The 249,932-nt window shown below is 41.9% G+C and overlaps 13 protein-coding genes and 1 long non-coding RNA gene across 36 annotated transcripts; 7 read left to right on the forward strand and 7 right to left on the reverse strand.

Moving 5' to 3' along the window:
• The first annotated feature begins 5,456 nt into the window (after positions 1-5,456).
• cysltr1 (cysteinyl leukotriene receptor 1) lies at positions 5,457-15,221 on the forward strand. Of its 4 annotated transcripts, none has more exons than XR_004020490.1 (3): positions 5,457-5,627; positions 6,445-7,641; positions 15,168-15,221. XR_004020490.1 is itself a non-coding variant. In XM_030739889.1 (3 exons), exons 2-3 carry the CDS (start codon positions 6,453-6,455, stop codon positions 7,485-7,487), a joined length of 936 nt encoding a protein of 311 aa, XP_030595749.1. In that variant the 5' UTR covers positions 5,457-5,627; positions 6,445-6,452; the 3' UTR covers positions 7,488-8,250. The 4 variants fall into 4 exon arrangements, 3 of the variants coding, with proteins under 3 accessions (XP_030595749.1, XP_030595748.1, XP_030595747.1); XM_030739889.1 differs by lacking the exon at positions 15,168-15,221 and having other exon boundaries at positions 6,445-6,993; positions 7,093-8,250; XM_030739888.1 differs by lacking the exon at positions 15,168-15,221 and having other exon boundaries at positions 6,442-8,250.
• An 11,226-nt stretch (positions 15,222-26,447) lies between these two features.
• polr1d (RNA polymerase I and III subunit D) lies at positions 26,448-69,337 on the reverse strand. 2 transcript variants are annotated; one of them, XM_030740210.1, is made up of 5 exons: positions 69,051-69,337; positions 67,425-67,522; positions 66,930-67,006; positions 64,970-65,052; positions 26,448-26,591 (listed from the first exon to the last, which is right to left on the reverse strand). In XM_030740210.1, the coding sequence occupies exons 1-5, from the start codon at positions 69,087-69,089 to the stop codon at positions 26,463-26,465; spliced, it is 426 nt and encodes a 141-aa protein (XP_030596070.1). In that variant the 5' UTR covers positions 69,090-69,337; the 3' UTR covers positions 26,448-26,462. The 2 variants fall into 2 exon arrangements, with proteins under 2 accessions (XP_030596070.1, XP_030596071.1); XM_030740211.1 differs by lacking the exon at positions 26,448-26,591 and adding an exon at positions 62,974-63,311 and having other exon boundaries at positions 69,051-69,089.
• On the forward strand, positions 36,457-55,527 carry LOC115787476 (endothelin receptor type B-like). The gene is made up of 8 exons (XM_030740207.1): positions 36,457-36,592; positions 40,032-40,534; positions 42,245-42,357; positions 42,465-42,669; positions 50,895-51,044; positions 51,434-51,567; positions 51,682-51,790; positions 51,877-55,527. The coding sequence occupies exons 2-8, from the start codon at positions 40,148-40,150 to the stop codon at positions 52,015-52,017; spliced, it is 1,239 nt and encodes a 412-aa protein (XP_030596067.1). The 5' UTR covers positions 36,457-36,592; positions 40,032-40,147; the 3' UTR covers positions 52,018-55,527.
• Positions 69,338-69,712: 375 nt separating the features above from the next.
• Positions 69,713-73,524, forward strand: sybl1 (synaptobrevin-like 1). Of its 2 annotated transcripts, XM_030740208.1 has the most exons (8): positions 69,713-69,870; positions 70,266-70,443; positions 70,595-70,652; positions 71,243-71,380; positions 71,516-71,606; positions 72,133-72,200; positions 72,351-72,443; positions 72,554-72,619. In XM_030740208.1, the coding sequence occupies exons 2-8, from the start codon at positions 70,298-70,300 to the stop codon at positions 72,617-72,619; spliced, it is 660 nt and encodes a 219-aa protein (XP_030596068.1). In that variant the 5' UTR covers positions 69,713-69,870; positions 70,266-70,297. The 2 variants fall into 2 exon arrangements, with proteins under 2 accessions (XP_030596068.1, XP_030596069.1); XM_030740209.1 differs by lacking the exon at positions 69,713-69,870 and having other exon boundaries at positions 70,298-70,443; positions 72,554-73,524.
• Positions 73,525-91,932: 18,408 nt separating this feature from the next.
• LOC115786452 (uncharacterized) lies at positions 91,933-92,461 on the reverse strand. The gene is made up of 3 exons (XR_004020423.1): positions 92,321-92,461; positions 92,126-92,197; positions 91,933-92,028 (listed from the first exon to the last, which is right to left on the reverse strand). It is a non-coding gene; the product is annotated as an uncharacterized LOC115786452 (long non-coding RNA).
• A 2,515-nt stretch (positions 92,462-94,976) lies between these two features.
• LOC115787216 (proline-rich protein 36-like) lies at positions 94,977-99,534 on the reverse strand. Its single transcript, XM_030739800.1, has 7 exons — positions 99,499-99,534; positions 99,304-99,375; positions 99,088-99,206; positions 98,925-98,985; positions 98,716-98,810; positions 97,769-98,622; positions 94,977-94,990 (listed from the first exon to the last, which is right to left on the reverse strand). The coding sequence occupies exons 1-7, from the start codon at positions 99,532-99,534 to the stop codon at positions 94,977-94,979; spliced, it is 1,251 nt and encodes a 416-aa protein (XP_030595660.1).
• Positions 99,535-106,927: 7,393 nt separating this feature from the next.
• Positions 106,928-133,967, forward strand: mtus1a (microtubule associated tumor suppressor 1a). 9 transcript variants are annotated; one of them, XR_004020465.1, is made up of 15 exons: positions 106,928-107,077; positions 111,989-114,018; positions 114,211-114,433; positions 115,500-115,733; positions 117,060-117,152; positions 117,533-117,652; positions 122,756-122,973; positions 127,615-127,681; positions 129,673-129,887; positions 130,019-130,124; positions 130,267-130,340; positions 130,440-130,535; positions 131,181-131,297; positions 131,415-131,508; positions 133,553-133,608. XR_004020465.1 is itself a non-coding variant. In XM_030739252.1 (15 exons), the coding sequence occupies exons 2-15, from the start codon at positions 112,099-112,101 to the stop codon at positions 133,779-133,781; spliced, it is 3,810 nt and encodes a 1,269-aa protein (XP_030595112.1). In that variant the 5' UTR covers positions 106,931-107,077; positions 111,989-112,098; the 3' UTR covers positions 133,782-133,967. The 9 variants fall into 9 exon arrangements, 8 of the variants coding, with proteins under 8 accessions (XP_030595112.1, XP_030595115.1, XP_030595114.1 ...); XM_030739252.1 differs by having other exon boundaries at positions 106,931-107,077; positions 131,411-131,508; positions 133,553-133,967; XM_030739255.1 differs by having other exon boundaries at positions 106,931-107,077; positions 117,548-117,652; positions 131,411-131,508; positions 133,553-133,967.
• Positions 133,968-135,464: 1,497 nt separating this feature from the next.
• pdgfrl (platelet-derived growth factor receptor-like) lies at positions 135,465-139,978 on the reverse strand. Its single transcript, XM_030739513.1, has 6 exons — positions 139,745-139,978; positions 138,415-138,685; positions 138,180-138,331; positions 137,211-137,504; positions 136,536-136,672; positions 135,465-135,774 (listed from the first exon to the last, which is right to left on the reverse strand). Exons 1-6 carry the CDS (start codon positions 139,797-139,799, stop codon positions 135,586-135,588), a joined length of 1,098 nt encoding a protein of 365 aa, XP_030595373.1. The 5' UTR covers positions 139,800-139,978; the 3' UTR covers positions 135,465-135,585.
• A 1,110-nt stretch (positions 139,979-141,088) lies between these two features.
• slc7a2 (solute carrier family 7 member 2) lies at positions 141,089-160,556 on the reverse strand. Of its 6 annotated transcripts, none has more exons than XM_030738663.1 (13): positions 160,270-160,556; positions 158,938-159,315; positions 158,698-158,853; positions 157,597-157,762; positions 157,257-157,393; positions 156,953-157,175; positions 155,689-155,825; positions 153,545-153,647; positions 152,839-153,050; positions 152,546-152,712; positions 152,336-152,444; positions 150,507-150,816; positions 141,089-141,899 (listed from the first exon to the last, which is right to left on the reverse strand). In XM_030738663.1, exons 2-12 carry the CDS (start codon positions 159,305-159,307, stop codon positions 150,641-150,643), a joined length of 1,956 nt encoding a protein of 651 aa, XP_030594523.1. In that variant the 5' UTR covers positions 159,308-159,315; positions 160,270-160,556; the 3' UTR covers positions 141,089-141,899; positions 150,507-150,640. The 6 variants fall into 6 exon arrangements, with proteins under 6 accessions (XP_030594523.1, XP_030594518.1, XP_030594520.1 ...); XM_030738660.1 differs by lacking the exons at positions 141,089-141,899; positions 155,689-155,825 and adding exons at positions 156,091-156,230; positions 160,130-160,181 and having other exon boundaries at positions 150,641-150,816; XM_030738661.1 differs by lacking the exons at positions 141,089-141,899; positions 155,689-155,825 and adding exons at positions 156,091-156,230; positions 160,130-160,181 and having other exon boundaries at positions 150,641-150,816; positions 158,938-159,318.
• A 4,108-nt stretch (positions 160,557-164,664) lies between these two features.
• mtmr7a (myotubularin related protein 7a) lies at positions 164,665-176,860 on the forward strand. Its single transcript, XM_030739141.1, has 14 exons — positions 164,665-164,817; positions 165,083-165,205; positions 165,337-165,499; positions 165,714-165,871; positions 165,951-166,079; positions 167,309-167,443; positions 169,369-169,501; positions 170,814-170,923; positions 172,960-173,085; positions 173,384-173,433; positions 173,522-173,722; positions 173,901-174,035; positions 174,195-174,321; positions 175,350-176,860. The coding sequence occupies exons 1-14, from the start codon at positions 164,794-164,796 to the stop codon at positions 175,680-175,682; spliced, it is 1,947 nt and encodes a 648-aa protein (XP_030595001.1). The 5' UTR covers positions 164,665-164,793; the 3' UTR covers positions 175,683-176,860.
• Positions 176,861-179,504: 2,644 nt separating this feature from the next.
• On the forward strand, positions 179,505-190,047 carry cnot7 (CCR4-NOT transcription complex, subunit 7). Its single transcript, XM_030738714.1, has 7 exons — positions 179,505-179,676; positions 180,291-180,414; positions 180,501-180,694; positions 183,893-184,054; positions 186,575-186,719; positions 186,854-186,964; positions 188,363-190,047. Exons 2-7 carry the CDS (start codon positions 180,298-180,300, stop codon positions 188,492-188,494), a joined length of 861 nt encoding a protein of 286 aa, XP_030594574.1. The 5' UTR covers positions 179,505-179,676; positions 180,291-180,297; the 3' UTR covers positions 188,495-190,047.
• Positions 190,048-190,096: 49 nt separating this feature from the next.
• Positions 190,097-201,925, reverse strand: zdhhc2 (zDHHC palmitoyltransferase 2). 5 transcript variants are annotated; one of them, XM_030738711.1, is made up of 14 exons: positions 201,636-201,925; positions 199,249-199,275; positions 197,472-197,566; positions 196,673-196,769; positions 196,424-196,493; positions 196,295-196,327; positions 195,197-195,317; positions 195,054-195,092; positions 194,736-194,868; positions 193,998-194,124; positions 192,467-192,559; positions 192,134-192,249; positions 191,471-191,539; positions 190,097-191,380 (listed from the first exon to the last, which is right to left on the reverse strand). In XM_030738711.1, exons 1-13 carry the CDS (start codon positions 201,760-201,762, stop codon positions 191,499-191,501), a joined length of 1,119 nt encoding a protein of 372 aa, XP_030594571.1. In that variant the 5' UTR covers positions 201,763-201,925; the 3' UTR covers positions 190,097-191,380; positions 191,471-191,498. The 5 variants fall into 5 exon arrangements, 4 of the variants coding, with proteins under 4 accessions (XP_030594571.1, XP_030594570.1, XP_030594572.1 ...); XM_030738710.1 differs by having other exon boundaries at positions 196,673-196,793; positions 201,636-201,920; XR_004020443.1 differs by lacking the exon at positions 192,134-192,249 and having other exon boundaries at positions 196,673-196,793; positions 201,636-201,923.
• Positions 201,926-204,765: 2,840 nt separating this feature from the next.
• Positions 204,766-226,825, reverse strand: micu3b (mitochondrial calcium uptake family, member 3b). The gene is made up of 15 exons (XM_030739301.1): positions 226,571-226,825; positions 223,531-223,678; positions 221,204-221,235; positions 220,971-221,049; positions 217,290-217,337; positions 217,108-217,190; positions 216,953-217,024; positions 215,950-215,991; positions 213,935-214,030; positions 213,314-213,402; positions 212,918-213,089; positions 210,844-210,952; positions 208,688-208,845; positions 208,000-208,068; positions 204,766-207,158 (listed from the first exon to the last, which is right to left on the reverse strand). Exons 1-14 carry the CDS (start codon positions 226,823-226,825, stop codon positions 208,000-208,002), a joined length of 1,452 nt encoding a protein of 483 aa, XP_030595161.1. The 3' UTR covers positions 204,766-207,158.
• Positions 226,826-227,698: 873 nt separating this feature from the next.
• On the forward strand, positions 227,699-228,767 carry fgf20b (fibroblast growth factor 20b). The gene is made up of 3 exons (XM_030739802.1): positions 227,699-227,978; positions 228,219-228,322; positions 228,459-228,767. The coding sequence occupies exons 1-3, from the start codon at positions 227,699-227,701 to the stop codon at positions 228,702-228,704; spliced, it is 630 nt and encodes a 209-aa protein (XP_030595662.1). The 3' UTR covers positions 228,705-228,767.
• Positions 228,768-249,932: the final 21,165 nt, after the last annotated feature.

Genomic DNA, 249,932 nt, shown 5'->3' on the forward strand with positions numbered 1-249,932 from the left:
CAGAGTGAAGCCAACAAGAGAAGGGGAGCGATTTATGGCAGGGGTAGGAGGTGGAAGGATGAGGCACTAAACTAGCACAGTATGAAGAAAGCAATGTTTCAGGAACAAACTACGCCACAACAAGGGGAAAAAGTAAAAGTGTAGATGTAACATTACTCTGGATCTAACTTTGACTTTTCCTCTGCATGCTTTATCCAACAACACTTAGTGGTAAGATTGTCTCAGCCTTTGAAGTTACAGAAAACTGATGTAAAAATGTGTTTTTCCCATCAGTTTCCATCAGTCTGCTACTTTTTCTTCAGCACGAATTGATAAATGTCAAATTCTTCGTCAAAGATGTGAAATATAGAAAAATTTTTACAATGCTCGCTAAGGCCAAGCATGGAAATTGAGAGTCATTGTGAAATATTAGCGTGCTACTGCACTGGCACTCTTACTAACACTCTTACTTAACATCTCTACAAAAAGTTTAAAAAAAAAAAGACAGAAGGAATTTCCATCTGTCATTCTGTCTTTTCTTTTCCTACCTTAAGAAATGTTCATCTGATCCACCTCCAGTTGGTGGGTGGAGGTCGGTAGGATGAGCAGTTGTTCTCTAAGCCAAATAGAACCTAAGCCCAGCTTGAACCTCAAAACCAGGTCTTCAAGGAGCTTTTTGAAAGGGAGTGAAAAACAAGTACTGTCCAAAATGTTCTAACTTCACTGTGATGACCTAAAACTCAAACTGGGTCTCACAAAATAAATAAAAAAAATGAACAATTTAATTTATTCTTTGCCTCTGGTTTCCTGTGTCAAATGACCTGACAGGTCATTTGCAAGAGCTTACAGTGCAGACTAATATATCCCACTGACAACATGCTGTTTGGATGAGGGGGATGAGGGGGTTCTTGAGAAAGCTGAAACTCTGTTCTGCGCTGCCACGTTTTGAACAATCACAGGAAGAGTCACACATACACATTCAGTAAATGTGTCCTTGCAGCTGTCCTCATTTCAAAACTAACTATGATTTAGGAGTATCTGTAAATAGAAGCTACCAAACATGTAGCTGCGTAGTCTAAACAAAGGGCAGATTTACTGCTTAAAATGATTTTCTTAGTTTACTGATTTATTGAATAACTTAATTTTTTGGGAAAATAAACCCAGGATATATGATCTTTTCCCTGATGTATCTGTACCCACATCAAGCCAGCTGATAAATATCTGATAGCTGACACATAATATATCTGCATGATAATGCAGGTAATGCGCCCGCAATGAGTCAACTCACAGACTCAAAGGGCAACTGACTTAACCCCAATTCCAAAAAAAAGTTGAGATGTTGGTGTAAAAATGTAAACAAAATTTTCAGCAGGTCAGTAACGTGTATAAGAAGATCATCTCAGAGAGGCAGAGTTTCTCAGAAGTAAAGATGGGCAGATGGGGGGCTGAACTGGCCTGCCTACAGTCCAAACCTTTCACCAATTGAAAAAAATCTGGCACATCATGAAATGAAAAGTACAACAAAGGAGACCCAGGAATGTCAAGCAGCCAGAATCCCACAAAAGACCAGCAGCTGATCTCCTCAGATCCCAGACAGGGATGCTACACAATGGTAAACATGATCCTGTACACAACTTTTTCGAGATGTGTTGCTGACATCAATTTCAAAACGAACAAATATTTTCTCAGTTTAAAAAATTTTATATGTGTTCGATGTTCTATTGTGAATAAAATGTGTTTTTATGAAAAGATATGCAAATCATTGCAAGCCAACCTTTTTTGGAATTGTGGTTGCATGAAGTTTGAGAGAGAGAGAGAGATTAGATATACACTTCTATACACAGTCTGGTTTCACATCAGAAAATAACTTGTAAGCTCTTTGGCAGCGTACTCCAAAAAGCTCTCACAAAATGTTTAGTGCACACCATCAGATAAACAACAGATTCCTCATGTATCACTTCAGCAGCAATAATCATCCAGATTTGTTTGCGTGCAATAAACTAATCTGATTTCATCTGGGCTGCACAGGTGTGAGTGTATCAAAACAAAGCCCCAGTAGATATGGTGAAAAATATGAAACATTACAGCAATCCTGGGCCTCATACAGCAATGAGACATACTCAGGATAGGGAATGTAAAGACTGAGAAAATATACTCTTTCAGATGTGGCTTTAATGCTTTATTAAGATCTGTAAAATTAAGCAGTAACATTCAAAGAGGTATTACTCTTTCCATTAACCTAAAGCATCCAGGATGTATGTAGTAATATCTCCAGATCAGCTAACAAGCACTCTGTACTCGTTCATGTACAGTGTCAGCAACTAGGAAACCACAAAGTTTTATATATCATTTGTTTCCCATGAATGTTTTGGCAGGGTTCCATCTCTGAGCTCTATTTTGTGAAATGCTACACAAAAGTGCTGAGATGGATGGTAATTTCAGAGATAAAGTGACCTACATAAACATCCTAAACTGCAAGGTAACACCGGCTTTGCAGAAACCACAAAAAGGACCATTTGAAATTCAAAGTTCACATGACTAATGTGAAAGCTGTCTCTACGATGTGAACTGCAACAGTGTCTGTCAACAGATCACCCAGGTATTTAATGATGATGTTAATCTCCACAAATCTCTGTTCAATCTGCAACAACTATACTTAGCAAATTACGGGGGTAGTTGAACAAATTTCCGACAATGTAAAATTGGATTAAATTAATCACCCTTTAACTGACATGTATTAGTTCATGTGGAGGAGAAGCAGCTGCTCTCATTTCCATGAAAAGACTGAGGCTGCTGCAAAGCCAGAGGAGCTGCTGAGCCCGTGTCAAATATTCAGGGTGGTGTCCAGTAAACAAAAGTTAACAAGCAGTTATACCTGAGTGACAGCACGAGAGGTTTGTGAGTACCTTTAAAAATAAGTCATGCATGTTTTTTTTTTTTTTTTCTTTTTCTTTTCAGTCTGTATAGTTTAGAATGTAGCCACAGTTTTAAACTAGTCTTATATTTAAAGTGTCTATTTGCGAAACAGGTCGTGTGAACCCACAGATAAGTCAGCTGTCTCAGCAGTTCCGCTTTTTTAGTGGGTTCTTCTTTTTTTCCAATCTTTATGTTGGTTTTCTGACATGAAAACCAACACAAAGATTGTACTAAAAAGTACTGAAAAAGTTTGATAATTGCTATCCATCCATATATGTTCTTCCACTTCTCCAATTCAGGGTCACGGGTGACAGGCTAACCCCTCACAGAAAAGCTCCAGCCAGCTGGTGGATTTAAATCCAGGACCTCTTTGCTCTGAGGCAGCAGTGCTAACCACTGCACCACTGTGCTGCCCCATGAACGTCACAGAGAATTTAGCAAGCAGATAGACTTAAACTGGGAAGCCAACAGAGCTCAAACACAGGCTAAAAGGCTTCATTTCTGACTTGTGCAGCTGACTAAGCTCAATTTCCCCAATTTAACTAAGAAACCTGAACTCAGCAATTAGTCATTTTACCATCTGTGACCCGCCACTATCACAGCTGAGCAGCCATTGCACAAATGGGGTCATGATCTCTCACCAACTGGTGTTACTCACAGCAGATATCTGACTTCTTAAACACAGATAATGTCATCAGCAATGGCTACAAGCCCTGTGTGAGTGTCACAGAGCTGCTATCTTTATTTGTTTAACCATGTTGGGTCACACAGGAGCGCTGGAGCTTGTCCCACCTGAAAATGGATAACAAACAGAGTACCCACCGCACAGGTTAAGCTCACACCCACAGCCAATTTAGAGCCACCATGCAAACTACTGTGCATGTCTTTAGACTGTGGGAGGAAGTCAGAGCACCTTGAGAGAACCCACACAGGACAGAAAGAACATCGTTATCGTGGTGGCCACGGCAACAAAGAAATTATTTAAGCGCTGTTTATCTTCTTTGTTTTCTTTTGTGTTCCAGAGAGTTAGAAGTTAGCTGGAAGTGCTGGGGCAAGTTAGCAAAAGAAGTTTTGAGTAAACAAGCCATTTCAGTCAATTTTGTAAAAGTCTGAGTAAATTAGTTAAATCCGCTCTCAGATCAAAATCTCTGATGATGCACTTAGCGTAGTTAGCATCTCTACTTCCCACCCACATTATTGGATTTTGCAGATTACTACAATTATGATCCACAGAGAAACCGCAGCAGCAGAGAGTGCACTCAGCTCAGCCACCATTTGTTTTCCACCGCACATTCACAGAAGCAATGTTATTTTTAATCTGTGATCTGCGCACGTCTTTTTTGAATGTGCACTTTAATGCACTGATTAATGATTAATGAATGCAGATTCTTCTCTGCGCTATTAAGGGTTTTGATTGGTGAGATCATCTCTTGCCGAAATTAAGATTCCGATCTCAGAGAGGTCACACAAAGGACAGTTGCGTACAGTAAATGCTCATGTTGAAAAATAAAAGCTCTGTGGTTTGGAGCTCACTTAATTCATGAAATGTAAAATGGAATGAGTCAGAAACTGCAAACGCACAGATGCCCTTTCAATGTGTCTCAAAAGGCCTGCTTCTCCCTGTGCCATTACTAGTTTGCCACTAATGCACAATTAAGTTAATAAACAAATGACTGTCTTATCATGTGGAGTCATGGGTAATGACACAGAAGGCTTTGTTTTTCCTTGCTGGTGCTGAACCACTTAAAGGGTCACAGATGAATTATCTTGCCCTTCCATCCCAAAGGCCTTTCAGCTGTGAAAATGACTTTGCCCATTTCCACTGCAGTATCCGCACTCCATTAACTGAGTGTAAACCACATTCATTAGCAACATATGTTCCAGGAAACACTGCAGAAAATTTGGTTATTTTCTTTTCTTTGTGAACCAAGTATCTGAGCATCTTTTTTTCTTTACTTCCTCTTTATCATCGCCTGGATCAGCCCGAGTTACACCTTGTTCTGACATGTTGGGGCAAAACAGCTGCACCAAACTCCTGAACAACACGTCACAAAAAATGAATCAGCAAACTGACTCTGCGAGCTCCGCTGTCACACAATACAAATACTTTAAATGTGCCTCAGTGTAAACACTTGTCGAAAGGTGCCCAGTGCAATTAGATACTATGTGCATGATATAATTTTGGAAATGGCTATGTAAACATGGCGTGACACTCAAACAGGTCAGGCAAGAAAATACAAACATCTGAGTGAGAAATATGAGAAAATAAATAAAGAAGAGTCGGTGTTTGTATTATACCGGTCTTCATCACGGGAAAGCACAAGCCGCTCAGGGCGTGTATTCATGAGAAGCGCATACTTGCCTATCAGGATTAGCCAGTAACGGGCACGAAAATTAATAATAGCAAATTAGGACAAATGAAATTTAAAAAATTGCCAACAGGAAACCAGTAACAACAGAACACCTTTAAACTGGTGCACTGTGCATGAGCTGCAGTGCTTGTGATGTCACTGAGTTTGATGTGACCGTGCTGTTAAAGAGAAAGGCCAGCCCCACTTCAACGAGCTTTCAAAGAACTGAGGATCTGAAGACACAGCATCATCCCACCGCTGTCAAAACACCTAGCAGATGAATCAGGCACTCGGTCTGAGGCAGCTTTCCAGTCGTGCGCGTCAAGAGGGGGGGAGAAGAGCAACATACCAGCTGCTGTTTTTGAAAAAAAGGATTCACCGGTAAGGAGAACATGCCCTAACTGGATTTGAGTTTGCTGGAACGTAGGTTTTTATTTTTGTGATTTTTTTTTTTTTTTTTTACTTCTGCTGAGCGCAGTGAGTGACCGAGAAGGTACTCAGCAGCATGCAGCCACATATTTTATGACTTACTACTATGTTTGAGCAGTGCAAATATTACAATTGTGACTTTCAAGTGTGCTTTGTGTATCTCTTTCATTTGAAAGGTGGAAGAGCAACAGAAAGTCTGTGTGCATAAGTGAATGAATGAATCTGTAATTTCATAATGGTTAATGTGCTGTTTGAGACAAAATGTGTTAGAGATACAAAGAAAAACAAGTTTGCAGTAAAGTGCATGACATTTGATGTAACAAATACGCATGATTTATCACCTGACAGTGCTAAGTTAAGCTATTTGCTGTCCTCATCCATCAGTGAAATGGAGTTTGTCATCTGTCTATTAAGACTAAGTCCATGACAAGTTAGAATGTACCATTAACAGTGTATCAGCATTTAAAAAAAAATATAGAAATTAGCTTATGAAACCACAAACAGAAGCTTTACCATGTGACAGGATGGAGGTCTAAAGTGCTTATCTGCTTTCAACGTTTCTTACAGAGTCTGCACGACAGGCTGACTATCTCGTAAACAATCTACCACATCAGGGTTTCAGCACAGTTTTTTTCAGCTTTGTTTTTTTTCTTGCATGCATTATTTTTTTTTTTTTGGTGGGGGGGGGGGGGCACCGACCTGCCCACATTCTCTTTCACTTTTTTTTTTTTTTTTTAAATTATAATGCAGTTTCTCTCTGTCTCAGCAGCCACACAAATGGAGAATGTGACAGTCAGCCTACAGGACAACTCCACTAAGTGCGAGTCCATCGATGACTTCCGTAACCAGGTGTACTCCACTGCCTACTCCCTCATCACTGTTTTAGGCCTGGTTGGGAATGGCTTTGCCCTGGTGGTGCTTGTTAGAACGTACCGCCAGAGCTCACCCTTTCACGTCTACATGTTGAACCTGGCTGTGTCTGATCTGCTGTGTGTCATGACGCTGCCGCTGCGAGTTCTCTACTATGTAAAGAAGGGAGACTGGAACCAGGGGGATTTCCTCTGTCGCATCAGCTCCTATGCCCTCTATGTAAACCTCTATTGTAGTATTTACTTCATGGCTGCTATGTCTGTCACACGTTTCTTGGCTATTGTTTTCCCTGTGCAGAACCTGCGGCTGGTGACAGAGAACCGTGCACGCCTTGTTTGTGGGGCTATCTGGGTGGTGATCTGTCTTTTATCCTCACCCTTCCTGATATCTGGCCAGAAGTTTGATCCAGTAACAAATAAAACCAAATGCTTTGAGCCACCTCCACCAGGTAAAAGTTTGACAAAACTAATCACACTGAACTATGTGTCTCTGATGATTGGCTTCGTCCTGCCCTTCCTGATCATCCTGCTTTGCTATGCCGGCATAGTCCGAACCCTTCTTTCCCGCACCCATGCTGCCCGCCGTCAGCGAGGCACAGGCACCAAAGCCATCCGGATGATTGTCATCGTTCTGCTGACCTTCCTAGTCAGCTTCATGCCTTACCACGTGCAGCGCACCGTGCACCTGAACTCCCTGTCTCGGGCCAACGCGACCCACTGCGAGACGGTTTCCATGCAGAAGTCTGTGGTGGTGACACTGTGCCTGGCTGCTGCCAACTCGTGTTTCGATCCACTGCTTTATTTCTTCTCCGGGGAGGGTTTCCGCAGCCGCCTGTCCTCCCTACGCCACTCAGTGAAGTCAAGCACCATGCGCCGCACAAACAGGCTGAAGCCTATCACAGGCTCAGACTCAGGGGAAAACCACCAGCTGAAGACAGGTTGAACAACACCATGCAAAGACAAGTCGGCAGACAAGCACATCTTTATTAAGGGCTCAGGGTGACTAGTGCTCTCACGCAGAAAGAAGACAGAAGTTTTTAAAAATTGTTGCCGGATTTAAGTATTTAAACAGAATGTCTCCAGAGGATAATTGTCATGTAAGTTGATATTTATTATCCCAAAGTATTTGTTAAATATTTAAGTGATGTTCTGTGTTGCCAGTATAATAAAAACAGCCTATTATGTTTTAAAGATTGTGGTATAAATGCAATTATATACATTATATCACTGCCTGAATGTATTTATATTACAGTGTAGAAGGCTGTGATGTTTTAGCTGGAGTGTCAAGAAAGTTGAGGTTTGAACATTGCGACTTGCATATGAAGGGTTAAACTCTGCCTCATGTATGTAAAATACTGTAGAAAAACAGCACGCTCAAGACTGTGGATCTTTACATTTCTTTATGATTGTTCCATTTCATTTTCTTTTTTACGTTTTTTTTTTTTTTTTTTGGATGCCTTTGTGGAAATGTCTGTTTTTCTTTATAAGTTATCATTTCTTCATTGCTTGTTTTCATGTGTTTTTGGTTTACTCTGGGACCTCTAGGAATTTTGAACATTTCTTTTTAAGTAATAAACGTTTACATGTTTTTCAACGTAAAGGCCCAAGTTGGAGGAAAATTTGGGGATTCTGGAGTGCACCTTTAAAGCAATAGTTGACATTTTGGGAGATTATCACTGTACTCATGTGAAACTGCAGCCAAATGACTGGGGGGGGGGGGGGGGGGGGGGGGGGGGGCTTACTTGGCTTTCTCCAAAGGTAACAAAGTCTACCCACAGGCACTTATAAAGCTCACTAGTCAATGCACATATTTAATCTTTCCAATATTTCATGCTTTAGCTTTATGCTAAACTAAGCTTTACATGAGAGTGATGTCAGTCTTTTTACCTTTCTTATGTTAGCAAGAAAAAAAATAACCTCATTCAACAGAATGTCCAACTATTCCTTTCAACACTTGAAAATGTGTTACTGTATCCAATAACTGCACTAATAAAAAAGTCCATATGTGTTCACTTGTGATCATCTGCTAAAAAAGTCCATTAAGTTGCACAGAGACCTCATGAACAGTTACACACTCTGACCACTGGGGGTCAACACCGGTACAAATATTGCTATTTCTTCCCTCAGTGTTTTGGTGCTGCTCATCATCTCCCTTTACATACTATCTTTTGGGAAAACAACGAGCTGCTGTTTTCATTCCTAGAAGCTGTGGAGGTCTTTCATAAATTGAATTTGTGCTAAACATATAAGTCATGAGACAGTTTGGATGGTATGTGAGCATACAAACCCCGTTTCCCAAAATATGCAGGACAGTGGATGATTAGCTAATTTAAGCCATCTTTTTTTTTTTTAATTGACATTCTTTGCCCCATGTTTTTCCTTAAAACTTTCTCTTTTCAAAAGCAGGCTTATATTAACTGAAGCTGTGGGGGTAAGGAAAGGCTATGAGCATATTTCATCCTCCCATAAAGCGACAAGAGCCATACAGCAAATTGTGCTTCGGGGGTAATTTAGAAATACAAAACAACAGTGAGAGAAGACCAGACTGCTGAGGCTGACCCTGCTGATTAGAACATAGAAGACCACTGTATTACTACTTCATACACAGATAATATCAAGCACATGATCGGCTCCCTCCTCCATTGGCACAAAAAGCCGTTTGTCTCAGTCTGCAAAACAGGGCTATCTATTCTATAACAGTGTTAGTGTACCTTGCTGCAAGGACACTAACTATACAGGAAACATAGAAACTCCCTACTTGATTCTTACTCATTTGTAAAGAGGGTATAGACAGTAGTGCACCATTTTTCATCACAGGAAGTCATTCATACTGCAGCTAAATTGCTGTTTAATTGATTTGTATCATGCTTATTTCTGGCTCTGTATTGTTATTCAAGAAACCCACCAGATTAGCTTTACATGAGCCACTGTTCAAAAAATATTTTTTTAATTCATTAAAAAGGCCCCTTTTATACAGGCCCTCCGCTTAAGGTTATAAGGCCCACCTTACAAAAAATAAAACCTTTCTTCTGATTGGACAGCATCTGGAAGCCTGGTGAGGGGCAACCAGTGTTTGTGAGCTCTGTCTTATCCCCCTTAAAGGTTCAAAACCTGTAAAGCTACTAAGTAATCCCTTCCATTATCAACTGGAAGGGGTCAACTTTAAAATCAGTTTGAACTCGCTGGAGCCCAAATCCAGGTCAGACAGACGTCCACAGCACGCATATTACATCTCTGGCGATGATGATGATTGCGATGATGTGCACTATCCATTATGTGCAGACATGTGTGGAAGCAGAGCAAGTAAATGAGTGAATTACTCCGTGATGAATCATTTTAACAGGTGCAATTCCTTTTACTAGCCACTTTAGCCAATATGCGTGACGTAGAGGCGTTAGAAGGAACTTAATAACTCCTGTGGCACGTTAGCAAGGAAAGCCTTGATGATGGAGAGGGGATGGCAGCTCCTACCGCAGCCGGTTTAACACAATGGGCAAGTTGAACAGGCGCAAGCTGCACCAGCATTTCAGAGCAATATCTGAGAAATAACTTGATTGCCCGTGTTGCACAATGCTCAAGTTTTTGAATTCAGCTATGATATTTTTATTTTATTCAGCAGCAGTAATATGGTGTTTTAATCTGATCCAGTGTGTCATTCAGGTGTGTCAAACTGTGGAGGAAGATTTGTTTTTCTTTTTACTTGCCTTTCTGCAAAAGTAAATGGAGTGACACTCATATAGGACTTTCCTGCTGTACTTGAGCACTTGAACCACATTATACATGTCTTCATTCACCCAGGTACTTTTTTTTCCTACATCTAACATCCATGCAGACGTTCACACTCTAATGAATGCATCCGAGGCAACTCGATGTTCAGGGGTCCAAGGATACATTGGCATGCAGACTGGAGAAGCCGGGGATCAAACCACCAACCTTCCATTCAGTGGGTGACCTGGTTTACCGCTTGAGCCCCCCCCCCTCAAAAAAAGTCACCACACACCACTCACTTTGCATGCTTGAATATGAATGCCTATAATGTTACTCAAATAGACTGTTTTGCAAGTGTCTGTACATGGAGAGACGACCATGTCAAATATGCTGTATATGTCCATTACTGTAACCTTATACTGAATGAAAAAAGCAGAAAATCATCCCTTTAAGGGGGAACAGACTTATTTTTTACAACATGTGTTAATGCTTACCCTGCGAGATGAGAAACAGTTGGAGGAGCTTCCTGGGAGAGCTGGTTCAATGTCAGGCATTTGGCCTTTCTGTCATATTTTCAAATACGGTAACCTATATAATTAGAAAAGCTTTCCAAAGTTGTTTTGAAGGATTTTGTTTTAAATATGCTTTACACAAAGGAATCACAATGGCAAATAGTTTGAGAGGAACAGGGTTTGAATATTTTGTTGATCACAATGTCTTATTGTTCTTTGTGTTAGGGGCTCACGGCCAATCTAGTTTAGGACTTTTATGAAGCTGATCAAAAACAGAATGGCCCAAAGTGATACAGAAATATCCCACAGCTGTTTATGCATTCGCTAACACCTAATTAATGGGCACTCAATAGCATCATCATCTTATATCATTACAGTTATTTACTGAGTTGCTAAGAGGTCCTTTTGGAGAACTTGTTTTTCCCTTTGCACTTTTACAAAGTTAAAATAAACCTGTGAACAGTAAAGGCGGCCGATACTGCTTCTCCATACCTTCACTGCCTGATGAAGTCTTTCGAACTAGCGTGTAACAAAAGCTTTCTGTTGAAACTCTGAAATCTCTAAGCACAAGCTGATTTTTTTAGACCGGAGAAAGCACATCCAGAGCCAAAGGCCATACATATGCAGCATGTTCTCATCCCCAGGGCGTCACATACTGGCATTCTGTGAAATGCTGCTTGCGTCACAGAGATACACACAAGGTGTCCTTTGGCTCTGGTGCCTTGAGGCGGTGTCTGCAGCGATACTGAATGCAGGGAGATAACAGGCTTCTTTTCAGGAGTGACAAAGTGTGTATCAGCAGGCTGGAAGTGCAGCAGTGGAAAACCTCACACGCTGGTCAGCCACAATACCGCACTTTATATCCTGTCTGGGAACTTTTCACTTTTTTTTTTACTTTCGCTTTCACTCGCTGCTTGGTTAGGTTTAAGCACCATAAACTACTCAGGATTAAACGGCCTGATTTAAATATACAGTTAGGTCCATCCATTTTTGGATGAAAACACATTTTTTTAAATTAAATTAAAACTTTTCATTTTACCGAGATGCGACTGAAGTGCCAGTTTTCAGCTTTTGTTCAAGGGGTTTGACCAAAGTTTTGCATGAACTGTTTAGGAATTACAGACGTTGTTAAAAATGCCCTCGCACTATGTTCAAAAGTAATTGGACAAACAAACATAATTTCAAATATAAGGATTCCTTTAGTCAGTGACTGCTTAAAGTCTAGACCTCATGAATATCACCAAATGCTGTGTTTCCTCCCTTGAGATGCTCTGCCAGGACTGCAGCCGCCTTCAGTTGCTGCTTGTTTGTGGGTCTCTGCTCTCAGTTTTGTCTTCAGTTACTGAAAACCTGCTTTTTTTGGGTTGAGATCAGGTGACTGACTTGGCCGTTGAAGAATATCCCAGCCTTGAGAAACTCGCAGTCTGTTGCAGTGTGCTTTGGATCATTATCCATTTACACTGTGAAATTCTGTCTGATCGGTTTTCCAGCACGTGGCTGAATCTGAGCAGAGAGTAAAGGCCTGTGCACTTCACAATTCATCCTGCTGCTTCTACCAGCAGCCACATCAACAGTAAACACTTATGACCTGGTTCTGCTGGCAGCCATACATGCCCATACTATTACATTTTCTCCACCATGTTTTTGACATGGTGGAGGTGCTATGCTATGTGCTATGCTTTCTCCTCCCATCATTATGCTCTTGGTTTCATCAGTCAACTTTTTTAGACTGGTTTAGATGTTTTCGGTCGAACTCTAATCCGACCTTCCTGTTGCTGAGTGTAATCGGTGGTTTGTACCTTGCTGACTGTCACTTCAATCCCATCTTGACTGTTTGATTGAAAACCCACTGTGGTGGTGCAAAGCGACATTATTAAAAAACCTAACCTGACTGTAGCACTCATCTACTCTGACCACTTAAAGTGCTTTCACTATAAAAGCCACATTCTTACTCTGTACATATAGCACTTCTATTACACACAGACATCCATGCATGCACACGTCCATAAAGTTGCAGGTGCGGTACAGATCTTCAGCATGCAGCTCTCTACCATCATTTGCCAAACTGATGTAAAGCAGCCATGAAAGCTCGTGTAAAATCTTTTCATTGTATCTATTGTAGAAAGCAATAAAAGAGCATTAACCCTCAGAACCAGCTGATCGCAGCCTGCCTGCAAAGAAAAAAAACTCTACTATTTTGAGGTTGTTTATTTTTTTCCCCCTGCTACACTACAACATTACAGTGGATCTTATTTTCTGCTTTGACTCATAAGAGAATGTCACTGAGGTGATCACCCACGGTTTTCCAAACTCCACGATGTAGTTTTGTTTTACACCAAGGCTGTTTTTCAAATCTGTATTGAAATTCAAACCGTGTTGAAGTTCAGTCTGCTCAATGTCTACCTAATCTTTTTTTTTTTTTACAAGGATTTAGCATCAAGCCTTTCTTTGGCTTCTTGACAAGGGACAGCAGTTTCCAAACTCTCCATAGAGACTTTGGTTTTTCATTTTGGCCTTATGGTTTTGGAGGTATTAGTAACTGAATCTGGCCATGTTTTTCAAAAATACTCTAAGCGGTCTGGAGCTTTAAGAACCACTGGACTCAAGCGATACCAGGCAATTACCCAGACCTCTGCCAATCAGAGAAGACCATTAAAAGCAAACAGTGCGCCTGTTGTACTAACCCTCCAGACGAGGGCCCACCTCCTGCTCACAACCTTTGCTCTAACGGGCTATTGAGGAGTGCAACGGTGTCAGTGACAGTAATTGTGTATCCTATTGAAAATATTTTTAGCCAGCTGTGTATTTTTGTTCACACTGTGACGCACGCAGAGAGAAAGGCCCCTTCAGTCTGCATGACTTTAAAAATGTTATCATCCCATCGCTTCTCCAAATCATATAAAGCCTTGTGGCATTTGTTTTCCACAAAACAAGTGGAAACGAGGGATATTTTTAAAACACATTGAGAAGTGTGGAGATTTTAGAGTGTTGTACTTTACTGTTTGTATGTAGCACGCGCGTGTATACCTGAGGGGAGCTCAGCGGGCATCAGGACATTGAAGTAGGTACTGTTAAAAAATAGGATTAAGAGTTTGGAAATACACTGGTCTGCTAGAATCATTTTACCCCACATCTAACTTTTCTCTGCATCTTCCTAAAACTCTAATGTTTTTCATGACTCTCTCCAATATTTCACATTAATCATAGTCGTTAATTCGCTGCCTCCTTCGATTAAACAGCAACTGTTCATCGTAAAAGCTACATTCACTGCTCGTTCTGAATGTCCTGCCAGCTTTCCTCCCTACTAAACAGAATAAATAAGACTCCTCTGGAGGCTTGAACATGGAATGAAATTTGCATTTGCAGATTCCCAACGCCCTCCAACTCTCATGCTCCAAGAAGCCTAAATCTTGTCTGAAAAGTCTGAGCACCAGTGACCAAATGAGTCACAGACCTGCTGATGTTTTACCAACAAAACAAAACAAAAAAAACAAAAAAACTGCACCGTGAAATCCTCATGTAAGCTGGATCAGATCAGTCTGAGCAAAACTTCACAGCTGTGTCCACATTAGGAGAGGACTTTAATGGCAAAAGCTGTAAATATTTGGCAAAAAAAATTATTTTTAAAAACTTTGAGTTTGGGAAGATTATTCAAACAGAAAGCTCGTTGTTTGGGATTAAAAGAAATGGTCAGTTTGCAACTTTCAATTTGAGCCTTTGAGGTGGAAAACTGCTTTGTAAATCTAAGAAAGAGAGGATTTGGAGCTTTGCAGCAATGAAACAATGAGCATGGAAATTAAGGAGAGGACAGCTGTGATGCAGAGTCCACTAAAATGCTGCGCAGTGAAACTGGGTCATTCTGCTGATAGCCCGGTTGGACCTCCTCTGTTTTGCTGTCTTGTACACACCACTGCCAGTACATTAGTAACACATACTGGGCTGTTAGAAAGCTTGATTTTCCTCAAGACACATTGGTTAGGAGATGTGAGTATGCTGTCCGAGTTACCCACACCAAAAAGACCACTTCAAACACACAGTGGCTCTTGAGGCAATAAAGCAAATAAAAACATGTAAATGCAATTTGTTTCCTATGAATAATTACAAGTGATAGAATAGAATGCCTTTATTGTCATTATACAGGATGATCAGCTGATTTGTCATTTATAAGCATGGCATGCTTAAGCCACGCACTTGTTACATGGTTTAAAAGGCTGTGAGTAGCCAAAACAACAAGACAACAGAATGCAGTGTCTTTAAAAACATTATATATTAAATTAAGGATTGTGTGAAGGCATATGCTGAAAGCGTGAAATGGTTGTGTTTTTATTTTGTACCTTAAGGCATTTTGTTACTAGCAACCTGTTGAAAACGCACATCATTTGTTCCCATTTTGGCCTCCCCAGAGCCCAGACCTCAGCATTATTGAAGCAGTGTGGGGTCATCCTGACAGAGAACAGAACAAAATGCAGCCAACATCCAAAGAAGAGCTTTGAATGTCCTTCAAGGAGCCTGGAGAACTGTTCCTGAAGACTGCTTAAAGAAATGACAAGAAAGCTGCCTCAGAGAGTTCAGGCTGTGTTGAAGAATAAAGGTGGTCACACCAAATATTGACTTTCAAGCTTGTTAGAATTGTATAACGTATTCTTGCCTTATATACGGTATCACTATGTATATGTGCCCGTGTTTCAATAAATCGCTGCACAAAAAAAAAATTGACAATGACAAATTATATTCTACATGTATTACAACAGCATGGCTTTGTAAAATAGACTAAATTAGCCGGTTTGTAGTCCAAAATTGTCCCCCATCAAAACCATTTAGATTACAGAATGGAAAATACGACAAATGAGGGCCTGAACTGAACTCATGTGTCAAGCACAAATGGGAAAACATTTTACTTTCAAAGTTTCAGTGATTGGTGATCGGTGTCACATACTCACAGAGCGTAGTTAGATAAAGAAACAGGGCTCTTTTTTTCAGTGTTAAAAAAAAACATCTTCTGGCATCAAATTCTGAATTACTATGTATTTTTCAATAAAACATTAAATAAATCCACAGTTTAAACATTTGACATGTTAACTTTATAGGCTTTCCAAAGAAATAAATGGTTTGGAAATCACTGCTCTCTGTTTTTACTGTCTTTTATCCGATGTCCCAGCTTTTTTTGGCAACAAGCCTGTACTACTGCAGGCTTGAGTTTAATTTAATTCAGGCTCTCCTTACTGAGCAGCTCGAGGCTGATAATTCAGCAGAAAAGAAGCAACAACATATACAGCATAACACAATGATATTTATACACATCAAAACTTTAAATATGTTCAGGTTTAAAAAAGACCCTGGTGCATGAGCTAAGCAGTGAAATAACTGTTCCCGACGGGTTTGAGATTGATAGAATTTACGGCCTCTGGAATCAAACCCAACTATTTTCTGCTTATTTTGCATGCAGGGCTTCTTTTCTTCCCTTTTCTTGGAGCTGAAAAGACATAAAACAGAATCATCACTCTTGTATTTTCAGCTATGACTATAACACCAGCCACAACAGTGAGTTCGCTGACTGCATCCATCTATAAACTGAAATAAGATCATTTTGAATTTGATGACAGCAACATGTCACCCCTCTTCTTAGAACAAAGGTCAGTAAATGTCAGGAAACTGAGGAGAGCAGCTGCAGGAACGTTTGGGAGAGGAATGTTGTCCCATTCTTGTCTGATGGAGGATTCTAGCTGCTCAACAGTCCTGAGTCTTCTTTGTCATAGTTTTCTTTTCATGATGTGCCAAATGATCTCAGCTGGTGAAAGGTCGGGACTGCAGGCAGGCCAGTTCAGCACCCAGACTCTTCAACCACGAAGCCACGCTGCTGTAATAGATGCGCTGTCATGCTGAAATTATGGAAGAGCATCCCTGCCTCTCTAAGATGCTCTTCTTAAACCCACTCATGTTGCTGACCTGTTGCCAATTCAACTAATTAGCTGCAAAATGTTCTGCCAGATTATTCTTTTTAGTACTGTTTACTTTTCCAGCCTGTTGTTGCCCCACTCTCAGCTTTTCTGATGTGTTGCAGCCTTGAAATTCAAGCTCATATTTTTCATGAAACAGTGAAATAGCTCAGTTTAGACATTTGTTGTATTTGTTTATATTGTGAATAAAATATGGATTTATGAGATTTGCACATCATTGCATTCTGTTTTTATTTATATTTTATACAGCATCCCAACTTTTTCAGAGCTGGGTTTGTACATTGTGAAATTGAATAAGATAATTTGCTAAAACTTATGCATCTAAGTGTATTTTAAAGAGTGCAAATTATTTTTATTATTGAACTCCACTTGAGGAGCTCTGAAAAGTTAAATAAACAGAGCTGACATGAGGTAAGTATGATTACAGATTGTTGAACCGAATAGCTTGAAAGGATCTAAATGTTCTGGCTGTCACACTCCTGTGAGAGTTTCCTTGTAGCTGTGATCTCACATGAACAAGCCCGAGCCTCCTGTGACGTGAACAAAAGAGAAAACAGCTGCTTTTGAAGTTACAGCTGAAGTGCCCCGGTGTGGAGGAGACTCAAAACAACCTGAAAACTGTGGCGTAATTAAAGGAGGCTCAGGGATAACATAACACAAGCCAGCTGCTGAGCATGCGATATCAGGAGTGACAGAGGACACAAAGAAGACAGGAAGGGAGAGGCGGAAAAGGGAAATCCAGAGAAAGCTACAAGCTTGAGCAGAACTAAGAAGTTTGTTTGCGCAAGTGTGTTTTTGCCTTGTTTGTCACAGGACGCAAAAGGCAGGCGCTATGCAAAACAAGCTATACGCAGGCTAATTAAATAAATACATTCTAGATAGATAGATAGATAGATAGATAGATAGATAGATAGATAGATAGATAGATAGATAGATAGATAGATAGATAGATAGATAGATAGATAGATAGATAGATAGATAGATAGATAGATAGATAGATAGATAGATAGATAGATAGATAGATAGATAGATAGATAGATAGATAGATAGATAGATAGATAGATAGATAGAATGGTGCATAATGACTTTAGGCCTCTAAATTCAGGTGTTTCATTCAATCCCAGCAAATCAGCATAAAAGCTGCCAGTGCTCTGCTGACTCAGTAACTGCAAACTTCCAAACCTCCTCCAGCCTTAACATCAACACACAAACTGCGGATCAGGAGCTTCATAACATGGGCTTCCGTGGCTGAGTAGCTGCATGCAAATCTTCCATGTCCAAACACAGTGCCAAGCATTTAGATGGAGTGGTATAAAGCGTGCCACCACTGGACTGTGGCACAATGGAAAGATTTTCTGTGGAGTGATGGAGTACGGTTCTCTCTCTGGCAGTCTGATGGACAAGTCTGGGTTTGATGAATGCCAGAAGAACATTACCTGCTTGACTGCACTGTGCCAACTGTAGGAACTTTGTGGGAACAGTTTGAGGAAGGCCCTTTTCTGTTCCAGCATGACTGTGCACTAGTGCACAAAGCAAGGTCCATAAAGGCATGAATTCATATAATCCATGCCTCATACAGTCTGGGGTGAAAGAACTTGACTGAACCACAAAGAGCCCCTGACCTCATGCTCTTCTGGATGAATGGGCAATTCCAACAGACACATTCCAAAATCTTGTAGAAAGCCTTCCCAGAAGAGTGGAAGTTGTTGTGGCTGGAAAGGAGGGACCAATTCCATATTAATGCCAATGGGTTTAGAGAGGGGTGTCGTAAAAGCTCCTGCAGCTGTAATTTATAGGTGGTCCAATACTTTTGTGCATATATCATATCTACATACCTTAACTATATATTTTACTTATATAATTTATTTACCAGAGACGGTATAAAATCACAGTTTGGGGAATCATTTTTTGATCTCCTGCTGAATTTGTAAGTTTGCTCACTTACAAAGAAATAAAGAGTCTCTAACTTTTATGGTAGTTTCATTTTAATGGAGACAGAATAACAACCAAACATCCAGAAAAAAACACATGACATAAAAGTTATAAATTGATTTGCATGTCATTGAGTGAAATAAGTATTTGATTCCGTACAAGCCAGCCAGGATTCTGGCTCCCACATATTGGCTGTATGCCCTCAGTCAATCAAGTACAGATACTCCTGATCTCTGCTTGTTATGTGTATAAAGCACACCGGTCCACAGAATCAGTTTCTTCCATTCCAGCCTCTCCACCACCATGGGCGAGACCAAAGATCTGTCAAGGGGGGCGAGGGACAAAACTGTAGACCTGCACAAGGCTGGAATGAGCTACAAGACCATCAGCAATAGGTTTGGTGAAAAGCAGATGACTGTTGGTGCGACTATTCAGAAATGATACTTTTTGAAAACGAGTTCCAGCCAAAAGGCTCCCGGGCTCCGTTTCTGTGTTAATGGGTGAAAATGCTACTTTTTAAAACGGGGGCACCGGCACACGCACACTATGCTTGCGACTCCTGTATCCACACCGCCAGCTTCTGGTCTGGCAACGGAAACTAGACCGTTTTCAACGTCTTGCGTTTTCGTGAGATTGTTTTTGAAACGTTTCATCTGAACGCTTTTCCACTGAAAAAGTGCCAGGTGGGGGTGAGAGGAAAGAGAAAAGAAAAGAGAACACAGGGAGACAGGATAAAACACAGACTGAGGGACAAACTGATGCATGTGAACACCAACTCAGCAAGGATGTTTTCTATACATTTTCTACACATTTATATATTATATAATAAAAATAAATAAATAAAAAGCATTTTCCATCCATCCATCTTTCCAAAAGACTGAAGAAAATAATAATCCTTTTCTAGGACTAAAATGAAATGTAAACGCTGCAGGTCTGAAGTGATGCCTCCTCATACGACTGTAAATCCACAAAGCAGATGTTTAACTGTTGGTGAGTTAGGGCGTTGCTACAGTGGGAAAAGACAGCACGCAGGGTTAATGTTGTTTACTTTCTTTTTCAAGTGGCCATTGTGTTTACTTCCACCCATCACATGGCACCTGGTCACAGTCTCCTCATCAGGGCTGAACTCGACCCTCAGCTTCTACCATCACAAAGATGCACACACTCAGATGCACACAATGGCCTGCTTGTTATCTCCAGCGAGTGCACAGGAAGCCTCTCCTGCAGATTTCAGGGTCAGAATCATGATGCTGGCATGGTCCCGCAACCTCATCGATGCAGCCTATTAAAGCAAGTGCTCTTTTCCTCCAAGTAACTGACAACAGAGCCTCTCATCCTACTGCCAGTCAACACTGAAAGCCAACTGTGGAATATAAGAACATGGTGAATCCAGTGTTCTCTCTGCCCTGTAGTTTACTTGAGAATAATCAGTGGTTAATATGTAGTCAGCTGAAGCAGCTGCGGCTACAACATGGGACACCAACTTGCGTAGGTCGTTACATAGCTTGTAATCAGTAATGCACCAGTAATCAGTAATGATCCCTGACATTGTTTACATGATTTTTTTAAAAATCGGTTCACTTTGTCAGAAACTGTGTGCCTGGTTTTATGGAGTTCAGATGCAGATATGAGCAACATGAGAAAATACTATATTTCATGTTAGGCATTTGTCTGTATCTGTGGAGACGGGAAGACTGAAAGTTTGAAGACATACCATGCTTATTTTTTAATCAAAGTTGTCCAGCGGTGATGTCTTCTTGGAGTTAGTTTTGTTTGATTTTGCCACTGCAAAACTCACGTGGGAATTCAGCACTGGACTGGGAAGAAGAAGTGAGGATATGCTTGCATTTTTTTTTCAGCAAGATTATATCTTCCATTCTACACATGAGGGATGTAATAAACTTTTTTTTTTTAGCCACTCTGGCACAGCTCTTTAAAAAGCTTAATGCCTTATCCTCCTCCTCTTCCGCCCATGGTGATGGCCGTAATACTCCACGCTGTTTTCAGTGAATTCAAGTCAGAGGGAAAAAAATGTAAAGCAGATGTCCAGCAGGGTTTGTCAGCGTAGCCAAACCCCTATTGAGAGGCAAGAACATAAATTCTGATGTGATGTTGTACTAGAAGCCAAAACAGGTTAGAGATTTCAAAATGTTTATTCCACTGGCTGTGTTGACCTAAAATCCCATCAGGCTACTTTGAGACCAGCGCACTTACACATACAGTACAAACTGATGCAAAAAAGCTGGAAAACTAGAAGACACTTCACATTTCACAAGCCCAGAGCCGCTCAAAATCTGCAAATAAAATGGTGTGTGTGTAGCAACAAGGTTTGGATCACCCTCAGCTGTTAACAGGTGTGTGTGTGTTGGGGAGGGGGGAGAGACCAATCTACTTCCTTTCTTATCCTCTTCTATGCACTGACCTCATTTTTAATAATATAAGAAAATCATTGTGAAAGGTCTTTGCCGCAGATTCACAGCATACTCTTGTCAGGGTAAAAAACAACTGGCAGCTTTGTGTCCCCAATTACACTGTCTGCCAGCTAGTAATGGGACGCATGAGAACTTCATTGGAGGCGGTGAGCCGCCCCTCTCTCTTATCAATGACCTCGAGATTTGCATGCAAATACACAAACACGCTGCAAACACACAAATGGTGACCAAAGACTCGAAGTTCCTCATTGGTGGCCACACACACACACACACACACACACACACACACACACACACACACACACACACATTTACACACACCAGGGTGGCCTGGTATTCAGAGCAGCTACCTTTCAACTAGAAGACAAAAGACTTGAATGCATCTTTGCTTGCATTCCTCTGCTGAAAATGTCTTTGAGCCAGAGTCACCTTATTATGCTGTAGGTTTTCCTTTCCTTGCCTCCTGTCGTTAATTACATTCCCATAATAACTGTTTAATGATACATAACTGTTTAATGATACATAACTGTTTAATAAAGGATTTGCTGTGTATATCTTCAAGTTGCATTCTTTTAACTTGGCCTGATAAACAGGGGCCTTTATCATGGAGGTCATCTATTGCGCAAGCCCATGGCTGCTGTAGATACTGACATTTAAAGCAACTGAAGGAAAGTAAATGTAATAATACTCATGTTACAGTCACAAACAAAATTACTGGAAATGTGTGCAATGAACTTGGGATATTGATGCCTTTGAAATAGTTGCTTCAAAGATGGAGACCAGGTGTGCAACCGCAGTCAGTTGCGTCTTCAAAGGAACTTCTGAGCAACATGATTGTGATAAAACGGCAATAAGACAGAGTCAGTCTGCAATCAGTGTGCTGTCAGTTTGATTGAATAGACTGAATTTTTTGGCAGTTATTTGAAAACCTTCACCAGTCTGTCTGAGAGTGATTGCAGTCACAGTCCAAGTTGGACTGTAATTGTTGGAGAGAGGTTGCCTCCCACCTGGCTGACCAGAGGTTGTCATCCTATTTTTTACTCCAGTTTGACTGAGCCATTATCCAGCAGACACAGTGACAACAAACATTGTCATGCTGTCTCTGATTCACTACAACCACTTCATCGTCTGATGAGCAACATAGCCAGCTGATATGAAGAGTATGTTTAATTTAGTTCGTTAGCAATCTGAGAACCCATTGACTAGCATAACATTATGACCACCTGCCTAATATTGTGTTGGTCCCCCTATTGGTGCCCAAACAACCCTGACCCATCGAGGCATGGACTCCACTAGACCCCTGAAGGTTTGCTGTGGTATCTGCACCAAGATGTTAACAACAGATCTTTTAAGGCTTGTAAGTTGTGAGGTGGAGCCTCTGTGAATCGGACTTGTTTGTCCAGCACATCCCACAGCTCCATTGGATTGAGATCTGGGGAATTTGGAGGCCAAGTCAACACCTCAAACTCCTTGTTGTGCTCCTCAAACCATTCCTGAACCCTTTATTTACTTTGTGGCAGGGAGCATTATCCTGCTGAAAGAGGCCACAGCCATCAGGGAATACTGTTTTCATGAAAGGGTGTACATGGTCTGCAACAGTGCTTAGGTAGGTGGTACGTGTCAAAGTAACATCCACATGGATGGCAGGACCTGAGGTTTTCCCAGTAGAGGATCACACTGCCTCTGCCAGCTTGCCTTCTTAGAATACTTCATCCTGGTTTCAGGTGTTCCCCATGCAAGTGACGCATGTGAAGTAAAAGAAAACATGATTCATCAGACCAGGCCACCTTCTTGCATTGCTCTGTGGTGCAGCTCTGATGCTCATGTGCCCATTGTTGGTGCTTTCTGTGGGTGACAGGGGTCAGCATGGGCACCCTGACTGGTCTGCGGTTATGCTGCCCCATACACAACAAACTGTGATGTACTGTGTATTCTGACATCTTTCTAAAAGAACCAACATGAACTTTTTCAGCAAATTAAGCTACAGTAACTCATCTGTTGGACAGGACCACATGGACCAACCTTTGCTCCCCATGACCCTGTCGCTGGTTCACCACTGTTCCTTGCTTAAACCACTTTTAATAGATACCACTGCAGACCAGGAACACCCCTCAAGAGCTGCAGTTTTGGAGATGCTCTGACCCAGTAGTCTAGCCATCACAATTTGGTCCTTGTCAAACTCACTCAAATCCTTACGCCTCCCATTTTTTCTGCTTCTAACGCATCAACTTTAGGACAAAATGTTCACTTGCAACCTAATATATCCCACCCACTAACAGGTGCCATGATGAAGAGATAAGAGATAACCAGTGTTACTGTATCCAATTCACCACAGTGCTCATAATGTTATGCCTGATTAGTGTGTCTAAAGGCTAAAAATGTCATGGTCCTGGGTCTGGGACCATGGGTTCTAGGTTGAGTTTTAATCCCCCATTTCATTATATTTATAGTTTTCAGCCATGTGTCCCACCTGCTTTGTCTCTCTTCATTATCAATGTGTATATGTCTCTGTCTCCCTGTGTTCAGTGTCGTGTCATACTGTTTACTGTTGTTTGTTTCATCATCTGTCTCCCGCATGTTTCCCCACTTGGAATTACAGACTTTGTTTTCACCTGCTTATTGGATTATCTGTTTCTACAAATAAAAGGTCACGTTTGTTTATTCCGCTTTGACATAGCACTCTCTCCATTCACACCATCACATGACAAAAAATTAAATTTTTTCCAACTGCTGGTCATTGTTCACAAAAGCCGATGAATTTTAAAAAGCTAATAAAACGTTAAATTGTCATCAGACAGCAGCCGGTTAGCCTGTTGTTGAATTTCTGCAAATATGTTCTTTCCTTTGCACTTCAGAAGGAACGTTTACTGGCATGAAACCAAAGGCTGCACAAATCTGATCGGTCAGCGTTACTTGGCCTGAAAGTAGACTACAAAAGGCAACTAAAGCCTATCCACCAGGAGCTTCATGGCATGGATTTCTGTTGCTGAACAGCTGCATACAAGCTTTCCATCATCAAGCACAACCCCAAGCATCTGATGGAGTAGTATCAAGCATGCCACCACTGGACTTTGTCCTGGGTTTCTATGGCAGAGCCGCTCCTGCAGTCGTAATGTGTAGGTGGTCCAGTACTTTGGTGCATACAGTGTTTATCTGAAAAGTCAATCCCTAGCTGCAAAAATTTATCTAGCCTATCACTTCATGTTGTTATTTAGGTTAGGAGACAAGGTTTAAAAAAAGCAATTTATATATTTTGGAATGATTTACTGTATGTTTCAAAAAAATCAAACATTCTGAAAAAAACCTACCGTGGAGGTGACAAAAGCAGGATGAGCATTTGTCAGAATTATGAACAAAAAAAAAAAAAATACTGTAATTTTCCTTTTCAGTGAAGAAACCAGTGACTGCTTTTCAGGAACGCGAGATGTTATTCCCCCCAATAACCTACTGGAATCAAATCTACAAAATAAAATTATGGCTTCAAACATCTGTGACGGTGTTTTAAATTTAGAGGAAAAGTCCTTAGCACTTCAGAAATTTAGAAATAGACACACATATACTGCATTACTGTGCAAAGGTCTTGAGCCACCGCTCATTTCTTTATGTTTTGCTAGGAAAATGGGTGCAGCAATTTATTGAAATGTGTGCAAACATACATGGAAATACAACATATGAGGCAAAAACAAGAGTTTGTACAGTTCTAACGAGCTTTAAATATTTGGTGTGACCACCTTTATTCTTCAGCACAGCCTGAACTCTCTCAAGCAGCTTTCTTGTCATTTCTTTAAGCAGTCTTCAGGAATAGTTCTCCAGGCTTCTTGGAGGACATTCAAAGCTTTTTTTTGGATGTTGCTGCATTTTGTTCTGTTCTCTGTCAACATGATGCCACAGTGCTTCAATGATGTTGAGGTCTGGGCTCTGGGGAGGCCATTATGCATCTTTCTTTCGGGGGATTCTGCGTTGGCAGTGTGTTTGGGATGACAAGCTGAAAAATGAAACTGTTACCAATCAGATGCTTTCCAGATGGTATTACATGGTGGATTAAAATCTGATGGTACTTTTCTGCATTCATAATTTCATCAATTTTGACAAGATTCTTCAGCACCACTGGCTGAAATGGAGCTCCAAACCATGACAGACCCCCCCACCCTATTTTCACATGGCTTTAGACGCTCAGTGTTGTACTTCTCTTCTGACCTCCTCTTCCCATATTAACAACAATTTGAACCAAAAGTTTGAAATTTGGATTCATCACTTCATCTGACCTGTTGCTGCTGATTTTCAGTCCAGTTCTTGTGTAATGTGGCATACCTCAGCCTTTTCTCCCTGTTTCCATTCATCAAGAATGGCTTCTTAACACCACCCTTCCACTAAGACCATTTCTGATGAGGCTTCAGTGAACAATAGATGGATCAACTGAAGCGCCAGATGTATCTCTCAGGTCCTGTGTCAGGTCTTTGCTTTTCCTTTTTTTTTGTGTGCATGTTTTTTCAGATACTGTTCATCTGCTGTAGATCATTTTTTTAGGCTTGCCACTTATCCAGATTCCTCAGTTTTTTTAATGACACATATTACAAGGTATGCTAAGTTTCCACCTAATAGCTCTTTGGGAATCACCTTGTTGGTGCAAAAAATATTATTTTATGCGTGATAACTGTGTTATCTTTGGATTTTTTGTGCGTTTTAGTGACAGGATGCTGGTAACAAAGCACCAAAAGATACACTTTAAAGCTGGTTCTTTGTTAAGTTGTCTGTTATTTGTAGAAGCAACACTGCTCCATCCCTTGAGTTAGGAGCCTTTTTATGCTTTAATGGCTTAATAAACACATAAAAAAACATTCCTCTGAAAATGGTCAGGTGCAAGGACTCGACTGAAAATGGGTGAAAAAGCAGCCAAAGAAAAACTCTGAAAGACCTTCAGAAAGCCTGGAGAACCATTGCTCAACCACTTTAAAAGCAATTACAAGAAAGTCTGGCTCCTTTGAAGCAAAAATATAAATATATAAAAAAAAATAATAATACATTTTCAGATGCTCACTATCTCCACTGTTCGATTTACAGTGCATGTGATGCTACACCAGAACAGAAGAGAAACTTAGTGTTATGGCTCTTTCATAAACCTCCATAATTTGATTCCACTTCAGCTGCTGGGCCCTGAGCTTACGAGTGTGACAGGATTTGCTTTGGTTTTGACATTCCAGAAATGAAGCCGGTAAAAAAAAAAAATTTCAAATGAAAATCAGTCTAGCCATAATCCCACAGTTCAATAAAGAGAAATCATTTGGAAAAACTGAACATTATTTATTGATATACAGAATTCAGTTAATCTATTTGGCGGTTAGACTCCGATGACCCATTGAAGCAGAACAGAATCCCATCAATGATAGGAATTAGGGCAGGTCTGGATGCTGGCGGTGCTGGTGAAGATAAAGATGGAGGCTTGGATGGCGCACTGAGTGATTTGGATGATGTGGAGACGGGGAGGAGATGGGTTGCACGAATGAGTCTGCAAGGAAGAATGACAGGTAAGCACTGAGATTTAAAGTGTGCAAAGTGGAGACTGATTGGCTTTAAGTATGCAGGCAGAAAGACGATTGGGCTAGAGCAGTGACGTCAGCTTTGAGTTTGACAGCATGGAAAAGCAGAAGTGTTGTGAATAACACACTAGCAGCCAAACACCCAGAAAAGCAGACAGAGGAGAAAAAGAAGACCTATCTTACTATAATCTGCATTTAATGGGCATAAGTCATTACATCTGCCAAGTTCTTTATTCCTTTCATTCTACTTTCATTCTAGTTTTTTTTAGCAGGTTTCTTACATGTAAACTGGCTAATAGAAACAGGTTAATAAGAGCTGAATTAACAGTTGTAAATGAAAAAAAAGCTGGTGTTTGGACCCAACAAGGAACAGACTTTAACTCTGATAATATAAGTAATCAAATGCTTCCTATATTTAGCCTGATTATATTTTTATTCTGTATTTCCCCAAACAGTGAAAACAATCCACCACAGTTCCTTGCACCAAAGCAAACTTCCCAAATCTCTGAATGACCTCAGACCCACAACCTTGAATTCTTTAATTATAAAGAAAAAATATTTTTTTTAAAAAATCAGCAGCAATGAACATCTTCTTGACTCATTACCATTTTCTTGCAGAAAGTACAATGGGATTCAGGATGTCATACATGGTTTTCTGTCTTTTGTGTTCATAAATTCTGGATTTAGTGTTACATTTATGTGGCTCTGTGTGCTAAACGGGTTACCCTCTGGTTCTGGTGCATCGCACTGCAGCATAACTAACAGCCCCATGGGGACAAATAAAGTCAGGGACTAATTTATGGTCAGATTTTCCAGAACTCCTGAAAAACCATAAAAATCCCACAGCAAAGGGTGACAGAAGATCATGCTGACAGCAGCATGATGTTCAGCTTTGTTATGTTGCTTTATTTGTTTTTAAAGGGGTGTAGTGGCACAAAGACAGGTGTTAGAGGAGAACCAGGCAGTACACTGAAGCTCCAAACACATGGTATGTCTTCCAGCTGCACTGGGGCTGGAAACCACATTTAAACCATAGTTTTCCCTCAATACAGATGTCCTTTATGGAAGACAGGGGAGGAAAGATGTAGTAAACGATTGTATTCTATATGTTTTTATGTATCCTGAGACGTATCTCTCATACTAAGAATGTGGCCCCTCTAGCATCATGCAACATAAATATCAATCAGTGACACATCATGCTCTATGGGAAACTCAAGTCTTAAGTTTATCAACTTAGCACAAAAGGTAAGGAAATTAGTGTTTGGTGGATATTTCTTAGTTGTAACAATGCTTCTTATTTCATTGGAAAGCCTGTTTATTTCCCCTTAAATGGTGCCACATTTGTGGGATGAGCAGCAGAGTTGAGTATGTAGGTTGCGTTCATGAAAAACTTGTCAAATCTTCTCTGCCGATTCCAAACAGCTTATTCTGCTACTGTTTCTCATTTCAAACATGCTCAAAGTATTTTGCAAGCTATTGTTTCAAACTCCGAACTGCTGAACAAGAAACATTCAACCCCATGAAGTTATCTGCCTGCATCCATCCTTGTTGCTGTCTTTGTGTATCAGAGGTTTCCTGCACAGGGCCTTAGCAGAAAGGAAGTACCCACCTATCCTGGCTCTAACACTAGCTATCTCATACTGTTGTTGCTAAGGAGACCCTTTGCCCTGAAGCCAACACTGCAAACGTTGCTTATCCAGTAATATTTCGGATGTGTGCAGCAGGTTTCCCAGCTGTTGATGTTAGCTGAAAGTCGCTGTTCCTGTTCCCAGGGTAGAACCAGCCAGGGCGGATGGGAATTGTTAGAGTGTTGAGGGAGGGTTGTGACATCTGTCTTTTGGGGTTATCACTGAGCTACTAATTGGAAAACCTGTCAAAAAGTTTTTTAAAAAAAATCTCCATGCAACGTGAGGAAACTTTCCTCGATTCTCAGTGCCAGGCCTCCCACAGAATCAGTCACACCTGAAAAATGACACCAGGCAGGTGTGGAGGGAGCAGAGAGGGAGATTGAAGATGTCAAAATTGTTTTCTTCGAAACAATTTTTCATAATCGCCCTGCAGTAATGCCTCGTCTTAATGGTAATATCATGTAGCCACTATAAAGGAACCATGCCAACAGATGTACACACATGCATAGGCCCAGCTATACACTAATATAATACAGAACTAGGAAACAGATTGCTACCAGATGTGCTTTTGCTCTGCGTCAACTATATGACCATTTCAAACCTTACTCAGATATTCACCAGAAAACTACAGTTATCCTGAAATGTAATTTTCTGGTAAATATTTGGCAGAGAAACATCGTCATCCATCAGTCCAAGAAACTCGTGACAGATTGTTCAGGTTGTATCACTGGGGAAAAATCCCTGACTGGATCATTTTGCAATTTTTCTCCAGTTTTACGTACATTTGATATCCAGCAGTATTTTCTTTATTCGTAAGGGAAGAAAACAAAGAAGTGAAACTCTTTCGGTCACAGAACTGGTTTGGAACACATCAAAGCATAAATTCCAGGCTCAATGAAGAGGTTTCTCTGCAATGTTCCCTACTGTTCTTGTGCCTACCGCCAAGTGCTATCATACTACAGAAACAGCAACATGCAGAAGAGAAAACTATTAGAGTGTTAATAGTGCTGTCTTTGGAAGGACTAATGACCACCTTCTGCTCAACTCATTCCCTAATCCTGTCAGTCTACAGCCTTATGTTTAGGTTTTATATCAGAGCCAAGGCTCAGCTTTAAATCCAACAATACGCTGATCAGCCAATCCATCTATCAGTTTGTCTGACCCCATCCCTCAGTTATACTGCTCCCAGGGTGGAACAGATTCTGTACTTAAATATTCAGAACCTTTAAGCAAGTGATGGTATTTTCAATGCCACACTTTTTTTGGTTTCTATTTGTAGTTTGCTTGTAGTCGAGTGCTATTGATCAGTCATATCGGAGCAGGCTGATGGTTTAGTTTGTTATTAGCTTTTTAAAAGCAGCAGCAGCAGCAGAAACAACGATGTGCAGACAGAAGCCGAAATCTTGGCTCACATAGCTGCTGTCTACTCGAAAAGCCCTAAAACGTTTCTCTCATTTCTTTCAGAGGCTTAGTCAGCAGACTGGACAATGGGTTGCAGAAAGTTCATGAAGCACTGAGCACCTCATGCCTCCTTTGTGCACTTTGACCCCACTATGCATTAACTTTGCCTGCTCACTCTCCTTTGTGTTTTTCTTCTGAGGGCATTGCACCACTTGGTGTTGTAGTAACCACTATTATGTCAAAATGATATACAAAATAAAGAAAACCATATTGTTCTTATCTTCTGTCTCTTCTAAGAGAAATCAGAAAAGCAGCTGATCATTGGCTAGACTCTGCAGGGCTCCGGCATACAGGTGAATATTTGAATATGCTGGAACGGTGAAAGTGACAGAAAAGGGAGCACGTGGGAAAGTTCCACCATGACTGCTCCTTCCTTCTTTTTGTTGTCAAACCAAAACAATTTTACACATTCACCAAATCAGTCTAAACCAGAGTGACTAAAAGCCTCACATGCATCTATTTGTGTCTCAGTTCAAGAGCTTGCTTTTTACATCATTCCATTTTTAGGATGATTTGAACTCATACTGGGAATCCCATAGGCACTTCCATAAAACAGCTGAGTCCCTTTGAACCAAATACTGAAGTAATGATAACTTGGACTTGATGCAAGGACTGGAATGCACAATCCCGAGACAGTGGATCAACACAAGTTCTTTGCAGCTTTTGCAAGAATGATGATTGAACTCTGGGCTCGAGGTCTAACAATGCTGTTTAATTTCCCGCATCCTAATGTGGCAGTGTTCCTGTGGAGTCCAAACTCCACTTTCATCACTCATATACAGTTCCTGTTCAATCGAGCCAAAACATAAGTGATTATTCTCCCCTGAGATTTAGGTTTGTCTAGCCACTGAAAGATTGAGTTCAGCTGTGCTCTGAATCTATGTTTCCCCTCATTAATAGCCAATCCATCCAGAGCTAAGTCAGCTGAATAGAGCAAATAATGGACCATTATTTCATCCAGATATTCACTCATTTTTGAGCATAGAAATAGTCCATTGGCCACCCCAGTGGCAAGAAGCCTCAATGCATGTTGTTGTCCGTCATTTCCCGTCCCCACACTTGTGTGTGTCATTGAATAAAGGCTAAACTCTGCAGAATAGAGGTATTTTGGGGGTTTCAGCATCATGTCACTGAAAGATACAGAGTAAAAACTATAGTTTGGTTGTTTGTATGTTTGTTTGTTTTTGGGGGGGGGGTGGAAGTTCTGGACCTTTAGAGAAGACCCACAGAAATTAAATCTTTCTGAAAGAGTTACTAAAACTCTTCAGATTGAGCCGCTTTGTCTGGTAACTTTGTAGGGTGCACTGCCTAACTGGAACACATAGTGTAGTCTGACCACAGAATTATCGCTAGTTCAAGGATCTATGTTGTTATCATGCCACTCATTTCAAAAACAGACGTGACTTCAAACAGCAACACAGTCTCAAAAAGCCACCCTCTGAGAACTTTTAATACTTTTAATCCATTCAAAAATATCTCTCTCCCTTCACAGCCTAATGATACTAGATCAACAGCCAGAGTTGTAAGGATGCTACGCTCTACCTCACAGTGGAGCACCAATTGAGGAAATCTGTAGAGGAAAGCCTCCTGCTGTGAAAAGAGCAGTTCTGGCATCAGGCAGTAACTTATGTTCTTACTGCCAGGTCACAAGCGAGCTGAAACAGGAAGAACAAAACTGCAAAACCAGAGCTTCTTAGATTTGAGGTGATGATTTTGTCCTGGAGGGTTTGCAGGGTTGCTGAAGAACAGGGGTACACCTGACAATAAAATAAAGGGCTGACTGGATTCATCTTGATGTTTTTTTTTGTTTTGTAATTCAAACCTCCTGGTTGTGTGGGGTCTTTCTGTGTGGTGTTTGCGTGTTCTCCCTGTGTCTCCGTGGCTTTCCTCCGGGCACTCGGGCTGTAAGTGTAAGTGTGATTCTAAACTTGCCGTGTGAATGTTATCTGCTGGTATTTGGTGATCTGTCCAGGGTGTAGCCTTCCTCTCACCCTGTAAAGCTTTTATAAGCAATTTTATAAGCAAGATAAGCAATTAAGAAAATAGATGAATGGATGTCTGGCTTTTTGAATCACAGTTATATACACTCATCAAGGGCATGAATATCATGGTAGTTTGGGGCATTTAATGTCTTCTTTGAACTGTTCTTTTTCCTGGATGGAATGATTGTACGGCATACAGATGAGGACAAAATTATTTCTAAACATACCAGTTTTCTTTAGAGAGCATAAACTATTTCTATATGCACACATTTGAATTATTTCTGAAAAAAGCAAAGATGACCAGGGTCAATATTATTAGCCTCCTGAAGAACTGAGCTTTTGATTGAGCCATAGCATAAACCACTGCTAAACAATGATGTGTTTTAACCTTGTAATGCTCAAAGGTTGTGAAATCAAGTTAAAACTGAGGGTTATCCAATTTAGACACACCATAAAAACTTCAGCAAGGGTTTGAGGCATCACATGAGAGAGCATTGTGCCAAAAACATAATAAATCAGTTTAGCCTTGAGAAAAAAAAAAGTGTTGATGCTCACAAAGCAGGAAAGCCATCACAGTGTTCCAAGTGTCAAGAACTGGAGTGAAAAATATCATCAGGAAATTCAAAGAGAACAGAACAAGCCTGGCAGAGGTAGGAAGCGAAATATTTCAAAGACTCCGGAAAGAAAACTAGTGACAGATGTGTCTAAAGACCCCAGAACAGCTGCCAAGACACCAGTGAATGACTCAGCCAAGTTGGGAATTGTAGTTTCAAAGAAGACAATCACTAGAGCCTCGTATAGGAATGCACCGCGAGGTTTCAGACCAAGAAAAAGTCCACTTCTGCAGAAGAGACACCTTCAAGCCAGACTGATGCTGAGGACAACCTGGAGAAAGATTATGCATACTGGAAGCGCGTCCTTTGGTCAGATGAGATTAAAATAGAGCCCGTTGGCCACAGAGACGCAGCTTATATTTGGAGAAAGAAAAGAGAGGCGTACAACCCAAAGAACACCGTCCCCACAGTGAAACATGGTGGCGGGAGTATTATGCTGTGGGGATGCTTCAGTGTGTCTGAGACAGAGAATCTCATCAAGGTGGAAGGAATCATGAAGAAAGAAGTTCATTTGAATTGGTTGATTTCCTGGCACGGACCCGACTTCTAAGCATAGTGCACAAATTTTCAGCAGGGTTGAGGTCAGGGCTTTGGGAAGGCCATTTCAGAAGCTCAATGTTAGCCTGCTTCCAAAACCAGCTTTGATGTGTGTTTGGGCTCACAGCTGTCTGGCTGCTGATTTGAGGTGATGTTGAAGAATTTGGAGGTAGTCCTCCTTCCTCATTATTCCATCCACTTTGTGCAGTGTGCCAGTACAAACGGCAGCAAAACAGTTCCTGACCGTCCTAACCAATTTTCTCTCACCCGAGGGTGACAGTTTGGGTCTTCTTCCAGACCTCGGCAAAGTGGTGGCACATCCAAATAACTTGTACTTATGTAAAATTGTTTAAACTGATCTTGAAATCTGTAGTTGTTTAGAAATGGCTCCAAGAGACCTTCCCAATTTGTGTAAGTCTACAATTTTCCTTTCCATTGTTCGGAGTATTGGTCAATCCAATGAGTGCTGTCAAATGAATCCTTTTCATGCTTGCAAAGAGAAACTGCCAGTTGAGGTGACTCATGATCACTAATGGAAAGTTAATAAATCTTGGCCTTGACCAATAAAGGGTATTGTAGAACCTTTAGCAGCACTTATAATAGATTTAAATGACTCTATGTATACTTTTGACCCTTTGTAGATTAGAGAAAATCCAAAATAAATTCAAAATTTTGCGCCCAGTTCTAATTTTTTAAGTCAAAAAGAGCAGTTCAAAGAAATCATTAAAAGCCCCAAATTATTATGACATTCATCTTTATTATTACTTGTTAGTCAGGCTGGCCATGTTTATTACCACTAAACTCTGCTTTGCTAAGCTGGATTTTTAAATGTATCTGTCTCAGGCATGTCTTCATATTTGCTGCTAATGTTCTCAGATCAAAATAAAATATAATGTAACTTCAAATGTCAGAATTTCAGAAGCGTGTAAGTTTTAGTTGAGCAAAAAGAAACATTTTGCCTCCGTTTGGCTTCACGTTTAGAAAGAAGCATTCGTTGCTGGTGCTGCTCAGCCTCTGTCAAAAGTTACATGACCAGCCTACAAGAAGAGATGGATTCAATTTGCTGGTATTGTTAACCAGTAAATTTCAAGATATTCTCCCATAATGTGAATTATCAGACTAGCTGTACCCTTGAAAGAATTTTTTTGGGTATTCATATCTTCTCTTTTCAATTTTCAGATTCAGAAAAAAGTTATCAGACATCAAGTTGAATCCCTTTTATTGCCAGTTCAGGGATTTCATATTGTAGTGCTCATCGTTTATTTGATCAGACACAAAGGCAAGAAGCTCAAGAGTCTGTCAGGGCCAGAAGACCTGATTGGTGACCTATCCGCGTCACACCCCCACCTTTTTCCCAAATGTGTGCCGGGATAAACTCCAGCCCCACCGCAGTCTGGGTCAGATAAGTGGTTAAGAAAATGGATGGATGGTTAGATGGAGATAGCGCCAGGTTACACCAGTCCTGTCTGCTGTACATGTCCAGTATCTTTAAGTGATATAAACCAGCTGTTAAACACTAATGTTGAGTGACCAAGCATTGTTCAAAACCAGAGATGTTTGTTTTCACTTCTAGTTATAACATCCTTCATTACAAAAATATGTCAAACATCAGTTTGTGGGAACACATTATTTACAAAATTATAGGGTAAGAGTGTTGTAGGAAAAAACTGTGGATTTCTATGCTAATATTAAGAAACTCAAGAGTTCCCGAGGTTGAGGGGATGTAAATAAAAGACGCGAAAACGCTTGTTTTTGTGCCTTTTCTGGAAGCAGAACATGATGTGTTGAAATTGGATTTATCACATTACAACAGAAAGAAGAAGTATGAATTGTGTGCTTGTGTGGCTTCAGGCAAAAAATAGCTCTGATGGGTGAAAAGAAATTAAGCGACAGAAAGGTTTCAGCAACGATGAGAGGGTTTTTTTTTGTTTTGGTCTTTTTTTTTTTGGCATTCCCAGAAAAATTAGAAAAACACTGGCAGTTTTAAAGACAGGGAGGGTGGTGTAAACAAAGAGTCTTAACAAGTCTGGGGATTATTTTTTGCGTGCCTCAGGTGGTTTGAGGTGCAGAAAGAAACATCCTATCCAAGAAATGCTCATCAGGTTCCTCATACTAGACAGCAAGCCTGAAGTGTCTCTTCCTTTTTGAGCAGAAAATAACTGAGACTCCAAAATAAAGTGCTGTTGTATTTGCTGCAGTCCAACTTCAGAGTTTGGGTGCTTCCTGTGGAAGAGGAGGACAAAGAAGGAAGTGCTCTAAAGAGCGTCTGTGTCCATTTGCCAAGGCCACATTGTCTAGAAGGACAACACATCCTCTCCTCTGACTCTCTGTCTCCTCAAGTGCACACAGGTGCAGAGCAATGCAACATTAAGTAGTGCATGTAATGGTGATAATGTCTGTTAATGGTTTAATAATATGAGGCTGTGGTAATGACAATAATGATGCGCCAGGAATAGTCACCTCCCAAAATAGAGCAGGGGATGTGTGCCATTAAACAGACTCCACAGAAAGGTCCTTTGTTTCGTGTCAGTGTGTGTGTGTGTGGGTGTGTGTGTGTGTGTGTGTGTGTGTGTGTGTGTGTGTGTGTGTGTGTGTGTGTGTGTGTGTGCGTGTGCGTGTGCATGTGATTCACACATGCAGCAAGTAAATGCATGTGCGAGCCTGTGTATTTTGCAAAGAGTGAGAAACAATTTCACCATTATTGCATATTTTGAATCGTAGAACACTCTAAGATCATGTGACAGCAGACGTGCAGGATGTACACATAAAATATTTGTGCAAGCACTCAGTGTGTGTTTGTATGATAACAAGTGTGTAGCAGCTTTTGAATACTCTGAAACAGCTGAAGTAAAAAGAAGTGTTACATTTACACCTCCAGCTAAAGGCAGGTGTGAAAGTCAGCACCCCGGGAGACCCTTTTACACCCTCTTACATGCTCTAAGTACATTTGCATATTGTAGTCATGTATGCAGTCACAACATAGGGCAAGACTATCTTTTAATAACAATAAATGTATTGAATAAGACACTATTCCTTTATGAAATGTGATTTTAAAAAAATGCTAAATTTGACTAAACTTAATGCCAAAGGATACATGTAGTGTTTACTAGTGCTATAATAACTTAAAGAGTAGCGAATGTTTTTTAAAGGAGCTCCAGTTCTGGACAAAAATGACATATTAAGAAAGAAGGGAGTTTTAAAAAGTTTATTTGGTAAAATTTTATGTATTGTCAACGTGTTGCAACTGTCCCCCTGGGCTGGGCTCAGTCAGAGCACCGGCTTCTTCCATTTGAATAAATCATGTAAATATTTTCATTTCATGTCTAATAGCCCTTCAGTGGAGAACGGCTGAAGGCAAAAAAGATTCCCATAAGACAAGTAAACAGCAGAGAGAAACCGGCATATTACACATTTATTACTTGTGCGTTATCAGCTGCAATAACCAGATAAGTCTTTAATCTGCGGTGAAAAAGAAATTAAAACAGTCCTTGCATTCATCCTAACAAAACAAGGGAAAGCATGGTTCAGTCTGATTGGCTGTCTTCGCTGCCTCCCGGCTTGAGGCATATAAAACCCCGTAGTTTTCGGAAGGCTGGTCAGAGCGCAGCCGGAGCAGGGAGGGAAGGACGCTTTTACGCACAGCTAGGCACACCGTGAACTTTTAACGCCTGGAACTCACAAAAACGGCATCGGGCCAGTAAGAGGAATATTGATCGAAAACGTTAAGCTCGACCACAACTGCGGGCTGGTAAGTCGTGTGAAGCTGGGTTTTAACTTGATCACTCACCTTGATTCAATTTTTCAATTTAAATTTGGAGAAGTAACCACAACTTTCCACATCTTTCTGTTATACGCTAGACACCTATCTATCTATCTATCTATCTATCTATCTATCTATCTATCTATCTATCTATCTATCTATCTATCTATCTATCTATCTATCTATCTATCTATCTATCTATCTATCTATCTATATGTTTGTTTTTATTTCTGCAATCTGTCTGCAGTTTTGTGCATTTATTACCTCCTACTGCGCGTCTTCTGCATTATCCAGGCTTTTCAAAGTTTGGAGAATGAAAACTTTACATGCCAAATATCATTCATTGCTTTATTCCCATGTCATAGAATTTCATATTTACTGCTTTGGAGCTCCTTCAACCCTTTGTTTTGGACTTAAAATGCCTTTCATGCTTCCGTATGATGTCGTACAGTTGCGCATCATCACGGACTGATCTCAGTTTGCAAGCTCTTTCTCGTCAAGAACCTGCAGCTGCGTGGACTGGCTTTAAACAATACCAAAAGAGTAAAGCTTTAAGAAATTTTACTTTATTTTATTGTATTTGCTTATTTATTTATTTTTATTTTATTTATTTTATTTTTTTGTTTGTTTGTTTTTTGGTCCGATGGGATTTATTGGATCATTTTCACGCTTAAAACATTTGGACGCATCAATGTTTATCCTCTCCCATCCATGTAAAACGACATTGTGATGATGTGCGCTGGAGTTCAGAGTATGCGCTTCCAAACAGCAGTGAGAGAATGATGAAGTTCAACAAACACTCCCATAAACTTTACTCATGGAGGATTCGTTTGCTCGGATATACAAGATCTCATTAGGTTTTACGACTATCTGAGTTGAAACATAGTTTCCAGGTGATATTTGCGCTGTAATCTGACTGTTTTTCAACTCAGCTGTGCTGCTCTGTTCTGCTGCAGGAAACCGTTGCAGTCATAAAGGCACGCAAAGCTTTAAATGATTATTGCGCTTTTATTGCCAACTAATTATCTGGGCAACGCTGTAAAATGAGTGATAAAAATGAAGCCACCTCCTTTCCACAGCTGGAAAAGCACATGTTGCTTTCCACATTCATATACTTTTATATGGATGTGAAATTTATTGTGTGCTGCCCAGATGATTCCGAATGTGAAGATTACAAGAAAATAAAGACCATTTGGAAATGAAGCAAAAAAAAAAAAAGTAAATTTGCTGTAATACCGGACATCCTGGAACTTTATGCCGAGGATAAATATTGTGCCTCCCAAAATCTTCCTGTTCTCCTGCTTTGAGGTCACTCTCATGACTTCTGCCCTCTCCCTCATTGTAGCTCAGCTTTTCCCCTTTTCCTAGCGCTCCCTTTCCTGTGCATTCCCCCTCCTCTTATTGTCATTACGAACTGTACGGTAAATCAAGTTTTCTCCGTCCTGACCCCTTGTTTGTTCCTGCATTTCATTTCTTTTCTTCTTTTTTTTTAAACACAGTTCTCAACACCTCTCCATGCTCCCACCTTCGCCCCCCACGCACAAGCATACTTTTTCTGACCACCACGGTATCCCTTCCACTGTTGCTCAGCTGGCTGCCAACTTTCCACCTCCCCCCTCTCTCTCTAAGATGTGGAGCCAGCGGAGCAAAAGGTCGGAGATGGTTTCTAAAGCCAAATCTATTAGATTAAGACGATCAGGCCAGTTAAAACTAAATTTTCCAATTCAATCAGACGATCATGCTCTAACCTGGCCCAATGAGCTGCCGGGTTACACAACACAAAGACAGCACTCACATTACTGAGATATACGTTTCAAAACTGGTTTCGTGTGATTTGTGTGCGAGTTGGCCCACGTGACCCATGTGATTTTCTGTCTTTGTGCGTGAGAACAGAACGAGCCAGTGTTTTTCAGTCAAATATGAACCGCAGTTGTCTTTGTGTGTGTGTGTGTGTGTGTGTGTGTGTGCGCGCGCGCGCGCGCGCCCGCATGAGCATATGCATGTTCCTTTGGTGCATGTGTGCGTCTACAAACTGTTGCCTTTCCAAACCATCATGTCAAGAAGTTTGCACATCTGCTCCAAGATGGTGTGTGTGTGTGTGTGTGTGTGTGTGTGCGCGCGCGCCCTGAAAGCCTGATAGCGTGTCTCTACCGACTCGTCAATCTTGTATTCGTCAATCAGCCTATTTATCCCATGATGCTCCAGGCATTCATGAGGAGAGGCTCGGAGCTGAGCTAGGGTCCTCCATCAATGAAAGGAAGATTCTCTGTCAGGCACATTCGACACACACAAACGCTGTTTGTTATCAATATTTCATCTGTAATGCTCAGTTTTTGCCCCCCCCCCCCCCCCCCCCCCCCCCCCCCCCCACCTATTTTATAGCCTCTGTTTTTTTCATCATACATAACACTGCTGTAATGGTAAATGGACTTATTCTTAAATAGCACTTTTCTACAACATGCTTCACATGTGTATGTACTCATAATGCTACTACTTTTTTATTTATTTTTTTAAAGATTGGAGTTAAATACATTGTGACACCTGTTGATTCAAGAGCAAATTATTCACCCGAGACTGTGCTGACCTGTTTGGATTACCTATGTGTCATAATTACTGAAAGCTTTTACCTTCTCTAAACATCTTAGCTGTCTGACAAATAGTGACTTCAAGCTCAAGTAACAATAAACTGGCCCACTGGCCTGGGGGAGGATTTTGTTTTTAGTTAATCAATGAACATACTGCAGTACTTACTGTGATTGTTAAAGAGGGGGTTGTTTTCAAAAAACTCTATCCTATCCAAAATTATCTAGCCTCCCCAGTTCTTTACCAACCCTTTTATATAAACAAGACTGAAGCCTTTGTCAGTGTTAACATTATAAATTAGATTATAATGTTTGCTTGTCTAACAAAAAGCACAATGTGGAAATATTTTTTTTCATCATAAAGCACTGGAGAGACTTAACTTTGCACCTGGGGGGTTAGTGCTGAACAACAATGGAGGAGATGCCAAGCAAAAAGTATCACTTCAATTGGCAGTCATTAAAATGACACTTCATCCTCAGAGGGACATGAACACCTGTAGTAAACAATCCATTTCATAATTATTTTTTATAATTATTTCACACAGAAGTGTAAATGTGAACCCTGTGACACAAAATCATGAGATCAATACCAAGCAGACATTTCATAGGGTGAGCAGAGACACAGAGCTGCTGGTGGTATTCTGGATAAATCAAAAGTAACTACAATTCATCCTCTTCAAATCATAAATGCCTTTTTATGCGTCATAAGAACATTTGCTGGAGTACTTTAGTCCAAAGTGGTGAACTCACCATCTCACCTTGGCCTGAATCTTGGAAAGCCTGTCTCTTCATTTCTCACATGCAACAAGTTTTCTGTTTTGATGGTTGAACTATTTTCTCTGCAGGACAACTTGGACTCAGACATTGCCAGCTCTGGAGCAAGGCCCAGTGGTTGGATGCGTGTGTGTGCCTCAAGTGTGTTTTCTTACTTCTGTGCACCTTGGGTGAGGTTTCTGTGACGATGAGGGCCATCACACTTCTGTGTCTTTTGATGGTTGCGGAGGCTGCAGCCTCCAGGTTCATTCGTGACTCCCAGGGTGGGCCTGAGGCTTTAGAACCATCCAAGAACAATGCCTCAGTTGTGCTTCCGCCCCCACAGCCGGGCCGAGCACGGAACCTGCAGCCCCCGATGTGCATAAAGCCCACAGAGATCAAGCAAGCCTTCAAGTATGTGAACACCATCATTTCCTGCCTGATCTTTGTGGTGGGAATCATTGGCAACTCAACGCTGCTCAGGATCATATATAAGAACAAATGTATGAGGAATGGACCCAATGTACTCATTGGCAGCTTGGCACTGGGAGACCTGCTATATATTATCATCGCCATCCCCATCAATGTGTACAAGGTAAGCAGATTTATTCTGTCTTTATTTGTCTGCAGTGTTTCTTGTATCTGTTGTATGTGACAATAGACTGTACATAAAAGATGAACACAGCCACCACACTTCTTTAAGTCTGGCATTTTAGGTTTTTCCAGCCTGGTAATTTTGGAACCGGATGGACTCATATTTGGAAGCGGGGGTGGAGCTGGACAGTTATCATTTAATAGAAGTAAGGCTTACTGGCTTGGTTAGCAAGGCACACCCATAATTCACTGTATAATAAATGAGATGCTGTTTTTGGCTAGCTAAAACGAGACTTAAAACAAAATGAAGAAACTGAACAAACAACAACTCCTTAAAAAGTCTTTAAAAAGTCTCCAACCAGATGCTGAACAAGATGAAACGACACCCTCCCGTCACTCCAAGTGGACATGCCGAGCATTAAACTGAAGTCTTAATACAATTTTAAAAAGGTAACAGTATTACCTGTATTGTAATAGAGAAGTTACATTAACTTAGGCGTTAAAGTTAACTAACTGATAACTTGGTAGTCAATGGGGACTGGCTTGCTTTTTTGGCGTCAGCCTCAAGTGGCCATTGGTGGAACTGCAGTTTGGTTTTTTTTGCACTGGTTTCATTTTGGAGGTTGTCACTTATAATCTGAGCGCTCTCTCTCAGGTGTGATATTTAGCTCTGTTAAATTTATTAAGCTTTAAATTAACATCTAAGCTTTGAATCAAATAATGTCATTGCAACTGAAAATAAAATGGTATATAATGGTATAAAGACTTCATTCAACAATTTCAAGACTCACACAGCATCTAAAAACTTCAGATTGATTTAGTTTATTACACAGGCTGGGTATAAATCTAAAGCAATCTACATACCCTGCACTTTCAAAATTATGAGAGCACTGTTTGAAACACATCTCTTGGCAAATCCTGTGGTTGGCTGGGGTTCATGTACTCCTTTGTCAGAACTGCCACTGCAGATTTGTCTACCTAACGCTTCAAAGGATTGTTCAAACTCACAGAAAGGCAGATGTTGTGGCAGCGTTGTGCTAGGGTTTTAGTAGAAATGTCTTCATTTGCATGAGTTGTGATTGGGAAGTTGAAATGTGCAACTGTCAGAGGTTTGAGGGTAACCAGTCAATCACAGGCTGACAGAGGTTGTTAAACCAAAGTAAAAAAAAAAAAAAAAAGGAGGGGGGTATATGAAACTTTTTTTGTCTTTTTGAATGTTTTGTTTTATCCAAACAAACCTAAGAAAACCATGATGCGTGTTTTCTTTGTCTCAAAGGTCCTGCATTTCCAAGTTTGGGACTGATCTAGTAAACTTTACTATAATCTTAAATATGAAGAGACTATTAAGACATATTTCAACAACATGATTTAATGAAGAACACCTGACAGTGTGGCGGCCGTACAACCTCTGATTGCTTCAAGATACATTAGTGAACAGTGTAGATTGGTGTGAGCAGCTGAAAAATATAAAAGCTCTTCTAAAAATCAGATGTGTGGCCATAATCTGTTGTTACACACTCTGTCCTGACCCTGAGCGGCACATATTACCCCCCTGGGAGAAGGACTTAGCCGTCAGGAGGAACATGCTGTTTCTGCTTTTTGGCATTAGAAGCTGCTCTAAATGGACCTCAAACAGGTCTGTCAGCATGTTTACACAGGTGAACTTCTTAAATTTACAAAACTCTTTCCACTCCATCTCCTTTTTCTGCAGCTGTTAGCCGAGGACTGGCCGTTTGGCGTGTATGTCTGTAAGTTGATGCCGTTCATCCAGAAGGCATCAGTGGGAATCACCGTCCTCAGCCTGTGTGCCCTCAGTATTGACCGGTGAGCACACCGCTACGCCACACACACACACACACACACACACACACACACACACACACACAGATATACTAGTACTGAAAGCAGCTAACACATGTCTCTGTTTGTAGCTACCATGCAGTGACATCATGGAGCAGGGTGAAAGGGATGGGGATCCCTCTGTGGAAAGCCGTGGAAGTGACACTGATCTGGCTGCTTGCTGTGGTGCTGGCAGTCCCCGAGGCGCTGGCATTCGACATGCTGGAGATGCCATACAGAGGCACCAAGCTGCGGGTTTGCCTACTGCATCCAGTACAGACCACCAGCTTTATGAAGGTAACAACCAGATGGCAAAGTTACAGTATCACAATGTAAAAGTCTCCAGCATGTGGAGAAAAAAAACACACAAGTACTTTTTTATAAATGCAGTAGTATAGCTGTTATTCATTCCATTTCTCCTTTGTAAAAGTATTCAGGTCAGTAGGTTATTTGTTGTAAAAGCTGTCATTTGCACCCCGTGGTTTCCTACAAATCTACACATTCGGCGCAAAACTACATTATGTGAGCATATTAAAAACAAGAGTTCCACTTTGACCTATTTGCTTATGGAGCTGGAGGTTTCTTCCTGTTAAAATGGAGTTTTTCCTTCCCACTGTCACCAAGTGCTTGCTCCGAGTGTTGGTGTTTTCTCTCTAATATTGTAGGATCTTTACCTTACAATATAAAGTGCTTTAAGGTGACTGTTGTTGTGATTTGGCTGTTGGGAAAATGAGGGTGCTATATAAAGAAAACTGAAGTAAATTGAATGTGGCTCGTGTTTTACAATAAACAGAAGAAATCTGAGATATGTTAAGATATTTCTGTCTAAACCAGGGGTGTCAGCACATTAGTCCATACACCATCAATCTACAAAACAGATGATAAACAGCCTGAGAAGTCTAAAGAAAAATAAGTGTAGTTACAATAAGACGTCTCAGTTGTTCAATAATCAAAGAAACAAAACTGTCGTAAATCAAAGTAATGTATCAGCACAGCTCCTTGTGTTGACCACCCAACACTATCTTGGTTGGACAGGTCATGGGTAATGTTTGTTGGTAAGAATGCGGTAAAAGTGGTGAAGATTTAGACCTCTCGTCCGACTAAACTTAGTTTATTTATTGCAGAGAGTGCTTAAATACTTGCAAAAAGGTGTGGCTATATCTCACAGAATTACTGTTTACTTATTAAAGCCTCCTCGGGACCTCCAAATTCATGATGAAAGTCATTAACCTGCAGCTGCACTCCCACTTGTTAGGCAGTGTTTGTCACCAGTGGTCTACACCCAAAGTGGCAAATCAGAAAAAAAAAAAAAATTCCAGCATCCTGATCGGGATCTGCACTAAACTTAAACGGCTCCTTACTTCCTCCTTTTGCACCAACTTTCACGAAATCCAGCTTGGTAGTTCTTGCTTAATCCTGCCAACAATTACATACAAACAAAAGGCACTGAAAACATACAGACAACGTGGCAGTTTCAAGGAAAAACCAACACACTTAGTTAATCAATGGGCCACCATGTACTGCCAGAACAGCTTCAGTATGCCATTATTATTATTATTAGTGTTAATATTCCCTTATTTGTTGTTTGTGGTGAAGAGTGCTAACACTTCTGTTAGTGAGTTGATCTGGTGGCTGATGGGAGAGGTCACTTCCTCTCCCATCAGGATCAAAATGTTTGATGCTATAGGGTCATAGGTTCATATTTTTCCTTTGTCAGCCGTCTGAACCTCCGCCTTGCCTGAGGAAATATGAAAACCAGCAACATGGAAAATCTCCAAACAGCTGGATACTCGCATCTTTCTTAGAAATATGATCTAAACAACTTCAGCTTGGCAGAGAGGAGTTATGTATCAATTCAAAATGTTTGATAGGGATTATTAAGCTTTCCCACAAACACATGGTCAGAATTACCCTGCATGTTGATTTTGATCTGTTAGGACTGGGTTGAGGGGGAATGAACCCTTGTACTCAGCTCGCACCTGATGTTACTTTCAAGTGCAAATGCCAACAGAATGGTTCCCTTCAAAGTAAAGTGCCTGGACAGCAATGATACAATTTAAGTGTTTCTTTAATCAGGCTCCTTTCATCTCTCTGCCAGTAAGTTATTAGTGAGAGAAAAAAAAATGCAAACCACGCGAATGTTTTTCACAGTTCATTCATAAAGCTGTGCAGCACAATCAAAATCACAAAGATATTACCAATACTTGATTCTTTTAGGTCAGAAGGAAGTAACCACAGGACGCAAAAGGAAACAAAGCAGGAAGCTGGTTTTTAACATGTCCTCTGTCATATTAAACAAATATGTAGGACTGCTTCCTTGCATTTGCACAATATCTCCAAAATTAGAAACATCCTGTCTCAGGGCGATGCTGATGGGAGGCAGAGCCTTCAGCTTTCAGGCCCCTCGTCTGTGGAACCAGCTCCCAATTTGGATTCAGGAGACAGACACCCTCTCTATTTTTAAGATTAGTCTTAAAACTTTCCTCTTTCACAAAGCTTATAGTTATGGCCGGACCAGGTGACCCTGAACCCTCCCTCAGTTACACTGCAAAAGGCCCATCCTGCTGGGGGTTCCCATGATGAGTGTTTCTTCTTTATTCATCTCTTTTCACTCTGTTTATTTAATCATTACTTATTATTATTCTCTGGCTCCACAGTGCATCTTTTGTCCTGTCTCTCTCCCCTCAGCCCCAGCCGGTCACAGTAGATGGCTGCCCCTCCCTGAGCCTGGTTCTGCTGGAGGTTTCTTCCTGTTAAAAGAGAGATTTTCTTTCCTGCTGTCACCAAGTGCTTGCTCATAGGGGGTCGTTTTCTCTGTATTATTGTAGGGGCTTTACCTTACAATATAAAGCACCTTGAATTCAATTGAATTTAATTGAGTTTCTCACTAACAGACACCATTCAGACCGAGCCAGGTGGTTAAGAAACTGGACAGATCCATCGAGAGCAGGATGCAAATAGTGTATTAAAATATATTAACAAATAAATCTCAGGTTCTTTTTCTAAATATTCCTTAAGGTGATATTTCAGTAAAGTCCAGTTAAATAATCAAAATAGTAAATTTACCATTGCAAGTATAATGCAGATTGCATCATGAAATTTAAAACAATGACAGTCATTTTGTGTTTGGCTCTCAATGGCTGCCTGCACTGCACAGCTAGTCCACATGATTTAGATTGCATACAACAGGTCAGGAAAATAAAGATCATGTCGTTGATGTAGAGTTCCTGGAAACTCATGGATGAAATGTGATACAAATGGATTTAGGTATTTGTCATGTCCTGGGCCGTTGGCCCAGCGTTTTGTGTTAATAGTTTATTTCCTGAGTTTGTCCTCCCTGTATGTTTGTCATGTTCCCAGTGTTGTGACTTGTCTGCGTGTTCCTTGGTTTATCACTTCCTGTTTTATTTTGCCAATGTGATTTCCTTGTGCTTTGTGTTTAGCTTTGCTTCCCCTGTGTAATTAGTTTCATTTGCCTCACCTGTTGTTCCCTGCTGTTTCCTCTTGCCCTGATTACCCAGTGTGTATTTAAGCCCTCAGTTTTCATTTGTTCTCTGTCGCGTCGTTGATGTTGTGTGCCCGTGTGTTCCCTGTGTTTGACCGTCGTCTCCCTTCCAAGATTTTTGTATTTGTTTTTCCCCTGCTTAAATAAATCCCTTTTAAGTTACGCTGACTTCTGGAGTCCTTCGTGTCAGCCATTCCTCGCCTGTTTCCTCCCCGGCCATGACAGAACGACGCGACCAGACTATGGACCCCGCGGATACCAGGAGCCCCTCCGAGCAAGAGGAAGTGATTTTGGAGCTCATAGATCTCTCCAGGAACATCATTCATGCCACTGATGAACCCCGTCAGATTATTCAGGCAATTTTCTGCTGCAGACTTTTTTCTTCCTCCACTTGGCTCCTCACCCATCCTGACACTGCCTCCCTTGCCCATTCCATAATCATGCTCCGGAAAAACTTACAAGCTAAACTGTATAATATTGGTCGCCCTGTCCAGGGCAAAGACACAACCTTTTTCCTCCAAGCCATCACTAATTCACCTCTCCTGCAGCCGGTCATCTCACCTCCGTCGTCTCCTCCGCACCACTGCAGCTCAGCACCACAGGCGCTGCCTCGCTTTCCGGATCCGCCGTCATCCCTTCAACTCACCTCTCCCACCTCGTCATTTTCATCCTTTCACCCACAGCCCACCGCCTCCCCAGACCTCTCTTGGCTGCCAGATGATGTGGAGATTATTGATTCACCTCTGCTGGTGGACATCCTGGATGCTGAGAATCGTGCTTCCCACTCCAACAGAACGCGAAGGAAGCAGCGCTCCCGGCGTCGCCGTGCTCCTCCCCAGCCACTCTCGCCTCAGTCAGCTGTAGCGCCTGCTCAGTCGCAGTCTTCCCAGTCAGCTGTAGCTCCAGCTCCTGCTCAGTCGCAGTCTTCCCAGTCAGCTGTAGCTCCAGCTCCCCCTCAGTCGCAGTCTTCCCAGTCAGCTGTAGCTCCAGCTCCCCCTCAGTCGCAGTCTTCCCAGTCAGCTGTAGCTCCAGCTCCCGCTCAGTCGCAGTCTTCCCAGTCAGCTGTAGCTCCAGCTCCCCCTCAGTCGCAGTCTTCCCAGTCAGCTGTAGCTCCAGCTCCCCCTCCGTCGCAGTGTTCCAAGTCAGCTGTAGCTCCAGCTCCCCCTCAGTCGCAGTGTTCCAAGTCAGCTGTAGCTCCAGCTCCCCCTCAGTCGCAGTGTTCCATGTCAGCTGTAGCTCCAGCTCCTCCTCAGTCGCAGTCCCAGACCCCTCAGTTAGCTCCAGCTCCCTCTGTTCACCCTGCTCCAGCTCCCTTAGCTCCAGCTTCCCCTGCACCTGTACCTGTTCGGCGGGTGGGGGCGGCCACGGACGGGCTGACCTCGGCACTCGCACCTGTTCCGCGGGTGGGGGCGGCCACGGACGGGCTGACCTCGGCACTCGCACCTGTTCCGCGGGTGGGGGCGGCCACGGACGGGCTGACCTCGGCACTCGCACCTGTTCCGCGGGTGGGGGCGGCCACGGACGGGCTGACCTCGGCACTCGCACCTGTTCCGCGGGTGGGGGCAGCCAGGTCCAAGCCTTCGCATCGGTTTTCTGTGTTAGCTGCAGCAGCAGGGTCTCAGTCAGCTCTAGCTCCAGTCGCTCTCCCTCGCCTTCAGTCAGCTCCAGTAACTCTTCCTCGGTCCCCAGTGTCAGCTGTTTCAGTGCCCTCTCAGTCAGTTCCCTCAGCCCCTGTCTTAGTTCCTTCGGTTTTGGTCCCAGTTCCCTCAGCTCCTGCTCCTTCTGTAGCTCCAGCAGTGTCAGCTCCCTCTCAGGCCCCAGTGTCAGCTAGCTCTCGGTCTGTTTCCACGCAGCCAGATCTCCCTAGCTCTCGGTCTGTTTCCACGCAGCCAGATCTCCCTAGCTCTCGGTCTGTTTCCACGCAGCCAGATCTCCCTAGCTCTCGGTCTGTTTCCACGCAGCCAGATCTCCCTAGCTCTCGGTCTGTTTCCACGCAGCCAGATCTCCCTAGCTCTCGGTCTGTTTCCACGCAGCCAGATCTCCCTAGCTCTCGGTCTGTTTCCACGCAGCCAGATCTCCCTAGCTCGCGGTCTGTTTCCACGCAGCCAGATCTCCCTAGCTCGCGGCCTGCTTCCACGCAGCCAGTCGTCTCCCGGCCTGCTTCCACGCAGCCAGTCGTCTCCCGGCCTGCTTCCACGCAGCCAGTCGTCTCCCGGCCTGCTTCCACGCAGCCAGTCGTCTCCCGGCCTGCTTCCACGCAGCCAGTCGTCTCCCGGCCTGCTTCCACGCAGCCAGTCGTCTCCCGGCCTGCTTCCACGCAGCCAGTCGTCTCCCGGCCTGCTTCCACGCAGCCAGTCGTCTCCCGCCTGCTTCCACGCAGCCAGTCGTCTCCCGGCCTGCTTCCACGCAGCCAGTCGTCTCCCGGCCTGCTTCCACGCAGCCAGTCGTCTCCCGGCCTGCTTCCACGCAGCCAGTCGTCTCCCGGCCTGCTTCCACGCAGCCAGTCGTCTCCCGGCCTGCTTCCACGCAGCCAGTCGTCTCCCGGCCTGCTTCCACGCAGCCAGGTCTCCCGGCCTGCTTCCCCGGCCTGCTTCCACGCAGCCAGTCGTCTCCCGGCCTGCTTCCACGCAGCCAGTCGTCTCCCGGCCTGCTTCCACGCAGCCAGTCGTCTCCCGGCCTGCTTCCACGCAGCCAGTCGTCTCCCGGCCTGCTTCCACGCAGCCAGTCGTCTCCCGGCCTGCTTCCACGCAGCCAGTCGTCTCCCGGCCTGCTTCCACGCAGCCAGTCGTCTCCCGGCCTGCTTCCACGCAGTCCCCTGCACCTCGGCTATTCCCCGAGCAGCCCCTGCTGCTCAATAAAGCAGCAGTGTGCCCTGTTCCGCGGTCCCAGCCTACGCATCCGGTGCCTCACTATGTAGGCCCCGTTCAGCCCATGGGCTCAGCTCAGTCCGAGCCGATGGGGGTCTCAGCTCAGTCCGAGCCAGGGGGTCCCGCTCAGTCCGAGCGCTCCGCGCCAGAGGGTCCCGCTCAGTCCGAGCCGATGGGGGTCTCCGCTCAGTCCGAGCGCTCCGCGCCAGAGGGTCCCGCTCAGTCCGAGCGCTCCGCGCCAGAGGGTCCCGCTCAGTCCGAGCCGAGGGGGGTCTCCGCTCAGTCCGAGCCAGGGGGTCCCGCTCAGTCCGAGCACTCCGCGCCAGAGGGTCCCGCTCAGTCCGAGCCGATGGGGGTCTCCGCTCAGTCCGAGCGCTCCGCGCACGAGGGTCCCGCTCAGTCCGAGCGCTCCGCGCACGAGGGTCCCGCTCAGTCCGAGCGCTCCGAGCCAGGGGGTCCCGCTCAGTCCGAGCCGGTGGGGGTCTCTGCTCAGTCCGAGCGCTCCACGTCACCCGAGGGTTCCCCACCAGAGCCCGGGGTCGCCCTTCTCCGCCGCCGCATGCCCCGCGGTCGGCCGCCAGTGTCTGCTCCCCGTCGCCGCCGCCGCATGCCCCGCGGTCGGCCTCCAGTGACCCCTCCTCGTCGCCGCCGCCGCTGGGAGCGCGGTCGGCCTCCAGTGACCCCTCCTCCTCGTCGCCGCCGCCGCTGGGAGCGCGGTCGGCCTCCAGTGACTCCTCCTCGTCGCCGCCGCCGCTGGGAGCGCGGTCGGCCTCCAGTGACTCCTCCTCGTCGTCGCCGCCGCCGCTGGGAGCGCGGTCGGCCTCCAGTGACGCCTCCTCGTCGTCGCCGCCGCCGCTGGGAGCGCGGTCGGCCTCCAGTGACTCCTCCTCGTCGTCGCCGCCGCCGCTGGGAGCGCGGTCGGCCTCCAGTGACTCCTCCGCGTCGTCGCCGCCGCCGCTGGGAGCGCGGTCGGCCTCCAGTGACTCCTCCTCGTCGTCGCCGCAGCCGCTGGGAGCGCGGTCGGCCTCCAGTGACTCCTCCTCGTCGTCGCCGCCGCCGCTGGGAGCGCGGTCGGCCTCCCTCGTTGGGACTTTGCTTTGTGGCCCCTTGGCCTCTGCGGCCTCCTGAACTGTGTGTTTTTTGTTTTGGATTTCCCACTGACTCCCCTGAACTGTGGACTGTTTTTTCCCCTGCTGTTTTTGTTTTGTCATAGCTCCTGGACTGTTCCTTGTTTCGACCCCCTGTTTTGGACATTGGAGCTCTCCGGCCTTGTGCCGTCGCTTTATTTTCATCCGGTTGTTTTTTGTTTTCTCATCCCCATGTTTTGCTCTGGTTTTTGGACTGTTATTCAGCTTGTGCCGTTGCTTTTCTTTGTTCTGTTCCTTTTGCTTATTGTTTTTTGCCCCTGTGCTCTACCCTTGCTCCAGTGCTTCCTTGTGTTTCTGGGTTTTGTTCCTGACTTTGTTTGCTCCCTGTCTGTTTTTGTTTCGGGCCCTCCTTCCTGGTCCCCCGCCTCCCGCCCTTGTCTGGTTTTGTTTCTGGTTTTGGCCGTCGGGAGCCGGCCTTTGAGGGGGGGGTACTGTCATGTCCTGGGCCGTTGGCCCAGCGTTTTGTGTTAATAGTTTATTTCCTGAGTTTGTCCTCCCTGTATGTTTGTCATGTTCCCAGTGTTGTGACTTGTCTGCGTGTTCCTTGGTTTATCACTTCCTGTTTTATTTTGCCAATGTGATTTCCTTGTGCTTTGTGTTTAGCTTTGCTTCCCCTGTGTAATTAGTTTCATTTGCCTCACCTGTTGTTCCCTGCTGTTTCCTCTTGCCCTGATTACCCAGTGTGTATTTAAGCCCTCAGTTTTCATTTGTTCTCTGTCGCGTCGTTGATGTTGTGTGCCCGTGTGTTCCCTGTGTTTGACCGTCGTCTCCCTTCCAAGATTTTTGTATTTGTTTTTCCCCTGCTTAAATAAATCCCTTTTAAGTTACGCTGACTTCTGGAGTCCTTCGTGTCAGCCATTCCTCGCCTGTTTCCTCCCCGGCCATGACAGTATTTATACCAAATTTGCACTTCCACAGGAAAACTATATCCCTCTCTTACAGCTTTATCTTCGAATACAGATAAGTATTTGTTCCTGTATCGTTTTCTTTTTCTTTTTCCAGTTCTACAAGGAAGCAAAGGATTGGTGGCTGTTTGGCTTCTATTTCTGTTTCCCTCTGGTCTGCACAGGAATCTTCTACACTCTCATGTCCTGTGAGATGCTCAGTCGCAAAAAAGGCATGCGCATCGCACTCAACGACCACGTGAAGCAGGTAGACCGGCAGATGAGAGCTATGCTTATTAGGCCGAGGGACCGATGAGTTTATGCGATGGCGACGTGTCTGTTGTCCACCACAGTTCATAAGAATCACGGCTCCTCTGAGAGTATTGGTGAGATTTTAGACACATTAATTTGTCTTTAGATTAATTTAGTCCGATTTTAGACAAATTAATCTAAGATATGACCAATACTTTCAAACTGTCAACAACTAATGACAAAATGCCTCAGTGGATTTTGTCACTAATTTGAGCAATACAGACAATGTCAGCAAAATTGTTTCTGTACATCACACACACACACAAGTTGGATGAACAATTATATCAGTGCTGTTCTGGTTTCTGTGCGTGTGTGTGTGTGTATGTGTGTGTGTGTGTGCTGCAGAGGAGGGAAGTAGCAAAGACGGTGTTCTGCCTGGTGTTGATTTTTGCTTTCTGCTGGCTGCCCCTTCATCTCAGCCGTATTCTGAAGAAAACAGTCTACGAAGAGGATGACCCTGACCGCTGTGAGCTGCTCAGGTAGCCACGCAGATAGCCTATGCAATTACAGCGGAAACACAACAAAAAGCCATTGTTCTCCATTCTGCAACTTCCTGTAGTCTTTGATGTAAACTTTGCCCTTTTCCCTGCCAGTTTCCTGTTAGTGATGGATTACATTGGAATCAACATGGCCTCCATAAACTCCTGCATTAACCCGATTGCCCTCTACTTTGTCAGCCAAAAGTTTAAAAACTGTTTCCAGGTACGCACTAAAACCAAAAATACGATATTAACAGAAAACATATTTAGCAAAAACCTAAAAGTGATTGGTGTGTTGCTCTTTTGTAGTCTTGCCTGTGTTGCTGGTGTTACAGAATGTCTCATCTGGATGACCAAGGCTCGGGAGGACGCTGGAAGGGCTCATGCCACGGTAACGGACTAGACCGCTCCAGCTCCCGTTCCAGTCAGAAATACACAAGCTCTTCATAAATGCACATAGACACACACGCACACAAACACAAACACACACACACGCACACTAATTACACACCTCCTCTACCAAACCAGTGCTCCCATCAGGCACAAGCAGCAGTGTCACTCCCGACATACTGGCCTTCAGATCAGAGTCAGAAGGGGAAACTGGAGTCACTTCTACAGGACTCGACGCAGACTGAAAGACTAAAAGATCAACCCCAAAATGATGAATGAAATAACGGGAGTGTGCCTGCTCGGGCTATAATACTAAATGCAAAAGCTTTGATGAAACAGATGCTACATAAACATGTTCATATTCTGACGCCGAGGCTTCTCCAGAGGACTATAAGGCTCTCAGTGGACCAATGCATTTATAGAGAATGTTTATTCAAGCCACTATGTAAATGTATGTACAGTATTATTTACATATAGAGTGCAAACTTATGATCATATCTAGCCTTAGTACCTTGTGTAGCTATAAATAAGCACTGATGAACACTACCTGTTGAAGCTTTAATACCTCACGGGGAAAGCTAGAGGGAAACTGTGACCCTTATTTTACAGTGTAGCTTCTATTTTTCTAAGAAAATATCACAAAACACACGAAGAGCTTGTGTTACCTACTGACGTGAGGTGTTAAAAATGTGTTATTATTGCCAAATATTTCACCTCTATCAGACAGCGGTGATGTTTCTGAGGTTGGAAATTACTCTGAAAATGATTTGCGAGTGCTGCTTACGTAATACATTTTTTGAGCCATGTAAAGGTTTTTTTTTTTTTTTTTGGAAGGAAAAAGAAATTTGCTGGATAAGCTGCACGTGAGTGAATGATTTTTTAGAACTCCACAGAACAAGGGAAGGTTAAAAAGTTCAGGGTCGCGGGGTGCGGGGGTGGGGCTATCCCAGAGAATGGGTGGATGGACGTTAAAATGTTCCACAACACGATCCATAAAAAGCTGAGACCAGACATGATTTAAAGGCCGTTCTGATCATTCACACATGCCCACCTGCGCTTTCATTGTGCACCTCTAACCATCAGCTTTTTCTTCAAACTGACTCAGCTTTCATGTTGAGGATCATTATTTGGGATTCGGGATGGGTCCTCAGACCAAACGGGAGTTTTCAGTGGAGGAACTTTCACTATCCACACCTGCAGAAGGCTCTTCGGGTGAGGAGTGTGACCAGAAGCACACTCATTATTACTATTTTTTTTTTTTTTTTTTTTTTGTGCACAGTAAATTCATCCTCCAGGGTCAGACAGTCAAAGCAGAATTAGTCTCTAATAACTTGAGTAGGGTTGTCACAGTACTGCAATTTCAAGCTTGATACTGACACCCAGGAAAATACTCGTTAGGTGATGCCATTTTTAATACCACAGGGATAAAAATGACAAAATTAAGAGGAATAATTCTTTTTTAAATAAAGATTAGAACAATGCTTGTTCATGCAAAAGTATTCAACTACAGCCCTGTTTATCTTCCCTGCACCATATTTTCATTGCTGGTCAAATGGATTTGGTAAGGCAGGCTGCCGTTTCTGTCTGGTTGCTGGTAGACTTCTCTCAGCTTCAGTTTGGGGATTTGAGAAACACTTTTTAGACACAAATAATTGTTATCCTGTTAAATTAAAGCTGTCTATGCGTTACAGAGGGACAGGACTAATAACACTTGCTGCCTAGCTACAAAATATGGTTATTATTTTATTATTAGCCCTTAATGATAACAGCTAATGTGGGTAGCTGCTAATAGTTAACACGTGTGCCAGTCAGGTTAAGATTTATGATTTGTGAACTATTTAATGCTTAATGTTTCTGAAACGGGAGCTTTACTGACCTCTCAAAATTCCTCATAGATGTTCCTCAGATGTTTTGCCAAGTTTGCTGTTGTACTGCTGATGTGTTCAGCTGCTAGTGAGGGGAGGGGCTGTGTGCCTGCCTGTCTGCAGCAGTATTGTGTGATGTTGTCTGTCAGGCCCGATTTACTGCCAGGAAAATTTGTAGAGCCTACCCTTAACCTACGTAAGTAGCCAATGCCATTGCCCACATTTATGGTTGTGCCAGCCAGAAGAAACAAATAAAATTCTGAGACTTTTTAACCTGCTGGGCCCTAGCTCTTTGTTGTGGTCAGTTTCTCCACTTCTTTGTTCATTCCCTCAGGTCCATTAGCAAGGAATTTTCTGATATTTTATACTAATGCTATGATTATTATTCCTTACATTGATTGATGATTGTTATTCTCTCACTGATAAATTCAAGAACTGCAGCGAAGAAGTAGTGGGAAATGCACCGGAGGAATCGACGGTACTGAACAAGCCAATGGGAACAGTTGCGGGCTGCATCGATGCAATATGAAGTTTACATTTCTCAGGAGGTTCACGTCAGGTTCCACTGTAGTTTCAGAGGGGTTTGGGGTTACGGTGTAGATTTCCTGCTGAAGGAGGCGAAGATAACACTATTGGTATTGATGCTGTTGCAAATGAATATCTAATTTTTAGTATCAATTACTATCTGAGCATCATTTCTACTCAGTACATATGCAGCCTACAAACAACCAAACAGATAAATCAGGCACTTTCCGAATTTTGGTATCAAAATCAGTTCTGGTGACACCCCTAGTCCCGAGATATCTGAGGGAGAACAAGATGATCTCTGCTTTACTACCCACCCCACTGAGCAGGTCTCATTCCCAAAGGAAATTTCAATTTAAAGAATTGCTGTTTTGACACAATGGAGGAGATAAAACGTGCGTCTAGTCTAGATGTAATCTAGTAGTGCAAGGTGCACAAGGAGGCAACCTTGAAGGGGAGATCTGAGCCAAAACAAATTTAAATCAGGTAGGGTTTTTGCCAAGAGGGGAGGGTTTTTCTTTTGAAGAAAGCTGTAAGCTGAAGGAGAATCTCACAATGACAAGGACAAAGGAAACTGGAAGTAAAGAGAGTGCATGCGCTCAGTAATCAAATGTAAATCTAATGTATAAACTTCCCTGTCAGAAGGAACAGATCTATTCTGTATTCATGACTTTGTCATTTGGGGGTGGGGAGAAAACTGCATGTTACAGTTCATTTTGAGGAAATGTAACAGTGCCAGTAAGTCCACTGATGCTACAAGTAGAGGATGAACCCATTTTATGTGGCACGCTATTTTCAGTACAGTGTGTCCAAGATGTCATCAGAAACACTTTCCTCAAATGTGTGTATTCTGAGAAACCAGACAATGTGCTTGCTGTCACTTAAAAACTGAAATTAGAGCAGAAATATATTTATCATCTTAGTGTCTGGACGCAACATCACTCGAATCAGCTGATCATGCAGTATGTGGCTCATTAAACTCTATTTTTGCCATTTTGAACCTGCTTTTAGCTACACCTATGTGACTGTACAGCTTTGTGAGTTTCTTTTGTAAGCGGGACCATTGAGTCAAGACACATTGGTAATTTGACCTTGAAGATCAAATTAAATGCTTATATTGTCCCTTGTGTTTTAAATCACATTTATACTAGTATGGAGTAATAAATATCATTTTATAGCACTTGTGTTCTTTGAGTTCTTTCTTTTTATTGTTGTTATTTTGGGTCATTCCAGGTCTCTAGAGATGCAGTCACTAATTGAACATATTACAGAAAGTGGGGTGCTGTATGGTATGAAAGAAAAAAAAAAAAAATCCCCCTTCTTTCTCAGTCGATTACAGCCTGCTGAAGCTTAAATATAATGTTATACGCTTACTGTTTTGTTTTTCTCAGAAGAGGACACATTTGGTTTGAATTTGGGCTCACAAATCATAAAATGACAACTTGTGAAATGTCTTAACTTTGCAGACAAATAGAGAAGTTGCTTCCAAGAAGCAGGTCTTGTGGCGATTTACTGTAGACTGAATGTGAGATCTTTCACATCTGTTCACATTAGACATCTCTTTAATCACACACCACTGGCTGTGGTCCCTAAACAACATAGCTGAGTCCTGAGGTCAAAGGGATACAGCACTGCGCTAAATACCCAGAATTAAATTAAACCAATCAATCATAAAATCTATAATACGCACTTTTACAAGGACTACATTTAAAGTATAAGGACAGAAAAAATAAAGCAACCGAGAATAATTCGGTTTATAGGATTTTCTAATTGAGCTCCTAAACCGAACACTTTGAAATGTCACAATATGTTTTACATAAAACTCAGTATGAGCTGGAACTTCATCCCGCCTCTATTCAATTCTTAAATTTCGTGACACTGACGAAACCACATCAACACTTAAAATTACTGTTTGCTAAGAGAATCATATATTCTTAGCAATACTTCAGTGTCCCAATGCTGCTGACAACAAACTCATGTCGAAGTAAACAGTATTTAAAGTTTGCGCACATGTTTCATGTGGTTGTTGGACATTTTATGAGCGCATGACTGGCATGTAAAACTTGGAATTTGAATGGAATCATTTTGAAAACCACAGCAGTGGCATCAATGCATTACTTTTTTGGTTACTCATCCCACATTACAGTGGTTTTTGAACACTTGTGAATCCTTTAGAATTTTCTACATTTCTGCATAAAAATGGCCTTGAACATTACTAGATTTCCAAACATTTTTAAAAGTTGATAGAGAAGAAAACAAAACTAATATAAACTTATTTACAAAGAATATTATCCAATGTTACTCCTATGTGGGAGTTAGGGGTGAGTTTGAACGAAGATCGGGTGTGAGCGGGGGCTTTAGAGTGTTTTTATTCAGCAACAGAGATCTATCAAAGGCTAATCTTCACAAAACACATTTGACGGAGTGTATCATAGCACAAGGATTTCTGAAGACCCTGAAAAGGTTGTTGATGCTCGTACAGCTGGATGAGGTTACAAAACCATCCCTGAAGAATTCGGACTTCACAATTCCAATCAGTCACAGAGATGTTGTTCAAAAATAAAGGAGAGGTCGACAATCAACAATCATTCCTGCAGCAAAACACGTAACAGTCGTCAAGGTCACAAAGAAACAGTAACAGGCCTCTCTCACGCTCTTTCTTGGCTAATGTTTGTGTTGACCATTAGGAGAACGGCGAGCAGCAATCTTGTGCATGGCAGGGCTTCAAGGCCAAAGCACTGCTCTGCAAACGAGCACTGCTGCCTGTCTGCAGTTTGCTCAAGGTCACATGGACAAGTCACAATGCTGCTTTAACAATATTTTGTGAGCAGATGAGACCAAAATAAAACTTTTTGGTTTTCATGAAAAGCATTATGTTAAAAGAAAGAAAACACAGAAATTCACCATAAGAAGCTTATCCCATCTGTGAAACACGGTGGTGGTACTATCCTGGTGGTACAGGTTTGGGCCTGACTTGGTGCATCTGATCCAGGATGACTCGACTTAATTGAAGGAACAATGAATTTTGTACTCTAAAAGGACGTCCAGACAAAGTGGTTTGCTCACTCTGGGTGCCCAGGTAACCCTCTAATGTACACTATATTGCCAAAAGTATCCAAATCATTGAATTCAGATGTTCCAGTCTCTTCCATGGCCACAGGTGTATAAACCGAGCACCTAGGCATGCAGACTGCTTCTGCAAACATTTGTGAAAGAATGGGTCGCTCTCAGGAGCTCAGTGAATTCCAGTATGGTACCGTGATAGGATGCCACCTGTGCAACAAGTCCAGTCCTGAAATTTCCTCACAACTAAATATTCCACAGTCAGCTGTTAGTGGGATTATAACAAGGTGGAAGTGATTGGGAATGACAAAAACTTGGCCATGAAGTGGCAGGCCATGTAAGATCACAGCGTGAGGTCAGTGGATGCTGAGGCGCGTAGTGCGCACAGGTCAACAACTTTCTGCAGAGTCAGTCACTACAGACCTCCAAACTTCACGTGGCCTTCAGATTAGCTCAAGAACAGTGTGTAGAGAGCTTCATGGAATGGGTTTCCATGGCCGCACAGCTGTATCGAAACCTTCCATCACATCAGTGCAATACAGATCGTTGGATGCAGTGGTGTAAAACACATCAGCACTGGACTCTAGAGCAGTGGAGATGTGTTCTCTGGAGTGCCAATTCACGCTTCTCCATTTGGATGAGTCTGGGTTTGGTGGTTGCCAGGAGAACGGTACTTGTATGACTGCATTGTGCCAAGTGTAAAGTTTGGTGGAGGGGGGGGGGGATTATGGTGTGAGGTTGTTTTTCAGGAGTTGGGCTCGACCCCTTAGTTCCAGTGAAAGAAACTCTTAATGCTTCAGCATATCAAGACATTTTGGACAATTTCATGCTCCCAACTTTGTGAGAACAGTTTGGGGATGGCCCCTTCCTGTTCCAACATGACTGCACACCAGTGCACAAAGCAGGTCCATAAATGCACAGTCCTGAACTCAATCCAACAGAACACCTTTACGATGAATAAGAGCAGAGACTGTGAGCCAGGCCTTCTCATCAGTGTCTGACCTCACAAATGTGCTTCTGGAAGAATGGTAAAAAAAATTCCCATAAACATTCCTAAACCTTGTGGAAAGCCTTCCCAGAAGAGTTGAAGCTGTTATAGCTGCAAAGGGTGGGTCAACATCATATTAAACCCTGCAGATTAAGAATGGAAGTCACTCAGGTTCATCTGTGTGTGAAAGCAGATGAATGAATACTTTTGGCAGTATAGTGCATTTACCAAGCACTCATCTGTCACTCAACTGTTATCCTTGTCTCTCTTTGGTAGTTGCTTTGATTGATGAAGATGAGAAAAGTTTAATTCGGGACTAACAGCCACGTCCAGTGACTATTTGTTTCACAAACACTCAAAATCACTCATTGTCATTGACATTCTACAGTCTTATCACCACATCACGCTTCCTGTACGGACACACTTCTAAAAGAAAGTGTGACAACGCTTATAAAATAGCTTTTAAAATTAAGTTAAAATTAAGATGCGTTATCAGTGGAACAAAAATTGGGTGTGAATGGGGGCTTTTAAGTGTTTTTAAATCAACAACAGGGATCTGTTGCAAAGGCATGTTCTCTTAGGCTGCTTTCATTAGCAATAAATAACTCCATGAGCCACCTCTTTCCTGGTTTGACCAGTAACTTCCATCCATCCATCCATTTTCTTCCGCTTATCCGGGGCCGGGCCGCGGGGGCAGAAGCCTAAGCAGAGAAGCCCAGGCTTCCCTCTCCCCAGCCACCTCCTCCAGCTCATCCGGAGGGACCCCAAGGCGTTCCCAGGCCAGCCGAGATACATAATCTCTCCAGCGTGTCCTGGGTCTACCACGGGGCCTCTTCCCGGTGGGACATGCCCGGAACACCTCACCCAGGAGGCGGCCAGGAGGCATCCTAATCAGATGCCCGAGCCACCTCAACTGGCTCCTTTCGATGTGGAGGAGCAGCGGCTCTACTCTGAGCCCCTCCCGGATGGCCGCACTCCTCACCTTATCTCTAAGGGAGAGGCCAGCCACCCTTCGAAGGAAACTCATTTCTGCTGCTTGTATTCGCGATCTTATTCTTTCGGTCACTACCCAAAGCTCGTGACCATAGGTGAGGGTAGGAACGTAGATCGACCGGTAAATCGAGAGCTTCGCTTTTACGCTAAGCTCCCTCTTCACCACGACGGACCGGTGCAGCGTCCGCATCACTGCAGAAGCAGCCCCGATCCCCCTGTCGATCTCCCGTTCCCTTCTCCCATCACTCGTGAACAAGACCCCGAGATACTTAAACTCCTCCACTTGAGGCAAGAACACGTTCCTGAGCCGGAGATGGCACTCCACCCTTTTCCGGCTGAGGACCATGGCCTCAGACTTAGAGGTGCTGATTCTCATGCCAGCCGCTTCACACTCGGCTGCGAACCGTTCCACTGCGAGCTGGAGGCCCCCCCCGATGAAGCCAACAGAACCGCATCATCTGCGAAAAGCAGAGATGAGACTCTGAGGCCACCAAGGAAGAAGCCTTCCGCCACCTGGCTACGCCTAGAAATTCTGTCCATAAAAATTATGAACAGAATCGGTGACAAAGGGCAGCCCTGACGGAGTCCAACACCCACAGGAAACAAATCCGACTTATTACCGGCTATACGGACCAAGCTCTCACTGTGGTTGTACAAGGACTGAATGGCCCGCAACAATGGGCCAGACACCCCATACTCCCGCAGAACCTCCCAAAGAACACCCCGAGGAACACGGTCGAATGCCTTCTCCAAGTCCACAAAGCACATGTAGACTGGTTGGGCAAACTCCCACGCACACTCGAATATCCTTGAGAGGATAAAGAGCTGGTCCAGCATTCCACGACCAGGACGAAAACCGCATTGTTCCTCCTGAATCCAAGGTTCGACTAACGGACGCACCCTCCTTTCCAGCACCCTGGCATAGACCTTACCGGGGAGGCTGAGTAGTGTGATCCCCCGAAAGTTGGAGCACACCCTCCGGTCTCCCTTCTTAAAGATGGGGACCACCACCCCGGTCTGCCAATCCAATGGCACTGCCCCAGATCTCCACGCGATGTTGCAGAGGCGTGTCAACCAAGACAGCCCTACAACATCCAGAGCCTTCAGGAACTCAGGGCGAATCTCGTCCACCCCAGGGGCTCTGCCACCAAGGAGTTGTTTAACTACCTCAGTGACCTCCCCCCCAGTGATGGTCAAGTCATCCCCCTCATCCCCAGACTCTGCTTCCACTACAGAAGGCGTGTCAGTGGGATTCAGAAGGTCCTCGAAGTATTCCTTCCACCACCCAACTATAGTCTCAGTTGAAGTCAGCAGCACCCCCCCCCCCCCCCCCCCCGCACTATAAACAGTGTGAGTGAAGCACTGCTTTCCCCTCCTGAGTCGCCTGACGGTTTGCCAGAATTGCTTCGATGCCGTCCGAAAGTCTTTTTCCATAGCCTCACCGAACTCCTCCCACACCCGAGTTTTTGCTTTGGCCACTACCCGAGCTGCATTCCGCTTGGCCTGTCGATACCTGTCAGCTGCCTCTGGAGTCCCACAGGCTAACCAAGCCCGATAAAACTCTTTCTTCAGCTTGATGGCTCCCTTCACCTCCGGTGACCACCATCTGGTTCGGGGGTTACCACCACGACAGGCACCAACCACCTTGCAGCCACAGCTCTGAGCAGCAGCCTCAACAATGGAGGTGCGGAACATGGTCCATTCGGACTCAATGTCCTCAGCCTCCCTCGGAATGCTGTCGAAGTTCTGCCGGAGGTGGGAGTTGAAGATCTCCCGGACTGGGGCTTCTGCCAGGCGTTCCCAGCGCACCCTCACAATACGTTTAGGTGTGCCAGGTCTGTCCAACATCTTCCCCCGCCACCTGATCCAACTCACCACCAGGTGGTGATCAGTTGACCGCTCAGCTCCTCTCTTCACCCGAGTGTCCAGAACATACGGCCACAGATCTGATGATACGATTACAAAATCGATCATCGACCTGCGACCTAGGGTGTCCTGGTGCCATGTGCACTTATGGACATCCTTGTGTTCGAACACGGTGTTTGTTATGGACAAACTGTGGTTTGCACAGAAGTCCAATAACAAAACACCATTCGGGTTCAGATCGGGCAGGCCGTTCCTCCCAATCACGCCCCTCCAGGTCTCACTGTCATTGCCCACGTGAGCGTTGAAGTCTCCCAGCAAGACTATGGAGTCACCAGATGGAGCACTCTCCAGCACCCCACCCAGCAACTCCAAAAAGGGTGGGTACCCTGAACTGTCATTCGGCGCATAAGCGCAAACAACAGTCAGGACCCGTTCCCCAGCCCGAAGGCGCAAGGAAACTACCCTCTCGTCCACCGGTGAAAACTCCGACGTACAGGCAGCAAGCCGGGGGGATACAAGAATACCCACCCCATCCTTCCCCACCAGAGAGGTGACATTCCATGTCCCAATAGCCAGTTTCGATAGCCGGGGATCGGTCCGCCAGGGCCTCCGCCCTCGGCCACTGCCCGACACACACTGCACCCGACCCCTACGACACCTCCTGCGGGTGGTGGGCCTGCAGGAGGGCGGGCCCATGTAACCTCTTCGGGCTGCGCCCGGCCAAGCACCACGGGCTAATGCCTGGCCACCAGACGCTCTCCCTCGAGCTCCCTCCCCAGGCCTGGCTCCAGGGTGGGGCCCCGGTAACCCTATCCCGGGCAGGGTAAACTGTTCCCTTGTTTTTTCACTCATAAGGGTATTCTGAACAGCTCTTTGTCTGGACCCTCACCCAGGACCAGTTTGCCATGGGAGACCCTACCAGGGGGACAAGCCCCCAGACAACATAGCTTCTGGGATCACTGGGACACACAAACCCCTCCACCACGATAAGGTGGCGATTCACGGAGGAGGACCAGTAACTTGTGGTCCTTAATATTTGGTGATGTTGGCAAATTTGGAATAGATTTTGACATTTACAAACAGATATTATCTAATGATTATAACTTATCATCACTGTGGCTGCAGCCCCCCTTTTTGAAGTTTTTACCCTTTGAAGTATTTAGAGCTATTTTCATGAATTGTGTCTTCGTTCACTCTTGACCTCTAACCACTGACGCTGGCGAGCAGATTCCTTCCTTTGGGAAAAAAAGCGTACAAGTTTCCTTTCAAGCTGTAGTTCCATATTTAACTGACATAAGACGGATCTTTGCACGTAATTCTCTGCATTAAATCAAGTTTTTTTTTCTAAAACATCCGCCTACTGACTTCAACACTGAAAGAAGGTTACCTCAGATCGTATTTTCCATATCTGTTTCGTCAAATGTAAGTCACAGCCAGCTGAAGAGATGCAATTAACCGCAAAAAACTTTAACCTTATTATTCACACTTCACTCCCCTCTTATTCCCCCTCTGTATTCCTGGCACTCTGTGCACATTCTTCTGCTAATAAGGACATTCGTCAAACACAGCTTCAAAGGACAGATGAGAGCAATCTGGTGTTAGGGAGACACAACATTTAGATTTGGATATCCGTGAAAACAGTGTCCCTCTGACAAAAAAATAACAATATTAATATGAAATCCATGCCCAAACAAAGGAAAATCAAAGTCTTTGCAAGCTGAGTTTAATGTTTTATATTTGTTTCAGTGGTCATTCCAGCAATTAGGGAACAATAAACAACTCATTCCCATTTATCATCATTAGTCAATTTGAAAATACTACAAACAAAAACACTGTACAGATGTTTGAAACTGACAAACTATGTTCAGTAGTTGGAAGACTTGACCTTCCTCCTCCTCCCCAGTATGCATATTTAAAAAAATACAAAAGAGGGAAATGTCCAGGTAAGTTTTCACAGTGTGGATGGAGAACCTGGGTCTCTGACTCCACTGCTGTCCCAACGCTGTTCATTCCATGGGCTGCTCCTGTCTCTCTTTGAACTCGTTAACTCTCGCCTGGAACAAATTTAAAGAACACGTAAGTCAGAGCTGGAGCTCAGGCAGAACGGCGAGCATCACATTTAATCAAAGTCAAAGCCAATTCCCCTTTCACTCAAAATTACTGTTTGCTCCAACGCCCGGGGTTTCTTTCTCTGTCCCATTACATATACGGAAATTCAGGTTCACTCCTTGTTGCCTTCCCCAGTACAGAAATGAGAGAACCTGTTTCTCAACAGGACTCCTGTGGTGGGCAGAGACCCTGCAGTAGTATAGAAATTGCTGGCAGCTGCTAACACAGGCAGATGATCCTCTCTGCTCAGTACACAAGCCAACCATACCAATTACCACAGTCATTTTTACATATTAGTGGTAAGTCGATGCAAAAATACAAGCCTTTGAAATAAATGTAAAAATCCTGGGTTGGTCTGTGCCTTTAGTAATTTAATGCGTTTTCTTACAGTCTAATAACAGGGGGTGTCACAACTTAAACTTGCTGCATTTTTTTTAAACACGTGGCCAGAAAAGTCAAGTGGGAACTTCCACACTTCAACAACTAATAACCAGTTTCCATCCATCAATTTTCATGACCCCAATTCTGGTTGTGGGGGGACTGAAGTGTATCCCAGCTGTCACAGGGTGAAAGGCGGGGTACACTCTAGCAGGTCACCAGTCTATCGTAGGGCCAAAGCAGAGAGGCACATAACCATTTACACTCACTCACACCTCATTCACACCTACGGCCAATTTAGAATCACCAATTAACCAAACACGCATGTCTTTGGACTGCGGGAGGAACCTGGAAAACCGGGACAGAACCCACACATACACGGAGAGCGTGCAAACTCCCCACAGAAAAGCCCCCGCCAGCTAGTGGAGTCAGACCCAAGCGACAGTGCTAAGCAATGCACCACTGCCCTATCAGGTCCAGTGCCACCAAGATCCAAACTCGTCCAATATTTCCGGTAGCTGCATCTATGGTACGAACCTGAACATGCAAGGTCAGGCCGTTCTCCAGTTATCACATTCAGGAAGTTGAAAGTTGCGCGCCCGGCCGCCTGACAGGGTGATGCCGATACCCCATCAGCCTTTTTTAGGCCGAGGGGGTAAAAATGACACTATAACTGTGGAATTAATTGCTCATGACACGAGGCCTCGAGTGCGATTCCTCAGTCTTTTAATGTGCTCAGATCACAAGTCCTTAAAGTTCTATTTTCAAAAATCATGTGAGTATGGGCAGGTGCATGCTTATTTATAATGAAATTAGTCTAATAAAGTTAGCAAGTAGATTGCACGCATGACACTGTGGCCAATTGAGTTAATCTGGAGATAAAATGCAGATCTGCCCGTAGGCTGGGATTTCTGCAGGATTCCGTCTTTATCTTCAATTAAGGGAAACTTAGATTGCTGAGCAGACGATGCTGAATGGCAGGACTGTTTTCTCCCCTTAAGATAAACATCATGATCCAAACCAATATGCATTTATATTTCAACTCCATGTGATTAAAATGGAGGCTGTCGCTATGGTGAAAATAAAGTATTGGATCTCCACTGATGAACTCCCTGACCCCCCCCCCGCCACGGCACAAGCAGAAATTAGAGGTGATTTAACCAACTCTGACCAGCTGTGCTGGAACCAAAAGACACGTGTGTCCAAAACAGTCGCACATGCTTACCTGAAATGTGTTAAGAACATGTTGACAAACATCGCTGAGTTCACTCAAGCCTCTCCTCAGCGGCTCTGTGGCTGGAATTCCCCCTGAAGCAGACAGCAGAGACTTTCTGATGAAAACCACCACCGACATCACAAACAGAACAAAAACAAGCGCAAACGATGCATGCGCTCTGTTAGCCAGTCGTCTCTGGGTTTCATTTAGCTTCATGAGTCATTATGCACCCATAATGACCGTAAAAGCAGACGCTCTTCACAAATTCATTAATGACGAGGGTCACCGGCATTGATAGGAGAGTAACCACGCAAGTGAGGGAAGCAGGCGCCAATGCATTCCCGATGTGGGATCGTTTTGTCTTGCTCAATTGGATGTTTCAAGCATCAAAACAAACACCATACTCGTAAGTGACGCATCATTAGAGCTACAGAGAAACTCCGCCAACGAGCTGACTGCACCCTGGCCGATCACGGCTCGCAGGCAAGCTACACGCTATGGCTGGCATCTTTGTGGGGAAGGATTCGTGCTGCAGCAGAATAATGAGTCCAAACAGTCACATGATCTCATCTCTGCTGGACATCTACCATGTGGGGGAACTTAAAGGGGACTGATTATGCTTTTCCTTATTTTCATATATGCTGTTATAGTGTTGGATACTGATATTGGACATGTCCAAAGTTCTAAATAACGAGTTCAGCATAAGTACCAGTGATCACTGTAAGCCAAAAGTTGAGGTTTTTTTATGCTCTTGGATCTTTATGTTATCTCCCGTGCACAGCTCTGGCTATGAGCTGACAGGCCCCAGCTTGTTTAATTATGTGATGGGCAGCCAATCAGAAGAAAGCTCAAGGTAGGGAGAGAGGGAGAGAAGCTAAAATAAATAATGAGGACGAACATGAACATATACATGGTTACATATAGCAAGGGAAAATAATTATTTGAATTATGATTTATAATATTACATATCTCCTGCTGAATTTGTAAGTTAAGAATAGCAACCAAAATCCAGAAATAATGCATGGATCACGAGTAAAATGCTTTATATAAAATGACATCAAAATATGAGTATGATGCCTGCTGGGAACGTCTGAAAGGACATTTCTAAATATCAATAAAGTCTGCTCTGGTTTCTCCCTTTGAAAAGAAACATTTTTTAATACTAAACTAAATGCGGGGTGATACAAAACCAGGATATGAGAAATGAATGTTCCTCAAAAGCAACTGCACGCAAAAGGAAACAATCCAGGTTTTCAGCATTCACTGAAAACTGAACACGCTTGCTTTTCTTTTGGCTGTTGTTGAAACTAAGCTGTCAATTTTTAATGCCACTGTGCTGGAGTGGCTTGTCATAATAATGTAAACTTATGCACCACAAAAAATGTGACATTAAAAAACAAATGAGAAGAATGTGCGGCTGCAGTCCTCCCGGCCCCCCCTTTATCAACTGACACGGATGACCTCAATCCAGCATTCTGACTGTGGTCTTGGTGGAGAAACTTAATGACCAAAATAAATACAGATAATTTCAAAGGCCCGAAAGCAGAGTGGAAAATAAGGGTTTGTTTTCCCCCTGGTGCCTTGAAGGTAATTGAGTCTCGCTGTGATGAAGCCATGAGGAAAAATCCTCCAGGCATCCAGAAACTTGGTTCAACAACAAAAACAAGTTGTTTTCTCAGTCTTGCAGAGTCCTTTCATGTGACGGGGCTGCTGTTATCTTTTGGCAACTCTTTTCTGGCAACATGGCAAGTGGTTATAGCTCTCAACACAAGGGCGCGTATGTGCATGTGTGTTACTATTCACAGTCTGTCACTGGCCTTTCTTTCTGAGCGACCAAACTGAACGCAGCAGACTCCAATCAGCACGCTTCCCCTGGAACACCTGCCTGAAAATGTTCATTCTCCTGCTGCCCCGGCGCACACCGTCAGAGCCCGATGGAGCGACGCGTGTTTAAAGAGTCGTCTCTCACCTCGAGTCTGAATGCGAAAGTTGATCTTGCTCTCGGACGGATGGGTGATGGTGTAGCCGCAGAACTCCACGTCCACACTGACAAAAGGAAAACAGGGAAGTGAAGGGGAGGTTCGCGAGCATTCTTAATGTTTTGCTTAAAAATGGGTGGAGGTGCTTGAGTGTGATTACATTTTTACCCCTGCTGGCAGACAGACAGAGCGCCCCATGAAGAGGGGAGAGAGAAATCCCATTGTTCTTTTTGATGACATTATCGCGAAATTATTATCACATTATTGTCTACGAGTTGGAAGGCGAGGAAAGCCCCGTCCAGCCGGAGTTTAACTACACATAACACAGATCAAGCTTCGCTCGTACTGTTTGTACTTCAAACAAGCCACGTGTGGGAGAAATGGAAAAAAAAAAAAAAAAAGCAGGTCAAACCCTTGACGGTGACATGCTGAGTGTAAAAACACACACACATACACACACACACACACACATAGAAAAGGCTCACTTCTTCATGATCATGTATCTGAGGGAGTTGCCTAATGTGTGGTCCTCGTCATGCAGCACGAAAGTCACACAGCCCTCGTCGGCCCCGTCAGCCTGGACCTTAAATGCAAAAAAAACTCTTATTAAAAACATCACGCAGCCTGCTCCGAGGAGAAACATTACACCACCTTCCTCCTCGGAGATTAGTGAGAGGGAAGAATCGCTCCCACTCATTATGCACTTCCAAAAATATTCAATGTGTACAGACTTACAGACGCAAATATAAACAGAGACTGATTACACGCACAGTTGGGTCAAAGAGTATGTGGACAAGGATACAATTATGCCTCTGTAAATCAGCACAATGGATGAGAAATTTAAGGGAAAAACACAAAACAAGTTGTGACTGGAGTAGGGACATTGAGCTTTAATTCAAGGGTTTCAAACGTGGATGTATTGTGACCAGCTCCATATGTTTATCACTGGACTCTACAAGAGTAGCTTTGCATGGTTCACAGTATATTTACTGTTTTTTTTTTTAACCCGTTCTTTGTACATTCCCTCATTAACTTTCATCAACTGTCTGAAACACGCAATTTTCGCTCCTTCCCTTCAGGCCAGCCTTCTCCTGATTGGCTGCCTCTTGCAGACAAAAGATTTGCACCAGCCGCAAGAGCTCAAGTCAAGCGCCTGGCTTGACCATGTCCGCTCTTGCCGGCACCCCACAGAGCCAAGAGGAGAAACAACAGTGTGTTGTTTAGAGCAATTGTTTTTTTGTTTTTTTTGTGTGTGTGTGTGTGTGAGTCTGTATAAACACTAACTTCATTATTTTAAGTTTTGGCCTTGTTTATTATGAGCTTCCACATTTTAACAGCTGCAAAAGCAAATTGTTGAGATGCCCTGCCAGGCTTTTACTGCAGCTGCTTGTTTGTGGGTTTCCCTGCATTCAGTTTTGTCTTCAGTAACTGAAAAGCATGCTCTGCTGGGCTGAGCTCAGATTTGGCCATTTAGGGACATTCCATATGTTTACCTTAAGAAACTTTTGGATTGCTTTCCATGTGTGTTTTGGGTTATTATGCATCTGCACAGGCTTACCAATTTTGCAGCATTTGGGTGAATCTGACCGCAGCGTACAACCCCACACAATTCGTCCTGCTACTTATCTTCTTCCAAGATAGTTAAAGCAATTCTGTTAAACCTTATACTCCAGTCTCACTGGTTGCTTCATTTAAAATAATTTGAGGCAGGAAAATTACATTTGTGTCAGTTTCCAAATCCTTGTGGACCAGATCATGTTCATCTTCACACTCACTATTTAACTACTGCCCCCCAGTGGAGACAGCTAACCATGGACTGAGAAAAAGGCCCATCTAAATTAAATAAGTAGCTACCCTCGGCTTCCGAATTATTATACGCCGCCAGTGTTAGTAATGCTTTTAGGTAACAGCCTTTAGTGTGGTTTGAAGTCAGATTAACGGTGTTGTGTTTTTTCGCTGCTAGCTACTGTAGCTACCCACGTGAGGAGCGCACAAGCGGTGGAAATGCTGCCATTAACTTCTTTAGTTAATCGTTGAGAGCAGGATAAAATAAAGGCGGATCCACGCAGCTGCATGTACTATCAGACCACACACGAGTTTTCGCTTCTTACCATTTCTATTGCTGGTTTCTTTTCTCCTTCCCCGGCCATGCTTCACAACTCCGCTGCATCCGTCAACACAGGAGGGTTGAGTGTAGGATTCTTGTTTTGTTTTGTTTTTTAGCCCTGATACCGGTTTGATAGGTAAGGGAAAGGGTAATGCGACTGGTATTTGCCTCAAAGGTATGATTCTATCTGTAAATCAAATTATTCGATGATAATTCCAATTTAAATTGATGCCGCTCTGTGGTCAGTAGAATATGTGTCAAATGAGTAGCTGCTTTTCCTACTCTGTAACTTGGCTCAAGCATATTAATACTGTGTGCCGAGATCCTTAATAACGTAACATCTTTACTTCAATAAAGATTATTATTATTTATCTAATAAGTGTTTATTTTAATAAACTCTAACCTGTCCAGCAATTAAGAACGTTTTATTTAATTTTATTTTTTTTATTTCTTTATCTGAAGAGGAAAGCGTAATCAAGCGTGCAAGTCTCCTGTAATTCCGTGAAGAGGGCCAAATTTACTCAGCTTCTTTAACAAGACGTACTCGTGAAAACATGTGACGATAAAACTACGTAATATGTAGTTCGGGTAAAAAAAAAAACATTGTAGTTCCAAAGGGGAAACAACGATGTTGAGGACGTAGGGCAAGGAATGCGGTAAGAACTACATTTCCCAGCAGACGCTGTAGCGCGTTTCCGGTCTGGACGATTTGCAAAAGCAGGCAGAAGTCACTCGAAAGGGATTAGCCAGCTAGCGGCTGAAACATCTTTAAATGTGGGAATTTGCTCTAAATGAGCTACTTTAATCGTCGCTGACACATCCAGGTACTGAATGTTTTTATGTGACTATTACCTCTTAACTAAAAACGACTGTGTTAAACCGCTAAATATGCCCCTAACGTTGGTACGTACGTACATTGAGCAACAACAGTGTTAGCTAGCTTGTTGTTTCCAAAACACGGTTAATTAGGTTTTGGTTTTTATTTTACTCTGACATAACCAGCTGGCTGGGATACGTGGGAATTAGTTTAGGGCATACTAACGGCAGTATTTGGATAGTTTTTCACGTATAGTTTATTTCCTCCTTCCTCTTATGTGTACCGACATTCTCGGCTGTTTCATAAGAATTATCATGCCTGAATCATTCTCGGTTTTCCCCCCAGCTCATTCCTCTCACCTATCGCAACCAAAACTCACTCTTCTTGTTCTTGTTCCGTCAGGGAGCAGTAAAGCTGAAAGCCCAGCTGTTACCATGGCAATCCTGTTTGCTGTGGTGGCTCGAGGAACCACTATTCTGGCCAAGCATGCATGGTGTGGGGGGAACTTCCTGGAGGTTACTGAGCAGATATTAGCCAAAATCCCCTCAGAGAACAACAAGCTGACGTACAGCCACGGCAGGTAAATATGTGTCCGTGTGTGTCCCATTTGTCAGTTTACATCCTGTGTTTGTGAATATGTGCTTATGGCGGTGTCATGTGACAAAGTAGCAGACTTCCCACTGTATAAAACACTTCTCACCTAATGACCAACCCTTCTGCTTTGTTTTTAGCTATCTGTTTCATTACATCTGCCATGACAGAATCATATACCTGTGCATCACGGATGATGTAAGTACATATTTTTGTCAGGGGTTTGGATTTACAGTATGCCATATGTAGGTGTTCATGAAAATGCCATTTAGCATCAGGTATACATCCAGCCACTTTGAGAAATAAACACATATCAAGTGTTACTGCAGAAAATCCAGCGTTACTGCTGCAAATGAACTGGTTCTTTATATATATATACAGCGCTTTTCTATTCCACGTCTTCATTCACACAAGCACTTTTTTCTACACCTAAGTGCTTTCTATGTAACATTCACACACATTTAGCGCTACGATTAAAGTAGCTCATTTAGAGCGCAACTCGTTCAGTATCTTTACTTTGACATGCAGACTGACACAGCCAGGGATCAAACCACCAACCTTCCGATTAGTAGGTGACCCGCTCTGCCTCCTGAGCTACAGCCACCCTGTCGGTACTATTTTAGCTGAAGACTAAAGTTGCAGCCTGCAGGTTTTTAAATGGAAAATGAGGCAGCTACAATATATTGTGTGTCTATAACTTTTTATATATATATATATATATATATATATATATATATATATATATATATATATATATATATATATATAATTATCCTTATCTTCTAAAGGACTTTGAGAGGTCACGTGCATTCACCTTCCTCAGTGAAGTCAAGAAGCGTTTTCAGACTACATATGGCTCACGAGCACAAACAGCCCTACCTTACGCCATGAACAGCGAGTTCTCCTCTACACTGGCAGCTCAAATGGTGAGTATGATGAAAGCGTGAATGAGCTGAGCAACATTTCCTGTCAGGGCTCTGTCGTGTCTTAATATTTCTGTGGTTTAAAAGGGGAAAAAAAGGAAGACACACTGAGATATCATGTCTTCTTTTTCTTTTCAGAAACACCACTCAGATCCACGTGGATCCGATCGTGTCACCGAGACTCAGATGCAAGTGGATGACCTGAAGGGCATTATGGTCCGCAACATAGGTGAGCTTCTCTTTAGTTTCCTCATTGTGTCTTTACTTATGAAACAACCCTTTTTAAATACAGGGCTCTGAGATGGGAAAAAATTGAATTAAATGTCTAGTAAACCAATTTCGGTGTCACAGTTTCGCATGTCAAGGAAATTTCCTTAAATAAGTTTGTAGTCTAAAAGATTTTTGAAATGCTTTATACATTTTTCTCGAAAGAGAAATGTCTGTGGGCTCTTATGGGATAAATGACTGCAATGTTGTTGCATTTGTGAGTGACCTCCACAACTGTGCTGTGCCAGTGAATTACTCATATGTATTGTTGATCATGCCCAGATCAAATTTTCTGACTGAAAAAAATAACCAATTCAGTGTCATAATATGGAAAACTGATTTAAAACTGAAAGATTATTTTCTCAAATGTCAGATTTCAGCTTTTTGACACAACTGTCAATGCATTGTTCCTTTTTTTTTTTCCTGAATTAACTGTTTACTCTTTTTGCGTTGCTTTTTTTTTATGTTGTTTTGCTTGTTTTTTGCAGACTTGGTAGCTCAGAGAGGAGAAAAGCTGGAGCTGCTAATTGACAAGACAGAAAACCTGGTTGATTCAGTGAGTTTAAGTACCACTGGTTATCCTCTGTCCTGCTTATTTTCTGATGCTTGACATTTGTCATTAAGTATATTGTAACTGCAGTCTCTTGAACTACAAATATTGTCACTGATTGTATTTTTTTTTTTCTTCCTCCTCTTCTTCGTCCAGTCGGTCACATTTAAGACCACGAGCCGCAACCTTACACGAGCCATGTGCATGAAGAACCTCAAGCTGACTCTGGTTATTGTGCTGGTTGGCCTTGTGAGTACAGACATTGATATATCTCTGATAACAAGTAGTTCATTGAGCTTGCCTTCTTTGTATTACTGCAGCAGTTGTGAAGGAAGTGAACTGTCTCTGTGCTTTGTCAGGTGGTGATTTACATTATTGTCTCTGCTGCCTGTGGAGGTCTCAACTGGCCCACATGTGTCAAATAATGAGAGGAGAGTGGGGACAGAAGAGAGGGAGATCGAGGAAAAGGGACAAAGGGGAGAAGTGCCTGTTTAACTCTGCTCGCCAGCGAACACAGTAGAAAATACCACGTTTCTTGCTTTACTCCTTCAGCTTCAGCAGAGCTGGAAGACATTTGCTTCTCCTCCTCCTCCCACCTCCTTTCTCACCCTCAGTTTGAAAGTGCACATTTATATGCCTTCTGGACCTGGAGTCCCACCTCATACCACACTAATGGACAGCAGCCATGTGGCCTAAAACTGATGTGGAACAATAGTCTTGTCTTATGTTAGTCTGGTGCGTTCATCCTGTCTCATGCACTAAGAGGCCTGATATATCAGTTTGTATACTGTCCTGCACCTGCCTATGTAATTAATCCATTTAGATTTAACTACAAAGGTAGCAAAGTTTGATTTGTCACTGTCCTGTTTTATCTTGGATGACGTATGGGTAGCATCCGTGTTAAATCTATCACGAGGGACTCACGGTGTAGTGTGTGTGTGTGGGCCTCTGTTGTGCAACTGAAAACGATTTTTTGACAAGACTGATGCAGTATACAGATTTTCTGATGTTTTATCACTTAGCACAGTGGTATCTTCTAAAGTTAATGTTGTGAAATACCATATATGATCATAAAATAAATATTGTACATTTGATCGATGATGAATGGTTGTTTTAAAGCAAGTGTGATTCCTGCCTGTGGAGTTGAGGCTTCCCTTCACTGTTTACCTCCCCTGAGATGTTCTGCGTGCCCATATTTTCTTTCTGTTAACAAAATGCACTTTTTATATTACATGTTGTACATAGATTTGCTTCTGACATATGGCTTATGAGCATTATTTAATAATAACTGTACATCCCGATTTAAATGAATAAAATCTGATGGCATTGAGTGGTTTGTCTCTAAACCTGGAAAAGAGAAAAGGGTGTTCTGACATGTATTCATTTTAAAGAGGGTAACTGGAAGTGTTGACCTTAGATGGCACATGCACTGAGTACATTTATTCTCACTTAACCATTTACTGCAGTGATTCCCAAAGTGTATTTATTTATATAAAATGTGAATTCAAACTGGTAATGGGAGGTGGTTAGTTTGTGAAATGACTCATTACTCTGATCTAAATTTACTGCTCTTGTATTGAAGTTCTGTTTTTTTAAGTGGACCACAGCACTCTTGACTTTGGGAATGGCTGATTTACTGATTCACTTTGGGACATTTTATTGCCAAAACAAAATTTCTTATATTTCAGACACCCCCCACTCCAATTGTACAAACAAATATTTATTTATAGCTCATAAGAAAACTGTTAGAGATCAATAAAAACATCAGAAAATCTTCCAAAAATGTCAAATTATTAAATAATTGAAAAACAGAAATGTATTTACTTAAATTACTTGATACATTCCAGCTATGACAGCTGGAAAAGGCTGCAGCCCCCCCCCCCCCCCCCCCCCCCCCTTTCTGGACCTGGAATCCCCCCCCACACACACACACAACCATGAAAAGAATAAGTGGAAGAAGGTGGATGGATGCTTAGGTTTGCATTGCTCACTGTCATGTGAGACATTGCTGTCATTCTCTGTGAAACCTCAAAAACCCGTTCTGTGCTGTAAAACAGGTGCACACTACACTTTATACTAGGGGTGGGACTTTAACACGTTAATTTCGATTTATTAATTACGGGGAAATTAACAAATTAAAAATTTTAATGCATTTTAATCGCACTTTGCACCGGAACGTTTCTCGGTGCACGAGTTCCAGGCATACAGATTATATCAACGCACAATGTCCAAATTCAGGGGCCCAGAGGACCCCTTCCCTGTCAAAATATTGCAGTAGAAACGTATTTAGGAGAATGCTTGTGAATATAAAGCATTACAAGATTACGCTCACGCAGCCCCCAGTTTTTCAACATAAACACTGATAACACAACAACAGCAGTCAGCTGATTTACCTGCAGTCTGTCAGCACAAGAGCAAAGAGGCGGAGCCGATGACGGAGACAGTGAGCTCAGATGGAGCGGAAGGAAATCTTTTTCTAAATGAAACTTTTCCCCCTGTAACCACCATTAAACCTTTACTGGGAAACAGCTGGAGGTCTATGGCAGGCCGTTTTAACATAAAATCCGATTCACCACACTTACATTCCACATATCTGAAATTGATTTATGATTAGATGTATTAGTAAATTGAGATATCTCTAATTACATTCTGACTAGTCGAAATGACGTCAGATTTACCATTCACTTGCATGGCGGCTTCAGTTCAAGATATCTTCAATGAATTACTGACTATCTGAAACTCACATTTCAGATATCTACAATTAAATTATGACTAATCATAAAGTTAATTCAAGATATCTTGTTTTTTTATTCTGACTAGTCATAATTCAAATTAAAGATATCTTAAATGACACCATATTTCAAGATATCTTAAATGTATTTTTAGGTAGACAATAATAGTTTTGACTAATGCAAATTAAATTCTAGATATCTTGAAAGCAAATAATGACTAGGCAAAACTAAATTAGAGATATCTAAAACTGTAATTTTGACTAGTCAAAATGCATTTTAAGATATCTCAAGATGAATTACAGATATCTTGAATTAGACGGCTTTTGTATTATATCTTAAATTAACATTCTGACTAGTCAGAATGATGTTTGAGATATTTTGAATTACGGAGCATTTTGGCGGAATGTTTATAAGGCAGTTTGTTAAAACGGCCTGCCATAAAATCAGAGATTCTGTGCAGATTTCTGAAGCACTCTTTAAGTACACGATTCTCGCGCTCTCTGCATATCCCATACTGAAGAGCTCTTTCTATATTGTTGCATTTTATTACAATTTTGTCCACAACGGCCAGCGCCATTGCAGCCACCTGAAATTCTACACAGGCAATTGTTTGGACAGCTCAGTACAGCACAAGGGGGCCTTCACGCAATCGCTTCATTCAAATATCTAAAACGTAATTGTGACTATTCATAATTACGTTTGAGATATCTTAAATTGTTATTACGGATGTGTGACCCGTCAAATGACTTGAAATATCTTGAAAGGAATTTTGACTCGTCAAAATGTAATTGAAGATATCTTGAATTATTGTTCTTACTAGTCAGAATGTAATTGCAGATATCTTAAATTACCATTCTGGATAGTCAAAATGTAGTTTTGTCTACTCTAAATGCTATTGCTATAATTAAGCAATAGTTTATTAATTTTAATTAATTTCCTAAAAGGTTAGTGTTAGCTGCGTGCCGTTTTGTCTGTGTCTCTCTCTCTACAGCGGGGACGTCTCCTCAAAATCAGGACCACAGGATATTAGGAGGCGGTGCCGGTGTTGTGCCAAAAAGTGATCGTCTGCCAGAAATTGATTTTTGATGTTTCTATGTGCTTTTATGTGTAATGTCTTTGCTTATATTGGTGAATAGAGTGTAGTCAATAGGATTTATGAAGGGCTTAAATATAAAATGAAGAAATGACCTGTTATTCAAGTATGTTTATGACTCTGCATTATTGCACATACATTATAATAAATCCAGTCCTCTTTGGTCACTTAAAATATCTATATAGAGTGTAATGTCATATTTGTTCTGATTTGCGCTGCCCTCTTGTCCAGATATCTCTTTAAAATCTGGCCAATCACAGTTTTTACCCTGATAAATAAAGAATATATAAAAGTCGCTGCCAAAAACTGATTGCAGCTTCTACCTTGTGACAGAAATGTTGTTTCTTACTCAAAATGACTTGATATCATTCAGGAGAGATATGTTTGACATATCTTTCACAGATTATAGGTCAGCAAGTCATTTACAACAGTTTAAATATGGGCAATCATTGTCTGGCAATCACTTTTTGGCAGACGATCACTTTTTGGCACAACACCGGAAAGAGAAGAAAGTGGTAGTGAAGCAGTCTGCATTTTGGTGGTTTGAGTGGCTGCAGTGTTACTCCTGTGGTGGAGAGTGGTTTGTCTGTGGGCTGACCACAGATGTGCTCCGGGGTTCCGGATGTTTCTTTGTCTGTCTTTGCTGCCAGTGTGTTTGCTGTGTTTCTTTTTTTCCCCTGACAGGATAGGTGGCGTCTCCCATTTGGGGATTGTTTTGTGTTGTGGCTTATTATTGGCATTTCTTTGAAATAAACATTATTTATTTTACAAACGATTCTCTTCTTTTTTTGGTTCATTTCCTGATCGTATGTTGCTCCCTTGTCCCCTAGGCCTGCGGGACGTAACAGTCATTACAAGTATTGACCGTAATTTCTCTCATCAGGTTAAATTTGTCAGCAGTTTATTCAATAACTCACTGCACATGATCACCAAATAAACTTGATTTCACAATAATAATATTCATTCATTTATAATGATACCATAATTGTACAGCAGATACAGACTCTAGGCGGGAAACAGGACACATAAACCTCACAAGAAATCTATTTGTGGGTTTAGTTTAGGGATCAGCTTTAAAAAAAAAAGTATTGTGCATTTTGCCCGATACCTGGGACAGGAGCCAGCCCCCCTGCAACCCTGAAGTGAAAAAGTGGTTAAGAAAATATATGAAGATGGTGGCACTGACAAAAAGACAGGAGGCCGAGCTGGAGGTGACAGAGTTTAAGACGTTAAAATCTGTTTAAATCAGTGGGGCAGCTCAGGTTGAGCATTTTGGACACAAATTTGGAGAGGCGAGGCTGAGACGATTTGGACATGTGGACATGAGGAATGATAGTGGATATACTGGACAAAGGATGTTGAATATGGAGCTGCCAGGTGGTCAGAAAAGAGGAAGACCACAAAGAAGATTCAGCAGATAATTACAGACTGTAAATTTTGCATCTGTTATTTGGTTGATGGGAGGAGGTGATGCATGCTGGGTAATGTGAGAGGATGGCTGCCTTTATTTTTCAATAGTAGCCATAAAATGTGCTGCCATGTCTTTCACGGTTGGTTCCTAACAGTTTCATTCATTCCACTTCAATTTGAACATATTTCATCTTCAGAAAATTAGGCATGTCTTGGCTGTTTGAGAGCTTACAAACCAGTACACAGTATTTTTTTCACTAGTTTTTCATCTGTATTTTGGTGGCCTCTCTAAAATGGTTAATGTCAATCCCTCACTTAAGTTAAGAGGACTTTGTACAGCCACTGGATTTGATTGAGAGAAGTAAAATCTTACTTTGAGAAAAATGCTCAAATACGCACCTCACATATTGTCATATGTCTTTGTCATAATTCTTATTGGGTGTATACAGAAATCATGGCTCTCTAAGTTTGTTCAACTTTTCTTTTTTCATTTCTGAAGGTTGTTGAAAATGTAGCAGGCAGAAGATGTTCAAGTTTGAATCACTGGGAGCAGAATAAATGAGGTAACATGTAGAGCTGTCTTCAGTTTGTTTTGTCATAGGCTGTTTACAATACTTTTGTATTAAGCAGTGGTTAAGCAGTGCAAGTGTTCAGATTCTTTATAAGAGCAGTACTAATATCACACTGAAAGTTTTCAGTGCTTTACATTCTGTTTGTAGCATTATTATAGTGTAAGAACAGTAGTAATAGGTAGGTGGCTCTGCACCCCTGTATACCTGCTGCCCTTTCTGCCCCCCACTGCCCCCACGGTGCGTGTTCATGTTCGTGCATGCGTGCGTGTGTTGCCCTCAAATTTGGTGGCACTGCGGGTTCACGACAAAGCGTGTCCTAACATGTCCTACTAAACCTAATTTAATGAAAATAAAATATCTATTACTAACGTGATTTCTAATTAAAGTATTTGTTTAAAATGCAGTGCATACAATCCCAAATCTGTGATGTGTTTGAAACAATCCTTTGTCTCGAAGTTTCCCCTTCTTGTGCTGAGACAGTAGGGTTTGCTTTTAGCGTGTTTCTCTCTATTTCATTGTTACAAACCTGGCTAGTAAGAAAATGGCTTATATGTGGCAGTTTAGTGGTAAGTTACTAACGTGTTTTTTTTTTTTTTTATAATGTAGTGTATGCAATGAGGAGTAGTACAATGTTTTTCCATGTTAAAACATGGAATGTGGGCCGTGTGATCAGCTGACACGGATTTTTTTGTTGTTGTTTGGATCAGATGAACGTGGAAAAAACTGATGGGAGTGTTCATGTCGGTGTTTATGTGTTAGTTACAGAGTTGTCAGCTATGTTGTGCTGGTCTCTCATTGTTATTATTGTGAGATGTGAATTACACACGTTGTCTGGTGTTAAGGTTTGACCACCGTGACTGTGATGGCTGTAGCAGATAATGGCCTACGGTCACCGTAACTGTTTATTTCTCACTGCTTATTATCTATTTGTCTTATCAGGTGATGTTTCCGGCTCTCTAATCCCACCTGAGGCATCAGCTGCTGTCCATGGTCTTCCACATAAATGTCTCAGAGCCATCTGGGTTGATCTGTATATGATTTCCCCCCCGCCTGATGTTTGAATCAGGTCTGTATTGCCATAACTGCTGAAGTTACACAAGAATGGGGTTGTAAAAGAAGAATCAGGCATATTTGTTAAAACAAATACGAGGTAATTAGACTGTCTGTGTTGTGTAAAGATGCTGGAAAACTCTCTGGAACTGGAAAGTCATAAGAAAAGTTTGGCTTCTCTGAAATGCTTGTATTTGGTTTGCTTTAATACAAGGTTTATTCATATCATTAAATGTGTTGTTTACAGACAGATGTGAGATCAAAGGCATACCCCATGTTAGGATCCTCTTGTCACAGGTTACATTGAGGCATGACCTTTATTCTGGGAATAAACTTTTAAAGAGGGCTTCCTCAATAGTTTAGTATGAAAATGATGTGAATCATATGCTGTGGCCTTCATGGTCACCAGTTCCCAAGCCAGCTGAACACCTAAAACTATGTGGGAAATTCTGGACTGGCATAATAGATGGTACATGTTTGATTAGCATTTCAGACACTTTTAGAATCAATTTCAGGAAACAGCTCACAAACTTGTCTTTGTCACCTGCCTGTACTGTACATCTTGTTGTTTTGGTTCTGGTCTGTCATTTTTCTCCTAAATGATGAGCTCTTGTGAGCCTATTTGGGCACATAATGTTATTTGTGTATAACATAATAAAGAAATGTAATTGAACATGTGAATGAATGTTTATTCTTTTGCTAAATGACATTTCTTTGTGCTTGATGTTTATCAGTGCCCTAAGGAGGCTGATTCAAAGAATGTTAGTAAGTCTAAGGTTGATTAAAGCCAAATTTAGAAATGTATTGATTCCACAATTCACTGTTACTGTAACACAGAACACTTTATTAAAGCGCACAAAACAGGAACACATAAATGCAGCACTGCAGGATACACAATCAGTACATATACAAAATCAGTGATTTAAAGAATAAAAGTTTTACATCAGGTCATCTTATCGGAAAAACAAACAAGAGCTTGAAACTCTAATTTCTTACATTATACATATATATGGTATGGTATGGTAATATATGGACAAATGCTAACCTGCACACATCAGTTTAGGGAGACAGGGACCCTGCAACACAGGGGTGGTTAACTCCAGGCCTCGAGGGCCGATGTCCTGCAGGTTTTAGATGTGTCCCTGATCCAACACACCTGAATCAAATGGCTGAATTACCTCCTCAGTATGCAGTCAAGTTCTCCACAGTCCTGCTAATGACTTCTCTATTTGACTCAGGTGTGTTGAAGCAGAGACCCATCTTAAACCTGCGGGACACTGGGCCACGAGGCCTGGATTTGAGAACCACTGGATTAGGTGGAGGAGAAGATTACTAGGGACAGTGGGATATAGATGATGAAAGATATTTTAAAAGAGACACTTTTATTGAATCACCAGACACATTTTATGCCGGCCTCTTGTACATTCTGTGTACACTCATTTTGTTATTATATTTACGACAAACACCAAGGATTTATTGCAATCTGAGCAACACTCTTTTTATCAGTTATACCTGAACTAAGCATCTGTATTTAATGTATCTGTGACATGAAGGGAAATAATCAGTACTTTGGATGTTTTAGGGCGTAAACAGCGTTAGCTGCATAGTTTGTTTTGCAGAGACACTCGTTATGTTTCAGAAACTGTGAGCACAGAGACAGAAGTTCAGAAATTCAGACTCTTGAGTCAATGCAGCTTATTAAAGTTATTGGGTCAATTTAATGTTTACTTCAAGATAAACTCCGAGATAAAAACCTACTTTAATTAAAATCACGTTAGTGATAGATATTTTATTAAGTCAGGGTTAGTAGATAGTGTCAGGATACATTCAGCCGCCCACCTCAAAAACTGTAGCATATAAGCCATGTTCTTAATAGTCAGGTTTGTTACAATGATTCCAAACAAACAATTTCTCAGCATACAGCAGAACACTTCAACCTTTATAATTATCAAAAAAAAAAAAAAATCACATTTAGAGAAGCTTTGTTTTAACTTCACATGAAGGACATGAAGAAAAGTTCAACTGAAAAGCAGGAAGCTGTCATACAAGTACTAATGAGTGCAGCATTTCAGTCTGAGGAAGTGGGAAAGAGCCATAAAATGTAAATCATTATTTTAGTTCAGTATTCAAGTAAATGTATTTCTTTTTATAGCCTACTACTTGACTTAAGCAAAGCCTCTGTGTGCATAAAGTAACTCCCAACCTGATTTTAAAGTTCTTGCTGTTCTTTTGTTCCAAAATCTGATTTTCCAGTGACAAAATCTGGAATGACACGGGGGAGCCTGCCAGCGGAGCCTGTCCCAGGTGCCGCCTCCTTCAGCCAGTGAGCAGCTCTTTGCATGATATTATGCTGATAGTTTTTTAAAAATGTTACAAATAAGTTTGAAGATGTGTACTGTCCCTTGGGAACATTGTTAAAAATATGTGGAAACAGAGATCCATCCATGGTAATAATATTTTACAGTTCTTCAGCCATGAATGAGTGCAGAAAGGTAAAGATGTCCATATAGAGGACTTTCAGATCATGTTTTTTAGGCCTGACACTTCTTGGTTTCTCCTCCACTTGGGAATCACCTTGTTGTGGCAAAAATACAATGTTAGTCGTGTCAATCTCCATTATCTTCATAGATTAAGCTAAAAGTATGGGGACAGATTGTAGGGTTTTTTGGCAACGGGCTGCTAGTCCCTTCAGTTTGGATACCAAAAGCATCCACTCAGACAGCTTTTTGCCTGCAATAATGTTTTCAAGCAAGCAGGCTAAGGTCAACCAGCTAGCTGTAAGTTATCTACACTTCATGAATCCAGTCATGGTTAGTCTGATTTAGCAGCCAGATCAGCCCCAGAGGTAAGTTAACCTTACTCACGAGACAGCTCATAATATGAATGACAGTAATCAGGTTTGTTTTTACATCACAAAAATGAGTGTTAAAAATGCTTTACAAAAACACACAATACACATAATAAAATGCAAACTGAAGAAATGTTGGAATAATGAAAAACACAACTGTGAGGGCCACTGGGCTGGCCTTGTTTTCTTATTGCTGGTGTCTACCTTTTTCAGGTACCTACTGGGTGGAGCCCACCTGCCTGAACCTACGGGAGACTCCTTTTTTGATCCTCTTGGAGGCTGCTTGGCTGACACAAGTGTTTGGTACATTCTCACTCATAAATCCTCTATGCATTCAGACATGGGATGCACACTGATGTGCTGACAATCATTCTTTATCTGTTTTTTTTTTTAATTGGAAAATTGATGTTTTCCATAAGCTGTAATTGTTCAAATAATATTTGTTTTGTTTTAGCACAGCAGCAAATTGTACCTTTAAAGTCTTATTCAAATTGTAACATTTGTGTAAAGGCTATGGACAGAAAACCTGACTTTTCCATGGAGTGACTCTTAAAACTATTATCTGAAAATACAGTTTTTTGGAACTTGAGTTTCTTTCCTGATACACACAGTTCTGCATATTTTCAAATATCTGCAACTACCCAAGTGGTTACTCTTTCTGATTTGAAGACTTTGAACTCCAAATGACATTGTGACTTCATAACGGGCATCTGTTTCACACATGCTGTACTATAAGTAACAATTAAGGAGTGAAACGTTGAAGTCATACAGCAAGGGTCTTTATCTAAATGGGCATTTTTCCATGCATCCCTTCATGCTGATAGTTTATGTTAGACTGATACAGCTCTGTTCCTAAATAAACCACTGTAAAACACACATCTGGAAATGCTGGAAGATGCTGATGGTTCTTACACTCTTTGCAGAGTGTAAATGCTGCTTTTACTCATGTTCCCGAGTCCTGATAAATATACTGATGTCCTGCTATGGACAGGATTTAATTCTGGACACTAACTAAGCAAATAATTTCCAATGTAGGTGATGTGGAGTAATATTCAACATTTATTCAATTCAATACAATTCAATTCACTACAATTCAATTTAATTCAATCCAATTATAATCAGTCAGTTGCTGTGTGACTGACACAACAACAACACAGAGTTCTCAGGAATTTACGGAAAATCCCATTTTTTTCTTCTTTTTCTTCTGTTGAAGTTCAGCAGTGGGTTCCTCACTGGGCAGAGCCTCAGATGAGGAAGGAGGTTCAGCAGTGGGTTCCTCACTAGGCAGAGCCTCAGATGAGGAAGGAGGTTCAGCAAGGGGTTCCTCATTGAGACGACCCTTACATGAAGAAAGAGGTTCAACAGTGGGTTCCTCACTGGCAGAGCCTCAGATGAAGAAGGAGGTTCAGAAGTGGGTTCCTCATTGAGATGACCCTTAGATGAGGAAGGAGGTTCAGCAGTGGGTTCCTCACTGGGCAGAGCGTCAGATGAGGAAGGAGGTTCAGCAGTGGGTTCCTCACTGGGCAGAGCGTCAGACGAGGAAGGAGGTTCAGCAGTGGGTTCCTCACTGGGCAGAGCGTCAGATGAGGAAGGAGGTTCAGCAGTGGGTTCCTGACTGAGATGACCCTTACATGAGGAAGGAGGTTCAGCGGTGGGTTCCTCACTGGGTAGCGCCTCAGACGAGGAAGGAGGTTCAGCAGTGGGTTCCTCACTAGGCAGAGCCTCAGACGAGGAAGGAGGTTCAGCAGTGGGTTCCTCACTAGGCAGAGCCTCAGATGAAGAAGGAGGTTCAGCAGTGGGTTCCTCACTAGGCAGCGCCTCAGACGAGGAAGGAGGTTCAGCAGTGGGGTTCCTCACTGGGCAGAGCCTCAGACCAGGAAGGAGGTTCAGCAGTGGGTTCCTCACTTGGCAGAACCCCAGACGTCGGCAGACTTTGGAAAGGTGTTTCTTTAAAGAGAGTGCAAATGTGTTTCTGTGCTACAACAGCAATTGTACTGAGCAGCTTTGGTGCAACGTTTGAAATGCTGTTCAGAAGAATGTCAAGTGGCATTTGCTCTCTAATTTCTCTCAAGATGGTCTGGACCAGGCCATCTCTGATGGAGCTGGAGAAGATGGCCTGGCTTTCCATTGTTGTGACAGTCTTGGAGACCTTATCCAAAGTTGCCTTTGTAACACTGGTGCAGAGTACACTCAGACTCTTGGATGCCATGTTCAAGAGGGGTTTGGGAGGAAGCTGCCAGAAGCCCTGCAGGACTCGTGGAACCACCTCTATCACCACGTCCTCTGCGGTGAGCAGTCTGGAGGTCTGGGTTTCCTGCTGCATCTCTATGAGCATCTCAATGTACTTTTGGCCATGCTGAGGAGTTTAGGATTTCTGTAGATTAAGGTTATATGTGTTGTTTTAAAGCCAGAAATAGTGAAACACGGTAGTTGAACTGTTAATGAATGTTTGTCAAATGGGACTCACTGAAATGTAGGAGGTGTGGCCTTTGGAAATTTCAGGAGCATCTGGGCTTGAAACTCAACATCCCTCATTCTGTTGTTAACATTTACTGCCCACACCTGGAACAAAAACATAGAGAATGCACTTTTGTTTGAGCTTTTGTGAACATAGTGAAAAAAAACAAAAACAAAACTCCAGATCAATACAAGCCTCATCAGCTTCCTAGTCTTACCAGTTTCAGAAGAGGTTTGGCCTCTTTTTCTTCAAAATCCTCCATTTTAAACTCCCAGAGCCTTGAAAGGAAACAAAACAGGTTTGATGTCAGCATTTACACTTCATTACAAACAGACTTTCAGCTGAGAGCTGGATGCTCTGTAGGTGTCTCAGTAACTCACTGCTCTCTCACTGTCTTTTTGCTCTCCTGCACCAGTAAGTTGCTCATATCTTCAGCAGTGATCTGAGGTGGAATATGATCTTCCTGCTGAAGCCTGAGGAACTCCCTCATCACTGCAATCTAAAAATAAAAGCAGATATTTCATCAAGACCACACTGTTTTGCAGACTTCAACATATTTGATGTCAGTTTGGGCTTGGATAGATAGTGGATCTTACCTGGGTCTTGTAGCCCTGAAGATGCCAACAAGTGTCCACAGTTGTTTCATAAATGGGTGTGCCAAACAACACCTGACAGAGAAATAAGAAGTTACTCATCATTAGTTCATTTGATTCTCAGTTTCTTAGCTTTTAAAAAATACATCAACCTCTTTAAATGGTTTAAATGCAGTACAAAGAAAAACGCTCTCATACCCTGATGGGTTTGTAGATTCCTCTACTACTTTCCATCGAAATGCCGCTGTTGTGTATCGCAACAGGGGAAAAAAAACAGCCAAATATACTCCGAAAACTTTGAGAACTCAAAGACACAAACTAAAACACTCCAAACACGATCGCCTCTCTTCCACAACTGAATTGTTTTGAGCTTTGAAGCAGAATTCTAGAAGAGTCACCGTGGAAACACTTCATGCAAGTCTCATGTTGTTACATTCAAATTCTTTATTCATTCTACACTACATTACACTACATTTGATTGATTTATTTCATAAAAATACTTTTATTGTATAAATAAATAAAGTGTAGACTACAGCTGTATTTAGGTCACTAGTGTGAAAAGATGCATAAAATGGCAGCTGCTCAGCTCCATTTTCTTATTGTAGATGTAAGCATGAGCAGTAAAACAACGGCTTACAAGATCTCATTGAAACACTGGGCCATGGACTGTGGAGGGGAATGATGTATATATCTGAAGCCTGACAGCACCTGCTGTATATGCAGCTTTGGTCATTTGGATAAACTGGATCTTTAAGCAGCCCAGAGGTAGAGACCTCTGTGTATTCTGTCAACCCTAAAGCCCCACAGCACAATAATAATACCTCAAATAATTCATTCTGTAATTACCAGGCTTCCTGTTGCCACATTCATTATGGTAAACACACGTTTATAATGATACCGTAATCGTGCAGCAGATACAGACTCTAGGCGGGAAACAGGACACATAAACCTCACAAGAAATCTATCTGTGGGTTTAGTTTAGGGATCAGCTTTTTTAAAAAAAAAGTATTCTGCATTTTGCCCAATACCTGGGACAGGAGCCAGCCCCCCTGCAACCCTGAAGTGAAAAAGTGGATAAGAAAATGTATGAAGATGGTGGCACTGACAAAAAGACAGGAGGCCGATGTTGTGTGTGTAATGCTAAGCACAGAGAACCAGAAAGTGAGCATTGGCATAGCTGTTTAATGAACGCTGCAACACGGCAAAGACCCATACAACAACGGGGCTGTACTTTCTTAGGTACGTCTTTTCCAAATACCCCCAAGCCACCACAGGGTGGCACAGTTTACCCCATAACATCTCCCCTTTTAACACTTTCATTAAACACTTAATATTACTGCGATTACTTTTAACATAACTAGTAAAAGATGCATGCTTATCTGTTACTGTTCCCCTTTCTCATGTCCAATATGACCCCTAACTGGTCATTATCTCAACATCAGGACATATCTGAGATATTAACATTGAAGCAGTGACAACATATATCACTTACTGTTTTTTTTTTTTTTTTTTGTAATGTGTGTATGTTTGATTATACAAGTTCAGTCTTTCTGGGGGCTTGGTGAGCCTGCCACTCCTTGTGTGGCGCACAGGCTGTACTGGAGTCCGTGCTAGGGTCCGTCTTGCATGATCTGTGGGGGGGCTGGCGAGTTGTAGAGGAACTCACCGGCCTGCTGATGAGCTCCCGTGGATCCTCCTGTTTGATTAGCATTTCAGACACTTTAGAATCAATTCCAGGAAACAGCTCACAAACTTGTCTTTGTCACCTGCCTGTACTGTACATCTTGTTGTTTTGGTTCTGGTCTGTCATTTTTCTCCTAAATGATGAGCTCTTGTGAGCCTATTTGGGCACATAATGTTATTTGTGTATAACATAATAAAGAAATGTAATTGAACATGTGAATGAATGTTTATTCTTTTGCTAAATGACATTTCTTTGTGCTTGATGTTTATCAGTGCCCTAAGGAGGCTGATTCAAGAATGTTAGTAAGTCTAAGGTTGATTAAAGCCAAATTTAGAAATGTATTGATTCCACAATTCACTGTTACTGTAACACAGAACACTTTATTAAAGCGCACAAAACAGGAACACATGAAAGCAGCACTGCAGGATACACAATCAGTACATATACAAAATCAGTGATTTAAAGAATAAAAGTTTTACATCAGGTCATCTTATCGGAAAAACAAACAAGAGCTTGAAACTCTAATTTCTTACATTATACATATATATGGTATGGTATGGTAATATATGGACAAATGCTAACCTGCACACATCAGTTTAGGGAGACAGGGACCCTGCAACACAGGGGTGGTTAACTCCAGGCCTCGAGGGCCGATGTCCTGCAGGTTTTAGATGTGTCCCTGATCCAACACACCTGAATCAAATGGCTGAATTACCTCCTCAGTATGCAGTCAAGTTCTCCACAGTCCTGCTAATGACTTCTCTATTTGACTCAGGTGTGTTGAAGCAGAGACACATCTAAAACCTGCAGGACACTGGGCCACGAGGCCTGGATTTGAGAACCACTGGATTAGGTGGAGGAGAAGATTACTAGGGACAGTGGGATATAGATGATGAAAGATATTTAAAAGAGACACTTTTATTGAATCACCAGAAACATTTTATGCCGGCCTCTTGTACATTCTGTGTACACTCATTTTGTTATTATATCTACGACAAACACCAAGGATTTATTGCAATCTGAGCAACACTCTTTTTATCAGTTATACCTGAACTGAGCATCTGTATTTAATGTATCTGTGACATGAAGGGAAATAATCAGTACTTTGGATGTTTTAGGGCGTAAACAGCGTTAGCTGCATTGTTTGTTTTGCAGAGACACTCGTTATGTTTCAGAAACTGTGAGCACAGAGACAGAAGTTCAGAAATTCAGACTCTTGAGTCAATGCAGCTTATTAAAGTTATTGGGTCAATTTAATGTTTACTTCAAGATAAACTCCGAGATAAAAACCTACTTTAATTAAAAATCACGTTAGTGATAGATATTTTATTAAGTCAGGGTTAGTAGATAGTGTCAGGATACATTCAGCCGCCCACCTCAAAAACTGTAGCATATAAGCCATGTTCTTAATAGTCAGGTTTGTTACAATGATTCCAAACAAACAATTTCTCAGCATACAGCAGAACACTTCAACCTTTATAATTATCAAAAAAAAAAAAAAAATCACATTTAGAGAAGCTTTGTTTTAACTTCACATGAAGGACATGAAGAAAAGTTCAACTGAAAAGCAGGAAGCTGTCATACAAGTACTAATGAGTGCAGCATTTCAGTCTGAGGAAGTGGGAAAGAGCCATAAAATGTAAATCATTATTTTAGTTCAGTATTCAAGTAAATGTATTTCTTTTTATAGCCTACTACTTGACTTAAGCAAAGCCTCTGTGTGCATAAAGTAACTCCCAACCTGATTTTAAAGTTCTTGCTGTTCTTTTGTTCCAAAATCTGATTTTCCAGTGACAAAATCTGGAATGACACGTGGGAGCCTGCCAGCGGAGCCTGTCCCAGGTGCCGCCTCCTTCAGCCAGTGAGCAGCTCTTTGCATGATATTATGCTGATAGTTTTTTAAAAATGTTACAAATAAGTTTGAAGATGTGTACTGTCCCTTGGGAACATTGTTAAAAATATGTGGAAACAGAGATCCATCCATGGTAATAATATTTTACAGTTCTTCAGCCATGAATGAGTGCAGAAAGGTAAAGATGTCCATATAGAGGACTTTCAGATCATGTTTTTTAGGCCTGACACTTCTTGGTTTCTCCTCCACTTGGGAATCACCTTGTTGTGGCAAAAATACAATGTTAGTCGTGTCAATCTCCATTATCTTCATAGATTAAGCTAAAAGTATGGGGACAGATTGTAGGGTTTTTTGGCAACGGGCTGCTAGTCCCTTCAGTTTGGATACCAAAAGCATCCACTCAGACAGCTTTTTGCCTGCAATAATGTTTTCAAGCAAGCAGGCTAAGGTCAACCAGCTAGCTGTAAGTTATCTACACTTCATGAATCCAGTCATGGTTAGTCTGATTTAGCAGCCAGATCAGCCCCAGAGGTAAGTTAACCTTACTCACGAGACAGCTCATAATATGAATGACAGTAATCAGGTTTGTTTTTACATCACAAAAATGAGTGTTAAAAATGCTTTACAAAAACACACAATACACATAATAAAATGCAAACTGAAGAAATGTTGGAATAATGAAAAACACAACTGTGAGGGCCACTGGGCTGGCCTTGTTTTCTTATTGCTGGTGTCTACCTTTTTCAGGTACCTACTGGGTGGAGCCCACCTGCCTGAACCTACGGGAGACTCCTTTTTGATCCTCTTGGAGGCTGCTTGGCTGACAAAGTGTTTTGGTACATTCTCACTCATACATCCTCTATGCATTCAGACATGGGATGCAGACTGATGTGCTGACAATCATTCTTTATCTGTTTTTTTTTTTTAATTGGAAAATTGATGTTTCCATAAGCTGTAATTGTTCAAATAATATTTTGTTTTGTTTTAGCACAGCAGCAAATTGTACCTTTAAAGTCTTATTCAAATGTAACATTTGTGTAAAGGCTATGGACAGAAAACCTGACTTTTCCATGGAGTGACTCTTAAAACTATTTATCTGAAAATACAGTTTTTTGGAACTTGAGTTTCTTTCCTGATACACACAGTTCTGCATATTTTCAAATATCTGCAACTACCCAAGTGGTTACTCTTTCTGATTTGAAGACTTTGAACTCCAAATGACATTGTGACTTCATAACGGGCATCTGTTTCACACATGCTGTACTATAAGTAACAATTAAGGAGTGAAACGTTGAAGTCATACAGCAAGGGTCTTTATCTAAATGGGCATTTTTCCATGCATCCCTTCATGCTGATAGTTTTATGTTAGACTGATACAGCTCTGTTCCTAAATAAACCACTGTAAAACACACATCTGGAAATGCTGGAAGATGCTGATGGTTCTTACACTCTTTGCAGAGTGTAAATGCTGCTTTTACTCATGTTCCCGAGTCCTGATAAATATACTGATGTCCTGCTATGGACAGGATTTAATTCTGGACACTAACTAAGCAAATAATTTCCAATGTAGGTGATGTGGAGTAATATTCAACATTTATTCAATTCAATACAATTCAATTCACTACAATTCAATTTAATTCAATCAATTATAATCAGTCAGTTGCTGTGTGACTGACACAACAACAACACAGAGTTCTCAGGAATTTACGGAAAAATCCCATTTTTTTCTTCTTTTTCTTCTGTTGAAGTTCAGCAGTGGGTTCCTCACTGGGCAGAGCCTCAGATGAGGAAGGAGGTTCAGAAGTGGGTTCCTCACTGGGCAGAGCCTCAGATGAGGAAGGAGGTTCAGCAGTGGGTTCCTCACTAGGCAGAGCCTCAGATGAGGAAGGAGGTTCAGCAAGGGGTTCCTCATTGAGACGACCCTTACATGAAGAAAGAGGTTCAACAGTGGGTTCCTCACTGGGCAGAGCCTCAGATGAGGAAGGAGGTTCAGAAGTGGGTTCCTCATTGAGATGACCCTTAGATGAGGAAGGAGGTTCAGCAGTGGGTTCCTCACTGGGCAGAGCGTCAGACGAGGAAGGAGGTTCAGCAGTGGGTTCCTCACTGGGCAGAGCGTCAGACGAGGAAGGAGGTTCAGCAGTGGGTTCCTCACTGGGCAGAGCGTCAGATGAGGAAGGAGGTTCAGCAGTGGGTTCCTGACTGAGATGACCCTTACATGAGGAAGGAGGTTCAGCGGTGGGTTCCTCACTGGGTAGCGCCTCAGACGAGGAAGGAGGTTCAGCAGTGGGTTCCTCACTAGGCAGAGCCTCAGACGAGGAAGGAGGTTCAGCAGTGGGTTCCTCACTAGGCAGAGCCTCAGATGAAGAAGGAGGTTCAGCAGTGGGTTCCTCACTAGGCAGCGCCTCAGACGAGGAAGGAGGTTCAGCAGTGGGTTCCTCACTGGCAGAGCCTCAGACCAGGAAGGAGGTTCAGCAGTGGGTTCCTCACTTGGCAGAACCCCAGACGTCGGCAGACTTTGGAAAGGTTGTTTCTTTAAAGAGAGTGCAAATGTGTTTCTGTGCTACAACAGCAATTGTACTGAGCAGCTTTGGTGCAACGTTTTGAAATGCTGTTCAGAAGAATGTCAAGTGGCATTTGCTCTCTAATTTCTCTCAAGATGGTCTGGACCAGGCCATCTCTGATGGAGCTGGAGAAGATGGCCTGGCTTTCCATTGTTGTGACAGTCTTGGAGACCTTATCCAAAGTTGCCTTTGTAACACTGGTGCAGAGTACACTCAGACTCTTGGATGCCATGTTCAAGAGGGGTTTGGGAGGAAGCTGCCAGAAGCCCTGCAGGACTCGTGGAACCACCTCTATCACCACGTCCTCTGCGGTGAGCAGTCTGGAGGTCTGGGTTTCCTGCTGCATCTCTATGAGCATCTCAATGTACTTGTTGGCCATGCTGAGGAGTTTAGGATTTCTGTAGATTAAGGTTATATGTGTTGTTTTAAAGCCAGAAATAGTGAAACACAGTAGTTGAACTGTTAATGAATGTTTGTCAAATGGGACTCACTGAAATGTAGGAGGTGTGGCCTTTGGAAATTTCAGGAGCATCTGGGCTTGAAACTCAACATCCCTCATTCTGTTGTTAACATTTACTGCCCACACCTGGAACAAAAACATAGAGAATGCACTTTTGTTTTGAGCTTTTGTGAACATAGTGAAAAAAAACAAAAACAAAACTCCAGATCAATACAAGCCTCATCAGCTTCCTAGTCTTACCAGTTTCAGAAGAGGTTTGGCCTCTTTTTCTTCAAAATCCTCCATTTTAAACTCCCAGAGCCTTGAAAGGAAACAAAACAGGTTTGATGTCAGCATTTACACTTCATTACAAACAGACTTTCAGCTGAGAGCTGGATGCTCTGTAGGTGTCTCAGTAACTCACTGCTCTCTCACTGTCTTTTGCTCTCCTGCACCAGTAAGTTGCTCATATCTTCAGCAGTGATCTGAGGTGGAATATGATCTTCCTGCTGAAGCCTGAGGAACTCCCTCATCACTGCAATCTAAAAATAAAAGCAGATATTTCATCAAGACCACACTGTTTTGCAGACTTCAACATATTTGATGTCAGTTTGGGCTTGGATAGATAGTGGATCTTACCTGGGTCTTGTAGCCCTGAAGATGCCAACAAGTGTCCACAGTTGTTTCATAAATGGGTGTGCCAAACAACACCTGACAGAGAAATAAGAAGTTACTCATCATTAGTTCATTTGATTCTCAGTTTCTTAGCTTTTAAAAAATACATCAACCTCTTTAAATGGTTTAAATGCAGTACAAAGAAAAACGCTCTCATACCCTGATGGGTTTGTAGATTCCTCTACTACTTTCCATCGAAATGCCGCTGTTGTGTATCGCAACAGGGGGAAAAAAAACAGCCAAATATACTCCGAAAACTTTGAGAACTCAAAGACACAAACTAAAACACTCCAAACACGATCGCCTCTCTTCCACAACTGAATTGTTTTGAGCTTTGAAGCAGAATTCTAGAAGAGTCACCGTGGAAACACTTCATGCAAGTCTCATGTTGTTACATTCAAAATTCTTTATTCATTCTACACTACATTACACTACATTTGATCGATTTATTTCATAAAAATACTTTTATTGTATAAATAAATAAAGTGTAGACTACAGCTGTATTTAGGTCACTAGTGTGAAAAGATGCATAAAAATGGCAGCTGCTCAGCTCCATTTTCTTATTGTAGATGTAAGCATGAGCAGTAAAACAACGGCTTACAAGATCTCATTGAAACACTGGGCCGTGGACTGTGGAGGGGAATGATGTATATATCTGAAGCCTGACAGCACCTGCTGTATATGCAGCTTTGGTCATTTGGATAAACTGGATCTTTAAGCAGCCCAGAGGTAGAGACCTCTGTGTATTCTGTCAACCCTAAAGCCCCACAGCACAATAATAATACCTCAAATAATTCATTCTGTAATTACCAGGCTTCCTGTTGCCACATTCATTATGGTAAACACACGTTTATAATGATACCGTAATCGTGCAGCAGATACAGACTCTAGGCGGGAAACAGGACACATAAACCTCACAAGAAATCTATCTGTGGGTTTAGTTTAGGGATCAGCTTTTTTAAAAAAAAAAGTATTCTGCATTTTGCCCAATACCTGGGACAGGAGCCAGCCCCCCTGCAACCCTGAAGTGAAAAAGTGGATAAGAAAATGTATGAAGATGGTGGCACTGACAAAAAGACAGGAGGCCGATGTTGTGTGTGTAATGCTAAGCACAGAGAACCAGAAAGTGAGCATTGGCATAGCTGTTTAATGAACGCTGCAACACGGCAAAGACCCATACAACAACGGGGCTGTACTTTCTTAGGTACGTCTTTTCCAAATACCCCCAAGCCACCACAGGGTGGCACAGTTTACCCCATAACATCTCCCCTTTTAACACTTTCATTAAACACTTAATATTACTGCGATTACTTTTAACATAACTAGTAAAAGATGCATGCTTATCTGTTACTGTTCCCCTTTCTCATGTCCAATATGACCCCTAACTGGTCATTATCTCAACATCAGGACATATCTGAGATATTAACATTGAAGCAGTGACAACATATATCACTTACTGTTTTTTTTTTTGTTTTTTTTGTAATGTGTGTATGTTTGATTATACAAGTTCAGTCTTTCTGGGGGCTTGGTGAGCCTGCCACTCCTTGTGTGGCGCACAGGCTGTACTGGAGTCCGTGCTAGGGTCCGTCTTGCATGATCTGTGGGGGGCTGGCGAGTTGTAGAGGAACTCACCGGCCTGCTGATGAGCTCCCGTGGATCCTCCTGTTTGATTAGCATTTCAGACACTTTTAGAATCAATTCCAGGAAACAGCTCACAAACTTGTCTTTGTCACCTGCCTGTACTGTACATCTTGTTGTTTTGGTTCTGGTCTGTCATTTTTCTCCTAAATGATGAGCTCTTGTGAGCCTATTTGGGCACATAATGTTATTGTGTATAACATAATAAAGAAATGTAATTGAACATGTGAATGAATGTTTATTCTTTTGCTAAATGACATTTCTTTGTGCTTGATGTTTATCAGTGCCCTAAGGAGGCTGATTCAAAGAATGTTAGTAAGTCTAAGGTTGATTAAAGCCAAATTTAGAAATGTATTGATTCCACAATTCACTGTTACTGTAACACAGAACACTTTATTAAAGCGCACAAAACAGGAACACATGAAAGCAGCACTGCAGGATACACAATCAGTACATATACAAAATCAGTGATTTAAAGAATAAAAGTTTTACATCAGGTCATCTTATCGGAAAAACAAACAAGAGCTTGAAACTCTAATTTCTTACATTATACATATATATGGTATGGTATGGTAATATATGGACAAATGCTAACCTGCACACATCAGTTTAGGGAGACAGGGACCCTGCAACACAGGGGCGGTTAACTCCAGGCCTCGAGGGCCGATGTCCTGCAGGTTTTAGATGTGTCCCTGATCCAACACACCTGAATCAAATGGCTGAATTACCTCCTCAGTATGCAGTCAAGTTCTCCACAGTCCTGCTAATGACTTCTCTATTGACTCAGGTGTGTTGAAGCAGAGACATATCTAAAACCTGCAGGACACTGGGCCACGAGGCCTGGATTTGAGAACCACTGGATTAGGTGGAGGAGAAGATTACTAGGGACAGTGGGATATAGATGATGAAAGATATTTTAAAAGAGACACTTTTATTGAATCACCAGAAACATTTTATGCCGGCCTCTTGTACATTCTGTGTACACTCATTTTGTTATTATATCTACGACAAACACCAAGGATTTATTGCAATCTGAGCAACACTCTTTTTATCAGTTATACCTGAACTAAGCATCTGTATTTATTGTATCTGTGACATGAAGGGAAATAATCAGTACTTTGGATGTTTTAGGGCGTAAACAACATTAGCTGCATAGTTTGTTTTGCAGAGACACTCGTTATGTTTCAGAAACTGTGAGCACAGAGACAGATGTTCAGAAATTCAGACTCTTGAGTCAATGCAGCTTATTAAAGTTATTGGGTCAATTTAATGTTTACTTCAAGATAAACTCCGAGATAAAAACCTACTTTAATTAAAAATCACGTTAGTGATAGATATTTTATTAAGTCAGGGTTAGTAGATAGTGTCAGGATACATTCAGCCGCCCACCTCAAAAACTGTAGCATATAAGCCATGTTCTTAATAGTCAGGTTTGTTACAATGATTCCAAACAAACAATTTCTCAGCATACAGCAGAACACTTCAACCTTTATAATTATCAAAAAAAAAAAAAAAAAACACATTTAGAGAAGCTTTGTTTTAACTTCACATGAAGGACATGAAGAAAAGTTCAACTGAAAAGCAGGAAGCTGTCATACAAGTACTAATGAGTGCAGCATTTCAGTCTGAGGAAGTGGGAAAGAGCCATAAAATGTAAATCATTATTTTAGTTCAGTATTCAAGTAAATGTATTTCTTTTTATAGCCTACTACTTGACTTAAGCAAAGCCTCTGTGTGCATAAAGTAACTCCCAACCTGATTTTAAAGTTCTTGCTGTTCTTTTGTTCCAAAATCTGATTTTCCAGTGACAAAATCTGGAATGACACGTGGGAGCCTGCCAGCGGAGCCTGTCCCAGGTGCCGCCTCCTTCAGCCAGTGAGCAGCTCTTTGCATGATATTATGCTGATAGTTTTTTAAAAATGTTACAAATAAGTTTGAAGATGTGTAATGTCCCTTGGGAACATTGTTAAAAATATGTGGAAACAGAGATCCATCCATGGTAATAATATTTTACAGTTCTTCAGCCATGAATGAGTGCAGAAAGGTAAAGATGTCCATATAGAGGACTTTCAGATCATGTTTTTTGGGCCTGACACTTCTTGGTTTCTCCTCCACTTGGGAATCACCTTGTTGTGGCAAAAATACAATGTTAGTCGTGTCAATCTCCATTATCTTCATAGATTAAGCTAAAAGTATGGGGACAGATTGTAGGGTTTTTTGGCAACGGGCTGCTAGTCCCTTCAGTTTGGATACCAAAAGCATCCACTCAGACAGCTTTTTGCCTGCAATAATGTTTTCAAGCAAGCAGGCTAAGGTCAACCAGCTAGCTGTAAGTTATCTACACTTCATGAATCCAGTCATGGTTAGTCTGATTTAGCAGCCAGATCAGCCCCAGAGGTAAGTTAACCTTACTCACGAGACAGCTCATAATATGAATGACAGTAATCAGGTTTGTTTTTACATCACAAAAATGAGTGTTAAAATGCTTTACAAAAACACACAATACACATAATAAAATGCAAACTGAAGAAATGTTGGAATAATGAAAAACACAACTGTGAGGGCCACTGGGCTGGCCTTGTTTTCTTATTGCTGGTGTCTACCTTTTTCAGGTACCTACTGGGTGGAGCCCACCTGCCTGAACCTACGGGAGACTCCTTTTTGATCCTCTTGGAGGCTGCTTGGCTGACAAAGTGTTTTGGTACATTCTCACTCATACATCCTCTATGCATTCAGACATGGGATGCACACTGATGTGCTGACAATCATTCTTTATCTGTTTTTTTTTTTAATTGGAAAATTGATGTTTCCATAAGCTGTAATTGTTCAAATAATATTTTGTTTTGTTTTAGCACAGCAGCAAATTGTACCTTTAAAGTCTTATTCAAATTGAACATTTGTGTAAAGGCTATGGACAGAAAACCTGACTTTTCCATGGAGTGACTCTTAAAACTATTTATCTGAAAATACAGTTTTTTGGAACTTGAGTTTCTTTCCTGATACACACAGTTCTGCATATTTTCAAATATCTGCAACTACCCAAGTGGTTACTCTTTCTGATTTGAAGACTTTGAACTCCAAATGACATTGTGACTTCATAACGGGCATCTGTTTCACACATGCTGTACTATAAGTAACAATTAAGGAGTGAAACGTTGAAGTCATACAGCAAGGGTCTTTATCTAAATGGGCATTTTTCCATGCATCCCTTCATGCTGATAGTTTTATGTTAGACTGATACAGCTCTGTTCCTAAATAAACCACTGTAAAACACACATCTGGAAATGCTGGAAGATGCTGATGGTTCTTACACTCTTTGCAGAGTGTAAATGCTGCTTTTACTCATGTTCCCGAGTCCTGATAAATATACTGATGTCCTGCTATGGACAGGATTTAATTCTGGACACTAACTAAGCAAATAATTTCCAATGTAGGTGATGTGGAGTAATATTCAACATTTATTCAATTCAATACAATTCAATTCACTACAATTCAATTTAATTCAATCCAATTATAATCAGTCAGTTGCTGTGTGACTGACACAACAACAACACAGAGTTCTCAGGAATTTACGGAAAAATCCCATTTTTTTCTTCTTTTTCTTCTGTTGAAGTTCAGCAGTGGGTTCCTCACTGGGCAGAGCCTCAGATGAGGAAGGAGGTTCAGAAGTGGGTTCCTCACTGGGCAGAGCCTCAGATGAGGAAGGAGGTTCAGCAGTGGGTTCCTCACTAGGCAGAGCCTCAGATGAGGAAGGAGGTTCAGCAAGGGGTTCCTCATTGAGACGACCCTTACATGAAGAAAGAGGTTCAACAGTGGGTTCCTCACTGGGCAGAGCCTCAGATGAGGAAGGAGGTTCAGAAGTGGGTTCCTCATTGAGATGACCCTTAGATGAGGAAGGAGGTTCAGCAGTGGGTTCCTCACTGGGCAGAGCCTCAGATGAGGAAGGAGGTTCAGCAGTGGGTTCCTCACTGGGCAGAGCGTCAGACGAGGAAGGAGGTTCAGCAGTGGGTTCCTCACTGGGCAGAGCGTCAGATGAGGAAGGAGGTTCAGCAGTGGGTTCCTGACTGAGATGACCCTTACATGAGGAAGGAGGTTCAGCGGTGGGTTCCTCACTGGGTAGCGCCTCAGACGAGGAAGGAGGTTCAGCAGTGGGTTCCTCACTGGGCAGAGCCTCAGACGAGGAAGGAGGTTCAGCAGTGGGTTCCTCACTAGGCAGAGCCTCAGATGAAGAAGGAGGTTCAGCAGTGGGTTCCTCACTAGGCAGCGCCTCAGACGAGGAAGGAGGTTCAGCAGTGGGTTCCTCACTGGGCAGAGCCTCAGACCAGGAAGGAGGTTCAGCAGTGGGTTCCTCACTTGGCAGAACCCCAGACGTCGGCAGACTTTGGAAAGGTGTTTCTTTAAAGAGAGTGCAAATGTGTTTCTGTGCTACAACAGCAATTGTACTGAGCAGCTTTGGTGCAACGTTTGAAATGCTGTTCAGAAGAATGTCAAGTGGCATTTGCTCTCTAATTTCTCTCAAGATGGTCTGGACCAGGCCATCTCTGATGGAGCTGGAGAAGATGGCCTGGCTTTCCATTGTTGTGACAGTCTTGGAGACCTTATCCAAAGTTGCCTTTGTAACACTGGTGCAGAGTACACTCAGACTCTTGGATGCCATGTTCAAGAGGGGTTTGGGAGGAAGCTGCCAGAAGCCCTGCAGGACTCGTGGAACCACCTCTATCACCACGTCCTCTGCGGTGAGCAGTCTGGAGGTCTGGGTTTCCTGCTGCATCTCTATGAGCATCTCAATGTACTTGTTGGCCATGCTGAGGAGTTTAGGATTTCTGTAGATTAAGGTTATATGTGTTGTTTTAAAGCCAGAAATAGTGAAACACAGTAGTTGAACTGTTAATGAATGTTTGTCAAATGGGACTCACTGAAATGTAGGAGGTGTGGCCTTTGGAAATTTCAGGAGCATCTGGGCTTGAAACTCAACATCCCTCATTCTGTTGTTAACATTTACTGCCCACACCTGGAACAAAAACATAGAGAATGCACTTTTGTTTTGAGCTTTTGTGAACATAGTGAAAAAAAACAAAAACAAAACTCCAGATCAATACAAGCCTCATCAGCTTCCTAGTCTTACCAGTTTCAGAAGAGGTTTGGCCTCTTTTTCTTCAAAATCCTCCATTTTAAACTCCCAGAGCCTTGAAAGGAAACAAAACAGGTTTGATGTCAGCATTTACACTTCATTACAAACAGACTTTCAGCTGAGAGCTGGATGCTCTGTAGGTGTCTCAGTAACTCACTGCTCTCTCACTGTCTTTTTGCTCTCCTGCACCAGTAAGTTGCTCATATCTTCAGCAGTGATCTGAGGTGGAATATGATCTTCCTGCTGAAGCCTGAGGAACTCCCTCATCACTGCAATCTAAAAATAAAAGCAGATATTTCATCAAGACCACACTGTTTTGCAGACTTCAACATATTTGATGTCAGTTTGGGCTTGGATAGATAGTGGATCTTACCTGGGTCTTGTAGCCCTGAAGATGCCAACAAGTGTCCAAAGTTGTTTCATAAATGGGTGTGCCAAACAACACCTGCCAGAGAAATAAGAAGTTACTCATCATTAGTTCATTTGATTCTCAGTTTCTTAGCTTTTAAAAAATACATCAACCTCTTTAAATGGTTTAAATGCAGTACAAAGAAAAACGCTCTCATACCCTGATGGGTTTGTAGATTCCTCTACTACTTTCCATCGAAATGCCGCTGTTGTGTATCGCAACAGGGGGAAAAAAAACAGCCAAATATACTCCGAAAACTTTGAGAACTCAAAGACACAAACTAAAACACTCCAAACACGATCGCCTCTCTTCCACAACTGAATTGTTTTTGAGCTTTGAAGCAGAATTCTAGAAGAGTCACCGTGGAAACACTTCATGCAAGTCTCATGTTGTTACATTCAAAATTCTTTATTCATTCTACACTACATTACACTACATTTGATTGATTTATTTCATAAAAATACTTTTATTGTATAAATAAATAAAGTGTAGACTACAGCTGTATTTAGGTCACTAGTGTGAAAAGATGCATAAAAATGGCAGCTGCTCAGCTCCATTTTCTTATTGTAGATGTAAGCATGAGCAGTAAAACAACGGCTTACAAGATCTCATTGAAACACTGGGCCATGGACTGTGGAGGGGAATGATGTATATATCTGAAGCCTGACAGCACCTGCTGTATATGCAGCTTTGGTCATTTGGATAAACTGGATCTTTAAGCAGCCCAGAGGTAGAGACCTCTGTGTATTCTGTCAACCCTAAAGCCCCACAGCACAATAATAATACCTCAAATAATTCATTCTGTAATTACCAGGCTTCCTGTTGCCACATTCATTATGGTAAACACACGTTTATAATGATACCGTAATCGTGCAGCAGATACAGACTCTAGGCGGGAAACAGGACACATAAACCTCACAAGAAATCTATCTGTGGGTTTAGTTTAGGGATCAGCTTTTTTAAAAAAAAAAGTATTCTGCATTTTGCCCAATACCTGGGACAGGAGCCAGCCCCCCTGCAACCCTGAAGTGAAAAAGTGGATAAGAAAATGTATGAAGATGGTGGCACTGACAAAAAGACAGGAGGCCGATGTTGTGTGTGTAATGCTAAGCACAGAGAACCAGAAAGTGAGCATTGGCATAGCTGTTTAATGAACGCTGCAACACGGCAAAGACCCATACAACAACGGGGCTGTACTTTCTTAGGTACGTCTTTTCCAAATACCCCCAAGCCACCACAGGGTGGCACAGTTTACCCCATAACATCTCCCCTTTTAACACTTTCATTAAACACTTAATATTACTGCGATTACTTTTAACATAACTAGTAAAAGATGCATGCTTATCTGTTACTGTTCCCCTTTCTCATGTCCAATATGACCCCTAACTGGTCATTATCTCAACATCAGGACATATCTGAGATATTAACATTGAAGCAGTGACAACATATATCACTTACTGTTTTTTTTTTTTTTTTTTGTGTAATGTGTGTATGTTTGATTATACAAGTTCAGTCTTTCTGGGGGCTTGGTGAGCCTGCCACTCCTTGTGTGGCGCACAGGCTGTACTGGAGTCCGTGCTAGGGTCCGTCTTGCATGATCTGTGGGGGGCTGGCGAGTTGTAGAGGAACTCACCGGCCTGCTGATGAGCTCCCGTGGATCCTCCTGTTTGATTAGCATTTCAGACACTTTTAGAATCAATTCCAGGAAACAGCTCACAAACTTGTCTTTGTCACCTGCCTGTACTGTACTTGTTGTTGTTTTGGTTCTGGTCTGTCATTTTTCTCCTAAATGATGAGCTCTTGTGAGCCTATTTGGGCACATAATGTTATTTGTGTATAACATAATAAAGAAATGTAATTGAACATGTGAATGAATGTTTATTCTTTTGCTAAATGACATTTCTTTGTGCTTGATGTTTATCAGTGCCCTAAGGAGGCTGATTCAAAGAATGTTAGTAAGTCTAAGGTTGATTAAAGCCAAATTTAGAAATGTATTGATTCCACAATTCACTGTTACTGTAACACAGAACACTTTATTAAAGCGCACAAAACAGGAACACATGAAAGCAGCACTGCAGGATACACAATCAGTACATATACAAAATCAGTGATTTAAAGAATAAAAGTTTTACATCAGGTCATCTTATCGGAAAAACAAACAAGAGCTTGAAACTCTAATTTCTTACATTATACATATATATGGTATGGTATGGTAATATATGGACAAATGCTAACCTGCACACATCAGTTTAGGGAGACAGGGACCCTGCAACACAGGGGTGGTTAACTCCAGGCCTCGAGGGCCGATGTCCTGCAGGTTTTAGATGTGTCCCTGATCCAACACACCTGAATCAAATGGCTGAATTACCTCCTCAGTATGCAGTCAAGTTCTCCACAGTCCTGCTAATGACTTCTCTATTTGACTCAGGTGTGTTGAAGCAGAGACACATCTAAAACCTGCAGGACACTGGGCCACGAGGCCTGGATTTGAGAACCACTGGATTAGGTGGAGGAGAAGATTACTAGGGACAGTGGGATATAGATGATGAAAGATATTTTAAAAGAGACACTTTTATTGAATCACCAGAAACATTTTATGCCGGCCTCTTGTACATTCTGTGTACACTCATTTTGTTATTATATCTACGACAAACACCAAGGATTTATTGCAATCTGAGCAACACTCTTTTTATCAGTTATACCTGAACTAAGCATCTGTATTTATTGTATCTGTGACATGAAGGGAAATAATCAGTACTTTGGATGTTTTAGGGTGTAAACAGCGTTAGCTGCATAGTTTGTTTTGCAGAGACACTCGTTATGTTTCAGAAACTGTGAGCACAGAGACAGAAGTTCAGAAATTCAGACTCTTGAGTCAATGCAGCTTATTAAAGTTATTGGGTCAATTTAATGTTTACTTCAAGATAAACTCCGAGATAAAAACCTACTTTAATTAAAAATCACGTTAGTGATAGATATTTTATTAAGTCAGGGTTAGTAGATAGTGTCAGGATACATTCAGCCGCCCACCTCAAAAACTGTAGCATATAAGCCATGTTCTTAATAGTCAGGTTTGTTACAATGATTCCAAACAAACAAAAACTCCATGTCAGCTGATCACCCTGCCGACACTCCATGCTTTAACATGGAAAAACATTGTACTGCTCATGGCACTAAGCTTATGCAGAAGGTTATGATAACCATGAAATTCTGTTTTTGCCTTCAGCAGAAGAGAATTGTTGATGTAGGGCTGTTCACGAGGTTTGCGTAGTTTGAGCATGATCTGATTTTTTTTTTTTTATCCAATCGGGAGTTTTTTGGTTTTTATAGGAACACCAAGGGCCACCAGGTATACGGGGGGTGGGGGTGGGGGTGCAGGGCCACCTACCTATTATTACTAAGAACAGCGCATGTCTGAAAAGTGGAAACAAAGAGATCAGGAAAATATCCTCTTTTTGTCTCTTTGATGCATTTAAGAGAAAATCACTGAGGAAGCAGAATTTCTCAGCATACAGCAGAACACTTCAACCTTTATAATTATCAAAAAAAAAAAATCACATTTGGAGAAGCTTTGTTTTAACTTCACAGAAAGGACATGAAGAAAAGTTCAACTGAAAAGCAGGAAGCTGTCATACAAGTACTAATGAGTGCAGCATTTCAGTCTGAGGAAGTGGGAAAGAGCCATAAAATGTAAATCATTATTTTAGTTCAGTATTCAAGTAAATGTATTTTTTTTTATAGCCTACTACTTGGCTTAAGCAAAGCCTCTGTGTGCATAAAGTAACTCCAAACCTGATTTTAAAGTTCTTGCTGTTCTTTTGTTCCAAAATCTGATTTTCCAGTGGCAAAATCTGGAATGACACGTGGGAGCCTGCCAGCAGAGCCTGTCCCAAGTGCACTTCAGCCAGTGAGCAGCTCTTTGCATGATATTTTGCTGATAGTTTTTTTTTAAATGTTACAAACAAGTTTGAAGATGTGTACTGTCCCTTGGGAACATTGTTAAAAATATGTGGAACCAAAGATCCATCCATGGTAATAATATTTTACAGTTCTTCAGCCATGAATGAGTGCAGAAAGGTAGAGATGTCCATATAGAGCGCAACAGGTGGCAGGAGGCTGTCAGCATATTTAAAAGAATCAAAAGATGGGCAGCAAAAAACAGTGTGTTTTCATGTGTTCCAGTTTGTGTTCAATCAGTTAAAAAGTGGAAGAAGATGAGCAAATGCTAGGCTTAAAAATAATTTGATAAAAATGAATCAAGTGCATTCAACACCATTCAACCTGATAAGTTGACAGCGATGCAGGTAGATGTCCCCCTTGTGTCCTGGATTGTTGACTACCTGACTGGCAGACCACAGTATGTACGCCTGCAGCACTGTGTGTCTAACAGTGTAGTTGGCAACACTGGAGCCCCACATGGAACTGTCCTCTCTCCCTTCCTCATCACCCTCTACACCACTACAGCTCAGAGACCTGCCATCTTCAGAAGTTTTCTGATGACTCTGCAATAGTTGGATGTATCAGCATGTATCAGCAGGGGTGATGAGGACGAGTACAGGATGATGGTGAAGGACTTTGTCACATGGTGCGAGCAGAACCATCTAGAGCTCAACGTGACAAAGACAAAGGAACTGGTGGTGGACTTGAGGAAAGACAAGGCACAGGTGGCCCCGATGTCCATCTGGGGGGGGGGGGGGGGGGGGGGGGTGGCAATGTGGACACCGTAGAGGACTACAAATATCTGGGAGTACACATTGACAACAAACTGGACTGGGCTAAGAACACTGATGCACTATACAGGAAGGGCCAAAGTCGTCTCTATTTTCTGAGACACCTGAGGTCCTTCAACATCTGCCGGAATGTGCTCAGGATGTTTATGAGTCTGTGGTGGCGGCTGCCCCAGCATGCAACGGCATCGAGGATGCTGGGGCATGCTGGGGCAGCAGGCGGAGGGCAGCAGATGCCAACAGACTCAATAAACTGATCCACAAAGCCAGTGATGTTGAGGGAGTGGAGCTGGATTCGCTTATGGCAGTGACGGAGAGGATGATGCTGTCTAAGCTGCAGGCCATTATGGACAATGGCTCCCGCCCACTCTACAACACATTGATGGGACACAGGAGCACATTCATTCAGTGCAAGACTCATCCCACCAAAATGCACCACAGAGCACCACAGGAGGTCATTCCTACCTGTGGCCATCAAACTCTATAACTCCTCCCTTAATAGGTGACACTGTGGTTCACCAGTGTCATTTATTCAGTATTTATTTAGTATGTGTGCATACAATTGTACATAAAAATTGTCCATATACATTGTACATACACTTAAACATAAAAAAGACTGTCCATATACATTGTACATATATACAGAGGTGGCAAAAGTACTGACATTCTGTACTTAAGTACAAGTACTTGTGTTAAAAAAATACTTTGATAAAAGTCGAAGTACTGGTTCAACTTCTTTACTTAAGTAAAAGTAAAAAGTACAGGCTCTGAAATGTGCTCAAAATAAGAAAGTAAAAGTAGTTCTTTGGAGGACGTTACTACAGCTATCTTTCTGTAAAGCTAACTGAACCTCATTATATATTATTGTAATATAAAATAATACATGAGAATAGAAATGTTATTCCAATCTAAATTTTAATCCTAATGAATGCACTCAGCTTGACTCTGTTATGTAGGACACAAACTGTGAAAGGGAATTTAAACACAGCTCTGTTCTCTGTGTCCTCCATAGTAGAGGGTGACTGTGCCTCCACCTAAACACAAACATGAGGATACTCAGGGGTTACAGTAGGATTCACAAGGTGGAGGAACCCTAAGATCAGCTGTAGTGGCTCTGCATGTGGAGAAGAATCACAACTTTCTATTGTGAGCTGCAGTAAACTATGTTGGTGTGCAGGCTGTGATCGGCTGACCTGCTGCTGCTGCTCTGAGGTTTACTGCTCTGTGTGGATGAACTGAATTCACAAAGATGTAACCCAGTATTTCACAGCTATCTGAGCTGATCTCCATCCCCTACACTGACAGCATACAGGCTGTAGAAATGTTGATTTCAGTGAATGAATCTCAGCATCAGCAGCTTTCATTCAAACTCATCTCTGCTACACTGATGTAACCTGTAACCCTGACCATGAACACAGACTGTGCACCAGTCCAACACAGAGCTTTACTGTAATACAGTACAACAAGCTAACCTGTTTATTCTGCACTAAACTGCAGTATTTTCACACAATCTTTGAATTACACAGTTAGCATACCTCAGTTTGTTTTGCAGTCCTTACCTTTAAATATAACCTCTCTTCTCTCTTCTTCCTTCCTTACATTTTTCTCCATCTCTGGGTGAACTTCTCTCTCATTCTATTCTCTCCCTAGAAATACATTGATCAGAATTAAGTCTGAGACCATGGTCCTCAGCCGGAAAAGGGTGGCGTGCCCACTCCGGCTCAGGGACGAGTTGCTGCCCCAAGTGGAGGAGTTCAAATATCTTGGGGTCTTGTTCACGAGTGACGGGAGAAGGAAACGGAAGTTTGACAGACGGATCGGGGCTGCGTCTGCAGCGATACGGACGCTGCACTGGTCTGTTGCGGTAAAGAGGGAGCTGAGTGTAAAAGCGAAGCTATCGAGTTACCGGTCAATCTACGTCCCTACCCTCACCTATGGTCATGAGCTTTGGGTAGTGACTGAAAGAACAAGATCGCGAATACAAGCGGTAGATATGAGCTTCCTCTGAAGGGTGGCTGGCCTCTCCTTTAGAGACAGGCAGAGGAGCGCAGCCATTCAGGAGGGGCTCAAAGTAGAGCCGCGTGTCCTCCCCATCGAAAGGAGGCATGTCCTACCGGGAGGTGGCCCCGGGGCAGACCCAGGACACGCTGAAGAGATTATATCTCTCGGCTGGCCTGGGAATGCCTTGGGGTCCCCCCGGATGAGCTGGTGGAGGTGGCTAGGGAGAGGGAGGCCTGGGCTTCTCTGCTGCTTGGGCTGCTGCTTCCGCGACCCGGGCCCGGATAAGCGGAAGAAAATGGATGGATGGACGGATGGAAATACATCAGCTGTTCCTTTAGTTAGTAGACACACTGTGTGATTAAACCAGACACTGTGCTTACTGATATTTGTTGAGCATTTAGAAACGTTGCATTTAAAATTACCTGCCACAACACGTTTACTCCCTTTATGCTCGCCCACTGTAACCCCTGATTATAGCGCTATAAATGATACATAAATTATATGGTTTTGCCTCTTTGTATGCGATAAGCACCGGTGATGGAGGATACGCCAGTAGGATTGTTTCTTATGTGTTATTGTGTGTTATTGGGCTCAGATCGGTTTGATGTTTGAAGGCGCAGAAACCTAAAGTAACGAGTCTGTTTTGAAAATGTAAAGAGTAGAAAGTACAGATATTTGTGTAAAAATGTAGGAAGTAAAAGAAAAAAGTTGTCAGAAAATTAATACTCAAGTAAAGTACAGATACCTGATAATTCTACTTAAGTACAGTAACGAAGAATTTGTACTTGGTTACTTCCCACCTATGCCTAAAAGTCAAAGTTCATGCAAAAAAACACTTTTTCCATCACTCCCGCCTGTTGATCGTTGAACTCTGGTACCAGCAAGCACGTGACACCGTGAAGTCGCCGTGACAAAAACACTGTGAAAAGGGGAGAAATGACCACGTGAAACTAATCGCTCACCGTGCACCTCGTCCGCGCTCCCGCCGGTGCTGCTCGTCCCTGTGACAGGTAGCTAGCTGGTTTTGACATTTCAGTTAAAGTAGATTTTATGAACTCACTTGCCTACAGTACGACTTCAAAGGTGGGAAAATTGTAAGACAGTTGTTATTTTCTTAAATATTTAAGTTTTAAATTTAAGTTATGAAAAATACATCTCTTTTTAACAGAGAATGGCGTTAACGTTAAACGCTCTCTTGTTCGCTAACTATAAGTTCGTCAACCCTTCTTTATTTGCTCAGTTTGGCTAGCCGCTGAGGCTAATCTATGTATATACTGAACTGTTTGCTAACAGACCATAAACCACTCAGAGGCTTCAATGAGCCTTTTCTTTGCTATTTGTAGCAACACCCTATGTTTACTCCTGAAGTAACTTTAGACCTAAGCGCTGGAGGAGGCCTCACACATGGGTGGATATTGTCGGGTGCAGGGGTCCAAGATGTTTTGAGCAGAAGGTGCTGCACAAATGACCTTATGCGAAAGGGACAGGGACTAATGATGCACTACAAACGCACCCAGAAGGATTCATTCTGTCTTTGATGACCCTGTAAACACGTTAATTTATGACAAACTTTCTGACGCTTTCAGCCACAGTGTAGTCAGTGTGTGCATCATTGCTTTGGGTATCTAAAGTTAGCAGAAGAGATTTGCACAGCTGCACAGGCTCACTGGTTTCGTTTTGTTTCCCTGTGCTTTCAGCCTTTTTCCTGAACACAGCTTGCTGGCATCCTTTAGTTTGAGGTGCAATTTTTAGTGTGGGACAGTCCAGTGACTGACTGCACTTTCGATGCCTGGCCCTGCTACGCAGAGCTACTCATTGTGTGATACTGATATGATCCAGTCAACCAGGGAAGGGCCATTTGGGGCATTGTGTGCAGTGCCTGAGGGGCTTTGAGAACAGAGAAGCATTGTTTTCTTGCTCTCTCGGATTCTTAAATGTATGATTCAATTTGCAGGCAGTAACTTGCACTAGATTGCACTAAAGAAGAACAGAGGTACTTAAATAGATCCTTTACTCAAGCACATTACATTTGTTAATAATTACCAGTGCAGAATGATTCTGAACGGTTCTCAAAGCACAGGGTCAAGTTCCCGACATAGCTGTTACAGGGATTTGTGGCTGGCTATCCTATTTGCTTTGACCCCCCCCCCCCCCCCGGTGTGGAAGCATAATGTACAGCAGTGAGGATCTTATCTCCAGTGCTTTAAAGCTGCTTTTAGGTTTGTGCATTGTTGTATATTTGCTTAGATTTTAGAGGATGTAAGACTCTTAAAACTCTGAGGGGATAATAAACATACTCTATACCATGAGTTACATCTCAAGTCAAGATTAGACCGCAGTCCTGAGAGTTGCAGGCCTTGTATAGATTAGGCAGAAATAGCTTGGGTCTTGGGGGTCTCAGACTCTGGTGTCACATCACTGTTGTCGTTTCAGGATCAGGTGTCAAACTTTGAGGATGTCATCAAAGAGTGATGCTGTCAGTGTGACACTCTGTTCTGCCATCAAAGTTTGAAGGCAAATTCCAGTCTGGATGTACGGTTAAAAACTGTCGTAGCGCGACTTTCTCCTCTTGCTAGGCCTCACGTCAGCCTGCTCCACTTTTTATTTATCCCTTGCTAAAATGCCGCCTGATCCATTCCTGCATAAAAGAGGGACTGGCCGCTTAGCAACAGTGAATGCCAACTCAATCTGGCAGCCTGTGGCCACTCCCCCTCGGCATGGATAAGGTAGCATGTTGCTCTCTCCCTCACTTGATCCTTTTGTGAACTTCTGGAATGAACCTCTGCAGTGAGCACAGTCTCTTGCTGGACCTTGACATGCTTGCACAAGCAGAGCAGTGTGCAGCAAAGTTGCTGAGTTTGTCTGACGCAGGAGCTGATAGATTGATCATCCACATCTGCAGTGGGCCTATAGGATAAAGTCACATTACCTCATGGACGGGGAGTGAAAGAACTGAAGCTTACGACCGCATTGGAGGGGGGAGCGTTCTCACTCAGGCTGCAATGTTACTGATGCACGGCTGATTCTGAACACGAGGACAGAGGAGTGGTGGGATGGCGGTGGACTCTCACCCAACTGCCTGCTCATTTGGCTGGATTTAAGACTTTGCGGGGAAAGTAGTAATGGGATTGTCTCTGAAAGGCTAAAATGAGGCGAGGGAACCTGCAAAAAGTGCTCTCCAATGTGATATAATAAGTAACAAAGCTGACTGTGGAGATATTTTCTTCCTTACTGCAAATCTTTGCATGGAGAGGACTCGAGTGGAGGTATTGAAAGTTAGTTCATACTATAGCCAAAGACATCTCCTTAACGTGTCATAGACAGTTGTGCTTCCTCCTTTGACTTTTCGTTTTTTCTCTTTACTGTCTGTGTCTTTTAGCTTGTCAAGGGTTTTATTTTCCCATAAACATTTGCAGCTTGTGGGTTTTCTCAGGTACAGTTGTGCTTTATGTAATGCTCTATACCTGGCCAAATGTGCAACAACTGAAATGAGTGCCCTTTGTCATTATTGAGTATACAGCAGTGGCCTTCAAGGTGCACAGTTCAATGTGCACTCCAGTTTGACAGGGCTATATATTTCATTTCATTGTAGAGACTGTAATGTACAGTAAGGTGTGTTCTCCCTCTGCCTGTTAAACAAACACATTCATTCAGTTGTTGACTGCTGACCACACTGATAAGATGCACTGAAACTGTTGGAATTTTATCAGTTCTGACATTAAAGGCAAGGCAGGATAATAATCATAGTGACATGTTTCTTCAAATAACTATGCTGCAATATTTCTATATTTTCCTTTGCCTCTGGGAGGTATGGAAGGAAAGTTCAAGCTTCAAATAACTTTTTGTATTATGATAGGATTTCCTTTTCTCAGAGTGCCTTATTTAAATAAACGTAATTGTATTTAGCTTAATATTGTTAAATCTGACATTTATAAATCCTGTTAAAGTTTTAAGGTGTTTGAGATTTTGTTTATTGTCAGGCCTCTAGTGACTTCAGGTGTCTCTGCAACTCCAAAGTCATGGCATATTTTAAATAGAGCCAGGTTCACCAAATACTCGACCTTTTGTTATACAGTGTTTGAATTTGTTAGTCTGCACATGTGTATATCCAAGTGTTACATTTTCTTAAAAGCATTAGTAATACTAAAAGCAATTTACTTGGTAGTATTTTCAAGTTGTTGGTGACCTGATGTCTGTCTTTTCTGTGATCTATACCCCAGTGTTTTTTTGTAGTTGTGACTGGTGAGCTTTGCTCTTCTGCCTGCTTAAATAAACACAACAGTGCAAAGCTGTTGGAGACAGTTCGTTCTAAATGCCCGTTGGCTCATGTGAGAGTAAAAACATGTTTCCTAACTGTTGCTCCATCCTTGCATTGAAGCTTTTGACACCATGATTCAACAAAGATAGCAACACTGACTGTAATAGTCTCATGTAATTCTCACTTTGAATGTTCACCATTGAAAATGGAGATTAAGAGGGGTTTTTTTTTTTTTTTTTTTTTTTTTTTGGTCTGTGGTAACTTGATTAGTTACACCTTGCTAGTACCTGTTGGACCCCTTTTTACCTTCGGGACTGCCTTAATTCTTTATTCCTGCAGATTTGTTGGCTGCACATCCATGATGCAAATCTCCTGTTCCACCACATTCCAAAGGTGCTCTGTTGGATTGAGATCTGGTGACCGTGGAGGTCATTTAAGTGCAGTAAACTCATTTTCATGCTCAAAAACCCAGTTTGAGATGATTTGAGCTTTGTGATATGATGTGGTGTTCTGCTGGGAACAACCATCAGAATATGGGTACACTAGTCCTAAAAAGGTGATTATTGTCAGCAATAATACTCAGGTAAGCTGTGGTGTTTAAATGAAGTTGAGTTAGTACTAAGGAACCCAAAATGTGTCAAGAAAATAGCCCCCACACAATTACACACCACCAGCAGCCTGAACCATTGTTACAAGGAGGGGTATATCCATGCTTTCATGTTGTTTACACCAAATTCTGACCCTACCATCCAAATGTTGCAGCAGAAATTGAGACTCATCATACCACACAACATTTTTTATTTATTTTTTTTTTCAATCTTCTTTTCACTTTCTGTGCAGATTGTAGCCTCAGTTTCCTGTTCTTAGCTGTCAGGAGTGACATCTGGTGCTTCAGGGTTCAACATGTGCATTCAGAGATGCTCTTCTGCATACCTTAGTTGTAATCAGTGGTTTTTTTGAGCTACTGTTCCCTTTCCTGTCACCTCAAAGCAGTGTGGCCATCTTCCTCTGACCTCTGGAATTAACAAGGCATTTTCAGAGAACTGCCAGTCATTAAATATTTTCTCTTTTTTAGACCATTCTCTGTAAACCCTAGAGATGGTTGTGTAGGGTACTATTGGTACCAACAACCATGCCACATTCAAAGTCACTTAAATCACCTTTCTTCCCCATTCTGATGCTGGGATTGAAATTCAGCAGGTCATCTTATTGCCATGTGATTGGCTGATAAGCTATTGTTTTAACAAGCAGTTGAATGGCTGTACCTAATGAACTGGCTGAGTGTATGTTGCTGGTAAACAGAGCTTCGGTTGGATCAGCTTGTCCACAGTGGTGTTGGAATTCTAAGCACTTTGCCTATTATTTTATAGAAATTTGCTTCATACTAAAGTGATGCTGAAAGCTAATGCTCAGCTAAAGAAAGGTCTGTGTAGACTTCAACACAAATCTTAAATTGTATTATTACTAGTTATATTATACTCTTACATTATAATATGATATACATTTTCGGTGGGCTAACTATAATATATTTTCAGGGAAAAAAGAATACCAGGGCATATTTCATTATTAGTTCCTTTTCTGGTGATCTTTGAACATACAAAGGTATTGATAGATTGTGTAGCTGCTTGCTCCTGAAATTTTATCCTTTTCTCCTCCCTTACAGATGTTCTTGCTTTGTCATCAGATTTAACGGGCTAAAGTGCTGCTAACTGAATGCAAAGCTATTCAGAACTTAATCTGCACAAGAAGACAAAATCCTGTCAGAACTCGTAAATGTCTGATAATACATTTAACATGTCCAGTGGCCAACATGAGAGCCCGTGTTCTCTACCTCACAGGGGCTCCGCTGAGACTCACTCATCCATGCCTGTGTCACCTGACTCCAACAGTAGCATTTCCTTCATGAATGTTAGAGAAGCCAGCAGCTCTGCTGACATCAGCATGCCGGGACGCTGCCTTAGCCAGTGTTCCCCTGTGGATATCCTCTACAATACCACCTTAACACAGGGAGATGTCTTCTGTGGTGTAACCGCAAACTTGAATCAAACCTTTATTGCCACACCAGTGAGTGACAGCATTAATATCTGGAAACAAAACTTGAGCCTCATCAGCAATGAAGAGTTTGAGACTTTTAGAAGGGACAAAGAGGATGAAAGTAATAATACTGTAATTTCTCAGAGTTCACATGGGACATCCTGGAGGGGATCCACTGAGAATGACTGCTGCTCTCTGAGCTCTGGGGAAATGGTAATGAGGAGCAACAGTTTCTGTCTGGATGACCAGTCACTCTTATTAGTCTCTTCCCTGGAGGAATCATCCATCTCTTCAGCTGCACCTCGACCCAAATCACCTGATGTGTCTAACCTGCCACCGACTGCTGTTCTAGATGTCTGCAATAAATCCACAGAAAGAATCTCTGAGGAGAATACAGACCATCCTTGTCTTGGTGTGACTTTCATTCAGGCAGACAACAAGGAGCTCCTCACTGAGGAAAATGAAATGGCAACATCCAACTGTCTTTTAGCTCTGCCAAATGAGAATGAAGGAGGGCTTTTCACGACGTTTATCTGTGAAACATCTCCAGATTGCAGAAAAGAGGCTAACTGTACTAGTGATCAAGCAGAGCTTTTACCCCCTTTTTCAGCAGCATTTACACCAGAACAAGGCAAGACCATTGTGTCCACTCTTTCAAATACACAAGAAATTGATGAGGATATTCATACTTCTACTCCATTACAAAACACTGGAAACAAGAAAAATGGCCTCCCCTTGTTTTCAGAGTCTCCTTGTATTGGAACTGCAAGCAGCCCAGGACTTCACCCTGTTAAAAGGCAGCAATCTGTCACTAATAAACAATGTTTAGTTCCAGGACTGCCACCTACAGCAAGCAAAGTTAAGAAAATAGAAATTAAAAAGTTTCCCAAACCTGACTTCAGTCGTGTAAAATCTAAAATCATAACAAGAGATCCACATCAAACCTCAGTGCCAGGCACTGTGTTACAATACAAACAATCAGAAGTTAATTTGGGGAATAGGCATACTGAATCCCTGAGAAGAACAACAAATAGTTCTGCCAAGGGAAGAAGTAGCACTACAGTTGTTCCTGCCGCCACAAAAATGTTTAATGATGGACAGAAGGAAGTGGATGCAGGAGCTGCTAACTTGGGGTTAACAGTGAGACAGTCATGTGAGCATACTGGTGTGGATGGACAGGGCAAGAGCAGAGAAGCCCCATCTGGCCAATGCAGTAAACTCAGCTCAGAAACAGAGGGACCATCTTGCAGCCAAGTATCAGAAATCTCAGCACAGCACGCTTGGAGCCAGACCAGCTTCTCATCCCTAGAAAAATCCCCTGGTAAAAGTGGCCCCAAACCAACTCCAAAGAACGGCATATCAAACAAAGCTGAGGTTAGATCAGGTTCATCTTTAGGCCGGGACAAGTTTTCTGCCTTAAAGACACGGCCTCGCTGCTCATCTGACAGTTCATCATTGATGTCTAGGCCGCCAAAGGAGAAGCGAACAATTCTAAAGTTCTCAGCTAGTTTTACCATTACCAAAGCAGACGCACACCAGAGCCAGACCAAACCAAAGAACCTGAGCTGCTCCTCCCAGAATAAACGGGCCATACAGGCTGGGGACATAAATGACCCTACTCAAAACTCCTCCAGAGATGTTAAGAAGATAAGCCTGGTGGTGAGTAGATAAAATATTTAATTTGTTTTTTTGTTTGTTTTTGTTTTTCAAATAAGTCACAATGCAAGGGCTTCAAAATTGTTTATAGTTAAGCTCACAGAAGTATTTGGGGAATTAAAATTTCTTGTGTGCTGTAAGCTATCAGGGCCAAATGCATAGAACTGAGAGACTGAAGAATTACTCTCTTTTCAGGCAGAGTCAGCAGGAGCCCATTTGGATGACAGTAAGACTAGAAGCCAACCTTGGCGACCATCACCTAGACTTCCAAGAAGAACACCACTTTCACAGCCTCCACCTGCCAGTCCCAGATCAACCTCTTTGTCAGCCAGGCAGAGACAGGGATCCCTGGGGAAGATTGAATTCAGGACCCCTAAAGCTGCAGGGACACCTCAATCCAAGCAGACGAGCAGTACAGGTGTGAGTCTTTTTGATTTGGTAAATGGACTAGTTCTTATATAGCGCTTTTCTACTCTGAACACTCAAAGTGCTTATACAGCATGTTTACATTTACCCAATTCACACCCATTCATACAAGCACTTCCATGACTAACTAAGCTGAGTCCTTTTACTATCTAACATTCACACACGTTCACACTCCAACGCTTGCGTCGGAGAGCAACTTGGGGTTAAGTATCTTGCCCAAGGATACATTGGCATGCACCCTGGAGTAGCCAGGAATCGAACCGCTGACCTTCCAGTCTGCTCTACCTCCTGAGCTACAGCCACCCCATTATGACTTATTTAAAAATAAATAACACATTATCATATTGAACTGAGTCTGTGGCAACAATTCAGAAATATTAAGTTATTCTTTATCTTGCAGAAGACAAATTAAAATATTACTATTAAAATACTAGACAGGAGGTCACAGTCAGTACCCTCAAAAGCTGTGCGACCTGGCTTGGACAAAGCAGAACCTAGGGATTGCTTAACTAGCTTTTCCTCTGTGACGTAAACAAATTGTGTAATACATCTTTTGGGTCAAAGCACCACAGTTTCATGTTTTCTAGGAAGTTGGTCTTTCAGTCCAACTAATAAAGTAGAACTACAGACATTTATCAGCTTTATTTAAATTATCGCTTGAATATGTGTTTTCTGTACTAGACATGCTGCTGTAAACTATGTAGGTTGTGGTATCATGGCCTTTCCATGAGAGGGTGACATTGAGCAGTGTCTTTATTGGCTCTCCCTTTCAACAATCTCAGTCATCAGTGTCAACTCCAGTCTTAAAGTTTCAAATTTTCAAATATTTAGATTTTGTAAGATTGGAAAAATTGCCATCTTCTATATCAGTAACTGTTAAAATTGAAGGTAGTCACACTTTTACACTGCAGTTTCTGTGCTATTGAATGTGGTTTTAGTTTTAAATGCTAGTTTTTATTTTATCTTGGTCTGGCATATATTAGAAAATGCCTCTATATGTAACATTGAGCTTGCCTGTAATAAAGAGGTTCATGCTGCTGACCTTATTTCCTTCCCAGGCTGTCAGAGAGCACAGGAAATGGGAGAGCCATCCCTCGGATCTGCCTCAGCAGCAAACATTAAGCCCCAGCTGAATGGACTCCGACCTCCTCAGACTCCCGCTCGCCCCTTTCTTAAAGGTCCTCCTTCCACTCCTGTTAGTAAACTACCACGCAAGACTTTGGGGCCTTCCAGAGGCCTTACTGAAACTAGTGCTCAACATGTGCTATGCCAAGGCACTGGGAATACACAAGGTGAGATTAGTCAGAATTTGCATAGCTTTTAGAAATAGGATATAATTTCTAGAAATAGTCCCTATATGCTGTTACATAAAGGTATAAAAACAGTCATAAACAGTTTTTAGGGATTAGGCCATGATGTTTGTTGGGGGTTTTTAAGGACACATGTGGTCCAGTCAGGGAGGGGCTGCTGTTTAAATGATGACCCTCTTTAGGCCTGGGCTAGGATGGAAATCTCCCCTTGGGCAGTCTTTCTCTGTTTGCAATATTTCCATATCTGCTGTGATATAGGAGCTTGACATCTTAAATATAGATTTTTTTAATCCCAGCTTTCTTTTAAACCGTTCCTAAAGGATGAGGAGACACTTTAAACATATCTCAATAACCTGAAGGCAACTAGTGGCAACTAATCTGTTTTGCAGCTCCAAATAGCTAATCAGGACTAGTTGATGTGTCATATGAATGGATGGACTAATATTATGATGTGAGCTCCCAGAATCCTCAACAGCATGCAGCTCTCTGATTGGCTGAGAGGTTATATTTTTCTAACTGGGTGACCTACCCCCCCCTTTTTGGGTGGTTGTCATGGCAACAGTCCCATTCCACTCTAGTTCACACACAGTGTTGCCTGGAGGAGACACAGCAGACCTACACTACAACTGGTGTTGTCTGAGGTAGATTAAATAGAGCGCTTTTTCCATTTTTGACTGAAAACCAATGGCTGGCTACACTGGGCTTCGAAGCTGCACTTGGACTGAGTTTCCAGCTCATGTTTTCAACAGTTCTGCTTTACTTACACAAGGCAGTGCAGCATCCAGCTGTGATCTCACCCTCCTGACCTGTCTGCTCATTGGATCTTATCGCTTTTGTATCATCCCTTTGTTAGCTGCATTTAATGGAAAAGATAGGAGCCTTTGGAGAAGTGAGTGGGACTGGCAGTTGACTCATAACTGGAGTTTCCATGGTGAAGCGTTTACTGTTTTAGATCTTTTCAGTATGGAAACATAACCATTTGTCCTGCTAAATATCAGCATCTTTCGTAGATTCAGTTCTTTTTGCTATTGCTTTGGTATTTTGTCATCATTTGCTGTAATTCACTCTTTTCCAATAATATTTATTTGCATTTTTTTTTTTATTTACCTTGTTACATTCAAGGTGCTTGCTATGGCTAAAACGATGCATTTGTTGTCTTTAAATGGCTTCAGATGACTGTGTGACAAACCGCTAGTGATGTTGAAAATTGTTATTCCAACAGTCAGTGGGTTACTAGTGGTCGACACATTCAGAATATCATGGCATACTTTGCAGTATTTAACCAGCATGCCTCTAACTGTCCAACAGTTTCCGGAGGAGTTGCACACAAAGCAACCCCATTCAAGTCAGTGGTGCTGAAAGCAAGGCTCCTCTCGACCTCTGGGAAAAACACAGGACCAAGTAAGATCACACCACCACCACATGCATACAAATTTAGTCATTCACTGTAAAATTCTCTGATTGACCATTGATCACATAGTTTTTTTTTTTTGCATCTTTTAATGGCCCTGTTAAATGTGACTTAAGACATAAACTTGTTAATGTTGTTTGTATAGTGTGGTAACAATACTTGATGAGGACTCTAATCTTGATTAAATTAATTGCCTCCTCCTTTGTTGGTTGTTTGACCTTTGATCAATCCCTTGAACTAGTGCTAACTTAAAAGCTGTCTACATTTCACAGTTGCCACTCAGTTCTAGTCAGTTGGCAGCGTGCCTTCTTCATTATGGGTCAGATTCATTCCAGCCTCTTTTGTCTCCTGGATCTTTTGCTTATATCAGCTTTGTCTATGGTAGACAAGGCTGCTGCTTCCACAAGAAAAGGAGCATCACATTCTATAATCGGTCCTCTGATAAAGACAGCTTCTGCAAGATTTGTTCAGTCAGCACTGGGTGGACCTGGTAAGAGTCTTCTCTTTTTTTTGTTATGTCTTTGTTCATATTACTGGACTTTATACCAAATGGTTTGTCAGGGGTGTAGGCTTTGTTTCACATGATAGTGGGGTGGGACAAAAATAACACAGTGCATTGTCTATTGAATAAATATGCGTAATGTGTAACAGCTACAAATACATAGATTATTAAGTTTATGTTTCTGTTATTTACAATGTTACAGTTTGACTCTCGCATGCCTCATTGATTGATCTACCTGATATTTAAAAACAAATGCAGTATTGCCAAAAGTATTCACTCAGCCATCCAAATGGTAGCATTTAATTTTCCTATCCTCTGAATGGTGTCTCCTAATGACTAATAATTTCATACTGTGAGGAACGTGTGGCGTGTTAGTCAGCCCAGCTTTGGACTTGCTGGAGCTGCTGTCTGTGATTCATAGAATGCTTGAAATTTTGGGGCTTCTCGTGCCTTCCTGCCTTTAATCGTGTCACAGCATTATGTCTGTGTTTACAGTTGAGCAGAAGCTATGCTGCAGAAAACACTTTGTTAAATCAAACTTGATTTGTCATCATACTGATTGACCTTGCCATGAGCTTCCTGTTATCTATTGTTTATCCCACTGCAAGTGATGCAGGGAAAGAGAGTAACGCCTTGGCAACTTTAAATTCCCATTGGCTGCAGTCCTCATGTTTGCTCCTCCCAGCCCTTTTTCTGCTTCCAAGCCCCACCCCCTCTACTCTCTCCTCTGGGATCCTGGCTGTGTTACAGCACCGCCATCATCCAGCTTGGAGATGCTGCTTTACTCTGCTTTGGGCGATTCGCGCATTTTTGTGAATAGCTGAAGGCTGACTTTACAGAGGATTAAGAGATTTTTTTTTTTCCTCCTCCCCCTCTGTCCTTATCACATCTATCAGACTGTGCCACAACCACTGGCAAGCCTTTGACCCTGTAGTTGTTCACAGCTGGGAATTAGATTTTGAGTTGGGACTTGTGCCATGCCGAACTGGGTGCCCTCACTTTTTTCAAGGCCATCTCAGTCGAGTAGCTATCACGACTGCTTTTTATTGATTTATTTATTTATTTTCTGTCAGCTCTTATCAGTGCTGCTGTTACCTGAGGCATGATACCCTGAGATGTACCACAGCTTGTGGTTCTTAGCCAGCAACAATCGTCTGCATCTGGAAACAGGCTTTATTTTTAAATAACTGCTGGCTGAAGACGTCGGCTCTTTTGCATTGTTTTTGAGATGTTATGGTCTCCGAAGCTCTCTTTGTCCAACATCCACGTGCGTCTGACAGCCAAAGGTTTGCTCCGAAATATTCAGCTGCTGTCAGGATGCAGGAAGAGCACTGTGGTTTTCCAAGCAGGTCTGTCAGTTGTTTCAGTGTTAAATATTGCTGTTGATGTTGTTATGACATTTTTGAGGGGGTTTCTGTGCCAGTCAGTGTTTGCCTTTCAAGCAGATCTGTAGTGTTAGCTGTTTATGAAATCCATTTTTAGCACAGCTATATACTAACTGGCAGTGCAGAAGGTTTGGTTCTCATTTTACCTACCACGGATCATCAAAACTTGTGACCCTGAGCCTGAAACATGTTAGAAGTCTGAAATTAAAGAATAATTTAACCAAACATCAGAATAATCTTTTTCTTATGCTGTATGGTGGTTAACATTATTTTCATGCCACCTTCTTTCATTAAGTATCAAAATGTATCACTTCCATGCTCGCTGGGAATTCCACTACTCTTGTTTCAGTCCAGTGTGCCAAGGTTATTTTGGTTCTTTATCCCTAAGTTGATCCATGGGAGCCTTGTTGTAATTCTTGAACTGTATGCTAACACTAACAGTAGCTTCTTTCTTAACCCATAAGAACCCACATGTTCTGGACATTTTCTTGACTAAGTTTTTAAGTCAATAAATGTTCAAAATTCTGAATGCATTGTTCTTCAAGGAGAAGTGTGTGTGTGGGTTCTTATGGGTTAAAGCATTTGTAAAGTTTTTGCTGAAATGTGGTAACTTTTATGAAGATTTTATTATAATCTAGTAATGGTATTCTTTCTTAGATCAGTGTAATTATTATTTTACTGAGAATTATGACCCTTATTGTGTTAGTCAGGGACTATAACAACTCCCTGATTGTGAGCGGTCTCCTCATCCGTCATGCTTTGTGCTGTGCTGTGATATCTCCTTACAGCAACAGCACACAATGCTGTGGAGTCACTAAATCTCTGTGTTTAAGTGTACAAGTTAGAGTGGTACAAATAATTTTTTGAGCCACAGACAAAGTTTGAAATAAAAAGAGAAGCTTGTCATCACTTCTGTATTCAGAGACTTGGATGAAAATAGCTGCAAGTACTCTGTTGCTATGGCGCGATAGTCAAAGAAAGCGATTATGCGCTTATGTAAAGGAAATGAAATGTCATTTGGGTGCAGATATGTATGTTTATGGAAAACCAAAGCCACATGATGCTTGAAAAGCATGAAAGCCAGGTGTAATAGCAACTCCTAGACCTTATGTTTGCTATTTAATTTCCGTTTTTAACTTTGTGTCAGTATTACACTGGGTATGCAAGGGGGGACAAAATGAATGCGTGACTAAAATAGATAGTTTTACAGCATGAAGGTCACATCATCTCAGACATTTCAGATTTTATATTAAATAGGTAACTCTCCTCTAGTGTTTGATAATATCCACTACAGGCCCAACCAGTGTTTTCTCTGTCCATGTAAAAAGCAGCATCTTTAAAAAATGGTTATATAGTATCCTCAGTTATTAGTTTTTTCCTCTTAAAGACATGACTGCAGTAGTAGATCATCTCACAAGTCTGTGTAAAGCATTGTTTTTATGTTTTAATTTATTTTTTTTGTTTTTTACTCTATAGAGGCATGTTTATAGTATGCAATGTAGTAGATGTTGTCTCTTTGTGCTCGTTTGATATCCAGCAGAGGGCGCTGTAATTCAAAGAAAACTGCTAGGTTTGCTCAATCCTGTGAAACATTTGGATCTGTGTCAAAGATATCACTGCAAGGAGGGAAAAATTCATACAAAGTGTAAAAAACTATTCTAGAAAAAAGTGTGTTTGATTTAGTAGAACAATGAAGATATCAAAACTACGAAAAAAAATCCATACTGAAATATGCACCAAAACCAAATAATAATAATACAAATGTTTGGTGTTCTTTAGATTTCTCAAACTAACCACTGTTTGCCTTTAAAAAAAAAAAAAAAAAAAGATTTAGACATAATATTAGCGATTTTTAAAACAGTAATCCAAATGGATGGGGCATTTATAAGAAGTTAAAGTTTAAAACAAAAGGCGGATACTTGAAAACATCTGTTTTGTTTTTGTTTTTATTAACTACACATTTGCATATATTATTTCACAAAAAATCCCTTGAGTTAGTAAATGTGGCCAAACTATCGTGTGGACTTTGAGATTAGGAGCGGTTTTTCTTTTCTTTTTCTTTTTCTTTTACTTTTCTTTTGTTTTTTTTTTTTTTTTGGGTCTTCAATCATCGGAGTCCCGTACGTCAGTTTAATAAGAAGAACTTAGTCAGGATCACAAGTCTGGACTCACTTGTGATTTCAACTACACGATGGCTAAAACTGCTCACCAAAAGTCTAAATATTTTGAATGTTTCTGTGAATGATTCAGTATGTCTTAGCATAGCATCTAGCATGAAGCCAACATTTTATGGCTACAGAATTATGAATCTGGATTTAAATCTATCTAATAAAGTATTTTATCTATATTATTCCAGGTTTTCAGAGCAAGATTTCAACCCTGAATTCCACAGTTTGGCCTATCAATCGTTTGTTTACTCAAGAATGACCCTGTTACATTTTGGTAATCAAAGGTCAAGGTCACTGTGACATCGCTTAGGAATTTATACATTAATTATGAAAAAATGTAAAAATTGAAGAGAATAAAGAAATGAACAGATGGCATTTTATTAAAGGTCAACTTTACTGACATAATTGTTAGCAAGGACTCTTTCAATGTCCAGACATCTATTTGACTGGCTGGTGAAGGCTTACGATTGAAAAGTGGTAATTAAATTTCACTTGATTGATTGTAACAGCCGCCATCTAAAATGGCAAAAAAAGCTGATTATGGATTCCCACAGGCAATTTTCTGTACAGTATATTCAATTCAGTTTTGTTTGCATAGCACCAAATCACAGAGGTAAAGACTCTACAATAATTACAGAGAAAATCCAACAATCGGCACAACCTCCTCAAGTGGATATGAAACACTACGTGTATAAAGGCTAATTTACATCGAGCCCTGCTCTAAAAACGGTCACAGATTTAACTCTGCCTGTGAAGCTGGATTTAAGAGAGAAGTGTTTAAAGTTAAAATTTTACAGCATGTGTAGCTTTATCTTGTGCCAGTACAGAACGTGACATTGCTGGGTGTGTTGGCTGGTTGCCACTAATATAATTAGTGTGAGCCTTTGTACGGGTAGTGTTTCATTTCCATTTTAAAGCTGGGATTTCTGATATATCCCAGGCTATTTTCAGTACAGTCATGTAACGTTCTACACAGTCTCTTAAGAGCAAGCAGGACACTTGAACATGTCCATTTTAATCATTGTAACTGATGTCTGTTCTTGTTTTGTTTTTGTTTTCCTTTTCTCCACAAAGACAGTATGTGGTAGTGAAATTTTCAGTCAGGTGTCCCTCTCTCTTATAGCAGAGTAAAGAATGTGTTCATTAGTAGGATTGATGGTAGCTGTTGCATATCAGTGATGTATTTTTAAAGCTGATGTAAATCAACATTACAGTGTCATGGCCTTGCTAAATATGCTGTCCTTGGAGACCAGTGCCTGCAGAGCACTAGACTAAAATCTAATATTATTCAGTGATTATATTTTCTTTCCCCCCCTCGGGGCCATCAGAGGAGCAGCATTGGGAATCATCAGACTGGCTGATTGGACAGAACAGTTCTAGACTGCAGATATTCAGGGCTTTGACACATGACCTTGATGCAAATGTACACCTGACAGGAGTGTAGTGCATTGTGCTGCCATCAGGCCACCTGCAGTGATTGTGGTTGGGGGGGGGGCTGATCAGGTTTGTTATGACACTAAAGCCTTGTTCTTTCATAGTGGACAAGAACAAAACCAAGGCTGGCTCCCACCAACAACACCCTCAACAGCAAGCATCACAGCAAAACCAGAGCGACAGGCCTCGGGATGTGGTGCCAGCAAGTCTCACGGAGGTTGACAGAATAAACCAGAACATCCAGCAGCTCAAAGGACTCCTGAGGGCCAGTAACTGTAGATTTGAAGCACTCTCCATCGTCTTGCAGCAAACTTTGGCCGAGGTAAGAATGTACTTATTTCACAAAAAACACTTGCATTTACAGTTTATAAAATATATTTACATTTTATGACACATTTACTGTCAGTTTTCAGACATGGAAATCATCGAGCTAGTTCAATGAGTTATTGTTGTTCAGCTAGAATCACACTGTTGCTCACTCAGCATCTGTCCAACTAAAGTGGAAACTAATTTTGTTAATAATTGATCTTAGTTTGATATTCCAGTAAAACAGATTAATTTTTTCTTTTAAGATTAATTATTGATCTACATCTGCACAGGTTCATTTAGCAAAATCAAATCCTGCTTACTGATAGAGGGAAACTTAATGACGTTACTATTTCCAGCACCAGCCTGGGGAGTGAATGTCTGAGTGTGTGTGTGTGTGTGTGTGTGAGAGGCAGAACACAGACATACTGGGATGTTGTCCAGCATTAAACAGTCCTGCTGTTGTCATCCACTGAACTACTGAAGCAACGCTGGATGAACCAGAAACTGGTCCTTTGTTTGAATGCCTAAAAGTCGTAGGTGTGGTTTTGAGTCAGCTTGTGTGCTGCATCCCTGAAGAAGCATCACAGTTTCCCCTTAAAACAAATGACGTCTATATAGTTGTGTCATTTTCATGAGTTCATAGGTCATACAGATAGGAAAACACAATTTGCTTTGCTTTTAAATATCTGTGTTTAAGCTTTTATGTGTTTTGGCTTTTCAGGTCATGATTCTTCTTACTGCAGGGCTTTACAGACCAGCCTAATAGATGTACTCCACCCAACCATCATACTTCCTTATTTAGTTGTTGTCAGAGCAAAACTATGTAGGATGTAGTGCTGAATTCTTATGTCTTTATGAGTGAATAAAGTAAATGATCTTTGTTTTAGTCTACGTCATCTTAAAGAGAGAAAAACAGTGTTTCAGCTCTCTGGGTAACTTTAGAAATGTCCTTGTGTGACTTTACATCATGTGTGTTGTCATGAGTAAGTGGCACAAAGTCGGACCTAGTAGGATTTTCCTCTCGTGGACTTCACTGGAGCTTATCTGGCATTGTTCATATACCTCAAAGACTTCAGTGTAGGATCTTAAGGGCCAAATCATTGTAAAAATATTTTTACGTAAACGTAAATCTTCATTTAGCATCCCGGTGCTGTGAAAGCTCTGTTTGTTGTGGTGCACTCTGCAGCTAATAGCAGTTTCAGAAAATGAAGCCACTGCTTCTCTCAGCTGTGATGTAGAAAATCACCCTTGTGTTTTATTTCCTTTGACCTTAATTTCAGCAACTCCTTTTACTCCTGCCTTACTCCAGAGTTTGACACCAGACAAATTTATTATGACTGCAGTTATGACAGAGTTCAAATTTTTGGGGACATTTTTGTCTCCATTTAACATGATTTATCATTCCAAGCATCTGAAAACCAGTAATAACTTATTTAGGGCCTTGAAGAATATTAAGAGAGAAAGCAAAGTCTGAAAGTGTAAAGAGCTTCTATTCAGCATTATTTCCCCCAAAACTTATTTAATATTAATTGTTCATTATGTTTTTGGCTATCTGAAGAATCTGAGTGAAAAGTTGAATACTTCTTCTACTTCTTACAAAGCTGCAGTATGAATTCTTACCCACAGAAATAATGTTCCTGAAAGTATGGAGTCATGCCTTTCCTTGTTCTGGGTTCGGTGCAGGTGTCCAAGTCCTCTTTGTTATTTAAGTCTGCGTGTGAGAAGTTTGAGTTACTAGACAGCTTCAGTCTAGCCACAGTTTTAACCCTGAGAAAGTCCCCCTTGACCTCTTCAGTGGAATGACTTGAGGAATCGTCTCCTTTTGTACAGTTTGTACAGTTTTGTTCATCACCAGAAATTAGTGAGCTTCAGTATGATTTGTGGACCTTTTTTTTTTTTTTTTTTTTTTTTTTTTTTTTTTTTTTTTTTTTTTTAGTAGTTAGTAAATATTTTTAAATCCTCAAACATTGTTTTGGTTTATATGAAAAACATGACAGATTTTCCATGTGGTCTCAGATTTTTGGAACCCGCTCTGTGCAGTCATGAGAAACACATTTGGAGCAAAATGTGTTTAAATCGCTGCTCATGCCATGTGATGCAGTGTGACAGCTGGTATCTGAAGCACAGTGTGCGATGTTGTGTCACTGACCTTTGACTCGTTTCCCCCTATTTGGAGGGCTGGGTTGTGAAACTGAATGCATCAACAACTATTAAAAACACACTTGTTCCTCTAGGACAGAAAAGCCTCCACCCACTGATTTGACTTTAACTATGTGTGTATTGCTTTTCTTTTTTTTTAATCACCCCTTTAAGATCCTCATACTATTTAATGCTAACACCTACAGTACATCAGACACAGTGTCTTGCCTTACATGTAGTCTCAATAGATGAATAATTGATACACAAATCTAGTCATTTTAGATAGCAGCTGTATTAATGTGCAGTCTTGTGTATGTATTACTGTGTGAAATCTGGTGGTCACTCATACCAGGAATAGGTATCTGGACCTTCCCATCATACTTTGAGAATGCCCCAGCTGTTGACTTGATATGGCTATGAACAGCAACCAAACACTAAGCAAGGACTGTTTCTTATCATCTGTTTGGATGGGGTGCGAAAGCGCTGGATCTTGTCATACCTTCTCTTAACACTTTCCCTGCCACGGTATTGTTTTAAGCTTACTAGTCGCTCAAGACCTCCCAGAAAATATATAAATATAAATACGCTCTGCTTGCTTGTTAAGTCTCAATATTTCCAGGAAAGTGGAATGTGATCTACATCAATTAGTCGCTGATCTCAGTTCACCATCCTGTTATCCTACACCTGACATGGATCATCGTTATATACTCTAGGGACATTTCTCCTCTTTGGATTGGACTATAAGAATCGAGCAGTGCAGAGGCTTCTGCTGAGTAACTGCTATCAAATTAAATTAGTGAAAGCATGCGCAGCTAAACAAAATAGTCTGCATTTTGACTAATGAAGGAATTTTTTTTAATTTGTGTTTTTTTTGTTTTTTTTTTTTGGCTTACACTGTAGGACTACACAGTGGAAGTTCTTTTGTTCAGTTCCTCGGTGCAAATCATGTGATCTTTACTCTTTTTTTTTTTTTTTTTTTTTCTTTTTTCTTAGTAGAGTGTTCAGGGCAGTGTTGCATTGTAATTGACAGGAAGTGCTTTCAAAAAGAGGAAAACCTAAATCTAATGGCAAAAAGCACCAGATAATGCATGCTCAAAACAAATGCTTGTAATCAATCACTTTACCTGTTGAAGAGCAGCTGACTTAATGATAGAATTGGTATTAATTACAGACATTTTCGATGCTGGTAGTCTTCATAGACAGCTAGTGAACAAACAGTATTTGAAGGTTGGTCAACAAGTGTCTTTATTTTTACTTTCATTAACTGTAAATAGTGTTGCTCACACAGAAGCTGGAAATTTAATCTGTTGCAGCATTGTATCCTCTTATAGAAAGACTGTGCCCATGCAGCCTGTAGCTGTACAGCAAAATGTAATATAATGGTGCAGTGGGATGAGGGGTGATTTAATCTGTTTGGATGAGTAGTGGGGGATGGTGGTAATGAAGCCTCTCCATGTATCCCTTGGGTAGGTCACTGTACAGCACAAGTCCTGCTCCAGCAGCCTGATGTCAGACAGCTCTGTACAATTTATCTGTTTGCTCCACTCCGGCTGCTTTTACTGCTGTCTTAAAGTGACCTCACCTCACTGGTGAGGAGGCTGTTCTCATGCACAGCTTAGCCTGCCCCTTTTGTTATTTTAGATGGAATACGGTAATGCACTCTGCAGTCACTCACCACAGCCAGGGAAGCGGCTTTTTCAGTCCTGCCTCAGATGTAGTCAGAGCAGTCTGGGAGGAGGTGGTGCACCCACCTGGACCGCTGTCTGTCCTGGAGTACGCAGGGGGGACTCCAGCACCCAAGCCTCAGGCTGAGGCTGGACAATGGGCTGTTCTGGCAGCAAAGCATGCCTTAGTGCTCCCTGCGCTGCAGAGAGGGTAACTAGCTTCTATATTGTTGACTCTGCAGTGAGAAATAGATGCAGGACAGGGTGGAAACGTATTTGCTAATGTAAACTGATGAGTGAGGTGATGTTTGGCTTGTCTTACTTATTTTTCTCATATCCATAATTAAATAATGCCGGGTGCATGATGTGCTGTGTGCAGTGTGCAGTGTCAGGTTGTTGATGTGTATCAGCACAGTAAGTGAAACGTAATAGACGGGAGAGAAACAGTTTTTGGATCATCTATGCGTCAGTTTGAAGTCTAGCAGGAGCACTGCAGCTACAGCACAGCCTTTCCACTGCAAAACACTGACTCAGAAAGAGAGAAGTAAGGGAGTTTCTTTTTTTTTCAGTTCTTCCCAATATCACTCTTGTTAGCTTGTGTGTGTGTGTGTGTGTGTGTGTGTGTGTGTGTGTGTGTGCACACGCATTTTAAATGCAGTATTTTGGCAGGAAAACTGGATTCATTTGATGATTGTCATCTTAACATGACTTGTATTTCTCATTTTGTAATCCCAGCTGTCACAATTTCATCTTGTTGCTGTGTTGAAATAAAGATAAAAAAAAAAAAAAACTCTGCAGTAATAAATACATAAGCATGTGTGTGACTGTGTTTACTTTTTTCTCCCCTGCAGCGTGATGAAGCCACGCAGCAGTGCAGGGAGCTGTCCCAGGAGCTGGTCAATCTAAGAGAAGAGCTGGGTAAGTTGGGTCATGTTAGCCTCATGTCAACAGTGTTTGCAGTGGTTAGCTCTGTAATGGACACTCTTGGTACAGGGTTTATGGTTCTTGACTATATCTGGGGATTTTTTTTTGTTTTGTTTTTTTAATCCTTTCAGTTTAAACCTTTTGTTAAGGATGTTATAGAAATTAAAGAAATCTTTATTTGAAAAAGTAATTTGACTTGAAGACTAATCCTGTGCCCTTTTTAACATGATTTTTGTGGTCACAGGTTAACTTTTATATGTTCTAATATTTTTCATGACTGAATATTACTGGATGCAGGTAAGGGATTTGCTGCTTTCCCCACCACATAGACTTTCCTTGCAGTTCTTCCTTTACTTAACTGGTTTGTCCACTGAAAATCTGATGCCCATTCGCCAAGGCAAGTGTGTTTTGTTTTTCAAACCAGTGCCATGTAGAGTGAGGTCCATTTCCCACAGAGTGGCAGACTGACCTATGACCCTCGGGGCCGGTGGAATGCCACACCCTTCTTGGAGACGATGACCCATATTTTATGTCCAGCTTTAAGTGCTGTCAAACAGGCGCGAGCACACTCATACACTCCCACACTCATCCACTCCCACACCAGCCTTTATCTCTCTGACTTAAGGCAGCAGTAGTGTTGTGGCCCCTCCCCTCCCTCACAGCCTTGGGACTTCCACATGACTGCTCTTATATGCTGAGCACTGTTGTATTTGCACTGAAACACATTCTTCACTTCTGGGAAGCTACATTAACCTCAGGCAGACTTTTGTGGGCTTGTTTGAATGCGTGAAGGTGTTGGTATTATTTTAGTATTATTGTTTCCCTTTTAGTTAATTTCCATAAACGTGTACTTTATGCTTCTCTAGTTATCCAAGAAGCAATTTGTTGGTAATATATGGCTCATTATCTGCATATTTTGCATTGCTTCCAACTGCTTGAGCCACAAGGTGTTTTATGTGGGGGGATTTGGACATGAAAGGCACATGGTTGCAGAATACTTTGCTCCCTTTGTTGAACTGTACATGCCAAAGCCTGATGGATTGTCCCTGCGTTTGCTTGGCGTCTGTTCCTGGATCTGCTGCCATTATTCCACTCTGGGTAAGGTGAATCCTCACGCTCAGGCAATGAAATGTAGTTCCTTCACTTTCCTTTCACTACTTTTTGGTTTTGGAAGATTACTTTTTTGTTTAGAAAAGTGCCATGACACCCTGAGAGCATTGAATTGTACCTGCCACACATGTACCACTACAGAGCAACATGTGGATTCAGATTTTTACAACCACCACTGAAGTTGTACATAATTTCAAGTTCTAAATGTTTGGGATACTATCAATCATTTTAGAGTAAACTTTTGAGGACAATAACCTGCTTGACTGGGAGCGGACTTTGTGTTTCATAGTTGGCTTTTGTTTTTTAACACTGTCACAGTTACCTTGGTAGTGCTTTGGATGAACTGCCAGCTGATGGATATCTGCACTGTTTGTGCACAGCCACTTAAGCTGAAGACAGGATATGGAGTTTGCTTCTCTCACCCACTTCAGCCCAGATATAAACACTTGTCAGTGGAAACTGATTGGAACTTGTGAGACTGATTTAGAACTGGAAAACAAAAGCCACCAATAGTAAATAAAGGATAAAATGGCAAGTTGTCATCTTGGAAATGGTTTAAGAAATCTGTTTAGAGCTGTTGTGAAAGAATTTGGACTCATTTCTATTTCTCATTCTGTGTGGAAATGACATGCAGTGTAGTTGGCATAAGCACTCAAGTGCAGGAGGCACCTCCCCTTGAAAGTCAGTTTTTCCATTCCTTTTTGGAGAGCATTTGGTGACACATGTTCACATCGAAAAGGACTTTGCTAAACAGAGTTTTATTAGAGGACATATCAGATTTCTTTATTTTCCCCTTAAGTTAATATTAGTCTATACAGAAGCTGAACAGAAGGCAATCTGTCAGCTTTCACCAAGATAAAATTTTGTCTTTCCAGTTTCTTCCGTCCATTCGTCTGAGCGTCTGGAGAAGGAGAACGAGGAGCTGCGTGTTGCTCTGGAGGATGCACTGCACACACTGCAGGAAAAGCACCAGAATGACCTGGCCGAGCTGGAGCAGAGGCTGCAGGCCTTCTACCAGGCTGAGAGGGACAAAGTTCATCTTACCTACCAGGAAGAGGCAGACAAGTGCAAAACTCTCATGCAACAGCAGGTTTGTCTCTACAGCACCTTTTGATTCCTATTTTGGGAATTTTTAGGAAGATTTACAGTCTCCATTAGCTAATAGTTAAGTTTATTTAATCCTGTGCAAAATGAACTGAATCTTATGTTCTGGTTCTTAAGATTGAAAAACTTAAAGCAAGTCATGAAGCCATGAAGCTGGACCTAGAGAAAAGCCACGAAGAACAGATGCAGTGTGTTAAACAGCAATATGACATGTCACTGGAAGGTGAGTGAACAATATAAACACCATCAGTTGCATAATTTTGGAATATTTCTCTTCCATTTTTACTTATTTCATTATATGATTTTGTGAAATTGTGATAAACCTTGAATTGTTTGTAATGATACAAAACCTGCAAACTTTTCAGAGCTCAGGAAAGTCCACAACCAGGAGCTGGAGGCTTTGGACAAGACCTTAAAAGATGCTGAAGCTTCTCTATCTGTGAGCGCCCTCTTTTGCTTTTGAAAGTCATTCACACAGCAGGACTGGACCTTACTTTGTAATAGTTTGCTCAGTCTTTGTTGTGCTGTGCATCCACAGAGTCAAATTCAAGAGCTAACCTCGGAGAATAATGCTCTGCATGAGAGGCTAACTGCTGAGGAGAACAAGAGGAAAGAGCTGGCTGAAAACAGTCAGGTAATCTGTGCTTATTATAGCTCAGATCTGCTTCAGGAACATCTCATGACTGTGTCCTTTCCCCCTGAGCGTAAAAGCTGGAACTTAGATAAAGTTTTCTCTTTGCTCAGTTATCATTAACGCTTCTCTACTATAAAAAAAAAAAAAAAAAAAAAAAAAAAAAATGTGAACAGGAATGGGTTAACTTCTGCTACATCTGCACTAACTACCCCCCCCCCCCCCCCCCCCCACACACACACACACACCAGTTAATTTTCCCAGAGTGCTGTTGTACAGTGAAGCTGCCACTGCTCATTAGTGTAAAGTGGCTCCAGTTGTACTCAGCATTGTGCCCTGGCACAGTAATTAGGATAACCACCTCACATTACCCTGTCACTCCATATTTGTCATTAATAGATTTATTCAGAAAAACGTGAGCAGCAATTTTTTTTTTTTTTTTTTTTTTTTAATAAACAAACTACACGGTCTGAAAAAGAGTGCTCTTAAAAACTACCTGCATCCAGTCTAGTGGACGTCACCAGCTTCACGTTCCTTGTGGGTCCAAAGCAGTGAATATTTTGTAAGGCCTCATGGCGCCCCCTGTGTGTGGTCTCCATTCTTGACCTCATGATAATTATAACAGACCCTAAGCAATTTCACCCACAGAAGGACCCTCACACCCTGTATCTGGAGCAGGAGCTAGAAAGCCTCAAAGTGGTGCTGGATATCAAAACCAAACAGCTTCACCAGCAGGAGAAGAAGCTCATGGAGATAGGCAAACTGGTGAGATGCAGGATAACTTAAAGTCATTCACTAGAAACAAAACAAGCAATGCTGCTGAGACTTTCCTTTTTAAGCTCACTCTCTATTCTTTTTTTTTTTTTTTTTTTCCCCAGACAGAAAAAAATGTAAAGTTGGATGAGAGCCTTAAAAAAGTCCAGCAGGAGAATGAAGACCTCAAAGCCCGCATGGAAAAACATGCTGCTCTTTCAAGGTAGGAGTCCACCACATGAGCTCATAGTGATTAATACCACAGAGTGAAGCAGCTGGACAGCTGTCTCAGTTCAGACTCCTTTAAAATTACTCTATTAAGTTCACGCAATGACCATCGAACCTTTTCTTGTGGGCCACTATAATTCCAAACATCTAAAGCTCTTCGACTGTATTCCAAAAGCTGTTCATCACTGATAGTGTATTTTGATCACGCCCCACATACCACCACCCTGGTACCATAAGTACTCACTAGAATTCCAAATATATATTAATGGGTGGCTCAAAATAAGCCCCTATTCTGATTGAGGAGGTGATTGTGGTTGAAGAACCGTACATAATATCAAAAGCTTCAGAGAAACTGAAGAACTCTGTGTGCGAGGTAAAGTGGAAAACTGTTGTGTGTCAGATTAATCCAAATTTGAAATTCTTTTTTTTTGGAAAACATAAACACCATGTCCTCTGGACTAAAGAGGAAAGGCACCATCTGGCTTGCTATCAGTGCTGAGTTCAAAAACCTGCATCTCTGATGGTATGGGGTTGCAGTAGTTATTGTGGAATTGGCAACTTGCACATCTGGAAAAGCGCCATCAATGCTGAAAGGTATATACAGGTTTAAGAGCAACATGTGCTCCCATCCAGATGTCTCAGCCTTGCATATGACAGCAAGATAATGCTAAACCACATACTGAGACGTGTTACTGCCATCCTATTTTTTTTTTTCTTTCTCAGTGGTACATTTTCTCAGTTTAAATATTTGATGTTTTCTGTGTTCCATTTATGCATGTTGACTGATTTTTTTTTTTTTTTTCTGCTCATTTCCAGCTCCATATTCTATTAGGGTAACTTAGCATAAGCAAGGCCACCCTGCCTTTGAACCCACTTTCTTCTGATTGGCTGTGTGGCATGTTAATTAAGCAAAGAGTAGAACATAGAACTCCTAGCTCACAGGGATTATTTATACACGCATTGACCTCATTATTTGAAACTTAGGTCGTTTTTAATATTTTTTAAATGCATTTTCAGTGGGTACCTGTCAGTTTGAGTGCCACAGACAGGCCAGCAACACGAAAATATGCGTGTATGTAAACATTTGTTCTCCAGATGCCTGTACTACAAAGCGAGTTCAGCATATCCAGTTTATCTTTCTGATATAAGCCTAACATCACCATCAGGATAAGCAGTCACATGAAGCTGGTTCTTAACTCACTAAGTGAACCCAGAGTCTCCCCTGCACATGAAAGGAGTGGTATTGGCAGCATCTGACCAGTCCCAGTTATGAATAAGTATACTGACTGGATTTACAAAGGAAGATGAAACTATAACCTCTTTATATTTTCCCAAATGTACACACACTACAGACTGAAAGTGTGTGCTTTGGTCAGTAAGACTGGAAAAGAGCTACTGTATTAGTAACATTTAGTCTTTTTGAAGCCTGGAAAGAAAGCTGGGCAAATGCCAACAGCAATTTAACAGACAGATCAATATGACAGCAATATTATTAAGGGCACAAGAGAATCTGATGGATTATAATCAAGTATTTAATTAAATTAATGTTTAAAACATAGTTTCAGTGGTTTAATGGTCTGAGTAAAGATTAAAAACATAATTCAGTCATTGGCTTAGTCTGTGCACACATTTGATCTTAGCTCAGCAAGTACAGTGCAGGTGTCCTGTGTTAGGATCATATATTAATGCTTATAGAACAACAAAGCTGTTGTAAAATTGTTTGCAGCCATAAAAAAAAATCATCATTATGTCTAAAAATCTATATTTATTACTGATGCTCATCGGGGAAACACAAAGACATTAGACACTACTGACAAACTTTAGACCCTTCTGCTATTATTATCAATAGGCAACATTTTTATACTTGTTGTTCTCTAAATCTGGAGCACATTACTGACTATGGCAATATACCCCAGTAAGAAGTGAACCACCTTTGTGGTACAGAAAACCCCTGAAGTTACCTGGATAAGACACAATCCTGATTCATAATTCAGGCCTGTGCTCATCTCTTACTTGTCTTTTGTGTTGATGCACCACAGGCAGCTGTCCACAGAGCAGGCCATGCTGCAGGAGTCCCTTCAGAAGGAGTCCAAGGTGAACAAGCGTCTGTCCATGGAGAACGAGGAGCTGCTGTGGAAGCTCCATAATGGAGACTTGAGTAGCCCCCGCAAGGTGTCCCCCACCTCCACCTCTCCCTCCCATTCCTTCACCCTCCAATCACCTCGCAGCTCCGGCTTCTTCTCCAGCCCTCCTCTGTCACCCAGATAACAATGGGCTCCTGCTTCCAGGAAGCAGACCGCTGCTTTGGAGATATCCTCCTGGAATTAAGAGCCACGTTTGTTTCCTTTGCATTCAGCAAAAACATCAACCTGACCTTGGCTCCTTCAGAAGTGGATGAACTCTGACATTGCAGTAATACTAGAGATTGTTTATATTTAAAAAAAAAAAAAAAAACCATTGCACAGAAGCACTTAATAAGCAAGGCCACGTTGTTGTTGTTTGCCTTTAGAATTTGATTCTTTGGAGGAAAGAGGAAATCTCAGGACTTCTATGAAATGCAACACCCTTTTTTGTTATTTGTAGAGGCTTGTCTTTCCTGAAGCTCAGCACACACGCACATGCAGTAAAATATAAGCACGTGTACACGTGCAGTAAGAAGAAAAATATTAATCTTCATTTGCAGGCTGTTTTTCTGTCCATAAAACTAAGTGTTCAGAATTTCCTTGGTTATGTTATTTTTTTGAAGGCTGGGATAATATTTTTAATATTTGGGTTCTGGATCATTTGTGTCCTCGTATGGTTCTGTTTTCATGTTTGTTTGACTGAGGGACCAATCCAAGTGTTTTTGCATGCGTTTGGTTTTTGTTCAAGCAGCCCTCCAAACGCAACTTTAAAATCAGGGTCTCTGCAAAGAGTTGACCAGAAGCAGCTTTGCTTGTACGTGTCAGAGACTGCATCTTGGAAATGTCTGAGTATTTTGTGTGGGATTTATAGAACAGATGTGCTGATTCTGTTTGAAATATTCTATTAATAAAGTCTTGTATTAAACTGAAGCTGTGAAATGGACTGTCAATCAAAAGTGGTACACATACTTATGAACTTATTCACTGCAGATGAAGCTCCACTTTGTTTTTTTTCTTTTTTCAAAACAAGGAAACTGAGTGGAAATGATACACAGTATCTAATCGATCCAACCTTGCGACCGTTGTGCTTGAGTCAAATATCTGTTAATACTTTTCTAAACGGCAAACATTTATTTCTTAATCCTAACCCAAAGTATATTTCAACATAACCACCAGCAACTATTCAGCAAAGCGTTGCGCTGGATCAAAATAAGCTGCAGGCCTCAGATCACATTCCACATACGGAGCGCATTAAGACATCAGCCTGGCACACAGCTCCTCTTCAGACAGAGCAAGCCTCTAACGCCTGCCACTCTTCCTTTTTTTTTTTTTTTTCTTTTCAAAGCTTCATTACTCAGTTTAACTGTTGCATGAAGGCTAACTCTGATTAGTCAGGGATGTTTGACTTGGTCTCCAACACAACCATCTGCCAGGAGTCATGTGGTGTCATAATGACAGCCCCAAACTCCGACTCCTCCACCCAGAGCTTGTGCTGCTGGCTTCATTTGTGTTATTTTAGAGCTACGTGCTTCCCACTTTTGTTGATATCTACAATCACATGAAGCATGTTATGAAATAGCTTTTCTCTTATCAGATGTTCCTGGAGATCCTGAGCAGAGTTGAGGTTTGGTGATTGTGTGGCCCTGCAAGTCTGCACTCTTTGCTGTTCTGCAGACTTCTCGTATCTGTTATGCATGTTTAGATCACTGTGCTGCTGCAAAATGAATCCTATAAACATGTTTTTTTAGATGTATGTGACGGATGTGGTACCGTCACACCTGCCACTCATAATCTGCTTTTAAGGACAAACTGAACTTTTCAACTTGGCAAAAATTTATTTATTTTTTATATACATGCTGATTTCATGTGGTTGATGTGTCATTTCTAAGTCAACAATTTGCCAAAAACTCTTAAATATCAAATATAACCAGCAGGTCCAGTTGTTGTGGCTATTTGGAGATGACGGTGGTCGCCACGACTGTCTCGCCATGCTTACTCTTGGCTTTACAGATGTAGTCTCCAAAGTCGATGGTTTCCATGTCCTCTACGGTCAGGATGCTCTGCGTGATGCGCGTAGTGTAGCCCAAACCTCTGTTAACCAGCCTCCAGGAAGTCTGGATGTGGACAGGGCGGTAGTCCTATACACAACATAAACACGTGATTTACTACCATCATTTTATTAGCTACAACAAATGGTGTAATTTTTAACAAAGCCCTTTCACTTGTACTTTTATCAATAGAAAAAACAGTTAAGCAATTTTTCAGTGACAACAGAATCACTCACTGCTCACCTTCAGCTTTTAAAGAAGACATTAGTACATATTAGCACTGCAGCTAAGAGATTTGAATACGTGGGTTTCTGATGCCTTTAGCTTACACACACTGAGAATCTTTCAGTAAGCGTAATTCATCAAAAAGGTCATGAGAGTTTGGGGATTTGGGATTGTTTGGGGGGAAAAAAAACATGTAAATTAAAATTCTTATCAATTATTAATTAACACATTGATGGCTGGAGGGGAACAATATGCAGCATCTTAAGGTGGTACGCTTCGATACAGCAAATAGTAAATGCTTTCACGGTTTTTCCTTAAGTACATCCGTATTAAGTATCAACGCCATCCATTATACTGCAATTTTTAGGGCATCTACAAAGTAATTCTGTCATAAAGACTTTATTTCTAAATAATAAGAAGTTGCACAACAAAGGTACATTATAAAAGCCTTTTAAACAATTTGTAGATCAGTTCTTAAAAAGTTACTTTCTTCACTTAAAGACTAGAATGATTTTTTTGACCATTTGACTGTAAATTGATTAAAATGAGCCTTCTTCAGACTCCATACGATCTGGTTTCTGGTTTCTTTTTTTTTTTTTTTTTTTTGAATCTAGTGTTTCTCTCACCTGACCAGGATAAGACCAAGTGAAGCTCATGTCCACATCTGGTTCTCCCAGCACTGTGCAGGTTACATTGATGTTGTCACCTCCTCTCACCGAGTCTGGAGAAGCTTTAAGGCTCACAAATGGCGGCCCACTGGGAACTGTCATCAAGAGGAAGAGAACGAGGAAGTTCCACCTCATGAACCACCCCCCAACCACCCCTCCACACACACACAAATACAGATAAAAACCTGATGGCATGTAAACAGTTAAGCCATATTTAAATCCCTTTTTTTTTTCTCCACCTGCCAGCCAACCATGCCACAGCAGCTTGACTTTATCTAAACCACACACACAAATTGCATTTCATAAATCTGCCTCGCTTTTGAAAATCCAGACTGTTTCCATTTTATTTGGCGAACGTCCACATTAACCAAACTCAGCAGTGAGGATTAATGAGGCTCTTGACATTTTTGAAATACAACCCTTTTCTGGAAGCCGATTTAAAAAAAAGTAGAAGTAACCAGGCTTGATTCATGACTTTGTGAAATGGTGGTTCTTGCCACATAGTCAGTAAGATCAGCGGTTATGTTTAAGAACTAAACGCACAGAATAATGTTAGCATTTCTCCACTCAGCATGACCATATCTTATGTTACTGTATTTGTACTGAAGTGTTGTGTAATTGATGTATTCTCACCCTCCACATAAAGCAGCTGGAACTTTGTGGAGATCTGAGGGGTGTCCGTGGTCACAGCCTTGCAGTAGAAGACCCCCTGATCCTCTGGCCTGGGGTTTGGCAGGATGAACCCCTTTGTGGGATCGTATGTCATCAGAGTCCCATTTGCTGTGATCTCCTCCGGGGGGACCTCTCTGTGCAGGGACGTCTTGGCCTGCGGCTCGGTCACACGGCAGGGGACCACGGCAGGCTGATCCGGGCGCAGATATACGATCTCAAAGTGCACGGCGGACGGGACGAAGAGGTTGTCTTTGTCTGTTTGGAGAGAAGATTATCAGCATTTTTAGAAGAACTTCCACAATGTTTAAGTTATCACAGAAGCAGAGTCTGAAGATTCAGGAAAGGCTGAAATTTGCATTTATTTCAAATAACAGCTGAGTTTTATTCCACTTTACTGCAAGCCTTTTGCTCCGAATGAATGAGTGATCACATCAACTCCAACCACTGAGGACCTACTTTACAAACATATGGGAAGAACCCATCACCTGCTGAAGCACTGAATGAAATGAAACTGTCTCACAGTTTACACACAAGTGTGTCCAGACTTTTGACTGGTTCTGCACAAGACATGACACGACACACAGTACTGTCCAAAAGGCTTGAGTAACCCCTTGTTTCTACCCTGTCTCAAAACCTGGCATCAACAAAACTGAACTTCACTGGACTGTCTTGTTAAATCCTTTTTTATTGTACATGTACATTGTATATAGTGTTATTATTATTAGTAGTATTAAGGTTAATATTGTTTGTTGATTTTATATATATTCTTTTCTTAATAGTGTGAATTATTATATCTTTATTTATATTTATAATAACTGCGGCTGCTGTTACACACAAATTTCCCCTCTGTGGGACAATAAAGGCTGTTTCTTCTTCTTCTATTAATTAATTAAAACCGTAGTGGCAAAATGTCCTCTATGTTAAAATTACCTGTGAAATAGATGTATGAGACGTAGGTGCGATCGTGGTCCTTCTCGCACTCTGTGCCATCACAGATTATCACCCAGCAGCTGTAGGCCCCTGTGTCTGCAGCAGAGGGCGACGTCAGGATCAGCTGACTGTACTTGTCGCTTTGCTTGATGCTGCAGGTGAGAACCAAAATATTAAAACGAATCTCGCATTTAACAACTCGCTGCATGAAGTAGCTCGTGTTCCTTTCCAGCACCTGAGGCGCGAGCTATTGTAAGTGTCCAGGTAGGTTGGGTACGACCATCCAATGTTGTTGCCTTTGCAGCGCAGCTCCATGTTTTTCCCAGGAGTCAAAGTGGTGCTCTGGCCCAGGCGAAGGAAGCGGCCTTTGTCCAGCACCTGGGTCAGAAGGGACTGGCTTCTGCCTCTTCCGTCTTTCAGCGTAGACCATACCTTTACTCGTTTCCCAGCTGGTCGGATGCGGTTCTCTCCTCTGTCTTTTATTGGCTTGACCTGCTGGCAGACACCTGCATACACAGAGCCGCAGAGGGAGGAGGGGAGAAATTAATAATAAATATAAAATTCATCACCTTTTCCTGTTCTGTAGCTGCAGGTTTTATTCAAGCAGAAACTTCCAGGGTTTCCAAAGCCAACAGGGGAGGTGCGAAAACCTGCAGTTCCTAAAATGACCACTTGAAGTCAGGCCCTCATGTTTAACTGTAGGGCAGAAATCAACACATTTACAATCTGGCACAAAAAATATTTTCATTCAAATATCTAATTTCCTCCTTCACGGCATCTGTACAGTGGTAAACTTTTTGTTAATGTACTCGATGAGATTGTATTAAACCCTAAAAATGATGCATTATTAGGCCCACATTCAGTAACACTGTAGCTCTGTCCAGCCTAATACAGCCCGAGTTTGAGTTTGCTGCTCTTTCCCCAGCTGTGGCAACGTTTAAACAGGATGTTCAAAAGTCCAAGTTACTGGCACAGTATGACCACAGCCCAGCCTCTCCTTCTGCTCTCTTGTTCTCCGTGGACACACAACACACAAACTTTTAAAAACAAGCAAAATCAGCCGAACACCAAAGAGTTTCAGAATTTGTTGTTTTACTCCTCAGCGCTCTTTAATAAAAAGTCCAAGGAAAGGTCGGCGGTGCAGGCCAGATAATTAAAAACGCCTGCTGCATACCTTAGATGCAGCTGGTTTGAGTTGGTCTGCAGAAACACTTTGGAAAACCTCAACTCTTATGCGTGCTTTTACACTTTGCACATATAGAATGCAAATTTTTTTTTTAAAAAGTCAGTGGCTACAGACCTCAGAGGGAGGATGAACAGAATTTAAACAACAACAACAAAAAGTTTGGCTTTGCAGTTTGTGAGTGAGATCTACTTCTGCGTGAATGCACCTCCCATTCTACGCCCATCACACAGGCTGATGCCCCCAGCCAGTATTTATGCATGCTCAGATTATCTCATTCTCCCTCCACTGCCGCGTTACAGCCAAAGCTGTCATGATGGTATTAACAGTCATCTTGCTTCACTCACAAATCGACATGACAGATGTGGAAATGGAGACTTACCATTTTGGAGCTCTACCACGAGCAGTGACAAGCAAAGCACAGCCCAGAGGTTCATGGTCAGAGGGTCGAGGAATCTGTGGGGCCGGAGAGAGATCGGGGAGATTCGATGAAGGGCTAAGTAGGTAAAGAAGGTCAGGCTTGGAGCTTGGCTGGAAATCTGCAGGCTCCAGCTGCCCTATTTAGATTTCCAGCTCCATCCTCCTCACAGACTGAAAGGAAGAGGGAAAATAACTTCAGAGTTCCTCTGTTTACTCCCATTCCTCTGATCTGAAGAGCAGAAACTTGTAGTCTGAAGCCCTCTGCTGGCCCTCAGTGTGAACTGTGCTTCTTTTTAAGAAGTCTGTCTTATGACAGATGCCCATATGTACAGTTTATTGAAGGACATTTATATATTAATATATCTGCATCAGCATGTGGCCTGAAAAAATGTGAGCAATTTGCTGGAAAGAAGTCAGAAGACATCTCAGGGGGTCTTTTTGCCTTTGTTTTCTAATTGAAATCTGGCAGCTATTCTTTCTTTTCCTGTCTACAACACGCACTTTAGACTTTCAGCGGGTACTTCAGCACTGCCATCATGAATGTCTTCATGAGTCAGAAGCACAGCTGCAGTTGGAACAATGCTCCTTTCTCTGCTTCAGATTTTTTTTATGTGGTGTTTTTGAGAGTCAGATCCTGGAAGGAATAAATTCTTTGAAACGAGCCTAAGTAAGCAAGGTTCACAACCACTATTTATCTTTGCCTGAAGTTCAGATGTGCGAGTCGACTAACTTTTTATAATGAGCTCAGAAAGTTTGTGATGTCCTTGAATAGCTTTTGAGCAGCACCCCGCTGCCGTCGAAGTAGAACAGATACCAAGTGTAGAGTGTGTGTGTGTGTGTGTGTGTGTGTTTGTGGATACTTTTTTCTCTAAATCTTACAGAGCTCTGTTGAGGAGTTTTTGAGAAAAATACAAACCAAAAAAACTTCATCTTCCTGTGGAAATTGCAGGAGACAGGACATTTCTAATACTGCATTACCAGAAAATAAATTTTATTTTATTGTATTTGTGCAGCCGGTAGTAAGTGTCACTCCATTATTCCTGCTGACTGTTGTTTTTTTTAGACCACTGAGCACACTGATGAACCGCAGCTTCAGTACTATCTCTTGCAAAATGTACTGTAGGACTTCTGTGTAAAATGTAATGCAGGTGACGGATCCGATAAAAAATATGTTTCTGCTATGAACTAAGGTGCTCCGAGCACAACACCCACGTCCCATAAAAGCCCAGGGGGAATGAATGCAAGCACACAAAAATCTCTTTAAAAAGTTACAAACCATTAAAAAAAAAATACACACATGTGGAAAGACAGGTTTATTTTATGTACAGTAATACTTTAACTTGTAATTGTGCTTCTTGTTAGGTGGCAACGCACAAGAGAGAACATTTTCATGAATATTATACGTTAACAGCATTTCTATATCAAAATATCACAAAATGTCAGGCAAACAGGAAAATATATCTGACAGAGTGGGGAACAAGAGCAATCTTCATATTCGTACAGTAACAAAGTCAACAAACTCAAGGAAAAAAACTTGATAAGTAAAATAAGAGCACAGCAACAACTACAGAGATCTCACTGATTGTAATAAAGGTTTGTATGGGTTGTTACATAATACCTAAACATGACTGAAAATTACTGCCAGCACTCGGCATACTTTCAGGCAAGTCACGTCATGACATGTTATGTGCCTACAAAGCTATTTCAGTTGTGCATGTCTCTAAATGTTTTTATGATTTATATACAGCTATGAGAATTATATATGTAATTGTAAATATATGCATATGAAATAATGATCATCAGAAAGGTCTAAGAACCATATCTTGGGCCTTGTTCAACACTCTATACTAAGCTAAAGATGCATCAAACTCGAGCTCAGATTTCAAGACTTTTCGTGGAAAGCCCCACCTGTACAGACCTGTCCATATATGGAAAAGCTTCGCTGCAGCCTCGCACTGACTGCTTCAATTCTAAAATAAATCAAAATCACTCTCCAGTGTGTTACCTGTCCGTTCTCCCTCAATGCTATCCACAAATGTGACCTGTGGGATGTGGTCCCATCCCAGTGATCGAGCGATTCCTCATCATGTGCCACTGATAAATAATACTGATGCTGCCTTTGTGTAACCCAGGTTACAAATATTGCAGTAATGCAATAGAAAATCGTCACACTAAATTACATTAAATATTAAGTTTTAATTATATAATTTATGTTGCAGATAACTTGTAAAAGAAGGTTGAAACATTAGTATTAAGCTCACCAAACAAAAAGTGAGTTGTGGGTATGCCCCTTTAACGTGCCCTTCCCCCCTCTTCCTGTGAGCGTAGTGTTGGAGGAAAAAACAGTTAGCGATACCAGAGAGGTGATGTAGCTGTGTGGATCGAGAATATTTTCCCTGGAAATACGGAGGTTTTCTGATCCAAAGGGAAATCAGTGACTATTGAGAGCCTAAGAACAATAACCAGAGAAGTTTTGGCCAGGTTTTTAGTGTGTGCTTCAGTTGTCGGGAAGAGCTTTCTGGGTGTCGGACGAGGCCTGGATCTCTCTCTCCCTTTTCTTCGTGCGGTGGCTGCAGACGACCCGCACACACACACACAGGATATTGGATGGCGAGCCTGACCCATGAGACTCGAGCTTAAAGACTGACAGCAACCGGATCGACAGAATACGGTTTGATATTGCTCATATAGTGAGACAATTTTGTGTGCTTCTGCTTGCTGCTTTATGGCAGCAGGATTCCGGATCTCCCCTTTTCTGATCTGAATTGAACTATTGAACTGAACTGGATCAATCTGAATTGAACTATTGAACTGAACTGGATCAATCTGAATCGAACTATTGAACTGAACTGGATCAATCTGAATCGAACTATTGAACTGAACTGAATTAATCTGAAACTGTTGAACTGAATCCAAGTTATTGTATTGAATACTGTTATATTTCATGCTGTTGTTGTGTTAAGTGGGTTCTACTCATACTCAATTGGTATTCTGAGTTAAGTGCAATCTATTTGACATTAATTGTAAGTGTTCCTGTTTAATGCTTTTTGTTTTATTAAAAGTGCCGGCTTTCCATTTAAGGGTCCCTGGTTCTGGTCTCTTCACTGTGCTTTGCTCCACTGCTCCAGCGAACCTAGAACTGGTCCAGTAGCTCATACATCTGTCTGATTGTGACACAAGTGCTACATATAAAGTGGCGAGCCAGCCAGGAGCGGTTCAGCGAGTACAGTGCTAGAGATCAGAGACCTTCAAAGTGAGTAAAACATGGAAGTCGTGCAGCAGAGTAATGTGAAAATTCCCAATTCAGTGATAGTCAGTGGGTTGTCTGGTACAGAAGCTGATGAAGAACTGTTTGATTTCCTCAAGCAGTATGGTTCCATACAAAGAATAATACCAGTAAACACCCCAGGTACAGATCGAGGTAAGCAGGTCATCGTGGAATATGTACATGGCACAGCTGTTCAGTCATTATCATCTTTGTTGCCACACAAGGTGTTATCTAAGACACTGACAGACGTTCTGTATCTTATTGAGGCCCTACCTGCTGTATACACACCAGTAGTCAGTAAGACAGCTACACAGACTTACCTTGCAGAGCTAAGAGACATAGCCAAACAGACTGGTAAAGATTTTGCCACTGTTTTAAGAGAAGAACTCACTTCCATCGGTAAAGCTGTTGACTCTGACAACACAGACACCCAAGCAGAGCACATGGAACCAGACCTACCTGACACTCCAGACTCACATGTCCCAGTGGCTGCTGTGCAAGTTAGTTCTCAACCTTGTGGTGCTCCAGAACAGCAGATTCAGCCACCGGGGTGGAGTTGGTCCCCACCACCAGTGCCTAGCGAGAAAAGGGCAACTGCTCTAAGCTTTGCTGATGTCAGTCCGCCTGAACTACAGAAGGTAATAGTGGAGCATATAGTGCGGACAGAAGATGCTGCTACACAGATGATGCACAACTCCCCAAGACTCAGGCCTTTTTCTGGGCGGTGCCCTCGTCCCAGCAATGAAGTAGATTACGAGACTTGGCGGTCTAATGTTGAACTTCTTTTAAAAGATACCAGACAACCAGATCTTCAGAAGGCACGGCGACTTTTGGAAAGTCTGTCGTCCCCTGCTATTGACATAGTGAAACATCTGACATTCGAATCACCTCCCAGTGTGTACTTAGAAATCCTCGACTCTGCCTATGGTACAGTTGAGGATGGTGATGATCTCTTTGCAAAGTACCTCAATACCATGCAAAATCATGGTGAGGAGCCCTCAACCTACCTCCAGCGATTACAGGTGATGTTGAATACCACCTTCAGGAGGGGAGGTATAGGTGCAGGAGACCTTGACAGACAACTTCTCAAGCAGTTTATAAGAGGATGTTGGGACAATCATTTAATAGCTGAACTACAGCTGGAGCAAAAGAAGCAAAATCCACCCACCTTTGCAGGACTGCTTCTCCTGCTTCGCACTGCAGAAGATAAGCGTGCTTCCAAAGCATCCCGCATGAAACAGCACTTAAGTGCTTCAAGGCCAAGAGTGCTTTCGCACTACCAAGGCGTTGCTCCATGTAGCCTAGAAACATACCCTCCGTCACTTTCAGTAGACCACTCTACACCTGAAATCCAGCACATAAAGAAGCAGATTGCTGATCTGCAGTCTCAGCTCACACGGTTCACTCAGAAAAGTAGTGAAAGAGCTGAAAAGACACAACCTCTCAAGCTAAAAGCTCCCAACTCAACAACAGTCAAACCCCCGCTTGACAGCTCAAGGTTGCATAAGATCCAAGCCCCTGACCAAGTCACAAACAACTCAAGAAACCGACCTAAAGCCTGGTATTGCTTTAGGTGTGGTGAAGATGGGCATATCAAACCACAATGTGAAAGTGAACCAAATCCCTCTTTAGTGGCTTTAAAAAGGAGGCAACTGAAGGAAAGACAACTAGCATGGGACACTAGGAAAGGGATCACAGATTGTGACACTTTAAACTAGAAGCAGTTTCCATTGAGGGACAAATGGAGACTGAAGCACAGGTAAAATGTCCCAAAAAAGGACGACGCTCATCTAGTGTGCGCTCTAAGAGCAACAGACATTTGGTAACTTTGCCAAAAGGATTGGTTGGCGCAAAATGTACAGCACAGGTGATCATAGGAGATCAAGAATCTAGCTGTCTACTGGATACAGGTTCTCAAGTCACAACCGTCCCTAAATCGTTCTACCAGGAGAACTTGTCCAAATTACCAATTCATCCCTTAAATGACTTGCTAGAAGTAGAGGGAGCAAATGGTCAGAATGTGCCTTATCTTGGGTACGTTGAAACAACAGTCCGGTTTCCTAAGAGCTTATTGGGTGCAGACATTGACGTGCCAACCCTAGCCCTGATCGTACCCGATGTACGTCCAGGTTTTTCATCACCATTGATCGGCACCAATGCCTTAGATGTCTTTTATGAGCAGTACACAAACATTGCTTCCCAAACCCATCATTTACTTCCCTATGGCTACAAAGTGGTCTTAAAGACCTTGGAAGCCAGGAAAAGGCATCAGGCTGACTGTAGCCTGGCAGAAGTGAAACTGCGTAGCACGGACCCTCAAACCATTGAGGCTGGTCAGACAACAGTTTTGGAGGGGTCAATAAGCTGCCGAATCCGAAATGTTGGGAAGTGGGTGATGGTCGAATCTCCAAGGTCAACCTCCCTACCTGGCGGCTTACTAGTCACTGACGGGCTAGCAACCCTGCCATCCAAACTGCCATGCTGCATACCAGTGGTCCTCAAAAATGAGTCAGACCATGCTATTACTCTTTCACCAAAGACTGTGATAGCAGAAATACATGCCATTCAGAGTGTTCGGTCTATTGACCAAGGCAAAGTCCTTTCTGCCAATCCTGAGCACGAATCAAAGTTGAACTTTGACTTTGGAAACTCTCCCATACCCAGTGAGTGGAAGGAGAGAATAACTGACAAATTGAATTCCATGCCAGAGGTGTTTTCACACCACGATCTCGATTTTGGCCGCACCAATAAAATAAAACATCACATAAATCTTTGCGATGAGACACCTTTTAAACACAGAGCAAGGCCAATCCACCCTCAAGATATAGAGGCTGTACGTAACCACCTACAGCAACTTCTTGATGCAGAAGTCATCAGAGAATCTGAATCACCCTTCTCTTCTCCAATTGTGGTGGTCAAGAAAAAGAATGGTGATGTCAGACTCTGTATAGACTACCGAAAGCTGAATCTCCAAACGGTAAAGGACTCTTATGCCCTGCCTAACTTGGAGGAATCTTTTTCAGCATTGACTGGGTCCAAATGGTTCTCTGTTTTGGACCTCAAATCTGGTTTTTACCAGATAGAAATGGAAGAATCAGACAAGCACAAAACTGCGTTTGTCTGCCCCCTAGGATTCTTTGAATTCAATAGGATGCCTCAAGGGATCACGAATGCCCCAAGCACTTTCCAGAGGCTCATGGAGCGTTGCATGGGGGAGCTGAACTTGAAACAAGCATTGGTTTTTCTGGATGATCTCATTGTCTTCTCCTCAACATTGGAGGAGCATGAGGAAAGACTGCTGCGGGTTCTCTCCCGTCTGAAGGAGTATGGCCTGAAACTGTCTCCAGAAAAATGCAAGTTTTTCCAGAGCTCAGTGAAATACTTAGGCCACATTATCTCCGAAGAAGGCATTGAGACAGATCCTGAAAAGATTGCAGCTTTAAAAACCTGGCCAAAACCAAACAATCTGAAGGAGTTGAGAACATTCTTGGGCTTCTGTGGTTATTACCGCAGATTCATCAAGGACTATTCAAAGGTCGTGAAACCCCTCAATGAACTCACTGCAGGTTACCCACCCTCACGAAAACACTCTGGTGCCCATGCAGCAGCTGGGAAATACCACAATCCTAAAGACTCTTTTGGGAATAGATGGACTCTGGCTTGCCAAGAAGCATTTGACTCCATTATTGTGAAGTTAACTACTGCTCCTGTTCTAGGGTTTGCTGACCCTAAACTGCCTTATGTTCTGCACACAGACGCTAGCGTTTCAGGTCTTGGTGCCGCTCTTTACCAGGAGCAACAGGGCCAGAAGCGGGTTATAGCCTACGCAAGCCGGGGTTTGTCTAGATGTGAAACAAGGTACCCTGCCCACAAGTTGGAGTTTCTTGCCCTTAAATGGGCAGTAACTGAAAAATTCCAAGACTACCTTTATGGCAGTCCATTCCTGGTTGTCACTGATAGCAACCCGCTAACATATATTCTCACCTCTGCCAAGCTTGATGCTACAAGCTACAGATGGTTAGCAGCTCTGTCAACGTTCGATTTCCAGTTGCAGTACAGAGCAGGAAAGCAAAACCAGGATGCAGATGGGCTGTCCAGACGACCCCATGAAATCCAACCTGATGATATGCTGTCAAAGAAAGAGCTAGAAAGAATACAGCAGTTCACAAAGAGACATCTTAGTGAAAGTGCAGTCAAAGCCATATGTGAGAAGCATCTAGTCCATCATCTCTCGGCTGATAGGCCTGAAGAGCCAGTGCCTAGCACCTCTTTAGTCTTATCACTCGCTCACCATCCGAAAGCCATTCCAGAAAGCTTTCAGGATGAAGAGCAGCTTGGTGGCTTGCCTGTCATCCCTCACTTTACAGCATCTGAATTGAGGAGCAAACAGCAGGATGACGTGTGCATCCGAACAGTGCTCAACCAGATGGAGTCGGGGGAGAGACCTCCACCATCCCTCAGAACAGAAGCCCCTGAGCTGGGTCTTCTATTGAGAGAGTGGAATCGACTTATAGTCAGAGATGGTGTACTGTACCGAAAGCGACAAGAGGGCGCATCAACACAATATCAGTTAGTGTTGCCTGAAGAGTTGAGATCCTTAGTCCTAAAGAGTCTGCATGATGACATGGGACACATGGGTGTAGAGCGAACCATAGACCTAGTTCGCAAACGGTTTTACTGGCCTAAGATGGCCATTGAAGTAGAGAGCAAAATCAAAACTTGCGACCGCTGCATACGGCGCAAGGTTTCACCAGAAAAGGCTGCCCCACTTCTGAACATCATAGCTACACGCCCCCTTGAGCTTGTATGCATGGACTTTCTCACCTTAGAGCCAGACTCAAGTAACACCAAAGATATTCTGGTCATCACAGACCACTTTACAAAATATGCAGTGGCCATACCTACCCCGAACCAAAAGGCAAAGACTGTTGCCAAGTGTTTGTGGGAGCACTTTGTTGTTCATTATGGTATTCCAGAAAGACTCCATAGTGATCAAGGCCCAGACTTCGAGTCGCATATGATTAAGGAACTTTGTGAGTTGGCTGGTATTCAAAAGATACGTACTACACCATACCATCCAAGGGGGAATCCAGTTGAGCGTTTCAACAGGACCCTGTTGAATATGTTGGGTACGCTTGATAACAAGAAAAAGAGCCATTGGCGGGAATATGTCAAGCCTTTAGTACATGCTTATAACTGTACTAAGAATGAGGTCACTGGCTTCACCCCCTATGAACTTATGTTCGGGCGGCAACCAAGATTGCCGGTTGATTTGGCCTTCGGCCTACCAGTCACTCATCAGTCTGTGTCACACTCACAATATGTTCGCAGTCTGAAATCACACCTCGAAGAGAGCTACAGAGTAGCAACAGAAATGGCAAGGAAAACGGCAGATCGCAATAAAGCAAGATTTGACAAACAGGTTGTCGAATCCACTTTGGAAGCAGGTGACAGAGTTTTGGTTAGAAATGTTCGGCTCAGAGGCAAGAACAAGCTGGCTGACAAGTGGGAGTCAGATGTGTATATTGTAGTGAGACAGTCAGGTGACATTCCAGTCTATGTTGTGAGGCCTGAGACTAAAGATGGCCCATTAAGAACTCTCCACCGTGATTTGTTATTACCTTGTGGATTCCTTTCTGCTACCTCAGCTGAAATTGAGAACCCTGTAAAGGAAAAACCCAGGCGACCAAAGACTCGTCAGTACTCAAGGACTGACAATTCAGATCACTCAGAGGAGCGAGAATCTGATTCAGGAGATAGCTACCCTTTCCTCTATGGTTACAGGGATATAATGGTGGAAACTGCAGACCCCCGTCATACCCCTGTGGTTGGTCCATCACTTATGGTTGGCAGCACACCTGAACCACCTCATGTGCCTGTAGTTGAACAGGCCTCAGACATAGTTCCTCATTGCACCACTCCAAGAGCAACTGCTGTGACTAACCTACCCAATGTGAGCCTAGAGGATAGCACCTTGCACAAACTGAGTTCTTTGGAGGTAAATCCACCAGAAACCAACCCAGTCGAGAACGACACACTTGGAACAGACTCTGACGAGAGGACTTTCCCAGGCCAAGATGCTGAAACACACAGCCAATCTGAGGAAGATCGAGTTAGCACTCCTCCAGACACAAACCATGATGAAACTAGACAAACTGATCATACTGGAGACTGTGACAATGACTATTTAAGGAGATCTACCAGACGCAGAGTACCTGCACAGAGACTGACTTATCCCGAGCTGGGGAACCCATTGGTCACAGTAGTCCAATCATTATTCCACAGTTTAAGTGCAGTGATTACAGACTCTTTGAATGAGCCTACACAATCTAGAGTGTTGACAGTGTAATTATGTCATGCACAGGGACGTGCATGGGAAAAGGAGGGGAGGATGTAACCCAGGTTACAAATATTGCAGTAATGCAATAGAAAATCGTCACACTAAATTACATTAAATATTAAGTTTTAATTATATAATTTATGTTGCAGATAACTTGTAAAAGAAGGTTGAAACATTAGTATTAAGCTCACCAAACAAAAAGTGAGTTGTGGGTATGCCCCTTTAACGTGCCCTTCCCCCCTCTTCCTGTGAGCGTAGTGTTGGAGGAAAAAACAGTTAGCGATACCAGAGAGGTGATGTAGCTGTGTGGATCGAGAATATTTTCCCTGGAAATACGGAGGTTTTCTGATCCAAAGGGAAATCAGTGACTATTGAGAGCCTAAGAACAATAACCAGAGAAGTTTTGGCCAGGTTTTTAGTGTGTGCTTCAGTTGTCGGGAAGAGCTTTCTGGGTGTCGGACGAGGCCTGGATCTCTCTCTCCCTTTTCTTCGTGCGGTGGCTGCAGACGACCCGCACACACACACACAGGATATTGGATGGCGAGCCTGACCCATGAGACTCGAGCTTAAAGACTGACAGCAACCGGATCGACAGAATACGGTTTGATATTGCTCATATAGTGAGACAATTTTGTGTGCTTCTGCTTGCTGCTTTATGGCAGCAGGATTCCGGAGCTCCCCTTTTCTGATCTGAATTGAACTATTGAACTGAACTGGATCAATCTGAATTGAACTATTGAACTGAACTGGATCAATCTGAATCGAACTATTGAACTGAACTGGATCAATCTGAATCGAACTATTGAACTGAACTGAATTAATCTGAAACTGTTGAACTGAATCCAAGTTATTGTATTGAATACTGTTATATTTCATGCTGTTGTTGTGTTAAGTGGGTTCTACTCATACTCAATTGGTATTCTGAGTTAAGTGCAATCTATTTGACATTAATTGTAAGTGTTCCTGTTTAATGCTTTTTGTTTTATTAAAAGTGCCGGCTTTCCATTTAAGGGTCCCTGGTTCTGGTCTCTTCACTGTGCTTTGCTCCACTGCTCCAGCGAACCTAGAACTGGTCCAGTAGCTCATACATCTGTCTGATTGTGACACAAGTGCTACATTTGCAGGCTGAATGTGCTTGGAAGTGAAGCACACTTGCGGTGAAGCTGTATGTACAGACGCATCCAGGAATAGCTGCAGTGTGCTTTTATGCATCTGTCGCCTCACAAAGTCTGTGAATGAGCTGGCATCCTTTAACACTGGCTGGTCTTTTCTGAGCAGATGAAAGACTCCTGTTCCTTTCCTTCTGCATCCACACTATCCCGCGTCTTCTGGCTGCTCCTGGTGTTTTCCTGTGTTTTGCCACTCTGGATTTGGCACTGGCGTTCCACACTGTGCCACATGCCGTAGCCAAAATAGATCAGGAAACCTGAGAAAAGGTCGTGTTGAAAAAGATGTGAGATGCAAAAATGAGCTTACTACCCTGACTCTGTTCAATGTAATCTACCAGCATATCTAAAGTTCTGAAATTAAATTATATATTCTTTATTTAAAAATGCACTCTGCCCTTATGGATTATTAACCAAAAGGAAAGCTTCAAAAAGAACTTAAAAAATAAAGCTATGTTGGAACTGCAGCCCCTCAAACTGCCACTTGAGGCTGGTTTTGAGTTATTCCCCATAAACTGCTTCACAGGCTGATATAAAGAAGGGTTATTGGTTGTCAGCATAGACAATATAAAAGTGGACATAGTTACATTCCACTGGGTTTTGAAGCCTTGAGATTAGCATTTGAACAAAAATGACTGCGACTGCAAAACCGTTTGCTCATTGGCTGACGACTTGTGACTGACACGTTATTAGCCAATGAACGTACTGCAGATAATCCTCCTTTTTGAAACACAGTATGACCAAGATTTACAAAATAGACTAAATATTTTATTCAGTATGATACAAAAAAGTGAGTGAGCCAATAAACTCATTAAGAGTGTTTTACAAAGGTCAAGACAGAAAGCTGTTTTCCAATAGATTTCTATGGGACTGGAAGACTTTTTGCAGCTGTTCACCATCTGGTGGCCTTCAGATAGAAAGAAGGTTTAAAGCACTTCTGACCCAGGAGCTCCATCCATGTTTTATACTGTCTTTGGCTGTTGGAGCCAATTTTCCCCCTTCATGACAACTACATTAGCAGGGACCTGAGGTGAGACTTAGCAGATGCCTGCTTGGCTTCACCTCAGTTAATCTAAGTGAGTAAAGTGGGCCTCTCATCTGTGTTTGAGGTGTCAGCGTCTTTTGCAACATGCCAAGGCAATTTCTTTTTTTTTTTTACCATAATATGGGCTGATACATGATCAGCTGTATGAAGAATATTTCCAATAAGGTTTTTTCAGTAAGGGAAATATTAATATTATTTATATGTTAGCACTAATTTGCATGTATCTGTCTGTGCAATGCCCCATGCAGTCTATGGATGCACACTGCTAACTAAGCTACCTAGCATTTATTGATAACTTAGCATTTCATCCTCTCTTCCAAATCTGAAGTATGTCTGACAGTTCTGTTAGTACACAAGTCAGTGTCTCAAAGTAAGTCTATGGGGACACCAGAAACCAGTGAATTGGCATTGCTCACAGTGCTGACTACTGCTTCATGGGCCCATGCTCCACACTCAACATTTTGATCAATATGCTTGCATGCTTCTACTTGTAGTACTCTTCGTGTAACTGTAGCTCTCTATGTGAATGCACTTATGCACTCAGAACAGTGAGTTGCAGTACAGAAAAACAGAATAGCCACAGAATAAGGAATTTGCAGCCAGACTCAGCTATAGGCTTTCAGAACCCTGGTATACAAACACCACATCACTGTGTCTACATCCATCTTTAATATGATTGTTACCATAAAGGATCTTAACTGGCTTCAACTAGTTCCTAATTTCTAGGCACTCACCAACAGCCATCCACACTGAGAAACGTATCCAGGTGTCTCCACTCAGCTGAACCATCAGGTAAATGTTGACAAATATGCTCAGAATAGGCAGAAAAGGCAGAAGGGGTACCTACAAAGACAACAGTCACACCAAAATGATCAGTTATAGTTGTTGGATCTACATTATTCCATAATAAAGGTTAAAAACAGAGTCAGTGAGCTGCTATGTACCATGAAGGAGACCTTCTTGTTGGTCTGAGGCTGCCTGACAACCATAAAGACGCAGCTGCTGAAGATGAGGAGACACACGGACAGCAATGCGAGGATCCACACTTCCATACCCAAAATGGAGTTGATGTGGTATGTGGTGAGATAGCTGACCACACACACTATTAGCACTGTGGTTTAAAAACATTCACACATTAATTGTAACACACACAAACCCTTAAAAAAAAAAAGGACTGCAGTCAATCAGAAGAAAAAGCCGTCACTGAGTCTGTATGTTGTGAACTTGGCGTGTTTACCTAGCACGCCAATGGACATGTTGACCACACTGGACGAATGCTCAGAAGGGGACTCAGGGGGGTGTAGGACAGCCTGCAGTGTGGAGCTGCCTCCCTTCAGCATGTTGAGGTGGGACTCTGACTCTGTCAAGTCTGATTCGCCCTCTTCAGATGCGAGGAAATCCCTCTCACCTTTACCTGCCTGCCGCCCCAGAGCTCCATCTGGCTGATACCTGCAAGACAGAAAACGTTTGGTTTCACTGAGTTGTGAACTGCTCTTCTGTCAGGCTATGTTAAGTGTTGATGTAGTCCAATGCACATCTGTCAACTATATGGCCTCAGCAAAACCACCCAAATTTGTAATTCAAGGCATTCAGTTTTACTTCACAGAACAAGCAATATGTAAATCCAGTTTAAACCAGTTAATGCATAGAGCGTGTGTCCGTGTTTGCTTAATGTCTGTGGTGCAGGCAACAGAGGTGTGCAGCAAGTTCAGAGTTTAGCACGTACAGAAAGTTGAGTAAACACCTTTATTTACTCAAGCAGGCACTGAGCTTTCTACAATCAGACCATTCACAGCCCTTACATCACCAGTGTGATGCAATAACAAGAACAGTAATCATTCCCACAGGCATTTGGAAAAGCTATTTGGGAAGCTCCTTCAAAATGTTGCAGAAAAATGATTTCTCTCCGGTTATACTTTTGAGTTATCTATACATGTACGGACCTGAGAATCAGTACACACACAGCAACCAGTGAATAGGCCAGCAGAGTTCCAATGGACATCATGTCCACCAGGGCCTTGAGGTCAAACAGGAAAGCCATGATTGCTAGATAAGTATAAAAGAAAAAAACAATTAACATAAATACTTTTACCTTTAAGACAAAATATACAACATGTAGGAGCGTTACTGATCACCAGTGCAATCACAAAACACAATCATTTGCACCCACACACATTAATGTTCTTGCAATCAGAAAGCCATTTTTTTTCAGCCAGCCGTCTAACAATTGCACATGACAGTCACCAGATGCAAATAAAATTTCATGCAGACATGTTTTCACAAGAGAACAAAAGCGCTTGGACATTTCCACGATCTGATACAACAGCTGTTATCATCTCCATATTGAGTGTCATTTGATGCTAGATATACTGCGGCGTTGCTTGTCCTGTATCTCAGCACCAGACTTCAGTATGGAAGTGATCTCAGCAGCATGGTTCAAACACACAGCGGCGGTATGTCCGCTGCTCCTCACAATATTATATTAAAGGAAAAATATCAAAGACAGCTCCCCTGCTTGGTACTATCAGGTGCTCAGTACATAGCCTGTGGTGGTGGTGCAAGTGTGCTGGGTCTCTCCCAGGGTTCACATCTGCCAGCCACTTCACAAGGCCAAAACTCTGCAAGTCTGAGCACTGTGACTGTGATACAATGAAGTACTGTACATCTGGAGCCTTCTGAGCAGGAGAGCTTTAAAATAGATATTCATAATGCTGCATGAACACCACATTGATCCACAAAGACCAGACTACTTGAAATAAACATATGTGGTTGTACTTTCAAACTTTTTAAAATACTTACTTAGATTATAAAAACATAACTTTTTCCTTCTTTTTTTTTTCTTGATCAGTGTACAATGATGGTCCACTGTCAGTAGAGTAGGTAAGCGTGTGTGTGTGTGTGTGTGTGTGTGTGTGTGTGTCCTATGACTAGGAGCAGATGATTGTGTTCAAAACTACTCTTCCAAAAGAAATAAGGTGGCTGAAAACTACTGCGAGAAATACCGTAGCTATGCTTCACAAGCAAAAGTATAGCCCTCCTCTGTTAGCTAAGTGTGCATGTGTGTGTTGGGGGGGGTGTTATAATTTGATGCCATAACAACCCAACCAGACTGTACTTTGCTGTGCTTTGAGCTAATGTGAGTATGACGGGGTGTGTAGTATGTTTGCCAAAAGCATGTTGCTAAAGCATGCTGAGCACTTTTACTGTTTGCCTCTAAACACAAAGTACAGCTGAATCTGCTGCAAAAGGGCAGCTTCCAGAGCTGAAAACGCCAACTGCAATTCCCCAAATGTCTCCAAAAGTCAACTGAATCCCAGCATACTCCCATATCCAAATGCATAACCTTAGAGAATCTATGAATGAACATGTTTACAGTCTGAAACAAAAAAAATAAAAAATTTTTGGTCTTGCTAATTTCCCCCTTTATGACAGCTGCAGTTTGACTCACTGAACTGGAGCTCTCCACTATGGTTGTGATGTTGGTGCCTTTCGGAGCATTTTAATGCAATTATCTAACAAATACAAATCAATTGTTGTTACTGGCATTATTTAGTTAGCACTATGTAGCAGGTATCTGTGCCTGTGTGATGTACCAGTAGATCTTATGGATGTAGCTTGCTAATCATGCTTGTTTAAAACTGTGTCCTCTTGTCCACATATTATCCCTTCACAAACCAATGGGTGACATTACCTTGGATACAACAATCAACAACAATCTTATACTGTCTGTAGGTTAATGGGAACGTTTTGACCCTTTGAAAGGTCATACAATCCCCAAGGGTTTACAAGGGGGCATTATGTATGCACAGTACTTGCAGTTAGTTATTTTCTAGATTCTCTTTCTTTTATTATTTCTAAAAGTGGTCAAAAGCCAGTTGGACTTGTGGACATGTGGTTAACATTTCTAAATCCAGACAGGATCCATGAGCATCTTTAGAAATGACATTATTGGTTTTTAGCACATGCTTGTTGAAACACCGAACCAAGTTTATCATGCAGTCACCAGCACCAAATGATCATGTGTACAGAGATCTAACAACAACACGATACAACTCCATGATGGGTGAGTACTTGTCCGGGAGCTTACCCGCAGTTGTACCTGCCGCCATGGTGGCAGCCACAGGTGACTGGCGCTTACTCACTTTGGACATAAATTTGAACAGAATACCGTCTCGCGCCATGGCAAAGAGAATGCGTGGTAGAGGGAACATGGAGCCCAATAGGCTAGGGAGAAGAGGGTTGATGGTTAAGTTGAGGGCTTTCTGGGAAAGAAAACATGACACCTGCACAACTGTGAAAGAACAACAGGTGCGTACAGATGTAAAAAGAAAATCCTTACACGGTAGATAATTTATAGCCGCAAGAGTGATGGCCCAATTTTAATTAGATCCAACTGATTCATCGACATTCACCAAACTGTGTCTTTCACAATTGATTGGTGGAGAAAGATTAGCTGAGTGCTCTCACTTGGATTCTCCCTGACTCTCACCTGCAACTACACCGGAGCTCATAGTGGCAATAAGTGGGGTCTTCGTCTTAGGATTGATTCGGGCTAAGGGTTTGAAAAGCACCCCATCCTCTGCCATAGCATAGATTACACGAGGCATGGGGAAAATGGAGCCCAGCAGACTGCATGAGACAGCAGAAACATGCAAGACCAACACGTTAGTCAAGAGCCCCAAACCCAGACAGACAATCACACACAGAGCTTCAGAGTAGACTTAAATGTCTTTCTTTCCTGAGGGTAATATCTTTTTTTCTTTTTTCAAATTTAACACCAGTGTTAAAGGTGTTAAAAGAGATTACACTTGTCTTGCATAGGCATAAAATTGCCAGAGGGAAGTCAGTTAATACAGTAACAGCATACACCAATTACAGGCACTGGCAAATACAAAATTTAATTGATTTGAATCCAATCTGATAATATTCCCCTGAATGTAGACCATGGGATGGGTTAAATGATTTATCAGGGTTTCCAGATAGAAAACTGATACATAAACCATCAGGGAAGAAAGACAGAATAAAACCACACCATTAAATCATTTGAGGCACGCCCCAACTTGCTCATTATATGTAGGATACATTAATTGTAAGCCTTACATCACAAAGACATGCAGGTGTCTCAGAACAGACACCACACCACAGATTAAGCAAAAGAAATCAATCCATTAGCAAGACACAGCTAGAGATATGTGGTCTTAACTTTTGACCAAATCTCATTCCCAGTTATCCCCAATTGACAGCATCACAGCAATCAAAAATAAAGTATTCTGTCTAAAAGCTTGCTTTAGCAACATATATGTTCATTTTCTAATGTATGCTTATTTTGTAAAAACAAATCCAGTGGTTACCTTGTAGATAGGGCACATAGTGAACCCACAGCCACCACATATTTGGCAGGGCCCCAGCCCACGTATTCAAATGCCATAGGCAGGGGACTCTTTTCATCCAGCAGGTAGTAGGGCATCATGAGTGTGAGTGCAGCTGACACACCAAAGTATGCCAAGAAACACACGGTCAGTGACACCACAATGCCAGTGGGAATGGCCCTCTGGGGGTTCTTCACCTCCTCACCTATATCACACAGAAACGCACAAAATCATGACTCTCTGCTTAAGTGAAATCACATTAAAACTCAACCCAACAATGGCTCACCTGTTGTTGCAATGCAGTCAAAGCCAACGAAAGCGTAAAAGCAGGTGGCGGCTCCGGCTAAGGTCCCACTGAATCCGAAGGGCATGAATCCTCCAACGCCATAATCGCTGCTCACATTGGCGGTCACGGACAAGTTCCTGCAACACGTACACTCGCCTTTTATAACAGTAACTGAAAGCAACACTGGTAATAATGCTGTGCATGTTCTTTATTTAGATTGAACAAATCAGGAGAATGATGGTCAGTCATATTGGCACGCTTTGAAAGGTGGGGTTGGCATTGGCTTCTTTGCCCTGGGCCCTCCTGAGTCTGGGATTGCCACTGCAAATAAATAAGTTACCTTGTAACTATGGTAACATTTATAAGGGCGTCTTCGGTTATCTTCCAGTTCTGTGCGTCTCCCTTGACAAAGCCAGAGATGATGACAAACAGGAGTACGAGCACGTTGATTGATGTAAAGACTTTATTGACCCAGGCTGACTCCTTCACTCCAAAGGAAAGAAGTCCTGAAAGAGCAGATAGAAAACGGAGCTCAGTACAGTAACAAGAAGCTTCTTGTAAAATCATTAAAATTCCAGCACAACTCCAATAAAACCCCAAATAAATATGTTACTGATTTGGATCATGTAATCCTAAAATCGAACACCGCATGGATCAGAGTCCAGCTGTTACTCATTGCATATTTTCACAGTTTGAGCAGGAAGATCATAAAAAAATGCCACTTGTGCAAAAGATGTAAAAATGCACTTGTGCTCAAACCCTCAAAGTAAACTAATCCTCAAATGAAATTAATAGAAATGTGTGCAGTAAATTCAGAAAATTATTTGGGGTGTTTCAGACCACAACCAAACCTCAAATTTTGAATTGGATTATTTTATGCTGCGCAGCTTGTATATCTGCCATCTTCACAAAAAACAACCGAACACTAGGGGACTGTTACAGAGTCCCACTGACTTAATGTCATCATCGTATTGGCAGGCTAAGAGAAAAAAAAACACATGACTAAGCAGAAGGTTTTAGCCCAAGGGTCAAAGGGTTGAATGTGACAAAAACAAGTACACTTGATTCAATATGCAGTATTCGCCAAGTTACTGAACACTAGCAAGATACAGCTTATGCTTTGCAAAGAAATCTGCAAAGAAACTTCACAAATCAGGAAGGCATCTGAGGACCTGCAGGATGATGAGGATATTTTTAAATAGGAAGAGGGTGTGTCCCTACACCTAATGGACTCACACAGTCCTCCAGGGTGCGCCTCACCCTCTTAAACACAAAAATCTCCTGTTATCCTGTCTTAGATCACGGCAGCTGTGGCTTATAAGTTTGTGCTTGTTTAAAACAAAATGCAGCCAATCCTAAATTCCATCTACTTATTGCAGCCTGTGTATCAACAGTTAGACTTGAATCTTGTGATTTTCAGCCTTTATTTGTGCTGCCTTACCAGAAAGCAGCAGAATCAGGCAGACCGCAAAGAAGTCAGGGTACTGAGCCAAACCGGGAGAATTCATGCTGAAGTGGGTTTTACAGAATATCTCTATGTGTCCTCCTATTAGTTCATCGAATGTGCCACTCCACGCTTTAGCAACTGAGGAGGTGCCTGCGAGAAAACAAAGAAAAGATGCCATGGAGAGCCAGTATCTTCTTTTAATAAAATCAAATTCAAGGATTGCCCCTAACTTACCAATCACATAAGAAAGGATTAGGTTCCAGCCAGTGATGAAGGCCCAAATCTCCCCTACAGTGACATAACTGTAAAGGTAAGCAGAGCCAGTCTTAGGGACTCGGGCACCAAACTCAGCATAACACAGGCCTGCCATGACGGAGGCCAGGGCAGCGATTAGGAAGGAGATGACAATGCTGGGCCCAGAGTCTCCCTTGGCCACCTCTCCTGCCAGTACGTAGACACCAGCACCCAGAGTACTGCCCACTCCCAGGGCAATGAGGTCGACTGTTCCCAAGCAGCGGCACAGCTTGGAGTCTTCCAGGCTGTTTAGGTCGACCACTTTCCTTCGCACCAAGGAGCGGCCAAATGATAGAACCTGCTTCAGCATGTTGACACCTGCTGACACAGGGAAAAGAAAGGAAAAATATTTTTTAAAAGAGCACTCTACATCAGTGGATGATGTAATAGGATGAATTAAATTTGACATATTTATGAAATTTATTGATATATTTTTGACCTCCCAAAATCACAATGCAAGCGAGAAAATGAAAATCAGATCAGCATTTGCACTTCTTAAAAATTCAATGCAGGGTGCCAGAACTGCGATACCAAAAGGCAGTGCGTGAGCGGAGTTTAAGTTAGCGCCACCTGCTCTGCATTTTGACCTCTTGCAGCTTGTTCTCTGCTTAAAAGTCAGTTGCACAACCTGCGAGATGAAACAAAGGTGGGGTGTTGAAACAAACTTAACCCTACAACCCTAGGAAACCTGCCAAGCGCTGTAGCCCAGAAAGGGCCGATATAGAAAGACTCCCATTGAAATGCATTGTTCTGGATTATTGTGCAGCTCTAACTGCTCAAAGAGCTGCATTCACTGCATTCATGAAAGCACCAGTATGACACAATAACGACATTCCAGGAGCTTTCTGTACTAATTGCATGTAAAAAAAAAAAAAAAAAAAAAACACACAAAAAGAGAAACTGCACAATCTCCTTTGTGTTCACTGAAACATGTCTCATTCCATGTATAGGACTGATGGGGAAGCAGCCTGAAAAAATATTTGCATGAATACAATATGCTAAATGAGCATGAATATTCCTGCTCCCTCATGAATTGCTAGTAATTTGCTTTGAAGTTAGGACTCTTTCTTTGAACCTAAACTTTGATCATCTTAACATTGTGCCCTGACAGCACGCAACATGTGGCACATACCTTAAACTGTGTGTACAATGACCTCAGGCTCACCAAACTCCTCACATCTAAACTGTTAAGTTAACAAATGTCTGCATTAGTAATTCTAAAACTTACAAATGTTTTGACACTTTTCTAGTTCATTAGACATTTGCACCTACCTCAGAGTAGTGCAGTATGAAAATGAGAGGTCCTCGCTGAGACACAAAGCCAAAAAAAAGTTGCTAAAAGTCTTCAGTTTCTTTCTTCTGGCTTGCTTCTGCTGAGACCTTTGAAAGATCAGCTGCACCTTAAGCGCAGGTAAAAGTGACACTACATCTACTGATCCGATGAACTGGAGCCTAAAATCTCATCAGTGTGCTGAACACTCATTCACTGTGCTGTCATAAACTATACAGAGCTATACTCCTCCTCTCAGTTGCTCTTCATAGGGTCTGCCCTTGCCTTACTCCTACTCTGAAATCCCTAGAGGAGGGATGCAAGAGGGGGGGAGGAGACAACAGGGAATTAAAGTGGGCTTTTTTGGGGGGGGGGGGGGGGGGGGGGGGCACCTCCAAGCTTGTGACTTGTGGGAGTAAAATTATGTGGAGGAAACACTGCACTATAAGCGCCCTTCATGGGATAACACAGCAAAAATGTGGTTTTAAAAAAAAAGGTGGTGGTGGTGTGTGTGTGTGTGTGTGTGTGTGTGTGTTTGGGGGGGGGTAATCTTTTTTCTGGTGGAAATTTTTTATTTCTAATACATACTCAGGCTAAAAATGTCCACACGCATACTGACCACTGATAAATGGTTGTGCAATTTCACTGACAAACACTGGGGCAGATACTGTTTACCCAGCGGAGTCCACAGGAGTGCTGCTAAAAGCATGGGTGCTGATTGGTCAATGAAGGGTGTAGAAGTAGTGAAGGGGGGTCAAATCCTCCTAATGGAAGGCAAGTATTGCTCAATGTACCCTGAGCTATTGGACCCATGACTATACTAAAATCAATAACACAGCTCACTGTGGTACACCTCCAAAACGCCTGGCATCTCCACAGCAACTTCACTGACAACCTTGAGCTCCTGGAGGGAAAAACAAAGTCACATTTTTTCCTTCAAACATGACCTGCAAATTACAACTAAAGGTTGAGTTTGCAGCGGAGAGTGTTTTTTTCTGCCAAGACCAGCTCAAACCAGCTTAAGACCTCAGTGGGAAGGTGGCAGCTGGCCCCTAGAAACACCGTCCAGCCCACAGACCAGAGATCCGACGGCATGACAACAACAAACCCTCTCTGAGTTTGTCCACGCAGTCAAGCAGCCAAATATCATGGGCGATTGTCCATCAAACCTTGGCTGCAGGAGTGGATTATCTGACCTGCATGCTGATGGGAAAGCAAAGGCTCTCATTAGTAGTGGGCTACCTAGAGACACAGCTGTGATAGCCAGGATTACCTGGCTATACAGTATTTGGTGCTCTTTGCAGTCATATGAACTGAAGTGTTGGTTAAAGCAATTATTCACATTTTTTTTTCCCTTTTTTTATGTTCTTTTGTGCTTTTTGAAACGGAAAAGCTTTCTTCACATACAGTTTACACTGTAACCATGGACAGAATGGAAAGGGCTCACTGGCTCGCTGTATTTCATTGTTGACTTGTGCTAATTGTGTGAAGCCAATTGGATGCACCGATGGCTGAGTGACCTAGCTTCAAAAACGTGAATCTGGTCAACAGATTGAGTGGTGTTTGTCTTGCAGATAGCAGGACTTCATGCTCCAGTTAACATTACTGTCACCAGGAAATGTTAGAGTGAACAATTATTGATAAAGCAGACCACAATGAGAGAGATGCCCAGATTTCAACCTAGGCAGGGTTTGGGCCGGGTGAACGCTATGTGAAAATGTTCAAGTTAACTGGATAGAGGATGGAAAGGAGATAGACAGATAACTTGGAGTAATGGAAAACAAGTGATTTTAGTTCCATTTACTGTTAATAAACAAGATAACACTGGCTAGCTCAACATAAAAGCCAGCAAAATAAGCAAAGATGTCGCAAATCCCACAAATCTTTGAAAAAAAGTGAAACTGCTGCTAGATCAGATTTACGGAGCGAAACCAGCAGCATCATGTATTTTTGTGTAGCCCACTGAAGAAATGTAAAGACAAAGCAGAAGAACAGGTTAGACAGTTGTTTAGGAGGCCAGCATGGTTCAGATGTAGTGGCACAAAGCCTCTTTATATTGCTTTCCAAGAACAATCTGGGAGCCCAAGCTTTGAGACATCACCTGTTCTTAGTTTGACCTAATACTGTTTTTATGAGCTAGCAGGATGAAGAAAGACTGCAGCTGAAGAAAAGCCACTTCAGGCTCTACTGAAAGTGATTTCCTGTCTGTTTGTTGGTCGCTGTGCACCGAACGCCAAGGCTGTTGTTAAATCACATTTTAAAGTGATACAAAATTCCATGCTTTAAGTTTGGAATGTGGGTCATGATACAAGAGTCAGATATTTGTTGTAACACATTTGACAATCACAGCAGATTCTTTTAAGCACCATCAGTGATATTCAAGTATCAAGTCTCTCAAAATAAACTGACTTCCAGAAAAAGTGTTTCCATAAAGCTGGACGTTATTCAAAGGCAACCTCACAATTTTGCAGCATTAAATACACACTGACTCTCTTCTCCACTGAAGCGAAATATCTGCTTCACGTGATATTATTAGCACTGAACTGTTTTCTTTATAGTAATTTCATGGGAGGGGGGGCTCTCATGCAGGAATGATCAGGACTCAGTAAGTCACAAATCCCTTCTGATTACTTTTACTGCTTTAATTCTGTTTTGTTTTCTGGTTACTACCCAGTGACAGATGGATGCTCTTCTCACTGGAGTACACAGTGCTGCAGTTCATAGAAAATACAGAAATACTCACTCAGGTTTTGGTGTGACATGCCAAAACTATAAAGATGTCTGCAGAACTTGATAAAGTAAAATGGTTCAGTGGAGGTGTTCAGGTAACATTATCTGTGTTTTTACTCATAATATCTTAATGGTGTTTTTAACAGTGCAGCAATCTGTGTGTATTTAATACTCAGACTGCACAGTACTGCTACTGCTACTGGGAAAAGAACATATCAGAGCTATTGAGCAGCTTTATCGATTTTATTGATCTGACATGTTTTTAAATGTGGAAACAAGTCCAAATGACTAGACTTCAGAATAGTTCATCAAATATTAAAGCACCTATACATATTTAACTGTGCCTGATTAGATGTGTGCTCCTGAGTTCTTCTATCTCCTGTTCACTTTTATTAATGCAATGCTTTGTCATTTATTTTTGCAAATGTTTCACACACAGTACCAGCTGGCTCACTGGAACTGGTTCACATCAGTGGAATGCAATAAGTCTTATCTCTGATTTTCCTGTTTTGACATGCCAAAGTGTCCGCTGTAGCAAAGCGTCACATACACTTCAGTAGGTCTGTTTCACCAGAATCACTTAAAACACCACAGCAAACAAAAGTCATTGAAGTCAGTGGAAGCAGCACGTGGTCTGTCCATACCAGCTACTCACTCATGACCAGATTCACTTGACATGCCAAGTGTAAATTAAATTCTTAAATTCATGATGGACAATACTAATGTCCTGTCTTTAAAAAACTTGTAAACTTGCATCCTAGTTATCAATTTACAACACTAATAATCAATCTGGTTAAAATGTTTACCTTTAAATAAAGTGAGGCTGTTAAAGCTGTGGAATTTCCTTCACCTTTAGTTAACGTTCCCTAAAGGTTCCCAGGTGATTACAGTGTTTGCAGTGTTTTAAAAAAAAAAAACAGCATCATTTTCTTATGATTATTTTTGCAAAACCCTTTGAGAACCTCCAGGGAACATTTCCTAAACATTCCCTAAAGTATACTTAGGGAAATGTTAATGTTCCTTAAAGGTTCCATTTAGACTTTAGAGGACTTAAGCAGAACCTGTTTGCTTGTTTAGAGACTGTTACACAAACTTTTTTCCCAAAACGCAGCGTTCCACAGGCTTTAAGAAAACATTATTTTATTTAATGGGCAAAATGCCCCATAGCAATAGAGAGGATAAAATACGAGCAGAGTCACTGATGTCACCTTATGTCCCATTATGAACTGAGTGCTTTTGCCAGTGCAGTTTTGGTGGATATGACGGGCACGGGATGTATGTGATTGTTAAATCGAGCATATCCTGGATAATCCTCCTTTCTGATTCGTAGAAATGACCGTAATTAACTAAACTTACTTAATGCTCAATTCAGTATGACCTGAAACTAGTGACTGAGCCCGTAAAATCATCAGTAAAGTGTTTACTGAGGTCTCAGAACACCGAGGGCTGTTTTCTCACGTCTTTTCGCAGCAGGAGTCTCCGTCTGATGGCCATTAAAATGAATATTGCTTAGAGCACTACCGCTGTGCTGGATTCACTCAGCAAAGCTACGGCCATCCTTTATGTACGGTCTATACCTACAGCATTTACTACAGCCCGGCGCTGGGCGGGCTTTAGGACCCTGTACTGCGGCTTTGCTGAAGTCAGCTAAGGCAATAGCAATGTTATGGCTGCTTTACCTAAGAGCTACTGTCGAACAGCTTCTACCATCTGAGCCAGCATAAAGCATTTTATAACACTGTTGTGCACATGTTTTAGTACTGGTAGCTCAGCCGTGGCTGGAAGCTTAGCTGCTGATGGAGCACATCCGACTGCCAAAGGTAACCGGCTCTGACTGCAGTGATTTGCACTCCGCCGTGCGCACTCTCAGTTCACCTCAAAATTGAAATAACCAAGAGAACATGTGTTTTAATTCAAAGGGCGTGTGCTGTGTTTGCCCCCGTTGGCAGTACGGTTACCGCTTTGACGGTGTGTTTCACCGTCAGCGCAGTTCACACGTGTACAGCTGTGTCAAAGACACGTGAGTAGCTGCGGATGTGCTGAGGATGAGGCTGGTTGATGCTGTTCTTCTTCTGCCCCGTTCAGGTGGAGAATGTCAAGCTGCTTGACAGACTCACCCCCAGAAGGAGCAGGATGGGCACCCTGTACCTGACTGCCACACACACCATCTTTGTGGAGAGCCAGGCCGGAGTGCGCAATGAAACATGGGTAGGCGTCACAGTCTGGAAAACATAAGCGGTCTGTTTGAAGAGAGACAGTAAATGTTCAAGTGTGCAAGACTGGCAATTTTCAGTGCTGCAAAGCATACTTAGTAGATCTGTTTTTGTTTTGTTGCTCAGGTACTTCACAGTTTGGTGTGCAGTGTGGAGAAACTGGCTGTCACTCCTTCAGGATGCCCTCTGCTTATCCACTGTAAGAACTTCCAGGTTCTTCATTTTCTACTTTCTCAAGAGCCAGAATGCCACGCTGTTCACCTGTCCCTGCAGCGTCTCTCCCAGCCAGGTGAGCGGTGTCATGATGTCAGCAAAGGTTTGGATTAGATGCACAACCTTCGATTATCTTCTTTCTTTCTTTACCTGTGCCAGCATCACTGTATCATTTCAACTATCCTGCCTCTATAATCTGCTCATTTGCTCTAGTTTTCATCTGTGGACTGATACAAAATAGAGGTTCTACTCATCAGCCTTTAGCTGTCAGCCACTGTTTTGCCTTGCAGAGAGATACGAGGAGCTGTACTGCTTCTCCTATAAGCCAAATGTTGATGGGGAGGAGAGACAACAGGAATGGGACTTTTTGGACCTCAAGGCTGATTACAGCAGAATGGGACTCCCAAACTCACTGTGGAAACTCTCGCCAGTCAACCAACACTACAAGGTCAGTGAGCTGACCTTAGATGCACATTCATCCTAATATGGACAACTATGCCTAAAGGTTTGTTTGGTCTTTTCCAAAGGTGAGTGACACTTACCCTGCTGACCTGTTTGTCCCTGAGAGTGCCACACCACCGGTCATAGTGGGAAGCTCCAAATTCAGAAGCAGGGGCAGATTTCCTGCCCTGTCGTACTACTCCAAAGACAATCATGTAAGTTGACTGCAGAATCATTCTCTTTTTATTTTCCATCCAGTCCTAAGTCAGCCCATAGTAATACAAGGGATATGAAGTGACACTTAAAGAGCTAATATCTCAGACTCCAGCCCTGCACAAGGAAAACATTTTGCAGCAGCTGAGGTAAGAGATTATTTACAGGAATATAAAATACATTTTGATTGTTTTGCTTGGACAGTTTTTGGGCAGAAATGACTTGTGAGACAAGTTGATCGGTGCTGACTTTCCTCCTTAAGCAGTAAAAATTTTATGCTTCATCAAAAAAAGAAAAAGGGAAGCCGAAATCAAAATAGGGTTTTGAAAGTCACCCCACCCCCCCAAAGTAAGCAGGACTCACTGCTGTCAGGATCCCTAAAGCAGAGACCAGAATAATCAGGATCTAACAGTAGATGAACTGAGTTTAAGTTTATTAAGTGTTAATTAATCTGTTTTAAGTGTCTATAGATCCTTTCCAACTTAAGATGCGACTTTAGTCATTACACCAACTTTCAAAATATAGCCACCAAGGTAATAAAGCGTTTACCTAATACACAGTACATAATATCCTGCATGGGAATGTCTCAATGAAGCTCTGACAAATGTTAGAATAAAAGTGACCAATTTATGATTCACTTGATTGATGATTTAGCAGGAATGTTATGATCCCATGTCTGATATGGGCTTAATACCGTTCCTCTGCTCCAACACAGCTGGGTGTTGCAAGTCTTTAAAATGATAAAGCAAGACAGATGTCCATTTGGTCATTAAATAACAACATGAATTATTACTGTCTCCTAGATCTTGGCTTCGTATTTGTGAAAGTCATATATCTGACATATAAAAAAAAAAAAAGCCAGAGTGTTCATAATTTATTCTATTAATCCATGATTCAACATTTAGGAGTGCTTTATGTGTGTGGGGTCAGCTTCCCAGGCTTGTGGAGTTCAGCGCATACAAAGCGCTCCACTCTAGTTCATGTGCCCGAAGGGAGAGCTGGACAGTGATCTCTGCTCATTTCCCATGTTGCTATTAAATGTGGAGATAAGAGAAACTGTGTGGTTGATTAATTTAAAGTGAACATGCAGGGAAAGAAAAAGTACTGTGAATTTCTACTCGTCCCAATTCTCATATATTAGATATGTGAGTGTGTGTGCGTATGCTCTAAATGTTGTGAACTGATGAGGAAGTGTCCCATATGAAGCCAGAGTCCTCCTGCTTCCTCCCAGGCTGCCATCTGCCGCAGCAGCCAGCCCCTGTCAGGTTTCAGCGCTCGCTGCCTGGAGGACGAACAGATGCTTGAGGCCATCTTGAGGTCCAATCCCCGCAGTGACTTTATGTATGTGGTGGACACAAGGCCTAAGGTGAGCCCTTTGTATCTAAGGAAAGGCCCGCAAGTGTTTAAATTACTAACTGTATGTTCAGGTGGGCTTTATTTTTCCAGACTGTGTTCTGCTGAAGATCTCACAGCAAAGGCAAAACATCTCGACTCTGTGGAATGTTTTGGAAAAAATATGCATTTTGTATATTTTTGCTTTTGAAAGAGTTTTAGCTCAGTAGTTTGCTTTCCTTCTACATCACGGACCTTGACCATTCTGATATTAATCACATGAAGCTGTGTGTTACTATACATTTATATGGTATGTTGCGCCGCTACAATGGAGCCAGATTTTTGCATGTTGCTGTGTGAGCTCAAATTATTATATAAAGGTATTGTATCTGAGTAAATCCCTGGACATGTCTCATTTTCAAGGAGGTCCAAACTAATATTCTCCTAACAAGGAAAACAGACCAGTACAGAGCATAATATATTGCACATAATATAGGTTACATATTTCTTATAGTTTTGCCTCTGTATGCCACCACAGATAAAATCAAGATTCTGATTATATGGACAAAAATACTGGGTCACCTTCACATTATGCCTACAGGAGCTGCTCGCCCATGCAAATCCATGCCATGAAGCACCTGGTGCACAATGTTTGTGCTGATGTTAATGCAAGAGGCTGCAGTTACTGAATCAGCAGAGCGTTGGCAGCTTTTACGCACTCGGTGACCCCACATTTACCACTTCATTCCTGAGTTGCTGTGATTCCCAGACACTTCCTCTTTGCAATAATGGTGCTTACATTTAACTGTGGGATATTTAGAAGGGAAGAAATTTCACAAACTGACTCATTGCAATGGTGGCATCCTATTAAAGCACCACACTCTAATTCAGTGACCCATTCCTTCACAAATGTTTGCAAAGGCGCAGACTGCATGGCTAGGTGCTTGATTTCATACCCCTGTGACAACGGGGGCCGAAAACACTTGAATGCAAAGATTAAGAGGTGCAGCCCAATAGTTTTTCTCCATATAGTGTAAAAGATCTGGAGCTAATCCCAAGCGTTGAACTTGAATTTAGAAGCTGTTCACCAGAACAATATGAGGTCCAGTGAGAGGTTATTATAAATTAAGGAGGCCTTTGTTAGGCTGAAAAACCAAAATAAACTTATCAAAAACTTTAGGAAGATTCTTAAAAAGGAAGAAGGCACTGGCCAGCTCAGTGCATACCGCATCATCTGTCAAACATAGTCGAGGCAGTGTCATGACACGGGCACGTATTACTGCCAGTGGAACCGGGTCACTGGTGTTTGTTGATGCTGTGACTGCTGATGGAAGTAACTGGATGAATTGTGAAGTGTACAGGGCTGTACTCTCTGCTCAGAATCAGCCAAATGTTGCAAAAACGATCAGACAGCACGTCACAGTGCAAATGGATGGGTCACCTGATCTCAACACAGTAGAGCATGCTTTGCAGTTATTAAATACAAAACTGAAATCAGAGAGACCCACAAACAAACAGCAATTGCAGACGGATGGCATTAAGGCCTGGTAGAGCATCTCGAGGGAGTAAGATAAGATATTTATTGATCCCCAGGGAAATTCTTGTGCCTTATACGTGCTCAGTGCAAAAAGAATAGAAAGAGAAACACTGTGTGTAGAATCACAGAGAGTAAATAAATTTAAAAACGGCAAAATAAAGCTCAAACACTAAAAAACCAGATACAGATAAGTGAAATAGTATGGAATATAAGCATAAATAGAAATGCCAGTATGTGAATACAGGCAGAAGGTGGCACAGTGTTAATCGTCAGTCTATTACATGTAATAATGCTACCAGTATTGGTAGTGTAAGTTGTAAAACTAGCCTCTTTCTGACACTGCTGTACATTTTGTCAGTTGTCTTGAATGACGCAGACGACGGGATAATGAACTGATTTAACTTACAGTCATTTCTTTCTAGCTGAACGCGATCGCAAACCGAGCTGCAGGAAAAGGCTACGAAAACGAGGACAACTACTCCAACATAAAATTCCAGTTTATTGGGATCGAGAACATCCACGTCATGAGGAACAGCCAACAGAAAATGCTAGAAGGTAATTATTGTGTAATTATCATTCAGCTATAATGACTGCTTGAACTGATTTTATTTGCTGTCAGAAATGCTGTCAGGACTGTCAGAAACGTCTCACCACATCATATTTTACACTAATCTTGTGGCATTGTCTGTTTAAATTGGCTGCGTCGTCACATTACTAAAGCAGAGAGGGTCCCCTGTGGGTTTTTTTTATATGCAGTCACACAGAGCGAACTGAGCTGGAATCAGGCCTCAAATGAGCCCACAGGAGAATTTCTGGGTATTGTGCAGGGGTGCTCCTAGGAAGACTTTGAATCCATCTGGGTTTTATTTCAGAGCTATTTTGGTTTCCCGGAGTGGACAAAACCCCGGACATTATCCCCCAAAGAGAGACAGAGGGCGTGAGAATGATGCGATTTCAAGTCTGAAAACTTATAGCTGCTCACAGTTGTGATAACTGTTTGCCCACTGGCAGCACAGGGGAAGTCTTTAAGGCTGGAGACAGCGCCTGCCCTTTCGAGTCTGCACTCTGCTTTCCCCTCTCTGCCCGATTGCACACTTCAATAAGCTTTAGAAGACCCCCCGCCTGACAGCAAAACCTCAAACATGTCTTCTTGATGGAAGTCCACTCTGATAAGTGTTACAAAACCTAAGAGGCTAAATGAACCCGTTCACCGGCTCTTCTGTTATCAGTCCTTACAGGTCAGCAAACTGATATAATATCAATAAAAAAAAGCCACTGTGGCCACAACTTAATGAGAGATAAGATGTTTTTAGTTATCTAAAGGTTAAAGGTGAATTCTGAGCATTAGTATGACAGCTTGTCACCAGCTGAGCAGGAACGAGTTTGTGTTTCACAGCCTGTGAGTGAACTTACAAATACTTAGCAGGAACCCTGAAAATTAATTTAAAGGCATTTTATAATGAAACAGTACAGTGATCCTTAGGTTACAGCTGGTGGCGCTAGAGGGAAAGTCTGTGCACCATTAAAATGAATAGGATTCATCCTCTAGGGAACCATTACTGTTTGGTCAAACTGATGTCAGTTGTCTCATTCTGAACTGAAGGGGTTTTACATTGCTCATCCCCAAGTGGCTGTCCCTGGTGTGTACAAAGCCGTCGTCAGTGGGAACAAATTACATGAGAAGATAAACAGAATCTGTTTTGAAAAACTAAATGTCCTTGCGTGAGCCACATGTTGTCTCACCGCACACAGATTCCCTGTAAACTTGTCTTTGCTGCTATCAGTATTATGTGAGTTTTTAATAAAGTCCCGTGATCAGGTATGCTCCGTGTTTCCTGCCAGTGAGACAGCTGTGTTGTGGTTACAGTGTGTGAGCTGCGTTCCCCCTCAATGTCTGACTTCCTGGAGGGTCTGGAGAGCTCAGGCTGGCTGAAGCACATCAAAGCTGTTTTGGATGCAGGCATCTTCATCGCTAAGGTCAGTCTGGAGACTAATCCCCACTGTCTGCCTCAGCACTGCACTTAATATTGGTTTAGGTGTGGGTTTGTTTGTGTCTTGTATTGTCTGTGTGTCTCTGTGAAATGGACATCATCTGTCTGTGTGGGGACGATACAAGAACCCGGAGTTCTTTAGTCTGTCCCCCAGATTTACATGGATCAGCAACAACATTAAAACTATTGACAGATGAAGTCAATAACATTGATCATCTCATTGCAATGCAATGCAAACCTTTGGTCCTAGCATTCACGTGGACATTATGGACAGGACTCCCCTAGAGGAGCCGTGTAGAGGCCTCAGCAGGTCAGGGGTGCGAGAGATACCAACACAATATTGACCAGATGTTGTAAATGTGGCTAACAAAATATTATCGACACTAGAGAGTACAACTAGAGACCATCTCACAAGAAGATCACACCAGTTACATGATGATACCATAAATATTAATTCTAAGCACTCAGTACCCATGGGTCAGACCACACAAGTCTTCTAACTCAGGTTTTGTGGTTGCCTCTTGCCATAGACAGTATAAAATACGCATGTAACCTCTTTTTTTGAATTTTATTTATTTCAGGGACCATGTACAAAAAACATTAATCACATAAAAGGAAAAGCTGTTTTGTACCAGATTTAGTTATCAGCTAATTTCCAGCTGCAGTGCCTGGGCAGATAAAAAAAAAACAATAAAGCACAGATTAAATCAATCAGCAGAACACAAATACACATACTCACATATACACACACCTGCATGCAAACAAACTTAATACCAAAGACAAAAAAAGACAAATATCAAAGTATTATTCAACTATAAACAAAATTCCATAAAACACAAAAAGACAAAATCTAATAAGATTAATGTACACAAGACCAAGTTCTCAAAATCCACTTTTTTACATCCTGAGAAAAGATATGGAAATCAATACACATTTTCACATTCTTTGGAAGCATATTCCAGGCTTTAATTCCTTTAAAGGAGAAAGCTGAGGCACACTACAGCCCCCCCAACCCCTCCACCCACACCCCTTATGGTGGACCTGGTAACTCTGCTCGCTTGTTCAGAGCAGAGCTGGACAAACCTCCTCAAAGGTGGCCGGGGCAGCATTATGTTTAAGCTTGTGTACTAACCGTATATCTGAATACAAGACTCGATTCTCAAAACTTAGCATATTATATTTAGTAAGTATATAACAATAATGCTATTGATTAGATTTTCTATCCAAAATTTTAAGAGCTTGTTCATAAAGTGACATCACAGTGACGTCATCTGTTGGTTAGTGAAGTCTTCTTTTGTTTTGTTTTTTAAGTTTTCTTTTTTGTTATTTTAAAATCTGCATGATCTGCATGATCATGCTCAGTGGCTAACAGCGTGTGACTGACAGCAAGCAAATGTTGGAAAATCCTCCTTTCTGACACTCAGAATGACCATTATTTAAAAAATGAACTTTGTCTTATTTAATGTGACCTGAAACTAGTGACTGAATCTGTAAACTCACCAGGAAAGTGTTTCCTGGAGAAGGGGAGACGAGGACCGTTTTCCCATAGACTTCTATGCAATCAGAAGTCTTTTTGCTATGATGACACACAGTATGTACACAGACAGGTGCACAAGCTGAAAGCAATACATCTGTACTCTTTTAGATAATTTGACCAATTATCCAAGGAGAAAAGAGTGTCATTTCTCTACTGTTCAGAAATGATGGGGGTCATGTAATTAAAATAACATTCCTCTCAGGTTCCACCAGTCAGACGCTTGAGGTGATGCAATTAATATTAGAAAAAGATCAGTGTTATTTTCTTCAGTTTGAGATGGATTCTTGTGATCAAAAATTATCTGATGACTGGCTGGTTTTCTTCTTATAGCTGCTATAAAATATCGCCTGTCTCCAAAGCAGAGGCACATAATATAGTACACAAGAGGAAAAACACCACATCTAATTTTGGATAATTTGGACATTTTTTATGTGTGTGTGTGTGTGTGTGTGTGTGTGTGTGTGTGTGTGTGTGTGTGTATGTAGGCTATTGCAGAGGAGGGGGTCAGCGTCCTGGTTCACTGTTCAGATGGGTGGGACCGTACTGCTCAGGTGTGTTCAGTGGCCTGTGTGCTGTTGGACCCCTACTACAGGACCCTCAGAGGATTCATGGTACATACTGGACCTTTTTAATTTAAGATACAGGGCAGGGTTACATCTCAGTGGTAGCACATAACACCCTGCTATGCTTTCTGCCATGTTAATATATCCAGTTACATTCTGGTTTTAGATGATGGGGGCCATTCTGGGCTCGTGTTACTTGTTTCTTTAACTAACCTGAAATAAACCAAGAAAAATGAATATAGCAGAGAGGCCTTCTTTTGAGAGCTGCTGCAAACAGTGGGTGAGGAGGTTCAGTCGTTCTAAGGGACTGAATGTGCTTTAACACTTTTTCTTTTTCTGCATTTAGGTTCTTGTTGAAAAAGACTGGGTCTCATTTGGACACAAGTTCTCCCACAGGTCTGCCCCTCCCTGAAACATGGCTTTTATGGCATCTGGTGATTTGGTTTTAAATCTGGTGATTTAATGGCGTCCACCTCTTCTGCAGATGCAATCACTTGGTTGGAGACCCTAAAGAGGTGTCTCCCGTCATCGATCAGTTCCTGGAGTGCGTGTGGCAGCTTATGGAGCAGTTCCCATGTGCCTTCGAGTTCAACGAGAAGTTTCTAATTGCCATACACAATCACGTCTACTCCTGCCAGTTCGGCAACTTCATTGGCAACAACCAGCGGGACAGGATAGAGCTCGGGTGAGATTTAAACCTTCGGATGCCATCATACACAGACATCAGGGTACTGCATCACTGGTATTGTGCAAATAGGAATGACACATTGCTAGAAATAGTATATAACATAAACTCTTTCTTATCCTTCCTTTGACCTTTTCATCATATTTATTTCCCTGACTGTCATTTGGACTTCATGTAGAGTGAACAAGAAGACTCATTCTTTGTGGAGTTATCTATGGGTGAACCGTACGGACTACATCAACCCTCTGTACAGGCCAAACCACAGCCAGACCCAAGGGCTCCTCCGGGCATCAACTGCCCCCTACAGTTTTAAGTAGGTTCTCTCCAACTACAACTCACACAGCATCAGTTAAACCCTGGTATATACACTGTAAACCCACCTCCCCCTCCCTTATACTTTTTCATGGACAGAAAGGCAAAGGGGATTAATTGAAAGTTTATTTCAGTAATGCGTTCTTCTGTTTTTGTGTAGGTTTTGGAGAGGGCTGTACAACCGTTTTGACCGTGGGATGCATCCTCGGCAGTCTGTAGAGGATTATCTGAGGGCCATCCAGGAGGAGACACAGCAGCTGGAGGAGCAGCTCGCTTCACACAAACAGGTAGGACAGGGCTATGCTGATCAGTCACAACATTAAAACCACTGACAGGTACAATATTGATTATCTCAATAGCACTTGGGGTGGGATATATTAGGCTGTCAGTAAACTGTTGATATGTTGGGAGCTGAAAGGATCTGAGTGACTCTGATGAGGATCACATTGTAATGGACAGAGGACTGGGTCACAGCATCTCCAGAATCGCTGGTCTTGTTGGGTGTTGCAAGTCACAGGAGTTAGTAGCAACTAAAAGCAAGGAAAGACAAGCAGTGAGTTGGAGAAAAGACCATGGGTGTAAGACAAATTATTGAAAACCTAAAGCTGGCTAGAATAGAGAGCTGTGTGAACACACAGTGGACTGCAGAACGTAGCAGCAGACTAGTCATAACCTGCAAGAGAGTGAACATGAGCAAAGAAATAGAAGAACCTGGCCTTGACACTGACATGTGCGTTGTTTACCTGGGAAAGAGATACCATCAGGATGGCCTGTGGGAGGAAGGCAAACTAGATTAGGCAGTGTGATGCTCAAAGCACTGTTCTACTAAAAGACCTGGGGTCTTGCCATTCATGTGGGTGTTACTTTGGCATGTACCAATTACCTAACCTTTGCTGCGGGTCACATGCACCTCAATGTGACGGTTATATTCCCTGATGGCAGTGGCCTCTTTCAGCAGGATAATGCACCCTGGCAAACTGCAAAAATTGCCCAGGAATGATTTGAGCAACATGACAAAGAGTTCAGTGTTGACTTCCAAATTCCCCAGATCTCAAGTTGATTGAACATCTGTGCAATGCACTGAAAAAAACAAGCATAGAGGCCTTCCTCACAACTTCATAACTGATGCCACGGGACTCTTTTAGGGGTTCTTTTTGGACAGCAGGAGGGGGTCCTGCACTATATCAGGGAGGTGATTTTAATACTGTGGCTGATCACTGTGCATTCAAGTGTGAAAAGAAACATAAAATTTTGATGTGGTATTTTTGTGTGATTATAGTAGATGACTTATCTTCGTATCTTACATTATCAATAGAAAATTTCTCAGCTGGAGCAGGAGCAGGGGTGCACTGACACCTGGAAAGCAACCATCTTTGATAAGAGTCCCACAGTGTGGGCTCCTAGTAGCGACCTCGGTCTGGCCAACACTCCTCAGGACTACACCGGCGGCTTCATCGCCAGCCCCTGCCAGCCTAAAGCACCAGACAGCATCCTCCTGCCAAAGAGCACAAACCAAACATCTGACTCCAACTTCTCCAACGGCAGCGATCAGGAGTCCGGGATCGCAGACCTGAGCTGCCGTTCGCCTCTCAGCGAGGACAGCGCCAGGGATCCAGACTCTGATGAGGCTGCCTACTCTGCTGCCTGAGGAAACGTAGCATTGGGAGGGAGGTGCAGCACTGGACAGACGTCCACTGAGCGACACTGAACAAACACTACCGTTACTGTCATCGTGTAACCCGACGATTGGCCTATTCCAGTGAGAGTCTTATTTGGGTTGCACAGTTGGCTTGCACTTTTGTTTGCATGTATGTATGTGAACTTTCTATGTCCCTACATTCCTTCTTGTTCGTAGTTGTTTCCTGTAGCTGACTGCATTTAACCTCATATCAGTGGGAGAAATCAAGATTCCAAAGAAAGCTCATATTTTTGAACATTTTAATCAAAATTCAGCAGAAAGTAGGTGACCTCTATCAAGGAGCAAGAGCAACCCTCAGCAGTTTAATGCAGTTCTAAACTGTGTGTGAAAGCTGTTAATGATAAGCCATTTAAGTGTGTCTGTTTGCTTCGACTTTTGGTCTTCCATACGGGTATTTGTGAGATATTTGGCTTTACAGTGTAAACACCTTAATAGTAAAAAGGAGAGAAGAATTGACATGATATGCATTCTGAATATAGGCCAGTAATACATGGTGCTAGTCACCATTCATTGTAATGCTGAAAGATGAGCAGTAATTCTGATATGTCCAAATGTAGCAGAATTTTAGCCCCAGAGGACTCATTCATGTCTGAACTGAACTCACTCTGCAGGCCACAGTGACCTCAGCTGGGGCCGGGAGTCATTACACTCTAATAACCAGTGGTCAGTGGTTTGTTTTTGGCACCTTGTTGTCCACCCCTGGATGTTTCAGTGTATTATAGGATTTCACGGGGTTTTACCACAAAGGGATGTAGAAACAAGCTTTGATTTGATCATGTCTGTGCACCACGTTTCAACGCCATCGCATGACTGGACTACTGGAGCATGTGAACACACAACAATACAGCTGCTTAGAGCAGCAGGTGACCAACAGAGACTCCTTGACTATTTGTGTTATCTCAGCTGTCCGACTGGCATTAAAGCTGCTCGCTTTAAAATTGTAGTACCCATTATTTTAGGTGCACTCCTGCTAAAGAACAATGCAAAGAGTACCAAGCAAAGCATGTGAAAGTATTTTTGTACTATAAGCTATTTTTGTCTTCTCTGATCTCGCTTTAACTGCTTTGTTTGGTTTTTTTCAGTGTCCAAAATGTCAGAGTCATATTAAATCCTGTCCTCGTATTAAAAGAGAGCTTTAAAGTGTTCTGTTCCTGGCTTCATTTGTTCTACTGGGACAAGAGTAGATTTATAAAAGTGATCTAAATGCAAATTATGTTAATTCAAATCAATTGTCTGCCATATGCTTGCTATACTTACTGATTGTGTTCTTTCCTGGCTATTTAAAGGGTCAGTTCAGTCAAATTACAACAACACATTCATAGGTGCAATGTAAATACAGCTACTGCACAAAAAGAGAGCCTTTCTTTAAGTGTACTGTTATTGTTCCATTTGTGTATTCAGGTCACCAATTCTCCTGATCTAATTTTGCTTCTCTAGCCTGATACTCGAGCAGGCTGCCTCATGAACATCCAGCTCTGCCTCACCTGCTTAATCTGAAAACAGTAAAATATTTGACTTATCTGCCATATACCAAATTTGCATTACATCATCAGTCAGGTTAAGTTAATGGCAGCAAAGACTGCCCCTCATTTTAGGGATGAAGGCTTCAATCCCTGTTGTTGCTGAACATCTGCACAGCTGTGCTGGCTGGCAGCCAGACCCCAAAGCCCTGCCAGCACCAGCAGTTCTGCTCTGTGGCTCATTCAGTTGCTGTTTTTATTTATTGTCTGTGTGAATTTTTGGTGTCAAATGCCTACTAAAATAGAATAGCTGGCTAAGGACTGAAACACCGAGCTGTAGACAGTTGGTTGCTGATAGAAAAACATACAGACTGGAAATGAAAGAAGAACACTTTTTCAAAGACTGGGACAAATTCCTATCATATAAAGTGAGGAAAGAAAGGCTTGGGACTGTTCATATGTTTATATATGATTTTTAATTTTCAGAGAACTTCCAGTTTTGTTTTGGCTTTTGCCAAATTATCATTAGCATTAATGTTCTTTATCATTAGCATTAATGTTCTTTATGTTTAAACAAAGCAAAATAAAATAGTTATAAAAAAAAATAGGACAGGAATAACTATATTTACAAGAATGTTTGTTTACATTATTTAAAAGAATGGGAACTTAGCTGGTCCAGAAAGTCTTTTTTCCATTTTTTAAATACCAAAAAAAAAAAAAAAATGAAAACAGCAAATTGTTTTCTTTTTGAATTTATAGAAATCCTGTTACGGCGACACAACAGTGAATAAATAGGTTTAAAATGGGAAAAAAGTGGAAACAGTGCCAGAAAAGTGAATTTTTTTATAGCAAAACTATTTTACTAGAAAATGTAAAAAAAAAGAATAAATAAATAAAGCAATTGTGCAAAAATCTTGTCTTTAATGAATAACAGCAAAAATCAATTAGCATGGAAGGAAGGGGGACAAAATAAGTCAGTGATTTTAATGATGATGAAAACTTTGCTTTTTTTTATTGGTCCTTTTCATTAAATTCTGGGGGATTTCATTGTTTTTGAGGCGAACCACAGCGAGCACTTTGAGCTCACTGGTTGTTTTTTTCCTTCCACAAACTTTATTGTTTTACCACATTTAGTGCACATTTTAAATTCAGTTTTTACATTTATTTTTAACTACTTACTTGTCATAAATTATGTAATAATTAATATTTGTAATTAAATATAAACTTATTATATTTCTTAGAATTTCAGATGAGTTATTTTTAAGCTTATTTAGATATTTGTTTGGCCACATTTATGTTATTCGGGTATATACCATCCTACTTATTTAAGCTTTTTGTTATGTTGTGTTCTTATTTATGTATTTATTTTGTAACAAAATAATTTGCCAAACAAATAATAAAGTATTTTTTATCTTAAGAAACAACATATGAAACCAGGAACATATCATAATTGTACATGTAGCATAATCACAGAAACAAAACACTGTCAAAGAGAAAAAGGACAAAACAGGAAGAAGAAAATACCAATAAATTAATTTAAAGGCCTTTTAAGAGTAAGGAATTAATTGTATGCATGTATTATTGCATACATAAGGAAAATTCGTGAGTGTGGAAATTGGCATGGAGCAGTATTAGATTAATAGGATGAAACGCTGCATCTTTGTCACAATAATAACCAAATATATTTCTATTGTAAACAACAAAATTAGAGAACATGTTCGAACATCTTTCCACCACATGCGTAAAAATCACAAGATGGGAGTAAGTTTTGAGACGTTTTTAACAGAATGTGATTCTTTACGTTTTGGATCAGCTTTACCTGATTTGTCAGAAGGATTTTTTTTGTAGTAGGCACCACAAAAAATGTTGAGAATAAAGTCGAAATTTTGTGAATAAAGTCGAATTGTGGTGATTAAAGTTGTCAGTTCAAGTGAAATAACTGCCACAGCAAAATGCCTTGGATAGATGAGTTAGTGAAACAACTTGATCAGCTGTCTTATTGTGTCTTGTGATTCAACATAGCCCGTCTGTAGGTGTAGCAGCCGTTGCAGTTGTTTGACTTGAAATTACAACTTTAATTTCCACATTTTGACTTTGTTCTCAAAATTTTGACTTTATTCTCAAAATACACAATTTAAAACATTTTTCTTAATGTATGAATTTGTTAATACTCCTACTCATACTTCGTATGAAACAAAGCCTGATTTAGTGTTCCTACTTTGATTAAATATATTTTTAAAAAGTTCAAGTTCAATATAGTGAAACGTCCTACACGCATGTGCGTATATGACGTTGCCGTGTTGCGTGATGACGTCCAGTTGTAGGCTCAGCTATGATGGCAGCCGTAGGTTGACATCAGTACCATACTGAATATAAAGTATTTAAAAGTTAGCGGAAACCCCCTTGACACAATAACGTGGAACAAATTAACAGTTTTCTGATAGTACACGCTTAAAACACACACCTGCCCGGTTTGGGGAACGGTAAGTTAACGCAGCTACGTTCACCTTTGCTATACCAAAGTGGCGCTGAGTATATGTGTGTGTGCGTGCGCGTGCTTGCGCCAGGTTCTCTCATGTTCTGCACACAGTCTCGGTTTTCTGTGAGCTAGCTGTCCACCTCCAGAAGCTGTTTTGGCGCATTAGAGAGCCTCCATTCCTCCTGCTCCTGTTCAGTAATGCTAGTTCTGCAGCCTGCTAACTGTTGCAGTAACCTAGCTAGCCGAAGTGCTGCCGAGCTAATGCGAGAAGCAGTCGGCTAAGCCCGTCCTGCTCGTCTTGACTAGATAGCTGCTCCTCCCACTGTGTGTGTTTCCCTATATGTAACAAGAGTTAGCATACACTGTACTTGTATAGAAGCACTAGCTGCCGGTAAAGTTAGCTTCCCCGGTGTGCTACAAGCAGGCTGCAATCATTTCCTGTGCCTAACACAGGAGCGTCACAAATCCTTCTGTCTTTACCTCAGGTGTTAAAGTGCACTTGTTTAATATAGTATAGTGACCTGTGACAGCACACCTATCCACCACATCCTGCTCTACTGAGATCCAGATGTTCTGCTTATATTCCAATACAATTCTCTGTCTCCTTGCATGGTGAAGTGGCACTATGCCCGCAGCTACTGTGGATCACAGCCAAAGAATATGTGAGGTTTGGGCCAACAACCTGGAGGAGGAGCTCAAGAGGATCCGACATGTCATTCGAAAGTACAACTACATTGCCATGGTGAGTGGTGCACATAGGCATAGTCCACTGTCTGACCCTCCCCTTGCCCAGATTTCCATTGTTCATAGTGACTCGTCTGCTTGCAGGACACAGAGTTTCCAGGTGTTGTGGCCAGGCCGATCGGAGAGTTCAGAAGCAACGCTGACTATCAGTACCAATTACTGCGCTGCAATGTGGATTTGCTCAAGATAATACAGCTGGGCCTCACATTTATGAACGAGCAGGGGGACTACCCACCCGGGACATCAACGTGGCAGTTCAATTTTAAGTTTAACCTCACGTAAGATTGCCATCCTGTCTCAGTCTGTTTTATTGTCACTAGTGCCTGATAGACCGATTGATCAGCCAATGTTACCAGCTGATATTGGCCCATCAGTTTGTGCAAATAGTAAAACCTTTTTTCTTTTTTACTTACTATACAAAGATGCTGTAACTTCATTGTTTACAGTACTCCCAGATCTTTCTTTAGCATATTAAAAACATAGCTCTCACTCCAGCTGAAAAGATAGTGCAGTAAAATACTGTAATTTCTGGATAGTTGATAAATACAGACCCTGTTGTTTTCCCTTGCCAGTATAACTCTTGTGCAAAGTATCAGTTTTTGACTCTCTAAAAACAAGTATTGCACAGGCCACAAAAATCCTTTATTGTTCAGAAAGTATTTTTCTCGATTCAGATGCATGCAAATTTACAGTTAAACCTGAGGTGTGGACATTTTGTCTGCCCCTTCTGGCAGTGAGCAAACATCATTGCAGCTTCATAGCACAGGCTCTGCCTTGCCCTTAATCACTGTTGTCACTACACAGTATTCCACTGTAGCCTTCTATGTCACTAAAAAATGCTGAGAGAGTTACCTGATATTTGAAAAGAGCTTCAATGTAAAATACGTTTGTTTATTTCTGTGTAAAAGTCCTGCACTCCACCTTTAACAGAACATGACTGATTTTAACACACAGGCCTGACTGTTAACTTTTTTTGCTCTGCACACTGTGTCTTTATGCACATTGAGTTTGAAATAAAACAACTAATACTACACTGCACTGCCAAGTCTCAGCTTTACTATGAGTATTACATCAATATAGAAAGAAGTGAGACCTGGTGCTCAAACGTAATTGGACAGATGCATAGAAAATCAAACAGTCATTAATATTTGCAGTTTTATTACCTCTGTAACCTCCCTGATGATGACCTCCCAGTCCTCTCCTGCAGAGGTCCCCAACCCCCGGGCTGCAGACTGGTAGCAGTCCGTGGGTCATTTAGTACCGGGCCACACTGAAAGAATAACTTAAATTATTCCGGTTTCATTTATTATCTGAGTCTAAATTATGTTTTGAAAAATGGGCGGATTCTTTCTGTTCCATCCATGACTCTTGACGTATGTCAAGGCGCTTGTTTCAGTCATGTGATACATCACCGATAAAATTAAACCCACAAGCTTCACTCGTTCTGTGCCTGTCTAACGAACTAGGTTGGTTGACTTACATAACGCTCGTATAAAGTGCTTTGAGTGCTCAACTAGAGTAGAAAAGCGCTATGTAAGAACTAGTGCATTTACCATTTATATTTAGCAACACCGGGGACGGCAGTGAGGTGGCCCCAGCCAAGCATTAAGCTGACACTCTACGGCACACGACACAGCGGCTCTGCAGCCACACTCCATGTGAAATCAATCTTGCTGTTACTGTAGGGATTCTGACAGTGTATTGGTGTGCCGGCTGATAGTTAGTGAGGCCAGTCCCAGTCAACCCACAAGCTAGCAAAAATGAGTTGCAGAGAAATAAGCTGAGGACTCACACTGGCGTTACAGTGAGTTGTATTTTTCATACACTTTGTTTTTGCTGTGTATCTTATTTTGAAAGCAATGGTGACTAGAGTGCGTGGGGGGCAGAGAGGATGTTACTTGTGTTGTTGTTGCAATGTTGTAGGATGCATGCAAGTACACAGTGGATTCATGTTTATTATATTTAGGAAATATCAGTTTTTATGCCGGTTGTATCATGTATTTTGTTTTATTTGTCCACCACGCCAGTCTGTGAAAATATTGTCTGACATTAAACCGGTCCGTGGCGCAAAAAAGGTTGGGGACCACTGCTCTGCTGCACACATTTTCAGCTTCTGCTGCTGCCTTTTGGAATGCAGCTCAGTCAGATTGCAATCAGAGGGCTGACTCGGCCAGTCGAGAGTTTTCCGTCTCTTCACTCTTGAAAGCTCTTTGGTTTTATGTAGAGGATTGTTGACCTGCTGAATAATAAAATGTCCAACAGGTTTTGATGCAAGTGGCTGAATGTAAAAGACAGAGGAAGGTTCTTGTACACCTCTGCGTTCATCTTATTACATCTGCCAGCAGTGAAATCATCAATAAATACCATTGAGCCAGGGTGTTTGGAAGCCCAACAGAAGCCCTTCAGTGTTAGACGATGTGGTGCTTTATGTCGTGAGCTTTTCCCTTTCTTCAGACTCGCCATCATTTTAAGAGAGGAATTTTTGGTTTGATCCACAATGCTACTTTACTTCTCTTTTTTTGGCACAAAATGAACTGCAGCCTGACCTTTCTGCATCTGAAGTCTGTCAGTTGTGTGCGTCTTAAGGTGAAACCTCTCAAGTTGTGGTGAAGGAGTCTTTTCTTGAAGAAAAGCTTGTATGCCTATCTCATTAGGATCAATCATAACTTGCATATTTTTTTTTTCTGCTAATCCAGAAGACACCCAGTTTACTGATTTTTGGCAAACAACTGGGGTTTTTTTTTTGTTTGTTTGTTTTGTGGCTAATCTGGTGCATTTCTGTGTTTTTCTTCATTTGTCATGTTTTTACTGCAACTCTTGCAGTTTGGGTACAATGTGTTAAAGGGCTATATCTCCCTCACAAGTCTTGCAGTATTCATATAAACCTACTCAAATTCATGCTGAGACTTAGCACTTTGATGTAATATACAGTATACTTTTTCTACCCCCACATAATAACTGGCCACATTAAACCTGAGTTGAGTGTCTCAGCTTACATAAAGATGAGACAAACACAGATGAGACATTAGACCAGTGGTTCTCAAATCCAGGCCTCGTGGCCCAGTGTCCTGCAGGTTTTAGATGTGTCTCTGCTTCCACAAACCTGAGTCAAATATAGAAGTCATTAGCAGGACTCTGGAGAACTTGACTGCATACTGAGGAGGTAATTCAGCCATTTGATTCAGGTGTGTTGGATCAGGGACACATCTAAAACCTGCAGGACACTGGGCCACGAGGCCTGGATTTGAGAACCACTGCATTAGACTGACTAGTAAGCCACATATTTACTATAGCTACAAACAGTGATGAATTTTACAGTTGTTGTTGTTCATGCATTTTAGTAAAAATTTCATATGAGCAGTTTGTCATTCAGGAGCAACATTCAGATCCCTAAATTCAAACTGTTGATTAGTGACCTCTTACCTAATTATCCTATATAATTGTCCTTTGTTGTTTGTGGTTGTCTTCCCCCTTAGAGAAGATATGTATGCACAGGACTCCATTGAGCTCCTGACCACTTCAGGGATTCAGTTCAAGAAGCACGAGGACGAAGGCATCGAGACACTTTACTTTGCAGAGCTGCTGATGACATCAGGTGTGGTGCTTTGCGATGGAGTCAAGTGGCTGTCTTTTCACAGGTATTCTGCTGTTTGCACCAATAAATCTAAACTGACTTAAACCTTTAGTAATGTCATTAATAACACTTGTGTTTGCCTACTATTTCACATCCAAATAGCTGCTGTGAAACAGGTCTATACCTATTTTATACACAGCTATCTTGAAATATGGCAGCATAACCCGATTTCCACAATCGCCTTGACAGGGTATAGCATTTAGTTTATGTCATGTTGAGTACACATGACAACAACGTATGTCAATCAGGTTCATTCAATTTGAAATAAAATTTGTTTGCTATAGAGCAGTTTTGTCTTGTAATTAAAAATAATGAGATGTTACGCAGTGCTATGATTATTTTAAAACAAACACACTAATACAAAAAATACCGTACCGCACCGAAGTCTTGAGCCACCCCTTATTTATTTATATTTTTTTCCTGAGGAGCCAGACTTTATCATTTTATTTAGGTTTTCTTGAGCAATCGTTCTCCAGCTTTCTGAAGGTCTTTCAAAGTTTTTCTTTGGACACTGGCTGCTTTTTCACTTATTTTCAGTCCAGTCCTTGTACCTGACCATTTCTAGAGCTTTTGTTGTTTGTTAAGCCACTTAACACTGACCTATGAATCATTCAAACGTAAAGGGGCACCTAACTCAAGGGATGAGCCAGTGTTGTCTACACATCAATAACCAACTTGGCATAGAACCCATATGAAATTGTATCTTTAGGCACTTTGTTGCTTGCAGCCTGTCACAAAAAACAGTATTAAAAAGGTATTAGCCGAAAACATTATAGTAGTAGTAATATAGTACTTAGTATACCTTGTAATACTTCAAGGGGTGGCTGTGGCTCAGGAGGTTAATCCAAATTGTGGATGGTGATTCGATTCCTGGCTGCTCCAGTTTGCATGCTGAAGTATCCTTGAGCAAGATAGTGAACCATGTATTCAGTATCTCCTGGTGTATTTATCGGAGTGTGAATGTGTGTGCAAATGTTAGAAAGATAGAAAGCACTTAGATGTAGAACAAAGGGCTGAATGTATAATGTGTTGTATAAAGCGCTTTAAATGCTCAATCAGAGTAGAACTAGAAATGTTTAATAATTTAGTATGTATACATTTATCCTTAAAAGAACAAAAGGAGAAGTGGGAGGCATAAATAAATATCTACAGCAAAATGAAAGTCTTGCCTTCATGAAACAGGAAAAAATCCAGCAGAGACTTAACACAGGACCGTCAGTTGATCCATCTACTGTTCACTGAATCCTCATCAGAAATGGCCTCAGTGGAAGGCTCTCTATCAACAGGCCATTCCTAAGGAAGTGAAACAAGTCAAAAATGCTGAGGTATGCCAAATTACACAAGAACTGGGCTGAAAATCAGTGGCAACAGGTCTGATGGAGTGATGAATCCAGATTAGAAATTTTTGGCTCAAATGTATGTACAGAGGAGGTCAGGAGTGAGGTACAACAGTGAGTGTCTGCAGCCATCTGTAAAACACGTTGGAGGCTCTGTCATGGTTTGGTGCTGGATTTCAGCCAGTAGTGTTGGAGATCATGTAAAATTGATGTAATCATGAACACAGAAAAGTACCATCAGATTTTGATCCAGTCTGATTGGCAACGGCTTCATTTTTCAGCATGACAGTGATCTCAAACACACTGCCAATGCAGTAAAAGCAGTAAAACCTGGATAGAAAAAAAACCTGTCGGTGTAAGACTCTCAGTCACTGATTCAAGCCTGTGAGGATTGTAGAAACTCTTTTTGCTTTATATGCTGTATTTCCATGTCTGTCTGCTCTTCTCACTGCACCTATTTCCCTTTTTCCAAGCAGACTATAAAGAAATGAGGGTGGGTCAAGACTTTCCACAGTACTGTATACAGTAGATTAACATTTTGCTGTTACATTTGCTGTTCTTTCATTATGGAATTTTGCTCTCTCTGGACAAAGCCATTTATAGCTCAGCTATTTTTCAGGTATTGGCCATAACTCGCAAACGACGTGACCTAGGATGCTCAAATTTATACCACAGATGCATAGTGTTCAGGCTTGTTCACTGACTATAACAGCACTTTGACTCCTCCCCCTTCCCCCCATTATGAATTCAAAACAGCCGAGCGTTGGCACCCGCTCAGCAGCGCTCTTGTTCATCTTCTGCTTAACATTTTCATTTCAAACTCCGTTTTTTCCTCCTGTGTCTCCATGGCAAACTAAAGAAAAGTAGAGTTTGGATATGAAACAAAGGTCAGGTTTGAAACATTGCTGACATCAGCTCGAGTGCCTCTTTTATTCATCCTCTTTATATTTAGTTTTCTCTGTCAGTATAGAATTTATAACTAGAGTGTGTTTTTATAGATATTTCAAAAGCCTTAGTTATCTTTGTTTCCTTGAAGATTGAAAGTGATAAAGTAATTTGACACCAGCTGCTGTGTGCTCTTAAAAACTTTGTTAAAGTGTGTGTGTGTGTGTGTGTGTGTGTGTGTGTGTGTGTGTGTGTGTGTGTGTGTGTGTGTGTGTGTGTGTGTGTGTGTGTGTGTGTTACAGTGGCTATGACTTCGGATACCTGATTAAGATTCTGTCCAACGCTAACCTTCCTGAGGAGGAGGTGGACTTCTTTGAGATTCTTCGCCTGTACTTCCCAGTCATTTACGATGTCAAGTACCTCATGAAGAGCTGTAAAAATCTGAAGGTGCTTTGATAAATATTAGAGGCAGCATGCACAGAGCATCTCCTTCTTTATTATTTTAATCACCTTGATTTCTGATGCAATCCCTCAGGTTTTACTTCGATTGCCTGCACTGATCTCAGGTGTGTTGCTTTCAGGGTGGGCTTCAGGAAGTAGCTGAGCAACTGGAGCTGGAGAGGATTGGACCACAACATCAGGCCGGCTCTGATTCTTTACTCACAGGCATGGCTTTCTTCAAGATGAGAGAGGTACGTGCCTCATGTAAGAGAGTGGACTTAGTGGAGGGAGTCTAAACAAGGACCCAGTTAAATGTGTTGACTTATCTTACTAGGTCAGACCTAGTAACACTTCCCTGTGACTGATGTGTGGATTATTTCTAAGATTATATTTTTAAATATAGTTCAACATGTTGTCGACCCAGCACAGGCAGCACGGTGATTAGCACTGTTGCTTCACAGCAAAAAGGTCCTGGGTTCAAATCCACGAGAGCCTTTCTGTGTGGAGTTTGCATGCTGTCCCTGTGTCTGCGTCTCTCTGGGTATCCCGCCTTCCTCCCACAGTCCAAAGACGTGGATTTAGGTTAATCTGTGATTCTAAATGGCCCCTAGGTGTGAATGTGCGTGTGAATGGTTCTTTCTCTCTGTGTTAGCCCTGTGACAGGATGTTGCCCCCAACCCTGAATGCCTTAAATTGGATAAACAGAAGATGGATGTTGTCAACCCAAAATCCAGATGTATTAAACACATTAAAAAATGTAGCTGGTTAAAAACCTCAGTCTCTGATGGTGATGACTTTTGTTAAACCGGTGAATTAAAGCTGAAAGTCTGCACATCAGCCACAGTCTATTTGTTTGACCAACTGATAAAATCTACTGTGGTGATGTATAGAGAAAACATTACAGCCAAAAAAAAAAAAGAAATTGTCTCAATGTCCAAAACTGGGCCTAATTGTATAAAGAGCATCATACATGGAGGCAGGCTAAGAAACAACCCACTCTGGCTGTGGCTGCATTCAGTCGTCCAGCAAATTTTGCAGTCAAAGCGCTGTTGGGAAAATAAAGGTTTCCATACTGGAGACCCTGTGACCCTGGGGCTTTTATTTTGAAACAGTCGCTTAAAGTGTTTGTATCAGGGATTTTGTCTTTGCATATATAATTTGGATTTTTCAATTAAGGCATTATTAGCTATGAAATAAGACATAAAGTCAAAAATTAGTGATTTGTCACAGTGTATTTTTTGAGGCTAAAGACCTTCACACTCATATGGTAGGGTAGCCACGGCCTAAAGCTTATCCTTCTTTACACTAATTTGGACCATAATTTACAAAATGAACATCATGATGTATTCAGTAAGACTTGAAACTAACATTTGAGACCATGAACTGGTCAGTGACGCTTTTACTGTGGTCATAAATCAAGTAAGTGGTGGGCTGGTTTTTGCATAGGCTTCTGTTCAGTTAAACTTTTTGCAGCCAGAGGAGCCGCCCCCTGCTGGCCACACCAAATAATACAGGTTTAAGGCACTTTAATATTATCATCACTTTTCACACTTTGAGCCTGTCGTCCTGTTGAAGAACCCCTAATCAGTTGCATTGTTGTGTGTTTTGTCATTGAACATGTCCTCTGCTATTTACGATCCTTCCCACAGATGTTCTTTGAGGATCATATCGATGACGCAAAGTACTGCGGTCACTTGTATGGGCTCGGCTCGGGCTCCGCCTACGTCCAGAACGGAACTGGAAACGCTTATGAAGAAGAAGCTAACAAGCAGCAGTCGTGACATCACTCCGCAACTCTTCCCATCATGCACATCACATCCTCAGTCAGCACGGCACCGACGCCGAGCTCCGACACCTGAGTGACAATAATAACAGAAGACGAAAATAACATACACATGCATCGTTTAGCAAGCTGTTTTCTCAGTTTCTCATAGGCTCTGCTCACCTTAGACCAATGAATATGATGGTCCAAAAGAAGAAAAAAAAAATCACAGCTGTCCTCACACATGCAGCAGCTGCATGTGTTTGAGTTTAGTCTTTTATTCCTAAGAGGCGGCGTAGATAGTGTGGTCGATTCAGTTAAATTTAACATGCTTGATAAGATGGGATTTTAGTTTTCCTAAAGTGTTCTGTAGAAATGTTTTGCACTTTAAAGCTCTAACCTGGTTTTATAAGGAAAGCTGAAAATGTTTCCTGTGTGTGTGTGTGTGTGTGTGTGTGTGTGTGTGTGTGTGTGTGTGTGTGTGTGTGTGTGTGTGTGTGTGTGTGTGTGTGTGTGTCTGTCTCTCTCTCTCTCTGGCCTCTTTGTTGCCTTTTCTATGTTCCCATTTTACATTGTGAACATGTAAAACTACTATCACAACTCTCACCACGCTCAGCCTTAAAAATACCTGCATTCTTATTGTTTAACTTTTTAATTTATTGGCATTGACTAGTTGCTCCATTCAACACTAAGACCACACACATTGCCTCTCTAATAGCTGAGTGTGTTGACGTGCACTCGAATCTTGAGGACTTTTCTAATTGGTCCCCATAAAGATTGAGTTTATAACGACCTGAATAAGAGCTAATCCCACTGTGATAAGCCTTTAACCACTGAACTGGTGCGGACGATGAAGCAAGTGGATGCAGTTTCTTTATTTTTACAGTTATGGGGAATCTCAGCTTAGTGGCATAGTATGTACCCAGATGCATACAGATGGTTTTCATTGATCATGCATGCAAACACCCTCATTGGCAGTTACACATATGGACAGAGGTATCACCTCTCCACATGGTCAGCCACGCTAAAGTTACTGAAAAACGTTGATAACAGGAAAAATCCAGCTGTAGGACAAGCTGAGGTTACCAGGAACTACTCTGTTGAGAGTACATTTTCATTTTAATTGAAGTTTCTCGAGTTTAGTGTTGTAATAAAAGAAGCAGAAACCTTGAGTGATGGTGCTTTTTAACAAGCATCTTTGTTCCACAGGAGTTGGCTTCACTTGTAGTTCTGACCTTGGGATTACACTTTTTTTGTGCTCTTCGTTTTCCTTCATGTGTTACTTTCCAGTTCATTCATGCTGCGTGAAACAGCCGCGTGTACAAAACAACAAAAGAATAAATGCTGTGTTGTTGAATAATACCCTGAACTTGCATAGGTGTGTGTTGAAGTGTAGGCTCACGGCTTATTAACCTCCCTCGGCGGCAGAAACTTGACAGCTGAAGCACTTCTTTCTTTCTTTGTGCAGTACATCTCTCTCATACTGTAACAGAGTCGAAGAAGAATATGCAATACTACAGAGGAATGTTTTTAGATTATTTTGTAAATAAAGGCTTGAAATTTTTCTACCATCATATCTTTCAATGGCTCCACGTTCTTCCAGTAAAGAATTGAATGAGACTGAAGATGAGCTCATTTTATTCTTATAAGGCATCACAACTGTACAGTACATTGCCTCTCACATCCATATTTAAATCATACAGAGAGAAGAATAGAAAAATAGATCAAACATAGACTGTCACTATGAAGCTTCTTTTTTTGTTTTTTGAGACAAGCATACATTCTTTAATTTTCAGTGATGGTTTAAACATTTGCAGCCCCAGAAGGTCAAAATAGACCACACAAAGTGACCGGAGCAGATTTTTCTTTTTCTTTCTTTTTTGCTCTGCAGTACATCCACAACATGTGAGATATTAAAACACAACAGAATCTGCTTTTTGATGGGGAACAGATCTGCAGCAGCATTGCACAGAGGCTTGTTTTTGCTGGCGGGCCCTTCGTAGACGGAACAGTCAGAAAGCTTTTGGCCAGCAGTTTGACGTGTACTGAAGGAGATATTTGGCGGCGGGGGGGGGGGGGGCATGCGCGTGAACGTTGTCGCGCGCACAGAGCACCACCAGCTTTTAGGTGTGACCGCAACATCCTCACTTATGATGCTATAAAGATTTAGCAGAGCCCTTATTGAAATTTAATTACTATTAACTACTTTTTTGGGGTGTGTGTGTGTGTGGGGGGGGGGGGGGGCATGTTCACTTCACAAGGGGGTTTTGTGTCGACATCCTGAGATGAGAGCATGCATCACTTCATCAACTTCCACAATAATCAACATGGTCGGTGGATAAACCTGCGCCCAGTCCCTCCAAAAAAAAAACAACTTCACTGACAAAAAAGAAAATGAGAAATGGCTGAAGGAATGTCAGTTATATAGCACATTAACATCACTACTAATCTATACTCAGTGCAAACATTTGGCAAACTGCATCTACTCAAGTGCTACACTGTGAGAATAACATAAAACCAACAGACTTGCAGGTATTTCTGAGAGTTTCTGAGACACGAACTGCAACGTAGAGAAGCAGCTCATTCAGTGTGTAAAGTGCAAAAAGTCCACTCTTCCACTGCTGCTCTGTGCTTATTTGTGTAAAAAAAAAAAAAGGAAAAGAAAAGAAGAAAATGGGGTAATTGGAATGCAGTTTTAAATACAATCGACTTGTTCGAGTTTTCAGGCAGCAGCAGATAACAATAACAGAAATAAGTGATGACGATTGTTTTTCATTTCCTCTCATTTGCTTGTCTTGTAAAACTCTCAGAAGCAGTGTGCATTATAGAAAACAACAAATATCATGATGTCACCACCACATCACGTTCTGATAGGCACGGACACCGAGGAGGGGGCAGCACAGACCTGCAAGACAAAACTAGTAAACTGGATATTTTTGCATATGAAATTATGAATCTGATTCGGTGGATGACTTCTGCATGAGTGTGAACGTACTTTTCTGGTTTGAAAGTGTCAGATGTGGTTACGCCTCATTTTCTATGGTCATCCCTGGGTTACTAGCACCTGAAACAAACACAGGTGGAACATTATCCATCACATGGGTCATAAAGATCTTTACTTACAGTAAGTTTTGAGCCACACCTCATTTCTTTATATTTTGCTTGGAAAATGGGAAACAGGAGCAGTGAGTTATAAAAGGCAAAAATGGAGTTTGTACAATTCTAATAAGTTTGAAAGTTTTTTTTTTAAGGCCACACTGCACACCATGCCAAGATATGCCAAGTTTTCAGCTGATAGCTCTTTGGGAATCACCTTGTTGGTGCAAAAATACTATTGCATGCACCAATTGTGCCAAAGATGACACAGTTTGACAGTGTCTTCAAAACTGTGTTATCTTTGGCATTTTTCATAGATTCAACTAAAGAAATCAGAACAAGTTGTTACGTGCAGACACAACACTGGGAGTTAGGTGTTTTTTTAAGTGCTTGAATGATTCATAGGTCAGGGACTTACCAAACAAAAAACATTCCTCTGAAAATGGTCAGGTGCAAGGACTGGACTGAAAATGAAGCGTGGCTCAAGACTTTAGCACAATACTGTGTATTTTATTATGAAGCAGTTACACAGAACCCCATACATACTAAGATCTTATCTTACCCTTCCTGTCCTTGTCTGTTGCACTGTCACTCTCAGACCAGGAGGGGGTGCTGGTGAGCAGTCGACTCTGACTTTCTCTAAGTGGTTTGGAGGGGAACTGGCGGCCCTCTGCTGCACTAAAAATACACAAACAGAGCCAGGGATGAAAATTCTTTCAAACTGGCCCTATAATTTAAAACTGCAAGCCCATAACTAATAGTCTAACAGCTAAAAGGTGATTCCCCCCTGCATCATTAAACCTACACAGACGATAAACCACTATAGGCTGACGCGCGGTTGTGCAGACTCATGTTTCTGTGAAGTACTTGAGTTCACATATTTAATGCATCTCACCTCTTGTTGGGAGGGTTGGAGTCAGTGGGGGAGGAGGGCTGCTCAGGATCCAGATTCACCAGGCAGGTTGGGAACGAGCAGCCATCACCTAAACTGAAAAGTCACCAAACGAGAAGAAGTGTTTTTTATGAGCCAGTTACTGCAGATTGTAATTATTTTTACATTATGCATGTTTAAGTTTAAGCAGAGTGTGTTAAAGCAAACCTGTGTATGTTTTTGCCCACTGGGAACTATAGGATAAAAATAAATGCTAAACTGTAACATTAAAGCAGAGGTGGATGATGAAGTCAGCAAAATGACTCTGCAATGCAAGTTATGCAATGCAGTGTTGTTAGGTAACATTAACCACCAAAGAGCTACTAGTCACACCCCTGCAGCAGCCTCAAGGGCTGAAAATAGAAGCCAATGTGAAATGCCAAAAGCTGCAGTTCCTCTAATGGCCACTTGAGGCTGCCTTCAAAAGGGGGCCAGTCCCCATAGACTCCAATGTTAAAAAGCCCAACTTTACAGCAAAAATAAGCACGTTTACAGATGGGGGCAAAAAAAGGTTTTTGTTTCTGTGGCTAATTTAACGCTTCATAAAAACATTACGATGGGAGGGAGGGGTTTGTAAATTACCTATTTAAATGTTATAATGGCTTAAAGTCAGGGACATGGTTACTGTGACTGACAGGTGTACTTCACCTGTGCCTCAGACATGAACCTCTTTGACTCTGTTTTTTGGATTTTTTTTTTTAACTCTTTTAGGTGCTATGGCTTTCCATGTAGTTACTATCTAGGAAGTGTGTGTTCCATTTTTCAGATTCTTCTTACTTTGCAGTTAATGTGGCCATCACTGCCAAAAAAACTGTAGTCATAATATTATTTACACTACAAAACTGGAGCATCTGCATCAATTCACAGCGGTGATGTTGCTGTTTTGCGAGATCTAATGCTCTGTTGTCTCTTCTGGGACTTTGTGTCTCTTTTGAACCATTTTGTTTCAAACTAAGTGGCAGTGCTCACTAATCCCCGAGCTGAGCGCTGACTCCATTCATTCAAGATTGCTTTGACAATGCTGTGTTAAAATATGCTAAAATAATTGACTAAATTCCTTTTTTTTTTCTCGCCCCTTCAACATTGCCTGAAGGATGTAAATATGAAAGAGATAGACATGAATTCCCTGCATGACTCACTGAAGTGTAAATGTGTGCGTGAGCATTATTCAGAGCTCGTTATGATGTAATAATAGCATTCTGAAGAGGCTGTTTTTATGTCTTTATTTGAGATGCCAGAAAAAAAAAAACATTAAAAAATGTTTCTGATATTGTGTTTTCATTCAAATATTAGCATCCAGGCAGGTGTGGGTTGGTTGTAATTCTACTGATCGCATTATGGTATCTTGAAGCAGCGCCTTAAGTCTCTGACCTGAGACATTAGAGGTCATCAGGGTTCATAAAAATGTAAAATTACCTTTATAAGAATGGCATTAATCATTTATGACTGGGTTGGATGCTTTGCCTTTTATTCGATACGTTTTCGATGACCTCACCTGGAGAAAACAGGAACTGGCCAGTATTTAACTTCATCGCCAAAGACCTGTCGGAAGTTCTTACTGAAACCCAGACTGAAGCCGTTCTTATCCGTGCCGTGGCGGAACACCGGAGCACGCACAGCCTCTGAAACAGCGAACATGGAGAAGAAGGATAAATCCAGCTCTCCCTCCTCCATCTCTACACAATCTCCTATTTTAAACCGGAGCTCATTCAAACAGCAGATCATCACAGAAGCCGCTCCGGCTGAACTGCTGCATCAAGGAAACAACTCGGCATCAAAGTGTCTTTGTTTTGCAGGAAAACTAGATCTCTGACTGTTTCCTCAGGTGTGACTTCTCCTACTGAACATCATATCAGTGTCTGTTACTAAGCTGCTTACTGCTCCGAGCCTTGTGTCTTTGCATTACACTGTAACATACTCCTCTGGATAATCCACTCTCCTCAACGCACAGGGACAAAGTGTGCCACTGTGCACACATAATGAGAAACTCCTCTGTCTGATAGCAGCCCAGAGAGGCTCATCAAGTCAGTGCACTGATGAGAATGGTGACAGACAGAGGGAAAAAATGCTATAAAGCATCCCTCATCATTAGTGCAAAGATGACATCGTGCAAACAGAGGAGGCAGATTCTTAGGGAAGAGAGAGCTGATGTCCAGCTGAGGCTTTGCAAACACTGCGTCAAACTCAAAACACACAAACACACGCGGGTGCGGGCATGAAGTACCCCACCTACCGAGAGTGGATCTGTTCTTGCAGACGAGCCAGCAGTGGTAGATGAAAAGCGAGGCCAGGCTCACGGAAAACATGGAGGCCGAGAAGAAGAGAAACAGGATGTGGAACTTTGCCTGAGTGTCTGGGAGGCCTTTCTGAGGGGAAAAAACAGCAAGAAAAAACATGTTAAAAGAGCTACACCGGCACAAAGCTGACATAAGGAAGAACTAAATCTCATTGGTGGGTGTTCTCTACTGCAGAGGCTTCAACTAGCTGCTCTAAGGGAAGCTTGAAAATCAATCTCTAATTTAGTACCGATAACAGACTGGTTGGTTCATACCAGGTATTCTTTTAGACGGAAATGTGCTCTACCTCCGGCCTTGTGAAAACAGGTAAAACATAAACATTAATCTGTGATTAAACATGTTTTAATTAAAAGGCAACACACACACACATATTAGATTATGAGCAGTTCATACTTACAGTCCAAAACTTAATGAAGTACTGAAGATCTGTAGCAGTTATAAAAAGGCAGTAGAGTAGCGAGTATGCCAAAAACAGCATGAAAAACTTGTAGTTGGAGAATCCCACACAGTTGTTTACCCTGTGATATAATGAAAATATGAAAGGATGCAGGCTGCTGATGGATGCTTTACATTGCATCAACATGTATTAGCAGGTTTATTAATTTTAGGTAATGAATGAAGCAGACAGAAATCAGTTGTTAGAGCACCTATTTGATACATTTGTGTGTATTTGGGGTCATTAAAAAAAAAATTGCTGATAGCATAATGTTGAAATCCATTTAGACTCAACAAAAAGTCAAGATACACAGTCTATTAGGCGGCAAGGTGATAAACATTGGTCCTTTTAACCAATTAGAGACCAGAACGCGGTTACACTCCAAGAAACTGAATAAACAATCTCCCAGATTCTACTGCTTTATGGCCCAATGGAAAAGTCCCACTGATTCTCATGTTTTTTTGGTGTGGTAGATATGGCACATTATTCACAAGAGAACAGACAAGCTGATCATGTTTTAGAAAAAAATGACACAGACTGGAATCAGATTTGTTTTGTCTCCCTCTGCTGCCAGAACCAGCTGGTAGCTCAGAGTATCAGATCAAGCTGTTCATGCGTCTACATCAGGGATGGAAAACCTTTTTTTGTTTCCCAGAAGGCCTTACCGACTTAGAGAAAAATGAAAGCTGGAACACAGAACATGGTGAGAGGTTACGATGAAAATACTGCTAACGTTAAGGAAAATTCCACCTAAATGCTCTATGAACATTTAGCACTAGCTTTGCATAGTGCTGCTTCTTTTTGGCACTTTAGAGATTCTTATGATTTCCTTTTAGGGCACTGTGGGCTGAGAGGCCTGTTTACTAACTGGGCATGTAACTGGGCAATGTGGTGCAATCTTGAGTATGATGGATTACAGTGAAAATCGAATGCCTTGGGGCTTTACTGAAAAGGAATTTCTATCACTGAAGAAGAAAACTGCATGTGCGTACAGCGGTACACCAATACAGCATCAATAATCCAATATTGTGTGTTAAATAAAAGACAGTCAGTCCATACCAGGGGCAGTGGTGATCCATCTTCAGGATGCATCTGTAACACAGCAGGGTGAGACATCAGTAAAACTGCACCTGGATGCTATGTATTGTGTGGTCTGTTCTCTGTAGGTGCATAAACAGGGAACCATACTTATCACAGACTGAACAATGGTGACATCGATCAGGCTTCAGCAGCTGGCAGCGGTCACAGAAACGGATTGCTGAGGAGACACAGCCAATTCAATCACACAGCCGTCAGCAGTAGTAGCAGCAGCCTCTCCTAACTCCTGACCACAGACTAACAAGGTGACAGGCGCTGAAATGAGCTCTGAGAGCTGCATGTCAGTCTAGACTGTTCCAGTAGTTCTGCATCAGCAGCGCTGTGTGTGGCGTACTGTACCTCCGGAGTTGGTACGGGTGTAGATGGGCAGATCCTTGGCTATCCTCCTCAGGATTTCCTGCTGAGACTCTCCCCGGTCTTCACGCTCCAGCAGCTCCTTGTCAGAGTGGGACAGGTGAAACTATGTAGGGCAGAACACGGAGGGAAAGGCAAACAACACCTGCGATTTATCAGCGGTTCAATCTCTGATCACTGCTGTTTACCATGTCTTTGCATTTGTCCGAACGGATTCAATTATTCTGCCAGAAAAGCCGCATGCTGTTTGAAAATCAGTAACGCGGGAATTTCTGTTACTGTGAATCCCAACTTAGCAGGCAGTGAAGGGTATCTCTGTTTCTCCCATTTGTTTTGGGCTTTTTCTGAGCCCTTGCCGCCACCGATGCAATTTATGACTGAACTCTGGAAACAAATAACTGTGACAATAACAAACAGCACAGCACATGTGAAATTGGAGTTTTATTCCAATCTCCTAAATCCTCAAGTGATCCAACAATCGCAGCTCATAAAGGAACGCCTTCATATGAGGTGACTATTGCCTGCACATGTGCTTTGCCTCAGAGGAAAATGCAAAGGTGGCTTTTCTCTTAAGATGCATGCATGCATTCACCCCTGGAAAGCTTAAGTGCTGTGGTCAGTATCACAGCCATTAAGAGTGCAGATCCAGGCACTTCCACTGGAAAGTATTATTAGTCTAAATGCAGCATTCAATCACGCGGGGAAGCTCTAACCTACATCTTCACTTCCCACCGTGCCTCATCATCCCAGCCGTCTACACTGCGTCACAGTCGGGCACACTCACCTCCTTCAGGGGATTCATGGGCTTGGTGAAGATGGTTTGCCAGTACGCCCACACAAACATGATGAAAATGACATGGTACACCAGCAAGTATACGACTGCAAGCAAAACAGCAAGAAGAACACCATCATCAGTTTTCAGTGGTGCGCATTTAACCATTTATTCACAGTCTGCAGCTTCACTGAACATGAATAATGTTAGTGATTCAGCATCAGGTCTCGTCTTTTTTACTGGAAAAGAAGTAATCAGCCTCCAGTAATTATTATTCATTGTTGTTACGCACACTGAAACAGTGTAAATATGTGGGAAAAATTCAAATCAAAGAGAAATCAGATTAAACGAACAAGTTGTATAAATTCGGCATTGAGATAATCACGGCTTCAGCATCCAGCTTAATTACTTTTAAGATGCCTTAAGTGTGTGCTGATGGAAATTTTATTGGAGGCATAGAATCCATTTACAGAGAAGCTCTTTCAGACTTTCACAGCCGTGGCATAATATTTCCTCCACTAAAGTGAGAGCCGGGGTGGAAGTATGCCATTACTGTTTGTCAACAAAATTATGCAAAAAACAAGCTGAATTTCATGATATTTGGTAGGAAGCAGGTGGAAGAGAGCCCGGAGTGGTGGAGGTATGCTCGGACAGTGCACAAGAGAGGTGAAGAGTGGGTGGAGACAGTGACACTGATAAAAAGACAGGAGGTGGCAGAGCTGAAGATGTTAAAATTTTCACTGGTTGTGACCAGAATGGACAAGATGAGAAACGAGTACATCAGAGGGACAGTTCAGGCTGAGCAGCTGAACAGAGAGGCAAAGCTGAGATGGTTTGGACATGTGCAGAGGAGGAACAGTGGATAAAAGAGTGGAAAAGAGCAGGACCACAGAGAAGATTCATGCATGTAGTGAAGGAGGATATACAGAGGGTTGGTGTGACGGGGGAGGATGTTGGGGATAGGCTGAGATGGAGGCAGATGATCCACTGTGGCGAAAGAAGATGCAGCTCACTTTCATTGAAACTTTGAAACAGGGCGCTAGCAGAGGGCACACTCGTTGAGCACCCTTTTACTTTCATTTGTCCACAGTTTTGTTATGACATTTTGTATGTATTAAGTACCTTGAGGCGACTGTTACTGTGATTTGGTGCCACATAAATAAAACTGAATTAAATTGAATTTGACATCAGTTTTGTGTAACTGCACGCTTCAGACCATGACAATGAAGTTAATTTATCGTTCTAGACTAGAGACACGCTCACAGTGATGATGCTAAAATCCTGACGCTGCATATGTTTTGAAATTATTTGGCCATGAACCTGTTTTTTTTTTGGTTTTTTTTGTTTTGTTTTGTTTTAATAGGTGGTATTTAATCTAACAGTGACATTAAAAGCCACCGGTCATCCGGATTTATCCTCTGGAGAGTCTGAATGTTTGAATGCCATCCATCCAGTGGTTGCAGAGATATTTCAGTCTGAACCAGGGTGGCTGGCCAACAAATTAGCATTTCCAGCCTTAAAGCCGTGTGCAAAGATTGCTAAAAATGAACCACTGCTGACAATTTTTGGTGCCTTTGAACTCATCTCCATATTCTGCGGCTGTAAAATGCACACTAAACAAAACCCTTTAAACACACAGCCTAATGAAAGAAAAACCTAATGACACACTTCCACCTGGGGGTTACCTTTGCAAAGACTGAAGGCCACTCAGTTCAACATCTAACAAACAGAGCACAGCTGAAGAGTCTTATGAGCCTCGGGATGTTAAATGGCATTATAAAGCACTTACCCTTTTCTCCTGTGTCTTTGATGGATTCTGAAGAATGAAAAAGGAAAAAGGAAAAAGACACAGTCAGACTGTGGGAAAAGTAGATGTTTTTTGTTGTTTTTCTTCCTTAACTCGGGGATGACCTACACACGTTTTTGACTGTGACTGTCAATACGGTTGGCTGACAGTCAGCGTCTGAATTGAAATCAGCAAAACTGAGAAATGCTGACTGTGTAAATCCTTCATTCCAACATCCAATCCCACACAGTCACAAAATCAATATGCAACACGCTCCCTGTCAAATAGTTTGACTCATTGTTCCTCCACAGCCAAGCACCGAGTAAAGGTAGTGAAAAACAGAGGAGCATCCTGCACAGTGTGTGTGTGTGTGTGTGTGTGTGTGTGTGTGTGTGTGTGTGTGTGTGTGTGTGTGTGTGTGTGTGTGTGTGTGTGTGTGTGTGTGTGTGTGTGTGTGAATTCCCACAGAAGGGACCGGGTGAAGCTGGAGGCTGACAGGAGCGCCTTGATGAGCATTCCAAAAAACCTGCACAAGCACACACCTTCAGAGCCGGCCTCAAAGAGGCAAGCGAAGACCTGTTGGGAGATTTGCTGTTAGTGTTTTTTTTTTTTTTATATTTACCTAAAAGCAATGATTAGTTAAGCATACGGAATCATCCATCTTTAGCAATTAGGCTGTAAAAGCAACACACACACACACACACACACACACACACACACACACACACACACACACACACACACATGGAATGCTGGAAAGGTGAGCCAAGGAGCTGAATCGAGGCACGCAGCCAAAAATTGTGCGCATGTTGCCATGCCAGCATAAAAGCCCCAGAGTCCGACAGTGTGTGTTTGATTAAGGACACGTGCATAGAAATGTACTGATGTCTATGATCGGTCCTGCATATCAGCGTTCCCTTTTCACATTTGCATTCTTGATAAAAGGGATTTCCAAAAACAGACTCCAAGAAGCCAAATATCACCCAATTTCACTTCTTTAACAATCTTTAAGAGACCAATTGTTCAAAGGCTGATGTTGGGGGCTTTAAAAGAAAGTGGGTCAACCGCAGATTGCTTCAGGGTGAATTATGTAAGCCAGACAATGGGATTAACATGAGCTGATGAGCGAGACATATCAGCTGATGATACTTTCACACAACTGACTCTGTGTCTGGCTGCAGAGCGCATGCTGGCCCTGAGCGGCCGCTTTCCTGCCCTGCTGCTGCTGTTTTCATCTGCCCGTCCCATGTGACCTGAGAGCATCACAATTTCACTGTTGTTCTGCAAAACAACACGGTTAAAAATATATATATATAAGAAATAAATAAAGCTCTGATCAAACAGGGATTTTGCTTTTCTGTTACCCTGAAGTAATGAAAGATGTCTCGTGGGTGGCAGCAGACACATGGTGACCTGTAATTCTAGAAAAGGTTCATCCTGGGACAGGATCTGGCTGCTGTGTCATGACATTGTGACTTCGGCATACACTGACTCTCATTTCTGTCTAAATTTGGAGAAGATCAGATAAAGAAACAATCAACCAGAACATCAAACTGCCTCTTCCTGTGTTTGCTTCTGTTTGGTCTCATTAGATGTTCTCCATTTCATGTCCCCTTTTTTTGTTGTCGTTGTTTTTGTTTTTTGACAGAGCAGATTTTCTTTCCTAGTGGTCTGACAATCTGCCAAATGGAGCACAGGAGTAGGCTGCTGAGACTCCTCTGAGACATCCTAGAAACCGTTACTCACAATCCAGGTCAACTTTGCGTTCACTGTTCACCGAGGGGGCTCGCTGTCTGTAACCGCACCATCCAATGTTTGGCAGCTGGAGGGAAGTGAAGGAAGGAGGTCTGACTCAAAAGCCATAAGAGCTTTAGGTCTACAAGATAATGCTGGTGGCGTTTGTGTTAGAGGATACAAATTCACATGATGGAGCTACTACAGATTGAACCTGAAGCTATTACAGTGAGACTTTAAGATAGTGCTGGTAGAGGTGGTAGAATCAGATGAACTGAGACAGATGGTCTAATCCCATTCTTACACCCTGTGATATATGCCATGAAAATCCACTTCATAATAAAAACAGGTTGCACAATCCTTCAGTTTCAGTGTGCAAATACACATTTCTCACTTGCCTGCAACAATATGCTGACAACTGGCTGAAGTGTTGTTGTCATGTGACTGTCCACACACTGCGTAAACAGCAAGACATTATTCTGCATGCCAAAAGAAGAAGAAAAAACAAGCCCGTCCACAAACTGCTGAAAGAGAAATGTGTTTCAAAAACCCACACCAGCCAGGGGCATTTCCCCCTTTTTCCTCACACTCACACTCACACACACACATACGCAGACACACATCAACCCCGTACTATCGAGACAGCTCATTCTTACCTATGCAAAGCTGCAAAACAAACGCGTAGTATGACCACGCCACTATGAGAGCGATGAACAGGACCGGGATCCAGTACAAAACTCTCTGACAGCCCCGCTTGATACTACGCGAGCCCGACGGTGCCATAGTCTAGGAGCGGATCATTTCCCGTGCGCATTCGTGTGGTGCTCTCCCTCCCCTCTTCTCCCTCGCTGCGTGCGCGCGTGTATATGTGCGTGTCTTCCCGTAGACTGTCACTGCATCGTAGCTCCGGCTCTGATCAGCCTAATCGACAGCTCAGACGCAACATCCTAAACCAGCCTCCCGCCCGCCTCTGATGCCTCCTCCTCCGCCGCTGCCGCCGCCGCCGCCGGTGCTGCTGCTGCTGCTGCTGTACTGCTCTCCCCTCTGATCGTCCTGCTCAGCTACTAGTAGAGACTACAACAACATATCAGACGGCTCACGCACACCTATGCACGCGCTCAAGCACACACTCAGAGTCCTCGCCGCCCCTGCTGCCTGCCTCCCCACAGGTTGCCATGACGTCCGCGGGATGCTGCAAGCCTGGCACATTTTTCAGCGCGCGCAGAAAATGGGTTCAATAAGTTCAGACAGACTCGCGACTGCCGAGCACGCACGCACGCACACGCACACGCACGGACTACAAATATAGGTCCAGTCTACACAAGACCGTGAGCTCAGTTGTACCTTTCTGGTCAGTTTGTCAAATTTGGGTGATGTGAAGCAGCTCCTTCCCCACCTAACCATTTCGCTCAGTGTGTTCTTGTTTGTTTGTTTGCTATTCTATCCGTTTCCCACCGTCCTACCTTTGTGTTTAATCATTACTTGACAGTGGAGGCGGAGGTCTGCAAGATCCAGCTGCTTCTGCTGCATCTCCACCTGCAAAATATCCTTGCAGTCCTACTGCAGAATGCATTGTACAGAGCAACTCAGCCATACTGCACACTGTATTGTGTGCCAGTTACCATCATGTTTTACACAGTGATTTGTAATTAAAAAGCAGTGAACTGGAGATTTGAAACGGAAGAGAAACAAATTGTACTCTCATTTTTGAGTAATGAGTACCTTCAGAGTATTTTACAAGAAAATAGACATAAATTAGATTATAAGTATAGTTTAATGTAATGTTTTCCCTACCATTTACTCATTTAGTGGTGTATTCTAACCTCGACTTCTCACTTTGTATCAACACATGCTGCGGTTGTGTAAGCTACAGCTTTAGTGTGTCCTCTTATTTAGAAGGGCAAACACTGGAGGCATATGCTTGACACTTGAAAAGGTTTGTGGAATCATACCCTGGCATAAAGGACAACAAACAAACAGCGTTAAAAAGCAAAAACAAAAAAACAATAGTATATTGGAATTACATTTCAGAATTGTGTCATTTAGGCCTGGGCATGACTCCACAAACCTTTGCAGGTCTGCAGCTTGTGCCTTTGGGGTTGTCCCATTTGAACGAGAGAACGCCAAAGCTCCACACAGTAATAGCTTGCATCTCAAAGGTATACTCTGTCTGGATATGCTATAATACAGCCTGCACCTCTATAGTAATGTGTAATTGCAAGTTAAGAAGTGGAGGATAGGATACTCTGTAATACATTCTGTACTGCTATTGTAATATGTAAGCACTATGTAAGAACACAATACAGTTTGTACCCATTCAGTAATGTGTAATTACAGTTTAAGAAAGGGAAGGTTAGATATTAGACTGCACCCATATACACTCCCCTCCAAAAGTGTTTTCAACAGTGAGGCCAATTCCTTTATTTTTGCTCTAGACTGGAAACATTTGGGTTTGACATTAAAAGATGAACACAAAACAAAAGATCAACATCTCAGCTTTTATTTCCAGGTATTTACATCTGGATCTGATACACACTTCAGAAGATAGCCCCTTCTGACTGAAGCCACCCATTTTTCTTGTGCGCAGAAGTTTTGGAGCAGATAAACATTAAACAGATTAAAGCGAACAAGGCTTAATATTTAGCTGCAAATTCTTTGCTTGCAATAACTGCATCAAGTCTGTGACCCACTGACATCACTAAACTTTTGCATTCTTCTTTTGTGATGCTTTTCCAGGCTTTCACTCCAGCCTCTTTCAGTTGTTTGTTTTTTGGGGGGTGTTACTCCCTTTAGTCTCCTCTTTCGCAGGTAAAATGGTCTATAGGGTTTAAGTCTGGAGAGGCCGGTCTAAAACCTTCCACTTCCTGCCCCCGATGAGCTCCTTTGTATTATTGGCAGTGTGTCTTGGGCCATTATCTTGCTGCATGATAAAGGATCTCCCAATCAGTTTGGTTGCATCTTTCTTTGCACTGACAGACTGTTTCTGTTGACTTTGGAGTTCATTACACTGCTCCCATCATGCATGACATCATCAATGAAGATTAATGAGCCCGTCCCAGAAGAAGCCACACAAGCCCAAACCATGACGTTACCCACAGTGTGTTTCACAAATGATCTCAGTATGTTTGGGATCATGAGCAGATCCTTTCTTCCTCCAAACATTAGCCTTTCCATCACATTGGTAAAGGTTCGTCTTTGTCTCGTCAGTCCCACAATTTCTGAGGCTTGTGTCTGTTCTTCTTAGCAAATTCCAGCCTGTTCTTCCTGTTCCTCTCGCTAATTAGTGGTTTGCATCTTCTGGTGAAGCCTCCTGCAAACAGTAGATTGTGATAGCTTCACTTCTGCCCTCGGGAGGGTGACGCTCATGTCATTAACAGCTGTTTTAGGGTCTTTCTTCACAGTACTTACAGTGTTTCTGTCATCAGCTGCTGTTGTTTTCCTTGATCTATCTGCTGTTTCTTAACAAACCAGTGACAATTTTCTTCATCACGATGATGATGATGATGATGATGATGATGATGTTGATGATACTTTATTGATTCCACAATGGGGAAATTACAGGATCCAGATATAAATACCTGGAAATAAAAGCTGAGGTGTTGATCGTTTGGTTCATGTTCATCTTTTAATGTCAAACCCAAATGTTTTCAGTCCACAGCAAAAATAAAGGGATCGGCCTCACTGTTCCAATAATTTTGAAGGGAGTGTAGCAGTGTGCAATTATAATATAATAAGGGGAAGTTAGAAAACACAAAAGGACAGAAGCAAAGATCTGGCTTTATTTTGTTGTGACTCAGCAAAGATAACAAGGCATGAGAACTGATGAAAATAATTATCTTAAGACAATATAGAATCTGGGAGCTTCAATGTATTATATTCCAGTATATGCTGGTGATCGCCCAATTTTTGCACTTAACTTTTAAAAAGTTACAAATTGCCACATGCAAAATGCACCAGAATACAGAAACTATATTCAAAATTTCTTCATAAAGGACTTCCAGACCCCTGCTTAATGTGCCCCATACTGTTCAAATGAATCCTAATTGTAATAATAGCATCAGCATTTCCTGCATGTTTATGAAGCCAGCAGGTGTGTCCACAATCAAAATTCACTGAGGTTTCAGGCAGGGTTCAAAGTAATACAACTTTTACTAATTACATTAATTAAGGCCTGTACTTCAGTACAAAGCCTTAATTAATGTGATCAGTAACACCTGAGTTTACAGGCTATTTTATATGAGAATGGCTGCTATGGAAAAGGTCCACAGTATATCAAATAATAAAGGGAAAAGATCCTTATGCATATCTACTGCCCTGTTCTGATGGCAGCAAATAACACTGAGAGTAGAGAGGCTGCTGGAAGGCAGCACAGATGACCTGAGCTTTCAGTGAAGCCATAAAGTGACATGATAGGCAAGCATCAGGTATATTTTCAGCAGTGATTCTACAGCTTTACAGTCTCATATACTTGAATGAGAAATGCTCCTCAGCCTGTGAAAACAGTTGTATAAATGCATCCAGTGGCTCAGACAGGCCTTTTGGAAAATCTGAGATAATAAGGGAAGGGTGATTAGGGATCCAGTGCCTTAAAGCTTTAACATTAAATAAAGAAATCTTGTGTTGCTTCAGTTAGAGAGAATCTGTCTTTAATATCTCTCATAAATCACTCAACTTTGTGAAATTATTTGCTGAAGTTGCTGAAGCACCACTAAATGCATCCTTTCGCGTGGCACAATTTCTCCTTGTATGAACCTGATTGCTCCTATGAAAGTGACAGAAAAGTGAAGCCCCTCATCAAAACAGACAAGAATGTGAAATATAGTTGAACAGCTAAAAATGAATGTCTGATTATTGAAATGACACCTACAAAAATCCCTGACAGTCCCCCTTCATGTTACTGTAGAAAGTGGATGATTAGAGCGCCAGCCTGTAAATTATTACCCAGCTGAATTAATCATTTAAAGCTAAAAAAAAAAAAAAAAGTCCCTGATTAGAGTTTTGAACACCCACACAGCCCCAAGTTTCTTATGATTAATACTGTTAATGATTTGCCTTCAGGTTGAGATTTAAACAGCCAATTTTATCCAGTGTGGTGCTGCCACCACTCCTCTGTAATCACAGAACGGAGAATGCAACAGCGGCTTGCTGAGAGGACGGTGAGTCAGGCGTGGTTTATTCACATACAGGCGTGGAAACAGTGATCACATGAGAGCGAATGTCAGTGTAACAGTCGAAGCCTGATCTCAAGGAATGAGGTAGTCTAACTAACCCAGCATTTAAATAGGAACTCGTCTGAAATGTGACATACAAATACATTAGTCTGGTTAATACATTAAAGAGTGTAACATGACAATATCTTCAAGGTGTTTTTTTTTTTCAGCACACGACTCCACCCAAAGCAAACATAATATTGCATAAGAGCTTCGTACAATAAGTGGAAGCTTCAGAAAATTAAGGTATTATTCCTGATATTAAAGCTCAGTGTCCCGGGACTGAAGCAAAGGTATGGCTTTAACATTTTGCATATATTTATAAAGAGGTCATCCCTGCAAGTGGTGCAAAAGCACTTCTCTGTACCAGCCAAGAAATGATTAACACTGTTAGCTGCCTGTAGTCAAACCGAGAAAAAGCTACAGACCAAGTGTGTTCAGGCCTGCTGCCTCTGGAGGATCCGGGAGGGTTTTAGCTGCAGAGTTTTGGGGGCGAGTAGGAGGGGGAGGGGAGGCTGATCTGTGCAGGGGGGCTGCTGAGACCACAAAAGGAGCAAGCATGCAGGCAATGCTTCCACTGAACAGAATCAGACTCAGGATAGAAGGAGTGGGCAAAACATGCTGGCAGAGCAGTAATAAGACAACCATGATTTTTCTTTTTTCTTTTTTTTTTTAAATAAATAAATAAGAGTTAACAACAATAAATAGTTCAGTATCTTAAACAGGCAAAAGCATATAGATACGCTCGCAGAGTCCTGTAACACTGGGTTAAGTAGCAGGTCACTGGTGTTCGTTTGACCACTTGCAACGCCGCTTCCATCAGGCTGACCACATCCTCTTTGTGCCACATCCTGTTTATTTCAAAACCTCAAAGATAGCGCAATAATGTGCTGCAGCATGCATTAACTTTTCTGTCGTGGCAGAGAGGAGAGGAGAGGAGGCACATGCACTGGTGCTGGGACCTTACACCTGCTGACAAAAAACAGAGAGAAGGGGAAAAAAAGGTAGCTGTGAAACCAAACTGTGATGATAGTGGGAAGATTAATTCAGTAGTTTTTCTGAGAAATGAAAACGGAAGTGCTTAAAGCAGTCACAGTGAAGCAGCAGCCCTGCAAGTATGGAGATATAAAAAATCAGGGCAGATTTTTAGCATGTAGGTTAAAAGGCTATAAAGGCCTATGCAAGTGAGAGCAGAGGTCCCATTTATTTAAAGTAAATAAACTGTTAACCTAGCCTGCCAGTGGTTATGCTAAGCTAACCTGCTGCTGGCTGAGGGTTCATCTTTACCATAAAAATGTAAGAATCATTTAATTAACCAAAACGCTTTCACTTTATCCTATGCCAGGGTCAAATAATAACTCTTTGCTGCACTTTCATCCTCATGAAAGTCTTGCAACAATGGCACCCTTTTTCTCACAAACCTCATATTTTCAAGTTTGAAAAAAACACAGGTCAAGCCTTTATCCAGACTTTTTTAATCAGATTTCAGATTATTACGTCCTCTCCTTCGAGTTTCCTTTGAAACATGTATACAGCTTTAAACTGCACCGCTCGCTGCTCATGTATGCAGGCCTAAGCTGGTATCTGGTGGCAGTTGTTCAGGCGTTAATATTACAGTGTAATTTAATGCTTCAGGCGAGGACAGTGAGGGCTTCAAACACACCTCAAAAGACTGTGTGCTGCTGTAGTGTGACTAAGAAACTAAGAACCACTCCTGCAGTGTTTTTTTAAATCCACAGCAGCCATCTTTGGAAACCTTTTTATTCCTGTCCCGTTCATTGGGGAATGCTGACAGCATGAAGACTTTTACCTATTTGCCTGAAAGCTCCTTCTTCATGCAGGACTTGAAGGAGACAAACTTTTCCTCCACTCGGACGCCCTGTGAATATGTGCGAAGAAAAAAAAAAGAAAAAAAAATAAGAGTCAATTTGATTCGATGAGAAGCCACTAGATGGCAGTATAGCGCCATGTAAGCCTCAAATCACCAGCTCAGCAGTGATGTGCTTCAGAGACAAAATGCAGCAGCAGTGTAATTTAAACACATGATGATGTGGAGGTATTTAAGTATACCACAACCTGAAGAAAAATTACACATAATTAGTCCTTACTTGAAGTCATAATTAAGCAGATCACATGGCGATTTTTGCTGCTAAAAGCTGATTAAGTACGGCAAATTCTGTAAAAGTACTGTATATCTGAGCTCATCATTAACCTATATTTGACTCTCATCCATGTAACCACCTTTGAGCCCATCTAAACTAACAGATTGCTTATCCAAAAAAAAAAAAAAAAAAAAAGCAGCTGACAGACACACTTATAATAACTTTTACAGCAATTTGATATCGTGATAACTTTTACAGCAAGACACCGGCTATAAAAGCTATCACCACTGCGCTGCTTCCACCCTGGTCATTGCTTTGAGGAGGAACATGTTTTTCTGTCACGCTCGGTGTCAAAAAAACAGATTAATATTGAATAGAAGCCCTCAGCTGTCTCACCCCGGCACCGCGGTGCAGCCGGTCCTTCATGACGCCAATGAACTCCTTGTGGCTGAGTTTATTGTCGTGGTCCTCGTCGAAGATCCTGAAGACAGTGGTGACCAAGTGGGGGGTCAGCTTGATGCCAGTGGCCACAAAAACCGCCCGGGTAAATTCCTCTGAGGGCGACAGATTATCATGTATTTGTTACCAATATCAACAGCAATATTTTGATTTATATAAAATTTACATATAGGACAAAATTACCCTGTGAAGAAGCAAGAAAAAAAAGTGGGTAGGTACAGGAAGCAAATAAGGGGAGCAATATTATTCCTGATTGAATGATGGGTTCTTTTAGTTACAATAATGAGCCTCAACATTAAAACCCATGACAGGTGAAGTAAAAAAAAATAAAAAAAATCACTGTTCATCTCAGCTAGGAAGCTTTGGATGATGGCATTCATGTGGATCTTACTTTGATACCCACCACCCACGTAAATATTGCCCCACTAAGGAAGGCAAAAATCGTCCCCTAATGGGGCAACATGAGATATTACATCACACTGTACAGCAAATACATAAACTTTTTAATCAAATTTACACTATATTGCCAAAAGTATTTGCTCGTCTGCCTTCAGATGCATACAAACTTGAGTGACATCCCATTCTTAATCCATAGGATTTAATATGTCGGCCCACCCTTTGCAGCTATACCAGCTTCAACTCTTCTAGGAAGGTGTTCCACAAGGTTTAGGAGTGTTTGGGAATTTTTGGCCATTTTTCCAGAAGCACATTTGTGAGGTCAGACACTGATGTTGGATGAGAAGGCCTGGCTCACAGTCTCCGCTCTAATTCATCCCAAAGGTGTTCTATAGGGTTGAGGCCAGGACTCTGCAAGCCAGTCAAGTTCTTCCACACCAAACTCACTCATCCATGTCTTTATGGACCTGCTTTGTGCACTGGTGCGCAGTCATGTTGGAACAGAAAGGGGCCATCCCCAAACTGTTCCCAAAAAGTTGGGAGCATGAAATTGTCCAAAATGTCTTGGTATGATGAAGCATTAAGAGTTACTTTCACTGGAACTAAGAGGCTGAGTCCAACGCCTGAAAAACAACCCCACACCATAATCCCCCCTCCACCAAACTTAACACTTGGCACAATGCAGTCAAACAAGTACAGTTCTCCTGGCAACCACCAAACCCATTGGACTGCAAGATGGAGAAGTGCTCCATCACTCCAGAGAACATGTCTCCCCTGCTCTAGAGTCCAGTGGCGGCGTGCTTTACACCACTGCATCTGATGCTTTGCATTGTGCTTTGTGATGTAAGGCTTGGATGCAGCTGCTCAGCCATGGAAACCCATTCCATGAAGCTCTCTGCGCACTGTTCTTGAGCTAATCTGAAGGCCACGTGAAGTTTGGAGGTCTGATATGATCGACTCTGCAGAAGGTTGGTGACCTCTGTGCACTACGGGCACCACTGACCCCGCTCTGTAATTTTACGTGGCCTACCACTTCATTGATGAGTTGCTGTTGGTCCCAGTTGCTTCCACTTTGTTATAATCCCACTAACAGCTGACTGTGGAATATTTAGTAGTGTGGAAATTTCACAACTGGACTTGTTGCACAGGTGGCATCCTATCACGGTACCACGCTGGAATTCACTGAGCTCCTGAAAGCGACCCATTCTTTGTAGTAGCAGTCTGCATGCCTAGGTGCTTGGTTTATACACCTGCGGCCATGGAAGTGATTGGAACACCTGAATGCAGTGATTTGGATGAGTGAGAGAATACTTTTAGCAATATAGTGTATTTAGACACTGCTAGTGTCCAAACAGTCCTTTTGATGTGAAACTAGACAATGAATTACATACACCCTGTAATCATATCTTAGAAAAAATACTGTGCTTAAACATTAGCTGGACATTTTTTTTTGCATTTGGCCTCGACCCCATCCTCTTGAATATAATGGGAACAGCAGCTGCGAGTGGGTTAGCGCCCACCATCTCTGACCAACCTCACTAAATACTCTTCCAGCTGTATGGGAGCAAATCCCTGAAGGCAGGTATCCTCCTGCAGTGGAGGCTGCTTTAGCAATTTTAAGCTGTTAATACACTCACATGTAGATTCAGTGTTCAGGGGTGGATGTAGTTTTCTGATTCCACACTGTGACACATTACCTTGCCCAACTGAACGGTTGGCAAAGTTGTACATTTGCATGGCGATGGTAAAATCCTCCAGGTTGTTAAGGAATTGGAAGAAGGACCGAAACTCCTCAAAGGTGATTCCCTTCACAGGAAAAATGACAATAAAACGCAAAGCTTTTATTCATGGATATGATATCTCAGACACACATAAAGCAAACAAGATGCATGTGCCAACACTCCAGCATTGTGTGCTAAAATTCACACAATGCATAATCTGCTTCCTTTCATCTCGTGGGGAATCCTTTAGTGTGTGTGTGTGTGTGTGTGTGTGTGGGACCTTGGAGTCATCAGACAGATAACACATTCAAACAGACAAAGTATACATTGCTGGATTTTCCCTGCGCAGTATGGACACGCCGAGCTGTCAGCAGCAGGGGGGGAGGATCATCGCTTTTGGGAAGAGGTCAGTTCGTTTGCAGACTTTTCTAAAGCAGATTAACCTGATACTTGAATAAACAAAAACAAAAGTGATGAATCCCCAAACATCTCAGGCTTGGCTGATGACTATAACACTCAGCCTATTGATGTCTACTCAACCATCCTGCGGCTACCAGCTTCTTCTCTCACCGGGGGCCCAGCCAAAGAGACAACACACACAGCCGAACAAATGGAGTAATGACTAATCTGTGACGCTTTGCTGTTTTAACAATGTAAGAGCCATAAAATATCTCTTAGCGTAATGACGAGACCCACTTGATTATCAATAGAGATCTTGCAACAGGCTACTCCAGTTGGCTGAGGAGCTGCTGGCACCTTCTCGTGCGGGTCAGCGTGCCAAGAGGAAAAACAAATTAGAGCTAAAATGAGGTTATTTCACTCAACAGCTAATTCACAGAGTGGTATTAAAAGGAAGAAATGGGTAAAATGCTTCCATGATCACATACAGTAAACCAATATCCTCACAGACTGGTTCAGGCTTAAAGCCACACATTGCTACATAAGGAGTTTGTGTTTATAGAAAAATTGTGATTCTACAGAATGTCTTGTGAAAAAAGCTGAATAGCTTCGGAAATCCCCTCAGACTGCAGGATTGATGCATTGTTATGACTTTTTTTTTGTTGTTTTTATTGGGGTTTAAAATTTGGTGCACACACTTCTTCAATTTCAGTTTGGCAGCTAAACAAGGGGGCTGATACAGCTGTCATATATGCTAAATATGCAGACACTTAGCTTTGCTCAACTCCAAAACTACTAAACTGCTTTTTTTTAAAAAAAAAAGAAGTTTTAAACAGCTAGAAAACACACTGATTAACTTTAAATTAATTTGTGTGCAAATAACAAAATGTAAAAACATTAATTTGTGGCTTTACAAGGATTTACACTGTATGATGTACTAGTTTGTCGCTTACAAGCAACACATAGCTCCCATTTAGGATAGAGCATGTCATTTAGTGGACTGTAGGGGGGATGTCATTCACGTATTTTAAGTAGGAACAGAGTCTACCTTTTTAGCACACACAGGCATCAATCCTCTTCTCTGACACTATTTTCAGCAGCTAATCACAGAAAGCACACAGTCAAATGCGCTAACTCTGAGCTGCAGCTTCAGATGCTGAAAAATGAAGCCAGTGGTGCCAAAAACTGCAGTTCCCTGGGTGTCCACTTGAGGCTGGCTGCAGAAGGGAGTCAACTCACCTGATAAAATGTGCATTTTTACAGCAGAAAAAATACAACCTGGTACAAAAATAAATTGCTCACTTTAGCTCATTTACCCCATCATAACAGCTGCACAGAGGATGAAACTTCTATAACGCACCTCTTCAAACAGAATTAAAGTCTAAAGGCTATGCATAATGAGGGGCATGGACACATGTTTATGCAGACACAGAGATGTCACAGAGTTTTTACCCATCTTTTATATACAGTCTATGTGTATAATACAGATGTGCACTCCTTTCAGTGTTCAGTGTTATGGAGGTACTTTGTGAGGATCTAGTTTTATATACACATTTATCTAGTTTTATTTTGTCCAGCCCTTGTACTTTGAAATTTGGGACCTGACGGAGGTAATGTTGACAACAACAGGAAACTGAAGGTAAAAGCACACCTTTTCATCTGGCATGCTATGACGCATGTTCTCCAAATAGCCGCTAACATCCTCAACGTTGGTGTAACGAAGGAGGATCTGAGCAAAGTCTTCCTCACTGATGGTGGGCATGCCTTTGGAGTAGGAGAGGAACTCTATCTCAAGCACCTCTGTCTGCAGGTTGTCCATGAACCTGAAGGAGCGAGACAGACAGCAGCTGCTGACAGGAAACGCCATCACCAGAAGCTCGGTACAAAGGAATACTTAACACAGTCAATAACAAAACCACTAACCGTTGGTGGGTTAGTGCGGTACGGTATGAAAATGATTTACGGCCACGTAATAGTGTCAGGTAATGATTTTTCTTCAGGGACATCCTCATTAATCACAAAGCAGGCAAAAGGTTTCTTAACCCACCTGTAAAAATCTTCAAATTTCAACTCAGCTTTGCCTTTTTTCCCAAAGAAATGCACCAACAGCGTTGTCTCTGTTTTTTCGTCCACATTCTATAAAAGGGAACAAAAGTTCACTGCATTATGACGTAGATTTAACTGCTCGCTGCAGACTGTAAAAGTACACACAATGCAACAACCAACCACTGATTACTGCAACCATTTAACCAAACATTGTCTAAGTTTGAACAAAACCGCACACCCAGCTGTCAGGATCAGCTGCTGTGAATGTTATTTCATAGCCACCTCCAGATTCAATGACTGAGTAAAGACTCAGAATTAATGAATGGGGTTTTTTTACTGTCAGTGAAACTGAACGGTGGGCTGGCATCTCTCATTTCTGCACGATACAAACACGTGCCATGCAGCAGAACCATCAGACATGCTACACTCCTTTCTGTAGATGCTGCATCTCAAAAATTCACACCTGCTGATCAGACAGACGCATAAATCAAGAACACATTCTGCCGTGCTCACTAACAAACCATCGGCAGGCTCTAGCAGAGGTGTAAGGAAATTCAGATGATGCATAGTGTCGTTCTTATGAGTATCTAATGAAGAAGCAGCTTAAAAAGTGCCCGGCTACCTCGGTGAGATCAGAAAACAGAACTTGACTTGTGCCACGTCTGAGAACATCCCACATGCCTCGGGCAGCCACATGCTGACCATCTTTTTTTAGAACCTGTGGTAGCAGTTGAAGCACAGCTGTTAGAAGACAAAACACATCTGGTTCGTGTCACCAAGAGTAGGGGAAGGAAGATGGATAAACAAACTTTGACAGGACACAGTGTTAAAGGCTGGAGAACCAAACAGAAACAGAATGAGATGGGGGGTGAGGGGGTGGGCAGAAGTACAAAAAGACAGAAAGACAGACAGGTGAGCTGCGTGCCCACAGAGACACAGGGACAGACACATGCAGAAACAGCGTGGGGCTGACACCTGTGTATCCGAGAAGCTGATCGGCCCTGACATGAGCCTGCGCTGCAGCGATGCATGCAGCCTCTTGGCAGGACGTTGAGCCAACATGGCTAACACATGTCCAAAGCATGCAAGGTGTAAGACCTGGAGGAGGATTCATGCCGGGTCGGCTCTCTGTAACTGAATCCAACCAATATGTCATCGTTTGATGCTACACTGCAAAGTAAATGCAGGTTATCAAACACCTTCCATCTTCAGTACTGCCATGATGGCTGTTTGATGCTTTATGTCATTTTCCTATAATTCCCATGTCATATTTAATACTTGATGCTTACTGGAAGCCACTCTGTTGTATGTTTCCTCAATGAGGTTCAGGCTGTTTATCTTTGATTAACCAATAATTACCCTTATTACAGTTTACACTACTTCCTTAACTCTCCCAGCTGCCGCGGAGCTGCAACAGCTGCACCCAAACACAACTCCCGAAAACATTTTCTACTAAACTGCTGTTGTGTGCAATAAAAAAGATCACAGGAAATCGGTCTTCTGTTTAGTGAAGAAAAACAAATTTAACTCCCATTTACGAAACAAAAAGATGTTGGTCCCTCTCATCTCATTCTCATTGTTTATTATTTCAACCTATCATTGCTTCAGGCTCGAGGCCTCTCAAGTCTCGACATCACCTCACTCAAAAACAAAACTATCACAAAACCAACCAGGAACAGCCAGCTGCTGCTGACACGTGTTCTTAAGTGGGGCTTGCTTCATTTCATAATATTTATTTATCTTATTCCTTTTTTTTTTTTTTTTTTTCATCTTTCAGGCCTGAGGGAAAAAGCGAGACAGCTGATAAAACAGCTCTTCCTCTACGCTTCGATGCTTTTTAGCAGAGAGGGAGATTTACGGCATGATCCCGCAGCTAATTACGGAACAACTCTTTAATGCGCGCCGCTGTTCCCATCTGATCCCAAGAAAAGATCCTGGAAAACTTGTAATTAGAATATGTTGGGGAAAGCCCAACCACAGCACTCAAGACATGCCTGTTATGTCTTATTGAAAAGATTTGACTTTTGAACTTTCTGCTGGAAAGATACCTACAGTAAAGCAGAGGGAATCAAAACAAAAAAAGACACACCTACAGGTAACGTCTTCAAACAGAGCTCTCTGTTAGCTGTAGGCTCTCCGATGTGTTTGTTGAGTGGCTTTCATGGTGCTTCTGCTGCTCCTCTCTGACTGGCATCTTCATGGTCAAACCCTTCTCAAAAGGTAACCTGAGCCTAAATACCACTCCTCAAGAAACTGTAAAAATAAAACATGTGGGTCTGGGCAAAAGCATTGTCAGTCTTCAGGTGAGAGCTTTTTGAAGTGAAATCTCTTGCCCAACACTGACAAAAGGCGAGTACATAAATCATCTGAGCTGCAACCCTCCTGCATTACCACACACACACACGAACGTGAGATAATGCTGAAGTGCAAAGTGAGGTATTTCAAATTTCACTGAATGTGAAGTGAGGTTACCTCAGACAAATACGGGTGGTGTCAGCCCCTCAGATACATGTATATTTCCTGTGATAACTCAGATTGGGAAGCAAGCATTCCAAAAAAAAAGAAAAAAAAAAAAGAAACGTGCAACGAGCAGAGCTGTTCGTTTTCCTTCAGGGACAAGAAGAATAGGCTACTTACGCTGCACGCCTGGGATTTGTGATGTCCGTAAAGTTGAAGGCTCTGAAATGCAAAAAAATAAAAAGAGGGTAGGTGAATTGGAGCAGCGTGCTAGCTCATAATTCACAGTATTTTAGAAAAGGAAGATAGCTGGAAGAGACATCAATCGATTTTTTCAAGTCAAGACAGAAAGTTTATCTGACAGTTGTCCCAAGCTATTGTTACGCCTTATAAATGCATGCACAGTCTGCCCCTTCAACTTTTTCTTTGTTCAGCGCATCCAAATCTAGAGTACCCATTCTAATGATCTTTTTGATAGTTATACGGGTGCAATTTTAATTCAAGACTGTCCAGAGATGCTAACGTTTGTCCCAGCAGAATAAGCTCCTCCATGCTGTGTTTGTGCGATAAGACCTCAAAGAATCGCTCTTATCGCTCTGTTCACCTCTCCCTGTTTACATCCACCTGCATGCAGCATAAGACAACTCCAAGAGATGAAAGCCTTAGGCATGTTTTACCCTGTATGACCACCTTCACCTCTGTGCAACCAGTGTTCTCTCTAGGATTACTGCAAGTGTTGCAAGCATAAACCCACACAGTTTGATCTGACTTCAATTTTGAGATTCAGACTGATGTCTTAAAACTGCATTTACTCCTTTTTTTATTCAGCTCTGTTTTTGGTCTCCACCAGCTGTGTGAGATTGTGTGCTTACACAAATGCAGGCACTCACCCTTAGTACCAGGTAACATACAAATTAAACACTAGAATTTCCCTAGAAAAGGCTGCTATATTAACCACACAGCAAGCCACATTGTTTGTCTGATAAGTGCATTACACATGCTCCAAAAGGCACCAAACACCATAAACCTCATCCAGACCTCCGAGAGCTCCTATATGGTAACTTGCCAACTGTATGTGCATAGTTGCCTGAGCAGGTAGCATGCAGCATGCTCAGAGCGTTTCTGCTGAATCCAGGCTAGTGAAAGAACCAGTAAAAAAAAAAAAAAGCATTTAAGCTCATACTTGTTGGTCCAGTCTTTGCATATCTTCAGTAATGTCTTTTCTGTCCTTCTTCTTACGGAAAATTTCTTCCAGCTAAGAGAGAGAGAACACCACATTATTACACGTAGCTGTCAAATTAATCTCATTATATCTGATAATCATGATGATTTCCATACCACCAAGAACTCCCTTTTGTCCACCATTTCATTTCCATCTGCATCAAACATGTTGAAAGCAATCCTGAAGCCTGCGTGGGGCTCTGGAAGCAAACAAAATGAAATTACATTGGACAGCCGCCTTTATTGTGTTAAACAAATTTTAAAGATAACGGACTAAACCAGTTCAGAAGTGTGCTGACTTGTTAAAATGCAGAGCAGGAAGAGGTACTCGGTATAACTGATGACACCTAGAACAAAGACAAAAAAAAACAAAAAAAGAGTCAAGCTGAGAAACAAAAACCAAAATGTTCCTTTTCACGCTCAAAATGGCATCAAATAACATTAACCAGTTAGCTCAAGGTGTTTACAGATGTTCAAAGTCATGCTGCTGAGATGAACAATCCATCCGAAGAAACCGAGCACGCCTTCAGACACAGGTAATCTCCCCGTGCTCGCTGATAGCATCTTAAAAGGTGCCTTTTACTTCATGCTTGGTGTTCCCCTCACACAAACACAAGCTTTACAACTGAGCTGACCGATCTGGACACAAACCCAAACAAATTTAAGGCCCATGGCTTTCTGATCGTGTTTGGGTAACAAGGTGTAATACATTCTCGAGTGATCTGTCACTGATTGAGAATGGCCGATTCAGGCTTTGTCGCATCCTTCAGCTCCCTTTGTTGTGTGACACGGAGAAGGGGAAGAGTAAGTGTCAGGAGACATCTCAGCAGACTCGGGGGGCTTCTCCCTTCTGCCTCTGAAAGCATTCCCAAGCTTTTGTTTGCTCAGGAAGATAGAGAATCAAGAACAGATAGTTCTGGGTGACTGCTCTGGATGTTATGGGAAAAGAATTCAGGTACGAGGTTTGCTGCAGGGAGAGATTTTCAGAAAAAGGAACATTATTTCTGAAATGAAAAATGCTTCCTCTTGGAGCCGGAATTATGTGTAAATGCACAAACTAAGGTGAGAAATGATAATTAGTTGACATAAAATCATCTAAAAATTTTCTATGACAAATTGCTCCATATCTCACCCAGCTCTCTCGGTTTGGCAGGTATGGCCCTATAACCACAGCAGATCTCTACCTTCAAAGCTTTTAAAGCTTAAACAGCTTGAAGAGAGAGAGAAAAAAACTTTTAAGATTCCTGCCATGTCTCACCAATACCACACACCTTCACTCCCCCCCTTCTCCCTTCAGCTCAGCCTCTGAGCTCAAGTAGATGTTGTTAGACAATACAAAGAATTCCACAAAAACACTTCATACGGAGTGGCAGTCCCGGAGATGTAATCCAATGCCATTCTTAGGCTTCATCATGTCCGTGGTGATCAGGGGGGTGGCCAGTGGGACATGTCTCGACACAGCTGGGTTCAAACAAGCTCCCTCATTCTCTAAAGCAACGCTTTGTTCACAGATCAATCCAGGCCTTTTTTTCACTGACAAAGCTGCAACGTTTAACAGCAGGATTAAAAGCCCCAAATCCCAGCATTGGCACTTAGCTAAAGCAACACAGGAGAGAGCAGAACAGTGAGATCTGATGCTCCACTGCCTCGTCTGACCTACTGAGTTGGGATGTTTGCCGGCCCAGGTGGGAACACTAACAGGGGAGTTTCAGTCACACTGACAACTCCAGTTCATGTGCTATCACTATGAACTGAGGTTTACAGAAATTACACAACCCACATTAAGCCAGATCAGTATATGCTTTCAGCACATCTAGGCTACAGATGTGCAGAGCGCAGTGTTCATAGGTATGCTTTACGAGCTTGAGGTGCCTGCACAGTTAAGTGTGCTGAATACAGTGAAACCTGGGAAGTAACAGTGACGACTTTCCCCAGTTCAATCCCGGAAGGAGATGCAGATCCCTCTGGGGTTGTGACAGGAAGGGCATCCATCATAAAAATCTGCCAACCAAACATGAATAAGAGAGCAGTAGAAAGTAGCCATGTTGTGGCTAAAAATATAAAATTAGGGGAAATCTGTGTTGTTAGCATTTGGATGCTTTTTCTCCTTGAGATTTGTGACCTAATCTGTCTGATGTGCAATACAATACTGTCCAAAGGACTTGAGCCTTCCCTCATTTCTTTATATTTTGTTTGGAAATGGGAAATAGGTGCAGAGATTTATTGAAACATGTACAAACATACATTGAAATACAGCATATCAGACAAAAACGGTGTGTGCACAATTCTGATAAGCTTGAAAGTCAATATTTGGTGTGACCACCTTTATGCTTCAGCACAGCCTGAACTCTCTGAGGCAGCTTTCTTGTTATTTCTTTAAGTAGTCTTCAAGAACAGTTCTCCAGGCTTCTTGAAGGACATTCAAAGCTCTTCTTTGGATGTTGGCTGCCTTTTGTTACGGTCTCTGTCAGGATGATCCCACACTGCTTCAGTAATGTTGAGGCCTGGGCTCTGGGGAGGCCAATCCATGACTGACTGCATTTATTGTGTTTTTTCTATCCAGGTATGCTTATACTGCACTGGCAGTGTGTTTGGGATCATTGTTATGCTGAAGAATGAAGTTGCTGCCAATTAGATGTTTTGCAGATGGTATTACATCCAAATCTGACTCTACTTCTCTGCATTCTTAATTCCATAAATTTCAACAAGGTCTCCAACACCACTGGCTGAAATGGAGCTCCAAACCATGACAGAGCCTCCACCATGTTTTACAGATGGCTGCATAGACACTCACTGTTGTTTCTCTCTCTCCTGACCTCTTCTGTACATACTGACAACAAAAATTCAAATTTGGATTCATCCCTCCATGAGACCTGATTTTCAGTCCAGTTCTTGTGTAATGTGGCATACCTCAGCCTTTTCACCCTGTTTCCCTTCCTTAAGAATGACTTCTTTACGGCCACCCTTCCACTGAGACCATTTCTGATGAGGCTTCAATGAACTATAGATGGATGAACTGAAGGGCCAGATGCATCTCTCAGGTCTTTGCTTGATTTTTTCCTATTTCTTAAGAACATGACTTTAAAAATCATCTGCTGTACATAAATATTTAAGCCTAACACTTTTTCTTTTGTCCTCCACTTATCCAGTTTCCTCATATTTTTTAAGGACAGACTGCACAACATGCTGAAATATTCCAATTTTTAACGTAATAGCTGTTTGGGAATCACCTTTTTGATGCAAATATACTGTTTTATGCTGTCGGACTGTGTTGTCATTGCCATTTTTCATAGATTCTGCTAATCAAATTGTTTTTGTAACAGGCTGCTAGCAACAAAGTGTTTAAAGATACTATTTAAAATTGTCTCTTTGTTAAGTGATGTGTAGTCACAACACTGGTTCATCCCTTGAGTTAGGTGTCTTTTTAATTCTTGAATGATTCATAGGTCGGGGTTGAGTAGCTTAACAAAAAAAAAAAAAAAAAAACATGGTCCAGTACAAGGACTGGACTGAAAATGAGTGAAAAACTTTGAAAAACCTTCAGAAAGTTTCTCAAGGCCACTTTTAAAAAATTACAAGAAAGTGTTTTTGTGTTTGTGTTTGTGCTTGTGTTTTTTAAGAGCTTTTCTTTCAAAGCTGCTTCCTGTCACCCTGTGATTATCATCAAATTATGCAGTTCAGGAGCTTCCAATAACTTCACAGTTGAAGCATTTTTCTAAGGCTTGTTCTGTATACTGTATCATCAATGAGGCATTCCTCCTTGCAAAGGTTACCTAAGAATAAATCTACAACATATTACCAGACTGATGGAAAGATAAGATAACATTTATAACCCACGCTTTCTGCTCCACATTAGGCGCATGAACAACAGAGCACGCTTTGAACAAAGACATGGGAGGGCCTTAGAAAAATAAAAGCTCAAAAAGGGACATTCAAAGGATTTGCATGTAATGCAGGAACACAAAGCATGGGTTCTTTACCTCGTTCACGCAGATTTCTAAACAAATTAGATGATCCTTTCCAAACAGGTGGGGTATCAGCCAGCATCTTGTCTAATTCCTGCGAGAACAGAAGCAAATCCCAAATCTCACATTCATTTCTAAGTCCTGCAGTGTGTATTTGTTGGTGTTACAGTAATTAGAGAGGGTTTTACACGGATAAGGAGGAGGCTCTGAGAACCAGCACCAAGAGCTCCAATGACAGGACAACTCACCTTTTTCGTGAGGGTCTTGCATACTCTCCTGCCTAAACAAAACAAGGTCAACAGTTAGTGGATTCCATGTTTATATGATGAATCCCATGTAAGGAGTACAGGTGAAAACACGAGTTTGTATGGACAGAAACATAAGCCCGTGTGTTTCCATGAACACATTCCAGTGGCCAATAAAGCAGAAGATAAGCAGAAGGTGTCGTAAAAACACCTGGCTGCCAAACTGCGTCGATAACATTGACAATAACCCTCTGCTGACATTTTTTAAAGCCTCTGTCTGGAATTATGATTACTCTGCTAACAAGAGGAAGGGGGCCCTATCACCACTGCGGGCATTTGATGTTTTCAGTTCATGTTAATAAGCCTGCAAATCTTATGGATTACATATAAATAATTTACATGACTGAATAGAAAAACACTGCTTTATTACAGCCACAGTACCACCATAAAACACAGTAATTAGTATTTTGCAGCAAATTAATAAATTACCAGCTTCAGAATAATAACAAATACCATGTCTTTGCATTTGTGCGTCTTGTTTACCTTTCTCATTAGATGCCCATGATAGAGGCCACACACACACACACACACCTAATGTTACAATCAATCACAGCAATCAGAAGACCGTCTTATCGTTACATTTATGGTATCCATGCTAAGTTGTTTGGTCTCTGTGACTTTGTTACCACATAAATGAGCCATAAAAGTAAGGTTGCTGGTAAAGATGTCTATCTTTATGCAGGTGTTATGACTGAAAGCACTTAGAGCCGTGACTTATTGTTTGGTGATACTTCACAGGCTCTCAGCAGCAAGAATATTCCAGAAAACAACACCTTAAAAAAAAAAAAAAACTGCTATTAAATATTGCGTAACTGAAAACAATTGGAGGATGAAGGAAGTGGAGATTTAGCTGATAACATGACGAACACGTAATTAAGCAAATGGCCGCTGATGAAAGCAGTTAATTCATTCACAGAACAACAAAGCTTATGGAGGCAGTGTGGCATCTGCAGGAGCAGGACACTGTTGCAGTGTTTATGAAGCATGGTTTGCAAACACCAACTCAACGCTCCGGCTAGTAGTCAGTTGGCAATGACTGCAATCTATATTAGTAGACACTGTTATGGAAATTATTAACAAGATTAAAATAAAGGTGCAACACAAAAATGTGAGCTAAAGAGATGACAGTGAAGGAAGGTGTCCCTCTGCAGCCCGTACTGGCGTTGCACTGATATAGTCTTTGGGTGTTGCATGGCCTTAATTAAACACCTGGTGAGGTGTGGATGAAAGCATGCCTGGGTTGGCTTGGAAGGAAATTCCATTTCTTGCTGCCCATCATGAGCTCTCCTGGCTCTGGCTATCACCTGTACTCAAGAGGTTCAGAGGATTCAAAAACGCTGGCATAATAATATTAATAAAAAAATTTCAACCAACCTCCATGTGCTTCAAGGGGCTGTAACCTGGTCAGTTATCATAGTATGAAGGTAAAATTTTGCACAGCTTCGATGTATATACTAAAGTTATTGTACAAAAACAAAACAGCTGATTCTAAACTTCTTTCAGATTTGGTTGATCTTAAATGGAATAACACTTATGGGTCACTTGCTCAAACAAGTGAGCTAAAGCAGCACCCAAGAGTTTAACCTAGGAATTTTATAATTTTATGAACTGATTTGTAAGAAAAGCAACAAAACTTGATTTTATCATTTGTTGCAATGCAGTTACCATATGTGCTAAAGAAAAACATTAAAGTTTTTTAAGGTAAATTGAGGTAAATCACATGCTCTAAAGTTTTTGACAGAATCCTTTCATAATAATAAATTAATCAGTTGTGTAACAGCACGTACAGAGAGCTCCATAATGACTCTGCTGATATTTCCTCTTGTGTGACAATTACAGGTCGAACAGCACACACATTTTCTGTCACTTTCTAATCCATTATTATTCCAGTCTGCCTAATTTTCCATAAAGTATAACTGTCAGCTGGAATAATCATGAGTCTTTGGTTTCTGGTTCCTTCTTCTAATGTCGCCAGAGTTCCTGGAAATACTGAGTCAAGAGAGGGCAAAGATTTAATGTCAAGTAGTGATTATTTTTCCATATTTATTAGTTGTTTAACTATAAAATAACAAAAAGGAAGAAAACACACTCTTTATAGTCCCAAAGGCCACACTGATGTCTTCAAGCAAATAGTATTTATAAGCTAGAAAAAGTAATAAGAGATTAACTGATTGGCTAACTGTTTGACCTTAACACTAACCCTCACTCCTTCATTCCTCTAAAGGACGTCTGGTACTGTGCTGTGAGCTGACTGTTAGGAGCTGACTCACTCTTTGGTTCGTTCAGCGTGACCGACTCGATGAAGTTTAGTGGAGTCATGTAGAGCTGGCCCTCGTACTCCACTGAACTGAACAGGCGAAATCTGTTCTCATAGGAGGACATGTAGGCATCTCCATCTTCCAAGCTGTAGGGCCGTGTCTGCAAACACACACACACACACACACACACACACACACACACACACACACACACACACACACACACACACACACACACACACACACACACACACACACACACACACACCATGAAATATCAGTGATTATTGTGTCTGAAAGATGCGTCTTATGAAATCCATGGAAGCTTTTCCTGTCACGAAAAGCCTCGCTCACATGGCACAACAAAGAGGCCCATGCTTTAATTCAGTAATGGGGTGCATGTTATGTCAGCCTTATTTTTCATCCCTGCGTGGCAGATAATGTCCCTACGACTGCTCATACCCGGCCAGATCAGAAGGCCAGATCGGTGAAGACAGAGTGGATCTCTCTGTCAGGTGGCACGCTGCCAGGTCCACTGGGCACAGAGCAAACACCCAGGGAATGTGTGCCCCCCTGTGCTTAACCATTAAACCCCCTCTAACCACCCCCACCTCTCATCAAATATCAGCCTGTCCGCCAAACCCTGGTGTCCAGTTTCCTGTGTCCCTGGATTCCCCCTTTATGTGGACACCAGTTGAGCTTACCTCCCTCCTACCCACAGATATCAAACAAGCAATCTTTCCTCTGCATGGAACCAAGTGAGCACATCACACATGGTTTACGTATTTGTTTATATCCCCCAATGATCTGTAAAGATCTCATTAGTATTGTCAGCACATGTCTGAGCTAAAGAGACTAAAGAGAGAAGTGCTGCTGTGTTATGGCACAACATGTGCAGGCTGTACACAGGTTAAACAGAACAGTGATGCAAAAGCCTATGTATGAAGCTTATAGTTTACAGTGCTGGAAAGCGTTTAATTAGTAATACCTAATAATCAGCTGACGTGACAGTAATTGTTTTTTCTTTGGATTTTTTGCCTAAATGCTACCAAGTGTTCTTTCCTATGTGTTTTTAAATGACTTTTTAAATCTCTGAGGAACTGTGATGTCAGAAAATTAAACACAGTATTCAGATACTTTAAATTGTATTCAGTTAATTAACTAACATTATATTCAGCCTAATACAGTGCTGATCCAAAGGGATTGTAACATCCAGTCCAGCTAACAAAAAAAAATAAATAAATAAAAAATTAATCAACATAAAAATAGTCCTCATTTGCCCTACTTGTAAGATGATCACTGAACACATACACTCACTGGCCACTTTATTAGGTATACCTGTTTGAGTTCCTTTTAACTCAAGTATAAAATTAGCCAGTCTCATGGCAGCAACTCAGTGCATTTAGGCATGTAGAAACAGTCAAGACAACCTGCTGAAGACCAAACTGAGCATCAGAATGAGGAAGAAAGGTGATTTAAGTAACTTTGAACATGGCGTGGTTGTTGGTGCCAGACGGGCTGCCAGATGGGATTTTCCCACACAGCCATCTCCAGGGTTTACAGAGAATGGTCAGAAAAAGAGAAAATATCCAGTGAGCAGCAGTTCTCAGGGTGAGAATGCCTTGTTGATGCCAGAGGTCAGAGGAGAACAGCCAGATTGGTCTTATAACTGACAGGAAGGCAGTGGTAACTCAACTAACTGCTTGTTACAACCAAGGAAAACAGAAGAGCATCTCTGAATGCACATGTCCAAGAATTAAGGCTACAATTTACAAAAGTTCACCAAAAATGGAGACAGTTGGAAAAAAAAAATGTTGCCTTGTCTGATGAGTCCCTATTTCTGCTGAGACATTCAGGTGTAGGGTGGCAATTTGGCAGAAACAACATGAAAGCATGGATCCATCAACAGTTCAGGCTGCTGGTGGTGATGTTGTAATGGTGTGGGGAATATTTTCTTGGCACACTTCGGGCCATTTAGTACCAGCTGAGCATCATTTAAACACCACAGCCTACCTGAGCAGCTTCCAGCAGGATAAAGCACCATGTCTCAAAGCTCAAATCATCTCAAACTGGTTTCTTGAACATAATGAGTTCACTGTACTCAGATGGCCTCCACAGTCATCAGATCTCAGTCCAATAAAGCACCTTTGGGATGCGGTGGAACAGGAGATTCACATCATGGATGTGCTGCCAACAAATCCACAGCAACTATGTGATTCTATCACGTCGTTATGGACCAAAATCTCTGAGGACTGTTTCCAGCACCTTGTTGAATCTATCCCATGAAGATTTAAAGCAGTTGTGAAGGAAGGTGCATCTGATAAAGTGGCCTGTGAGTGTATATTTAGGGGTGATTTCCACAAATTATAGATAGTGGAAGTAGAAAAGAGTAAAATAAACTTTGTGAATCCAAAAACACACACACAAAAAGGAAATAATGTAAAATTACCGCCTGGAAACCTAATTGCATACTTTACCCCTCTTCTGCCTCTTTTTCTTGACTATCGCCCTCTAGTCAAGAGAGTCATTCAGTGAGCACCCCCATAATGGTAAAATATGAAGTCAATGAATGAAAAGTATTTTTTTTAATTTACATTAACTTTATCCTTAAATCCTTATATAAGTAAATACATGTGCAACACAGCATTTTATTACATGTGCAGTCAGGTGTTCGTATTATTTTGTCCACCACCTATATATATACACAATAGTGCCTACACAACATTAAATGTATTATGCATCAGTAATAATCTTCAGTCATGGCCCAGTATGCGGCCAAGCAAGCAAAACCTTCAGGCATCTTGGCCATTAGGTCACGTGATCTAAGACGCCTTTGACCACTTTTTGCCATTTCAGCACCAAAGGTCGCGGATAGCTCCTTATGGTAACGACACATAATTATAACTGTCACTTCACGAAGCTGCCTAATCATCACATGCTGGGGTTCAGGTTGCTGATCACAGAAGACAAACTGGAGTATATTTTTTTACGTGTGAATTGTAGTGAGCTGAACGCTGACACCGTACAGCAGCCGCTGACTACTTTATCGTACCTTATGGGTGGCGGAAACTGATGGCAGCGCCAGATGCACGAGCCGATCCTCGACGTGGCTCTTCAGTCCGGGCCGCCTACCGACGTGCGAGCAGCAGTAGTAATAATAATAAGCGGCAGCGCCGGCTGTGACGCACGCTCCCGCTGCGATAAGTTTCGGCACTTTTGTCGCCTTTGAGGATGTTTGCTGTTTCTGCGCGGTGAACGTCCCTGTTTTGGAGCTGAATGAAAGGATAAGCCTGCGCAGTGCAGCCATGGCTGTTTACACTATGGTGTCGTAACCGATAACACACGTGCGCGCGCGCGCACACACACGCACACACACACACACACACAGCTCAGGGCAGAGCAGAGGAGCTCTAGCCGTCTGGGGCTCCCGAGCTCGCGAGAAATGCCGTGTGTATTTCAAGTCGCTCATAGATTAAAGAGCGTCTAATATGTAGGAGTGAAAGAACTGCTGGGAGAGAGAAAAAACTAGAAATAGTGATTTCTTGTGTTAAAGCTGATTTAAAGTGGCATATGTTTCATGTTTGCAATATCTGATTTTATTTTAAGTGATGCAAGTGCTCACTTTAAGCCACCAGCCCACCAGCAACTCTCTCTGTCTCTCTCTCTCTTACTGAGAGGAGGAAAAAAAAAAAAGGCTCTGTAAGGGCACGTCTAAACTGACAGCCCCGCCCACTACGAGTCCTGTGGTTTTGCACCTGCCTCACCACCCCTGCCACTGAGCACAAAACCTCCAGGAGCTCCTTTTACCTGCACTGCAGCGTTTACTGAGCCCCTTACTACTGAAACCTCCGCCGCGGAGCAACAGAGGCATCACCATCTACTGAGAACAGGTATGCAACATGCGGGCTGTCTGAGCAGCAACTGCAGCCCACCTCCAACACTGATGAAGAAGACGCACCTTTGAAAAAACAAACAGGGGAAATCGGTGTGGCCAGTAGCTGAGATTTGGTGAGTGTTTCATGTCAGGCGAGACAAATCCGACCTTGTCTTTGCCACACGGGGACAAGTAACACAGGAGACGGGACGTAAACATGCAGTAACTGGCAGCCAGGTAGGCTACTACGCAAGAGCGCTCCCTCCGGACCTCCGTACTGAACTTTACCCGCTGAGCTCGGACGCGATGGCTGCTGCTGCTGGTGCTGCTACTCTGGGGGAAGTTGGAAGTGTCTTGCACGGCATCGACGGTGTCGCACACGTCGGGTCTCATTTCTTCCTCGCGCCTGTCGGGGAGAGCCCGACGCTGCTGGGGGAGCACCTCATACCTGGGGACAGATTCTCGGATTTAACGCACCTCAAAGGGATTCTCAGGAGGAGGCAGTTATACTGCAGAACTGGATTTCATCTGGAAATACTTCCGGATGGTACAGTACAAGGGACGAGGAAGGACCACAGCCGTTTTGGTGAATACTAAGATCATTATTTCAAATATATTTCACTTGCAAAAAATATAGTTAAGATAAATAGGAGGAAAAGGAAGAAAGTAAACGTGCAGCAATGACATGATAAGAACAGAAATGTTTTAATCTAATACTGATTATTTACAAGTATTAATTGTGATAATGAGCTGCTGACAGAGTTTCTTTGATGTATTCTTTCATCTGTGCCAGGCTTTACAGAACAACTGTGTTATTCTCCTGCAGGTATTTTGGAATTCATAAGCCTGGCTGTTGGATTGATAAGCATTAAAGGGGTGGACAGTGGACTCTATCTGGGGATGAATGACAAAGGAGAGCTGTATGGCTCTGTAAGTACCATTTCACTTATTCATGTTGCTCAGATCTTTGTTTTTCCCGCAGTTAGAGATTTTTTCATTCCTCAGAAAATAATCCTAATGAATAACCGAGACGCATGTTTTTCTTTTTTTCCACATCATTTTGCAGAAGAAGCTCACAGCTGAATGTGTCTTCAGGGAGCAGTTTGAGGAGAACTGGTACAACACATACTCGTCCAACCTCTACAAGCATGGAGACAAAGGGACACGTTACTTTGTGGCATTAAATAAAGATGGGACACCAAGGGATGGGACTAAATCCAGACGCCACCAAAAATTTACACACTTCTTGCCCAGACCTGTGGACCCTGAGCGCGTGCCAGAGCTGTACAGGGATATCCTGGGACACAGCTGAGAGCTGGAGGCTGGGTCCAGATCAGGAATAGCTGCTTAAAGCCCTGGCAGGCAGTCGGGGAGTAGAAAGAAAGAAGAAGGGACGCAAGCAGAGATGTGGCCGGTCTCAGGCTGGCGGACAGCAGCCCGACCAGCAGGGATAAAGGCACCGGGGGGCCTCTTGTAGGAATGCATGGGCCATCATCTCTCAGCAGCCAGGAAGACAGGCTAGAATGTCTGCACGCTGTGCATGAGGGAGTCATTTGATTCCATAAAAGTACCTGCGTGGATTAGGAGACAAATAGGAATTGGAGCTGAATGGTCGTGGAGTATCTCCTCTGTTGGACAGAGATGCCAGCTGGTGTGGAATCTGTAATATTACAAGATGGTACTAGTGTGTCAGTCAGAGAGCCGTGTAGCTTGTTCAGAAGGACTTTGAAGGAATACAGTTTTTATCGTACCTGTGTTTAGACCTGTTTGGAAAAAAAAAAAAAACTAAGTGTAAAAGCTTATTTATTCATTTTAGATACATATATTTATGTTATATATTTATTTATTTGAGAATATATTTTTACAGTTAGAATCATGACAATATAGGAAAAAAAACACTAGAAACTGTACTATATAAAAACTGAGACACTGAACTGAATTGTCATTTATTCAGCTAGTAATAATGACCAAAACTATGAAAAACAATAGCAAACTTTTGAAAAGATTCTCACATCTGGCATTCATTTTATCATAATGTGATGACTGTGAATTACTTTTTCTGATACGGTGATTATAACCAAACTGCTGTTACATGTTCTCTAAACAGAATCTGAAGTCAACAAAGTGACAATATGAACAATAAATTGCTCAAATTATGATTAAAATTAAGGTGTCTTGCTCATCCCACACTGTGTTCACCTATTAACCGACTTTTTACTTTCAATTGAACTTGGTGGAGAAAGAAAAGGTGTACTTTACAGGCTGACTTTGCCTCTCAGAGTTTAAACATATAAACCCACTCACGCGATCAATGTTGTCTTTCTTTATGGATGCCATTATGCTGAGCGACAAATTGTAGACCTGATGGTTGCATAAAACTTCAAAGCCTCCCTCCTGAATGCTCTGAATGTAGAGGCCATGCAACAACATGATCAGAGCCAAATAAAATCTGACCTTTAGCTCAGGCCCTGCCACTTTAGCAGCTGTATAAAAGAAGAGGTCAGAGCGATAAGGATTAAGAAACCCCTGCTCACAATCTGAGAATTGTAGCCTTTGTTGTCATGTCGTATTAAAGAATGGAAGTCAAGGTGGCCAAGACATCTTTAAGAAACTCTGGTCTCTTTTTTTCAATGTGTCTTTATGTTCAAAGTATTAATTGTCTGTATTTGCTACCAATCATTTAGAACATCAGAAGAAAACTATATTGCAGTTTGTGCCTTTTCTAAGAAGCCACTATCTCTTATCTGTGCACAATTTCCTCCATGGTTGGGAGCAGATCTGTGTTGAAGCATGAAAGTTCAGTCTGTGAACTGTGGATGCGCATGTGTGTGTGTGTGTGTGTGTGTGTGTGATGGCAAGCCAGTGGGGGTGTCTTGATATGGATAGTCAACCCTGCTGCCAACTCTCTCCCATCTACAGAGTGATACTGTGGGACTTTCCCACCTGCACACCTTGAACATCAACTGCTGTCAATTAATGACAGCATCCCAGAGTCGATTATATCCTGCGCACACGAGGACATCCCCTGTCCATCCAGCAAATGCACGCAGGCCTATTACAACATGACCAAGAGCTCAGGTGTTTGTTTTTGGAAAGATAGAGTCCCTGCTTCTCTTTCTTTAAAAAAAAAAAAAAAGATGGAGTTTATTCCCGTTTTGTCCCATCTTTTCAGAGCATTGCCCTAATAGTTTGTCCATGACATTGACCTGCAGCATTATTTTTTTTTTATTCCTGATGTTGCAATACCTCCAACAAGACTAAAGTTTCAGTGCAGGCTTTGTCACCATTGCCTTTGTAGGCATGAAAAGGAGACTTTGTCCAAATCTCAGCACGTAACCCCCCCACCCCACCCTCCTTTTGACATTTTGAAGGTCATCTCTTTAAACATGCTGGAAATCCTTGTGATACCTGATGCCCAGAAGTGCTCTTTGGCACTTGTTAAACTGGTGTTTTTGGAGTCTACTTGGCCCTAAGACAGATGCTTTTGTTCCATCTATTCCTCCTCCTCCAGGTGGTCCGCTGCTCCTCCCTGAAAACACTTAACGCCCCTCATCCACACCCACTCTGGAGGGCCGTCTCCCATACTTACTGGACGCTTTCCGACTTTTATCACGTCCTCAGTGGCGGCCTTAAAGGGCTCTTGAGGAAAAGCAAATCAAGTTTATGTGAATGTGTGTGTGTGTGGTGGTGGTGGTGGTGGTGTGTGTGTGTGTGTGTGTGTGTGGGGGGGGGGGTATGGCATGAGTCCACAGGCAGGTGTGGAAGTCAGTGATCTTCCTTGTCTATCTTCACTGTCCAGTCAGGCAGTGCAGGTGTTCCCTCAGCACTCAAGCTCTCACACTCTGATCTCAGCCCTGCTGTTTGTCAGCTGGGAACATGACTTAGCAGCAGGAGCAGCGGGAGGAGGGTGGAAATATAGCTGGCTTTGTTGTCTGCCCCCAATTATCAGAGAGCATAATTTCTATATTTAGAAGGCTGCATTGGGGAAGACAGGGGAGGTGCAGAGGAGCTCACCTGTTGCTTTTAAGCTGTGGCCACTTCTAAGAGTGTGTTTGCACAGGGATGGTGCCTGCAGCTTTGTGTCACTGCAATCCTGCAACTATTGATTTCAGGCTCTTTGTTGTTTGTTTATTCCTTAGTAAATTGCCGTGCGCACAAATTATTAGCTGCATGTGTGTTTATAGGGATTACAGCAGAAGTGTAAGTATAGCGTTATCCACTTGACACTTTTAGGCTTTTATCCTAGTCCAGGGCGAGAGAGCAGGCGAGAGAGAGAGAGAAGCATTCCGGAAAAATCTACAGCCAGTCTTCCCAAATATCATCCCTTGATCCAAGCTTCCAGTCATCATTCACGTCTTGTGCCCTGAAAAAAAAAAGAAAATGAAAATCAGCTTTCACACATCCTGCATTGTACTTTCTTTGAGTTCAATTATTTTTAGTGTCGTAGCTAAGAGGACGTTGTGGTTTTTTCAGTTCACAGGCGGCAATTAGACCAGCATACCTGATTTACTGACACTCCACATCTCGAGCTGTCAGCTCCGGTGGAAAATATGCTCCTCTGTTTGCATCTCCATGGAGACATTAGTAGAAAACAGCCATGTTTAGGTGTTGTGCGCTTCAAAAACGAGAAGAAGCCGGGGAACATTTCTGCAGAGTTTAGACACTCAGTTAACAAGGCACGAACAGTGCCGCTGACTGACAGCGTTTGACTGAAGGGATGTGAACACACAGTTCCTGGAGGAGGCTGAAGAATCTGAGCTGACATAACAAATACACAGCTGCCATGTGTGGCATCTAAGAGAGTAAACATAGTACACAGAGATCAGTGGGTATAGATAAAGTTATATAGTGCATATGATGTCCTGTAATTATCATATATATGCAGATAACAAGGTTTTGACATGTGATAAATCAATAAACCGCTTTTGCATTCTCTACAATATGAAATGCACTGAAACCTTTTCCTCTGGAGTTGTGCTGCGCAGATATTACACACTTAATGTTGTAACAGTGATGCTAAATGCGCCACTGTGCCAATAGCCAGTCAACAGCTTGGTCTCCTGTTTGGTGGGGTCCAGCTGATTCCTTTTGTCTCTGTAAATAACAGTCTGCTCCATGCTGAAGCAAAGTTAACAAGAAGATCGAGAGTGAACCAAAGAAATCAGGATGCAACCAAAACAATGAGCTGAAAGATGTTAAAACCGCGTGCAGAGCTGAAGGGAACAGGAGTGGCAGCTTTGATATTACAAGTAGGAATTTTATCTGTTGTTCATATAAAATGTTAGCTAATGCAGCTTTAATTAATCTGTTATTACGTTACAATACTTTGTGTTAGTTTATTACTTACAAAGGAGATATGGTGTGCATGCTTCTGGTTAAATGTTTGTACTTTTACCTGTTTTACATTCCGAATGCTGGAACTAAAAGAGTTTTTAACAGATTGAAGATTACAGCTGTAGACAAAAAAGAATTATGAGAGCATCTCTTTGATAAGTTACACAATAACTAAGTTTTTTTTTCTCTTCATGTCCACCAGCTTGCTCTAAAGAGGCCCCTCACATCTGCTGACCAAACCAGTGTGTGTGTGTGTGTGTGTGTGTGTGTGTGTGTGTCCCTCCGGAGCAGCCATGTCACCCCTTCCTCTGGCCCATGTGTCCGTACTACAGAGTCACAAATTAGGTCTTGACATTTCGACGCTATAATTGCCCCCTGAAAAGCATGAGGCATCAATTAGGCTCTCAGCACCATGACAGGTTATCCCTACAGGACATAATCGCCATGCCTGCTTGGCCGGACCGTCCCATCAGGGCAGATGCAAAAAACGCACACACAGTGACCCTCACAATATTCCAAATATGTTATCGATCACTAGTGGATGTTGGCTAATTTTGCTAAGATAAGAAATCAAACCAGCCAGTGTGGTTTGCCAATCCCATTGACATGAAATAATCTCTTTGAACTGATAGCAGTGTGGCAAAAAAGCGTGTGGAATCCATGCTGTGGGAGTGGCAGCAGGTCTGAGGGTGCCGCTGCACTAAATAACAGCACAGATCCCTTTGATTTCCCGACTCTGCTGCTGCCTGACAGTTTGTGCTCCCGCAGGGCGTGGAGATCTCTAGGGTCAGAAAATAGGTCAATTGGTTCATTTCCATAGCTTCCACTTTTAACATTCTTGGAGACTTTGGAAGCAATTCAATCAAAAGTGAGCACCGGCTAGCATTTCCAAATTACCAGCAGTCTTTAAACCATGCAGCATACCCATAAACAAGATGGATGAACCCCACAGAGAAATAAAATATATGACTGTGTGCAGCTCTGAAATGCTGAAACATATTAGGTATAATGGACTTCACATTCACTTAGAGCATTGTCTGTAATTGAATAAAGAGATTTGAATATAAGATGAGTGATGGGGCTTTCTAATCATGTAATTTGGGAAGATGGCAAGCATGTTTTAAAGCTTTATACATCGGCTTTATCAAAAAAGAAAGAAAGAAATAGCCACAACAATTTAGGTGGCATACAAATGCAAAATGGATCCATTAAATCTTTACCTTAATTTGACATTTTTTTTAACCAGTGCAGAAAACATCCACCAAAAACACACACTCATAAAAACAACCACGCATACTCTTAAAAATATATTTAAAAAACATACTAATTTAGACTGGATCATTTTATTTCTCTCCAGAGGGGAAACCAAAGTCTACCTGCTGCACCACATCCCAAAGCTGCTCTTTTGGATGGAGATCCGGCGACTGTGGAGGCCGTTTTAGTGCAGTGAACTCACCGTCATGTTCAAGAAACCAGTTTGAGGTGTTCTGAGCTCTGTGACAGTGACTGTGAAAATAAAAAGGAGCAGTAGTCTTAAAATGTGATGCAAGAAAAACAAGCCTTCCTTCTCTTTATCAACAGATTACCTCACTGTGTGAAATCAGGCTTTCACTTAAGCATGTTTGTCTTGATACATCATACCAAGTGTAATTGTCTATTTTGACCATGCGGGCAGAAAATGCCAAAGTAAAGAGTCCAGCTATGTGTAACGCTCACTGGCTGGTTAAAGAGCAGTGAGATAGAGGGAGACTGTACTCTCGCTGCCTACCAGTGAAAGTGGAAATGTGCTTTGTTGCCCCTCAGTCAGGCGGAAAATTGCAAACCCATTTGTCATTGTGTGCCAAGATGCAGAGGTCAGTCAATGGGTTCCTTCATGACAAGCTTACGGAATCGAATGTTTTTCCACGGCCTCACCCTTTCACACCTGCACCTCCAGGTAAAATAACAAAACAAGGGGAGAAGGAGAGAAAAGAGGGCTTAAAGCGAGCCACATAAAGACAGGGGAGAGAAAAACGATATGTAAGAAGAATTTACCGTGAAACCCTGCACGTCCATTGGCCATTTCAGCTCATTTGAACCCAACATACGTTCAGCTCGCAGTGGCAGATGAAATGCCGTGCTTTGGCCAACATCCAAATCCTGGAGAATACCACTAATTATTCCTGCGTGTGACAACAGAACATTCTTACAGGCTCGAAAAGATGTTTTTTGTTTTCCTCTGATTGAGAACAGCAGCTGCTTGAATTGACATAACAAAAGCAACACTTAAAACTTTTCCACTGCTTGACTGACTGTTTAATCCACAGAGAGGCTCTGAGCTGCAGTGGCCTAATTTAAAAGCAGAATCAGGTTCATATCTGCCTTTTTTTTTTTAAACTGCTTTAAATCAGAGCCTGTAATCACTTAAGAATGAATGTGGGCAGCAAATAAATGATGAAATGTCTGGAGAAGAGGAATGGGAAGTAGTATGAAGACAAGAGCACCTTAGCCTGAGACGAGGCTAAAAAAATATCTAGAAAACTTCTTGAATGTCCTACAATTCTCTGGAATCAATTGCTTTGCAAATCCAAACACTTCACTAAGCTCGAGATGAGCAGGTATTAATGGAGTTAGACGTGGCACAGCAAGTCAGCCTTGTTGCCAGTTTATTCAGTGATCAAAGCATAGACTGTATATAATAAGTCTTAAATAAAGAGATTGCAAATGGAAAAGATGGAAGTGCCCATGTCTGGGATATTTTGCTCGTGTTTTTGAACAGTGAGAGGAAGCAGAGGCATGTTTTCCACTGGACCTACTGCAGTACTTCAGAATATGAAGTTATATAAAGGGCTCAAGGTTCTAGATGTAGACCGTAAGCTTAAATTTTAAAAATCCATTTAAAAAACAACACTGTAGAGTCTTGTTAGAATGAACACTATTTTAATGCACTGACATGTATGCAGTGTTTCACTGTTTCATTTGATCAGGGTGGAGCTCATTTTAACTGTCTCTAACTACAATGGGACAGATTTAGGAAAATATATTTAGACACCTATATCCCTCCGAAGCACACTGCACTAAAAAGAAAGTGAAGATTATTTCTGACAGTTTTTATTGTTTTTGCACGCAAGTCCATTGCATCTAAAGTTCTTGTTGCTTTCTGCATATGGTCAGTATAAAAAATGGGCGTAGCTCCTCCGTCAGAAAAATGAAGTCAATGCAGAAGTGCCTTAAACCTGCATTATCTTTGAAGGCCACCAGATGGCGATAGCTGCGGTTACTAAAAGACCTGATCCCATAGAAGTCTGTGGGAAAACAACTTTCTATCTTCACCTCTGTGAACACTTTCCTGAAGAGTTTATGGGCTCAGTCCCTCATTTTGGATCATACTGGCTATAAAAATGAAATTTGTTTTGTAAATCTTGATCATAACATGTTTCAGAATTGAGGATTATCTGTGGTATGCTCATTGGCTAATAACCTCAGACTGACAAGTGGTTAGCCAATGAGCAAGTGGGTTCACAAGTAAAAACACCCTTCCTCATCATATCCAGATTTTTTACACCAAGATGGTGACGGCGAAAACGTTAATTTGGAGGTCTTCAGAAACTATTGAGTGATGTCACTGCTGCTAGGTCCATATTTTACACTGTTTCTACTTCCTCTTTATGTGAGCTTTTGAATTCTGTGTCCTTAAAACCTCCACAGCTGATGACTGAAAGTAGTGTCCCAGGCATATCTAACAATCACACAAATCTCGGTGAGAACACAGCTACAGTCATACCTTTGGAAGCTTGTTTCTGCCACTAAAAAACAAAAAAAAATTTGCCATCCATAACTCAGAATTTCGAGTTAAGTATCTAATTTCAAGTTGCTAAGTCAACATTTCAAGAAAATAAATTGAAATTTCGAGTTACGTGTCAAAAAATTTTGTGTTAATAACGCTAAATTTTGAGTTAGTGCTGCCAATCAGGAACCTCCATAAAAGAGGTCATTTCTTTGTTAACCGGAAGCAGATATCACCAAACCATCCACACTCAAAACCAGGTAGCGACAGTATCAGTGAGCTAGCAGTGTATATCAAATGTGAACAAATTGCCTTCTGCTTTTTTTTTTTTTTACGTTTGAATGCCTTCTAGCAAAAAACAGCTGCATAAAAAGCAAGGAATCAATGTTTTCATGTCTACCTGTTTGACAGCTGATGCCTTCAGCCTCCTGCTAACAAGAAAATGACGTTCGGTCACGGAGCTTCCTGATTGGCAGAACTAACTCAAAATTTCGAGTTGTAACGCAAAATTTTGAGATACAGAACTCAAAATTTTGATTTATTAAGTCGAGTTGAGTTATGGAGAGCGATTTTGTTTTGGTTTTGTTTTTTTTTGTGGCAGAAACAAGCTTCCATACATACCAGCAGCTCAGTAACATTGCAGTTATCTAAGTGATGCTAACATGAGCATGCTAAGTCGTTTACCATGTTGACATGCTAGTCTTAGAGCATGTTTGCTATCTTAGTTTAGTGTGTTAGCATTTGCTCAACACTAACCACATGCAAACCACATCTCCCAGTTTATGAGAGTATTATTTTTTGCAGGTCTTTTCTCACAAATTATTGCATGAAATTTAAATGTTGACCAGACTGGAACATCTGACTGACCAAAAAACCACTCCAGCCGTGCTCCTTCCCTGTGACCTCAAACGCATTTTCCCACTGATCACAATCGTAACAAACATTTGGAAAATGACTGACAGGACAAACCTAACAAAAAAGGTCAATAATTACTCTTCACATTAAGCATTTTGAACTGTGACAGGTTAATATTTGTGTTGCATTCTTTGGACTTAGAAACTCATATTCTAAACGTGACGTTATCTGGAGATCACACTGCCAGAAGTACAAAGACAAATGGGCTGCAGAAGAAACCAGGGAGAGAGGAGTTTGGAGGGATTTGCATAGCCTCACTTTAAAGTGTGAAACTCTTTTTGCACTTAGATCAGTTCTTGTCGAGTAATCCTTAAGTTAAACAATTAAAATTCATTTTCCTTTCCCTTCTAGAAGAGTGTTTTTAGTGATTGTGAACAGCTTATCTCCTATGACAAGACTGCTCTGCAGATAGAGTAAACAGGGCTTTGCCATACAGTACAATAATCTGTAGCTCTTACATAGTTGCATTGTATAAATCACAGGGCTAAATGTGAACAAGCCCCGGCGAGTCACAAGGCTCTGAGGGTGCCGCTTGAGTCGCTGTTGTTTTGGAGAATTGAGCCAACACAGAAACCACTTCAGAGAAATCAATGTGAATCAATAGACCTGTAATCTGCTGCATTATAAATGCTACATTCAATCCCTAATTACATCACTTATGCTTGGTGGAAGTGTGTATGACATGAAAGCCGGGTGAAAGTGGATTTACACAACTGTTATCAGGACTGTAACCTCGGATCACATTAAAAATGAAACCAGACAACAGCCTGTGTGTGTGTGTGTGTGTGTGTGTGTGTGTGTGTGTGTGTGTGTGTGTGTGTGTGTGTGTGTGTGTGTGTGTGTGTGTGTGTGCTCACTGCTGCTGTGGCTGCTCTCGTTGTGATCTCTGGGAGTGTTAGCGGTGCAAAACGTTGTGGCGAACTTCAAACAGGCGTTGCAGCAGAGCTCAGATCCTCCTCCACAGTAATAACTTTGAGTGCTTCTGGAAGAAGGAAATCCCCTGGCCAGGAAAGGCACATCACTCCACTACAGAGGCAACGAGACGGGCGGTTTAACACAGCCAACCCACAGACTCCACCTTTGAATAACAAGGACTAGTGGATGGTACTAAACCAACATTATAGTAACAGAGTTTCTGTTAACTCAGACACAAACCTCTGCACATCCCAAATACCACTAACTGTAAAGCTGAAGCTCATTTATCTTTATAATTGTAAAATTGCCTTTGTATTGGGTTTATAGGATAAAACAGCATTAACTCATATAGGTCTGTAAGTCGTGTATTTATGCAATCTAAAATCAGACTAAGTCTATCTCAGAGAGCTTTACAGTCTGCAGATCATTCAGCAATATCTGGGTCTAATCTTAGAGCTCGCTTTAGATTAGAAAACCTTTTGTAATTCTAAACAAAAGAAACACTTGAAGAAGCATCAGGAGGTGCAACAGATATAACAGGCATAATAACATAAGCAGGTAAAACTGGATGAATGATGATTAAAATGACCTTAAAAACTCACATATGGAATTATGACTTATTTCCCAGCCTGCATGTGTGATCAAAACTCTTGTAACAGTATCTCTAGAAGACTCTTTAATGGGCCCATATCAATCAAAATCCATCCCAGCATGCTGCTCACAACTGCTGATTTCTCCTTCTTATCACAGATTCAGTGTTTAATCAGCAAAGCCTGGAGCAAGCCTTTATTTTGCCAAAGCCTGCATTTGTTCCAGTATCAGAGGCAACATGAAAAACCATGAAAAAGTTGCGACAGGTGATAAACCACAAGAGTTAAAAGAGACTGGAAGAGAACCCGCCCTTCAAAGATTGAGACTTTGACAATTACTTCTTGTCATTGCTCCTTTCAGAACATTTCTAGTTCAGTGAGTACATTATATACACTGTGCAATACCTGCGCAAGGTGTGAATTTTTCCTTAAAATGAACACGGCAAGTTGCGCACCCACCAAAACTAAGCATTGCAACATGACTAACTGTCCTGCTAGCGGCCACATTTTCAGAACATTTTCAGCTCTTCATGCCTCTGACCACATTTCTAATACCAAATCCTTCTTCACTGAAGGGGAAAATTTGACACATATTGACACCTTGATGACAACATCACGACAGCAGTAACACAGCAATGAAATGAAGTCTGCTACCAGTTTGCAATTGACTGGGGTCAAGCTGGCAGTTATATCCAATCTGTTTGTGATAATATGGTGATTAACTGTGATAAATTGGGGAAAATTACCAGTCTGTTGCTGTCTACATACACAGAAATTCACATTAACTGCTTACATTCTGAGTCCAGCCAGAACTTCATAGATTTGAAACAGAAATTCAGAAATTCTTGCACAAATAGTGGCATAGTTGCTACAACTTTTTAACTGCAAAATGACAGAAACCTTGCTTTTATATAGGAATATAACAAGAATACGATTAGTTGACAACCAACTGAGTCGAGCAAAGAGAAAAATTGCAGACGAATTGCACTCATCAATAGAGACCGACTGTCTGCATTTATAAATTAGACAGCAGTTATTTGCAAAACTTTGCCAATCTGTCTGCGAGAGATTGCTGTCGGCCCACGATTGTTCGAAAATACAACCAATACTGCCGATTTCTCCTAGATGTAAGAAGGTTGCTGTTCTATTTTTACTATGGTGCAGAGGTGGCAAAAGTACTGACATTCTGTACTTAAGTAGAAGTACAAGTACTTATGTTAAAAAATACTTTAGTAAAAGTCGAAGTACTGGTTCAACTTCTCTACTTAAGTAAAAGTAAAAAAGTACAGGCTCTGAAATGTACTCAAAGTAAGAAAGTAAAAGTAGTTCTTTGGAGGATGTTTCTACCTGCTATTTTTGTGTAAAACTAACCGAACCTCATTATATATTATTGTAATAATATAAAATAATATTACATGAGAATACAAATGTTATTCCAATCTAAATTTTAATCCTAATGAATGCACTCAGCTTGAATCTGTTCTGTAGGACACAAACTGTGAAAGGGAATTTAAACACAGCTCTATTCTCTGTGTCCTCCATAGTAGAGGGTGACTGTGCCTCCACCTAAACACAAACATGAGGATACTCAGGGCTTACAGTGGGATTCAGAAGGTGGAGGAACCCTAAGATCAGCTGTAGTGGCTCTTCATGGGGAGAGTAAATGATGTAGATGATGATGTAAATGATGTTGGTGTGCAGGCTGTGATCGGCTGACCTGCTGCTGCTGCTCTGAGGTTTACTGCTCTGTGTGGATGAACTGAATTCACAAAGATGTAACCCAGTATTTCACAGCTGTCTGAGCTGATCTCCATCCCCTACACTGAAAGCATACAGGCTGCATAAATGTTGGATTCAGTGAATGAATCTCAGCATCAGCAGCTTTGATTCAAACTCATCTCTGCTGCACTGATGTAAACTGTAACTCTGACCATGAACACAGCCTCTGTGCACCAACACAGAGCTTTACTGTAAATACAGTACAACAAGCTGACCTATTTATTACACACTAAACTGCAGCATTTTCATAGAATCTGTGGATAACACAAAGTCAGCATACTTCAGTTTGTTTTCCAGTCCTTACCTTTAAGTCTAACCTCTCTTCTTCCTCTCCTGTCCTCTTTCTCCATCTCTGAGTGAACTTCTCTCTCTTTGCTCTCCCTGAAATACAGCAGCTCTTCTTTTAGCTAGCAGACACACTGTGTGACAAACTGCACACACTTTGTGTGTTTGCTGATATTTGTTGAGCATTTAGAAACGTTGCATTTACCTGCCACACGTTACTCCCTTTATGCTCGCTCCTCTTCAGTAGCGCTAGCTAAGCTGTTTACTTACGGACTCGGTCCGGCCCGCTGTAACCCCTGATTTTAGCGCTATAAATGATACATTAATTATATGGGTTTGCGTATTTAATCCCTTTGTACGAGATAAGCCCGGTGATGGAGGATACGCCAGTACGATTGTCTCTTATGTGTTATTATTCCTCCGTTTAGGCTCAGATCATTTGATGTTTGATGGAAATGCAAACTTTACTCTGGCATGTTAAAAAGTAACGAGTCTGTTTGAAAATGTAAGAAGTAGAAAGTACAGATACTTGTGTAAAAATGTAGGGAGTAAAAGTAAAAAGTAGTCAGAAAAATAAATACTCAAGTAAAGTACAGATACCTGAAAAATCTACTTAAGTACAGTAACGAAGTATTTGTACTTCGTTACTTCCCACCTCTGCTATGGTGTAACGTGCTTTAAGGCAACTGTTTGTTGTGATTTGGCATTATATAAATAAAATTGAATTGAATTGAATTGAATTGAATTGAATTGAATTGAATTGAATTGAATTGAATTGAATTGAATTGAATTGAATTGAATTGAATTGAATTGAATTGAATTGAATTGAATTGAATTGAATTAGCCATGAAGATTACAGCCAAGCTAGCGGCTCCGAGGCACAGTGGTGCTTTCTAGTTGAATGCAAACATGCAGTTTAAGAAGCATAATCCAGTACATACCATGATCATATATTATTATTTCTGTCAGGTCCGCTTCTTGTAGTCTGGCTCTGTACTGTGATGTGGATGTTGAAAGCCTGCACCCAGTTTATGATCTCCCTTGTCCTCGCAAAGAGTGGCATATGCCAAAAGTGACAACTGCTGACGTGCATTGTGCTCTAGTGTCATTTTGGTTGGATGTGCACCTCTCGATTTTTGTAAAGCTCAGTCTATGGTCATTGCATTGGTTGTTGCACATGCTAAATGCGGCATCATTGCATCCCCAAAACCATTTATGCTGGTGCTTAACAGCAAACATGTGGTAGTCTTGCCTGAATAATAATCACCACTGAGCAGAAAAGTTCTGCATCAGTGCTGCTGTAATAATAGAAGAAACCGGAAGCAGAGTTATCACAGAACTTTTGGTTGTTTTTCTCCAGAAAATATTTCATGCAGCATCTCTCTCTGTATAGCCTGAGAATCTCTGTGGTCTCAATACTGCGACCATGAACTAATCTTTAAACGGTGGCGAGAGCACATAGTGTGAATCACAGAACTGAGCGGGCATCAAGCACAACTGACATGATACTGACTAAGTCAGAAATAGCAGGAATCTGATGAAAGGTTGGGGTTGAGGAGGGTTGAGGAGTACCTTGCAGAGGCAGCAGCTACTGTATCCAAGCTGAAGCAGCTCAAACAGGGTGCCTCACATGGGATTTTGCCAATCTGCAGAGAACGCTGGCTGAGCTTGACTCCATGGTCCGCTTGAACCAACACTAAGCTTAGTCTGAGCATTTCATCATGCTGACACGTGCAAATAAGCACTAAACACAAATTACAGTTGAGGCTGATGTAGATTGTCTAAATATCCCCGCAGTATAACAATTTGTCCTGGCATTAAATGTCTGAACTCAAAACCCCAAACCACAGATGTCAACCCCAAATTGGCAGTACAGGAAAAGTCATGCCAGTTGGTAGGAGTAATAATAATGGTGATATACTATGGTTTATGATAAGTTAGAAAAGCCTTCACCGTTCAGTGACTGCTATTAGTAGAATACAGAGATTAGCAGTAGCTGGGCAGGGATGGGTTTTGATGAGGTTCCTCTTCCTTATCCTCCTGCTCATAAGGCATGCATACCTCTCCATGTCCCAGTAACTAATCACCATACAGATCTGGCCAAGAACAGAGTGGCCGAACACACAGGAAATATCATATTTAAGCTTTGTAGAGCTTCACTTGTGCTTCTCGAGTTCATTTCCCATGCTTCGACCAAGGAGATGTGAGTATTGTCTGCTTCAGTAGGCAGATATTAGACTTCAAAGCTTTGAGGCTCAGCTGAACGGTCTGGGGAGTTGTTCAAATGTTCCAGTGTTTGAGAGGGGAACCATTTATTTCCTTACCATTTCCCTATGATGTTTATTGTGCTTGCACTAATAGGCTGGTTCAGCTCACATTATTCTGTCTGGTTGGCTCTGGCCCTTTACTAACCCAGGTGTGTTTTTATTGGATTCAAACTTATCAGTGAGGTGATCAGAAACCTGCTGCCAACTAGGCAGGTCAACCTTTCTGTGTTATGAAACCTGAAAAATTAGTTGGGGAAAGGAAAGACAATACACAGTTTCATTATGAAAGAAAGCAAATTTGTTTCATATTTGAGCATTCAGAGGTAGAATTTGACACTTTTCTTTCTCAATCTTGGTGTGAACTAGGTAAAAGATTGACTGAAATTATCTCTAAGAGAAACAAACCAGGGAAAGCATACACTTCCAGGTAGTTGACACCCATCAGAGGGATCAAAGCGCTTCCCTGTGCACATTAGAAAAATACAGAGGACTCATTTGAAGCGCTCAAAGTGCCACATAGATGCTTAGCCACACATTCCCCCTGTCAGAGTCAAACAAAGACAGTTTTCTTGTGAAGAGAAAGGCATACTATTTCCCCAACATGCCTCACCCGCAGTGACCAATCACAGTAGCAGTTACAATCCCGGGCCCTGAAGGAAGACAGGTAAGGGTTTATGTTGTCACTGGTGGATGTTTTACAATTGGGTGCAATACATCTCACAGTTAATGTTTATTTTCACAGAGACCACCTCATTCCTTTGGTCTGACCCACAAGGATGCTGTGCGTGATCGGAGCAGCGCCGATTGGAGTGTACTTATATATATCTGCAGAGTGGCTGACATTACACATTTGTTCAGGTTTGGCGCTGGTCTTGTCATTCTGGGAATTGGAAACCTTTCAGCAACACATGCATATTCAAATATTGAAATAATGTGCAAAAATAACATTTGGTATTTGCAGAAGATTCCAATCAAAAATGTTGAGGTTGTATCAGGGAGGCAGCCCAAATCTAACCGCTTAAGGTAAAAAAAAATGTTTTTTTAAACTTACTGGCCCAAGAAAAAGTGAAAAGTGAAAATAATAGCATTGGTGCTAAAGATTAATAATAATAAAAACCATAAAATAGAATCACTCACTGTGACAGAAAACTATTATTGCTTTCGACAGATGAAATTAGCAAAATTTAGAATACTTTTTTTAGGGGTGGAAAAAAGGGAGTGTAAATCTGCTGTCCTGGCACTGCAGCTCAGGACCTCGATCCAATGCACAAATCAGGGCCTCCTGAAATCAGATGTAATCTCACAGAGCATCAGATCAATAATAAAACATCACCGCTAGCCTTGAGCTCTGAGCTGCTCACAAGCCTGAAGAATGGCTACACGAACGGTATGTGGTTCTAATGGAGAGGACAACAGAAGAGCCAATGAAGTAGATAATTATGAGAGGAGGCCTGCGCAGCCTTTCATGCTCATTTAAAGCCATCTTTTGCCTCTGAAAAGCAGTGACATGCAAAAGTATTGTCTATTTGCCTCGCTGTGATGTTGTGGGCAAAAAAGAAGAGAAGAAAAAGCTGATGACAGGGTACTTTCATGTTACTTATCATGGCATCCTATCAGAGTGATCTAGATGGGCTAGACAAAGTACCACCAGGTCCCGTAGCTCTGAGCAGAATTTCATCTGTTTCATCATATCGCCCTGCCTTTACTCCTCGGGGAAGATGAGAGGTTGGTGGTCCGCGCATTTAGACCACAGTGAAAAAAGAGGAGGGAGCCTGAATGACAGATAAGTCTAGTCTCAAGAGGAGGCAGCTGTGTTTTATGAAGAACTTCGAAATAGGGAGCTGGATGAAAAGAGACAAAGAAAAGCTCCGATAAACTACACACACATGGTCTCACGCAACACTTCTCAAGAGGAGATAGCGTGCGCATCTCTTAAAAGTCCCTCAAGCTTTGAGAGGGTATGTTTGAGGATGGGGGCAATGGGACTCAGGAGGAACACGTCACCACCAAAAATAAACACTGGGAGAGACAAACTAATGCTTATTTATCAGTGTCGGAGAATCTCTGATTGTGACGTAGAACGAGTGCAGCAGCTTTCATCTTAGAAAGTACTGATTCCCTCGCAGCACATTGTGTCGCCGCTCTCGGGCTTTCAGCGTGTGCTGTGATGATGTTCCCGGATGTCACCAGATGTGTATCACACACAGTCGGGGACACAGTAACGGGAGTGACTGCAGAGCTTGAAGTGGTCAGGAGAATTAACAGTGTGGTGCAAGAAAACCCTGCAAATCCTAAGATGTCAAAAACTGCATCCAGAACCCTGAAGATTGAAGCTAAATGCTAACCCCTGCTAACATGCACAGAATGACTATCTGCTAATATTAATCAAATATTAGCACGTTGGTTTAAGATAACATAATGCTAAAGTTAAAGTTAAAGTTCAAACTGGATGGTAAAACTATGCAATGCAATGCTGCTAGCTTGGCTGCAGGCAGATTTACAGCTTTGGCTCTATATATCTATAAAGAGTGATTAAAATGTTTCTGGGAATAGGCTCATAAAAATCTAGCATCCTTCTCGATTTAAATTTGGCTGATCTCCTGTTCACGATCATCTTCTCATACACCTCTGGACCATTTTTAGATGTCCAAGTGGAAGCCTGTTCTACATGTGTCTCTATGGTAGGTACCGATGTCCTTAAGTGCGTCAAAATTGTAATACTTAAATTTGGCCTTCATCCTTGGAAAGTGGACAGAGTCACAACAATGCAAATCAGCTGAGTGCTCCAGGTGGTGCTGCCAAAACACTATTTTCAGTGTATGCACCACAGTTCAGATCATTTCTTCTGAAAGTCCCCCCACAGAGCTCTGCACTGACAGTCTGACCCCAATGGTATAAATTTACGGTGCGCAACCTGATGAATCTTGAAAAGAAATGACATGCGTACTCTTGGTCTCGATCCTCAACTGATGCACAACCTTCAGCTTTGGAAACTGGATTCTCCAGATGAAAACTGCTCGCTTGCAGCCAGAGACATAGCTCTGATTACCACAGATTATCCTTCACATGAAATTCAGGTCAGGTTGAAACAGAACTTAATGTCTGTTCTTGTGCACATGTTTGAGGACCATGGTGAAATTGCAGAGCATGCAATGCAAGTTATCTGAATGGGACTTCAATGGAACCATTAAAAGTAGCATCTACGCTGGATGCCAACCAGACATGCTTGAGAAGATGACCTTGAATATGAGATTAGCCAAATTTAAATCAGGTTCCAATAAACTTTTGATTACACGTCATTAATATGTAGCTAATTAGATCGCCCAGTCTGATTTCAGTGCACAGATTTCAGCTGCTTTTTTTTGGTAAAAGTGATGAATTGATGATTATGGTGCTTGTGGATTATTTGAATATGTGAGTAAAAACTGAAGGACTCTTCCTCATGTAACTAAGAATGTCAAAGCGGGATGTGATCACACTGTTAGAAAGAACAACCCACCAACAATTACACTGAAAGGGATGTTTCAGTAGGATTGCACTGGCTACACACCTCATTACAAGATTGCACATTTGAGTTCAGTGGCAGAAAAACCATAAGCATCACATCTTCAAAACATGACCTGGTCCATTTGTGGCACACACCAAGCACATCTGACCCCCAGAGTGAGGGGATTTGATCTCTCTACTCTGTGGGCAGTTTTGCTGGCATGGTCCACCAGATTTCACCTTTATCCTGTGATGAAGCATTTCTCATTTTCTAATCAAAGTGCTCCCTTCCATCACAAGACACAGAATTGTTAGATGAGTATGAAAATGATATGAATCATATGTTGTGACATATGTCATATCTCAATCCTACTGACTGCTTTACGAGAGATTTTGACTGCACTCTGGACCATGGAGGAGCACTGAAGCTAATTTGGAAGCACATAGTGGCCCAACACCTTAGTGAGATATTGTATATTGGTTTCATAAACTAAGCATCAGTACTCTCTGGTCACTTACTGATTAGCATGACTGCACTAGACCCCTCACAAATGACTACCAGCTCAGTTAAGAGTGTAGGTATTTGGCAGTCAAGGTATATAATTTCCTCCTTTCCGTTGCTCTGGTGCTTGTTCCTGCATGGAGCTGCAGTGGGAAACCCCAGATCCCCAAGACAGAGCACACTCTGCTCACCTACATCAGTTCTGCCAGGTGTCATCTTGTGAAAGTGCAATAAAAAAGCATTTTTTTCCATGCTGGTAATGCATGAGTAAGTCAATAAATGACTAGAATGCTGTCTTGATTAGTTTGTTCATTCTTAGTGTAGCCTCTTTTCTGAAAGAATGTTAGGTTTGTATTTATAGTTTCGTCATGGCGTGTTAAATTTGGAACACTGTTCGCTTCAGTGTCAGTCTTTGTTTTTTTATCAAACCTTCTCTATCCACTGTTTGCTGTTAAATATAGCACAGCTGCTACAAATTGAGCCATACAAAGTCAAACACAGTTGCCATAAAGTCTAATTTTATTGCAGCTGTGACTAATTTTAGAGCTTTCCTATTGTGCTTTATATTGTTCAGAAACTCTGCCTTCAGACGCTGCCGTCTCCGGCGGCAGAGGTGGAATTCTTACACTGTGGAGATAAGGACAGAGCGCTGTATTTGTCAGTGCATGGGGCCCCTTAAGGTCCCAGAGAATCTGATGTCCACACACTCTTTCTCCTGCACTCTGACATTTTCTCAGCAGTATGAGGTTACATACGAGGAAAAAGACATCTGCATCATCAAGCCCGCTTTTTGTCTGAACAAAACAGCCTCTCACTTCTCTTTCTGGAGACGATAGTTGATGGAAAATGTCAAAAGTTCCCAAATGTTTGCCTGCAAAGCAAAGTATTCCCTAAATAAGAATGGACAGGAGCTAGTATTTTTAGATGACCTGTGTATCAGTGGCTATTTTTATCTGCAGCTTCTGTTTGGTAAGCTGACCTGTGACCTGCTGGGCTCTTACTGAATTTTAGAAAGGGGCAAAGAGCACTAAGCATACTGAAGTACATCCCTGGGATTACAAGCATTGCAGGGTGAGAGTTTGTAACCTGTGGTGGCTGCAGGCAAGCAGGGTCACAGCCCACCCAAGGGGGGAGGGAAGACAGGGTCACACAGGCTGGGAAGGATGCATATTCCCAGACAGAAAATGGAGAGCACACAGGAAAATGCTGGAAAACAGGCAGGAGAGACTTGATATTTTCTTGATATTTTCATGCAAAACCCAAACTTTAAAGAACCGGCTTCACTGGGTTAAAAGTTTAAGATAAATGTGATGAATGTAGCACTGTGATGATGCCAACAGAGATGCATTTCAGGTCAGAACATGCTGACAATTAACTGCGCTTTGAATCTCAAGATATCTCGAAGCAGCACTGGAAAGATTACAATTTGGACAGCGCAAGCAACACGAGTGACATTATGCTTTGGTATACTCGATTGCAAAGGGGTCCCTCGGGAAGAAAAGGTTATAGGATCTCTGAAAAGATGGCCATTGTTCATCATCTACAGCAAAATGACTTTGTAAAATTGAGAGGAAGAAGGCAAACCACTGGACCAATGTGATAGCAGTCGCTGAAAGTGGAGAGCACTGATGCATGAGTGGAAAGCTCCTTATGTCAAATATAATTGCCCTGCCCTGAAAAACAAGCTAGCAACGTCTGATTCAATATCCTCTTGTTTGGCTCAAGTTACTTCCTGTCTGCTTAAAGCGTGTTTGACGTGACAATGGAGCTCCCATTAAGATGGTGGGATTTTCAGTCTTTGTCCACCAAAGAGCTAAATGTAATTTTTTTTTCTTTAAAGTGAATGGATTAATTTTAATCCAGCAAGGTTTCAAATCTTAAGGTAACAGTTGCACATTTGGGAAAATAAGCTTCTCACATTCTTGCCAAGAGTCAAGTCAACAACAATGTGTGTCTGTGGACTACAGGCCACACACATCTGCTGGTTTGCTTCTTTTAGCAGACTGGAGAGAAACAGCCTGGTCTTGTCCAAGGGTAACAAAATCCACATCCCAGCATTTCAAGCAATCAATAAAATGTATACAATTTTATAGTGAAAGCATACACTGTATATGAAAGATGTACCTTCAAGTTTGGCATTTTGGCTGTTGCCGTCTTGTCTGCTCTGTTTTTTGTTTTTTTTCTGATGTGACCATTTTTGGATAAGTGGGTAGACCTGAGGGGTGTACTATGAAGCAAGATTAATGGATTAGTGGGCTATGTTAAGCTTAAAGTGAGAGTTTCCTGTGTTGTGAAACTGGCTCTCTTTTTACTTGGCTAAATCACCACAGTAACTGATGTTGAACCTGTAACCTGGTCAGGAGCAGGTAATTGCCTGGAAGCACTGTTCTTTCACTGATTCTTTTATTTACAGCATGTTTTAAGCGCAATATGGATCCTCTCCTGGAGGAATATGTTTTATATGTGCAGCTTGTTGAGCCGTACCTTACTGAAACCACTGAATGAAGCGCATCACATTTCTTGTACTGTTCAGAAAATGTTTAAATGTTCTTATATTTGATTCTAATCTGCTGCTTAGTCTGTTTCACACTGCTGAAATGGCAGCTACTAGAATACCTGTTCAGTCAGTAAAATTAATTTCACTTTGATCTGCCGACAAACTAAAGTGATTTCCACTTTACGAGGCTGTTTGATGGTACCC

Source organism: Archocentrus centrarchus, chromosome 10, assembly GCF_007364275.1.
Source record: "Archocentrus centrarchus isolate MPI-CPG fArcCen1 chromosome 10, fArcCen1, whole genome shotgun sequence".
NCBI lineage: Eukaryota > Metazoa > Chordata > Actinopteri > Cichliformes > Cichlidae > Archocentrus > Archocentrus centrarchus.

What these genes read in the sequence shown, in the direction of transcription:
- mtus1a (XM_030739252.1), top strand. Translation starts at nt 112,099, where the DNA reads ATGTCTGATAATACATTTAACATGTCCAGTGGCCAACATGAGAGCCCG. An exon ending in GTCAGCACTGGGTGGACCTG is followed by an intron (nt 117,653 to 122,755) that starts GTAAGAGTCTTC and finishes GTTCTTTCATAG; the next exon opens with TGGACAAGAACAAAACCAAG. An exon ending in ATATGACATGTCACTGGAAG is followed by an intron (nt 130,125 to 130,266) that starts GTGAGTGAACAA and finishes CAAACTTTTCAG; the next exon opens with AGCTCAGGAAAGTCCACAAC.
- cnot7 (XM_030738714.1), top strand. Translation starts at nt 180,298, where the DNA reads ATGCCCGCAGCTACTGTGGATCACAGCCAAAGAATATGTGAGGTTTGG. An exon ending in AATTTTAAGTTTAACCTCAC is followed by an intron (nt 180,695 to 183,892) that starts GTAAGATTGCCA and finishes CTTCCCCCTTAG; the next exon opens with AGAAGATATGTATGCACAGG. An exon ending in CTTTCTTCAAGATGAGAGAG is followed by an intron (nt 186,965 to 188,362) that starts GTACGTGCCTCA and finishes TCCTTCCCACAG; the next exon opens with ATGTTCTTTGAGGATCATAT.
- polr1d (XM_030740210.1), bottom strand. Translation starts at nt 69,089, where the DNA reads ATGGCCGGGGAAGGAGAAAAGAAACCAGCAATAGAAATG. An exon ending in AGAAACCAGCAATAGAAATG is followed by an intron (nt 67,523 to 69,050) that starts GTAAGAAGCGAA and finishes TTTGCATTTAAG; the next exon opens with GTCCAGGCTGACGGGGCCGA. An exon ending in CTTTCGCATTCAGACTCGAG is followed by an intron (nt 65,053 to 66,929) that starts GTGAGAGACGAC and finishes TGTCTGCTTCAG; the next exon opens with GGGGAATTCCAGCCACAGAG.
- LOC115787476 (XM_030740207.1), top strand. Translation starts at nt 40,148, where the DNA reads ATGAGGGCCATCACACTTCTGTGTCTTTTGATGGTTGCGGAGGCTGCA. An exon ending in TCCCCATCAATGTGTACAAG is followed by an intron (nt 40,535 to 42,244) that starts GTAAGCAGATTT and finishes CTTTTTCTGCAG; the next exon opens with CTGTTAGCCGAGGACTGGCC. An exon ending in GACCGCTGTGAGCTGCTCAG is followed by an intron (nt 51,568 to 51,681) that starts GTAGCCACGCAG and finishes TTTCCCTGCCAG; the next exon opens with TTTCCTGTTAGTGATGGATT.
- LOC115787216 (XM_030739800.1), bottom strand. Translation starts at nt 99,534, where the DNA reads ATGGAAAGTAGTAGAGGAATCTACAAACCCATCAGG. An exon ending in AAAAAGACAGTGAGAGAGCA is followed by an intron (nt 98,986 to 99,087) that starts GTGAGTTACTGA and finishes TTTCCTTTCAAG; the next exon opens with GCTCTGGGAGTTTAAAATGG. An exon ending in CCAAACCTCTTCTGAAACTG is followed by an intron (nt 98,811 to 98,924) that starts GTAAGACTAGGA and finishes TTTTTGTTCCAG; the next exon opens with GTGTGGGCAGTAAATGTTAA.
- cysltr1 (XM_030739888.1), top strand. Translation starts at nt 6,453, where the DNA reads ATGGAGAATGTGACAGTCAGCCTACAGGACAACTCCACTAAGTGCGAG.
- sybl1 (XM_030740208.1), top strand. Translation starts at nt 70,298, where the DNA reads ATGGCAATCCTGTTTGCTGTGGTGGCTCGAGGAACCACTATTCTGGCC. An exon ending in CTACACTGGCAGCTCAAATG is followed by an intron (nt 71,381 to 71,515) that starts GTGAGTATGATG and finishes TTTTCTTTTCAG; the next exon opens with AAACACCACTCAGATCCACG. An exon ending in TTATTGTGCTGGTTGGCCTT is followed by an intron (nt 72,444 to 72,553) that starts GTGAGTACAGAC and finishes GTGCTTTGTCAG; the next exon opens with GTGGTGATTTACATTATTGT.
- pdgfrl (XM_030739513.1), bottom strand. Translation starts at nt 139,799, where the DNA reads ATGAACCTCTGGGCTGTGCTTTGCTTGTCACTGCTCGTGGTAGAGCTC. An exon ending in CCAGCTGCTTTATGTGGAGG is followed by an intron (nt 136,673 to 137,210) that starts GTGAGAATACAT and finishes TCTTGATGACAG; the next exon opens with TTCCCAGTGGGCCGCCATTT. An exon ending in CTTGGTCTTATCCTGGTCAG is followed by an intron (nt 135,775 to 136,535) that starts GTGAGAGAAACA and finishes TGTTGTGTATAG; the next exon opens with GACTACCGCCCTGTCCACAT.
- micu3b (XM_030739301.1), bottom strand. Translation starts at nt 226,825, where the DNA reads ATGGCTGCACTGCGCAGGCTTATCCTTTCATTCAGCTCCAAAACAGGG. An exon ending in CACGCTGAACGAACCAAAGA is followed by an intron (nt 221,236 to 223,530) that starts GTGAGTCAGCTC and finishes TGTTTTGTTTAG; the next exon opens with GCAGGAGAGTATGCAAGACC. An exon ending in CCTGCTCTGCATTTTAACAA is followed by an intron (nt 217,191 to 217,289) that starts GTCAGCACACTT and finishes GTTTGCTTCCAG; the next exon opens with AGCCCCACGCAGGCTTCAGG.
- mtmr7a (XM_030739141.1), top strand. Translation starts at nt 164,794, where the DNA reads ATGGAGCACATCCGACTGCCAAAG. An exon ending in AGCACATCCGACTGCCAAAG is followed by an intron (nt 164,818 to 165,082) that starts GTAACCGGCTCT and finishes TGCCCCGTTCAG; the next exon opens with GTGGAGAATGTCAAGCTGCT. An exon ending in GAGTGCGCAATGAAACATGG is followed by an intron (nt 165,206 to 165,336) that starts GTAGGCGTCACA and finishes TTTGTTGCTCAG; the next exon opens with GTACTTCACAGTTTGGTGTG.
- slc7a2 (XM_030738658.1), bottom strand. Translation starts at nt 159,307, where the DNA reads ATGCTGAAGCAGGTTCTATCATTTGGCCGCTCCTTGGTGCGAAGGAAA. An exon ending in AATGTTACCATAGTTACAAG is followed by an intron (nt 157,394 to 157,596) that starts GTAACTTATTTA and finishes TACGTGTTGCAG; the next exon opens with GAACTTGTCCGTGACCGCCA. An exon ending in CTATGTGCCCTATCTACAAG is followed by an intron (nt 156,231 to 156,952) that starts GTAACCACTGGA and finishes TGTCTCATGCAG; the next exon opens with TCTGCTGGGCTCCATTTTCC.
- fgf20b (XM_030739802.1), top strand. Translation starts at nt 227,699, where the DNA reads ATGGCTGCTGCTGCTGGTGCTGCTACTCTGGGGGAAGTTGGAAGTGTC. An exon ending in GAAGGACCACAGCCGTTTTG is followed by an intron (nt 227,979 to 228,218) that starts GTGAATACTAAG and finishes ATTCTCCTGCAG; the next exon opens with GTATTTTGGAATTCATAAGC. An exon ending in AAGGAGAGCTGTATGGCTCT is followed by an intron (nt 228,323 to 228,458) that starts GTAAGTACCATT and finishes ATCATTTTGCAG; the next exon opens with AAGAAGCTCACAGCTGAATG.
- zdhhc2 (XM_030738710.1), bottom strand. Translation starts at nt 201,762, where the DNA reads ATGGCACCGTCGGGCTCGCGTAGTATCAAGCGGGGCTGTCAGAGAGTT. An exon ending in CACCCGTACCAACTCCGGAG is followed by an intron (nt 196,494 to 196,672) that starts GTACAGTACGCC and finishes GTGTCTCCTCAG; the next exon opens with CAATCCGTTTCTGTGACCGC. An exon ending in ACTTCATTAAGTTTTGGACT is followed by an intron (nt 195,093 to 195,196) that starts GTAAGTATGAAC and finishes TGTTTTCACAAG; the next exon opens with GCCGGAGGTAGAGCACATTT.